The following is a 288,358-nucleotide window of genomic DNA, read 5'->3' as shown; positions in this document are numbered from 1 at the left end:
GAATCCAAGAAGAAACTGTCTAATGAGCAAGCTGTGTCAGTGTCTCTAGCAGCTTCCTCTCAGCAGTCTGCCTGTACAGTTTGCAGTGTGTGTGTGTGTGTGTGTGTGTGTGTGTGTGTGTGTTGTGTTGTGTTGTGTGTGTTTGAAAGCAACAGAAATTCTCCATGTTGAAGGCATTTAGCTGTGGGATAGAGCGGGAACACAGCAACTCACAAGCACAACAGGGGAAGACAAACCACTGCCAGATAAATGTCCTACTTAGCTATTACACTGTAGTACAGTTCAACAAGAAATAAGACCCCTCCCCCTGCTTGCTCTTCACACACACACACACACACACACACACACACACACACACACACACACACACACACACACACACACACACACATACACCTTCCATGAAAATATCTAGCATATGGTTGTATGCTTCTAGCTTGTATCCCAAGGCCAGTTTCCCAGCTGGCTCCCTGGGAGAACAGAGAGAAGGGGGAGAGAAACAAGAAGCAGAAAGGAAACAGGGAGAGATGTATAGAGAGAGAGAGAGAGAGAAAGAGGGAGACAGAGAGAGAGAGAGAGAGAGAGATGGAAGTAAAGAAAAAGAAAAAGAAAAAGGGAAAAGGAGATGAAGGAGGCGGTCATGTCCCTCCTCGGTCTATGGCAGATGTATTGTAAGTTCGGACTGTTAAGTACCTGATAAGTAGTTTGCCTGTAAGGCATCAGTCATTATGGTTCTGTAGTGACTAACACGGCCTCTATTGGGGATGACAGCTTTTCTTTGTGATTTTCACAGGGCCTTACAATGATGGTGCTACACCCATCCAGATATCGTTTTGTTTTTTATTTTTTTACAGCAGAATATACTGCAGAAATTAGAACATCTCTGACTGAGAGGCATTGGCGGCCCTTTTTCCTTTTTTAGTGAACAATGTAGATGAGTTTGAAGGTTCAATATTGACCTTGAAAATAGCACTTTAACTAAACATAAAATGGGACTTAAAGCACAGCAACATTTCTAGTAAGATGTTTTGGAAAGCTCCACCATTTAAGTTTTGAAGACCTGAATGTACTGTGTGATTTCCAGTCAACAGCTGGAATTGTTCTTGTTTCAACCTCAACAGGTCACATAAATGTCCTCTCTCTGTGTATTTGTATTGATCCATCCAGGTAGTCAGAGATGTCATCTTTCTATCAAGGACACCTTCAGTCACCGTTTGTACAGACACTGTTAAGTCCTGACATTGAGTCTGTCTATTGATTGTCATTGTCACATACATATTATAAAAGTATAATCATAGAAAATGCAATACAATACAGATCGGGTTAATCATTTTGTATCCACATGAATTTTGATCTTATGGGCGTTTTTAATTTTTTTAATCTGTTCAACATCAAACAACTGAGACAATTGAAGTAGAGAATTCCATTACAACAAGAGAAAATATTGGTCTTTTGATCCAGTAAACATAATTACAAACCCTCATCTTACCGCTGGCACTGCAACAAATATATATTTAATAATGTGTGTGAGGTCTGTTTTTTGCAGGTAGCAATAGATTGATTTCTTTGGTGCAAAAGAACAACCCAGATGGATCTAATTAGGAAGAGGTTTTACTTTATTATCTTTTGTTCTGAACCAATGTGTATTTTGTGATAACTGTTACAGATGTGATTTAAGTACAGTAGAATCATATAGTCTGAGGCAAAAAGAATAAAAAATGAAAACATATATCTTTTTTTGATGAAGCTAGATCTATGTGCCTCTGCAAAGAAAAATAAGTTATAAAAAGATGCATAGTGAATACCATAGTAGAACAAACAGCACACACAAAATATTCAAGACAAGCATAATGATTTTCTTTACCTTTGAGAATTACTTCAGATTCTCATTTGACACAGCTGGGAGCTGAAAGAAGCCATTTTGCATACTGCTGCTAATAATCCATCCGCCCTGCAGACATCTTCATTATTGTGATTGCTGCTCTGCATTGTCTTTTAACAGTCAATAACTAATAATAAAGCAACCTTGCATTCCATCTTGAAAGGGTTAACATGACTCTCATGTGCCAGCGCCTCAACATCCATCATGTTTCTCTGTAACTAGATCATAGCTTCAATCACAGGGAAGATTAGATAGTAGTCTATTAATCTCCCATATTAAGAAGATCCATTTGTGAAAGCAAACGGCCCAGAGAGGCCATCCTTCCACTTGTTGTCTCTAAATCTGATTAGCAAGCATAACGACATGTTGCTGAGGGTCACAGGAGATATAGATTGGTCCTGCCTGCATCTTCACTCTCGATGGCAGGGGTGTTGCAAGAATGAACAATTTTATGTTCAAGGACTCATGGGAATATCTGTTGTAGTCACCTAGTTTATTGAGCGGGCAAGATCATGGGAAGGTGGGTTCATTTGGAGTACGATTTTTGTAAATTGTTTTAGCAGAGCCTCTTCACTCTCAACATTTTACATACTGTAATTTTAGAGAAAAAAACTAAAATTCATAAATCTTGTCTAAATAGAGTTGGCATCTGCTCAGGTCTCAACACTTGTTATTTTAGTGCAGCGTAATGACATATTTCATTAATAACAAACAGGACACATTTGCAGCATTGTTTGGGCAGACTGGCTTTCCAGATGGAGGTCTAAATAAAAGAGAAGTCCATTCTATGAATCTGTGCGATTATAAATACCTGTTACAGTGTGGGCTGTGGAGCAGCGATGGAAGAAGTATTCAGATGAGCCTTTACTGAAGAAAAAGTAGCTTATACCACAGTGTAAAAAAAAAAAAGCTCCAGTACCAGTAAAGGTCCTGCATTCAAATTCAAATTTTACTTAGTAAAAGTACAGAAGAATTAGCAGAAAAAAATGTAATTTAAGTGTCAAAGGAATGTGATGCTTTAACATGTAAGGATATTATTGTAACTACTTTATAGCATTAGGATGTGCATCATATTTTCCAATTTGATCACCTTTTGCATAAAATTTTCTGCAAATGCTGTGGTAGCTTAACGGTTACAGTGCATGTCATATAACCGTGCATGCCATGTAACCACAACATCCCGTGTTCAGTTTCATCCTTGAGACCTTTGTTGAACAGCTGTGAGAGACTTTTGTTGAGAGTCATTCTTAGAAATACTCGAGTAAAGTACTAGTACCTTAGTAATTGTACTGAAGTCCGTGTACTTACATTCTGTCACGGATGTGGCATTATCACTTTTGTAGCAAGGGCCGTTGGACTTGGGGGAAAAAGGGGACTGAGTACCCAGGTCCCTCATGGGAGGAAGGCGCAAAAAAATACTAAAATGAATAGCTATGGATGTGGGGAGGGGCCCATAGAAAATGCCTTTCTACAGGGCCCAGAATTGTGTGCTACACCCGTTTGTAGTTAAATCAAGTGCGATGTATGGGTGAAAATATGTGTTAAAGCTATTTTTATTAAAGTTAGTTTTGTTAAAACATTTTAAAATCCAGTGAAAGATGATTGGTCATCCAGCTAAAAGCTAAAAAGACTTCTTCATCTCGAAAAGTTGACAAATGAGGAATACTGTTTTCATATTAGTGCTATAAAGTCCTGTTGTGAGTAGACAGCATTTTTACACAGATCACTGTATGTTTTATCCGGGACCCATTCAGAGGTCATGTTGTCAGTGATGAGGAAGATGATGAAGAATGTGCAGATGATGTCACAGGTCTTTATTTAGCCTTCGTACCTCAACAAACACTGGAAGAGAGTTAGCAGGAGGTTCTGTCAGGTATCTGGTTTCTCTCTCGGACTTGGCTGGGACAAGGAGGAGAAGCAGGAGAATTAATATCGGGTTACAGCAGGGAGCAGCGAGCATGGGGACAGATCTGTTTACTTGGGGAAGTTAATTGATTGGGAGGAAAGGTGGTGAGGGGAGAAAGGAAGAAAAGTGGTGGAAGGGCCAAGGAGAGGAGGGTGGAGAGGGTATTGATCATGTGACTCCTCCTGCCACAACCTTCGATGTGCTTCTGTGCTTTTTATTGCACTGTAATGCCAAATAAGATTGTTTCTTGTAAAAAAAAAAAAAAAAAAACAGCACAGAAAAACAAATGTGCTCAATGGGAGGGCAAACCGGGCCAAGCAATCGTTAAGATTTGGTTCACCCATTAAGATCAATTTTTTAGCTTTTTCATTAACACCTTGGCCTCAACAAAGGTTATGTCACAGAATATATTCTTCTGTACTGAGTGGGCCTGTCAATGATATCTATATTTAAATGAATTAATACTTTTGATTATTGTGTATTTATTGGAAACAAGTATTCTGAATTTACTAACTTGACACAACGAGCAACAACAACAGAATAATAATTAGAAAGAGGTGGCAGATTATTGTGATCTGTGATCTTAGATTGAATCCATAACGCTTGTTGATACTCTAGTAGCATGTGACAGTTGTCATGGCCCATTTATGTTGTTGGTATTTATTTACCTCCACCAAGGAGGTTATGTTTTCGGTTTGGTTTGATTGTCTGTTTACGGGAAAAAAAAATACTTGCCCGACTTTCGTGAAACTTGGTGGAGGGGTGTAGCAAGTGGCAAGGAAGAAACCATAAGATTTTGAAGTGGGTCCAAATCACGGGGCAGATTAACAACTTATTTTTCAGTTCTGTTAACATCGCGAAATAGGGGCATTTGGCCTTGGCGGAATAAATGCCATATGTCTTAAAATCCAGTAGATGGTAGTACATTTTAATATTGACAAAAAAAAAAAAAATAATAATAATACAATGCCTACATTGCCTACATTTCACAAATGTATGTTAATTATGTGAAATATATCCAAAAAAGAAGTACATAATAAAAAGACTATATATATAATAAGAATATTTTTTGGAAATATATCCACATATATACTGTATAGTGGTTGCGCTTGCAGATCTGCATGTCATAGAAGACTGGAAGGACTATTGACCTCGGCAGAGGTCTGCACGCTGCCCTTTTAGTTGTGACAATGTTTAAATGCTGCCTATCTTTAAATAAATATTTTCATCACAACGTGACTTTGACCATGTTAAATAAAGTAAGGAATAATTCATTTACATAGCTCATAATAGTAGTCCTGCAGAGGTAATTTGCAAAAAAAGGAGCATGAGTGGATGTGAGCATCTCAGTTATATGGTGGTATTAAAGTATTATTAGCTGTGTTAATGCCTGTTTTAATCTCATTTTTATTATCTTGTGTAGCACTTTGTTACCGCCGCTTTGGAAGGTTATATTATTTTTTATCATTATCATTACATTACTATAAACATGTATTAAAAGGCTAATATTACAAACAAACAAAAAATAAGCACAGTCATGCGCATTGTGTCTATCAGGGGAGATAGAGAAGGAGATGGAGAGCAGTGGAGTGCAGTCAGCATGCCGTCCACTTTGTATTGGATAGACCGCATTAATTATTTAACGGCAAGGCTGCTAGCTATTATTACAGAACAACAGTGGACTGCATCTGGACGCTTTCCTCATGTTTGTATGTCAATACACACCTTGCCCTTGCAGGCTCACTGGACCTCTGCGGAGCTCACATCTTAAAACAAGGCCACGTTGAATAGGTCATATTCACAAGGCATGTTGCGAAACTTATTCTCTGTGTTGAACCATCATGTTAACGGGTTAATCAGACGAGATACAGTATCTCTGAATAAGAGAAAAGGAAACAAAGCACTTTTGTACGTACATGCATTGCTTGTGTGTGTGTGTGTGTGTGAGAGAGAGAGAGAGAGAGAGAGAGAGAGAGAGAGAGAGAGAGAATTACTGGCAGACAGGTATTAGAACAAGAAAGCTACTAGAAAGAACAAGGGGGGGGGGCGGCTGGAGTCGAGGGGGAAGTGGTTGCTCAGATTTGTTTGCCGTGTCATTTTTAGTTCTCCTCTCCTCGGTGTCAGTCCTTCCTGCCTAGATGGGCATTTCTCTGTTATTCACTCCGAGGTTATGGTTTTAGATTGAGGGCAAAGCTCGGAGCCTGTAGTTTGTTTTGAAGGAATCCATTGTCAATACAGACGCAGCAGCGCTAGGATTGTTTGCAGAGTTAATAGTAGTTTGATGATGTCATTCTCACTGACCTGAAGAGAAATTGACCCCTGTTGTGTGAGTATTTCTAAAATGCCACCTGCACAATTATGGTTGGAGTGTCCCTGGGCTGTTGTATGTATAGGGTTTGTTTTATCTGAGACCGTCACGCTCACACACACACACACACACACACACACACACACACATATGTGAACACACACACACACACACAACATGTACTGCCACAGTTTAATTTGCTGACCCATACCTCCACATCTTTTGAAAACATGTTCGTTAAATGTCAGTAGGAATTAGGTTCCCCACAGTGACGGTGAAATCATTTATTCATCATGAGCGACTTAGAGCATTTCACCATGAATCTTTTGACAGATATATATATATATATATATATATATATAATATATATATATATATATATTAGTTCACTGCATAGAGTAACACTCTAAAATAAGACATTTTCAAAAATTCTTTAGATGGATTCGTTTTTTACCTCAACGACAAAAAAAAATAGGTTTTGCTTACATTTAACATGCAGACACAAAAAAGAAGAAGAAAAAAAGATTTGGGCATAGAGGTATCCATGGCAGGATCAAAACATTCACTGTTACTCCCGCTCATATGTCTTTGATGCAGATCATTTCAAACCTTTTCGGCTGACTGAAGTGTTTTGATGGTAAAAACACTGCTTTTAAAAAAAAAAAAATTTACATTAGTTTAATCATCACATTGTTGTTGATTTTTACAAAGAGGAAAAATTAAATGGAAAAATAAAAAAGAGGGTAAGAAGCAGAGTAAGAAGCAGAAAGCAAAAAGAACAAATCCTCTAGAGAGATGTATAATTCATGCTCATGACATACCAGGCATTCTGTGAGCGTGTGTGTGTGTGTGTGTGTGTGTGTGTGTGTGTGTGTGTGTGTGTGTGTGTGTGTGTGGTGTGTGTATCCTTCTGTTTTATTCTGTAGGATGATCACCGTGTATTTGCTGAATCCCTGTCTCCATGTTTTTAGGGTTCAGGTAGCCAGTACAGACTGCATTTAGCCAGCCAAGGCCTGTGTCAGTCATGGTGGGATCAGTCTCTTTCCTTACTTGAGGCATTATTTACTTCACAGGTGAGCTATGACTTTGACTGTGTGCATATTGCATTCATTGCAACAGTCACCGTTAGCACTGCATCTCTATGTTCTTCTTCAGTGTTTGAGAACATGAATAATATTGAAACAAGAGAAATAGAAGATGTCACTGGACCTGGTGCCAGATTCACAAAAAAGATTCAATATTTTCATTAGATCCTTTTTTTTTTAAAGAAAGGTTTCAGTTATCAAAATCTGTTTTTCCTAAAAAAACATTTTTTTGTTTGTTTTATGAACTCTTTCTCAAGTACAATTGCAGGAGTTACTTGATGAAGGCGTGACGTTGAAAAGTCATACTTTAATTTGATTAATAAATCTTTTTTTAGGAGCATCTAATCAGTGCCTTTTTTTCTTGAGAGTGATTAAACTCCACAAAAGTTGATACAGTGAACAATAAAAATTTATAAAAAATAACGCTATAATACAATAATACAAATTATGCTATTAGTGTGCACACTATATATTAGTATCAATATTTTTAGAGTTATTTAAAATGATATAATGACAGATATTCATGTTTTTGCATAAATACATAGCATAAACAAACATTTCGGATAAGGACATTGTCAACAAGTTTTACTGTTGAAAAAACAAACTGTGTAATGGCAAGCTTCTTAACTAAACATTTCTCTGGCATTTCAGCACTGCAATTTCTTTTTCCATATCAGACTGACATATATGTATCTGTCTGTCTGTTACTGTTCTATTTTGTTCCATGTCTCATGAAAAGAAGTCAGCAAACTAAGCTTTTAACACTTATAGCCCTTCAGCCTCGAGGTAGTGACCAACTTCATTGCCTTCTTCTACAGTCAGGTACTTGTAGTAAGTAAGTAAGTAGTAAGTAAGTAAGTAAAGAAAAAAAGTGCTGTTTTCTGGACAGAGCTTCAATCGGTTATAGCCAGGGAAGGGGAGACTGATGTCAGGGAAGGATAGGTAATTGCACTTTGGAGCCTCTAATAACTTCTTCCTAAAACTTCTTTTTCCTCTTCTTTTCAGATAACCTTTAAAGATTTTTCTTTAAACTACTTTGTGAGAATGCCGTCTGGTCCAATGAGAACTGGAGACTGACCTATAAGCTCAAATCATCACATTTGTACTTGCATCTAACTGAGTTTCATATTACCACAGTGTGCACTGTCCCCTTTTTCAGCAAGAAAATATGCCACTGTTGGGGAAAAAAAGTTACAAGGGCTTCAAAGTCAACTTTTTCAGCTTTTCAATTTCATTCAATTCACACATATGTTACAGATAAGCAGATAGGACAACAAACTCTGTCCTGACTTAAAGGGACAAACAACCTCAGCCCAATGGTAAACTTTGCTCATTTGTTCCTAAAAAGTACAGCTTGAAACACAAATCTGCCGCCAGAGACGGACACACCATCAGCCCTAGACAACAAACGGATCCTCCTCATTGAAAATGAAGTAAAAACAGACATAGACGGACAGACAGCTCAATGTAGCCGGTTTTGTAACGTTAACTTTACTAATTTACCGTGAGTCTTCACCCATGGCTCCAACATGCTTCCCTTTCAGGTGCTCATGCAGTGATGTTGTGCTGGTGTGTCATGTGAGATCAGCTTTACACATTTTGCAGCTAATTCTCTTCTAAGAAGAGTTTAATGTAAAGTGCTCCCGACTAGGGTAGTACACTTTTCTCAGCGTAATCTCCTGTAATTCATCACGTGAGCTACACAAGGCTTAGCATTTGCTGGCTTACTGCACGTTGCCACAGCGCAACATAACATAGACCAGTAGTTCTCAACCTGGGGGTCGCAAGATAATTTCTAGGGGTCACCAGAAAAAAAAATGAATTAACATATTTAGACTGGGGAATGGTTTTCACAGGTTGTGTTATGTATATTCATATGCTTCATTTGTAAATCAGGAGGTCCTGAGGAACGCAGAAAGGGTGCTGTTCTGGCATGTCAGGGGGAGAGAAAAAGTCACCATCACAAAAAATCCACAGAGCCTGGAGCACATTGGACAAGGCTAGGTGCTAGCTGCTAAAAATATACTGTCATTAAAGGTCCCATGGCATTAAAATTTCACATTATGGGTAAATAATGAGTATGAGTACTAAGGAAAGCTCATTGTGGGACTGGCTCTAGTGGCTGTAATTCTGCACCAAGGCTGAATTTCGGGGAAGAGACTTCAGATACAGTATTAGGGGACAACTGAGGCCTATATAAAAGCATCCAAAAAGCAGCATGTCATGGGACCTTTAAAGCAAAGCATTATTTGTTTACATGTATTAATCAGGGCATTCACAATAATCACTCAAAATCAGCAGCGGGAGGCGTGTAGAAATCGGATATCGTAGAAATAGAATCGGTTTTCAGCTCTTTCTCTCGTCGTCGATGGGGGTGGGGGTGGTCGCGAACACCAACCTAGGGGGTCGCGACTCGAAAAGTCTGAGAACCACTGACATAGACCCAACTAATGGATTATGAAATTTGTTGACAACTATTTTCATAATCGATTAGTTGTTGCAGCCCTATATGCACGTACAAGCTGCATATTGTTGAAACTATACCATGGGGCATGGCTGCAGTCGTCACTCCATGAATTATAAAATGAGAGGATTCCCGTGCGTGTGAAATGGCATTGTTCACAGTTTGTGTCACATCAGTGCATGTTTAACTAGGCAAAACAAAAGCTTTTGAATATTTTAGTGTTCAGGGACTGACAGAGTGAGGCGACCTGGCTGCACTGCTGTTCTGCCTCCTCCTGTCTCGTCCTCTCCTATCTGGTGTCCTGTCCTCTCCTGTCCTCTGAAGTGCTCTCCTCTCCTCTTAGATTACACCACCCCGAGAAACACCGCCTCAAAAAACCCACTCTCGAACTCAGCATCTCCACGTCAGACCAATTGTTTTGCACAATGAAGCCAACAAGAATTGACTCACAACCATCCCTTTTCCCCATTTATCACTCCTCCATCTGTCCTGTACCACAGGCTACATTAGCTTCAGCGCACAACCCTTTTAAGCTCCCTCCACCGGGTTTGAATAGTGTGTACTAAAATGCAGTGTTAATCAAACTCCAAACAGGTACACCAGGGTTTGGGTCTCAGAGGTCCAGTAAAAAGGCAACACTACACAAATGATTAACAGGGGGGCTATTGAACAGATGTGGAAACAGAGACACAAGAGGAACACAGAAATGTAGAGAGAGGAAGATTGTTTGAAGAATAAAAGGAAGTTGAATCCTTCATATTATTACATTTAAGTCTTATTTGTAGTTAAATGAGCTCGCATGTCATCAGACCATCAATTCATGTTAAAGGGTTTTGTACTTGGTGATGTGAGAGCAGCACAGATGGGGTCCTCATCTGCTTTTAAGTCTTTGTCTTACTCTGCTGAGTCAACCACCGTGATTTCCTTCACTGCTCCCCACAATCCACTTTGTGTCCTTGCGCAGGGGACTTGTCTGATTAGGCGTTGGCTAATTATGTCTGACTAGCCAGGCTTTTAAGTCACACGCTATCATGCATGAGGCCTGGTTAAAAGTTGATGGACGGATGAGACATTAACTGTCGAGAAGGAGAAACACTACCGATGGCACGAGCGGATGCCGCCTAGGGCAGCGGTTCCCAAACTGTGGGTCGAGACCCTCCAGAGGGGTCACACAATAAATCGGAGGAGTCCTGAGACGATTAATGGGATAGCACAGAAGCAAAAACATATTCTGCTACACAAAAATGACATTTGTTTTTCAAACGTTTCTACAATGATTGCTATTTTCTTGTGAAATTCTAAATAGATTTCTCCCTTTTGTTAAAAAAAAAAATATTCAAACTAAAGAATCATTGATACATACCACTAATACATACTATGGGTGACAAGTACAAATTGCTTAGTTTTAAGGGGATACAAGTCAAAAACATTTGGGGACATTTTCCTGGTGAAACAAAATTCATGTTTAGGCCACGATGGCAGTAGTTTCACCTTTTTGCCGCCATTTATCAGTTGGTGGTCACGTATCGTAATGACACATTATTACGCTTCTAATTCCACTCTGGTATTATACATTTCAAAACTCTTGATGATGCACAAGTGATACACAAATTCCTTTGAATCTGGACAGAAACATGTAATCATATCTCATATATTGTGCAAAGCTTCATAAGTACAAAGCACACCCATCAAACAACAAGAGAGGGAGTCTTCCCACTGGTTGAATCCTTTCCCTGCTGGTACAGTAACACTACCAAGGTGGATGTATCCAGCAGAAAGCACAAGATGGTTAAGCAGCTAAAGCAGAGACATGGATAAGTGACACAAAAAAGCGGAGTCGTCAGATATTAATCGAGACATTTTAACTTTGTCAAGAGAACATTTGCCAGCTGCAAGGCGCTCTGCTGATGTTTAGCCTGAGGGTGTGACAGACAGGAAGGGATGTTTTACCATCACAGCGTTTGATCACCTCCGTCACGGGAACACGGGTATCAGAGAGAGACTTGTATCTCTCGCAGCTGTTCAGACTCTGTCGTGGGGCTTGTTTAGATATTGGTGGAAATGGGATGAGGAATATTAAACTCTGAAGATGTAAGCCAAGCTCTTTTTCCTTTAAATCCCCTTTCAAAAGTCATGGACTGTACAGTCGGAGCAGTTCTCTAAAACTAAATAGACGTGTGTGAGTCAGAACATCTCGCCAAAGCTGTGTAATTGTGTGTTAATAGGCATCACAGTACAATTACTTGACCTACACATAATGGAAGTCTAATCAATGTATGGATCCTGCCCCCTACTGTCAATGATGAAAATGACATCTATAATCAATTAGTGGGAGTTCAGCGTTGAGTTGCTGCAGGCTGACGACTATAAGCGAAAACATTTGGATCCTTTTTGGGGATAGAATTTGCTGTCCAGGCACCAAATAGCACAGTTTGGTTTAGAATTAGCTTTCATTGTCGTATTCATGTTTTATTTGGACATTTTCAAAGTGTGTTAACTGTTTATTCTGTTTAAGTAAAACAATGAGTAGAATCTATTTTAAATGGATCTTCAATTCCAGTGATTTTACACTCAGCTTTTCCTTGTTTATTCCCCCTCTCTCACTCATAGAAAAGAAATCTTTGGGATCTGTCACAACCATCCACCTCCTGTTGTATGCAGGGAACACAGCAACCTCTTCTGGACAAATGTGAAAGTGGCAGAGGGTGATGAAGCCAACCTAACAGAAGTGAGTAACACCTACTTTTGAGCTTGACAAACCTAGGTTACCAGAAATTATGACAACGCTTCAGTAAATTAAATGGCATTTTATTGTCATTCCCGTTTTGCTGGTAAACAGTTATAGAGTGTATGAGTCAATGTGAGCCATTGACTCATACTGACATCTCACAGGAAATTTTAAAAATTCCAAATGTGTTGCATCTCATCTGATAACAGATAACTAACTAGTAATTTGACTGGAAAAAAATATCGTATTATTGCCTGGGGAAGCGTTAAAAAGTATTCCATGATCAATGTATCTGATTAGTTTGCTTTGACGGTACACTGGTGAGCTAATCAGGCCAAAGGGATCAATGGAGCGGTTGTCATGCTGCCTTGCATTCCTTCTATCTTCGGATAACTACAATGTAAATGACTAGGTACTAAAGAAAACCCTACTGGGACGCATACTAAACTCTGCCTGTGCTGCATTGTGCACATGGGAATCTCTACAGACACTTAGCCAGTTCTTAATCAGTAGTGTGCGAAAAATAGGTCCCTATTACACAGCCCTCTCTGAGTCTCTTATCATCATATTTGTCAGAGCTGCTTTATTCATTTCCAGATCAGTTTCCTCCGACTGTAAACTTTACAGCCTTGTAGCAAATCCTTGTGGTACGATCCTTATTGTTGCTTAATGGTTCTGAACCTCTTTCTTCCTCCTTCTCTGCCTCTCTTTTCTTCTCTCTCTCTCTCTCTCTCTCTCTCTCTCCCTCTCTCTTTCTCTCGGGCAGTAAGAGCTACGAGGCCACCAGATGCTCTCCCAGCCTATTTGTCTTGTCGCTTTCACAGACAAACTAATTGCTAAACAAAAGGTGCTGGCGTGTTCTGTCGAGTACCCTTGTAAATGCTTTACAGCCACAGTTCCATTCTGCCTGATAGTTAAGTGGCTAATTATAAAAGGATCACAAAATAGTCTGATTAGGGATAAAGGGGAGGAGGAGGAAGAGGTTGTGGTCCTACAGCCTTCTACACAGGGCAACTGACATGGTTAGCACAACAGAATTAAAATCTCACTGATGAAACTTTCCAAAGACATATAAAGAGCAGACTAAAGCTTTGATTATTGTTGTTACTTTAGAAGGTGCTTAGTGTGGCAGTAAAGCAGGGGTGGCCAGACCTCATTGTGATCCTTTTCCACCAAAGTACTGTAGACTAGTGCTGCAACTAATAATTATTTTCATTAGTGATTAATCTGCTGGTCATTTTTGATTAATTGATTTATCGTTTGGTTTATACAATGTCAGTAAATAATGAAAAACCGTCTATCACGTTTCTCAGAGCCCAAAGACATGTCCTCAAATGTCTTGATTTTTCCAATCAACAGTTCAAACCCCAAAGATATTTAATTTAATTTCATAGAATACCTCCTTTACTGAATACTGAAATATAAAAATACAAATAAATTACATGTAAAAGTGCTCATAATACAGAAAAATGGCCCCTGTGAGTGTATATTACTAGATTATGATGACAAATTTTTTTTATGAATGTTTGGCATTTTTGGAAATAGGGAACAACACAGGTTGTGTGTGTGTGTGTGTGTTCACATATGTGTGTGTGTGTGTGTGTGTGTGTGTGTGTGTGTGTGTGTGTGTGTGTGTGTGTGTGTGTGTGTGTGTGGGCAGAGAAAACAGAGAGCCCTGACTCCCTATCTTGACAAAGTTGGGTAATTAACGACAGAGGCTATTAAAGGGAGAATATTCAGCCAGTGATGAATGGCTTTAATAACAGGGCCATGTTCTCTCTAACAGAGACAGATCCTCCCGCCACCGTCTCCCTGCCCACCAGATAAAACTACCCAGACTCCCATCTCACCACCAATCCCATCTCTTCATCTTGCCTTTTCCCATCGGCAGTCTCGCTCTTTCTCTATTTTCTGTCTTTGTGTTTTCTCATTTCACACACTTTTTAAAGATTTTTGATTTTCTCTCAACGTTTTCATCTATTTGTCTGGATTTTTTTTTTTTCTCTCCGAATTTGTGTTTGTAGTTTCAAGGTTTAGTCGCATGAGACAGCCATACACAACAGCATGTTGTGTACTGTCCACAAAAAAACACAGGTATAACATTTGTATAATAAGTTAAGCGCCACCTTTTCATCTACCTGCACGAATATTTGTGTTTTTGTGGACGTGCTCGGGCATGTTTGTCTTGTAAAACATCGTTAGCCTCTTTGTGTAGGGGCCATGCAAATTGGACAGCTAAGAAGCGTCAGGACCGATTTATGTTTGCGTGCAGCCCTTTAACAGGGGCTGTGCTACTGCTTTATGTGTCCTGGTGGGGTTGAGGGCAAGGGCTTACCACAGGGGTCACATTCATCACAGCCCTGTATTGCGAGATTGGTCCAGATGTCTGTCCTCATTAAAACAGACCACTCTGAAAGTGAAAACATTCAAATGGTGAGAGTTCAGCAGGCACTCACCCATGTAGGTGTGCTGGTGGCCGAGTGTTTAAGACACATATAACCGCAACACCCCCCAGTTAAGTTGTTGCATACTCCTCTCTTTCTCCTCTAGTTTCCTGTCAGTCTCTACTGACAGCTGTCCAATAAGGGTGGAACCTGGAAAAAATATTTCATATTTTCTATGATTTTAAAAATGATAGAAAATATTCCAGAGTAAACAGGACAATAATTCTGGAAAGACATGTTGTTGTTGAATTTAAATTGAACTTGTCAATGCTATACGAGCAGCACAAATTCAGTCTACTCCCCCCATTTGCATTGGCGGAGGCAGAAATCTCAAAGACAAATATCTCAAAACCTGGACAAAATGAGAAAATATGTCGTTTCATCATTTGGGTTAAACCCCAATGTTCTGTTCGGGGTCCTTGAGATCCTAGGCCCTCCATATAAAAACATATACTTCATTTTGTTTTATCACCTTGATCCTTAATGACAATTTTATTATCTTTCTTAAAAACATGAATTTAAACTATGTTTCAGAAGTCCACTACTGAAAATGATACGTTACTTCTGTTTAGGGTCTCCTATACCCCAGCTGTCAGTTGAATACAATGGATTTTCATTAGGGTCCTGCCGCGCTGCCCCTCCCAAATCACAAATAATCCCTTTGAATGACTTTTTGGTAAAAGAAAGCAAAATATATATGTTCATGCATAGCCCATTTAAAGTGTCACTTTCATCCAATGTGAAAGCCCAGTTTGTGACAAAAGAAAGGATTACCACTTAAATACGTTTCCACATATTGGGTTTAAATAAGTTCTGAAAAAAAAATACTTGAGGTAAAAAAGTTGTTGATTTGTATATATAAATCAACATAATTGTATAACATAATTTGTTATACATACAGCAGTGGGGTGTGTGGGACCTCGAACAATGAGGAAGTAAATCCAATGTCAACAACACCAAGAGTTAAATGTGCATGCCTGGAAAGGAGAATGTCGACAGGATGATAACGAAAGGTATGTTTTTGCTTGCTTTTGTGTACTTTACAGACTGGAAAAGTCCTGGACCCCCAAGAATGGACAAAGACACAAAACAGAGAAAAAGGACACAAAACATTGGCTTGAGGTTGTAAAGCACACACACACACACACACACACACACACACACACACACACACACACACACACACACACACACACACACACACACACACACACACACACACACACACACACACACACACACATGTTACACACCGAGTTCCTCTCCAAACTGACTCCCATGTGTGGGGGGACCTTCATACAGAGGTTGTAGCATCAGGCGCTCTCTCACAGGACCAAAGGCAGCGAGTCCATTAAATACACATGAGAGTCTAATTAGGGCCCCCCTCGTGCAGCGGGCTTCGAGGTAGGAGTCATTGGGGAACGACACTGCCAAGACCCTGACAGTCAGAGAACACACTCTGCAAATTAATAGAGAATGACCAAGAAGTACCTCTGTGACTGACTGGGACCTCTGCTTCCTTGGAGGCAAAAATGTTCAGTGCTGATTGCTCTCATTAAATTTGTTATAGTGATATAATTATGAAAATATGTCTGGAAAATGGGATGACTCTTGGTGTGTGGTTAGTTTGCATACAATGGTAAATTTGATATAAATGTTTAATATTTATATCGTTCATGTGACCTTTAAATGAGACCAGGGAGAAGGTATTGTTAAATATGTGTTTTAGTTTGTGGCCTCATTTTTACCCAATTTCTCTGCTAATTCAACACCATTAAACATCTCTGTTGTGGTCTTTAAATGAATGATAGTCAACCATCCTGAACAAGATTAACATAACTGATCATTTTGCTAATATGTTCTGAATTCAAGAAGGAAAAGGAACTCGACTATATTTCCCATTATAATTAGGTTGATAATAACGTTGGGTGAATTATTGCATTTTTGTTATTCAGGAGGAAAGTCTTTCCTCTGCTGCGTGTCAGATGAGATATTAGTGTGGACATAATTCTTATTCTGGCAGCAGCACAGTGACTGATATTATTTAAATTACACCTCCTTGGGCAAAGTATTCGGAAATACTTTGCAGATTGGAATTCATCACAAATGGTGTTGAGAAAATGAGGGATATCAGGGTTTGATTACGCTGACAAAAATGTCTTTTTTTCATAGGGACATGACTAATAACTAAAAACATACTGAGGTGTACAGTACTCTGAAAACTGGCCACATCCTCCCATAGCCTTATATCCTGATGTATTTACCACATAGAGAGATAGATAGATAGATAGATAGATAGATAGATAGATAGATAGATAGATAGATAGATAGATAGATAGATAGATAGATAGATAGATAGATAGATAGATAGATCGCTATGAGCTTTGCCTTATCTGGACATTGCATTTCTCCCATTCTTTTTTGCTCATTTCCTTTTTTTGCTGAATCTGCAGCTCCCCTCAGCTTTACGGAGATTTGTAAAGAGTTTTAGCTCATTGTTTAGCGGTCCGGCCCCCAACTTTTCAGCAATAAAGCTAAAAAAAAACACTGTACATTACCACCATCACCAAACAGCAAATGGACACAATTAGTGACTAGCTGCTAGCATGGTGTAGCATTTAGCAGCTAAAGAGCCATATATTTCCCTCAGGAGTTGGTAGAGACCAAAAACAGAGCTAAAAGAGAGTGCATATTGGACTTCACAAGGTGGCGACGAACATCAAGGAGATAACATAGGCACAGGCTAATTATTGCTAACTAAAATGCTAGTTAACATTAGTAATTAAATCTAAGCAGCTAATGTAAGTCGAAACTGCCTGCAAGCTTCTCCTGTACTATACGGTAATTCCTCTACTGCGACAGCAAGTCGCTCGGTTATGACACAACCTATTTTTACAAAAACGTCTGCTACGGAGCCATAACGTGAGGTACAAGGTAATGGAGCCTTTTATACATTGTCGTGATTCTTTAGAAATAAACAATGGACAAATAAAGTCTTTAAACGCTTCAGATGTAAAGTTATTCGCTGTCAAATTGACGTCAAAATGAATGGCAGTCAATGGAATGCTAACGGGAGGTGATGGTTTGTTAGCATCACAAGTTGGCTTACCCGCTTGGCTGCCACCACCATGCTTCCTGGTGGAGATGGTATGTTCATGATGATGTGCTGTGTCACATGGCGTTTAGTCTGATGACCAAAAAGATACATTTTGGTCTTGACTTCAGAGTCTCCCACATGCCCTGTGGCTAACTGTAGTACCATTAAGCCAAGACTGTTGAAGTAACAAGGCAATTGTTGTTGTATGCACAGTCTCTTGACCTCAACCTCTGAAGCTTGTAACTCCTTCAGGGTTGTCGTATGTCTCTTAACTGTGCTCCAAGGGATGTTCAGTGACGTGAAGTGTCCCTTTGTCTTTATGCTGTAGTTTCTGTCAAGGTACTGACAAAAAAATTGGATCTTCCACATACAGATGTATTTTTAAAATCAACTGATACCCCTTGACCACATGCAGGTGATCCCCACTTAACTAATTATGAGACCTTTAAAAGCAATTGGCTGCACCGGTGATGATTCAGATGTGTCTTGTAAAAAAGCCACATTAAATCCACCTTGATTAAAGCTATAAAACATGAAAAGTGTAGGAAGGGGAGAGAGAGAGAGAGAGAGAAACCCATGTAAGTGTAACACGGCATCTGTACAGGTGGTATCGCATTCTGTATCTGTAAACTCCACACTCTTCTCCACTGCTCCGCTCTGCTTTTTGTTCTCCTTTGCTGTGACAGCTTTGGCCTTTAAGCTCAACATTGTTATCACTCGGGCTTCACATTTTAACAAGAGCATCATTAACATCATCATGCCGAGCGTTCTGTCGCAGTGACTGACAGCTGTTTTGACACGCTCTACCTATTTGGCTGCACACACACGTGCAGTTTGAGGGCTGACTTACAATAATGCAATACTAAAAATGTCAGCGGCTCCATTTAACTTTATTAGTTTTAAAGCCAGTGGCTAAGGGATTTTTTTATGGCCCACTTTCTTAAATATCTTAGAGTGAGATAGGGCTGTCTAAATTGTATTATACATTATAAACTTCTACAAGTATATGGCAGCAGCTACGCAGGAAATGTAAAGCACACTCTTTATGGCACACAATTCAATGTAAATTATTGTGCAGATAATATACTTGTACTCATTTGTGGACCACTGTATGCTCACACAGATGGGCAATGACCATGTTGGCCAATTTGCCTTCTGCCTTAAACACAACAGACCCTTTTTATTTACCTTTAAAATGCCAATCTGACACATGCCTCCTCTCAGCGTAGAGGTAAACTGCACATTAACTGGACTTTAACCCCACGTTTTTGGCCAGCGAGTCGTAATCCAACACCATTCCTCACCTTTTGGTTTCTAATACTGCTCTATTACTTTGTATTATTATTATTATACCATATCTGAAATTACTATGGGATGTGGTGCTGTTGGTTTTTTAACACAAACCTGCCATTCTCAGAAGATTACAGTCACTTGTGAGGAAAGTTTATGTGTCTAGGTAGTCTTGCACTTTTTTTAATAACTGTTTTCAATCTTGTCTCTCTGTTCGTTTATGTACTATATGATTGTCTGTAAGTCTGACCGACAATACCCACCAATGTATCAGCTGTCTGGCTACATTATCTCATTAGTCCTGACTTTTGGAATGACCCTGAAGATATTAGACATGTAAGGAATAATAAGATTGTCATACATAATCCCCTAACAATCACAAATGCCACAAAGCAAACTTAATCCCATTTCACCAACATATTCAACATTTTTCTATAAAGAGAACTCAGATTCCCAAAGTAACCAAAATTAATTACATTGTGGATTATCATGTAATTATGGATCTTTACAAAGTCTGATGGAGCAGGAAAATTGAGTTCTGAATATTTCATAATGCGCAGCACCATCTTTGTTGAGGAAATTATTTAGGGATAGCATGCTCATTTGCAGAATGGATAAAGGTCCATTGCAAGGCACCAGAGTGCAGTAATTGGAAATCTCCAGCGATTCAAAGATGAGCATGTCTCCTTGATGCATTCAGTACACCATTTATCCTTCCGCATACAACTAAAAATTATCAACTGCCATCCAAACCTATGAAGCTGTGGCTATAGGTTATTTGTGCCACACATAAATCATACTTGTACAACAAATGTGCACTTGTGTTTTTTTCTGCAGATGAGACCGCACTCTCCCAGCCTCAGCCACCGCTATCCCTGCCGAGAAATGGTAACTCATGCACACACTTCTATGTGATTTTGATTTTAACCACAAAATGGAAGCATTTATTAAAACAAGCATTGATTCTTTAGGCAATGTGAGTAAAGATGTTCAGACAGGTACAACTATCAAAAACTGATATCAACATCAGACAATGATAACAATTTTAGTGCATCATGAAATAATAGCAATATTACAAAGGAATACAAACCAACCAAACAACTTAAGGTTGGATAAATTACACACTTATATGAACACTCTGACTGGGATGTAAAAGAATAATTTTGTCGCCGCTAGAAAACATATGAAGAAATGCCAGTTTTGAAAAATGTCATCTTTAAAAGGCAAATCTAAATGTCAGAGAGACAGATACTTTACACATAAAGAGCGCTGCCTTCTGGGCGTAACACAGAAAGGCGTGAGAATAATATTTTTTCCCAGTTGAAATGAACTGCAATTACCAGGCATCAAGCATACAAAGCAGTACACTCACAAAGCAGTACACTCACATTCACATAGCCTGGAGAGGAGTGTGGTCACTGTTCGCAACATTACTCAGGATATCAGAGAGAGAAAGCACAACGAAAGCAAAGAAAATGTATTTTTTTAATGTCAGAGGGAAAAGACTTTACTATGTTACAATTTGCAATATGCTGCTGAGATGTTATGAAATATAATGAATTTAGTGTCAAATAAGCTGAAAGGATTAGTTGATTAATCAAGTTAATGAACTGAAAATTACTATTTTTATAATTGATTAATTGTTTAAGTCAGTTTTTCAGGCACAAATACCAAATATTTGATGGTTTCAGCTTTGCAAATTTGGTTTATTGTGTTACATTATAGTAAACATCTTTGGACTGTTGGTCAGAGAAACAAAGTGGTTTGAAGACACCTTGCACTCGAGGAAATTGTCATGGGCATTTTTTTTAAACTTTCAGTTGCATCAATATTCAGAAATTACATCCAGATGGCAGTCTACTTCATTTTAAAAGAATGTTAAAAAATGTTGTGCAACTATGATAATTCTTATGCATTTGCAGAACACTTTAACTGACTTTACAACTGTTTCACAACATAACATTTAGAGTTTTATTGGCTTAACTCGTGCATGAAAGGTATTGCATTTGAGTGTGTGCAAGTGTTTTTTTTCAGCATGCGTGTGTGTGTAGTCCTCTGTTTATTTGTGTGTGGGTGAGAGTTTGGCTTAACTATTGGCATGGGGTCTCAACTCTCAGAAGAGAGCAGATATAAAGCAAGTGGAGTAGCAAGCCCTGTTCAAGTCTAAATGTTGCATGCTGGTGAATGTCAATCTCATGAATAAGCAAAGCAGGAATAAAGCCTTCCTTGGTCTTCAGTTTGTTTTGAAGTTTGTATGGAAAACATCTCAATGGGGAATATGAGCAGAGGCCTGTATGGGTGATTCAACCCCATTTCAATCATCAGTAGGGCTTCTGCAGGTAAGTAGCTGAATAAAAAGCCAAAGAAAGAAGAGGAAGAAGAAATGGACACAACTGAGTTGCTAGCAGAGATGAAGACAGAGGAAGAGAAGAGGTAAATACAGAGACGGCAGACATGGGAGTTGGGAAAAGAGAGGTGAAAGAGACAAAGGCTTGCATGTCGGCTCCCTGTTCCTGCTGTCCCAGGTCATGTGTTTTTATATTCATGGTTGAGGTCATGTGTCAGGTCAGGGATAGCTAATCTTAACTCGGTGGCTGGAGGGCACCTTCAACCCACAGGGCATTTAGGTATCTCTTCAACCCGACAGAGAACCACCGGGCTCTTCTCTTAGCATGCAAATGAGACAGAAACAAATGTCCCGTCACTTCTGGGGCTCCATGTCCCAAAGTGCTTAACACTCTTCCTGTCAACCCCCCTCTCCAGCTGCTTCAAAAAGCCCTCCTGCACCTCCCTCACTCTTCCTTCCCTCTTATGTTCTTTAAATGAGCTTTCCAACTCCACTTCTTTCTCGCAATTCAATTTTACAAGGCCATTATCCCGGGTGTAATGTGGAGGTTAAATATATCGGGGCAGACGTTATGTGAAAATAATTAGTGCTAATGAATAATGCACTCATTCAGCTGATGAAGGATGGTTGTCAGGGTAATGGAGTGCAAGGGAGGGGCCCCTGTGACAAATGAAATTAAAATATTTAAACACTGTTTTACAATATTACCGGGCCCTCACACTCCTTCCGTTACCTACTCGCTATGGAGCCGACCGGCCTCTATGTGACATGATAGCTGTGCCATTACTCATGCACAACATTTGTCTCACTAAAGACAGAGCCCAGATACAAGGAGGAAATGTCCCCCACACTTTTACAGTACCTTACACCACAGCTAATCATCCCTGCCCTGGTAATCACTTTGAGGACATCAGAGACGCCAATCTATATCGACAGCCCGTCAGTCTGCCAGGTTATATTTCGCTCCCTTTATTTATTGCCACTACACTCATTCGGCCTCTTACGATCTCATTCGGCAACATTCATGTGACAATGAAGAATGTCGGTTTTAAATTGCCCAGTTTACAGCATCCTTCCAACCAATTGGCTGTCTGGCATCAATAATGGTGGACCAAGCCCTCTGTGACTGATAAATGGTAAAGCATCAAGACTATTTAACAGTCTATGGGTTAGACGTGGGTAGAGGAAAGTGATGGCAGGAGACAGAAAGCTCATGAACTAATAATACATATTGCTTACTGATTCATCGGCAAAACTCTCTATAAGGTTTGATGACACTTCGGATGGATCGGTTCAAACACTTTACTAAAAAGCATCCACTTCCAGTGACTTTAGCCAATTTGGGGCAGTAGCTCAGTCTATAGGGACTTGGCTTGGGAACCGGAGGGTCGCCTGTTCAAGGATGGATTGTGGAGTGGTGCTAGTTCACCTCAGGTGAGCAAGGCAGGTTGAGCAAGGCACCGAATGCCCAACCAATCGCCTGTCATGGGCAGCCCTCCTCATTCTGACAGCTCTACATTAGCGCATATATAGGTCCTGGGCATGTGTGTGTTTTGGCCTGTGTAATAACTAACAACATAAAGTGTGTCTCAATCTTAGTTCTTTTTTTGTTTTGTTTGCCCTGGTTTTTGTCTAACATTTCTGCCACCAGTCCAATACAATGGAAGTGAATGGAATTTAATTTGTGACGCTCACAGTGCTAACAATTATTTATTTACACAAAACTAAAAGTCTACAGGTACAGCCACGCTAGCAGCTGTGAGGCTGTACAGCTGTACTTTGAGCTAAATGCTAATGTCACCATGCTCACATCTACAACGCTAACATGCTGATGCTAAACAGGTATGTTTACCGTGTTCACCATCTTAGTTTAGTGTGTTAGCATGTTAAAGGTCCCATGACATGGTGTTCTTTGGATGCTTTTATATAGGCCTTAGTGGTCCCCTAATACTGTATCTGAAGTCTCTTTCCCGAAAATTCAGCCTTGGTACAGAATTACAGCCACTAGAGTCAGTCCCACAATGAGCTTTCCTTAGTATGTGCCATTTCTGTGTCTGTAGCTATTGAGGAGGAGAGAGGGGGGGCAAGGTGGAGGGTGGGGGTGTGGCCTTGACCAACTGCCACTTTGCTCGTTGAAAGCCATGATGTCTCTCTCTCATGGGTGGGCCAAATTCTCTGGGCAGGCAAAGCAGAGAAAGGGGAGGTAACCTTGCTCCTTATGACCTCATAAGGAGCAGATTCCAGATCGGCCCATCTGAGCTTTCATTTTCTCAAAGGCAGAGCAGGATACCCAGGGCTCGGTTTACACCTATGGGAAAAAAACAGTTGACAGCGAGGTCTGTGGAGTATCCAGAGTATCTGGGACATCGTTTCTGAAACGTGATGTTAACTAAAACATTTTTCAAATGTAATATTTTAATGCTGTGAGCACCGCAAATTAAATTTCTCAAGTGAAAGCTGAAATATAGGCCAAAACCTGGGCAAATGAAACCAGAACTATTGGCATGGGTAATGAATAGATAGATGCCACTTATTTTGTGAACTGACCCTTTAAAAAGGCAAGAGAAATGGTACAGCATGACAGCTATGTCCTGGTGAATCCAAAAGGGACATATTAACAATTCTTAGCAGCAAAATATCCAATTTTGTTACAAATCATGCAGGTCTTTAAGTCAGGGTTATGTTCAGCTTTCACGGGACAATGGGTAGCAGTTATAAAAATGGGCTGTAAGCACTGAAGTGTGCTGCTCTTTCCCTAAGGCTTAGCAGAGACAGCCAACACACCATAGCCAGCCACATCTGACAACTTTCTTTTATTAATCTCATATTTTGCAGATTGGCGCCATATACATTTGACTTGTAAAACAGACTTAATTACAAGGGCCTGTAGCATGCAAGCCACACATCAAACAGTAAAAGCCTATGATCTCAGTCGCCTTCTCTCTCTTTTTTTCCTCTCCTCCCTTGCCTCCGCACACCAGAAACACTGATTATAAGGGACATTAAAAGGGAATTACAGTGAAACAATTTACACTTAATGTAGCAGTCATATGAACAGGGAAGAAGGATGGACAAAGATATAGCAGTATTAATAATACATGATTTAATTTAGCAGCTGGGAATGCATTGAGCAGGATCAAGGCACAGGGAAACACGGACAATGAAAGAAGAGTGGTAGAGAAGGGGGAAGCAGTGAGAGCAAGACAGCCGAAGGAAAAGAAGTGAGATGAGAGGCAGAATGACAAAGAAAGTGTAAAACAGCGTATAGAGGGTAAAAAGTGGAGGAGGGAGGGTGAGAATATGTTGCTGTGGGTTTTTCTGCGCACTGTGATTCATGGGCAGTAAATATGCAAAGCCTGATGGCCATAAGGCAATCAGAGGAGCGCCACTCATCTACATGTTGCACAGTGGGCTATAATCCATCTGAGGGGCAAGAAATAATGATACCAGGAAACAGGAATAAGGGCATGGTCTGTTTATTACCTCAGACAGATCCATAATGCATACAGATGTTAGGGAGGCATGCAGCAGCCTCTGGCCACAGCCAGAGACAACTCCATTGAAAAGTAGACCAACGGTAATATTGTTTTTAGTGTAATGAAAGACAATTGGATTTAAGCACCTGTTAAGGCATTTAAGTTTGCTGTCACATAAAGTTTTAAAACAAGTGCTAGAGCTGTAATGATCACTGACAGATAGAAGAAAAGCTGAGATGGACATAAAGTGTTGCACCTCAAAGGCAACAGTAAGGTCACCCATAAATTATATGCATATTGCAGTATGAATGTACACTCATGTATAGGCAAATTAAAGGTTATAATTTGGTCCAAATATGCACATATAAGATTATCTTGGCTATCATTATATCTAGACATGTATTGATAAAACCTACCACTGGCAATAAAACTGTTATTTTACTTCTTGGTGTCATTGTGTTTATTTCTCTTTACTTGCAAAGAGACACATAAACATAAACAAGCTCTCAAACACAAAGGCCTGGCTTTCCTGTCTCCTCACAGAGGACATTAACACCAGGATCCTACTGGTGCTAGAGTAAGTAATAAATTGTGTTGAACATTGATAAACTAAAGCAATTACCTGCAGGGCAAGCAAGTCAGCTAATTTAAAGATACCAGGTTTGTTCATGCAGTGGGAGGCTCTGAATAGGCCCCAAGGGTGAAAGATGGCACCTTTATTACATCTGAGAGGTCAGCCTGGTAGCACTGTATTAGGATTGATCTTTTGATCCCTGCCTGGAACCCCCCATACTGTACCAACCCCGTCTGGCTGAGAAAAAAACAGCTTATCTGGCGCGAAGGGTTAACTCTGCTAGCCAGGCAGCCTAATTGAGCGCCACACATCTCAGCTACACAGCAGAAACAGGAACCAAGAGGGTCGTAACAAGCCAGGCATGACTTATTCACATAATAAACCAAGCAGATATCTAAATGAGCCATTGAGCTAGCCAGAGGGAGGGAGGCCATTAGGCCGCGTGGACTATGGGTACATATTTGTATATCTACAATTGCCCCATCATTTGCATATGTGGCTGGCTATAGAAATGTTAGTCTGTGCTTGTACCCAGGGGCCTAATGACACAACAGAACAACTTTGTACTCATTCACAGTATCATAAACAAGTCAGAGCCACATTCCTTTAATTTAAACAAAAAGTGATGACGTGAAGAATTGGTTAGGTTATATTGAAAACAAAGCTGTTGGAGACCTGCTTCATACCCACTGTTTAACCACTGGGGTGAAAACATCTGAGATAGGAATAGTAAATGTAAGCTCAAAGGAATAGTTTAACATTGTGGGGAATACGTTTATTTGCTTTCTTGCCGTGAGTTAGATGAGAAGTTGAAACCATTCTCACATGTCCGTTAAATATGAGGCTATAGCCAGCCGCTGGTTATCTTAGCTTAGCATAAGGAATCTGAGAAACAGCTAGCCTGGTTCTGTCCGAATGTAACAAAATCCAACCACGACCACCTCTATAGCTCACTGATTAACACATTATATCTTGTTTGTTTATTCCGTACAAAATCCAAATTGTAAAAACAACAATGCGTGTGCCTGACTATTTCTTGGCCTGGAGCTGCTGCCATGTGCAGACCAAGAAATTTCTTTGGATGCATTCAAAAAGGCAAACGTGCAGAAAAAGCACTGATCCTGTGATTCTGCACTCATATTCACCTATGTAATGTTATGTTGTTCAGTTCAAACAAATAACACACCATTGTTTCTAATCAGTCTTGTGGTCAAAGGTCAGCCTTTAATGTGACCTCTGACACATAATTAAATTGCCATCTTTAACCTCAGTTACAACCTGTCACAGAGCATTGGATTACATGCTGCAAATCACTCCACCAATCAATGACAGAAGCAAGGGCAGAGGGAGGGGCCTGCTGTGTCCAGTGGTGTCTGTACAGAGATTATCTTTAATGAAGTTGAACAGTACAGTGATCATGTTAGTGTAAAGCCTGATTAGATTCTGAATGATGTACAGCAATAACACACTCATCCTAACAGGGAAGAGGCTACTGCAGATAAGAGCCACTTGCCATGTCCAGTCACATGACTTGTTTCCACTTTAGCTACATTATTAGTCGTGCAAATTTATGGGTGAAAGAAGCTACTCCAAACATGTCAGGCGAAAGCTACCTCTGGTCCACAGATTTGGCTATTCACTCCGTTTTAGCTCTGTTTTTGGTCTCTACCAACTTTACCAATATCTGGCTAGCTGCTAAACGCTCCACTATGTTCACCAGCTAGTCGCTAACTGTGTCTGTCTGCTGGTTGGTGCTGAGGAGGTAGTGTGCAGTGGCTTTTTAGAGTTTTTTCACTTAAAACAGCTGCCTGCTGTGGCCGAAAAACGCTGTGAGAGCAGTGAAAGTGAACCAAAACAGTAAAGTTGCTGGACAGCTAAACAATATGCCGTCAGTTCTCCTTTTTTACCATCCCTCTCGCTCCCGCTGCCTTTCTGTTTAATACATCCATGGCCTTTCCCCTGTCCTGTGCACAAGCATGGACGGAATGTTGTGTGGCTCGGTCCAAGCCACTTTGGTTGTTTCCCATTTACAGAGCCAGGGCTGTGTATGAACACCAGTTCTTTTTGTCATAGCACACACAGAACGGAAAGCTAGCGGCCATTGAGGAGATATTTACTGAATTTGACAAAAAAAGTGTATTCGATTAGAATCGCAGACTCTACCTGTAAAGGATCTAAAACTACTTCCACTACTGGATTGACATGTCTGGTGAGATAAATGTGGTAAAGAAATTAAGCAAATTAGTGGAAAGTGTCAATTATTCTTGATCATAAATTGGGATATAAATTTGTAAGTTATAGTCAAATTAAACTATTGTTCTGGAAACCTACTGTATACTGAGAATAGAGTAACATCCCCTCCAAATAGTGCCCAAAAAAAGAAGGAAAAAATAAAAGAAGTTGTAAGTACAGTAGCCTATATTCCAGAGAGACTGAAACCAAAAGGGAAAAGTCCAGGATATATTGGCTCCAAGCGTTGCCATGTTTTCAGTTGTAAACAGATTAGATGCAGCTCTGTGGTTTGCAGCATCATGACTGAAGGACATTTTTTGTGATCTGCAGGTTCGGGGAAGCCATGTTTTGATTTACTGATGGCATTTCCCTGCCAGCAGGGTTACCTGGGATATGCGGTCAGCAGACAAGGTTAAAGGGCTTTGTTATGTCTAACACAGCAGTATTTCCCCACAAACTGAGGATGATGGAGAGGGGGTTTTAGAAGAAACAAGAGTGTTTTTGTCTTGCAGCTGAGTAATAACAAAAGGTTTCTTTTATGTAACACTACATTTTACGAGTGAAGCTTTTCAACTGAGGTTGCCTTTCTCACACGGGCACTAATTCCACACCAAAACTGCAGCTGCAGTTACAGAAAAAAATGTGTCCCCAAACTCAAATGATCCTGAATGACTATGCTGATTATGATTTAGGGGCTGCTAGTTTTGTTTCAAACTGTGCCTTGCTTTGTGGCTGGGGGCCTGTGTTGTTTAAAGGGTTGTCGGGGTATAAATACTAAATTAATCATGCTTTGGCTCAACTTGCCAGGGACTGAAATTTGCTTATGGAGGCCCATGATCACATAAAATATTAATGGCTTTACAGAGAACTGGCATTGTAGCGATGGGGGCAAAAGGCGTGTGAAAGCATAGAGCAGAGAACTGGGAGGGGTCACTGTTGATTTGAGATCAGAAACACCTTCCTCATATCTTCACCTTAAATAGATAAGAGACACAGCAAGTGACCAACACTTTGTGTTAGGGCATTATCCATCCATTAGGTTGAATTCTGTACGTATTATTCTACAAAATTGGTTAAAAGGTAATTGGTATTAATTGGCATGCAGCAATGTTTTTGCGTTGCAAAAATGTAGGGATGATATTCAAATGAATATGAATAAATACATTAAAAGTGTTTAATGTTATGCATTTTCCTAGTTGTTGTATATCCATCTGACCGACTTCATGAGCCCCCGAGGGCTTCTAAAAGAAACTACAATCGTTTTCACTGACAGACAGCAAATCTCCAAGCAAACAAAAGTACTTTAAATAAACAGATCTTTTTTTCCCAGTCGAACATACTTTCAATTTCATCTGCATAGAGAGAGAGAGAGAGAGAGAGAGTGAGAGAATGCATTATTACTGCTCATTTCAAAATGTCATGCCATCTGTCTACTTGACACAAATCAGAAAGTAAAGATTTTTATAATGGATGACACAGATGCTGTAAACTTGTTAGCCCATATTTTCTGAGCTCACACAGAGCATATAAACATCCTCTGCCCACTGAGACACAAGGGGAGGCAGGCAGAGCGCTCAGACATTCCTGCATGCCGGTCACATCACCACTGAGGTGGCTCGAGACGACATGGGGCACAGTCCTACATTTTCTGTAACACAATTATTTGTGTAGCTGTTCCACAAATTGCTACTGAACAATTGTCAGGAAATATGGGTATTTGTGTCAATCAAACCAATTAACATGACATATAAAAGCGACAGGTTCGTGACACAACTACACAAGTGTGCAGGTAAAACTGCAACAGCTTGTTTGATCGCAAATGATGCTTGTGTGAGTTTGGTGGCACCACAGTAGGTAAATGAGACGACAGGAGGGGGTATTTAACACTCCCGCACTGAGAGACGGAGAAATGAGGGAAGGTATTTTTGGAGGTGGCACGGGGGAAAAGAGCTTAAATGATAAACAGCAGATTTTCTACAAGAGAAAATCTGATTTCTCACAATTATCTCTGCAAGCCTGACAGGCACCAGGGGTGGCCCAGGAACACCAAACTTGTGGACACTGATTGGGTTATTTGTCCTCTCTTAGTCGAGGCTGAGGGATTGTGGGAGGTGTTCTGTGGAGAGCCTCTGTGCAGGTGTAGCCTATACCAACCCCTTACAGGAAGCAAAATCCCTTTTACCTAAACACAACGACTAATATTCACATTGTTACACTGTCACTGTGGTGGAATTTCCGATTTCCGGAAACACCACGTTGTGTTATGATGAGTCTAAAGGGAAAACATAGACATCAGGTCATTCCTCGGTCACAGGTCAGGGGACGTGAATATTCGGCCAGTCTCTAATAACCAAACCTGTTCACGTTATGTATAATGTCTCTACAGATTCAGTTGAATCCAGGCAGCTGTATGATAAGGGAATTTTTTTATCTCAGGACTGCCTTTTGGAGGTCGGTGGGCCAGCCACACTTTAGCATACTTCCCAGGGAGAGAGATAGGTTGAACTAGGCTTTAGCATCTTGTTTAGGCGACTGCAATATCTTTGTTTACCTTAAAGGTTCAGCTAAACGTAACGCCTCCAGCATGAGTTTAAATACTCCTTCAGGAAGGCAGGAACTTCAGAGAGTTGGGACGGCACTGCACAATAACACATCGTGGTTAAACTCTACTGCCTGCTTAATTGTCTCCTCGATTGAGTGTTCATTGAATGCTCCTGTGTAATTAATCAAGGTCTCCCGAACCTTCTTCACGTACTGTATGTGAAATGAGTTGTGCTGCTCCTGAGTTATCCCTTAACAGTCAGGACTTAATTTGGGACACTTGAATAAAACAGAGCCATTGTTTGTTATTAGTAACACTTGTGTTTTTCCTACTACATCAAGTCAAAATGTGTGCTGTAAAAAAAATAAAAAGGCCTATTGGAGAGATGACAGTTGTAAAATTGGTTTTATGTTACAGGAGTTGTACAATTAAAGTGACAAAGATTGATGCCAGCACAAAACCATTAGGGTTGATGAAGGTGCTCAACCTATGGAAGACCTCCTGCATTGTCCCAGCGCCACAAACTGGACACCCCAGCGCTCTTAATGACTACAGACCTGTGGCTCTCACATCACACAACATGAAGACCTTTGAGACACTGGTTCTGCAACACCTGAGGACCATGTTATTGGCTTTACTGGACCCACTGCCGTTTACATACCAGCCAAATATCGGAGCGGAGGATGCCGCCATCTTCCTGACACACAAGGCTCTTTCACTGTTACCCCTTTTCCACCAACAAGAACCACATGCTGGTTCAGAGCTAGAGCTAGTGCCGGTTCGGGGTTGGTTCAACTGACGAGCTTCCAAAGAACCGGTTTGTTTTTCCACAGGCTAAAGAGCCAGCACAGAGCCAGGTCTTACGTCACTGTATACGTCTCATCTTTCCCCGCAACACAAACACACCATCAACAATGGCGGACGTTGCTTTGCTATTGATGTTCATGGCTTTGCGGACCTACATCGGCATCCGAACTCGGCAGATCCAACATGTTCGCGCGGCTCGCCTTCATAGTGCAAGAAAGCAGCTTGTTTCCTCCTCTGACCACTGCTGTTTTTGTTTAATCGTGTCCATCGTGTTTATCTGCTAATTCAAAAATGACGGTCACAAGTTTCTGTTCGTCTTGTTGGTCACGGTAACCCCGCCCCCAGCCGCTGACGTAAGCGGTTCTTACTTCTGGCCCAGCAATGATTTGGTGCTAGTTAAGAACCACTTTTACTGGTTGGGAGCTGGTGCTTTGGTGGTCGAAAAACAAAGAACCGATTTTAAACTAGGCTCTGGCTCCAAACCAGCACCAGCTCTGCATTGGTGGAAAAGGGGTATGAGAGAAGGAAGAACTGTGAGAGTCATGTTCTTTGACCTCTTCAGTGCTTTCAACACCATCCAGCCGTGCCTTCTAAAGGGGATAAGCTTCTGGAGATGCAACTGCACCCTGACACTACATCCTCAATTATGGATAACCTTATTGGCTGGCCACAGTACTTCAGAGTTGATGGCTGTACCGCTGAGGCTGTGACTGGCAACACCAGCGCACCTCAAGGAACTGCTCTGGCACCATTCCTCTTCACACTCTACACCTCAGACTTCTAGTTCAACTCTGGTTTCTGCCACATCCAAAAGTTTTCTGTCTACTCCTCCATTGTTGGATGCAACATTGACAAGGAGTACAGTATCCATATTATATTATATATTGATATGCTATTCTATGTTATATTGCCACACTTTAATATACTCTCCAATATACTGTTATATTGTACTATATTATATTACGTTATTCTATACTGTACAGTGACCGCTGCAGGCATAAACACACATATTGAAGCAAATGAGAGACTGCCCAGGCTAAGGCTGCACAAAATAACTTTGTTACAGTAACAGTAAATTGTTACTTCCACCACTGCATTTAATTCCCCAAATATTCCAGGGAACCACACTGATCAATGTTAATATAAGCAAAGTTCTCTGATGGAAACTTTTAAACTTTGTCTAAATAAAAAATAAAAAATTCAATAGCTTAAAATCATATTGTGTTGCCTTTTCATTTACCCACAGATACAAGATGGCTCAAGGCAAAATGATAAAAAAACATCTACAATCAATTAAAAAGTATTTTAATACAGCAGCACTTAGTTTAGACAAATACTGTTACAGTACATATAACATTACATTCTTAAATGTTGGAGAAAGTTGTAGCTGGATACTGCAGACCGACAGCTCCTGTAACAAAAAGACAAATGGTTTTAGTTATTGATGTATTATATATATTTTTGTTAAACTATTCAGATTTTTGTTAGGCTAGGAAATACTTAATAGAAATTTCAACACATCAGATTATGTCATGTTCTTACCTTGGCATGGAAATCAGTGCAATATATTAGGTTACCTTACCAATCCCAAAAAAAAGGAATAATCCCCCCCCCAAAAAAAGAAGGAGAGAGTGAGATTTGATAGAAGTAGGAATTTTGTAGGAAGTTTGCTCTTTAGGGGAAGAGGAAGATTTTTTGGTTATTTGAAATGGTCTTTTTACAGCTCTTTTAGGAGTGTTTTTTTTCCACTGCCACGTTTTTTTTTTCATCTTTTTTTTTTTTTTTTTGGCAGGATGTTTTCAGACCATTTCAATTCTTTATTTTTTGTACAATCCAAAGTAAAGCCAATAACTGAGAAGCCAAGCTTTCACACAAATCATTTAAACCCAGACATAAAATATTTACATATGAGCATTTAAACCAGTCAACCTAATATTATTCTGCAAAAAGCTACAGTCTGTCATTCTGTTAACTTACAACACTGGTTTTGTTTTCTTAAACAGAGTTCAACAAAGGTGTCTTTAAGTGATCAGTAGTCACATGTCCAGACAAACTGTGTGTTTTGTGAAGCAAAATAACAAAAAAATACTGCACTATTTCTACATTAAGAGCATTAAAAAAATTCACCATTGTTGCATCTGGTATACACATTAAAATTAATTAAACTCGCACATGGTTCATCTGCCAATTACACATTTGTGAGGAAGAAAAAAAAAGTCTAGCCAACATAAAATGTGCCTTGATCGTTCATGAACAGGCATTGAAATCCTATGAAGTTGCTGGATTGTTACTCGTCTTCCACACTAGTGCCACCTGGGATGAGCATCTGACTGATCTTCATCTGCGCCAGGAGCGAGGCTCGTTGTCGTCTTCTTCCTCATCATCATCCTGCAGTAATGCATCGTCACTCAGCGACTCTTCTGGGTACTGATAGGAGAAAAAAAAAAAAAAAAAAAAAAAAACACTTGAGATTCATGTTCTCTATAGATGATTAAAAAGTGAAGGAAAGAGCTTTTATTTTGAGCATCATCCACACTCAACTTGCAGCATTTATTTAAAAGGTCTCGAGAGGAACTAAATTCTCAACTCAAGAGTATCATGCAACAGATAGGCCAGCTGCTTAAGTGGCCTTGCGAAAGCCACATAAAGGCAATCCTCGCTGTAATGTGTAATGGCTCCCTCTTGTGTTCTAAAAATGTAACAACAACAATTAAGTTTAATAAGCTTTCCTCATTTGGTATCTGAACAGAGATCATCCAAATATATTCACGAAAGAGATTATTTCCTGGTGGATGTTCATTCTAGGATCAATATTAGCACTGAAAGAAATAGGACGGATCCTGCCTGATCCCTCTCCTTAAGGTTCATTATCTTTATAGCCCCAAACACAGAATTAACAGTCTCGATCAGCTACCATAGGTGCTTTAAAGAGAAACATAAAATTATATGCACAGTGAAAAATCTCCACCAACCTCATCCTCCTCTGGTTCTGCCTCATCAGCATCCGCAGTACTGAGAGTCGCGGCGGCCTTATGCCAGGCCAGCCGTAAAGTCTGGTTGTTAAACCTCACTCCATGAAGAGCCGCCTACAGGTGGGGAAAACCCAGAGAGCAGAAGGGGAAAACTTGATTAGAGGAGAAAGAGATCATGAAGTGTAAAAAAGGTGGCAGATTTTGGTGCTCCAGCTAAAGCAAAGTGGCTGGTAGTTGACTCACCTGTTCTGCCTCCGCTCTCGTCTTGTAAGTGATGACTGCAGACAGGTTGTTTTCATCAATCTGGCAATCTTCAATCTCTCCAAATTGCTTAAAAATTGTGAACACACAACATTTTGGTCACCTTATAAACTTATTTCTGTGCAATTCAAATTACTGTGCATTTTCTTTTTCAATTACCAAACATCTTAAGTGATAAGTTTTTTGTTTTTTTTTTATCTACAAGTTGCTTTTAATATTGCAGCTTCTTTACCTCATTCCCACAGTTACATTTAATTTGAGATTGGTGGTAGGGGGACTGAGATAGGTAGGACTTGACAAGCCTAGGCTACTTTCTATCCCTTTTGAACAGGTCTAGTGTTCTGTTTTGTTTATTATTTATTTATATTTATATATATTTTTGTAATAGTTTTAAATAAAGATTTCTATCATTTATTAATCAGTTCACATTTTACAAAAGCTTGCGTGCTGCACATCTGGATAACTGAGTTTCTGACACCCTGTGTCTTGATCTGTTTTTCCTTCCATTTTTTGTCTTCTGATGGTTGAGGAGAGGATAGTCTCACATTACCAGACCTTCCTCCACAGCGCAGCATAGGAGGGTCTGGCTAGTCCATACAGCATTCCAGGATGGGAGAAAAATGTGCTGGGATGTTCTGGTTAATTGGCATTTCGAAACCAATCACAATCGTCTTGGGCGGTGCTAAGCGCTGCTTGGAGCCCCGGTGCCGTTGGTAAATAGCCTCGGGAAGGAACTTGTTTTGGTGGAACATGTGTACATTAAAAAGTTGTTTTAGAAAACTCAAAATGGACATATAGTCTAGCTAGCTGTCTGGATTTGCCCTGCAGCGACCTTGACCATAGTACTCATCGGAATTTAGAATTCACATAGAAAGCGAAAGGTAATGGACATCCGGCTGAAAAAGACGTCCAGCGGAATTTCCGGCAGACTGACCGGCAAGCACTGCATGCCCACCCCCATCAACAGCTATGCTAGCAGTAACAGTCCTCTGATCTCCCACCCACAGCTTCCATCAAAAAGGTTATATTGGTTAATTGTGGATATCAAATCTCCTTTTCTCAGTAATGTAGTTATAGGCTAACTTACAGCAAAGTGTGGCAGAAGGTCTACATGGTCTGCCTCGGTGAAACCAGAAATCTCCATCGCCCGTGGTCGATAGTCCACGAATGCATGCAGTGACACACCTCTTCCCCGTCCTCTGGAGCCCCTTCCCCGGGCCCTGAGAGCACCGCGTCCCCGAGCGTGGCCCCCACGGCCTCGTCCTGGTGACAGGAGTCCCCTTTTAGCCGCCTGGGTACAAAACAAAAACAGGGATGGAAAGAAGTCAAGCAGAGTACAAATATCTGGCTGATAGCTTGAGGGACAGCTTTCTCTTTTAAGATCAAGTCAATACCTCAATTTGCAGCTGGGTGTACTTGATCTTCAACAAAGCGGTGTCCTCTCCCGTCTGGGTCTTCTTGTACAGATCCATCTCAGCATCCAGCAGCTCCTTCTGTGCCTGAACAAGTTATCCACTCACATCAGGAAACTGATCAGGAACTAATAAGTCAAAAGGGAACTGGATAGACAGAAAATCCGGTTGCCTTTGACTTTGTACTTTTAGGTAAACATAAATGCAGAATAAAAGCAGGGTTAAATAAAACCCTTGAGCTATAAAGCTAATGCTGGTTACCTTCCACAAACTAAAACTCAAAGCAAAGCAGGGAAGCTTATGCATTACTGCTTGCAAGGTGAGGAGATATTCATACATCAAGAGTGAGGTAAAACCGTGTGTGCAAGTGTGTATGCGTGTGTGTGTGCGCGTGTGTTGCATGGATGGCACTAGCTGGGAGAAAGCACTACCTGGGCCTTGCTCTTGGCTGTGCGTAGTGGGTTATTGCTGCCTGAGATTCCCTTTATCTCCTCTTGTAGTTTGGTGATGCTCTTGGTTAACATGCCCAACGTTTCCATGATCTTGGCTTTATCCTCTGCCTTCATTGCTTTGTTCTTCTCAAGTTTGGATATCAGGAGCTGAAGGGGATGGTAGCAGAAAAACAGAGAATTTTAAGTGTTATTTGCGCTGCTTTCAACAAAGTACTTTAAAAGTAATATGGATCATTTTAGCCTTTTCGTTTTTATGTTATTTGAAAAGGCAGAAACAAGATGGCACTTGACCTTCAACCCTTTGACAAAGACCACACAGTAAATGAGTAACAGATTCAGTTGTCACACACACACACACACACACACACACACACACACACACACACACACACACACACACACACACACACACACACAAAAAAAAAAAAAAAAAAAAAAAAAAAAAAAAAAAAAAAAAACACACACACACACACACACACACACACGGGCTTGGGGACTCATGTTGCCTTATGTTGTTGAAGTGGTGAGTCAGACCTCTTACAGCTAACACACTGACATTTCTATTTGAATTTTGTATAGAGAGGTTGTGGAATCAAAATGCAAACAGGTTATTGGGACACTTGAATGTGTAAGACAGACCCCTAGTTCAGATTATTTTACCTTCTGTGTCTCAATGTGCTTCTCCAATATTTCCTGCTTCTTCTTCCTTACATCTTGCTGTAGTCTTAGAGCTTCCTGTGAAAGGAATTGTGCAAAATTATTAGGTACTGTCTTATGTTTTTAGTATGAAAATCCAAGTTGCTTGCTTCCCATTTCATTCTCCTATTGTGGCCTTGCTTCTGAATCTCTCCACTTGCCACCATTCCCTCCGTTTCTCTTCTCACCTGTTTCTTCTTCAGGGCTTCCACTGAGGTTTTCTGTGCTGCCTTCAGGGCAGCGGGATTGTAAACTGTCTTTGTGAGGCCCTTGGACGTCGAAAACACCTGAAAAGGGAGAAAAAAGGCCGCACATAATATTCACATGATTTAAAATAGGTTAGAAATTCAAAAAGAACATTAGTAATTCTGAACAGTGAGAACACTTACTTTTTCAACAGGAGCTGCTGGTTTGGCAGCGAAACCTAAACGGTCCTTTACCGACAACTTAGAGGAATTCTGCTCCAATGGGGAGAAAAAATTAAAAAATTTGCAATTCTTCTGCAGATTTTGACAAGCATATGCAAAAAAGAACATTCTCAAGACCATCACCCACACACACCTGAGAGGCTACGCTGGAATCTTGGGAGGGCTCAGAGTTTGCAGTGAGCAGGGGTCCGAGGCGATCTTTGACAGACTGCTTAGGAGAGGCGGCTGAGGGCTGCTGAATGATAAAGGAGACGTTCATCACATTGTCTCGATAAATGCATCAGTGCATTTGAACATAGCCACTGTCATACAATTCTGATGTTACGCTAGCAGTTTAATAGTCATTTTGTTGTGCTGAACTTTAGGTGCATCTGTATCATCTACTTTATTTACAGACTTCCTAAGTCTTCTAGAATGACTCACAACACAGTTCTCTGTACCGTTACCTGAATATGGAGGTAGCAGTGGCAATAGTGCAACTGCCAAGTGTCAAAATGTGAAAGCCAGTGGTGTCTCAAGCTCAGTTTCACAAATAATCAAAAACACCCTTGAAGAGAAGATGGCTGTATGTTACTGCACAACAGTGTGAGCCATAAAAAGGAGCCTAGTGATTACATCAAAACCTTATTATTGTATTATGTATTTTTTACTGATTTTTATCGTATTCTGTCGTATATGCGGAAGACGTTGGATCCCAGCGGCTCATCAATCCTGTTGGTCTTTCCCTTTGTTCAAACTTTCGGTGCGTTTCATGTTTTATTCTTGAAATACATAACCGTGCAAAACGCTGCTGTGTCACATTTCATGATGTGACCGTTTATTACAGGAGATTCATCAGAATTAAAACTGGAATAGCATTGAATTGATGCGTTCCATCCAGACAACAATATGTTGTCCTGGAGAAGCCTCTTTTCATTTGTTGAGCTATTGTTGTCATGACTGTATTTATCAAATCACCAAACTCTCTAATTTATATTCAATTTCACCCATTCCATTTGCATTTTGCACTGTTACACCTACATGAACCAAAATAACAGCTGTGCTTGGAGATGCCCATGCAGTCCGTGTGCCCAAGACCCACCACTGTGCACTGGTCTTTTCACCTGTGTGAAATAGGGCCCTATGAACTGGTGGTGGTAAGATATCGTATGATGTTATTTACGTTATCCACTAGCAGAGGTACAATACCCCAGCAAAGTGATTCAACAATGTCCGGTTCATTACAAAAATCTGTTAAAACTGTTTGCTTAAAAAACTATTTTAGTCTCTCAAAATTCTACAAGTCAAAAATATCTCAAATTAGGGCTTAATTCCACATTTTACCTCGTAACGATAAATGAACGATAATTTCATTTCTTTGTGATTCACCGACAGACACTGCATTTTAGAATTTTTAAAGTTTAAAAAAAACGTCTTTTGCATGATAAAAATGTAAATAGGCTATACAATCTATTTCTTAACTTCTAATTAACTTGTTAGCCCTAACTTTGAACCAGCAAGTTGCGTTTTAAGCTCCTCTTTTGTTCTGCTTGTGGAGAGCTACGTGACACACAAAACTATATTGATGAGGACCGGCGAGTTAAATCGGCCATCCAAGAGTACACCAGGCAGACACACAGCTGACAACCTGCAGGTGGAGGCGCTAGAGACAGGCTTGGACATACGACGCCGCAGGCCGCTGTGGACTTGTGTCAGAATTTCGATGTTGATACATTTTCGATTAATCGTCCAGCCTATCTCGAATGTAATTTAACTTGTTTCAAGAATCGCATGAAATTAACTCGTTATTCACAAGTTCATCTTACTGGAAATACTGACCCAGGTGAATACTAGCAATATTTTGTGTTGGTGTTAAGGCAAATTATTTTATAATAACCACATGTTATGAGATTTAATTCAGATTTAAACTAAACTTTTACCATGTCTGGCTGTGGCTGAGGCTGCTGCTGTGATTGAGACTGGCCCTGTACATCACTCCCATCGTCCCGAAACCAGTGCACCCTGATGAAGCGGTTGTTGAGAACAGCCTCTGTACTTTGCATAGCCCGCTTGGCCTCGTCTGGAGAGGCAAACTGAATCAGTGCCCCCTCTGGGTCATTCTGGAAGGCCACCTGTTAAAAAGAAATAAAATTGGTAATGTGAGAGTAATATTAACAGCAGTGCACACATACTGTAAGTCCTGCAGGTAACACTGGATGATTTTTTTTTTTTTTAACTTTAGCTCAAAACTTTCAGGTTATCAAATTAAGAGAAGAGCAACTTCATGATGTGATTTTCCCCTTCCCATCCCAACTGTCACAGTAGCTATCCTTCAAAATCCATTGCATGAGATTGTTTGACAGAAGTTTAGTTTAGTTTCTCCTGTAATCTTTGCTGGCTTTACCCTAATTTGGTTAGACCACAATTCCTATTACTAATATTACTGGTTTACTGGTAGATTACTGGTTTATCAGATAGCTTAAATAGCCCAATTTCAAAAAGATCTAAATATTATTTGTCAAAATCTTTGGACAGTACACAATAAACAATATAAACATAAACACAACATTAAGATTGATTTATATAATATTTATATTATAAATAATTATTTACATATCATTTATTGACTACTAACCATCAAAGCTGTGATTTTCATATCTATAGCACCACATAGGGACTGACCTGTAGGTTAACAATGGTGCCAAACTTGCTGAAATGTTCATTGAGTTTGCTGATGTTGTTGAGCTCGGGGGGAATTTGTCGAACCAGCAGCTTGGCGTTAGGAGAGAATGGGACTCTTTTGTGGTAGCCCTGGTGGTTGGGTTTGTTAAAGTTGGGTCTGGACAGAGAAGATCATTTGTTAAACAATTCAATGAGTGTGATATCAAACATGCCTCTGTCAAAAGGCTTTACAATGCTTAACTGGGTTTAAAGGGAGCATATGACTTATTTTTTAATACTACAGGAAAAAAGCATCTTACTTGTCAAACCAAGGTTTCTTGGAGGAGAGGCCTCCATCATGGGAGACAGGTGGCCTCTTCCTCGAATCAGATTCCATAACGATCCTCATGCTGTTGTTTGGGATCTTGTCTGGTGGGAAGCAAACAATGACTACAGGGCACACCTCTCAAAAAGAGATCACAACTCTAGAGCAAGACTTTTAAACAGACAGCCAATACACAAATACAGTAGCATGAACTGAACACTGGTATTCTCCTTGTTTGTGAAGCAACAACAGTCCACCACATGCAAATGGTAGAATATAGTACATGGATGTTTTAAGACAATCTATTCAAAGCAAAAATGGTTCAGTTCATGTGAACAATACCTCTCGGTGGATGGTCCACCTCCCCCATTGTGAGGCCAATGAGGTTGGGTCTCTGGGCATTGACCCGATGGCGGTAGATCGGCCTGGAGGTATTGGTGATGCTGGGAGCCTCAGGATTGTACACATCCGTCTCATAGTTGTCTGGTCAGCAGAGAGAGGGTTATTTAACTCATAAAACAGAAAGCTAAAAAAAAGGTACAGGAACAGTGATTTATATATATATAAAATAAATCTGTAACATCAAAAAGACAGACAACCATTACCGGAGGTGAAGCGTGGCACTGAGGGCTGGGGAAGTGAGGAGCGCATGCCAGAGGTGACAATGGTGGGAACAGAGCTGGTCATGGAATTGGGAGGAGCATCCATGCCCGACGGTTGCAGAGGAGGAAGCGGAGGAGGAGGACCTGTGTCAGACAGAGTTAAACAAACAGTTATAGAAGGACAAGTTTAGACAAAACAACAACTAGTCCAACCAATTTTGTTAATCTGCCCTGAGCTGAACTGGATATTATTCTAGCTGTTCACCAAGTAGGTAACTCATTTTCTTGCCATCTGTTTTTAAGATACTTTTCAGGTGAGGTAGCATACATACTAGTGATGCACCGAAATGAAAATTCTTGGCCGAAACCGAAAACCGAAAAAAGAGGAAACCAAGACCGAAAACCGAAACCCCGAAAGAAATTAAGCCAATTATTAGTAGCATTGCATTTATGGCTATGACTGTGTACTAACTTTACTAAAATCAAGGCATTGCAATTGTATAAATTAATATTAAAGTTTAATTAAAAAAATATCTAGCAGAAATATGGCTACAATCTGATAGTCACATACAGTATACAGTAGCCTAAGAACAGAATAGCTTACCTATTGTTATTATTATTATTATTATTATTATTATTATTATTATTATTATTATTATTATTATTATTATTAGAGGCAGTTTCTTGCAGGATTTCACTGAACATATCAGACAACGAGGGTGCATGCCCCTCATCTGGTGCAGAGAGATGAGTCTTTTTCTGCGCTCTGATCTCCTCCTCGTCGGCTGCTCGTCGTGCTCGTCTACGTCTCCACGCGCGGGTTCTCTGCATCCATCGCGGCCTGGATCATTTCTCGTGCGCCCTGCTTTATTTCCGCATCCAAGTAATGGTCTTTATAACGCCGGATCAAGTACAGCCTCGATGAAGTGCAGAGGATCCGAAGACTAAGATGCAATTTTTCATTTTGTTTTCACTCCGTGGTCCGTCTCAACCTCTTTGCTTAGGAGACGCTTTGCAGGTGGAACGGGTACTGACACAGGTGCAGGTCGCGGTTTCTGTTTGCGTCATCACAACATTTTCGGCCGTATTGTTTCGGTGATAATAGTATTTCGGTGGCCGAATATTCGGTGCATCCCTAATACATACTTTTGTTGTATAGAAAATTTTGCAGTTTGAAACAAGCATTCTATATGGGTTTATTTTGTGTCCAATTATAGGAACAGCCGACAGGACGTAGGCTTGGACCTAAGATGTTGCATAGCAATGCAATTCTGAAGAAACTATACATGTAACTGTTATTATTCACACACACTCTATGGCGCTTTTATATTTAATCCAACGTGGAATACAAATATTATAATAACTACATTATTTATTATAATAAACTTAAAACATAAAATGTTTGGAAGAATGGAAGTTAGCAATTCAAAGAAATGTCTGAATGCCTACCTGCTACAGGTGGAAGGCTGGGTGGAAGGGTGCCCGGTGGGGGCACAGGGGGGCGCAGGTTCACAGGTGGGGGGTTCATGAGAGGTGGTGGTGGTGGAAGGCCTGGGGGTGGTGGTGGGTCCACACCTGGGATTGGTGGAGGTTGGAAGGGCAGCATATTGGGCAAATTGACATCCTCCACTACAACTGGGTCACTTCCATGGTCAAAAGGACACATGTCCCCTCTCATGCAAAAGCCCTTCTCTGGAAAACATGGGAGAAACATGTAGAACATCAAACACACAGAACAAAAAAAAAAATAAAGAGCCAATCGACAGTCTTTTAATGGAAACCTGTTTAATCAGCTTTTCTTACCATCATAGTCACGGCATCGCTTCCTCTGTTGAGGGGGTGGTCCCCTATTAAAAAGGCCACGATCCACAGGGTGCCCAGGGCGGAAGTCTGACCAACTCTCAGTGGTGTTGTTGCTATGATGATGTGTGGGGGCGATGACTGTAATGGTGCTGCTCAGTGTTGGTACGGGGAATTGTGAAGTGGTTGCAGTGGGTACCAGGGCTGGGGTGTAGCCATCCCCACTCTCTGGCCTGTCCACTCGATCATGATCAAACTTCAATTTACCAGGATCTTGTTCTGCAAATAGGCAATTATGGTCATGTACTATAGTAATAAAATAAAAAAGGCAAGAATACCAGTGAGAAACAAGACTTACACATTACAAAATTTTAAACTTGTTTTCAGGGTATTTTTATCCTTAGTTGATCCATTTCAAAATATCCAGTTATTATGACCAGCTGTCTGAGATGCTATTGCTATTGGGAAGCATCAGTTCCAAATGCTTGGGTCAATGCAGATAAGTGGTCATATACAGTAACTAATTCATAAAATTATATATAATTCATAAACAAGAACAGTTAAATAATGCAAAAAAACAAAGACAAATCCATCTCAGGAAACCAAGAGATAAGAGAGATTTGTGTTCAAAAAGCTTCTTGGTCAGATCTAATCTGACGGGACGGACTTTAAAAAAGGTCAGCAACAAACGGGATCACAGTTTAAATTAACTGAATTTTGAGCAGACTGCAAGATGTAAAAGAGTGTGGTCATTGCTCTCTACACAGAAAAACACTGGTTCGAAGTGATTCTGCTGGTGAGCATGTGTCGGCGGCCTTGGATCATTTTAGATCAATCGATAAGGTTACCTTACCTGTACTCCTGCTTCCAGACCGAGTTCTGCTGTGTGACCGGCTCCTGCTGCGATCTCGATCCCTATCTCTGTCCCTGTCTCGATCCCTGTCCCTTTCTCTGTCGCGGTCTCGGATGTGATCTTTGCTCCAACTCCGGCTGCGGCTACGACTGTAACTGCGACCTCTCCTGCGATTGTAGCGATCGCGGTAGGAGTCCCTCCTTGGTGGAATGCGGTCATATTCCCTCTTCCTGGAGCGGTCGTCTCTCTTACGATCATCTCCTCTCCTAGAAGTTTGGGTAAAAAGACATGATAATCAGTGAAAGAAAAAAAAAAGTTGAAAGAGAAAGGCAGGCAGTTGTGCAGACCTGATATCTCTGCTGTAACGTGAGCTTGATTGCGATGGGCTGTGATTCACTCGCCGAGGAAACTTCTTCTCCCGTTCGTCTTCCCGGTTTGTCTAAGCAAAGAAAAAAGTAACTTCAAATAAATGTTTTCTATCCAAGATGGCCACTGACATGAGAGGCCCTCCATAATGTTTGGTATTGTAAAGTGCCATGTGATGGAACAACAGTATACTTTAAATAGGTTTCTCTGTCCAATATTCTTGACATTATAAGAAGATTACCTCATCTTTTTTCTGCTCATCTTTCTCAACTTTGATCAGAGAGGATGGTTGCTCTGGCTGCGGGAGGTAGTTTTTGTTGTTAATGGCTTCAAACAGCTTATCCACAAATGGCTGGGTCTCTGAAAGAAGTTAATAGTGCAAATTGAAGAATATACAGTATATTAATACACTAATAAACAATTACACACGCTGGATGGCGTGATAAATGAAATAAGACTGGCAAAGTACATATTTCATGAAGCAGGGGGATTAATTACCTTTCTGGAGAAATACATCCAACTGGTCTATACACAGGGCTTTAAGTTCCTTTTCACTTTTGTCTTTCTTCACCAAAGCAACAACATACTTGGCGAGGGCAGACGGGTCAGCATCACAGCTGGAATTGTGCAGATAAAAGCCATAAATAACACGAACATAGCAATAAATATATAAATGACAAATAGCCCAGAAAATACGTTAGCGGCAATGAATGTCACCTTTAAATGTCGGTGTATTGTATTTCTAACAGTAGCTTGTGTAACTCAGACTGGGCTAGATTGGCTAAAGTTGATTTGAGGTAACAGCTCAGTCGCTAATAACTAACGTTACTTACATAGGCTCGAGGGTTTCAGACAGCCAAGTTTTCAAGGCATCAAGGTTTTCAATGATCATTTTAGATATAGCCGAACTTCCCCTCCACCACGGCCAGAGTTAACGCTAGCTGGGGGGACGTTACTTATTTCTTTAAAAGGATAGCCGACATTAGCTGGTGAAACTAGCCCCTTCAGTGGTATTTGGCTGTGCTGCTAAACGTTAGCTAGCTGCACAGCCGCGTTAACGTTACCGAGCTTAGCTGCACTAGCATGCGTATTTCCAGGCCTCAAATGTGCTGCACGATTCCTTGACTCTTGTAAAGTATTTATAATGGAAATGCAAACTGGGCGAATCTGTTATTTCTCAACGTCCTAAACAACTAACCCTGAAGTTGTAAATTATTGTATCTGTTTATCTCAACGGAGCACCCACGCTGAACTTGCTACTTTATCCCCTCTCACTAGCTAACATGCCATGGCGACTATTTACTTCCGCCTGTGTTCTCGTTGAGAAAATATCGCGAGATGGTCTATACGCGTACCATCCATGGTCTTTTCTGTTGACTTCTAAAATCTATGGTCTGTACCTTATATACTGTCTATGGTCTGTACTAGACAGTATGGTACTACTATGTACAATACGGAAGAGGATTAGGGCCACTGGTGAAAAAAGTATTTGAGTTCTGACTTAATTCTCAGAATTCTGAAACAGTCATAATGGTAGTATGGTACTACTATGTACAATACGGAAGAGGATTAGGGCCACTGGTGAAAAAAGTATTTGAGTTCTGACTTAATTCTCAGAATTCTGAAACAGTCATAATTCTGACTGTTTAAAGTCAGAATTCTGAGAATAAAGTCAGAATTCTGAGAATAAAGTCAGAATTCTGAGATTAAAGTCAGAATTCTGAGTTTAAAGTCAGAATTCTGAGTTTTTTCTCAGAATTCTGAGAATAAAGTCAGAATTCTGAACTCATTACATTTACATACATTTTTCACCAGTAGCCCTAATCCTCTTCCATAGTACCAGGCAATGACATTGATCGTGAAACAACCATACGCTTGTTTTGGAGCTTTCCTTGTACTGTTGTTTTTACAAAGTGCTTCACAATTGAGGATAAAGTACAGCTCAAATTTAAAGGTCAAACTCATCACACATAAAAATAATTTAAAATTAAGTTTATGTACTGGTATGCACCTTTGACCAGAACTTACTAATTATGTTATCATTAACAACCTGAACCCTCAATTCATCTTTAGAAAACTGTGGACACCTGGTCTAAAGCATGTTTGAGGCGCACACAAATAACAGTATATGTGTGTTTTTTTGTCGTTTATATGACCCCATGCATGGTTCAGTTTGTGCACTTTAATCACAGTTGAAGTAGATGACAGCAGGGCACCATAATGAGAAGGGAAACTGAAAAGAGTAAGGCTACTTGTGTAGATAATGGGATGCAACACGCGGTTGAACAAAATGAAGGTTATTCAGGGTTTCCCCCAAAAAAGTTTATTAGCCCGGTGGCAAGGTTGTCTTGCCTGGGGCCAGTCACAGATTTATAGCAGCATTAATGTAGAGCCCAATAGTTTATGCAATAAAAGAGTCATGGAAGAAAATCACAAAATTTTAAATTTATAAAAAGCTATAAGACAGATTCCATAGGGCCAACATCTTAAAAAAAATAATTCTCAGTGGTTTAGGCAACTTAAGCCTGGTGGGCCTCCAGGCTTGCAATAGGGGAAACCCTGTTATCAGATAAATATTGAAAACCTAACTTGTCAGCAACACTGTATCTGTATCTGACCCTTGTAAACATCCTATCTTTATTTTATCTCAAGGTTGACCTAATCTCAAAGAAAGTCAATATACCCTGTTAAAGCTGCAGTGGGTAGAATGCAAAAGAACTTCAGAATTTGAAGTGTAGTAAGACCACGGGCTATGCATGCCCAGAACAGCCAATAGGAACACTCTCTCTCTCTCTGAAATGATCTGTGAAAGACCAAAGTCTCCCATCACACAGGCTAGATTATCTAAGGCCTGGAAACAGAGCCAAGAAGAAGTGCAGAGGTCTAGTTTAATAAATAGCTAGAGTTAAAATCAATAATACATTTATTATGGAAAGTTGAAAAGACTATTCAGGTGTGGAATAACCTACAGGATCACTTTGAGAAATGCACTTTTTATTTCAAGTATGCTGCACAAAGAAACCAGGCATACATTTAACCAGCGTTAGCCCTGCTTGTAATGGTCAATTAAATACAGCTGTAAGCCTTTGCATCTTTACTATTGATTAGTCTCATATATAGCAAACAACAGCATGCATCATAAATGCCAGGTGTAATTACTGTTGCTGTTTGTGTTTACAATGTTATAGGGTATAAAGTTAGGTGCTATTGTTGGCTGGGGTTCACCATCAGCAGCTTTTTTATCATTATAATGTAACACCAATGGCCACATAGACTCCTCTCTCTTCAGATGCACTTTTCAACTAGTTTAATACCGCCCTTGCAAATCCTGGGCCGTGCCTCTTCACCTCAGCACAGCCCAGTCGTGTAGCATCAAGCGCTCCTGTCCCCTCCACCTCAGACAAGTCCAGTGATGCAGCATTTAGTGCACCTGTCCCCTCGACCTTAGCACTTCACAGCAATGTACCGCAAAAGGCTGCACCAATGGACCCTCTGTTTTAACTGATAAGGTAAGAAGAGTTTGTTTAAATTTCTCACAGAAACTCAGTACAGCTATATTGTGCATAATGCGCTGAAGTTGTAAGTTTTTTTGTGTAATACTCTTATTTCTATTACATTTATAAATCTTTCTGTTAGCACTGGTTTCTTTAATATTGTATTTTGTACAATGCCTTCCTTGGATTGTATTTAAAACACTGCTCTTTTTCAGCATCACAATTTATTGATACAACTAATGTATCGCTCCCCACTGGACCTTTGTCAAGTGTTTTATGTTTCTAAAATAAAACATCAAAAGCATTGTTGTTTATTGTTTATTAAGGATCCCAATTAGTCATCACTGTAGTGAAGACTATTCTTCCTGGGGTCCAACACAAGACAAACACAAACAAATAGTATAAAGCAAAATACATATTGTTATATTAGAAAAATGAAAACCTCCTGGATTTTGTAAAACAAAAAGGCACAGTAGCATGTTTTTCATGTTATAAAAATAACAAAAGAAAACAGTAACATGAAATAAAATATCTACTTAAGAAAGAAATAAAAAAAGACAATAGAAATGAATAACCGAATCAAACAGGTTTGAACCTAAACTCCTTGCTGATAACAGCTTATCTTAGTTTCTTTTTTAAGCTTGAAGTATTTCTCATTAGGATTAAATGTTCCAATAGGTTACAGCTTTATACCATTGTTTTAAGAGCATTGGTTCCGGGCATTGGCAGAGTAAAGCCATATCCTACAGCCAGTCTGATATCATAACCATGTCTAACATTGGTAGGTAATAGCTGCGAGAACAGGTTGGTGGGTTTACGTAATGTACAAATATTCTTAAAAAATACCATCAGGCTGCATGCTAGTCTCCTTGTGGGGCAGCGAAGAACAAGGCGAGCTGCTCTTGACAAGCTCCTGTTTTGACGCACTAGACCAGATCATAGAGTAATAGTACAGATGAGACAAGACTAGAGACTGCATTACTAACTTAATTGTTGACTCTGTCAACAGTCGAGCATAACTTTTAATGATAAAGATGTTTCTACTTATTTTGGACACTATGTTGTTAATATTAATAGTCCATGATAATGTTTTATCAATCGTGACACCCAACAATTTAGCCACTTTTACCTGTTCGATAGCATTTCCCTGCAATGAATGGCACAGTTTGTGGTGCAACGTTAATGCAGCTTTGAGCCCAATATTATAGTTTTTGTTTTTTGTTTTCTAACCAGCATTAACTCTTGTTGCAGCAGCCTATTGACTTGTTAGAAAGCATAAAGCTATGCAAGTTTGAGTGTATGGACACAATGATTCGTAGTGGAATTGGCAGAGATGCAAGGGGCACCAGCTAAAATCTTGCCCAGGGCACCAAATTGGTCAGGGCCGGCCCTGAGCACACCAACTCCTCTCTTTCCTCTTGCTAAAACTGTTCTGCAACATATGTGATCCCTCTCAATAAAATCATGATGTGACCAACATTCTGGTAAAATAATTGTATTCACACAAACAGCATATAAACCAGAAACACTGAACACATTTATTGATCCGAGCGTAGTGTAAAAAAATATATATTTCATTAGTTGAGCAAATAATCTACTTTTTAGTTTATAAATCATTCTTTAGTTCCATCTCACAGGATGATCAAAGTCCCTTCATATAAAAAAGCTAAAAGCATTTTTCCTAGAATTTGTTTACATTTAAAAATATTATAAACAGTTTTTTCTTAAGAGGAAACAGTGTGATTATGTATTAATGTGTGTTCACACATTATAACACACATGTATGCACATTAGTATGAATCTATTTTTACTGGTCCCACACTCATTTTGTGTCCTCACTAACGAACAGGAGGAGGTAATACACACGAATCAGCACTTTAAAAACAAAGTACAGTAGACCTTATGGAGAGGAGTCGGAGTCTAGTTTTCCCTGTCGATGAACTGCAGGTGGATGGGGGCAGCAGGGCAGAGCAGGCCGTGGGTTTTGGCCTTGACATCAGTAGTAAGCGGAGACACTCCAATGTGGAACTTTTGAATGAGCTGCACAAGGAGCAAAGACACAAATCCCAAATCAGATTTTATGACTCATTGTCAATGAATACATTTATAAGTGTGTTTATCTAGAAGTCAAAGATCTTTAGTAGCTTCCTCTGGACATTGAGGTTGGCAGATTCAACAATACTCAGGGATTCTGTGAGCTATGTCATTTGAAAGAATTAGAAAATTAGTATTTTTTAGTACTATACTATGATGATTTAAGAATGTTAATTTTTCCATGAAATGGTTTGGCCAAGAAAGTTTAATTGTTTAATTTAGTGTTTAGGTTTGCAAAAAAATTCTCAAAAGCCTGATATAGACAGCAATATGGACTATTTTATTAAAATGTATAGTATTTACTCTTATTGATCCAGTATTATATAGTAAATGTCAGTGATTTGTGTCGTAGACTATGAAGGTCTGACGATCTGATTGTGAAAGTCGTTCTGGATCTGGCTGATATGAATTTATGGTGTCTTGTAAGCCCATGCTGTCTGGGCAAAGTTGTGTGCCTGACAAAAAAATAACAACTTTATTAATTAATAATATATATATATCCCCTACCCTTGTGAGAGCTAGATGCATCTCTAACTCTGCTATTCTCTTGCCGATGCAGCTCCTGATGCCGTAGCCAAAGGGAATCGAGCCAAAGTTGTCGACACGATCTGTGGAATCTTTCCGTATCCAGCGATCAGGTCTGAAGTCTGATGCATCGCCAAAGTTCTCTTCATCAAAAGATGTGGAGTAGTGACAAAGGGCCAACTGAGTCTAACACAGTAAGAAAAAATTTCAGTTGTGTAATGAAAACAGCTGGCCTATGTATGAGTAATGCAGCATATGTTACATCTGGTCCCACTGTAATGTTTTTGGCTGACTTTTATGGCCGTGCTTTTTCTTCAGTACATGCACACACCAGAGGACTCACATCTATTATGTCTCTATCAGTCTTACCCCTTTGGGGATGAAGTATCCGCCCACCACCAAGTCATCCTGGGTTATCCGTCCGTTGCCTGGGAGAACTGGAAAAAACCTGCCCCCAGACAGAGGTGCACAAAGATGGTTACTCAACAGCACAATATACTCATCTTCTCACACATTTTAAGTCTATGATAACCAGTGAAAGCCCCACACAGAGAAAGTTAAAGGACAAATTAGATACTGACGTAACATGAAAATGTTGAACAGTCATGCCCTAACTTTTAAAGTCGATTAAACTGTTGCTCAGTTGTTTCAAACATTGCAAGTGAGAGCAAACAAAAAGAAGAAAAGAAGAAGAAAAGGCTCAGGGAGTATAAATATTCATGCAGTCTGTACCTGAGTGTCTCTTTGACCAGCCCTCTGATGAGAGGCAGACGAGGGACATCGTCTGCTGTGGCAACTGCTCCAGGTCCCAGGGTCTCCGTCACTTCCGTAAAGATTTGCTGCTGTATTTGAGGGTGCCGCGCTAACAGGTAGCAGGCCCATGAAAGAGTAAAGGATGTCTGGAGAAAAAAAGGAGGGGATTTCTTTAAAAGAAATGTTGTATACATTGCTATTTGAATGTGTAGTATATTAGTATCGTTCATTTGCTCTTAAATGAAATCTTTGTGGAGATGTTGCCTATTATTCTTGATGTTTTACAACAGGTTAGACTACACTGTAAGCAGATATAAGAGTTTCTGTATTGTTGCGTAAGTGTTGGGAAATAATAAGGGGCTTCAATTCCAGTGCTGAGAAGACACTCAAGTCCACTTCACCAGCTGCACTCTCAGCCCTTTATCCCTCCAGCCCCTTATTACACCGTGCACGTTAGATAAAATGTAATAAGAATAGACAGGCATACTGTGTAACCTCCCGATTCACTGCTGTGAGCCAATGCTGGCACAGCTACACAGGCATGGATGTGGCGGCAGAAACCCAACTCTTGAAACTGAACAATGACTCAAACACACACACACACACGGACGCAGACACACACCGTGTCGACCCCAGCCAGTAGCATCTCCGTAAAATTGGCGTAGATCTCCTCAGTGCTCATCTCCTTGGTAATGAGCATATGTGTGAGCAGTCCCCCCTTCACCTCCTCTCCCCTCTCCAGCTGGGCCTTAATCTCTGCGAGCCTCTTATCAACGTGAATACTGCCTGGGATCAGAAAGAGAAGGTGGGATGAATGGAAAGGTGGGGAAAAGGAAAGGGTAGTGAAGGAAAATGGAAAAAAAGAGAACAGGTTATGTAGCAGAGGGACCCCATACTCTCACAATCCCACGGCACAGCTTAGAGATTTATATGCAATCAATGTTCCTCTCTATTGATGTCAGGCTATTCATAAAAACAACAACTAGAAAAAAACAACTAGATCTATCTATAGAATCCTGTTAACATAAACTGACCACTGGGGCTTTTATTCTGAAAAGCCTGACTCAACCATTTCCTGTTATGATAAAGTTACCATCTTGGGCTATTATTTTAAAAAATAAGAAATTACACTGTGTGTGTGTGTGTGTGTGTGTGTGTGTGTGTGTGTGTGTGTGTGTGTGTGTGTGTGTGTGTGTGTGTGTGTGTGTGTGTGTGTGTGTGACAAAACTAGTACTGTCTGCTTGTGTCTAAAAATGGTTGTTCTGTTCTCAGTTTACATTAGTTTCTATTGTGCAGATTGTTGGGATTCCTGTCACTTTTAGGCTCACACAGCCACATGTGTAAGTCTGTCTGCTTCCGTAGTAACATGCCTGCAACCGACGCAAATCTTCCTTCATTCGGACACAAAATCAATGTCTGGAGAGTGAAAATTGTATGAGTGAGAGCCAGTTACATATATTTTTTTCAGAAGTTGTTAAAGCTTCTCTCCACTGTAAAGGTGTGATGTCACCTCTCTAGATGTGAACATTCTGTCAATGTAAAAATCTGAAAAAAGCATTTTTGCAGTAGAAGAACAGGTTGGGAATTTTTCCAGTATTCACACCAATGCTCTTTGGAGAAAGCCATTCTGGAGACATGTAAAGTGGTACTTTATGTCATATATACCCATGCCCCAATTGTGATTGGATGATGCAAAAAAACATCTTTTTATGTGCCTTTTAAAAGTAAACAACTTAATTTTAAGCCCTTCTAGTCATTCAGAAAAATGCAACCACCACAAACACCAATTGTACTATGGGAAGTACTCCTCAGTCTCTGAAAACAATTGCATAATGTCTTCTGTGGCTCCGGAAGAGATCAGTCAATGCTGAAGAAAAGAAAATCCTGATGATAGCTTTCTCGGCTTGGAGACTTCAATCTTTTAACAAAGCCTCTGTAGCATCCGGCTTGACCCTTACTATGGACTATAAATCAGGAAACCTCTGCCTCCTCTGCTTTTAATTTTCTTTCACTTTTGGAAGTGAAGAACTAAATTGCTGGAATACCCTTTTAAAAGAACTCCAGGCAGATAGTTCACTGGAACATAAAGGTATACTAAAAAGTATTTATGTGCCCTCTGTGGTAAAGAATTACAGCACTTACTGAATTTGAAGAGGCCATCCCAGGAGAAACAGAACTCCTCCCATGGTTTGGGGATGACCGGTCGGAGCCACTTGGGGATCGCCCCGGCATACATGGTTGTCTTGAAGGAGCTGAACATGAGGTGCAGAGCACCGATGTAGTCTTGGGTTTCCTGGGGAATCTGATTTTCCAAACAGCCTAGTCGGGACTCGTACAAAATGACTGCCACACCTGTAGACAAGACGAAGGCAAGGAAGAGGTAGACAGCGGTTCAATAATCCAGTTGGAAAGCTGCAATGATTGCTTTCCATCACTTGTTCCTTAATGTAAGTATAACTGGAATGTAACAGGTCAATCACAATGTGGTAAATCTAATTTTGAGAAGATTTAACGACACGGTTTTGCAGATTTTTCTATTTTGCTCTGTCCTGCGCACCTGTTGTCCTCTCTGATGGCCTCACTGATCTCCTTGCACCCCCGCCCCCTCACCTGCACTATCCTTTCAAATCCACCATGCCCAACATTCAGTTCGTTCACAAACATTTGTCTTTACAAACCTTCCATGGCATATTTGAAGAAGAGGTCATTCACGTTGAGAACAGTTGCTCCGTCAGACTCCTGGTTGCGGAGAATAGCAACTCTCTTGATGAGGTCATCTACCACTTGGTTCACATCATCAGAGAAGACCGCTACATCACGGGGACGCATGACGAGCTGCCTCAGCACGCTCCGCATCATTAGCCAATCTTCTCCCTCACTGGAAAACAGAACACAAGAAACAAGGTACATTTTTGGAAAGACATTCACAGACTTATAGAGAAAATTGCCTTGTCATTATCCTGTTAGTCTTGCATTGCCAGACCTATCTCCACAGCGCTGAGGAGGAGTGTCGGGCTAGTCCACACAACATTCCTGGATAGGAGAAAACCTTGCTCCGGTTTATTGGCATTTCTTTAAACCAATCACAATCACCTTTGGCGGCTTCTCTTCATCTTAGCGTCAGACACAGGTACGGTGCCTTTGCAAAATAGCCTCGGGAAGGAACTTGTTTTGGGGGAATGTGCACGTAGGGAGGCCAGCTCTGGAATTAAAAAGGGCTGTCGAGTGTGTGATGAGACTTTTACTAAAAAACAAGGTAAATATAATTAGATTTTCGGTTGTAGCTCGGAGGATGTTTCCTGAATTGACTGGAGTTTAGAATGCCAACACAAAGAAAGCGGAAGGTGAGGGACATCCGACCGAAAATGAGGGACATCAGGCAACGGAACAATCCCGTGAATGGAACGTCATCGATATACAGCCTATATCTATAATCTATATAGTCTACATTATAGACTATTATCCTGTCGACCCACAAAGTCAGTCATTTCAGGAAGTCCTTGTCCAGACTCAAATGATCAAAGTTTGAAGGGAGACTCACGCTGAGATGAGGCCAGTGGAACGGCCTCTCATGTCTCTGTACTCCTTCCAGGACTCCATGTTAGCTCTCTGAGGGGCCACGCCCTCGGCCCTCAGCACCTCAGCCACCAGGTCACGGTCTGCCACTGAGACCACCAGCTGGGGCCCAAAACGGGATTTGAATATTTTGCCATACTTCTTCCTGTGCTCCATCTATAAAGCAGTAGTGACACAAATAAATTAGTAGTTCCATGTATTTCTTTTGAAGAAAATTAGGACAAAAGTAGGACTCATTTTATTTTATTAGACTATTTTTTTATTAAATCAAAATGTAATGCATTGTAGTTTTTAAAAGTTCCGAGGCAGGGAGGATAAAGTGGGTTTGGAAAGGAACCGGCCCCTCAGGTATAATCACTTGGCTTAATTAGATCATCTCATAACCCTTATTTTGATAGCTCTGAGGATAGGACCGAGGAGCGAGCCCTGAGGTAGGGATCATCGAATAGCCGAGGTCATACGAGAGCAACCTTTCCAGAAGCCGTGCAGCTGAAGGAGTTGCTAATTCCGACCATACAGCTGACGAATTCATGTGACGCTTCAGAGGAAAGGACGTCTCATCACACTAAAACACATTTGCTCGTTGCCTCTCTCCTCCCATGAGTTCCTTGCGTCTCTCCCGTGCCTCCTCTGTGGGAGGGACTAAGACGCGAGGAAGGGAGGCAATTTATTAAGGGTTATGAGCTGCAGCGTATATATGCTGCCATCCTCCCTTTGTTCTTTCCATTTTGTGCATCCAATTCTCTGCTGTGGCTGCAAACCTGGCTGAGTGCTTCTCATTCCATGCTGACACCAAATAAACTTGACTGATTCCCTTTAGTAGTACACCTAAATGCTGATTAGATTAGATGTATGATTTAGCTCAAAATGTTAATGATTATGAATATTATATTTTTTTTATCACATTGAAGCAGCAATAATGGTCTTACTTAAATCTTAATTTACCCATCATCCAAAGATACCTACCTTTTTTATCTGAATGTTGTGTCAGGTAATGCCTATATGGCTAATGGTGTTGTTCACACAGTTGATGAAATAAAAAAATATCTGACCTATTTTAAGATGTGTCATGATATAGTGTGTGTCATTATCAGTATGTGTCAGGTTTTAACACAAGATGATCATGAGTAATTACTTATCCTGATCAAGAGTATACTGGGCAGGAAACAAAACAGGTACTTCTTTTGTATGTTATTCCTCTGTTACAAACCTGTAGGTGACAGTGTAACGAGAAGCTCAAGCCCACGTTAGCCAATCAGAATCCCGAAAATAGCAACAACAGCAACGAATCATTTCCTCTCTCTTCTCTTCCTCACTTCCTCAGCTGCCTAAACCTCCGTTTGTCTCAGTTTACATGCAAACAAAGTTTTCCAAAATCTCCACTCTGGCTGGAGGTTTTAAAAAGAATCGTTATCCGAGGCGAATTCTCCGTTTGCGTGTAAACGAAGGGCACAAACGAAGGGAAATGTGTCCGTTTTTCAAAATAACCATGTACGTGTAAACAGGGCCTAAGATTTGTAAATGTTTATAAAAATAATTTTAAAAAAGGATGTGGAAAAAAATTGTGTTTTAGTTGTCAAGCACAAAATCACACTCCATGACATATTTTGTTGATTTTTTTTTTTTTACATTTCATAACATTCATATTTCATAACTGTCAACTTAACACAGCAACAAAAAGAACATTCGGTAGCGCTTCTAGTTCTAATCAGTGCGTGATTGAGATGCTAACATCTAGCTAGGCTCGGGGAGTGGTGTGCATTGCCCTAATAACTCACGAGAGGAGTTTGAGTTGTGTGAAAGATGTATTGCCTTGCTGCAACCACAAACACACAGACAGATGGAAAATAAAAAAAGACCTCTTAAAAAATGTGTTCTTCGTTAGGCTAGATGTATGAGGGATGCTACCTTAAGTGAGAAAGTTAAGATTTGAAGGGGTCAGTGTCTGCTCCTTAAAGTTACAGAGTAGAGCTCCCATGAGTTCAGTAGCGTAATTGTTCTGTACCAACACTCCTCCAAGTCAAGGAGTTCCAAGATCCAAGAGTCCAGTTTCTTGTTCTGTGTGTATTTGTTATACACTACCTCAAGTACTGCTACCTGGGTAGAGCTAATAGTGTGGCTGTGTTCTTGTCTGGGTTTGAAAAAGTAATCAAGCAAGTCAGATGTCCTCTGTGGGCAGGTCCTACGGTAGGCCTCACTGCCTCCACAACTGGCCACAGTCTAGCTGGGCTGGGCTCGCAATCTCAAGTGTTTCTCCTAATCTTATCTTTTTGTCTTCTTTCAAAAGAAAAAAACCCACACAAATAGTGCAGGGTAATAAGTTATTCTGTTCTCTCTCTGTTTAACAAAACTACCTCATTTCTTAATTTACAATACTTTACAATGTAGCCTATAACCTATAACAAAGGATATACTAATAAAATGAATAATTTACCATACATCAAAACAACATGGTATTTTAACAATTTACAAATTAATTATTTATTACATTACATGTCATTTAGCTGATGCTTTTATCCAAAACGACTTCAAATAAACTTTTTAACCATTTTTACATATTGTAATGTTCCACATTAAACCATAATAAGGTCTTGACTTATCTTCACTAAAGTATACATGAAATGTATATTTAAATAACCAAAATCATTTTTTTTGTTTTTTTGTTGCTGCGTTCAAAGTTATGAAATATGAATGTTAGGAATTTTTTCCACAAAAGAAGGCTTAGAGTGTGATTTTGAACTTTTCTACATCCTTATTTATTAATTATTTTTTAGCCTATAAATATTAACACATCTTAATAAGTTCCCACTTTAGTTCCAGTAGCTGCAAAGGAGCATTGTTACTGGTTAATAAGTGCATAATAGAGTTTATTAGCCTTCATAAAAAAATAACAAAAACCTCCTATAATCTGATTAATGTCAATAAACATCTTATTAACATCGATGTCTATAAACTGTTAACAAGTTTCTAATAATTGCTCAAAAATATTTTACAAGCCAATAAAAAAAGTGGTTTATACTATTATTAAAACTCATTCAGTCTCATTAATGTTAATAAACATCTTATTATTTTTTCTGAGCGGTCTATAAACATTAAGAAGTGTCTTACAAGCAAATAGTAAACAAGTTAATCACTCTATAACTAACCCCTATAAAGTGTAATTAATGTTCAACAAACATCTTGTTAATGTCAATTACAGGTGTATAAGCCATTAACAAGATTCTAAAAAGAGCCTATAAGTGTCTTATAAGCAATATTAATGTGTTATTTGTGCTTTAATTAACATTTGTATGGACTTAATTATGTTAGTAATCATCTTATAAGGTCTTATATGTGTCTTAATAATGCAAATTACTGCTTATTACAAGCACCTTTAAATAAATTGTTACCGACTACTCTGAAATTACACTAATTGTGAAAAGTGGTGTTTTTATCAGTTATATACTGTAACAAAAAGAGGTATTTTTAGTTCCAACGATGTAAATTGAATGTAAAACAATAAGGAAAACGTGTTTATCACAGGACTAGAGTAAAATGTGTTTCAGGAAAGCTGTGACTGTGCTCACTGATGTGATAGACTCTAGTAAATGCAGACGTAGAACGGAAATGTGTAGAAAAGAAATACAATAAATAAACAATACAAAAAAGTACAAAGTACACATATCCACCTGCTCACTAAGACAGGCTAGGCCTATATGAAATTACCCGAATGTGTAGAAAAGAAATGTTTTGTAATTGTAATTTAGTGAAAGTGAAAAAGAAATGTTGTGTAAATGATTTTGAGTCGTTAATAAAACAAACCGAGAAAAGCAATCTGGGAAAGACGCGCGCTGTTTCTTCATTGTTTCTGTTTCACCTGCTTCAGACAGGTCGCATACCTAGCTATATATCTGCCATACCCATGTCTGGGACCCGTAACGGCAAATGTGGCTGACGCTGAGATAACATTGGCTCTTTGCCATTGGTTAAAAACACAAATAAAACAAAATGAGATTAAGTACCAGGCGAGGGTTAGCCTACACGGACACCGTTACCTGGATTTCATGAACTCTGCTAAACCCGTCTCTCCAGAAGAACTCGATGAAGTTGGACAGGGCGCTGGGTCCTGGCATCTCCTTCAGGGTCTTGAGTCTGGTTTTCTTGCCGACATCCGCCGGTGTGGTCAATCTTTCAGGCATGGCCTTCTCTCCAGCCGCGGAGATCCCAAATTCCTCTCTTGCTGTTGACTTGTGCAACGCGCGTAAAAAGACAAACAACTGCTTATTTAGCCGATATCCTTGCATGTTCTTCCAGCATGCTGTCGCAAAATGATTCAGGATTGCCATTGTTTTTGATACTTTTCGGTGTTTCCGTGCGCACAAACGATAGGCTATATGATCGAGTCAAAGTCTAAAGCCGGCAGATTTCACATCTGCAAATGCAATGATCCTGTCACGTATGTGTAAATAGCCAGCTGTAGCTATACTCTATATGGTGCACAGCTACCAGGCGATGACTGGCGCAAAGACTGTTCACAAGCAAGACACTGTTGTACCAAGGAAAGCTCTTTCCGAAGTCGAACTGAGGTGCAGGAACGGACCCAAGTCCTCCTGCCATTAATATGTAGAAGCTAAGGTTAAAGTACAAAGTACACATCCACCTGCTACATTTGCAGAAAGTTAAGATTAAAGTACGAAGTACACCTCCGCTACATTTGCAATGTATAATGACACCAAGACAAGCTATATGAAATTACCAGAATTGCGTAGCAGGACATCCAATTACTTGTATAGTTGATTCTGTAGCATTATCTGTGATGAAGAAAAATGCACTGCCAAAACCACCTAAAACTAGTGGAAGAACATCAGAGGATCAGGGGGTATTACTATTATCGAACCACACACTCCTCTCCCTCTCTTTTATATTAAGTGATCTGTGAGTTTGGTATAGTGTTAAAATCACAACCACTAGAGAGTGCCACAGTTACCACTTATTCCACTAATGGTTAAATACAGACCAAGATTCACTGCTGTGTGTTTATGAGTGGTCTCTGGTACCAGCTGGTGTGGCCTCACTAACATCACACTTCACAGAGGTTGTAAACACAGCATTATAACAGAATGTTGTATGACTCCATAAACACTGCACTGCAGTATATGTCAGATGGCCCTAAAAAAGATTTGAGTAAGTATGGGGTTAACAGGCAACAGGTTGAGAAACTAAGTTTACTGTGTGTTTTCTAGACAGTCTGTTGCTGCTGTTTCTGTATCTCTCTCCCAAGCACAGTCACAATTGTTCGATGGCACTTCTCCACGTGTCGCTGAGAAGAACTGTCGTTTGTGTATACTTAAGAGCTGTCTTTATCCCTCCCAGTGCCTCCAGTGTGGGTATCGCAACGCGGAGTTAGGGGAAGAGAAGTCCAGCCTACCCCCCGACGGAATCGGCCCCCCCTCTCGTTGGCTGCGTATGGAACAGACTATGATGCATGGACGTGGGCATTGTGGCGGAAGCTCGGACTGACATCGGACTTTGTTTTATCTTTTAAATCCAGATAACTGTTTTTATCTTTTCTTTTAACTAGTTCTTAAATGAAGTGTTATATTAATTATCTACGTTGGTGCTGGTCCATTACTATCAGTGGAAACATTTGCTGGTATTTTAGTTTATAATATAGGGAGTTACACTTGGACATAATCATTCCGTGCGATGACTCCCTGGTCAGAACACCTTTCTCGTGAGAAAGAAAACCCAAAGGCTAGAGGACCCCAGCTCTCTCTGACAAATCTATGCATTGATTTAGAAGGTGAGAAAAACAACTGTCCTCAATCCATGCTGCCTCATTCTATGTTGTGGTTAAAGATTAGAAAGTTTACACACAAAAAAATAGGATTAATAGAGCTCACATCTGTAAAATTACAGATCAGAGAATTGGTGAAAACACACCTGAATTTTGCAACTGCAGTGTGTTAGATTTGGAATAAATGTACTACAGAGGGGCCTGCACACACACACACACACACACACACACACACACACACACACACACACACACACACACACACACACACACACACACACACACACACACACACACACACACGTTATTATTAATAAAATAAACCTAAATGAACTAAAGTGAATTGAATTCAGCAGATGGCATCATCTGTATATATGTTCTTGCTTATGGACCTAAAATATAAAAATATACTTTTTTGTGGACTTCATCATTAAACATCACACACTTGTTTTGGAGATGTCCTCGTACTGTTGTTTTTTGGAAAGGTTATGCCCACTATAATTTATCTGTTGTAACATGTCTCTTCATTTTTCATTACTGTACAACGATGTGCCGTTTTTTTTTTTATGATGTGTGCATTTCAGAACAAAAACAGTTCTATATTATGGATCAGTTTTCCAAATTTCACATTCACAAAAGTAAATTCTGTAACAGAAAACCTTTATTTAAAGTTTTTATGAATGAAATGCAACAATACATACAAACTATTCATCACTGAAAGTGCAAGGAAACTATTGTTTCTTTAAAGATTATTATTTTTCTGCTGCACAATCGCATTTTTGAGGGACTGGGGATGCTCAAAAATTCACAAAAACTAGGTCTAGGCGAGAATTGCAAAGTTCTGCAGTGATTGGGCTCGGGGTGGCCAGCAGGCTGCATACGCCAAGGTTGGGATAAATTTCCTTTGATGTTCACAAAATTTGAGGATAGCTCTCATCTTTAGGAACATATTAATTTGGAAAATTTAGAAACTCCTCCTAGAGGACTCAACAAATCCTTCTCAAATTGGATCAGCAGAAGTCTAGGCTTTTTTACAATGCAAAATTGCAAAGCTTTTGTATTTTAGTGTAATGGTGTTGCCGTGGAGACCCGGGCAATTTGCATGTTTCGCCATGACACAAGCTGCTGTAACTTAACTTTACATTGTCCAATCTGCCTTAAATTGTACATGCTGGATAAGAGTCCTCCTTATTAACGAACAGGAAAAGGTGAGAAACCTCAGTCTCAGATCGGTATCTACAACCTAACAGTGAAAGGTGTACTAAAGGCAGTGTATTTATAAAAAAAAAAAACCTAATAACGAATCAGCACTTTAAAAACAAAGTACAGTAGACCTTATGGAGAGGAGTCGGAGTCTAGTTTTCCCTGTCGATGAACTGCAGGTGGATGGGGGCAGCAGGGCAGAGCAGGCCGTGGGTTTTGGCCTTGACATCAGTAGTAAGCGGAGACACGCCAATGTGGAACTTTTGAATGAGCTGCACAAAGACACAAATCCCAAATCAGATTTTATGACTCATTGTCAATTAGTACATTTATAAGTGTGTTTATCTAGAAGTCAAAGATCTTTAGTAGCACAGCTGGGAGCTGGTTTGCTTCCTCTGGACATTGAGGTTGGCAGATTCAACAATACTCAGGGATTGTGTGAGCTATGTCATTTGGAAGATTTTTTTGTACTATTCTATGATGCTTCAGGAATGTTATTTTTCCATGAAATGTTTCGACCATACCCCGCAAACATTGTCTCAAAAGCCTGATATAGAAGGCAATATTGACCATTTAAAGGTCCCATGACATGCTGCTTTTTGGATGTTTTTATATAGGCCTTAGTGGTCCCCTAATACTGTATCTGAAGTCTCTTTCCAGAAATTCAGCCTTGGTGCAGAATTACAGCCACTAGAGTCAGAGTCAGCCAAATTCTCTGGGCGGCAAAGCTCCTTATGACCTCATAAGGAGCAAGATTCCAGATCGGCCCATCTGAGCTTTCATTTTCTCAAAGACAGAGCAGGATACCCAGGGCTCGGTTTACACCTATCGCCATTTCTAGCCACCGGGGGACCATAGACAGGCTGGGGGAACTCATATTAATGTTAAAAAACCTCATAAAGTGAAATTTTCATGCCATGGGACCTTTAATGTAAATATATAGTATTTACTCTGATTGATCCAGTATTCTATAGTAAATGTCAGTGATTTGTGTCGTAGACTATGAAGGTCTGAAGATCTGATTGTGAAAGTCGTTCTGGATCTGGCTAATATGAATTTATGGTGTCTTATAAGCCCATGCTGTCTGGGCAAAGTTGTGTGCATGACACAATAATAACAACTTTATTCATTCATATAAGTGAATATATTATATATAAATATTTTGAATGTGTGTGCAGCTAATTCATTAATCCCCTACCCTTGTGAGAGCTAGATGCATCTCTAACTCTGCTATTCTCTTGCCGATGCAGCTCCTGATGCCGTAGCCAAAGGGAATCGAGCCAAAGTTGTCGACACGATCTGTGGAATCTTTCCGTATCCAGCGATCGGGTCTGAAGTCTGATGCATCAGCAAAGTTCTCTTCATCAAAAGATGTGGAGTAGTGACAAAGGGCCAACTGAATCTAACAAAGTAAGAAAACCAAAAAATGTAATGAAACCAGCTTATGTATGAGTAATGCAGCATATGTTACATCTGGTCCCACTGTAATGATTTTGGCTGACTTTTATGGCCGTGCTTTTTCTTCAGTACATGCACACACTAGAGGACTCACATCTATTATGTCTCTATCAGTCTTACCCCTTTGGGGATTAAGTATCCGCCCACCACCAAGTCATCCTGGGTTATCCGCCCGTTGCCTGGGAGAACTGGAAAAAACCTGCCCCCAGACAGAGGTGCACAAAGATGGTTACTCAACAGCACAATATACTCATCTTCTTAGAAAGTGTAAGTCTAACTGGATAAGTGAAAGCCCCACACAGACAAAGATAATGGACAAATATACTCATGTAAACATATTAAACAAAGTCATGCCCTAACTTTTAAAGGCGATTAAACTATTGCTTGCAGTTGTTTAAGACATTGCAAGTGAGAAACAGGAGGCATCAACAGATAGAGAAGAAAAAGCTCAGGGTGTATAAATATTCATGCAGTCTGTACCTGAGTGTCTCTTTGACCAGCCCTCTGATGAGAGGCAGACGAGGGACATCGTCTGCTGTGGCAACTGCTCCAGGTCCCAGGGTCTCCGTCACTTCCGTAAAGATTTGCTGCTGTATTTGAGGGTGCCGCGCTAACAGGTAGCAGGCCCATGAAAGAGTAAAGGATGTCTGAGGGAAAAGTAAAGGGTTTTTCTTTAAACAGTTTCATACATTCTACTTCGAATGTGTAGTATATTAGTAACGATCATTTGCTCTTAAAGGAACCTTTGTGGCGATGCATTTCTTTCTTTAGGTTTTACAACCGGTTTGACTGCAACGTAAGCAGATATAAGAATTTCCATAATCTTGCGTTAATTGTTGGGAAACAATGAGGGGCTTCAATTCCACGTGCTGTGACAAGTTTGTCAGTGGGATACTGGTTAACAGCCGACGCTGGCACAGTTACACAGCCACAGCACGGATGTGGCGCTAGAAACCTAACCCTTGAACACTGACTTAAACACACATACAGTATGTGACTCTCAACCCCTCTACTTCCTGCTAAAGCTACACTCACTGCACCTCTAAACTCCTAAAAAACACTATTTGCACACATCCTTTTACCACACAGACACACACACCGTGTCAACCCCAGCCAGTAGCATCTCGGTAAAATTGGCGTAGATCTCCTCAGTGCTCAGCTCCTTGGTAATGAGCATGTGTGTGAGCAGTCCCCCCTTCACCTCCTCTCCCCTCTCCAGCTGGGCCTTAATCTCTGTGAGCCTCTTGTCAACGTGAATACTGCCTGGGATCAGAAAGAGAAGGTGGGATGAATGGAAAGGTGGGAAGGAAGGGAAGTTGAAGGAGGGTAGTGAAGGAAATGGAAAAAGGAATAGGTTATGTAACAGAGAGACCTCATACTCTTCAGTCTGAAAACAGCTGCATAATGTCTTCTGTGGCTCTGAAGAAGCTTGGCCAAATATGAAGATTCGGGTTATCTTGGCTTGGAAGTGAGGTACTAAATGACTGGAATACCATTTGAAAAAGTGCTCTAGTTACTGCAGGCAGATAGTTCACTGGAACATAAAGGTATACTAAAAAGTATTTATGTGCCCTCTGTGGTAAAGAATTACAGCACTTACTGAATTTGAAGAGGCCATCCCAGGAGAGACAGAACTCCTCCCATGGTTTGGGGATGACCGGTCGGAGCCACTTGGGGATCGCCCCGGCATACATGGTTGTCTTGAAGGAGCTGAACATGAGGTGCAGAGCACCGATGTAGTCTTGGGTTTCCTGGGGAATCTGATTTTCCAAACAGCCTAGTCGGGACTCGTACAAAATGACTGCCATACCTGTAGACAAGACAAAGGCAAGGAAGAGGTAGACAGCGGTTCAATAATCCAGTTGGAAAGCTGCAATGATTGCTTTCCATCACTTGTTCCTTAATGTAAGTATAACTGGAATGTAACAGGTCAATCACAATGTGGTAAATCTAATTTTGAGAAGATTTAAAGACATGGTTTGCAGATTTTTCTATTTTGCTCTCTGCCATCACCTCCTCCTGCGTACCTGTTGTCCTCTCTGATGGCCTCACTGATCTCCTTACACCCCCCCCGACCCCCAGCACTATCCTTTCAAATCCACCATGCCCAACATTCAGTTCGTTCACAAACATTTGTCTTTACAAACCTTCCATGGCATATTTGAAGAAGAGGTCATTCACGTTGAGAACAGTTGCTCCGTCAGACTCCTGGTTGCGGAGAATAGCAACTCTCTTGATGAGATCATCTACCACTTGGTTCACATCATCAGAGAAGACCGCTACATCACGGGGACGCATGACGAGCTGCCTCAGCACGCTCCGCATCTTTAGCCAATCTTCTCCCTCACTGGAAAACAGGACACAAGAAACAAGGTACATTTTTGGCAAGGCATTTTTAGACTTATTGAGGAAATAGAATTATTTGAATTAAGAATAATACCAGTGATGAAGCTGTTAAAAAACTGACAAGTATTGATGCCAACTGAGTTCATAGATAGAAAAGCAGACTATCCAGAAGTAAAAGGGCATGCATACAAGAAATGAGCTAACCTTAAAAATGTAGCCCAGACAAGTTTTGTGCTGTGCCCATCTACACATTTAGAAACTAAGGTGATTGTCCTGTCGATCCCCAAAGTCATTAATTTCATAGGGATCTTTCTAGACTCAAAATCTCAAAGTCTGAAGGGAGACTCACGCTGAGATGAGGCCAGTGGAACGGCCTCTCATATCTCTGTACTCCTTCCAGTAGTCCATGTTACCTCTCTGAGGGGCCACGCCCTCGGCCCTCAGCACCTCAGCCACCAGGTCACGGTCTGCCACTGAGACCACCAGCTGGGGCCCAAAACGGGATTTGAATATTTTGCCATACTTCTTCCTGTGCTCCATCTATAAAGCAGTAGTGACACAAATAGTAGTCCCATTTATGTCTTATTCTGCTAAGGTTGTTTAGTCATGCTGCTAATTTCCAACTCTTTATTGTACAAAAAAAGATTGTCTCTACAGACTGATACCAAAGCGCTTTATAAAAAGATTGTCTTCTGCATCTTGTAAGGGAGAGAACATTCAGTGTAAACTCCTACCCTGGAGTGAAATGCTGACCAGCAGCGGGCAAACTCCTGGTGCGCTTTTACGCAAAGGCACCAAGAGAGGCATATATGGACACCGTTACCTGGATTTCATGAACTCTGCTAAACCCGTCTCTCCAGAAGAACTCGATGAAGTTGGACAGGGCGCTGGGTCCTGGCATCTCCTTCAGGGTCTTGATTCTGGTTTTCTTGCCGACATCCGCCGGAGTGGTCAACCTTTCAGGCACGGCCTTCTCTCCAGCCGCGGAGATCCCAAATCCCTCGCTGGCTGCTGACTTGTGCAAGGCGCGTAAAATTAAAAACAGCTGCTTATTTAGCGGGTTGCATTGCAAATTCTTCCAGCATGCTGTCGTAAAATGATTCAGGATTGCCATTATTTTTATACTTTTGTTTCCGTGCGCAAAAACGATATATGATTCTCAAAGTCTTAAAAGCTGCAGAGTTCACATCTGCAAATCAAATGATCCTGGCACGCAGTCCTCACGCTGTGGTATTGTAATGTTAGATGGGACTGTATAGTGGAACTCTTTTAAGGAGTTGCTTGTACAACCTCAGCAGTGGAAGAGGATCGGATGTCCGCTTCAAAAGAAGGTATGGGATAGCTCTGGATGTTGTGGGCGTTTGGTTTGATTCTTTTATTGGACGAGGAGTTCGTTACAACGTGCCAAAACACAGATCGCACCAATCATTGAGCCTGTGTGCACACACCCCACCTCCGTCACACACACACACACACACACACACACACACACACACACACACACAAACACACACACACACACACACACACACACACACACACAAAAAAAAAAAAAAAAAAAAAAAACACACACACACACACACGATGTAATTAAGGTCACTATTAATTAAGCCAATTTGAATGTTCACAGTGGTTACGTAACAAAGGAAAATCCCTCCCACAGTCTTGCTCATACACAGCTCATACATACTGCAACTCTATAGGCTACTGCTCAAAAATCCCTCTCTGCACACAGACACCCACGTCACACATCGTGTCGACCCCAGCCAGTAGCATATCCGTAAAAGTAGATCTCCTCAGTGCTCAGTGTGTGCAGCCGTCCCGCCCCCCCCCCCCACCTCCTCTCCACCTGGGCCTTATATAATCTATGTGAGCCTCTTATCAACTTGAATACTGCCTGGGATCAGAAAGAGAAGGTGGGATGAATGGAAAGGTGGGGAGAAAGTAAAAGTGAATGAGGGTAGTGAAGGAAAATGTAAAAAAAGGAACAAGTTTTGTAACAGAGGGATTCAACACTCCCACAATCCCATGGCACAGCTTAGAGATTTATATCCATCTTAACATTCCTCTCTATTGATGTCAGGCTATTCACAAAAATGGTTAGCAAATGCTTACCCCGGCCTAAGCTGTCCTGTTTTGCATTTTAAAAAGTACCACAAAGAAACCATTGTCTAACATGTTTACACATTGAAAACTATATATAATGGTCTTTGGAGAAGTGGTACTTTATGTCATATCTCTAGCCCCAATTGTGAATTAATGCCTTTTAAAAGTCAACACTTTCATTAAAGTCCTTCTAGTCATTCAGAGCAATGAAATCTTAAAAGAGCATTACACTAACTTCTCCTCAGTCTGTGAAAACTGTTACATAATGTCTTCTGTGGCACTAAATGTACCGAATGACTGCAATACTCTTTTCAATGTACTCTAGTTACTGCAGGCAGATACAGTAGTTCACTGGAACATACAAGTATACTAACAAAGTATTTATTATATTATTTATTATTCCTTTCCATCCCCCATGTTATTAAAAAAAAAACATATTTCTGGTCAGATTTTACCTGAGGACATTGTGTGTAAAAGTTGACCAGAAATATGTTTTTTAAACATAGGTTAAAGGTTTGACATGTATAACTGGAATGTAACAGAGGTGAATCATAATGTTGTAATTTTGAGAGGATTCAATAACATGGTTTGTGTATTTTTCTTTTTCCGGTTTATTTCCCTCTCTGCTATCACCTCCTCCTGCGTACCGGTTGTCCTCTCTGATGGCCTCACTGATCTCCTTAACTCCATATTAGCTCTTTGAGGGGCCACGCCCTCGGCCCTCAGCACCTCAGCCACCAGGTCATGATCTGCCACTGAGACCACCAGCTGGGGCCCAAAGGGGGATTTGAAAGTTTTGCATACTTCTCCCAGTGCTATTGTTATAAAGTAGTCACTTTTTTTGTGTGAAAATTAGTAGAAAATCCAGGCCTAATTTTACTTAGACTGACATTCTTTATAAAATCAAATTGTGATGCAATTTAGCATACCTACATACTGCCTATTAGGTTAAATCTATGATTTCGTTCTGAAATGTAAATGTATTGTGATGAAGGATGATTTCTACAGACATGTAAAACTGGCTGTCCAAGAAGCAACCAATCAGGAATCGCACTATGCTTCCGTGCTCACCGAAGAAGATGGACGAAATTCTCCATTTGTAAATAGATAATATACAGTGCATTTAAATAATGTTGCGGTTCCCCTTTCTGGATTCCTTTAGCAGTGTGTGCGTGCAAAAAAACTTTAATGAACTAGTCAAAATATACAGTTATTCCCATTCACCAAAACATGCATTACATACCTGTCAAGTTTTGGATTTGAAAATAAGGGAAATTTTCCGGTGCCCACCTCGAGCAGTCCCACCACCCCAACCAAGCTCCAGTATCCCTTACATTTTAAGACAGGTGTACAAGAAAGCTAAAATCACCACTTGATGCAGAATGCTGAAAACATTTACAATTTATAACATTGCTTGTCTTTACATTTACATTTACACCTTTTTATTTCATATTGCTTTTCTTTTACAGTTTTTCTTTTAATTTCACATAACTTTTCTTTAGTGAGTTATTGTACAAATTTGTGGGCTGGGCCAGAGCGGTTAATTTTACATGAGAGTAGAGCGCAAACAGTTCTGTTGTCTAACGTCATCCTATTCTCTGTAATTTTCGTACCATGCTAAACACCCTTTCTCAACTTGCATTGCTATGGGGAATGCATAGTAAAGCCTTCATAAGTTTTGGCAGCGCACCGTCTCTGTCGTAGCGTCCATCATCCGTCTCTGTTATTTTTCTTCTTTTTTTTCCCCGCATTGTCACTCATCATCTGACCTCACACACTAACCTCACGACAACTGCCACCTACAGTACCTGTAGTAGGCTACTGCAGGTGGCAGTTATCGCGAGGCTAGTGACAGAGCTCAGATTGGGAATGTTTTTTTTCTTTTTTTTACTCCGCTCGGGTCCGGGGTATTATTATTTTTTAATAACGCAGGTTAAAATACGGGAGATTTACGGGAAAATACTAATACGGGAGGACGGCGGGAAAGAAGGGTAAAATACGGGACTTTCCCGGCCAAAACGGGATACTTGACAGGTATGATGTATTATAAATAATATACTAAAACATTTGTGATTTTATCCCATTGAAGCGGATCAGATAATAATGGTAAAGGAATGGAATGCATTTCAGCAGATTAGTGTTGTATGCCAGCCATGCCAGTGGTGTCACTAGATCTCCAGTAACACCAGTCTGTAATAATGGTCTTACTTAAATCTTCATTTACCCACCATCCAAAGATACCCTTTTTTTTGTCTGAATTATGTGTCAGTAAGAATGTTTATATTTCAATGCCTGAGTCAATATCACCATAAGGTGCCTTTGAGACTTCCCCATTTCCCCCCAAAAAAGCTGAGGTTTTCCATTGAACTTCACATTCATTGTATTAAGTATATGTTATGCTGTTAGAAATGCATATTGGTCAAGCTCCCACACTTTTTATAAATTAACTGCAAGCAGACAATTTACATGCAAACAGCAAAATATGTCCACCCTGTCATGGACAATTTCAAAGCAGAATAAATACATTGTAATTACATAGCGATTATAAAATGTACATTTTCAGAAAACTATTTAGTCACTTTCTCAACAATATATTTTAGTTAATGGGAAAAGTATTTGGATAATAATGAAATTATGGCAAACTATTTGTTTCTCTATAAAATCTGCGAGAGTTGCACTTTCTTTTCTAAATAAAATCTAACAAAAAAGATATCTGGTCAAACTTTCAAACAATACTATTTGGCCCTCATTTGTTTATAAAGGAATCACACAAAAGATTTTGCTAACTTGTGAAAATAATTTGTTTATTTTCATAGAACAGGAAAATAACAGGGTGGACAGTGACATGACAGGGTGGACCCTGGGCATGACAGGGTGGACACGTTGTGAAATGTCATTGAATGGCCTCATAAATGCAAGGAACAATGCAAGAAAATGATGTAAAAATGCCTTTTCCCATGTAGGGGAAATTACTAGTTGAACAGACTGGTTTTGATCCACTCTACCTGCATGCAGCCACTGAATAAAGATGCCCAAAATGAGACATTAATGTGGCCTTCTAGCGTTAAACTCTGTACATCATTATGCACAGTGAAAGTCAAACATTCAACTGTAGAACAAGAAGAAAAATGTTTTTTAAGTGGAGAACAGATGATTTGAAGCAAACTGAATATTACAGAAAGATCACTTGGACACATCTTCACTGAATTCACTTTTTGACGTGCCAACAAAGCATTGACTTTTGTGCGCTGGTGATTTGGACGCACTTTCTTTCTTGGCCCGATAGTACCTCTTCTTATATTTCTCAGTTTTACTTTTCTCTTTTGTGAGCTGTGCCTCTAATATTTCGATCTGTTTTTTCAGTTTTCTCTTCGAACTCCTTCAATGCTTTCCCCTTGCGCCGTTGCCTGAAACACAAAATATTTGTAAGGATTTTTTTTAGCAAGTTAGTTATCAATGTCATTTTATGGGGACATAAACAGTTGATAATTGTCCTTCAAATAAATCTAAACTTTCTAATAAGTCTCATCAGCTAAACTTCCAATGATCTAACCTGGAGGGCCCTGGCTCATGCTGATTTTCAGGAGTTTCAGCAGGGGGTTGGGTGGTGTCTCGACTGTAGCAAAGCACTGGCCCTGTTTCTGGCTCTGGCTTGACTTTTTGCCTCTCTCCATTTCTTTCTTTTTGCCCTCTTCTCTCTCTCACTGAGCTCATTGACACCCTTCTTCTTTCCAGTCTCTCTGTCTTTTTCCATTTGACCCTTTCTTTCTCAAGGTACTTTCTTCTTCTGTCTGGGTCAGCATCACGACGTTCCCGATATCTCCTTGCTATCTCAGCTCCTTTTGATCTCATTCCTTGAAAAAGACAGTTCAAAATGTTCCCTTACACACTTTAATTGGCAGTCCTGGTAAACTGGGCTTGCCTTATCAAACTGGGTTTCCTGATACCGATATCGCCAAAAAATTGTCCATATTGTCCATTCTTACTATGTATAGCATGTACTGTTATAAAATGTGTGTAATAGCTGTTGTAATATGTGTAACATTATCAGTATGTGGCCTAAACTATGCACATGTCCTTCCTGTCATCAACCATGTCCACCCTGTCATGGAAGGCTTGCTGACAGGGTGGACAATGACAGTGGTGATATTTTTGGCTAATGTTAGCATTTAATGAGCACATGGTGGACCTTCACTTAGCAACATACTACAGTTAGCAAGCTGACTGTGTACTGTTTTTACAAATATATTTCAAAGTTCTGATAGGTTTTTCTATCAATTGATATGTCACTATGACAGAGTGGACATGTTAAGCTTGACAACATCCAACTACACACATAATATGATGAAAATTATGAAACATAAGTGTAAATACTTACTCTGCAACTTGAAACTGCTTCAGCCTTCATTGCAGAAAGACAAAATGCTCGTAGTGATGTTACTGAAAACATCAGTGGGTTTCTTAAAGGGGCAGTTACCCCATAATGACAGGGTTGGACAGCAATTTCAGGGACACATGCAAAATGTTCAATATGATTATGAAAATACAATATACATGATCAAAATTACTTTTTTATCAAATAATTTATTGTGGACAGTAAAACCATTTAAAAAAAAATTGGATTTAGTATCATTTAACCACTTATTACACACACTGTAGTTAGCAGAGCAGTGTGTGGGACATGTCAAAATCGGTAACATCCAATGAAAGAAATTGAATAAAATGAAGGAAACACTTTTTTAGAGACTTATCATTGTACTGATATGTGTGCAAATGTCTGGCCACTTATAATAAGACCTCAGACTTTCATTATTCTGCTACATTTTCATGATGACTGAGTGAGTCTGATGAGGACACCAAAGGCACTTCATAGTGATATTGACTCGCCTATGTCAAATGGTGTTATTTACACAGATGCACTGATAATACCATTTTAAAGGTCCCATGGCATGAAAATTTCACTTTATGAGGTTTTTTTAATTTAATATGAGTTCCCCCAGCCTGCCTATGGTCCCCAATTGGCTTTAAATTTTGATAGGTGTAAACCGAGCCCTGGGTACCCTGCTCTGCCTTTGAGAAAATGAAAGCTCAGATGAGCTGTTCTGGAATCTTGCTTGTTATGAGGTCATAACAAGCGAGGTTACCTCCCCTTTCTCTGCTTTGCCCGCCCAGAGAATTTGGCCAACCCATGGGAGAGAGAGAGACATCATGTCTTTCAAACGAGAAAAGTGGCAGTTGGTCAAGGCCACACCCCCACCCTCCACCTTGCCCCGCCCTCTCTCCTCCTCAGTAGCTACAGACACACAAATGGCACGTTCTGAGGAAAGCTCATTGTGGGACTGGCTCTAGTGGCTGTAATTCTGCACCAAGGCTGAATTTCGGGAAAGAGACTTCAGATACAGTATTAGGGGACCACTAAGGCTTATATCAAAGCAACCAAAGAGCACCATGTCATGGGACCTTTAAAAGAAGGGTGTGTTTATCTGACCTTTTTTTAAGATATATCATGATACAGTGTGTGATACCAGTTTGTGTCAAGTTTTAACACAAGATGATCATGAGTAATTACTAGTCCTGATCAAGAGTATACTGCGTAGGGCAGGACACACAACTATTATATATTATTTTGAATGTTATCCTTTAAACTGTTGTTTAGTCATGCTGATTGACATATAGGTTTGGCTAATTTCCTACTCTTTTTAGTTGTTTTTTTTAACCCTTGTGTGGTATCCAGAATAAATAAATAGCATAATCTTTCTTTTAGCAAACATTGAAAATGGGTCCCACAGCCCCGAACACCATACAAGGGTTAAAAGATTTTCTCTACAGACAGCTTGTAATGGAGAGAAAATGTTCAGTGTCTTATGCAACTCACTTGAAGACTATTGCAAAACTCCTACCCTGGAGTGGAAAGCTGACCAGCGTTCTGTGCCTTTTACGCATAGGAAAATTAGGTTGAGTATACATATTGTACATATACCGTACATTGGTGGGGAACACAAAAGAATATGATTTTATCTGTCAAACAAAACAAGTATCAAGAGAGGCATATATGGACACGGTTACCTGATTTCATGAACTCTGCTAAACCCGTCTCTCCAGAACTCGATGAAGTTGGACAGGGCGCTGGGTCCTGGCATCTCCTTCAGGGTCTTGATTCTGGATTTCTTGCCGACATCCACCGGTGTGATCAATCTTTCAGGCATGGCCTTTTCTCCAGCCGCGAAGATCCCAAATTCCTCACTGGCTGCTGACTTGTGCAATTTGCGTAAAAGAAATATTTAGCCAGTTGTCTTGCACATTCTGCCAGCATGCTGTCGTAAAATGATTCAGGATTGCCATTCGTTTTTATACTATAATTGAGTCTTTTGAAAAAAAAGGGAGGCTTTTTCATGCGGCATTAGATGTATATGTGTGGCAGTTCAGCTTTATGCTAAATATTTGCACACTATTCATGTCTTTGTCTAAGAAAGTTTTCATGCTGGGCTAAACTTTTGGGGTTGAATGAGAGTTCAACGTTTCTACGTTTTGCTCCTTCCAAAGCAAAGTCTGAAGTGAGTCTCCACAGGACACACAATAGGGATTAAACTGACCAGACTATAGATGGGGCCATTCAGATGATTACTTTACCCTGTGGTATAGCAAAGTTTTTGAAATGTTATCAAGTCATCAATAAGCCAACGAAGTAGACCCACAAAACCCTGACTGCTCTCTACCTCCAAAATAAAGGTTTCTCCTCCTTCCAGTCTCAAAGGTGAAATAAATATTGTCGCTACACTTTATTTACTATTGTCACTATAAATTGCTGGTAGGAACAAGTTATTTATTATAGTTATTTTCTTTAGTTTTACTCATTTTAATTGTTGACATGTTCCCTTTTGCCATACTTTGTTGTTATACACTATGGTTTATAACAGACTAATTTGAATAATCACTATTCATTTCTTAGGAGACTAACATTAATTTCAGCCTCCCACAGTTACAGATGTTCATTTTTTCAGACTTCTCAGAATCAATAAATTGAAAATTCCAATAATATTTCTTTCACAAAATATATTTAGCAACATCTTAAAGACAACATTTTTAGAACAAAACACATTATTGAAAACTAACATCAAGAACAGATTAATGTCCACAGATTGTTTAATTATTTATGTCTTAATGTGTAAAAATGTAGCCGCACTTACAAAAATTCCAATATACATCCTTGGTTTTCCTCCTCAGATACAATTGTCAGTGAAGCACACACACCAACAGTAGATAAGACGCAGGTTATTCCACGTAGGGCTAACATCACCCAGACGTCTACTTTGGTAACCTCTTATCCTACACACAGACATTACTGCAAACAAGTCAAAGCCTTCAGGCGTTGTGGAATTAAGCTTGATTTTCAAAAACAACACCTAATTTTGTTGCGGAACGGGCCCAATTGGCTAGCTGCATCACTGCAACGCAACACAGACATGAAAAAAAAGACACCGTTGACACTTGGACAGAGTGCCATTATCACTGCATGTCATCTGTAAATGTCATCACATGTAGGCGCTTGAGGGAGCTGGAGATGAGACTTTCAAATTTGTCACATAGAGCCGTCGAGCCCTGCAGGCGTCATTCGCTGCGTTCTTAACTAGATGTACAAGTCATTTCAACCGTCGTCACCATCGGTTACTAGGAGGAAGCAATGTACAGCATATCATCATTTGATAATATTCAGGTCCAGGGTATATTCAGTCATTGCTCTGTTCTCCAGACCAGATGGACAACTATGCAAGCTGTCTGACTTTAATGAAATAAAACAGCTTAACAGCTATCAAGTCACATAGAAGTCTACACAGAGAAGAGCACACGATCAATGTTGACTAATTGTGTGCATCCCTTTATCTCAATTTATGGTATAATACTGCAAGACGGATATCCAAACTCAGTATACATTATTGCACCCCAACTTTGTCCTATTACCTTGTTGCGATTGAATAAGTCTTTAGGTGCCAGGGTTTGAGTCAGTGCATCTACTTTCTGAAGCGCTTGAACAGTGGATGAATGTTTTTGCCCAATGCGGCTTTGCTGCCTCGACTCTGATATTCCATGTAGACGGTGTCATCGGCACCTGACATGGAGCTCATGGTGCCCGTTCGTCTTGAGAACTGATGGGGAAGCAGGGAGAGAGAAAACTAGTGAGAATATTGTAATATACAATCGCATTATTGTACACATGCAATGGCAATTGCCTATGTGGGCTTTCTGAGTCCAGGTTTAGCGAAAGTCCTCACCTGTGGTCGTCCGCCCACCTCCCCTGCCACCACTTCCTCCTCAGCATCCAGGTCTGAAGCAGCGAGGACCTTCTGAAGCAGCTGCTGCTGCTCATCTTTTGAGGAGAACATTAAGTCCTCTTCCTCCATACCTGCCAACTTTGTGATCACCTATGAAAGAAGAGGAACATGACAACATGAAAGAAAAAAAAAAAATAGTATTTGTAAATTGAACAGGAATGAGGTGTCACATAAATGAAGACCAAAGATCAAGCACACACACTTTTTTTTTTTTTAATTCCCAAACATGTTACCATTTGTCCTGAAGAAGTTGTCACGAATACATTAAATAAATAGTTACAATTTTAATTAAACATTTACAGGCATTTTGTCATTTGATATGAACTCTATTCCTCCAATTAAAATTGTACAGATGCATATCTACAACAGAACAGGTGGAGTTCTCTTCAGATGTAAACTATCTCTGTGAGTGAAAGCTGGATTTTCTTTTTTCTGGTTCAGTTTTTGTTTTGTCCCTCTAAGTCTGAGTCTTGGACTGCTTCACAAGTCCAGCCAGACATTTTTTTAAACATCACATCAGGCTCAAACTTGTCTTGCCGCAAGTGTATTGATAACAGAAACAAGAAAATCTAATTTGTAATGTAATATTATTTAAATAAACTAACTAAACACTTTTTCCAAATTAATATTACATTTAAATGAGGTTGTCCAAAACTATATGGAATAAACCTTTGGCACTTTTAGATTCTGTGTCTCGTGTGACCTATCCTTCAGTGTAATTGTTCCAAACTGTGAGAGCAAACTTATATGGTCCATGGTGTATGAACAAGGTAACACTTGTGGTGCAATTCTGAAGGGAAACAAATAATGTGAAATTGAGTGGAGATTAGAAGATGCTGTAAAGGTGAACACACCTTAAAGCTGTAACCCTGGTCCACCAGGAACCTCTGCCTCTTGGTGGAGTAAGCCATCTCCTGGGTGTCCTGGGACACCAGTGAGTAGAAGTAGGCATTGTACTCCTCTGCTACCATTCCTAAACAAGCAGACAGGCAGAGTAATAATATCTGTTTTAGTTAACGGATGGAGGTAAGACAAAGCAGCTGCGTCAGCGTGCGTTAGCACAGGCAAACAATCAGAAGGGTTCAAAGTTTGTTTTTGCAGACAAACTGACCTTTCTTGGCTCGTAAGACTCTGCCAAGCCTCTGGGCCTCCTGTCTGCGTGATCCACCATGGGAAGAGATCTGGATCAGAACATTGGCTTCTGGCAAGTCAAATGAGGTGTCTCCAACCTGTTTGTTAGCAGGAATACAGGACATATAAGACATGAATCCATTCCATTACTGGGATATTGCTCCACTTGTGTGCCACCTACTGGCCAACAAAAGGGCACAAGATGGCTGAATGAGTAGGCCAATATTACATACAGTAAATCAATAAGAGATTGATTCGTTTACCTTGGAGATGAAAATGGTGTTGATCTTGGGGTTGTGTTTGAAGTTCTGTAAAATCTGCATTCGTTCCCCCTGAGAGGTTGGGCCATAGATGTAAGGCCTTGAGAGGAAAAGGAGAGAGAGCAGAGTTTAAACACGAAGAAATCCTATCTGAACAGGCAATTTACTCAAACATTTGAAATGCTGCTCTTGTCATAAATAACATACTTGTTGAGGCGAATGGCGTATTCCTTTAAGGCAAACACGTTGTCAGCAAAGACCATAATCTTGTCATTGCGCCGCTCGTGGAAGCGAATGAGAAACTGGCAAACGCGGAACTTATTGGGGTTCATTGTATAAAACAGCATGCGCTTCTTTGTCTTGATGGCCACATACTCTCTGTAGAACTCTGGAGACATTGGGCACCACACCTAAAAGCACAGACGGGTACATTGTTCAGATAGCTTTATCAATGTGGAACATGCTCACAAGGTACTTTTTATATTGAATCTTGACTGCAGCTATACCAAAGAGCCTTGAGTCATAGGATATTATGGTATATACCCACAATGTTAATCTTTGACATATCTTAGTTCACCAAGAAATTTCTTATTTGGTGGCTACATATCTGGGTCCAACTCTAGTTCATGTGAGACACCAGCCAAAATTATTCAACAATCAACTTTTTGGGGGCGTGGCTTCAGACAACTGTGTAAGCTGTCTGACTTTAAGGACATAAGACAGCTTAACATCTATCAAGTCACATAGAAGTCCACACAGAGAAGAGCACACAATCAATGTTGACTAATTGTGTCAATGTACGGTATAATACTGCAAGACTGACCTCTGCACACTGGACTTTGGCAATGTAGCCGTTGTTCTGCAATTCCATCCAGTTGGCCTCAAATAGTTTAGGTCCAATTAGGAAGTTCAGGTCCACAATCTTGTCATCTTCCCTGACCAGTGTGGCAGTGAGCCCCATTTTGCAATGTGCCTGGACAATGGTCAGAACACGACGGAACATCTTGGCTACGGAAAGCACAGAATACAGGTATTATGTCAACATGGAGATTAATATCACTGATATATGGGTCTACATCATGTGTCTATAAACGCACTATAACCCGAAGCATTACCTCAAAATATTGTTTGCATGAGGCAGTTACACTGGAAGATAATATATCGAGTTGTCTGGAAAACTGATGTACAATAACTACAGATGTTCCAATAAAATTTTTTCCTTCCCTATACCGAGTACCGATCCGATATGATTGCTTTCATTGTTCGTATGGCCTTGCTCTGGTTACAGAGAATGAATGCCAAATAACTTTCTTTTATTATCTACTTTGACAGTCAGTCTAACGGAAACAGAACATAAACTACTTAAGAGTGGATTTCGGGGCTAAGTGACGTGGCATTGAATCGCTGCATAGCGATTCAATGCCATGATAGCGATACCAGCATTTTAGGCAGTATCAGATCCATTTCAGAACAACTCACCAGGGATAGTGTGCACCTCATCCAGGATAATGAGTCCCCACTCCTGGCTCCGCATCCACTCCATGACTCTCTCCGCCTCCCAGGAGCGCTTGGTGGTGTGACCCAGCATAGAGTAGGTGCTGATGGCCACTGAGCAGCCGATGGGCTTGTCCTTGGCGTCGGAAGTGAAGCGGCAAATCTGCGAGTCGTCGATAGTGGACCACATCTTGAACTGAGCTTTCCACTGCTCCACTGACACCGAGGAGTTCCCCAACACTAAGCAGCGTTTACGCACCGTGCACGCTGCTGTCACGCCCACCAGAGATTTGCCCGCTCCTGGAAAGAAATGGCGAGATAAAATATTGAGACATACAAGTTTTTTTTACACACAACATGGATGCTACAAAAGATTACCAATACAGTAGTTAGTAATAGTTTGGGTTGGGTAGGGATGCAACGATTACCGGTGGTAACGGTAAACCACGATAAAAATGTTGACGATAACAATTACCGTTTTCATTTAAAATATGATTATCACCACGGTGGATTACCACGGTGTGGAAACACGCGTGTTTAATCCTTCCCAGCTTCATCAGAGTCTCCTGAAGTAGCTACAACGTGTGTTTCTTGAAGTTGGAATCATGGCGGAAGGAGGAGATGACAGTGCTCAGGACAAATATCAGCCTATTGCCTATATTTTTATATAATATAATAAACACGGTTACACTTTTTGAAACTATTTCAGCTTGTGTAGGCCTATCAGTGCTTTATGAACATATTTAACGCACTTTTAAAAATACCGCGATAATACCGAAAACCGTGATCATTTTGGTCACTAGAACCGTGAGGTTAAATTTTCATACCGTTATATCCCTAGTTGAGGGTATACTCAAGAAAAATCTACTTAGTACAAGAGTATATCCCTTGTTTTTTTATATGGGCTAAGCTATATAGTATTTCATATTCAAGTTGATTTTCATTTTGTGATAAAATGCTCTGGGCGTATCCTTTCAGTTTTGTCCCTCAATGTCTCGTCCTCGCTTGACTGCAGTAAACCAGCTGTCTCACCGCAGGGCAGCACGATGACCCCAGAGCGAGCACGTCCATTCCCAAACATCTTGCGCAGACTCTTTTCCTGGTAGGGCCGCAACACAGCCGTGGGCTTCAGGTCTATGTTGATGTCTGGGTTGACTGTATCGTTGCGGAAGTCATACTCTGCAAGGAGGGGGTACTCCAGCTGAATACAACGCTTCTGCAGTTCTTCAATCATCTCCTACACCAGGTCAGAGAAGAACAGTTCAGAGTAGGGCATAGAAATGTGATTACATTTTTTTAAGCAGGGTACTAACTTTTAAATAAAGCTACAAAACATGAATGGCATAAATGTCAGCAGTAATGTTAAGTATGTAGTAGTGAAACAGCAAAAATAAGAGAACATAAATCTGATGTGTACCTGGCGAATCTCAAAAGACACAGTCTGAGTCTCTTCCTCCTCCTCCTCTTCTTTATCCATCTGCTCATAGTAGCTGAAGATGTCCTCGGGGACCTGCTGGGTTGAAGTTTGTCCATCGCTGGGCTGCTGTGAGGTGGAAGTACTTCCCTTTTCCTCAATGGACTTGGAAATCTGTCAGAAGGAGACATCAAGGGACATTTGTTAGTGAATGGCCAGGGCAACAGTTACAACTCCTGTTGGCCCTCTACAGGGATGTTTCCGAAGCACAACATGTTACTGACTTTCAAATTAGATGGTAGAATAACTGACAGGTGAGAAAAAACCTAAAAGGGCCTGTTTAGTTCCTGGATCACAAGACATCCTTCCTCATGTTGTTACAATGTGTCATAATGCACCAACATTGGGCAGAAAACACACAATGTAATTGTTTAGAAGATATTTTTTTTTTATAAATTTAAAACAATAATAAATTACTTTGTGTGTGTGTGTGTGTGTGTGTGTGTGTGTGTGTGTGTGTGTGTGTGTGTGTGTGTGTGTGTGTGTGTAGTGGCTTTCAGATAACCCCTCAGCAGCTTCTTGGCCTGTAGCAGTTCACACAGATAGCACCTGCAGCACAGCGAGTGTCACACTGTGGTGACACACTTTCTGCGCGTGCGTGTGAGTAAAAAAAAAAAAAAATGTTGGATGACATACCGCTGACTTGCTGTAGATGACTTCAGTAATAAGCTCAGTGTCTGCTCCGTCTGCAGTGCGGAGACGGCATTCACGGATCACGTTGTCCTGCAGAAGGCGCTGGATCACATCAGGGAAGGTACTCTCAACAAAATACCTGAAGGTAGACAGGCAGCACAGTTTAAGAAGAGTGCCAAGGGAATGCTTAATGATATAAAGACAGAAGGAACGGTTGTTGAAATGACTTTACCTATTGTGCTTGAGCACCAGTTTGACTTTGCCATAGCTCACTGTGCAGAGCTGAGAGAAAGAAAGGGATGAAATGCAATGAATAAATAACCACATTTTGCACACAACTTAAAACAACACATTTGGGAATTGTCCTCTTCCATCAAAACTCCAGATACTCTCTCATTCAGACCTGAATGAACTGCACGATTCCATCAGGTAACGACGTCTTGCTGAGTTTCTGCAGGTACTCCACAATATCAGAGGTCTGCAGCCCCACACTGACAGCTGCATACAGGGAGTAGGCCGTCAGCTTGTACTCATGAATATGATTAGGCCGGCACACTGGTTCTGCAATGGCCACCATGAAATCCTGGGCGTACTTATACACTGGTGAGAAGGCTTCCAAAAAGATGTGTCCATCTGGAGCCTGGAGGAGATAAGAATGAAAAAAGAGATGACAAAGAAATACAAAGAGACATCTCTTATAATATTGTGAAAAATCAGCAAGACGACCACCTAGTTTTTAATTGGTAAACTGTCTTAAGTGCGGAAATCCACAATCCAAACCCATCTTACCACCCAGAGGGGGCGTGAAGAGTGATCATTCTTCAACAGCATCTGAACACGATAATCTTTGGCTCCATATTCATCCAGTTTTGTACTGGACTCATCCACTTGTTTCCCTGCAGCAGCAGGTATGGCCTCCTGAGACTCGATGCCCGCTACCTCTTCTTCATCTTCTTCCTCCTCATAGAAACGCTTCTTGGACTTCCTGTCTGTATGAGTTAGAAAAAAAAAAAAACATTTCCAGTAATAGAGGTGGACAAATCACTTACAACTGAAATATATTAGTTTTCTTGTGTTAGTTGTGTGTTTTTGTCAAATAGGTGTGTGTGTGTGTGTGTGTGTGTGTGTTTAAAAGACGCTGTGTGCTTTATTACACACGCATTTGTCAATACGTCATGTAGTTTATGACCGATTCCTGCGTTTTCATTAATCATTTTAGGCTGCGTTTTACTCTTCACAGTTTGACAAATATCAGGTAACGTTAACGTTAAACCCTTTCATTACAAATGCTAACATTATCCTATAGCAAGACATGGAATAACGTGAATCAATGGCATTTAAAGACTCCAGATGCAAAGCTATAGTGTGGTCAGCAATAACTTTACACAGCAGGGAGTTTCACAATATTTTCATCTTTCAGCTTGCCACAGTAACGTTAAACGTTGGCAAACGTTAACAGCTAGCTAGGTTGAACCAGAGAATTAGCAACTCACCCCGATCTCCTTTATCCTTTTTACCCATTTTATATATTCTTAAATAGACGATTTCTTTCAAAACATGGCAAGCATCCCTTCATGTGTCTGATGCCCTCCTGAAAGTCGACAAAGATGAGACTGTGTTGTAGTCTGACCGGTGTCTAGCGTTACGCTAAAATACTATAAATACAGGCTTCCGGTCTTAGCCTTCAAAATAAAAATATTCATGTAGCTACATAGGGGAAATATGTAGCTAGCCTACTTGAGGGTGTGTTTTTCCCCAGAATGTGTTGACAAAATAAATTAGTGCACTTAACATAACAAAGTTCTAGGGACAAATTAGACTGTGTGTGTGCATGTATGCATGTATTTATTTATTTCATGGTACAAACAGAAGAACAAAATCATTACAAATAAAGAGAACAAAATTATTACAAATAAAGAGAATGACTCTGAAATAATAGCTATAGAGGTATTACTCATATTAGAAAAAACACATTAACCTAACATACTAACATGTTAACTGATATATTTATGTAAACAATATTTTTATTAGGATTTTTACACACATTCTTAAAATAATAAAAAATGATGCCATGTAAAATACTCATACACATAAAGAAAACTAAATACATAAAGGTGCTAAGGTTTGACATACAAATGGGTAGTTATACTTTTAACTGATATTTAATGTATTCATCAAAAGCACCTTAAAGAATCATTAAATCAATCATAAAAAAAAACATATAATTGATTGTGCTTTTATTCTTGTAGCACAATAGCTTACTTCTGGTTTTAGTTCATCTTTAGCTAGCTAGCTAACTTGACAGACTGAAGCCTCATTGTGTTTACTTCCTGGGTGAAAGGTGAAATTCGTCGTTCGAGGTTCCTCCAGCGAATCTTTGTTTTGTCTTGTTTATGGAGAAGCTTTTAGTTTTTAGTTTTTTACTTTGATAGAAATTGCTAAAACTACGTGACTCAGTAAGTAGCTAGCTAGCTAAGCCATCCGTTTAAAATATGTCGTCAATCAGACCTGCTTTACCCCCGATGTGTGTAAAGGAGGAGAGGGATGAAGACTCTGATAGTGATGAAGGATGTAAGTATAAGACAAAATACCACCCTTTCGATAAATGGTGTATAAATCACTAATATTCGCATCCGGTCGCCTTTTCGGGGTAGTTAATGTGTTTTTCTTCTCTAACCTAAATGTGTTAGTCTCTGGCCCTGCTTTGCCTCCTGGCTATAAAGTGGGAGAACCGTCGAGCTCCTCGGATGACAGCGAACAGGAGGTGGCGGCCAAAAGAGCAAAAACAAGACACACAGCTGCAGAAAGATCAGCAGACAAGTAGGTTCATTAAGGGACTAGAGGTTATAGAAATAAATGGTCAACAAACCAAACGGCAACGTGTCTTTTGAACAGGGTGGACAACAAAAAGGCACAAGAAAAAGCTGATGATGGTTTCTTTGGACCAGCCCTACCACCAGGATTCAGGAAACAACAGAGTTCACCAGAGAGGTGAGCACGTGAATTATTTGTGTTGTGGATAATTTGTTAATTGTTGAAGCTGTAACTGACTTATTCTGTTCCCTCAGACCGCCTGTGCTGGGACCAGCTTTGCCTCCTGGGTTTCGAAGAGCAGCATATGAAAACGATGATGACAATGATGGGGAAGATGGGGAGGATTTCCCGGGGCCTGCCCTTCCTCCTGGCTACCAGGCTGAGTCCTCCAGCAGCGAGGGAGGGGATGATGATGTGATTGGACCCATGCCGCCCAAAGGGCCTATTGAAGACTCCGTGGCTCTGGACTTTGAGCGCAGAGCACGGAGGATGAAAGAGAAGTTGATAGGAGATGTGAGTCCAATTTTATCTCTCCCCCACCCCCCCAGTTTTATCTGCATAGTCTACACTATACAAACTCTTCAGTTACATGCTTACAAATTGAGGGGGGGAAACATTTAATAGCATAGAAACACAATAGCAATATTAAAAGTGCTCATATTATGCTCATTTTCAGGTTCATAATTGTATTTAGAGGTTATACCAGAATAGGTTTACATGGTTTAATTTTCAAAAAACAACATATTTTTGTTGTACTGCACATTGCTGCAGCTCCTCTTTTCACCCTGTGTGTTGAGCTCTCTGTTTTAGTTACAGAGTGAGACATCACACTTCTGTTCCATCTTTGTTGGGAGTCGCACTTGCGCAGTAGCTAGGTAAGGACAACCAGCCAGTCAGAAGCAGAGTATGATGGCGTGCCACGCTAGCAGCTAGGCGAGCATTGTAACGTGTGTTACAAAGTGACGCACGTTCATCACAGAAGTAAAGGCTGGACTACAACAGAGCTGTTTGGAGCAGTTTGTGAACAGTGTTTTCTGTTGGAGATGGTAAGGCCCTTTTAGGGTGGACTTTGGGCTTTTTCACTTTGTAAACCTATAACCTGCACAAAAAAACATATATAACACAATACAGGAAAGGGAAAAGCCAAAAAGCATAATATGAGCACTTTAAGCAAAATATCCGGCACTAGGGTGTCCTGCTCTTTTTTTTTTATGCCTTTTTTTTAAAGGTTTTCCTCCTCTGCTGTCTGAATTTGTGTATGTGTGTATTTCTGTGTTTGAACAGGACACTCCTGAGGTGCTGGCTAGAGAAACCTGGATGACAGAGCTCCCACCAGAACTGCAGCACATTGGCTTGGGGGCTCGAACCTTCAAGAAGAAGTCAGGTCCAGAGAACAAGGATCGCTCCATTTGGACAGATACACCAGCAGATATTGAGCGCAAGACCAGGGTATTTCATGAAAAAGAACATATCTTTATACTTATTATTGATAATTCCTATTACACATTGTGTACATATATATATATATATATATATATATATATATATATATATTCCCTGTATTTCATGGTTCTATTCTTGACCAATAGGAACATCTTGAGCGAAAGAAGAAGGGTGAGGTGGAGATAGACGATGTCCCACAAGTCTCCAAGAGGGACGTGGAAATGGCAGATAAAGTCTCTAAGTATAACGTAAGTGGCATTACCTCAATCATTCTTTTGTCCTAAATGTCCCTGTATCAAATGAATGCCAGATGTTATGCACACTTGTTCACGTTAAGCTCGGAACTAAAATGTTTCTACTTGCTCCCTGTTATCAGGAGTCTAAACGTGCTGAGTCTCTGGTGAGTATGCACACAAAGAAGATGAAGGAAAAAGCAAAGGAGAAGGCTGACAAACCAGTGGAGAGGAGACCGTTCGATCGAGATGAAGACCTGCAGGTGAATCGCTTTGATGAGGCGCAGAAGCAGCGGCTGCTGAAGAAATCTCAGGAACTGAACACACGATTCTCCCACAGCAGGGACCGAATGTTCCTGTAACAAATTGTCAAAATATTAGAAAGATGTTTGAACGGGCAGACCTTCAGTTACAGTCTGGCTGGTGAAATTTTCATACAGGTTTTGTAAAATATGGACTATGTTTGTACAGATACTCATGTCACAAATGGAGAATTAAATTGGACTAACCTGGACTAAACAGACTATATAGACGTGGCAGACGGGTCCATTTCAGCGAGTGTATGTCAGTGACTGGGTGCAATGGTACAGTATATGTTTTCAAACTGATTCAAGTTGTTATAAAGCAGCAGCCAGTGGAGCTTGCATTTTTTTCAGGAGACACTGAATTAGGGCTGATGATATGGAAGGAATTACTCAAATAAATTACATATTTTCCTACATTGATATGGTTGATTTTGTGAAACACCTTTTGTACAGATTGCTGTAAAATGCATTGTTATGTCGCATGCACTCCCTGTAGCTTTGCAATCTAATCAATATGTCCAATAAACTGCTTTTGCAAAAAAAAGTTAATTAAACTTTGTGTTTTAAACTTTTACATGTTATATTCTTAAACATAAATTATTATTTATGAACGTGTAAGGGATAAACAATGCACACATGGTCAACATTAAAAGGACGTACACAGTGGTATGAACCATCACAGTCGCCATACTTTCGTATTTATTTTACGCATGCGTGTGGCGGTTGCATTTAGCCAGAGCCATTTAGCTAATCAGAAGCATCATTTTAAAACATGTCCGAGAAAGGAGAAGTGGATTTAACTGGTGCCAAGCAGAACACGGGTGTGTGGCTTGTAAAGGTATACATCCTTTTAAAAAAACGCTAGTTCATTGGGATATAGAAGCATGTATTAACTTACAAGACAGCATAGGCTAACAGTAATGTAGCTTAGCATCACATGAAGCCGTGGGTTGTAACGTTAGCTAAATTCATAAACTGTTGACGTTAGCCAACTTTGGCTTAATTAAACCACGAATCATAAGATTAATCTGTTATGCCCAACGCAAAATAACCTATTAATTTAACGTTAACTACAAACCATCGTTTGGCAATACAACCAACGTAAACAAAATCAGAAGCAGGTAGCTTTGTTCTGCAGTGCACATCAGTCTCATGATCTGTTTGCAGAGAACTGCCCAACGTTACACAGAGCTGCCAAAGTAACGTGTTTGCCTAATGCTGGCAATATAATATAGTTTGCAACAATGTTGAATGAGTGTGGCTCCAGACACATAACAATGCATAACGTTAGCACCATCATTTAGTTAAGTTGGGTTCAACTTCATCCCAACAGCACGTTGTTGTACCTTTCTCACCATGTGTTTTACAGAGATTGGGACAATTGACGGTGACAAAGGACCGCATATAAAAGGGATAACGTTAGCTCCTAAATTTATGGTAAAGGTGCGATAGCAGCCCTCATAAAATTATCTTTAACCATGTTTCTCCACGCAGGTGCCCAAATACCTCTCTCAGCAATGGGCAAAAGCAACTGGCAGAGGCGAGGTCGGGAAACTCCGAATCTGCAAGTATGTGAAACAACAAATCCCAGAAGCCTCAGCCTGTTATTGTGTGTCTCTGAGTTCACAATAAGTGATGCACTCAATGCACAACATTGGAAGGGGAAGAGAGAAAATTAAAACTGTAGTACGTGCTGATGAAGGGTAAAATGATTGTGAAGACTTAGATAGTTAGCCTATACACTCAATGCTTTTTTGTTGTACTATTAATAATGCATTTCAAATACACTTGAATACCTTGTTATTTTGCCAATCAATTAATTCTAATTATGTTCATTATTTTGTATCTCCAAGGAAAGGAACCCAAGGAAAAGCAGAGGTAAGTGATGTTTGAAGAAAGAAGTGCAATGCATCCTGTTAATAGACATCTGCCATATACAATAGCATGATGATGAAAGCCATCCTTATAATGTAGTACACACGCAATATGTAGGTAGGTTTGCACCGTAGTCAATTTTGGGGGAAACGTATATTAATTTATAAAGGCTAAATACAATCTCTGGAAGACAAAAATGGTTTAACACAACCTAATTTTTTCTTTCAGTGCATGCTTAACATGTTTTGTGTATATGCAACAGTTAATTTTTAATTTTTCAATCTGAATTGTGCATAGTTAACTATAGAAATTGTGCTAGTTATAAACTTTTTTCAAGGCCTTTTCTAGGTCTTGGAGATCATCATTATTTTTTGTTAGCAAAACTTTAAAAAAATGTAGTTTGGTTTGACATTTACAATTAAATTCTAATACTAGTAAATACTAATAAATTTTTTGATTGTATACTCAGTCAAAGTCAGCCAAGTATGTTTCTTTTTACTGCATTTTATTGATACCGGTTTGCAATCGGATTCTCACAGATCTTTTCTGACATTTACTTTAGTAAATATAATCATGATTGGTGATTTGAAGTACATTCAATTTCAATTCAATTTTATTTATAGTATCAAATCATAACAAGAGTTATCTAAAAGACACTTTACAGATACAGTAGGTCTAGACCACACTCTATAATTTCCAAAGCCCCAACAATTCCAGTAATTCCCTCAAGAGCAAGCATTAGCAGTGGCTATTGCGACAGTGGCGAGGAAAAAATCCCTTTTAAGGAAGAAACCTCGGCAGACCCAGACTCTTGATAGGCGGTGTCTGACGGGGCCGGTTGGGGGTGTGATGAACAGTGGCAAATAATAGTCATGATAAAGATAATGTAAAGATAACTTTACATGTAAGTGTCGAGAATAGAACGTGACTGTGTGCCCTGTTTTACTGCTGTACTTGACACAGGATAATGGCAGTAAGATCAAAAGTAAGGAAAGGGGCTGAGAAGTTTCAATGTGGATCACACTGCTCTTTACAGGTGTCTTTCACTTTGAACGAAGAGCTGACCGTGATTGAGGGTATAGAAGACAAGACGGTGTCTGCGCCTCGCGAGCACCCGTTCACCATGCAGACAGTGGGAGGTCAGACGTTGGCGGTCTTCACAGAAACTTCATCAGGTGAGTGACTGTTTTTTTATTTTTGAGGCCAGCTGGAGGATGCCGAGTGTTTGCTTCTGCAAGATGAGGCACACGTTTAGTTTTCTGTGATGTAAAATATCTGTTTGTACTAGAGCCCAGAGGTAAGTTCTGTGTGATCAGGTGGGTGGAGGCACCTACGCTACCCTTTCTACAGCTTGCTGTCTTGACGCAGTCTTTTTCTTGCTTGCCCTGCTTGTCTCTGTGTTGTGAACTCTCAGCCGATTTTTTTCCTAGAGTGTGAGGTTGTCCTCAGTCCTAACGTATAAGAAATATACTGTTCAGAGTGGATAAGTGAACACTCAATGGAAAACAGAAGAGAGCTGGTATGTTGGAAATGTGTCTTCATCCAGTCTGATCTGTGTTTCTGTCTCTATGTAAAAGGGAATTTTAGTTTCAGTGTTTGATCTTCCGTCAGTCATTTATTTGTGGTTTAACCTTTTCAGTCCGTCCGTCTTTTCAGTACTGTCAATCATCTCAGCAGATTGTGTTTATGATTTGGCACAATGGCCCCATTTGGAATTAATTTAACATAGAGTAGATCAATATCAACACAAATCATTGGTGAATTTGGAGCTGATTTGATTTGTGCATGGGTTTCTTTGATTTGGTGTGAGTGTGTGTGTGTGTGTGTGTGTGTGTGTGTGTGTGTGTGTGTGTGTGTGTGTGTGTGTGTGTGTGGGCTGCACAGTTGGTGTAATGTTTTAAAAACAATGTTTCATGCACGACTTGATGTAAAACTTTCAACTTTTTCAACACAGACCTGGCCAATATTATAAGGCATCACAACATGAAATTCAACCAAAAAAAGACAAAAGGAGAGGTAATTACTGCTGCATTTTTCAAATTGCAGTTAAGTGTGTACCATTTACTTAAAACTTAGAGAAATGCTTTGGTAACATACAGTGTTCTCTTATGAAAATGAATTTGGTTAAAATAATACGTTTGGTATTTGTGCAGCCCTGTCATGGATGTGTATTCGTGGTGGGACAGTGTATCTGTGCTCGCTTTTTGTGAGGGCATGCTTGCTTTGCTCATGTGCACGCGTGTGTACTCATCAGAGATTACGCCCAGAACCTCTGTGTGATTAAACATTTTCGTGTGCGACTAAACCCTGGGTGTGGTTCTTGTTGTTCGATCCCCTCCTTCGTCCGTCTTCCATCCCCTGTATTTTCATGTTTACCATCCCTCCCTCCCTTCCTGTAGGCCAGTTAGAAGAAAGATCTGATGGCAGCAGCTCAGTTTCGGGGGCGGGGGCAGGTCCAGGTGAGTCCTCCGTTTCGCCAGCGAGTGACAAAGGTGGTGGTTGGTGCCACTGGGGATCGGGCACACAGTGTCCGTTATTTCTATTAATAAATGGCATTTGCAGTATCGCAACAGTAGCCCATAGACGTGCTTTGGAAGATGCATGTATTGGTACTAGGGTTGCACGATATTGACAAAATGTGATATTGCGATATATCGATTATGAATATTGCGATATCAAGATATTTTTAAACATATGTAAAATTACCAAAGTTATGGGAAAATGCATCAAAATTAGATTCATAACAAATTAAACAAGTTTTCTTACAACACAAGGTTTATTTCAACTAACTGTCATATTGGACTGGTCCAACATGAATAAATAAATAAGGACCATGTCTACAGAGCAGGACATGTTTCACTGGTGGACAGTATAAAATATATAAATAAAGAGAACAGGACACAACTTTTCTTTCGCTTCTCTGGGTTTGTCACTGGCCAATAAAATGATGATCATTATAGCGTTTCAAGCGGGCTCTAAATCAAACACAACTAAGCCACACAGCCAACGGACGGGACGCAGCACTCCACAAAATAAACAAAATATTGCATACTTATTGCGACACTTTCGATATACAGTAATATTGCGATAACGACATTGAGTCGATATATCATGCACCCCTAATTGGTACCAAAACTGCGGACCCAGTGAACACTGTGAAGCCTAAGATGGGCCTCTTCTCTTTTTGAGCATAATTGTAAAATTCATATGAAGTATCGGCACTTTGTTTGCACCATCTTGATTGGAGGATGGAAAAGAGAGTCTGTGGGCAGACTAGGCGACGCTGCGCTTGAGCAGAGTGCTCCCTGCTCGTGTTGATGGTTGTAATACCAGTCCAGTTGTCACATTGCATTGGCAAAGAGAATTGTTATTTGAGTGTTTGTTAGTCTAGATCTACTATATGCACGTCGGCAAGTTTCATTCAAAACTACAAGTAAATAAGCAGTGACTTTGCGGTGGCTCAAGTAGTCGTTTCAGTGATGTGTTGAACTCAGTGTGCAGAATCAGTCGTTCACAATTTTCCTTTCGGTTGGCGAGACTTATAAAGCTGTTGTATATGAGACAAACTGTCTTGGTCCTCAACTTTCATGGCCAGCAGATTCGTGCGTACTTACTCCTACACCTGGAAGGCCAAAGCTATAACTGACTTCATACTCAGTTTCAAGATGGCGCCAACTACGGGCGCCTCAGTGTTTTGGTGCTCGTCGTTTTGTCTTGTTTTTGTTGTACATTCAGTTTTTCTATATGTATTCATTGTTTATTAATGTGAAATATGTTTGGTTTTATGTATGCACCAACCAACATGGAAATTCCTTGTAAGTGTAATGTACTTTGGCAATAAACCTGATTCTGATTCTCATTCGGTATGCAAATGTTCAACAGCATATACACATATGTTTTTATGTTATTGGCCATAATGCTGATTAAATACGTATTTACATTGAACAGTGTCAATTGGCATAAACCCTTGCTGTGGCTCACACATTTCACATTCATTAACTAAGAAATGGTGCGGATGATCTATGTATATAAATTAAAGGGTTAAGAAGGTACAGTGTGACCTCAATTCTGAGTCAGTAGCCAGCCAGTGTGGCTGGATTGAAAAAGTGGGACAAAACTTGGTTATATGATTTTTAAGTGTGTGTGTATATATAGGGAAAGGGACAATTGTACTGAATTTAAGACTTTTTGGTGGATTAAAGAGAAATGCTGTGGGATGAATAATAGTAATAGCAGCAAAGAGAGATTGGGTGTGTGTGTGTGTCCCAGGCCAAGATGGTTTGTTGTAGTCACATTATGAGTGCAGTTAGAGTATCTGAGTAATTAAAGCGCAATTGTGCCGTTTCAGAAAGTGACCCTTGATTGCTCTGACATATTTCTCTCAACTTTAATAGAGAGCCTGGACTGAATTATTCATATAAAGTATTTTTTTTCCAAATGCATTACCCAGTCATTCAGTGTCTGTTTCATCTCTTCTCTTTTACACACATGGAACTGCTCACCTTCCTTACATATGAAATAAACATGCACAACAAGTTTTTATCAAGGTTTTAATTAACTGTCCCCTTTTTCAGATAAAATAGCCTTGGAGGGAGTGGTAGTGCAGAGAGCCGAGTGCAGACCCGCTGTTAGCGAAGGCTATATGAGGCTGAAAAGGTAAGTATTTTTGAAATGATGTGCACAATAAACACAAGTTAGTATGTTTAGGACCTGCATTTCAATGCAATGTTAGATGCATGAACGTAGATCATCTACATTGTTGTGTATGTATGTCTAAAACTGTATGTGGACATCTTAAGGTTATAGTTTCCCATTTGTTGCATGTTAAATCTTAATTATTTCTCTACCTATAGGTAAACTGGGTGGGTGGAATAGAAACCCCTGTATTATTATAAGTATACACTATAACCAATTCATAATTTGAATAATTCAAGATTCAAAGGTCCATTCTTTTTTTTATTTAAAGATGCCATAATGACATAAGTAAGACATAACTATTAACATAGAAGAATTGCAGAGCTTTTGTATTACATCGTACAGGTGTTTCTTTTTTTTTTTAGGTTACTCAGTGTACACAGTGAATGTCATGTATTGTTCTTGGCAATAAAGTCATTGTCATCGTCTCAACAGGTTACAAATTGAAGAGTTGGCCAAGCCAGTCAGGCTGTCCCAACAGTTGGACAAAGCTGTCACCAGCAACTACAAACCTGTGGCCAACCATACTTACAATGTAAGAAGTAAAAACCTATACAGGATTTTCTTGTTTTATCAATCTACTCACTTTATTTTTGTATTGTGCATGTTTCATACATGTAGCCTGCACATACGACCCATGGTTTGATACATCTGGACCCTAGCAATGAACTGCCTACGTCATGCAAATTTCTACTTTTTCCACATTTTAAAGGGGTGGTTCAGAATTTTGGACATAGGACCTCATTTCCAAGTTAGCCAATGTGTTATTTATCAGTGGAGACAGTTTTCAACACAAGGATAGTTTTATTTCTGACATTATTTTATCAACCGACATTTACATCGATAGTCTGGCGTTATAATTTATCTACCTCGGGTGTACTGTGGAGTGGGTAAAACTGTTTGCAGATACTGTTGACTTGCGCTAGCCTAGCACCAGCCAACTCTGCAACTGGAAGGACTGGATGAAAAGTGTTAAACTGTCTCCACTAATAAATAACACACTGGCTAACTTGGAAATGAGGTCCTATGTCCAAAATTCTGAACCACCCCTTCAAGTTCATGAATTACAGTAATGAATGGAAACTAAAGGGAGGAAAACATTTTTTGCAAAATTTGGTAATGAGAGTCACGACATGAAGACACCACTGGTACGGCTCTGTAAGATGTAGGCCTGGATGTGTTGCCTCACCTCTGTCTGTTTACTTTTTTGCTGCAGCTTGAGTATGAGCGGAAAAAGAAGGAGGAGGGCAAGAGAGCAAGAGCTGACAAACAGCAGGTGCTGGACATGTTGTTCTCTGCTTTTGAGAAGCACCAGTACTACAACATCAAAGATCTGGTGGATATCACCAAACAGCCTGTGGTAAGACTAGAGGGCGACGTGAGGGCTTTTGTGGTTATAACACGGACTAATTTTGGTGCTTTTTATTCACTGAAAAAGCATTTAAATCTTTTTCTTCTCCCAGATTTACTTGAAGGAAATCTTGCGTGATATTGGCATCTACAATGTGAAGGGAACACACAAGAATACCTGGGAGCTCAAACCAGAATACCGACATTACCAAGGGGATGACAAGATTGATGAATAGTTTCGGACCCTCCCGAGGCCGATACCTTTTAATTTGATGGGGGGGGTGTAAGAGACCAGGCCTTGGTTGGACTTCTCTCCTGATTTCCTTACAATCAGGTCTTGAAGCACACTGGATGATGAGGCCACACAAAGGTTGCGTTTTACAGGGAGAAGTTTTATCTTCGTTATTTTGTAGGAGACAAGATGAGGCATTGGAAAACTGAAGTTTTGCACTCAGTCTGTTCCTGGTGTCTTCTGTCACAGCTCCAGCACACCCTTGAGGTCACAGGCCCCAGTATTTGAATTTGTCCTAACCCTCAGAGGCACAGGACATAACATTTTATGAAGTAAAAGATGCATTTGTAAACTTGTTCTTAGCATTATTTTAATTTTTAATTAAAGGATTCATTCTTGAAAAAATTCTGCACCCTGACTTGGAAAGACAAATTTCAGCCTGGACTTGGGATTGACAACATTTAAGACCTGTGCCATTGCTGTACTCGTTTGTCCTTCAGGTGCTTTAAACTTACATTTGATTTATGCAATAAATGTTTCAATAAATGTGTGTAATCTTACTTTGTACTAGAATGGCATCAAGTTAAGATTTGGTGCAAGAACAGAACCACAACCTACAGTTAACACCTGCCTTGGTTTTATTTGGCTTCGTCCTGTTTGACCCATTCCTCTAATCTAATTTTCTTGCACTCAACTGCTTACTTCAGCACAAACTGGTGCACATCTGTACAATTTCATATACCCAGTATTCCACTGCTTAAGACATAGGTGTGTACAGTATTTGTGTACATAATTGATGTTTAAGTGTAATCTGAGGAGCTGAAAACTTCCACACATTCATTGCACGAAAATTCTTTAAGGTGATTTATTTATTTGAAACAATTCAAAGAACATTTTACATGCTGTGTAACAAAAAAAAAAAACCTTTGTCATTTCAAAGCACTTTCATACAAAATGTGTCGCCCAGTGCCCACTTTCTGTGCGCAGACGCACCAACCACTGATCCCCCGTGCCGCCATTTATGTGCAAGACAAATGCTGTTGGCAGATGAAACTGCCAGCAATCACTAGGGCTGCTCCCTAAGGGCGCTGACACACCATTAGTCGACTAATCGGTCGTTTTGGTCTTAGTCAGCTTAGATTCCTTTAGTTGATTACTCATGTTTTATGCTTTTCATGCTGAATGACTTATTTCCAAGAAACTTATGAGCACATCTCTGGTAAAAAAGAATTAAAGTGGTGCTTTTGCATGCCTCTTTGCAAAGAAACTCAGATTTACAGACCTGTCGATTAAATCAACTAATCGATTAGTCTATACAATTGAATTCAGCGTTAGTCGACTAAGAATTTCTTCAATTGAACACCGCCCTAGTGATCACATATAGCAAAATAAATAACCAGACTGATCTCAGTAAGTGGCGTATGTCTGACACCAATTTGTATGCCGTTTTGGCAGGTTATGATGCATAATCGCTTTTTAGGGCGTTTATCAACGCCGTTCGGACGCCATTGACCTACATTCCGTGTGAATTTTTGCTGTAGTGAGTAGTATGAAAAGGACATAAGTCCTGCGGGTGGTGGATGGGTAAAACACAGGGCTTTCCCACAGGAGAGCTGGGATTGCATCCTGCGTGTCATGTTTTTTTTGTTTTCCCCAATGTTTCTTTCCTAAAGCCAACAGTTTGTCCCCCCAAGCGTGTGATGTTGGACAGTTGTTTTGTGTTACTAAAGCCTTTCCCAATGTTCTCTTCACACGCGTGTGACAGTCTCGCGATAATGCGCATACATACACGTGGCTAGCTCAAAGTGCTTACAGATAACACGCCATTTGGCTTTAGGAAAGTGGTGTGCATGTTAACGCAAAGTCATGATGCCATGTTGAAATGATAAAGTGCATGTTTGTCATCCGGGAGAAGAAAAAAGTTCCACATCTTCCATCAGGTGTTCGCAGTGTCTTGTTTCTACCTGAAGGACAAAGAAAACCTTTAAGTTGTAACACTGCACATGAATGTCAAAAAAAGTCACTCATTGCAACAAATAGGCCAGCAAGTAAATTGTTAAATTCTTTTATAAGCTGCCTGCTAAATATTGAATCATTTTGACAATATAGTAAACACCCACAGACAAAGTTTTAACCTGACATTTCAAGGGACCGAAACAGTTTGATGTGCTGCTGTTTCTATAAATGTCTCTCTTTAACACAAAAGCAGTTCCAAGAGTTTGTGGGTGAAATGAAGTAATGAGAAACACTAAAATCATTAGGCTCGTTTGAGATGCCAGGCCTGTGCAAAATAGATCGCCACCCAATGCATGCCGTTTAGGTTTGTGTCTGACTTAATGTCATGCACATGTAGGCAACAATAACCTCACGAGATCAAGGCAGCTGCAGTATTTTAGAGGCCCTGCAGTTGCTCTTCACAGATGGGAAACACCTGGCTCTCATCTGACTGGTTTAGAATAATTTTATATAAATTTGTTTGAGGGATTTTAATTGCCATTCGTCAGATTTAAAGGCTTATTCTGTACAGAACACGTAGCCGATGGTGACGTTTAGAAGTCAGAGACTAATCGGTTCAGATTACAGATCATCTACATTCTGTTTAACATCAGCAACGCATGTAGAGCATTTTAACAGGCTACTGTCATAACAGAAACTGGAGACTATACAAGCTGATGTGTCTGATAACATTTTAAGAAATAGTACCTAACAGGACGCGAGCGTAACTTCCTTTTCACACTGAAGGCTGCTGGAAACTGACTTGATTCAGTCCACTTTACAGGCGAGGAACAGCACATCTCCAACAAGCCTATTCACTTGTGAATCTGACATTAGACCATGTCCATCAAGCTCATATGTATTCCTCAATTCAATCTGTGCTGCTATAGAATGTAGCAGTCAGGAAGAGCGAGGAAGATTCAGTTTAGCATCTCTATGCAAACCCAGAGCCAATGAAGCCTGCTTCAGGTCTATCAGTCGATGCAAATTTCAGTCTTATTTAAAAAGCCAAAATTACCAGTGCTCACCTGCAAAGTAACAATTTCGGACCAAGACTGCTCAACAGTGTCCGTTACAGCTGCTGCAACACCTCCCAAAGCTTTAAACCGCAAGACTGGACAAAGAAAAAAAGAAAAAAAATGAATGATTGGGAAGATTAATGGGCACTACAATAGTAAAATAATAAAAATAAGTAAAAAATAATTGAGTTATCCTCCCCGATTCAATCTGAGACGCCACGGAAAAGAGGCGAGCAGAAAGCGCAGGGACATTTAATATTGCATCTGAAATATTAAAACCCAGGATATCTCACACCAGAGAGCCCAGGCTGTCAAAGATGCAGCTTGTGACCAGGCTAAAAAGGCTTGATCAGTAGAACAAAGTAAATACATCTTTACACACATGACTTACAGATGGTAGCTGTCCTCTTGTTGGAGTTTCTCTCAGACCCATTTTCTCAAGTAATTATACTGCCATGGCAGATTGTGGTGTTGCAATAGCACACTCATTACTGGGACATTCTGCCTGAAGCACAAACACCACCATCATCCTCCATCTGGCTCATACAGGTGTCCACCAATTGGCATATGATCTGCCAGAAGATGAGAAAAAGAAAAAAGTTATTTGCCAGTACTACTTATATAAAGCAGCCTCTTTGTTAAATTCAATGTCACTGTGCATTTTAAAAAAGGTTAGGCTTCTACAGCCATATCTGCATTTCTAACATAAAGACAGGATTACCCAGGGGGAAAACAGAGAATTATGTATGAAAAACCGATGTAATGCTGTAACATTGTTTGGAGCCTCGGGTTGGTACAAAAGTTCTAAATTCTTGAGACAAAAGTAGATCCAGTAGTGTAACGTTACTTAGAAACCGTTAATTATGTCTTTACCTGACATTTGCGTAGCTAGTTACTTATGCAGCGTTAAATTAAGATTTAGCGTCAACATTGCAAGGCTAACTTTAAGTTATAGCCTCGAACACCCCACACTGTTTTTTTCTACTCTGCTCAGGTAGGTGGGCCAGAGCTGTAAGGAAATTTATAAGGGTCACCTTCCAATAAGAAGGATAAAATTAGTTACTGGTTTTGCCCCAATAGGTGCAACAAAGCAAACCGGAGACTCAGGAAGAGGTCTATCAGTCTATACACGTCCATACAGTCCAGGGAAGAGGTTTAATCAGACAGATTAATAACACCTGTGGGTATCAAACCCTACAAGTAACGTCTAACGGTAACCAACTCGGCCAATGGAAAATAGCCAAACAATTTAGTGTAAGATACTAGCTAACAAAACTACATTTCTCAGTCAACCCCTCGAAAGAGTCACTGGTAATGTAATTGATATTTAACGTTAGGGATAGCTACGGGGGAGGAGAGTTAACATTAATGCTAACTAGCATGAGGGCATGGTAGGTTTGAATTATTTCCGGTAGTCTTGTTAGAAAGTGTTCCGCTTCCCCCCACCCTCAAAAAAAAAAAAAAAAAACTACCTTCATAATGCTGAAATACTGGACATTCGTTTAGCGTCTTGTAAGATTTATTTTTTCGTTAATTTAACCTTCAGTTTCGTTTAGTTATAACGTATTTAGACGGATTTAACGTTACACGGGGAAACAAAATGGCTCCAGCTAAGATAATTGACACGTGTCCACAGATTTTACAACTTAAATCTAACCGCTCGGTTAACGTTACTGGTTTCACTTAAATGCGAGGTGTAGCTACTATACTTACAAGAGACCATGTCGATAACGTAACAGGAGATCGAACTGCTGGGAAGGTTGTTTTGCGAGACCACTGGACTCTCCTGTTGACTTCTGGTGAAAGCACAGCACAGTCGACGCATCATTCAAAAGGACCGAGTACACTGTAGCTTCCAGTTTAAATAGGTTCCGTTATGACTCATTGTCGCCCCTTGAGGACGAAGAGGAAACATTAATTTACATTGTCGCCCCCTGGTGTTCACAGTTGGAAATTGCTCGATTTTACTCTAATTTACAAAGTGCGTAGGATTACTGTACTCCCAGATTAGTTTCTGACCCATTGCTCATGTAAAACAATGTTAATTTGTTGGATTCCATTGTTTTTTTTTTATATAAGGCTATAAGGCTTCGGTGCAGATAACGTTACGGTTTGTAGTTTATTTGTTCTATCATGGTGTTTTCAGAAAATGACACTTGAAACAATGTTTCAGAGGGAAAAGCTTTTTGAGATGAAAAATGAATGGGGATTTCCCAAAGACAAATAATTTGTATAGCCTCTGTCTAGCCTATTTTGAAAATGTCAGTTTGATGCAAGAATAGGCTATTAAAAAGGCCTATGCCACAGTTAAATTCAGCCAATGTTACGGAAAGTAGTGGAGTCTTAGGATATGTTTCACCATTGTTTAACTACTTGAGTATGTTATTATTATTATTATTATTATTATTATTATTATTATTTGTGGTGTTGTAGCAGCAACAACAGAATAGTGATAAGTTCTGAAGATCAAATTGGAAATACCACCGTAAGATCAAAGAACAAAAACAAGACTAAATCAAGACATTAAATGATTATGTCTAAGGAGAGGAAGGGATGGGCCTACATCAGATGTGGAACATCGCGCAACAACAGCATGTGCACGACGCGCGCGCCCGACTCTTCTTACAACATACTGTTAGTTGACTGAGGAGGTGAAGCAATCCTTAATTGGACTCCGCGTGTAAATGGTCTTTCACCAGCTTCCTGTGGATTTATGTGAAGACATGCAGGCATCAAAGAAGACTTAAGAGCAGGTAAATTGAGGCTTTATTTTAGGATTACATTTTTTTTAATGTGTAATCACCCTTATGTGTATAGGTTACTAATGATGCATGCAAATTAGTTAACTAAATAATAGTTTTCATGGTCTCCAAAACCACCAATTAATTACTTCTTCTTCAACAGCTGAATTAAGAACCAACAGTGAGGCTAATGTTGCCTGAAATAATGTGTTTCTAATTCAAATGAACACTTTGCTTAATGTGCAGGCAGTATAGGCTGCGAAGCAACAGCCCAGCTATGTTCAGAGCAGTGTTTGGAAACAAGAAAGATGGAGGAGGAAAAGGAGGAGAAAAAAAGAATAAGGGACATCCAGGTAAGAGCAAAACCACTACCTGTGTCATAAAACTGTGGCATGTCAGCAATAATAAGCCAACATTGCACCTTTGGGCTTGAATCTTAATATTATGTTATCACAGTCTTTATCATATGGCGTATGCCCTCCCCACACTTTAGCACAACTATGTGTTGGAGGAGATCTAATGTTGTACACACTAGGTCTTGCATTATTTGATGGCAATATTCAGGTTCTCTTCTCTTGGGTGATTTAAGTAGAGCCATTTCAATTAGCCTAATTCATCAGTGTGTTCTGTCCTTCACACAGTGTCCCGCTGCTTGCATTTAAAGTGTGTCAGGAGAAGTTAGAGTGGGTTAGGCAAACACCCTGACCTACTAAAAACATACTGGATCTCACAAGAAATTCTGAGTGGGCTACAACTGCATGAGTCAAATCTGCGTACTTGTTAAAGTGTTGTATTTGCTATAAACAAACGGAACGTTTTGTAGTAATGTTAGTGAAATGTGAACGGAAAGGTGTGCTGAACACCTGGAACATTAAGCTCTAAAACAGAAGTTAATATGTTGTTTTTTTTACAGGGAGAACTTGTCAACTTGCTCATCTGCAGAGGAGATTTCAGACTGCGCAGTTGAGATAGATGAACATAAGTAGAGCTCAGTATTAAAGCAACCATGTTGCCCATTAATATTTGATAATGAGCTGCTCTGGGTAGCAAGAACAGAGAGTAAGATAGAGAACTGTGTCAGTCTCATTAAAAATGATATAGTATGTTTACAGTACATTGGGATGGCTCTGATCATTTGCAGAGAGATATCGCTTCTTCTCAAAAGCATATCATGAAAGGTTTCAATGCTATGATCCTTCTACCCTTTTTAACGCGGCAGCATATGGGATTTTTTTAATAGTAGATGGTGGACCTCTGAGTCTGTTTTGTTCATGGTAATAGCAGCAAAAACAGACTCATTTAAGGAAAGAGAAAGTGAATGACTGAATTATTCCACAGGGAAAAGTACTGCAATCTGATATAACCAATATAAGTAGCACTAAGGCCTCTGTAATCACCTGGCTTTGTGAGTTCTTACGCGTAATGTTTATTTGAAGACGCAGGAAGAGGCTCAACAGCTGCAGTAAGAGTGGACATGAAAATGATTTGAGTATTGAATTGAAATATACAGTAAGTGTAGCCTTTTTATTGAGGGTGATCACATTCCTTTAAATAGATGTCATGGCATTGCCAACTTTCCATTACCTCATTCAGCAATATGCCTCCAAGACAACATACTGTATGTTCCCTCTGCCGTAGCCATATGTGAGACATATTTTAAACTGCTCTCTCTCTCTCTCTCTCTCTCTCTCTCTCTCTCTCTCTCTCTCTCTCTCTCCGATATATATATGCTGCACAGTTCTGTTGAATCAACTCTGTCTTTTTAACTGTGCTTACTTGTGTTAACTAAGCTTTCTAAATGAGGCTTCTTTAACGGTAACACCTGCACTTCTCTATCTTTTCTCTACACGCTCCCATCTATCTCATGTAGGTGGTGAGGTGTACACTCACAGCACCTTGCAGAGGGGAAGTGCCGGGCGTGCCAAACACTTCCGGGACCATGACAGTGGCTACACTGAAAGCCCGGTAAAACCGAGGAAGAGACTGACCAAGGTTGCGTCCATTTCTTTACCGTCCTCCCCGCTTCTCCCTCGCCAGGCCGACATAGTTCCCTCCCAGTCGTGCATCAAGTTCACAGGTGGGTTAAATTGAAATAGTAACAAGGATTAAAAAACACTCAATATGAACAACTGAGAATGGAAAAAAAAACGTGGATCAGGGAAAAGCTGCAAAATATAGCAGAATGTTGTTTCATGGGTTTGCCTTGATTAGCAGAGCTTCTGTGCGTTCACTGTTCTATACATGTGACAGCAAATGCAAGAGCATACAGACTGTGCCCCTAGGGCCCCAAAACATGTGACAGATTGTCAGAGTAAATGATTGAATAAGATAACTTAAGGCAAGGGACTCCAATTAGGTAATTCAATTTTAAGATATATCACAATCAAATATCACGATCAAATCAAAGACAACTCTTGACAAAATAAATAAAATCTTAACTAAAGGTCCAAAGTTTTTTTTCTTTTTGTTTGTATAGACTTTTTTTAATTATTATTATTATTATTTTTTTTTTTTTACATGTTTACACCATCTGAATTTCTAAAAGAAACTTAAGTGGCAGATTTCTCAAAACAGCATACTGTCATATGCATCACATGTACTGTAGGTAGATGTAGTAAAGCAAGTGTACCATGATACTTTTAGCTACACTACCAGCGTGAGTTGGCCAATGGTCTGAAATGTATGCAGGCTTGAATCCTGCTGCAAACCATTTTCGCATTCTTTCTTTCCATGTTTCACGTCGATCTCTGCAGCCAACTGTCAAATAAAATTCAGCTCTGCACATACACCATTCAAGTGAAATAACACTAAGCAACAAAACATTTTGAGTGGAGGACTTTTCTGATTTCATTTTATAGCATCTTCTACATTATAAAAATGGATCAAATATTGTATTTTCTACACTGTACATACTGCCACTTAAATATTTAATTATTTAATCAAAATAACACATTTTTGATACATCCATGGGCACATTATTATTTCGTTATTCATTAAGTCAAAACAGTAAAACTCACAAAGACATTATCCACTCTTTAAACAAGTTTTGTAACTAATAATAAAATATAGTATATTGTTATTGTGTTATTTTTAAAATTCTCTAAAATAAGTTCTGTGACATATTTTAAAACAAAAATAACAAACGTCATGTTTACCTGGGGTGTCTCACCTTAAAAGAAGCACAAGGTGGCAGTGTCCTGCAGCAAGTACAGCCATTCAGAAAAAGGTGCTGTTACATTTCATTGCACGCAGCACCGCCTTGTTTCCCCCCCCCCAGTACACTGAACGAACATGACAAGGTAAATTACAGCAAATACAAACATACACTGTCATGGCCTTTGCGTGTTTGGTGGTCAAGCAAAATCAAATATTAAAATGTATGTCAAACAGTGTTTCCGAGTCTATCCACATGCGTGATTCAAACACTGAATAACCTTGAGTATAAAAAAATTCAGTAGCCCACATTTCAGTGTTCGCAAATATCTCATCCTTCTGAATGATCTCCGGTCCTAGAGAATCTGCGCTTTCAAGAACCCTCAGATGTTGCATAAATTGAGACACACCCACACACGTCAATATGAGTGCACCGCTGTCCCTGTCATCTCACACACACACACACACACACACACACACACACACACACACACACACACACACACACACACACACACACACACACACACACACACACACACACACACACACACTAGCAGTGTTAATATATTATAGATAAACGCCCACGGTACAGTGAATATTGTACTGTTTGCATGCATGGCTTGTACTCTGTACATACTGCTTTATACTCCTGGGACACAATTCAAATTCTGCACCACAGATCTCATTTGGGTAGGCTTAATCTCTCTCTTTTTTTTTTTTTTTTTTTTTCTTTCTTTCTATCTCTCCCTCCTTATCTCCACCCTCAATCCCTCCCTCTCCCCTTTCTCCCACCCTGCCTGCTCTCCCTCCCTCTCCCTTCTCCCTCTTTGCTGTGGCCGAAGGACGGGTAAGGAAGCTGGAGTTTGTGGATGGCTCTTCCAACGCGAGAGAACCTCTTGTCTTTGCCTCGTGCCGTGGCAAGACAGACCACAGAGGTGAGAACAGGAGCGTGTGGGTGTGTTAAGCATCATGTTGGGTTTTCCAGGTATTGATCAGGGAAGCTGAATGAGAATTAATGGGGTAGAGGTGAGTGAATGATGAGATAAAAGAGAAAGTGAGTATGTGTTTGTGTGTTTTAATTATATGTAAAAGGCTTTGCATTAAGTTTTTCCTTTCAGTAGGGCTAGCGATGTCTGTGTAATCCTCAGTGTATCATTGAGTGATTTGTTTTATCACAGTTCCTCCCGAGCCTTTGCCCCGACTTCACTGCATGCTGCTTATACACTTATGGTTTGATTAAAGCAATAATGGGGTAAACACCCACATCTTAGCCAGCTTTCTTTGTGTTTTAGACCGGAGGGCTACCCTTAGGCTTAACAGATTTTATGAGGCATCTTCCATCCCGGTTGCCAAGCACCTCTCAGCTTCCCGTTTCCAATGGCAACTGCTGGGTGGTTTGATGAATAGTACTGGACATTCGGTCTGTCCTCATGTTACTCCAGATTGGATCTCAGTGCTCTGCTGACCAAATGCAAAGTTTTCTCTCCTCCCCCTCTCTGAAATACACATCCACCCTTCCTACCCAAGTCTTCAGCAGCTTTAGAAGTTGTGAAGTGAAAAGAGTATTGACAAACTGGGAAACTTTATGTAACAATAATTACAAAGCTTGCCTCTCAAAATTGTCCTTGATCCTATCAAGGCTATAGGCTCTTGTTTGAACACACTCGGGTTGAACATGAAAGTGTTGTGATGTGTGATGCTGTACCTCTCAAAAGAAGAGAGTGAGCCAGCAACGAGAAAGAGTCAGTGGAGGGAGTGCAAAATGAATGTGATGTCTAAATGCGAAGATGTTTGTGAGGAGGAGTGAGCTGTTCCTGTAATCCATGATGTCCTGTCATTCTGTTTACATGCCTACTCAATATGAGCGTTACTCAGCTGATAACGCTACATATGTGAGGTGTGAGAACGGAGGACTGTATTGCTCAGCTGGTTAAAGCACCAAGATGTGACAACTGTTAAAGCCTTATTCTGCAGAGGTGAGTGTGAACCTGAGAGGAGTTTGGGTTGTAGGTCAAAGCATCAGGGAGCCTTAAACAGTGATAAATGAATGCAGCACATGGCCTGTGTCAGCCAATCTCTCCTACAGCAACAGAGAAGGCAGAGCCAAGGCACTCCTTCATTCCGCTCCGGAGTCGACACCAAGCTCATTGAAATTCACAACCCGTCTCTTAACCGAGAGCACCTGGCAGGCGTGCGCACAGGAAAACTCACAACCTCACACAACCTCTTGCTGCTGCCTCAACCAGGGGGACTGGAAAGCCACTGTCTGTGCATTCCTAATCAGGGAAGCTAGGGCTGTGCTGATCTGTGGATGCATACATTTCTCACAGTTTAGTAGCGATGCTGCTGGGTGGGAATCTTTGGAGCGAGCTGAGCTGAAACGAGAGCATCAGTTAGATGATGTGGCCTGCCATGTTTCCATTTGCTTGTTAATCTGTGTGTCCTGAATGTGTACGTTTTCCAGACCTCCACGTGGAGCCCCAGCCGGGCTCCTCCCTTTCTACCCAGGAACTGATGACCAGACTATGCTTCTTATTGGGAGAAGCAACGCCCGGCACTGCTAGCTCTCCTATGGAGGACAGGAGGGAAAAGAAGGTAGGGCAGCATATTGATTCACTGGTCCCGTGCTGTCATGTCATATAAAAAGGCAATGGTTTATGATTTTTTTTTTTTAGCCATTACATTGCTGTAAAGAGCTTAGTTTCTTCTTTAAACATTTAAATATTACTTACTAAAGATTAGTTGATTGTTTTAACATTTAGTTGAGTGCAAGGAGTGTTAAATACCCCGTTGGAAAAATTTATCAATATACATTTTGGAACATTATTATTTGTGTTGCTATGCTTCCACAGGGCTCCATTTCTATACTCAGTGCCCTTTTACTTAACCCCTCTGTATGTGTGTTACTATGTGCTTATGCCTCTCCATCTCTATGCCTTTGCATTGCTCAGCCTTGGCCCATTTTCTCAGCCTCATTCCACCACCTGAGCTCCAGATTCAGTCAGTTTCACAGTGATAGCGAGGCTCATATGAGGAATGTGGGTTGTCCTGGCTAAGATAGATGAGGCTCTGGTATAAAGGGAATAACAGTGAGCTGTTTCCACTCTGCTGCCTTGTCTCCCAACAGTTTTTGTTGCCGAAAGTTTGCATTAGTAATAAGGAGACCTGAAATGCATGTGATCAAACGATCAGGATAAGGAATATGAACTAACTACATTTTTTCTTAGAAAACATAAGTCTAAAATACTAAATACTATATATTAAAATATCTGTAACATCTATGTGAAAAAGCTGTTTTCCTCCTCTAAGAATAACGTAATGGAAAACATCATACAATTTAACTTTAAACTTATTGCAGGGTAGGTTGCAATGTATTGTGTAGATGTTATTATGTGTAGACTATGTATTTATTCTCTTTGCTTTTATAAAATGCTGACTTAGAGGCTGTTTATCAGTAGATGTGATACAGCTGAGATGTAGCCATGATGATAACTGCTTGAATAATCTCAGCTTTTTTTCAAACTTGTAGTTTTTTTTCCCCACTGTGATGCCTTATTGTGTTCAAAACCCCATTGCTTTACTGTAGAGCTCAGTGGCGAATTCAAGCCATCGTAGGGGCAGGGGCGAAAATAAAAAGGGCGCCAGCTGCATGTGGTGGGCAACAACGCACAGCAAGTTTTCTACCATGTAGGGCAGCCATATATTTTCTCAATTTTAAGGCCACCCTTGAGGGCACTGCATCACATTTTCTTACTGGAAGGGCAGCCTAGAGAGCACTTTATCATGTTTTCTCCATTTAAAGCCACCCATTAGTGCACTGCATCTTGTTTTCTCCATTCAAAGGACACCCTAGAGGGCACTTTATCATTTGTTGTTTACCATAGGGGCATCCGTTTGAATTCTTTTGAACATGGGGCACCATGGTAAAACTTTACGTGCTATCCAAAACACACACACACACACACACACACACACACACACACACACACACACACACACACACACACACACACACACACACACACACACACACACACACACACACTTGCATATATTGTGGTATTAGATGAGTAATTTAAACTCCTGTAGTACCCTCATTCCGACAGTCTGATGCTGTAGGATGCTTCATACTTAAAATATATCCTGTCACCTGTGAAAAATATTAACATTTCATTTCATCTTTGTAAAATCAGTCCCATGTGGAATAGCAGAATGTGTGCACAGTGACTCTTACAGTACATTTTAAGTCTACAGGGAGTGATTTAGTTGAACACAGCCAGCCGTCCTTATGAAAAACTGTGAAAATGACAGCCAAGATGAAAATAACTGGAATTATCCTTTCATTTCCCATCTGCGTGCAGTGCACACACAAACATATTCAGTCACACAAAACAGCGTGCATGAAGGCAAACATTTTCACACAGAGTGGAGTACTGTTAAAAAGGGTAGCAACTAAAACTGTTGATTTACTTTATAATAGAATATCACTTAGGTATGTTTCTTTTCATTCTCCCTGCACAGTTGAGTTGATCAGGTTGAGTCTCTCCCTGTGATTCTCGATACATCTTAACTTTATGACACTTTAACCTCCTTGATCATGTATCAATATCTTTCTGCTCTCCTTTTTTTCAGTGTGATACCTCTGCCCAGGGGGGGAGTCCCAGCTCCACTCTTACCTGCAGCACTGCCTCCCCCTGTTCAGAGAGCCCCTCTTCCACCCTGAGCACTAGTGCTGGAGGCCAGCCTTTTCCCCAGCCTTTACCCTTACCTTCACCCCACTGCAGCTCCAGCACCAGCCCCAGTGGAACCCTCTCCAACTCCGTACCCAGTTCTGCTCCTGGACCCATCACCAGGAGCAGCCCTGGGCCTCCTTCTCAAAGCCCCACCTCCACCCTGGGGAGCAAGGACAGTGGAATCATAGGTGAGAGTTGCTACTGTGTCTCTTTTGAAAATCCTGGCCATGTTTTCAAATCCACATTGTGTGAGTTTAGATTGTTTTTACACTAGGTGAAGCATGTCCAATACAAAAGTCCAGTCATGCATTGCTAGAAGTAAAAAAAAAAGTGCTAAAAAGATATCAGCGGCCTATTTAACTCAATGTGGAACCACTTGCCTATCAGAAATCCCAAATATGAGTAAGTGTCACACCTTCCTACACGATGATAGCGTCTCTTAGTTTAAGGTCCATGTCTAATGTGTACCTCTACCCCACAACTAGTTTCTCTACGTCGCCTGTGCCACTTCAGCCTCAAGGCTTTAGCTCCCTCCTGTCAAAACTGGGACACTGCTGTCTTTGTTGCTTATGGGTCTGATTCTCCTAAAATAGGACATTGTTCTCCCTAAATAGAGTTTGTATTTATAGTTAAATACAAAAGTGCAAAGGGCACATCAAGTACAGTAAAACGTATTGTTAATTGATGAGTGTACGGCTGAGAAAACAGGTGTATTTTATTGTTGGTTGAGTAAATATGATTTGTTGAAGTGGAAGGCAATGCTTAGTTTTGGGTCTTTAGTCAATTTTAACTGATAAGAAAATGCAAGTAAGCAATTGCATGCCATATGTTCTTTAGAAGTATGAATTATTTTTTTGGCTGCCTCCGTTAACCCATTTTTTCTTGCGGCTCAGCAACCATCACTAGTTCCTCTGAGAATGAAGAGCGCGGCGCCTCTAGTGAGGTTCTGACTAGGAATAAAAGCCCAGGGGGCGGTGCTGGTGTAATGGGCCATGCAAACGAGGACCGCCATCCCGGGCCAACAAGGGACAACCTGACCACCCAACCAGATGAGGCCTTACCTAGAACTGACATCATGGAGCCCAGGACTCCACCAGCACCGAAAAGACCCCTCCCACAGCACCACCTACACAGCACTTCCTCCCTTGTGATGCCCCGTCCAAATTCTGTGGCAGGTATGTTTAATTTTCACTTTCTTGCTGAGAGTTTGATGAGAAAATCAATCAGTAGGAGTTAGATTTTTAAGTGGTATGTGGCAGCCGGAAATGGCATGTCCTGGCATGTGCCACCAGAAGTGGCATGTCCTTCACCGTAAGACGTAAAATATAACTTTTAACGTTAGATTTTACATAAAATACAGACGTAAAAAAATATAAAATAACGTAAAAATATATAAAATAACATAAAAGAAAAGGTTGGGTTAAGGAAAAGAAGAACTGGGAAAGCAAACGTGACTCGCGGGAAACGAGCCCCGGTCTCTGGGGTGAAAGTCCTGTGTTTTTCCCTCAGATACACATTCACGTGCCACATGCCACTTAAAAATCTAACTCCCTCTCAAATCAATACCACTCTCATACCTGTTCATTAAATATGGAGCTGGAGCCAGCTGCCCGTTAGCTTAGCTTAGCGTAAAGACTGAAAACGGGGAGACAGCTAGCCTGGCTGGCTCTGTCCAAAGGGAACAAAATCTGCCTAGCATCACCTAATTAAGACGTTATATTTCCTGGAGGTTGCCAGTCAAACAGCGGAGAGTCCAAGACGTCACTGCTCCCAGCCACGAAATAGTCCGACACATAACCTCTTGTAAAACCACAGCATGTCGTTTTTACACTTCTATTTTCTAAAGTTTTTGACATAATGTGTTGATTAGTGAGCTAGTGAGCGAGTTGCTAAATATTCAGTTATTTTGTGGTTGAAGTAGGTTAATGAGAGGATGAATGTGACAGCTGTGACCCGGGTGATTAATTAATGGTATAAGAAATATTGACTGAATGGCAGATTGATTGAATTGATGCTTGACTTGACATTTTCAAACTATTCATCCGATACAGAGAATTTGCAAGATGTCTGTGATGCAGAACCTAACTTCATTGCACCGTGTGTCAGTGCTCTACTTACCACTGAGGCTGGATGCACACAGTGAGCAGTACCAGTTAAATGTCCTGGGAGGCCTCCAGTTGTCATAAAAATATCCCCCTCCCTCTCCAGTCACGATCTTTGCTAGTGCACAAGGCTCTTTTTCTTTCCTTAGATGTCAGTTCATTTGTGGTGGGAGCAAAAGAAGAGATTCCCTAAGGAGTAGATTCACAGTAACGCCTGCCAGTTTCTTCTGTCAGCTGGTGCTTTCATTTAGGCACCCTTGATGAAATTCAGAATAAAGATGAAGCGAGCCACATAGCATTGTAGCCAGTAGAATATGACGCCTTGCGCCTATTCATGAAAGATTAGATCATAGAGTAACGGTGTACATGTAAATTATCATATACGTTAGGAGACTAGTATTCAAATTTCTCTTTAATTATTCCCGGATGGAAAATGTTGTTGTTATAGCAGCAATATTGTCAGGCAAAGAAAAACAGGCTACAGATAAGAATATACATAATGAATGGAAGTTTTATAAACATATGCTCCAGTACTCTAAATTATAAGACTATCTTCGAAGATTTATGATGTATTATGTATAATGAAATTGTAGGTTTTACATTAGATAGTGTATGCAAAACAGCAACATTAACAGCGGCAGAACACGAACACAGAATGTGTTGATTACAAACTGAGCATATTCCATATAAATATATTGAATTGCAGATGATGAGGTTTAATTTTCCAATTAGTCAATGCATAATTTATAATCTAGACTAGATGGAGGCCCCATCACCTTATGTTCCTCACTGTCTGTTCTCATTAACAGCCTCATAATCAGAATGGATCAAAGTAGCTCATGTTCTCAAAGTTTCCTGAGATAAATGCTGATTGTTGCAAGCACAGAAATACGAAAGGTAGTCCAAGATAGTTTGCAGAGTTAATAGCGGTTACCTGCTTCATCAGCCCCCTAATGTGCTGAGAATGGGGCAATATTGGCAGAAGCATTGTAAGCCACAGTATGATGGCTGTCGGCAGAAAGAAAGAGTGCCAAAAGCACCCGTTTTTTTTAAATTTGTGAACAAGTCAGAGGCTGAAGATGCATCAACTACAAATATGATGTTGGTGATGTCCATGCTTTTAGTATTTTTTCTGGTATTCAAATTAGCGAGAGTCTTTCACTAGAAGCCTAAGATGCAGCCTTTTAAAGGTCTTTCATTATGTGACAGGTCAGTGCCACTGGCCTATAAGGGCACTGGAGAAATCTTTTTTTTTTTTTGATAATAAGACTATGCAGGAGACCCATCTTCAAATTCAAGTTAGAGGAATACAGCTAGCCTGACTCTGTCCAAGGGTAACAGAATCCACCTACCAGCAGTAGCGGTAGCTTAATAATAACAACTTAATAATAAGAAAACGGACAGACATAAGAGTGATATTGATGTTTTCATCTAACTCACAGCCAGAAAGCGAATAAATGCATTTCCCAAAATGTTAAACTATTCCTTTACGGTTGAAAAGGTCGTGTGGAATCAGTGCTGGCTGGGTTGATCATAAGGGGCTGTTGCTATCAGGCATGCTGTAGGCTTTGGCCAGGGCTGCAGAGTTGACCTTTAAAGTGTTAAATGATCAACGGGGGTTGGAGGGTAATCAACCACACTGTTATCAGCAATGAACTTAAAAGCAGGCAGTGAGCGTAGACCTGGTTGTGGTGGACAGGGTCCCATCAGGCTGGACTGTCAAGGGTGGAGGGATGAGCTGTCCTGGTGTCTCTGCGTCAAACTCCCTGAAAACATGTTCGAACTCTTTCAATCTATCATTGGTCCACTCAGCCATTTGGCCTGGCTGTCTTTAGCTAGCAAGCTTTCTCATCCCACTCCACACCTCCTTCACACTGTTTTGCTGCAGACTGTTCTTCATCCCCTCACTGTGGATTTTCTTTCAATCCTCAATTCTCCACTTCAGCTCTTGCTTGACAAGTGCGGTAATTTCTTTCATGTCCCCTGTCCTAAAAACCCTTGTCTACCTGTTGAAAAGGATGTAATGTTTTCAGTGTTCCAGGATTTATTATTTGCTCGTCCTTGATCTTTTTTCTTTTATTATAAGTGCGGGGTTCACGCTGTAATTGATTTGTCTTGCAGCAGGTAGCCCCTAATTGTCCTCTGGGTACTTCACAGAGCAGGATCCAAAAGCCCTGTAAATTATAATATGGCCTCAGTAGCTTAACACTACGCTCTCACTCTGCTGCTGCAGGATGATGGACACACGCAGGGAGGCAACAGAATACGATCTGATCCGCACAAAGAAAGGAAAAAAAAAAAGTGTTGAACGGGTGAGGGAACTGTATGTACCACAGTATTGTGAAAAAGCAAGTTCAGTGTGTAATTCTCTCTGTTCTACATGAAAAAGAGGTAGTGACAGTCCAGTATTACACTATACAGTAAACATGAATGTCAGTTAAGAAAGCATAAACACGTTTCGTGTTGTGTGGCTCACGTCTGAGTGTGGAGTGATTTGTCATGACGAAGGATGCTGAAGGACGTTGCTGGCCAGCATCTTCAGGCTGTGAGCGTAATTGCTGTTTTAAAGCTGTAAGATCAGAGATGTGTTGCAGCTCCCTCAGATGCTCTGACATTACCAATGACTGCATTTAACATGTACAGTATATGATTATAGTGTTGTGAGGTGAGGTCATCATCTGTCCAGGGCCTGGAATTTCTTGTCTACTGCCCGATTGACTGGTCTATATACTGTATTTTACAGATGAGTGCAAAGGGACTCAGGCCTTTTTTTTATCCCACTCTGGAGAGATTAGTGGCAGCAGTAATGCCAGATTTTCAGATTTTACATATCATTTCTTTTAATGTTACAGCAATAAATTAATGAAATGGACCGGTCTGTGATTTCCTATTGAAAACAAACTCTTAAAATAACAATAGCTTTTCTATCTGACTCATTTTTTCTATGCAGCTTGAGTCTTTTTTATTTTTTTAGTATTACTATATATTTTAGTACAAATGTTATTTACAATTCCATCACCTAAATGTAGATGTATCCTGCATTAAACACAACCCAATAACATGAATAAGAGCAAACCTAAATATTCAGAAAATCAATATCATACAACCCAATAAGCATACTTCATTTTGCAGTGGTTGTATGCCTAGATTGCCATGCCTAGAGTCATAAACAGCTTGGATTAGATTAGATTAAATTATCCATCATTTACAGAGAGAACGAGAACTTGGAACAGCCTAAGATTTAGACTAGAACAGAGGCTCTTAACCTTTTTTTCTGAGACAGATGAGCAGTTTAACCAAGAATGAAATGTTACTGTAGGAGCCTTAATGTGACGGTGCCCATGAATTAAACTACATTGAGGACAGAAAAATTGTAACACTCCCAAACATACTCACATGTTAGTTAGTCTCTGGAGTTTGAATTATAACCATTTTTGTTGCATTTTAAATCCATCTCTGTTTCGTCTCCCAGGTAAATCCTGGCAACGATTAAATAAAGGCAAAACCTGCCAAAACAACAATAAAAATGTTAAAAGTAAGATGTTACTTCAGTTGTTCAGTTTTGTTGAAATGACTATACTTTACTTGGTATATGAGAAATCTTCTATGGGCTGTTCAGGTGATAGAGTACTGAGCTGAGACATGTAGACATATGTTTGTAATATTTTGTCTATAACATATTTTGTCCACAAAACATTAGAAACTGTTTACAATACAGGGCAATCGAATACAAAACCACCAGAAAATACATACTCAAAAATGACAGTAGGGTGGAATCAACACCTCTCTGGCATAGTGTCAACATTACAAATTTGTAATGCATCGTTGGTATGACAGGAGTGTTGTTGGATGGATTGCATTTCAGTGTACAGGGCTTTCTGTTTTTTTGTCCCTCTGTGTTTTGCTGCTTAATGATATGCTGTAATTGGAGGAATATATTATTAATTTTAGCAGAAGACCAAATGTAAGAACCAGCTGATTACACAAAGCCTATTTCATTATTCTCCACAGCAGCATGGAATAAAGGCTCTGGTAAATGTCTTGAGAACTGCAGAAAGCAAACCAGGCTGACCTGTAAACTCTGTAGTGCGAGTGGGTGGATGGATAGGGGAATGTGGGAGTAAAAAACTCTTTTTGTTTCTTGCCTTTTTGCACGAAATTTGGGTTCTATGTGTCTTATTTGGTCATTAGAAGAATGCCTGTAATCCCGTGATTGAGAGCTGATACATTTTTGCGTCACAGCCAGCGATGTGTTTCCAGTGATCGTCACAGATTTGCTGTCCTGACAGAATAAAACATTTGGTCAATTCAGACCCGTGTTAGCTTGAGATTACAGGGCGTTAGATGAGTTGGTTGCTTTTCTTCCCCACTCTTTTCACTCCTCAGGGTCATTGAGCATTGAGAGCAACAACTGTTGTCTCACGTCTCCATGGATACAATAATTGACTCAAGCAATGAATTTGACACTTGTGTGGTATGCATGTGTATCTTTGCACATTTCCTGCATCTCTCTCTCTCACACTCTTTATTCATTCCCCACCCGCTCTCTTTTTAAAGCAACCAGCTCCACTCGACTGGACGATTTGAGTTATCTGGACAACCACAGGGCTGCTGGACACAGGAGCTCCGTCCGCAAACACAACACAGCTGGACGCACAAATGATGACTCCAAAGGTATTTTGTGACTTACCCTTGGGGTGAGATCAGTGTGTAAATATAGTTTGGTGCAAAAACATCTGTGGAACATGTACTCACTTCCCCAATGCCACTGCTTAAAATTGCATAGACATTCCTAAATAGCTTCGATACCACTCTCATACAGTATCTCACAAAAGTGAGTACACCCCTGACTGTTTCCTCTCACTCCATCCAGGGAGATTAGTGCCATTCAAACAAGCTGACATCATGCTAAAACCGCTGCTGTTTGAAGTCCCCGGCATCACCGCAGAGACACCTTTTGTTGGCCGGGATTGGCTCTTCACACGTCTGGAGGAGGTCCTGAGAAAAACAAGCAGCTGTGAGGGCCGCGGTGCCGTCATTGTGGGTAACGCAGGATCCGGCAAGACTGCTATCATCTGGCGGTTGGTGACGCTCAGCTGTCATGCCATGCACACGCCACAGGGAGGTCCCAGCATCCCTCACAGCCCCAGCACCTCCCCTAAATGTAATACTCCCATCTTCATTCAGAGCAGTGTAATTTGTTTTTGTGTGTATCTCAAAACATTAGTGAAAGAACACAGAAGAACGCTATAAGTTGAATTGATACATTTTCCAGTATGCTCCAGTAACGTCAGATTCGTGTCAGATGTTGGAGGAAAAATCACATTCTGTGAAGAGTTGGTAACTGGGTCACACACTTTTCTTTCAAGTTCTCCCCTGAGGTTTCTCTGCTGATTGCAGTTGTGTAAAGGGACTGCGATTGTTTTTTTTTTTCCTTATCGTGACTGGCACTGGAACAAACAGTCACACAAAAAATTTTGCGCGTTACACAATAAATGCATGTTGCATGCTGTTAATATTGTTTTCAACTTAAACGTGACACACTTGGAGTTATGAATAAGAACGACCAAAAATACAGATTTTTGTAAATCATCGCCCCTCAGCCTTTTCCTAAAATAGTGTTAACAAAAATAAAGGGAACCATGCATTTTGTTTTACATCATTGCTCCATTCATTGATATCTTTATGTTGTAATTTTGATTTAAATTTAACAGAGGGTATAGCGTGAGGTGTGCAGGAATCCAGACGTGTCATTCTGCACTCTTTGAAACAAACACTCTTGCAGACATCTTATGTGGTTTTGCTTAATGCCGTATAGTCTTGCTTACAGATGCACTAATTAGCCGCAGCAGTTTCATTGTCATTCTACTTTACTCCTTCCATTCCGGTGCTTACACCAGAGACTTCATGTAATAGGTATAAATGGCAGCTTTGCGTTTGTTGTTGTTGCCTTGCGCTGTGTTCAGGTGGGGATAAGCAGGGAAAAGCCGCCTCCAAACCAGCTGATTCCCAGCTTAACCAGAGTGCTGTTGCAGGAACAAGTGATGCAGCACAGAGGAAGGAGGTTGTCAGATGCCTAGCTGCCAAGGTACCTCAAAACACACATGCACACACATGTTTGTATTTCTATACATGTGAGGACCCTCAATCACAACTCTGAAAGCAGTAGTTTGGCATTTTGGTAAAAGCGTATTTGGTTTCTTGTGGAGAGTCAGATGAGAGGATCAATACCTCTCTCGTGTCTGTACCCTAAATATGAAGCTTAGGCCAGGAGATGGTTTGCTTCTCTCAAAATCTGTCTACCAACCTCAATACAGTTCAATAATTATCACATTTTATCTTGTTTATTTAATCTGTATAGTAACCAAGGTGTAATAACTTAAATTGTCAATGTTCCGGACTATTTCTCAGCCAGGAGCAGTTGACCGGCAACCACCAGAGACTCAAGTAAGTTAATGCTCGCTGGTAGCCTGGCTCCGTCCTCCTACGTACTTCCGCTTAATTTTCATTTCCCTTCAGTACTCCGTCTGGGTTTGCAGTATATTCGCGGGTTTTCTCCGGTCAAATTTTTACCGGTCCAATCAGCGAACAGAGGGAGAAGAGGGCTGAGAACGATGACGTCGAGGCCGTGCGCATCGCTTGAGTTGTAGTTCCCTAATGGCGGCAGAGAAAGATGCGAGGGAAGCCATTCGGTCCATTGTGGCAACGCTGCAGAATATCCAGAAGTTAAAGCCCAAGCAAGAACAATCTTTGCTGAATTTTCTTGGTTGCCACGATGTTGTGGTCCTCCTCCCACCTGGGTTCGGGAAAAGTTTGATTTTCCAGCTCGCTCCGTTAGTGGTGAAAGAGTTGGCTAAGGCGAACGCTAGCGATGCTAAGCCGACATCATGACCAAACTAGAGGATGTACACCCGACCCGAGCCCGACAGGACCCGATGGGACCCGACGGTACCTGCCGGGCCGGGTTCGGACAGATATTTAGAAATGATGTTCGGGTTCGGGTCGGGCTCTGTTACATCAGCGCGATAAGGCATTGAACATTTTAAATTTAAAACAGCTTATTATGTATGTAGCCAATGGGCCTGTTTCGCTTTGATGCAAAGGTTCGTTTTTCTGATTAAAATAAATTTAAAATATTACCCTAACATCCGTCTTCCTGTGTGCGGACACGTGCATATTAGGCTACATGTGCATGTGTCATTAGTATGAGGAAAAAAATGAGATTTTGACTGTGTCAGGCTCGGACGTAAATATCTTAATGCCTGTCGGGCTCGGGTCAGGACGCGGGCCGGGCTCGGACAGAAAAATGTGGCCCGATCTGCACTCGAAACCAAACGTTAGCAATAGTTATGGCAGATCCAGAGTGGCTCTGGGCAGATCCAAGAGCCACGAGCCAAGAGAGGAAGTTAACACTTGTCAATGGAGAGTGGCCAGACTCTCTGTACAAATGAAATGTACGAGAGTCTGGTAGGACCAGGCTAGCTCGCTGGGGCTTTAGCTTCATGTTTTAATGAACAGATACAGTATCTCACAAAAGTGAGTACACCCCTCACATTTTAGTAAATATTTCATTATAATTATGTAACTTTGCTACAATGTAAAGTATTAAGTGTACAGCTTGTATAACAGTGTAAATGTGCTGTCCCCTCAAAATAACTCAACACACAGCCATTAATGTCTAAACCGCTGGCAACAAAAGTGAGTACATCTCTATGTTAAATTCCCATAGAGGCAGGCAGATTTTTATTTTTAAAGGCCAGTTATTTCATGGATCCAGGATACTATACATCCTGATAAAGTTCCCTTGGCCTTTGGAATTAAAATAGCCCCACATCATCACATGCCCTTCACCATACCTAGAGATTGGCATGGGGTACTTTCCATATAATCATCTCTCAATGCAAATCAAACTAGCTATTATGCTAACCGACATAAAACCATGCCAATCTCTAGGTATGGTGAAGGCTATGTGATGATGTGGGGCTATTTTAATTCCAAAGGCCAAGGGAACTTTATCAGGATGCATAGTATCCTGGATTCATGAAATAACTGGCCTTTAAAAATAAAAATCTGCCTGCCTCAATGGGAATTTAACATAGGGGTGTACTCACTTTTGTTGCCAGTGGTTTAGACATTAATGGCTGTGTGTTGAGTTATTTTGGGGGTACAGCACATTTACACTGTTATACAAGCTGTAAACTTAATACTTTACACTGTAGCAAAGTGTAATTTCTTCAGTGTTGTCCCATTAAAAGATATAATGAAATATTTACTAAAATGTGAGGGGTGTATTCACTTTTGTGAGATACTGTATGAGAGTGGTATCGATCTTCACATCTAACTCTACACAAGAATGCAAATAAGTGTATTTCCCAAAATGTCTACTATTAAATGTAACTATTCCTTTAACCATCAGAACTACATGCCTTACCGCACCCCTGACTCTTAACTTAAACCTAATTTTAATGTTTAACCCAGAACCAAATATTTACCACCAAATATTTACAGTACTGACCAAAATGTCCAAAAAAACTCAGATTGGTCCTCATAAAGATACGAGTATAAGAGTATGTACATATATATGTATTTACACAACACACTTCTGTATGGTTCTTGTTATTTATGATGTTGCTGACTTACCTGCAGTTATAACATACAAATGAAGAAACTATATTGACATTATAGGAGTGCTTCTAGATTTAGATTCTTGTTATAGATGTGTTTTTCCTGCACCAAATTTGAAAGCACGGTAATATAATTCAGCATCATAAACAGTGCTGTACTGTAGGGAGCTATGCTTGTTACGAGCCTTCACAAAACACTGAAGAGGGATCAATTCAAAGAGATAAACACACATCAGGATTGTTACCGTTTAAAGAGCTATGGGGCTGCACATTTGTGAAAATTTGAATGTCATAGTTTTCTCCTCTCTTGTTGGGCACATGTAGAACATGCTGCTGATTGCATCATAAAGATGACATGGAAGCTTCTATATTTACTAACTTGGCCTCAATAAGAGTTTCCATGGGAACTAGTCAGACTACTTGTGATGGTGAGGATGTTTGCTCAAAAGTAAATCATTGATAATGTTCTACGTGGACCACTCCTGAGCAAGACAGGGACCTATCTAAGCCCTGTTAGTGAATACTTTTGGAAATGCAATTTTAATGCAAAAGTGCACTTACAGTTTACAGATAACTAATATCCCCCAGCAAGACAGTTGCCATTTATCTCAATGTTTTTGTATTTTTTGCTTTTGTGCAGTATGAGTCCTGTATTGCACAAATCACCCTTTTTAGTAGTGATATGTTTCATTTCTCAGACTCTTGTTTACCATGCAGCTTGCAACTATTTAGTGAATGTGTTATATATACTCTGCAGTAATATGTTGAATGAAGCTCTCGTTGTTGAGTTTCATGAAACTATGTTATCACTCAGCTACCCCTATGATTTCTGCAAATATGATTTCTGTGCTTATATCTATATCTATATATCTTGGTCTTATTTTATTGTAACCCTTATTGTTTATATATTCTGTGATACTATTCTTAGAGATTGTTTTTCGACTTTTTTTCTTGGGATATGAACAGAAAATCCGCTGTGAACAGTTACAAACAGCATCTGAATTTGTGCAGTAATATTTGTCCCCCCATGTTCATCAGATTGAGGCTTTTTCTTCCGTATCAAAGTAATTCAGGTGGTTGTTGTCTGTACAGTGCGAACAGAAACGGATTTAGCCAAAGCAGCATGACTTCTCATGATTCAGTAAACAAATAGGCTATAGGCTAAAAACACAGAGGTGTAAATAGTTTTATGTTCAATATTCAGACATTCCGCGAGGTTTACCTCATAGTATGATATTAAAGCCTGAAGTCAATTTCATTTTTATAGCCCAATATCACAAATCACAAATTTGCCTCAAGGGGAAATGCATGGCACAGTGCGTGACTGGACAGTCGACGAAAACTGACTGAAGTCTCAAAAGTGTATGCAAAATAGTCAAGAGAGCTTTTCAGATTTTTCTCAATTGCTTTCTCTTTTTTCATAGACACTTCAGACCAACTTCACATTCATGTGGGGTTCCTCCCATTTTATTATGAAAAATCATGCATTATGGCCCAACGAACACAATTCTGACTTTTCCCACTATTACAATGATTGTACACTATTATCCTGATCTATACATTTCCACCCGGACCATTTAAAGCTACACAGCTATAATTTAGACGAGTTTTTATTGTGAAATTAAACAGATACAGACAGCAGCTTTGCGTTTTCAGTGTTTCACCTGCCTCTTTCTTCTGTCAGGTGGTAGCCTATCATTTCTGCCAGGCTGACAACACCTACACCTGCCTGGTACCAGAGTTTGTGCACAGTGTCGCCGCCCTATTGGCCAGAGCGCCACAGCTCGCCCCGTACAGGGAGCTGCTGGTACAAGAGCCTCACCTACAAAACACACTCAGCCTGCGATCCTGCGTTCAAGACCCCATTGCTGCCTTCCGAAAGGGCATCCTGGAGCCCATAGCCAGCCTGCGCAAGGGTAATGAAGTCTACATACACACACACACACACACACACACACACACACACACACACACACACACACACACACACACACACTTTAAGACAAATGTAATATTCAAGTTTAAATTAAAGTTTTTTAAATTTTAAAATCGTATCAGTTTTAAGGTGGAAAACTGTCTGCTTCCCTCACCATGCAATTAGGGAGCCTACTACCATCTCCTGTGTGAAATAGCCTATTAATGACTCAATGATGGGCCGATAGATTATTTCCTTAGTTGAGGTCAACGATTTGAAACAGTGTAGAGTGTGAAACAGATGTTAGGTCATTTACATTTGGACACGATGAGTGTTATTTTTGCCCTGGTGAATCATCAGCATCCCACCGGATTTCAAGGTCTCAAAATACTGTGGCGAGGCTGTGAATGTTACGGGAGTATTAGCCCCCTCAGTTTCTCATGATACAGTCGGTTAACTAGATTGATGTGTTATTATGGCCAGGCCCTCCACAGTCCGAGAAGAGGAGTGTTTTGTCTACTCCATCACTATTAAGCAGGTTAGAAAAAAAAATGGAGAGCCCTTGTGCCTGAGTGTATGAATCCTCACAGGCTTGCAGGGATGCATTGACTGCTTAGATTATGTGAAACATGATGGATATGTCCTGTTTCAAGATAATACACAACAATGGCCTCTGGTCCCTTTCCGCCAAATATAATCAATATTAGCAGTTGGTCCTTTTCTCAACATATCCTGTGCTGGAAAACAAAGATGCACAAATTTTTTTTGCCATAAAAGGATTTTGATGAAACTATCATACCATCTGTGCTCTTTGCCAGGCTAATTTAATATATCTGGTCTTTTAATGTGCTTCTTTTTTTTCTATCTCTTGCTTTATTTAGAGCGCAGACTACCTGAAGAAGACTACATCATATTGGTCGACAGCCTTAATGAGGCAGAATTCCATAAACCAGACTATGGGGACACCATTGCCACTTTCATTACCAAAATAATCTCAAAATTTCCCATCTGGCTGAAGTTGGTGGTCACGGTCAGGACAGGCCTGTTGGTGAGTGAGATTATTAATATTACAGCATTACAGTGATCTCTGAACAACAGCACAACTGTGTCAAAGGGTCGCTTCACCCAAATTACATATTACATATAATTACATAACATATTTTCTCACTTAACTCTAGAGGTGTGGTCTATGGGGAACACATTTTGGGGGGCGCAAGGGAATTTTTTGTTGCAGTCCCGCTGTTGGCAAATTGGCAGCAAGCCAGACTGGGGCCACCATAGCCATCGTTTAAATATATCCATAAGTGTACACCCCACCTCTTACCCAAAGTTAGCTGCGATAGCCTCCAGCCCCCGCGACACTGCTAAGAATAAGAGGGTAATAGATCATAGATGTGTATTTCCAGATAAATTGTCACGGTAAGATCTCACTGTGAACAGTTTTCAGTGGAACTGCTTTCTACCAAAATAAATTGTGCATTATATAGCTGTTGAAAGGTCTGTGGATTATTAGGAGTAACAACAATGCTGTTTGTGGAAAAATATGTTGTTTTTTAATTTGAATGCTCTTTAAATGCCACAAATTAAATTCCATTCATCTCTCTTGTATCGGGATTTACAGTAGACTTGAAGTGTTTGGAGGCTCCTCTTCTTTTTTGCACCCTGTTTTTGCCCATCCAGCACCTAGCAGAGCCTTAATGCCAGGTGAGCACTGGGCACTTTATGGGATATAGGAAGAAATCTGAAAATAAGATTTTGTATTTTTACTTTTTGTTTCCCCTTGCCTCCTCACATTATCCAAATCATAGACATGCCCACACCTTGTAGTTTGATGTTGTGCTTTTACTGCCATGGTATAGACTCTCTGTCTTTTTGCACAGTCGCTCTCTCTAGTCTGATGTATTTTCTCAATCCGGTTGGTAATCCCACCAAACAGCAGGCGCATCTGTCCAATGCGAAAGCCAAGCCTCAAAATGCTGCATGGATTATGCCCTGAATAGATGGTAATACTACTGGGAGTCTGCCGGGAGTCTGGAGCTTGACAGCCAGCCAGCCGGTTACATAATTTGATTAGTGTTTGGGAAATACACCAAATACATTTGGGGTCATTTTTTTCATGATACATGTGAAGTCAGCAAGCATTAAATACAGAAATTTAAAGATGAAGAGTACAGCTATTATTTCACCCTCCCAGTATCCTGATTGGATCATAATTCACTCTTTCCTTTTTTACCAGCCATTTCACAGGAACTCTTGTATAACACCCTGGATATTTCACAAATGGTTGGGAAAGGGTTAAGTGGAGCACGGTCCACAACCACAAGTCAATTACTTGTCCTTGAACCAAAATGTCATTCTTCGTTAATGAGGAACTGAGCTGCAATAACATGGATTTTTGTTTTAAATCAGTCATAGCTGGTTTTGGCCGGTGTTGAGCAGTTGAGGATGGCGAGAGAGGAGATGAAATGTGACTCTGAGAGATGCCTGTGAGCAATGTTGGAGCTTCAGTCATTGTCACACTATTTACTGTACTGTATCCCATGGCTCTGTGTGAGTCAGAGGCAACAGCGTCTGACGAATGGGTCTTGATTTTGGTGCTTTTAATTTGTCCTTAGCTAATGCGCCAAAGACATACTATTTTTTAAATACTGAGGTGCTTGTGCCTGTGTGTGGAATCTGTTTTTACCAACAAGCACCCATCATTTATTAATTTTCTTATCTGCAGGAAATCACTACACTTCTTCCCTTCTCTGGCATCTCTCTGGACATCCTGCCAGACAGCAGTGATCTGGGAGCTGACCTGAGTGACTACATCCATCACCGGGTCAGCAGCAGCACCCAGGTCGCCGCTAACGTCACCACACCCACAGGCTCGGCCCCTGATCAGCTGCTCCTCAGCAAGTTCAGCAGCCACCTGTCAACACGGAGCAACGGCTCCATCCTCTACCTTCAGCTGACCCTGGATCTGTTTCACAAGGGGCACCTGGCTCTGAAAGGTGGAAACTACCTGGTGGTGCCTGTGTCGCTGTCAGAGGTCAGACATGTAAAACGTTGATTCCCAACAAGCAAGAGGTATTTGTTCCCAAGGGGTGCAGTTGCCAGAGATACGTAGAAAGATTGTTGATGAGCTCAGCGAATTTGAAAAGACAGCTGGAAATTATACTTTGATTAGAGAAAACTACATTTCATTAAGTTATCAGTTCACTTATTATGTAAATTACAGTGTTTAATCCTCAACAGCAAAAAAAGACACATTTTACTCGTGACTGTATTTTCTGGACCCACCCTCCTCCTCCTCCTCCTCCTCCTCCTCCTCCCTCCTCCTCCTCCTCCCTCCTCCTCCTCCTCCTCATCTGGTCAAGTTCACAGTCACACTTAACACTTGTCAGTCATCCCGGTGAGCTGTCTGCCGTGAATGGCATCTCGCCTGAAGCTGAAGCAATTAATGTCCATAAAATCCGCACACAAGGTACACAGGCAACAGCCATCGTTAAGACATGTTTTTCACAAAAATGAGAAAAATGTGTACTTGCGTGCTAGTCAGATCAATAAAAGATAAAAAAGACAGGATCAAAGACTTTATACAAAGTGCCAAAAATAGTCCACAGTGACCAAAGTAAATGACAGACGCATTTTTAATATTGCATAATCATCATTGCAAAATAGGACAACAGATGACAAAGTTTGTTATTATACACACAACAGCCTAAAAATTTGATGATTTAATGATTTGATTATAGGTGTGGAAAAGCATGCATAAAAGTGTGCTAAAGATGTGTAAGCCAGTAACAAGCAAGGCAGCAACAGTTAAATACGACAGTTTGTGTAGAAGTATAATGTGGATCATTTAGTAGACTTAACTATTAGAACTAGTTTCAAAGATGACCCAAAACTATTCCATACCAGAAATATGGTGAAAGGATTTGTGTATTGCACATTTAGCTTTGCTCTTGTACTGTTTTTTTTTTTTAATTGTTGTTATTTTCATAATTTACGTGTTTCCCTTCAGGATGTTGCACATGAGCTTTGTTGTTAATACTCAAATGATCCATGTTCCACAATAGCTTCTATTATTTCCTTTTTGCAGTGTATGGTTTCATTAGTCAAGATAATGCAAGATATATCCGCCTGGCGCCCACACACAACATCATTAACCTTATGAATATCTGTTAGGTGTACCTGCTGATGTGTCACGTGAGCTTTCCGGATAAAGAGGTCTTTGAACGGGTACTTCCGGTGCTAAATGTGGCACTGGCGTCTCTGCACCCACTGACTGATGAACAAATGTTCAGGGCGCTGAATGCAGGCAGTGTGAGGGGGGAGCTGGAGTGGAAAGACTTCCAGCTGAGATTAGACAGCCTGGCTGGATTTATGGTAAGACTCTTGATATCACTGCATGGACGGGTACATAATGATTCAAGCTTTTGTTTTGAAGATTCAGATGTTGTGTTTGTACATGCTTTTCATTTACATCTAGGAATTTAGATGTAGTTTAGGATAATTTACAGTATCAGGGACAACCTATCTCGTGTGTGGGTGTGGGGGGTGGGGGTGATCATGTCAATTGATTGTACCTTTAGATTTAAGACATCTTCTGTATCATTTGTGTTTGTAGGTGAGACGTAGGGATGGCACCCGGATGCTGTGTCATCCCTCCTTCAGAGAGTGGCTGGTTTGGAGAGCAGATGGAGAGAGCAGTGACTTTCTCTGTGAACCTAGGTGAGATTAAAAGTCAAAGGTCACGCAGCAGGAAATTATTAAGATGCATACTATAAATCAGTTGTGTATACACCAAGAAAAAGGAGAGTAGAACTTAGGCCATTTCTGATTAATAAGTACAATACACATGTTTGCAGGAGTGGCCACGCTCTCCTGGCCTTCATGTTCTCCAGACAGGAGGGCAAACTGAACCGGCAGCAGACAATGGAGCTGGGACACCACATCCTCAAGGCTCACATATTCAAGGTAACCTGGATTACTATGTACAATAGTATGTACTATGACTATGTATATAACTGGTTTATGACTAGAACTGATTGTACCGCATCCCTTCTGAATTACCTCGTTACCCAAAGGATTCACGTAAACAAGTGTATTATTGCAAAGAAACACACAAAGACGCACACAAACAAGAGTGAACCCCTGTGCTTACCATCACCCACACACATTAGCACCGCCCCACACACATCAGCACCGCTCATATCCACAACACACTCATGGTACAGTGATTATTGTACTGTTTGCACGCAAGGCTTGCACTCTGTACATACCGCTTTACTCCTGGGACACAATTCAAATTCTGCGTCACAGATCTCATCTGAGCAAACTTAAGCTCTCTCTTTCTTTGTTGCTCTCTATCTTTCTGTGTCTCTATCACACACTCACAGGGTCTGAGTAAGAAGACAGGTGTGTCCTCCAGCGTTCTTCAGGCAATGTGGGTGAACTGCAGTACAGACAGTCTGTCCGCTGCGCTGGCCTCCCTGAGGAACCTATATACACCTAACATCAAGGTGACATACATCTGCTCTACATTAAAAAAGTACTCATACACCCAAATGCATCTTACATACAGAGATACTGTACACTATTCATGTTTTTCATCCTGCAGGTAAGTCGTCTGTTAATGCTAGGTGGCGCTAGCGTGACCTGGTGTACAGAGGTGGTTGGACATGCCCCAATTCTGGCCGTCCACGCCCACCTGGGGCATGTGGAGATGGTAGCTCTGCTGCTTGAAATGGGCGCGCCAGTAGATGGGACTACTGACAGTGGCATGACGCCCCTCTGTCTGGCCGTCGCTGCAGGACACGTCGACATCGTCAGCCTGCTCTGCAAAAAAGGGGCCAAGGTCAGTGTCACTTCTGTGCAAAGAGGAAGAGAGACAAATATGGGTTTGGAGTGTGTGACTACCATAATTGCCACGGATAAATGTGATTTCAATCTGTGACGGAACACTTTGTCTCTCAGTACCTTTACACCAGTGGTATCCTGAACAATCCTGGTTTTACATTCACCACAGTCTCCGGATCTATTCTGGGAGACAGATGACATAAACAGGCCTGATCTAGGCCAGCCTATTACAGGAAACCTGTTGTAAGTCATCTGTATACCCCTTTACGCCAGGTGGGCCTTGCTGATAAGACTAGCCAGTGTGCGCTGGTCCATGCTGGGCTGAAGGGCCATGCAGAAATCATCAACATCTTGCTGGGCCAGGATTGGGGAGCAGATATCCCCACTGACCCACAGCAGCACCACAGCAATGAAACTGTGACTGGGAAAACACAGGCAGCACAGCAGGCGATTACAGCCGCAGCTAGTGTGGGACACACACAGGTACGTATCAGATCAAGGTCCCTGTGACAAAACACTCTGCTGAAATACCTTTTTTTATGTAGAGCGTGGTGCCTGTCCTTGCTTGATGTAGAGGATATATTAGATACAGTTGGCTGTGGTCAAGGTCTGTAAGTGCTTTGGTTTTCTTTCTGCACAGCAAGCCAGCAATACAGAGAACTGTAAAATTATGTTTTCCTGCAGGTGGTGAAGAACTTGCTGGACTTGAAAGATGAACAGCTGGCAGTGCAGATGGACGCTCACGACTCTCTCTGGGGAGAAACGGGTGCATTTCTCCTATCAGTCAGATACATTTAGCTTTCTCACCTCTTTCTGTCCATCAGTGTGGATCTACTGTAGAGTCATGCTCAATGGCTTAAAGGTTGCATTTTTAGGCACATTCTAGCGTTCTGTGCAATGAATAAATATTAAACAGCTAACTTCCCTGTATATGGATGCACAGGGAGCTCCTTAAATAGAGCTGCACGAGTATTAGATACCCACTTACTGGTTTCAGTATTATGATTTTAGGATGTTCTGGTTGATATCAAAAAATCAATTTGATTTTAAATAGTTTTATTTATTTTTTTGGCAGAAATGGAGCATCACATTTATCACACAGAACATCTCATCCAGCCACATTTGTAGCATCTAAAAAGCAGCTTTTATTCAATTGTAATACTTTTACCTCTGATGTGATAGTGCAGCCTGCAGAATTCTGTTAGGTTCATTTCCTGAATGTATGTCTGATGAAGCCTGTATCTCTGCCTACAGCACCATTAGAGTATAATTCTATTACACAGTCCCCTCCAGTGCTGAGATAGAAAAAGTCAGAGCATGAAATAGCCTCTGAAACATTCACCTTTGCATGTACACTACTAGTTGTTGTATGTTTTTGTTTATTGTTAGAATCAGTGGATTACAGTCCATTTGCACAGAGAAAAATGACCAGTCAAGGATACAAGTCTGATTACTTAACCAGGGATTTGTACTTCTTTGGGAATTACAATTACCCAAGACAATTGTGCCTAGAGTGTATCATATCTTTTGAATATTCTCTTAAATAAGAAAATCATTTTCGCTGGTTCAGTTTGCTTACTTAAAGCAGCAGCTTCACTAACCCTGTTACTATTTTGTACAGCTGCACAAAGTCACCTTTAACAAAGACCAACAAAGACATTTTTGTATTTTCTTTGTCTTATATACGACAATAACTTATCTTTAAAGGCGGTAATATACAATTGATTTGTTCACTGAAGCATGAGGTCACATGAAACATTATGTCATTTATCAAGGGTACTTGGAGGTTAGAGAATGGCATTAATAGCTTGCCTCTACCCCCAGCTCCTCGCGTGCTAAAAAAATGCCCATCGTTTGTCAAAGTAACACTGGCTGGTTAAGGAGGGTGCATGTTATTTAGCGTGTAGAGTTATGGTTGGAAACTTTGTTTCTTTTGTTGATGCTCTTGTTGAAGAGGAGGAACAAGATGCAGAAAATGCAGCTGTCTTTGAATGATGACTCTAGACTTGACTTGTCTAGATGTGTATTAAAACAGAAAATATAACACCTGTGCTGGAATCAAATAGATTATAGAAATAACCAACCATGTTTTTCTCTCTTTCACTCCTGCTCCTATCGCTCTCCTAAATGTATCAATTACATATTCATCTCCGCCTCGTCGTCTCATCTCTATGCCGACCACTCTGTCAGTGCTGAGCGCGGCAGCAGGAAGAGGGAGGATGGAGGTGTGCGCGTTCCTCCTGGAGCGGGGGGCAGGGCTGGAGATACCCAACCGCAGGGGGATGGTCCCGCTGCTTAGTGCCACCAAACATGGACACACACAGGTCTGGTCACTGGCAGAGCAATTTCTTCATTTAACCAGTTCTGTCCTTTTTCTCATAATACTTGTCCTTCCTTCTCCAGATTGTAGAGTTGCTGCTAAAGCAAGGTGCCGATATTAATGCCACCGAAAAGCAGGGTCGCAATGCACTGATGCTGGCTGCCTCTGAGGGCCACGTGAGCACTGTTGAACTCCTGCTGTCAAAGGGTGAGAGTCCTCACACCTTCCAAGCTAATATCTTAAAGTGCTCATATTATGCTCATTTTCAGGTTCATAATTGTATTTAGAGGTTGTACCAGAATAGGTGTGCATGGTTTAATTTTCAAAAAACACAATTTTTGTGTTGTACTGCACATTGCTGCAGCTCCTCTTTTCACCCTGTGTGTTGAGCTCTCTGTTTTAGCTACCGAGTGAGGCATCACACTACATTCCATCTTTGTTGGGAGTCAAAGCCTTTTTATAGTTGTGCGTAAAATCGACGGCGCAGGGACCGGCGTAGACGCAGAGTGGTCTGCGTCTACGCCGTAGCCTGACGTGCACCTCTTGAAAAATGTAACTACACGTCACCGCGACGCACATCACTCGGCCGTGGCTTGGTAGCGTTGCATTTCCCCCGGCTCATTTCCTGGTTCTCCTTCTCCATAAACAACATGAAATCAAGGAAAGGGTTAACTTTTCCTGCTACAGATTTCCCACCTTGGTCAGAAAACACAGGGGAGACACTTTGTTTCTCTCACTATGACTCTAGAGTCGCTACTCACTCTGGAGGAAATCACTGTCACTCTCTCATTTCTCCCTCTACCACACACTCCCCACACACACATACACACGCCGGCTCAACGCACACACCAGCGCACAAGTATAAACATCAGGCCACTTACGTAGGCTACGGCGAAAGCTCTGCGTGGAGTCTCTGCAGAACTGTAGAACAAGCTTCACACATGCGCAGTAGCTAGGTAAGGACTACTAGCCAGTCAGAAGCAGAGTATGAGGGCATGCCACGCTAGCAGCTAGGCGAGCATTATAAAGTGTGTTACAAAAGTGATGCACGTTCGTCACGGAAGTAAAGGCTGGACTACAACAGAGCTGTTTGGAGCAGTTTGTGAACAGTGTTTTCTGTTGGAGATGGTAAGTCCCTTTGGGGTGGACTTTGGGCTTTTTCACTTTGTAAACCTATTACATGCACAAAAAGATATAACACAATAGAGGAAAGGGAAAAAGCCAAAAAGCATAATTTGAGCACTTTAATATGTTTTGTACATGAACTGCAGAACAACCTTTGCTTTGTTTGTGGTCCCAGGTGCCTCTCTCTCCTCTGCCGATCAGGATGGGCTGACTGCACTTAGCTGGGCCTGTATGAAGGGCCAGAAAGATGCAGTGCAGCTTCTGGCAGAGGCAGGCGCAGACCTGAACCAACCAGACAGACAGGGACGGACTCCTCTTGACCTCTCTGCCCTTAACGGGGATGCAGATACAGTGGGTTTCATGCTGTTGTTTAGATGGTAGCATGTTGTTTTTTTAAGAGGTCTGTCTTTATTTGAAACACTTTTGTTTGCATTTACTTGTAAATATTCCTCACCAAAAAGTTTTCTTTTTTCCCTGCGTTTGGGATGCAGTTTATAGATCTTGGTGGAGAAGTGTATACTTCTACAAAAAGTTGCATAACATTATAACATACAAATGCAAATATAAAATACATAATCATCCACACTAGCATCAACATAGCTATTTTAGACAAATTAACTAAATCATAATTACTAAAATCACGATTATAATCATTTCCCCTGCAACACAGGACGTACATTTGCAATCACAGTTCATGTGGAGTAAAAAAAAGCATTTTGATTCTCATTCATGTAATCTATTAATCAGCAGGAGAATAATCAAAACTATCTGAGGTTCAAAAACTTTCCAAAAACATCAGGATATAAAGGGGCAGGCAGCTCTGTTGCTAATGTCAGCTAATGTAATAAGGCATACTGTGTGTAATCAACCAAATTATGGAAATATCTAACAATCCTTTTCATTGCTAGAATCTTGAATTGAACAATAAAAATGAAAGGTTGTTGTTATTCTATGCACATCCAGGTGCATTGCCTGGTGGAACATGGAGCGGTGCTGGAGAGAGCCGACAACAACAGTACCAGAGGTTCAGATCGGACGACTGGCTGCCAGAATCCGACTCTGGTGGCTTCGGTGCTTAAGAAAGGATCCAAGATGGGTATAACCACCATGCTTACCATAACCGCCCTGTAGTAAATCTCACCTCTAGGAATTTTATGTTAGGGCTGCAACTAACGATTATTTTCATTGTTGATTATTATGTCGATTATTTTTTATAGATTAATCGATTGAATGTTTGGTCTATAAAATGTCAGAAATGGTGAAAAATGTGGATCAGTGTCTCCCAAAAAGCCCAAGATGACGTCCCCAAATGTCTTGTTTTGTCCACAACTCAAAGATATTCAGTTTACTGTCATAGAAGAGTGAAGAAACCAAATTTAGCAAGCTTAAACATACATTGTGTAATTTTTTTAGTTGATTCTTAGCAAAAACCCCTTTGTTCTTTCACAAATATGTACTCATTCACGTGTAATTACTTCCACCAACTAATCAAACTATTCTCGTAAGCGTAGAATTCGCCACAGGCAAAGCAACAAGACCAAAGTTAATATTGGAGTGGCTAGAACAGCTGCGTGTAAACAATGGACATACAAATTTCGGGTTCGGCCACCGTAGGAGTTAGAACGTGCTCGGAATGGGAGGGGCTAGAAAGTAATATTCAGTTGGTTGTCATACACAATTTCACCACTAGATGGGAGACACTCTTACACAATGTAGCTTTAAGAATTTAGTTTTTTTTTTCTTAGAAAATTACTCAAATCGATTAATCGATTTTGAAAATAGTTGGCAATTAATTTAATAGTTGACAACTAATTTGATTCATCTTTGCAGCTCTATTCTATAGTCAAAACTAAATGTAATATTATACGACACAGTTAAACAGCTCCTATAACTGCAGTTCAGCCTCTAAAATGAGCATAAAGTTGAATCAACACCTCTCTGGCTAAACTCGCTACTCAAGAGTGTAGAGTTCATATTTGTATTTTACTTACTACTTGTATCAACCAATCAATAAGGACTTACTTAGATAGATTTGTATGATGTGCAATATTTTAGCACCTGCATGCTCTGCATTTATATCACTTTATATTTCCATGCAGTATAGTGTTACTCTCTATTCTGCAGCAGCTGCAGTTTTACATCCACTTCTCCAACTCTCTCTTCACCTCTCTCTTTCTCTGTCCTGGGTTGCTCTCCGAAAGGCTACAAAACGGCTCCACACGATCGATCAGGTACATGATTTATGCAAGACACAAAGTAAAAGAGACATGGCGAGACAGATAATAGAAAGATAAATATATGTACCACTCCAACAGGTCATGCTACGTGGGCTATGGCTTCCTCCAAACCAGACATTCTCCTCATCCTGCTGCAGAAGCTGATGGAGGAAGGGAACATGCTTTACAAGGTATGTTATGGTGAATGTTATAGGAGGTGTGCTGTGAGGGGTGTGGCAAACCTTTTTTTTTTTTTTTAATTAGACTTCAAACAAAGTGTTTTTTTTCTCCCCCTCTCCCTGTGTGTTTCTCAGAAGGGACGTATGAAGGAGGCAGGCCAGCGTTATCAGTATGCCCTGAGGAAGCTACCTCGTGAGGGGCAAGGAGAGGAGCTGAAAGGGCTCAAAGACCTGCGGGTCTCCCTCTTTCTAAACCTATCCCGCTGCCGCAGGAAAACCAATGTAAGGCCCACAGCTGTAACAAACCGCTCATGCACTATTTAACACAGGCAGGTTTATTAGACGCTGAGGGGATGGCAGGAGGCTGGCAAGGCAAGGTAGATGCTTCCTTAAGATATATAATTTATCTGTATCAACATAAAAAGATCATGTCAGCACCGGTCCTGCTCACTGTAAAAAATATCTCTGCTTTTCAGATCTAATTTCAAGTCCCCCTGGTAAACAGAATGTACGTGTAAGACCTGGAAGCAGGTGCTGACATAATGAATAACTGCGTGCCGTTAGTGTAGAGATAGATGTGTGTGGCCCGCAGCCAGGTTTGGAACCCACCCTGGTGATGACAGACGTCCTAACAGACTGTGTAAAAATGCCATCCTTAGGGTCACTGTGGCCGATGAATAATGGAGCAGATAATGTGATGTGATAAGGTCACTCTCTGGCAGGCCGAGCGCACTCTCTTTCTCTGTGTCTCAACAGGAGGTTATTTACAGTGGCCGCGCGAGTGGGCTGGCCAAATCCACGTATAATATCAGAATGCATGCAGTAAGGGCCAGCAGAGAGACTACACGATACCATCATTAAACATTGAACAGCACATCATCACAATCTCACATTCAAGGCTGCCATTTTGACCTCACTCTCAAGGGCAGAATCACAATGCGTTTGTGTCATTAAATATTCAACTGAGAGTGATGATGAGAGCAGTAAAAACAAGCAGCTCCGTGTCTGTTTCTCTCCCTCCGTTCCTGTTCCTGGTCAATAAAAATGACTGCAGCGTGACTTCTGTTTCATTAAACGGGCTTCGATTTTCAGATCCGTGTAATGAACGGGCAAACACAAACACTATTTTTATTGGAATGGCCTCTGCATATTTCTGCAAAACAAACACTTTCCAGTCTAGCCACTTATACACACAGCTGATCATACAGTGGGTTTGTTTGTTATCTGTGCTGTGTCTAATATTTAAAATTGTAATTAAAATACTAAATGCACTTGTCTTATCTGAAAACACAGGATTTTGGCATAGCTGAAGAGTTTGCAACAAAAGCCCTGGAACTCAAACCCAGGTCTTATGAAGCGTATTATGCCAGAGCGCGTGCCAAGAGGAGTAGCAGGTACAGCCATATTAGCCAAGTATATTATTTCAAAGCAGTATCATGTTTGCTCAATGTAATTCTTGCGAGAAACGTCAATTCACCGGGATGCTACGTCTCTGTTGCACCGTAAATTGAGCATTTTTAACATTGCTTTGTTCATTTTCTCTGTCCTCCCCAGGCAGTTTGCTGCAGCGCTGGCAGACCTCCACGAAGCAGCACGACTCTCCCCGTCCAACCGGGAGATCCGGCGCCTGCTGGTCCGGGTAGAGGAGGAATGCAAACATCATCAGAAGGCATCCATCAACAACATGGCACAGGGTTACAACAGGGACCCACACACCCACCACCATCAAGCCGCAGAGGAGGAGGTCGACATCTATTCACAGGGAAGTCTAGAGAGGCAAGTCCCCGCAGAGCACACTGATGTAGAGAAGGAGGAAGAGAAGGAGGAAGGCGAGGAGGCGAGCCTGCAGTGTGGGAAAAGTCCAGAATTTTGGCCTCTGAATCCGTACGGTCCAAACAGGACTCTCCCTGGAGGTTTGGCCTTTGGTCCAACAGATCAGTTGCCATGTTTCCCACAAGAGGAATATGTGCAGAACCAACTGTTTGTGGACATGCCCGAGTCTGTTCCTGTGATCAACAGGCAGACCCAGAACCAGGGACTCAGCAGGACTCATCACCACTGCCACTCCCTCCAGTCAGGGAGCAGAGTTGGGGGCAGGCCTCTCTCTCTGTGTGGCCCCTCCAGTCCTCTGCCAGGCAGACACATCTCCACCTCCCTAAGGCCTGCACCGGTGCTGGGTATTGACATCGGCCATGGATTAGCCAACGAACACTCTGGACACAGCCCGACTGAGCTCTATCACCCCATGTCCCCTAACAGCTCCTCCCCACCTGGGCCACTCCAGATGTACCAGCCCCGACCCTCCGGCTTCTCCCGGGGCTCCGAGAGACTCTCCAGCCACTCTGGGGCTCTGGATGGCCTGGCTCTCGCTCTGGGGTCTGGTATGGAGGTTAGGAGGGAGGGTGGTGGAGGAGGAGGAGGAACAGCAGGCTCAAGGGGCTCCAGCTCCAGTCAGGCCTCCAGTGGGAACCTGTCAGACGGCGGCAGGCAGCAGGTGCCGGACGCCCCGTGCCCCATCAAGAGCAGCGGTAGCTTCAAGTCCAAACCAGAGCTAAAGCCCCGACCCTTCATGGGAGTAATGGACAAATCAGTGCGAGTCCAGGGCCAGCAGACCTCCGGCCTGAGCCGACAGGGACAGGGAGGAGGGCTGGAGAGTTTCAGTATGTCAGTAATGGAGTTTCAAGGGCTAAACAATGAATTCAAATGCCCGTCATTCCAGGAGCAGCTTTCTGTAAGTCAGGCCAACAGCCAGCAGCAGGGCCGGGAGTTTGGAGAGCGGCTCCACCAGCGAGAGGCTAGAGGCAACGCGTCCTCCCAGCTACGCTTCCCTGACGGGAGGCACAGACAGGCGAGTCTAACGAGAGACAACCCGGCTCTGCACATGGCTCCGATCAAACCCAAGCGCTCATTTATAGAGTCCAACGTCTGAATATATTACTTTATAAAAGCACAGACACAGGCTGTTTTCAAGAAACTATGTCCCACATAAGGTAGCAAGGGAGACTGGTTTGAGAACAGCTCCCTTCCCTGAGCCTGTTTTGTAGAGTTATGCTGCTGCACTGCATTTACAATCTAGAACCAGTGTTCAACTCAGGCTACTATGCTTTTGCTTACATGTCTACAGCTACACTAGTGTATTGAAGAAAACCAGACATACCTTAAGTAGGGATTTCAAAAAATGAGTAGAATATTGTCTCAACTTTTAATTTATTATAACAAATATAGAAATCAGAGAAAGCTTTGTGCACAAATATAAAAAACCTCATGCTATTAGTTGCTGGATATGACCATTTCTATTGTCAAGTGTCTTTTAAAAAACATTTATATTTGTACGGTGTACACTATATTTGCAGATTATATATTTCCCTGTAAGTGGTTATCTGTCTGCATTACAGGCTTCAAAAGAAATTACTTTGTGTGCTTGAGATTCTTTTTCTTGGTACAATTTGATTAAAAAAGGAGCTGTACATGACATTGTTGGAAAACTTCTTATCATAATCTAATATTGAATTGATTGCTTCAATACTTACAGTATATGCTATTTATTTTTGCATAGCAGAGAACATATTCATATGAAATGTTTACTGGTTTGTTTGGAGAGCGAGAGAGAGACAGAGAGAGACACGGAGAGAGCTTTTATACAAGCAGCAGTTGAGGATAGAAAATCTTAAGAGACTTCGTACTTTGCTGTATGTCCATAGTTGTCATATACCCTTTTCAGAGTCATACTACAGATTACAGAATGTTGCCACATTATTATTGTGGTATAATAAAATATTAATGGGTACCACATTTCTACATCTACTTCTTTCACTGTATAATCCATAAAATGTTGCCTAAGCTGTGTATGGATGGATAAAAGGATTCACAGTACAACCTAACTCTAAACTGACATTTAACCACGCCATCAGAATAAAGTACTTGTATAAAAATGTGGACATTGCCATTTCTTAATATTGCGGAAAAGTCTTCATTACTGTCATCAAATGCTGCATGTAAGCTTGCAAAGGGTAAACCCTAAACTACTTTGGTCAATCACTATTCCGATTTGTAATAAGCAAGGTCCTGCAATGACAAGCAAAAAAAACGCATATATGTAATGCTTACCTGCAGATATTGTTTTTAGTAAGATAACCGACATTATGTTCATGCAAAGCCCGTTACAGCAATACTTCTAAAATAACCATTGAATCAATAGACTCTCCTTAATGTGAAGGGGCTGTTGGTAGCTTTCAGACACTCACAGCTCGATGTTTTCTGGGTAGTCAGTCAATAAAAAGTCATAATTAATGTAAAATGCACACAACACTAAAGGCCTCCCAATTTGTGTCCTTATAAAGCTATTCGATTAGCTTTTCATAAGAATCTTTATTAATACATATGTTATAAATGCAACTCTTTTTGCTTTTTTAGATTAGTTTTTGGGGCTTTTTCCCTTTTCGATAGTAAGAGTTGATAGACAGTAAAGAGGGAGAGAAAGAGAGGGGACGACACGCAGCAAAGGGCCGCAGGTTGGATTCGAACCCGGGCCGCTGCAAAGGACTCCTCCTACATGGGGCGCACGCTCTTACTGGGTGAGCTAGAGGTCGCCCCATGCAACTCATTTTAAGATAATAAATGAGCAAAATAGCAACCTGTGTAAGATAAGGTTTTAATTTTATTCATGTACACTTTATGACTTGTTTTTAAAATTAGGAGCCTACAGTGTTGTTGACATTTTGTATTATTTTTTATGGTTATGTGGTGTCTGTACAGCACTAATGAAGAACTCACTTTTTTATTATTATTAACAAACCAGAAAACTGGCCATTATCAGCCAAAAGAAACCACTTGTGTGACTGGTGAAGAATGTCTAACCTTAAGCGATGCAAAGAGATCAACGCTGAGATCAAGCTGTGAACACAACATGAACATATTACCTTGTAAGCTGATATGGTCAACTTGTTGGCTTACAGTTGTTTATTTACACATCCAGCAGTTACGGAGCAACATGATAATTAATTTGAAGTTGTGTTTGTGGCCACATGGTGAATGTAAGTCCAATATTCACTCTCTTTGTAGCTTAAGATGCCAAATCTCAACTTTATAAATTAATGCAACAAAGAAACAACAAAGAAATTCCCACAGTGTCCAGATGCCTCAGATGGAACAAAATCAGATGCACCTGTACCTGAAATACTGTGGTTTCTTTCTACTTTGGGGGAAACATGTGGGTGGGTCAAAGGTCTTTCAGATGCTAGTGGCTGGTCTTCCAGCGGCCAATAGCCATCTTCAGGGTGTGATTAGGGGTGAGAAGAGTTGTCAGTAAGGGGAGGTTGGTCATGGGGCTGGAGCGGTTCTTATTGTTGATCCAGCTATCGATGGCCTCTCTTTCATACGAGTATCCATCTGTTGGCAAATGTTTATGGTTTACTCAAATAACACAAACAACTAGAACTGCAAGCAGTTATGACGGGGTCCAAGCCTCCCCGGCACGAGTCGCCCCCCCGACGACCCGCCCTGCATGCAAAAGCGATACCCAAGGCGCAACGGTGCAGAGGCAAACGTCAGGAAATATTGTGAAGTGTGAGCTTCAACGTCCGTAGTACATAGCCTTTGCAAATTTCCCATTTACACTGATTGAGTTATGGGCAAAAACGTTGATTATAGCGCCCTTTAGCGTTCTTTGCCAAATTTGGGACAGTAACAGGAGTTATAGGGCCAAACTCTTTTTTTCTGCTATAGCGCCACCTAGTGGTGGAATCGGTTGCATTTTTTTTTTTGCCTGAGGTCCCGGCACGGTTCTGGACCAGTCCTGAAAATGGCACCGCCCCACCATGCACGGTTTAGGCTGTATAAACTGTTTCAATGGCGGAAGAATAACGGAATAAGAATAATAAACCTTAGAAAAACAATAGGGTTCCACAGCTCCGCTGGATCTGTGGAACGCGGTTCCCAGCCCCCTCGGGCTTGGACCCCTAAATACAAGCAAATCAGTTTATACTGAAGAAACAGACAACTATAGAGTCCCAAGAGCTGACTCTAACTTATATGTTGTGTCATTTTATGTAAATTGTGTTAAGTGAAAAATGTCTGATCTTCGCCTACCGGCAGCAATGACTGGTTCCCTCATCAGCTCCCTGGTGATTGGACACAGGAACTCATCAGGAATGCCTGAACATACTGAATCACTCTTCAGGTCCTCCACCTTCCTCAGGATTTTACTGCGCAGGCCTACTGACTCTACACACACACACACACACACACACACACACACACACAAGCAAGAGAATAAGGGAATTTACTAGAAAAGAAAACAGACTTTGTGTGCTCTCATTACAATAGAAACCACTGGAGCCTCAAGAGGCACAAGCTCAACTGACCCAAACACTAACATATACAATCACATCAATATCAAGGTTTTGAGCATTTGTTATTCCTGCTTTTAACACTTTTCACTCATGGATGGTAAATGGGAGCGTGGGTGAGAGAGAAGATGGTGGGAGCAGATCACGTCTGCCGACTGTCCAATTCAAAGTTAAATACTAAGCAGGCACTCAAGTGCATTTTAGTTTGAATACTGTTCTTTCAGTAACAATGTGTTGCAGAGCCTGACTGCCTGAGTAATTAGAAACATTTATTCAAATTTAGAAGTTAATGATCTCATGAAATAAAAGAGTTAACCAACGTTGTACACAATGCTCTTTGTAGACTCCCTGATAATCTAACTGGTACACTGTTTCATTTTGTTATTCTGCTTCTTTAGAAGAAAATTATTGATTTCACTCCCACCTTTGTCAAATGTGGCTGTCTTTCATTGCTGAGATAAAACATCTTGCTACTCCATTCTGTTCTCCTAAGTTAGTTCTGCTCAGAAGATGGGATTTGCGCAACGTTACTAAAAACAGAACAATGTGAACACAAGCTGTAACAGCGCTGGAGCTGTGTAAACCGAGGAGTGATTGACAGCCACTGTGGGATGGAAATGACGACATGGCAATACAACAAACATTTGCTGACAACTACATGACAAACACTGGCCTAGCTGGTAGACTGGCATCCACAACACTCCTACTTTAGCCTTGTGGTTGCAAATCAGAAAAAAAGCCACAAAATATACCTGATAAAGTCTGATAAACAAACATTTCAGACAGACTTGGAAATAACCAAGTGGGCCTAATTACTGTATATTAGGTGTAAATCCACTAAATACCTTATGGGAAATAATGTTTTGGGGATTGGGTTATGTAACTGATGAACTGGTCCAGATTAAAATCAGAACTGCTGAGGCACAGCTGAGTACTTTTGCAGTGCAGCCTAATATTATGTAATCTTGCTGACTAAACCCCCAATCAACATTCACTCATTCCTTCACCCTTACTTTAATTTAATGTGTCGCCTTTTATCCATGTAAATAGGTACAAAAATCCTAATCCACACACATCCATGTTCATTCTGACAAGCGAGCAGGCGTGTAATACCCATAAGACTGGTTTTCTATTTGTACATTTCAGGAAGCGAGCATTAGGAGTATGAGAAACCGAGGGGCTGAGGAAGTGGCATTACACCCGCTGAGCCGTGTGTGACGCTTCCTCACCTATGTGCAGCTCTGACGCCAGTGTTTCCTTGGTGAGACTGAGCAGCTCTGTCCCATCTATGTTGTTGGCCCTGAATTTGTCCACCAGTCCCTCGAGGCTTTCGTCCACCAGCCACGTTGACACATCCCCCTCCGACCAATCGCTGACCAGCAGCTTGGATCGGCCCGCTGAGGTTCTCCCTGAGAGGGTGAGGCAAAGTGAGACGCTCAGCAGCACCTTTTGAAAAATGGCCAAATGTTCTCCATGCAACAATATCCCGAAATCCTGCTGACTAATTATTGATTAGGGGGGCTGTGGCTAGCGCGGCTTGTGTAAAGATATAAATAAATGTCTGGAGGGTTCATCAACGTTCTGATTGACACAGAGGAGTTGTACATTGCAGACAGAAATGCTAAACCAAACTTGGACTTTGCACCCACAGGTAAACATATGCCGATTCCCAATTACGACAATTATGATAACGTTTTTTGCACATATTGTTTGAGCAGTGGTGTCTCATTAAGTCATGTTAACGGATTACAGGCCCCCCAGTGTAATATATATAATATAATACAGTACAGTAATATATAATAATATACAGTAAGGCATATTTTCTTCCTTCCTACCTTCACTTGATGTCAGCGCAGACTGCTCTAGAACACACAGTAAAAGTAAACATGAGAAATGCAATGCAATCTTTCAGCAAACTTGAGACTGAAGAGAGATTAAGGGAAGAGAGCACTCTTTTTCACAACACCTGTGCCATTCACAACAAGATGAAACCAGTTTAATTAACACAACATCTCAACACATGGGACAAATGAAACGCTACTAGCAACTCTGCTAAAGATTAAACTAGTATGTAGTGTACATTTGGCATCGTCTGTCCCTTCCTTTTAAGTGTCAAGTGTAAAAATAAATATTTAAAATTAAAAATTAAAAACTAACCAGGCAACGACTTCCCGCCTTTCCATTGGACACAAGGTTCGGCAAAGGAGACAGACACAAAAATAGATGACAAGACAAAACAAATGTAATTAATCATCAAAATATATAGATGTGTGTGTGTGTGTGTGTGTGTGTGTGTGTGTGTGTGTGTGTGTGTGTGTGTGTGTGTGTGTTACCCACCATGGTCATTGCATCCGTCCTCCAGCCTCCAGATGTTTACAGTCTTATCCATAGATCCTGTAGCAATCAGAGGTAAAGTTGGAGAGAAGGAACATGCCGTCACGTACCTGCAGCAGAGGACAGAACCTGCATGTTAGGGCTGTTAACAACAAGGTGTAACCTTCTCTATATAATACCAGAAAAATCCTTAAAGGACTAAAAAGGAAAAGTTTGTATTGAGATGTATGATTCAAAGGCAAATATATTCCTAATATATCAATATGTACATGTTTTTTTTAAAGCCCATACAACCTATAAAAGTAAGAAGTAACTTTAAAGATAATAAGGATTCTGTGAGCATCAGATCCTTAAGCAGTTCCACTAAAAGCATTCAGAAGCTTAAGCCAAAAGCCCCAAATCTTAGTCCTGAGCTTTGTAGCAGCTATAAGGCCAGCTGCCTCAGGGTCTGAGGCTGCAGTTCGGCTTACAAGGTTAAAAGGTGGGCACTACGGCTCAATACCAGACTTATGTGGCAGTGATGCAAATGTTCTCCAGCAGAGGGCCAATTCAGTGATAGCTTACCATGTCAAAGACTGCCCTAAGATCTATATAAGGATCCAAATGTAATTTTCAGGAGATTCAAGAAAGTCAAAGCAACGTTAATGAGGACAATCTCTCTAAAACCTAACTGGATCGCTCAGAAATGTTGATCCACAAAAGCAAGATGGCTTCAATCAACGTCTTTAAAAACCTCCAATGAGAATTTAGAGAAAGGCAACCTCAAGATACTCTCAAACTGTTACTTTATCAGTTTTTCTAAAGTAAAATGAGTTTCCAAGAGGCGTTGCGTCAGGTGTTGTGGTTCACTTTTTGCCATTTATCCACTTTCTCTCAACTTGCCTCATCTACTTCCACTTCAGTTAGTGATCTTCCAAAATGACTTTCATTTGCCCCACTGAAAGGAAGTGAGCTCTCAGCCTTTCAATCACAGGTGGCTGGATGGACTTAAATAGCTTGTAAGTGTGATCATTCAGCTGTGGCTGTGTATGTGTATGTGTAGGGGGAAGAGACGCAGCGATACCTTTTTCTGAAAATGATAGATGCATGTTTTGTGACCTCACTGGCTCATAATCTATCCAAGATGCTGTCTGTGGTGAGATCTTGTTGTAAATGAGTGGTCATTGGTCAAATGTTGAAGTCTGACATTTACTGCTTGTGTTTTATGTGACAATTTATGGCATCAAAACCTAATAAAAATAGCGTGGAAATATCTCAATGTGACGTCTCATGATATTTGTCCAGTTATCTCAAAAACAAAATAGGTCCACAATTGGAAAAAAAAATACCACCAATACCCGTGTATTCTTCAGTGTTGGCACGGCAAAGCATCTTGCAGTAAATTTTCCCCAGAAATATGTTTATTAAAGACAGACTGAGCTTTTGTTTGTTTGTAAACAGAACAGTTACCACCAATTGCCAGACAAACTATGTGAAAGATCTCTTTTAGGAATTCTGCACAAACAACATCTAGTGTGTAAGTGGTGGAATATAAATGTTTAATTTAACTTCTTTGTTTTTTAGAAAACCACAACATCTAAATATAAGAATTTTATCAAAACACAAATATGTGAAGGAACTTATAAGAATATACAGTATAATAAAGAAATAACTATATATGTAAGATATCCTGTCTGGTAGGATGAGAGAGAAATTAACATATTCACCTTGGGACTTTTGAAATTCATGCTTTAATTCAAAGAAAAAGTCCAGTCAACAAATCTTAACCACATAAATATAAGGGAGTATTTACCTCTCGTGCTGGTTCAGTGTGTAAAGCAAAACTGCATTATTCTGAAAACAGACAAAGTGCAGCACAAAACCAAATATGAACATTGTGTTATTAATGGAGCAGAAAATGACAAGTCTATCAATAGAAAGAATGGGTACTCACAGCATCATAGACTGTGACAGTTTTGTCCACAGAGCTGAAGGGATAAAAGATAAAAAAGTATGGCTGTTAATTAAAGCCATATTTTAACTCCTTTTCAGGCTGCTCTCAAAACTAAACCTCCTGTTTAAACGGACTCATTTCACCTCAGAGTGATAGTACACCACCCCCAGACTGTCACTGGGTAATATCGGCCATTCTTATGTAGGATTTTAAAATTAAAGGCTTTGAAAATGTCAAATTAAAACTATATTTTAACTCTTTCAGGCTGGCAATTAAAGCCATATTTTAACTCTTTTTCAGGCTGCTCTAAAAGCAAAACCGTCTGTTAACACAGACTCATTTCACCTCAGGGTGATAGTACACCACCCCCAGACTGTCACTTGGGTAATATCGAAACCCTTCTGATGTAGGACTTTAGTATTAAAGGCTTGGAAAATGTCCTATTAAAGATATATTTTAACTATTTTTCAGGCTGCTAAATAAAGCTATATTTCAAAAAATAAAATACATTAAAATAATAGAGTTAATTGGACATATACTATACTATCACTCTGAGGTGAAATGAGTCCGTCTAAACAGGAGGTTTCGCTTTTTTCCCCCACTCAGCCCGAAAAAGAGTTGAAATATAGCTTTAATTGGACATTTTCAAAGCCTTTAATTTTAAAATCCTACATCAGAATGGTGCGATATTACCCGAGTGACAGTTGGGGCTGGTGTACTCTCACCCTGAGGTTAAACGAGTCCATCGGAAGGTTTCGTTTTTAGAGCGGCCTGAAAAAAAGAGTTAAAAAATAGCTTTAATTAGCAGTCTGAAAAAGAGTTAAAATATAGCTTTAATTGGACATTTTCAAGGCCTTTGATTTTAAAATCCTACATAAGAATGGTCCGAAATTACCCGAGTGACTGTCTGGGGGTGGTGTACTATGTGAGCAATATTTTAAACAACTGACTATTTGGTACAGCATGTTCGGATCCACGCAGACACAGGGATAAAGCAATCCATGTCTCCCTCCAGTGGTTCCACTGAAGTACTGCATTCTTATAATTGTGTCACTTGTGGCAAACAATCTATATTTTACATTAATTGCTTGATCCTAAATAGTTCAAGACATTGGTGCTGATCTATTTAAGATCAAGAGATTCATGTAAAATATAGATTAAGCACATGGATTTCAACTACAGCAATGTTTTGAGGGAATCAGGAGGGTTAGAAACATTTGGAATGTGTGTGGTAAAGAAACAGGCAGGTGTTTTTTGCACGCTTCAAGGACTTTGATTGATCAATGACAGCTCAGGCATTTGTCCAATCGCAACAGTCACAAACTCACCAAAAAAATAACATTACTATGCAATATTAGCATAATTTGTAAGTTGTAAGGAAGGACGATTAGATGATCCTGTGATGGGTTCTCTATTTTAAGCAGGCTGATTTTCATAATGAAAATATTGGCTAAAATCCATCTAAAAACCTAACATAAGCTTTGGAAAATGGTTGTCAGAAATTAATAGAATATATACAATCTGTATTAAGAGGCTAAAACATTCAAAGTCACCAATACGCTTCCTTCACCCTGTTAAAGATCCTACCCAGACACAAGCAGCTGCCCATCTGAGGAGTACGCACAGCAGAGGACCGGAGCCGACTGGCCCGTTAATGTGTGCAGGAGCTGCATCTTATAGCCTGCAAGAGAGAGAGAGAGAGACAATAATTATAGTTATACACACAATAGGTCAAGTCTTTTCCCTGACTGATGTCAAACTGACCAGCAAGCCATATTACAGGGTGGACCTTTCTTTATGAGAATACCGGATTGTGCTGTGAGTGATAAATGTTACTGTTACCTTAAGAGAAAATTGTATATGCTAAATCTGTACACAAATACAAGCACTTAATGGCGTGAAAACCCCAGAAAACAAGGCTTGGACAGGCAGCTCTGGATTTCTTTCAAATAAAATCTACTTTTATTTTGGCAGCACCAGTGATTTGTTTTGATATACTGGTGCTGATATATTACAAACCAGTTACACAAAAGAAGGGTTGTGCCTCTGAGGGCTGTAATCAGACTGAATGTTAGATGATATGGAAACTGCACACACAACAATATTTCGTCTCAGACTCAAGTCTAGACAAGTAGTGTATGTGCAGAGTGGAGTTCCTCCAACACAGAGCCATGCCTCGGATTATCCACTGTTCAGACTATAACAACACCTACACCTACATATTAAAACATAATTCTGCCTTGTATGGCAGCACTTGAACAGTTGTTAACCAAATACATGGTCTGCCACACAGGACCAGCGTGCATGGATAAGCCAGGTTTACAATCTTAGCTGATAACCATAGGAGGGTGTAATTATGACAGAAAGGATCCTGTGAGCTAGCGAGAGATCTTTCAGTATGCAAAGACAGGTAAACATACGTTACTCTACCTCCTGAGCTGAACTTGTTGATGGCCCAGATCTTCAGGTGACTGTCTTGTCCACAGGACGCCAAACGAAACTGCACAACTTGACCACCTGAAAAGACAAAAACAGACAAACAGGGGCGCCTGGTTAGCTCACCTGCTAGCTGGCTAGCTCACCGCAGCAGCCGCGGGTTCGGGTTCTGACCTGCGGCCCTTTGCTGCATGTCGTTCCCCTTCTCTCTCCCCTTTGCTGTCTTAAGCTGTCCTGTCAAATAAAGGCCTAAACGTTTTTTTTAAACAAACAAACAAAATAAAACTGCATGACACCAAACAAATGACAGACTGTAATCAATCTTTCACAGACAACAACAATCAGTCGGTAGATGTTATTGGCTCCCAACAGTGAAATTAGACAGTGGCCAAACAGATCAGCTGTGCTCACAACTGACGTGATTTCGACAAACCTTAGAAAATGGTGGATGGTCAATATTACAGTAATGCCCCCGCCTATACTACCATCTTCTATAAAGGGATTTGTTTGAAGAATGTGACAGTAACTGTAACTAAAGAGACATGCATGCTTTATGTAAAACCCAACTGATATTATCAGCCAAAACTGGCTCATCAGAGATATAGTTATATATGTTGACAGATATGCAAAATGAAATTGCAGCGTTTTATAGCCTGCAGTTTCATGTACAGTCAACCCTTATTTTTCTTAATCATAGTTATATTTATAGATTTCATTTCCAGTAAATTACTGGCCAAAATGAAATATTAATTATTAATTACTTTTGCTCACATATTTGATAAAACTGTCTTTGTTCAACTGTAAAATGTCCTGCCTGTGTACATATCTCTATCAAACTGTTTAGTAATCAAATTTGAGAGAATCTTGCCAAAAAGAAATTACATTAGAAGTTTATGTGAAAATTGAGTGTTGACCAAAACATAATTTAGACTGTGTTCTTATGATTTCTTTACTGCTAAATGCTGCCAAAAACTTCTGACCGAGCCGTAGTTGATAAACGCGCAGCAATGGTCCTCACCACTGAGGATGTTGGGAGCAAAGACGCAGCAGGTGACCCCCAGGTCGTGGGCATTTTTTTCTGCAAGGAGCTGGTTCATGTCCAGGTCCCACAGACGCAGGTCCCCGTAGCTGGAGCCGCTCATAAACACCTGACTGCAGGGGCTGAAGGAGAGGGCTACCATTGTCGTGTCAGACACTGCTCCAGTCCTTTACAAAAACACAACCAACAGCAGCTGCATCAACTGGTGCACTTTTCACATTTCATTAAATATTATTAGCGTTTAAGTGCAAAAATGCATGTAACTAGATGCTGTCAGGGTAGTGCCAATATTGTGTCGGGTAACTGCAAACAGTGGTGTGAGGAGAGTTGTTGCCACTGAGGTTTTCAGCTCCCTTTGTCAGGTTATGAAAGAGACTTTCACAGTGCTGTGTATCTGTATAAAAAGTGGGCCTGCAATTACCAAATTATCCTCATTATCATTTGATCTGCTGAATATTCTACTAATTAATCTAGCAATCACTTAGTCTATGAAATGTCAAAGAAATTGAAATAGAACATCTGAAATCAAACTTATAACCTTGTAATCGATTTTCAAGTTGCTTGTCAATTCAAATTTGAATTGTTTCAGCTCTATAAAAATGGAAGTACCTGTGCAGCTGTTTGGAGGGGAAATCCCACAGAGCCAAAGTGCCATCAGATGCACCAGAAACCAGGTGAGCAGAGTCAGGAGAGAGCGCACAGATCCTCACAGGACTACGACCAGGATGCTCCAGGACGGCCTCGATCTCACCCGTGACCGTGGACCAAACCATCGTGGTTGCGTCAGTCGAACACGAGACGAGGAACTGTCCGCAGGAGCTGAAGCAACAGCAGTGGACGCCGTAGCCATGTCCTGACAGCGGTGAAAAGGGCAGCTCCGAGAAGTCACAGGTGTTGTATATCCGCAGAGTTTTGTCCCCAGAACATGTGGCAAACAGTTTGCCAGAGAAGGCACACCAGTTGACATCGTCTCGATGGTCTTGTAAAGTGCAAATCAGAGACGTCATTTGGAGAGCCGGTCCTAAAGTTCACATAGAGGGAACGAGAAAAGCATTATTTAAAAAGGAAATATTATTAATTTAAATCCAAGTACCTGGGCACCAGATTCACAGAGACATGACACAGCAATATATTGCTATTTTATTATATAACACAAAGTAGGGTTTTTTTGTTACTTTTTTTTTTATTAATTTCTGATAAGCTCACATTGTTGTTGTTTTCAATCTATTGGGGGCAAGTCTCACGTCCTTAAGGGAGAGTACAGGTCCAGTCACATGTCTTGATGAGTAAATTGCAAGTCATACTTCAAGTCTTTCAGATGTTAATGCTGATTATTAACCATAAACAGCATTTGAACTGAGTCGGTTAATCGATTTGTTGATTTATTTTGAATGGTCATTTATCAAGCAAAAATGCAAAACATGTGCATGTTCTGGATTCTCAAATGTGAAAATTTCCTGCGTTTCTCCGTTTTTTAAGATTGTATATTGAATATCTTTGGACTGTTGGTTGGACAAAACAAGACATCACCTTGGGCTTTTAGAAATTGTGAGGGATATTTATGGACTAAGTGATATATATATATATATATATATATATATATATATATATATATATATATATATATATATATATATATATATATATATATCGATTGATCATTCATAAAAAGAAAAGGAAAATACTTTTTAGGTGCAGCATTTGAACATTTTACTTTCACAAAGCTGTGCTAATGTGTGTTGTACATAGCTGAGACCACATCCCTATAAATGCACAGGTCTAATAACTGTACATTTGAGATAAGTGACTAAGTCACCGTCACTGTCCATTTAAAAAAAAAAAAGTTTTACTTTTGACTTAGTGACCGTGGGTTATCTGACGCTGATAGTAATACAATAGTAAGTTAACCGTGGTGGAAATAGTACTCAGATCTCTACAGTACAGATATATATTGTAAAAGTCCTGCATTCAAAAATTGACTGAAGTAAAAGTACAAAAGTATTAGCATCAAAATATACTTAATGTACCAAAAGTAAGTGAGAAAGTACTCAGTATGCATTTCAATTATAAGTATTGATGCATTCATGTGTACATCACTTTAATATTGCAGGTGGGGCTAGTTTGAACTACCTTATAAACTGCTAGCTTGTGATTTCCCCCTCTATCTTAACCTTTTGTTATGCTAAAATAACACATCATGTGAGACTACTAGCTAACTAGCTAACAATTCCCTTTGAATTGTAGTGGCGTAGAAGTATAAAGTAGCAGAACATGGAAATATCCAAGTAAAGTACAATTAGAGAAGGCCTACTTGAGTCAATGTAGCCTACTTAGTATCCACCACTGGAAGTTATAGTATCCTGTGTGTCGAACAGCAAAGTTTACAAATGGCTCATTCAAGTTCAACCAGGTAACAAGAAAAACACACATAGTTCTCCTTGTTTTAACCTGGAAAAGTAAACATTAGGTCGGGCTGTCACAGACAAACACCAGTAGCTAGTAACCAGGGACGCTGGAGCTGTAGAGACCGCAGCGTTAGCTAAGCTCATCTAACAGTACAGCAGAGCCGAGAAGCAACTTTCTACTTGATGTTATAAAGTCAAATATTATTCACCTGCAGGAAACAAACCGTGACAATAAACTGCCCAACAAGCAAACTCAGACGGTAAATGACATTAAATCTAATTTAAATGTTAGCTACGTCTAACTGCAGTATTGTGCTCACCTTTCTCCGCCGTGTTGTCCGTTCAGTTGAATATTGTTTACTTCCTCATCGAACAGCTGACTGTGACGTAATGTGGGTTACGTCACCCTCTAAAATTGAGAACATAAACTGGAGAAGGCTTCTACCGTATAATTACCAATTCCTTTATTTCTGACAAAGCTAAGGAAGTACACCCCATAACTGTACCTAACCTATACCCTGCTAATCATCTTGTTGCTAGATTTGCTGACACTGACTCTTCCTGTACCTTTAAACAGAATATTGAAACAATTTCCTTTTTCCAAAACCTTTTTTTTTTATTTATTTTTTTTTTATTGTGAAACATACAAAAGATTTTGGACAGATTTGGAGTCTTACTTTTTAGAACCCACTAACTTTAGTCTACTCTTTAAACCATAAATATATCATCCGTGTCTATGCTAATTTGGGAAATATAATATTTAATTAATTTCATTATTCTATAGGCCTATGTTAAATGTTATATTCACAAGCAGAAATTCTCTAACTCACTTCCTAATTTGTTACCTTTTCTCATGGAGCTTAGATTGTTAACAACAAAAAAGTATTAAACTTGTGGAAACTGTAGAGCTTTTTTCCCCTAAACTTCTGACTAAATGGGATTATATATATATATATATATAAGAATTAGTCTTGATGTTCTATTGTTGTTTACCTGATTCTTTGCAGCCTATGATGCATTTTGTCTATAAAAAGACAAAAAGAGTACATATGGTCTCAAGGTCTTGAACACGCTGACGTCAGGACTTCATAATTAATTGACACTACATGTGTGCACGTGTGTATTTGACCTGCCGTCATGTGATAACCTACCTGTGAAAACAACATGTAACCACTTCAGATGGGCAAAGCAGGGTGGTGTGAAGTAGGCCTACATTTACTCAAGCACTTCTCCTTACTAGAATTGTAAGGTAGTTTACTTCAGTCTTCCATGTTAAATTAATTCTTCCTTCTACTCCACTACACTTCACAGGGAAATATTTTTACTCGACTGCATTTATTTTACAGCCTTATAGTTACTGGTTACTTTTCAGGTTAAGACAGCTACCGACAAAACACATGATCGGTTTATAAAATATGATGTATTGTTATGCAATAATTTACACAAAAGTATACTTATTAGTTATAGTTAGCTCCACCTCAAACAACTACAATAAAATGCTGATTACATGTTAATGCTTTAAATGTAAAACTGACTGGATGAAAAGTACATTTTCTTTCCAATACTTAACACACAATACACAATTTCATATTATATTATATTATATATTATATTATACATTTCCTATGCAGGACTTGGACCTGTTACGGAGAATGTCCCAGTGTGGTAATGCTACTTTTTTACTTTAGTAAATTATCTAAATACTTCTTCCACAATTGACAACGGATAAACTTTTTTTACAAACTTTTGAATGTTAAGCTGGAGAAAACATGCCCTTATGCAATAGTCTCTTCACCTTGAAATTAAACTCATTATCAGATTGTGGTCATAAATGCATACATGGTTTCTAATAAAAAGGAGAATAAAAAGGATTACTACACACATCTACTGTACCACGCATTTTATCAAAAGCAGTTGAAATAAAAACAAGTTGAAGTCGTTTCCGTTGAAAAACATCCTTTTAATAGGTCCGTGCCACACACTAGTGAAAAATAAAGCTTCTACAAAAGAATGATACTTTTATTCCACAATATCTTAAATAAAGTAACTTCAAGTACTCTTGACTTGGGTACAAAAAAATCTAGCTGCCTCCATCAGGCCACAACACACAGCAAGGTTCAACACAGTGGTTACAAATGGCCTTAGGTCCTCTGTATTGTGGCAGATTACGAGGAAATGCATCATGGAAGCATAACTGAATGCTTGTTGTTCCTTTTTTTCTGCTATGGATGGTGAGGAATGATTTCTGTATCACTGTCCCAACTTTGGAGGCCTTGTTGAATTGAAATCATATAAAAAAAAAAAGAATTTCGTCATAAGAATGAAAAAAAACAAAAAACAATAACATCCTCTACATGCCCCTGTTGGAAGGGTAGGCACTACCAAGATTAAGGATACCACAGTGTTTGCAGAGGATATGTATATACTGTACAAACAATATTTATGATAATGTTTTCATCACGTTCACTAAAATAGAATGCTACAATCATTCTAAGGCATAAACAATATCTTAATATTCTTAAACAATTTTTTACACATCGTTCCAAACAAGACATAATATTGACATTAATAAACAGTATATACACATGAATCACAATTGTCTAACTGTTCCTCTGCTGTTCCTGTAAATAAATGCAGTATTACAGTTTGAACAAATGAAAACAGTCCTCTGATGCCCCGAAAGCACTGAACAGTGTAAACAGTTTTTTTTCTTTTTTCTTGGCTTTGTTGGATATTTTGGGAGAAAAAATTATAACACAAAGACACATTCCTTTTTTAATTCAAAGCAGTTCTGCTGATTCTTCCTTTTCATAGAAAATGAAGTGGACCTTGATTCATAAATAATTATTACAAAATTAAATACATTCACTATAATACGATTAAATAACAAAAGACTATTTACAAGTAGTGGAAAGTATTCTAGCGCAGACACATCAGTGACAGTTGAGGATTATTCAGTGCAGTGTTCTGAGACAGGGAATGGTATTGCACTACGACACCCCATTTCTCTGGGACTCTTTGGGGCTTTTATCCCTGTTGTAATAAAATCCAGCGCACCTTATGTAACAACCTTTTTTTTTTTCTTTTTTTTTTTAAAGGTGACATCTCTCTTAAGCAAACCATGGGTTCCTTATTAAGGATTTGACTTCTTCCATCTTGCAAAGCCACAATCTCCATCAGAAAATAAAAATAAAAGTAAAACCTGGTGCTCCGATATGAAAAGTTGAATGGGTTTATGGGCAAAATCAGTACAGACGTTTAGTTTGTTTGTTTCAGAAGCTCAGTCCAGCGCTTCTCAAAGAACTTCCTCATGTTATGACCAGCTCGACCAATGTCCGAATTGTCTTCATTGTATTTTTCACAGTTATCAAAGACCAAGTTGACATCAATGATGAAAGTCTCCAGGTTTTGATACCTGAAATAAATAAAAAAAAATGTAATTAATAAATTTCTGTGGAAACGCCCTGAAGGCTTTCAGAAGAAAAAGAACAAACAGAAGTGACGGGAACTTACTGGCTGCTCACAAGCTTCTCACGTATGGTGGAGAAGTCCATCGGTTTCTTGATGACCTTCCTGTAGCCAGGGACCGATTTCAGGTTGACGGGTGTGAGAAAAGGCCATGCATCCTGATGCCGCTCCAACTCAGCAAGGAGTACCCTTATGAACACACACAAATAAGCACGCATATGGTTAGACACAGAAAAGTTGTGGGTATCACAATGACAAGTTGTCTTTCACTGGGAAGTCCCTCCAGAAAAAACGCGATTATGATCCACTTTTTTTTCTCTTTTTCACCAAACTATTTGCAAGTTCCTGCAATTTCATCACATAAAACTGCCTAAATATCCCGCATATTCCATCGCATTTTTTAAGAAAACGTGCCGCATAATCAAGGATTTTTGCCCGCAACAATCACAAAAAACTCAGCATTTTTCTGGAAGGACTGTATAATCAATATTTTTAATTTAACAATGGATCAAATCAGTGCTGTAGTAGTCGAGATTGGTCTTGGTCTTGAGACCACTTTTTCAAGGTCTCGTCTCGGAATCGACTGCTTTTTTACTCTGTCTTGTCTCGGTCTCAGATAAAGAGGACTCTGGATTTCATTTCAAGACCGGTCAAGACCACAACTGCCTTTTGGATTATTTTATCAAGGCTTTTCTCGTAATACACTTATGGCAATAAAAGAGGTGAATGAATTTTGGTGAAAATTTCCTAATTTGTTTTCTGTGTTTTTTTTATGGGAATGTGGCTCATTCAGATCAATTTGAGGAGTGCCTATGGTTAGCATTTTCCACATTTGATCGTGTCGTGCAGTGTGTAACTCGCACTCGTCTGGTCTTGGTCTTGACGTGGTCTCGATACACTGGTCTTGGTGATGACTTGGTCTCGGTTTAGGTGGTCTCGACTACAACACTGGATCAATATACATGTCGCCGGTAGTAACAAACCCACAGAGAATTATCAACAACAACAACAATCGACTCTGCAGTTCCCCTCAGCTCTACAGAGCTTTACTAGAGTCTTTCAGCTCACTGTTTTGGTTTTATGGCCCCCAACTTTATTGTATGGTTCACATTTTGGTGGAGTTGGTAGAGAGCGAAAACAGAGCTAAAGAAAAGTGAATATTCAATTTTTATATTCATTAACTTGACACAAACCCAACTCGTAATGAATGAGAATGTTGCTCCATGTCCACTGGATGTGTAAATAGATCATCATATCAACTTAAAAGGTGATGATAATGTCCGTTTTGTGCTTGCAGCTTGTTTCAACTGACTTTGGACAAAAAAAATGAGTTAGGGGCAATTTAAAACGTATATTTGATGTAAGGGGTTTCGTAATGTGTTTTTGTATAGGCTAATGCCAACCAGCACGAGCCAAAAATTAACTAGGCTCATAGCTGATAGCTGGAAAAGGCAAAATTTGATTTGTTACAAGAAGTCCTTTAATCTCATGGTTCAACCGCAAAATAATCTTATCTACTGATAAAGAGAAAAAAAACATCAGCTCCCTGCAACGACTTGATACAGTCCTGCAGGAGATGGCAGCGACTGTACAAGTGATTAGAAAAGGGTGATAAATAAGAGAAGGATTCAACAGAAAGACAAGTGTGAACAAGCCAGGGACACATACCTGCATAATCCCAGGTCCCTGTTGTTGTCTCTAGCTGTCTTGGCTCGCTTCACACACACAGGGCTCTCCTGATTGGCTGCTTGCAGAGCAGGTGCGCTCTCCTCGGTTTTCCTCTTCCTGCTGGTGTCTTTCGCTGCTTTCTTGGGCGTGCTGCTGGCGCTGGCCGGGTCCTCCTCCGATACTTCCCCGTTACCTGCCTGCTTCACGTTCTTCTTCCCCTCTCCACCTTTCTTACCACCTCCTGCGCTGGATGCTACTGGTTTGCTTGGAGGTTTTCTGTTTTTGGGAGATGGGCCACTTGCCTGCACAGAGTGAAGAATGAATTCTCTGAGGTGTGGTACAATTAAAACTAATCGTATAGTGTTTATCATGTTAATATTGGCCTTTTCTAAACTATTAGTTCAATTTGTCGTTTCTTACACCACCAAAAAGATTTGTTCCTTCCCTGACCACATCTACATAAAAACATTCTGTTGATCTTGACATAAAATATGTTGTTTCTCAGAATTTTATGAATATGAATGGAGAGTTTTATTGTAAAGGCCAAATCCATTCTGCAGACAATAAAAGTTGAAAGCAAACGTAATAAAACAGGAATTGTATAATCCCTGCAGTTGTTTTGAAGGCTTAGGACCTTTGTTGTATTCTCTCTCTCTCTCTCTCCCCTTATTTCCATCACCTCTCTATTGTCTACTTTCAAATAAAGGCATTAAAAATCCCCCAAATACTTGAAATAAGATTTCTTAAAAAGTGCATGAAAACGATTGCGAGGGCTGGTGCAAAAATATCATCCTTCCGACAGTTTAAATACAAAAATCAAATCTGTTGCGGCTGTCACATACCAACATTAGCAAATGTTGTATATGGTGTGGATATTTTTTTCAGAGGAAGATGTAAATAAAAAGAAATACATGCACAAATATCAAGCCAGTATTCTCTCTACAAGCGATAAACTGCAGAGAGATGCCAGTGCATTACAGATGGCTCTGATACCTTGGATATGCAGGCCGGGCAGTACCAGTCTCCCTCTGGGATACAGGTGATCTTGGGTTTGTGACAGTAAGTGTGGCAGCCTTTGTCACAGCCATCACACAGCAGGAGGAGGTCCTCATTATCCCCCTTCCTGCACATCTGGCAATACTAAAAAAAAAACAAGTGCATTAATTATAAACGAGTGTACAATTCCTAAATAGATTTTTTTATTTTTTATTTAGTGGGGTGGAAATATGCTGCTCACCACTTTCATAATTGACCTCTCCCAGGCGATAGACTTCTGCAGTTGCTGAATACACATGGCCAACTGGGCAGCACTACGCACTTCAGTCAGCGCCTTCCTCCACACCTTCATACCATGGGCCACCTCCTCCTCACCGCTAACAAAGGATAATGAGGAATGATGAGAAACAAAAATGTACACATACCATGTACTTGAATATGTGGGCGAATTTACACACACACAAAGCAGTAAACTGTATCAGCTGAGCCAGCCTCCAATCAGACAGCAGACCATAAAGAGCTCCAGCTGTGCGGAGACAGGCATGACGATTTGGGGGGGCACCGAGGAGAGGTACACACCGATTTTGTTATGTTAAGGGGAAGTTCATGCAGATGTAGCGAAAACCTGTGAAAGTGTACACTGTACAGTGGGAAACATGAGTATGCCCATAACCAAGGTTAATGATGCACGACACCATGCAGATGACCGCAGAAAAAGAAAACAAGCCAGTAAACAAAGCCTACACAGGAAATGAAACTGAGTGGAGTCCCCCAACCCGCCCAAGAAACTGCACAAGACCAAAGAAACCAAAATGCAACAAGCCACCACAAAAATATGCTGTGAAAGCAGCAAAGACCCTCACTATTTGAGTAGTATGGGAAACATAAAGCACACACAGAGAGAGGAGAGGGTCTTAGTGGGAGAGTGGGGAGCTTTGGTTGGAGAAATGACCTACCCTTCCCTGTCAGCACTAGTGGATGGGGCGGGGGCAGGGACAGTGACCGTACCGACATTATCCAGCCTGATCTGAATGGTGGTACCTAAGGGGCTCCTCAGGTACCTTCTCTCGATGTTGCGCTCCAGATCAGCCAGACGTGTCACTGCTATGTCCAGCGGGTTGTCCAGGTGACGCATCACCCCGCCCTTCTCCCCCCGCTCCTCAGGATGCTCCTTGGGGTCCTTGTCTCCCCCGTTTGCAGACGCTGGCGTTAATTTGGTGAGGGGCTTGTGCTCGTAATACACCAGGTCCTCTCGCTCAGATTGAGGGTCCGGAAATGTCCAGCCCTGGGAGAGGAAATCGGCTGTTTAGGCTTTTGGCCTTTGATGACACCACTCTAAATGTTTAAACATGTTTCTTACACCGCGAACAAAATGTGTAGCGTTGTGTTGAGTGTTTTACCTTGACCTGCAGGCTGGCTGCAGTGACCTTCCTCTCCAGCTCCTCTACCTGCTGCAGCACGGCAATGTCCATCTCCATCGCCTGCTCCTCAACACACCAGCCCCGCACAGACTCCACACTGACCTGGCTCTCCTCCAGCTCATGCAGCTCGATCATGGCCACTGGATGGACGGCATGAGGGATATCAGAGAGTCAGCCATGAATAAACACACAAACACGCTCACCGATGCAGGTGAACACATGAGCAATGTAGCCAAAACATCCACGGGTATTCAAGTAGCTTGGTCATAAATAATACAGTGTTTGCATGTGTATTGAGGGACCATCAAGGACATGCTTCTAAGTTGAACTAAGTTGAAGCACTTAAAATCTTTATCTATTGCTATAAAAAATAATCTACCTTCTACATATATATGTACCAATATATGCTATATACAGTGAGTATGTACTCAGCAGAGGTGTTGAGGTACTTACCGTCTTTGTGTTTGGTGCAGACCTGGGGGATGATCTCTGTGTATTTCTGCATTTGCCTCTGGAGGCCCTTCTCCCTCATTCCTCGGCTGTGGAGAGCACCGACCAAAGCCCTCAGCTCCTCGATGTCAGACACCCGCCACCACCCTGTCAGCATCTCTGAGACAATGAGCACAAACAGCCACGTAAACTACAAGACACTGAACATACATCACTGTAAAAAGGCGCTTCACTCAGCCATGTTATACCCACATGAAATTGCGTACAGCAGAGCAGAATGTTCCCTAATCTAATTATCTTGGATTGTTCATGCAAGTTAAATTTTGTCAGGCAGGTGAATTCCTTTTCAATTAAATAAAATGGAGGTTCATTAGGGCCTCAACTTTAATTTCTCTCAATGCTTTTTTTTTTGGTCACTCACCATCTGGAATAGGCCGAGGTGTGGTGTGGTCCAGGGATTTGGGCATCTCTAGGGTAGGAGAGGGTATGGATGAGGTTTTTTCAATGCGAGGTAAAGGGGATTCACTCTTGCTGGAGACACTTGCTGTTGTGTTGCCCTCCAGAGAGTGACCCAGCATGGGGCTGGGACTAGGGCTGCTGCACAGAGGCAGGCTGGGACTTATCATGCCACAGGGCCAGCTTCCGAAAGAAACTCCTAGCAATGAAGCGCCTGCCTTCACCTGGGGAGAAAAGAGGAAAAACAAGGGTCAAGGGTGAGGGAGGTGGAGGAGGATAAAACTGCGAGTCACAGGTTAGGTGATCTAGTGCATGGCGATCTGGTACATGGCAGTAATAACTGTACAGAACACAGCTGTCTCTATTTGTGTCTGGCCAGCAGCCTCACCTGCAGGGCTGATAGTGGGTAGTTGAGGAGGCCAGCTGGGTGGTGCGGGCTGGCCGAGGCTGAAGCAGCAGAAGGGGTGAGAGGCAGGGCAGGGGACTGAGGTGGGGATCTTGGCCTGGCTGGGGTAGAGGTGGCCTGGGGAGACACACGGGGCGCTGCGGGAGGAGTTGTGGTGATGGAAGTGACGTCACAGGGGTTGCGAGGGAGCAGACTGAACCAGTGTCCGCTCCTCTCTGTCAAGACTCTGAGTAGCTGGTCGTTGGCTTGGAATGACAGGTACGGAGATGAGGTTGGAGGAGTGTTCCCTGGGCTTTCAAGTGGGACTGGCAGGCACGGGACAGATAAAGAGGTTGAGGCTAGGGGAGGGATGTTTGTAGTGTCTTTAATGGTCACCATGGAGGTTTTTTTTGCTACTGCCGGCTCAGAGGTATTGTGAATGGGGGAGGGTGATGTTACTGTGCTTGTGACAACAGGAGTGCCCACAGGGCTGCCGTTTTGTCTCACATGGTGACTCTCCTTGTCCTCTGCCATCACAGTGTCTTTGCCAACGTCCTTGCTGTCGTCCCGGAATGTGCACAGTTTGGAATCGTAGCCCGGCTGCTGGTAGAAGAGGGCCGTGGCGTTTTTCTTCCTCTCCTTTTCCTCTTCGTTCTCTTGCTCCAAGCCTTGTGTTCTAATGCTCTGCCCATCGAGGTTGGTGGCGTTCTCCTTCTGCAACTCGATCTCCTGAGGTTCCTCTTTGACCTGGACCTCCTCTGCCGCTCTCCTCCTTCTCTGTCGCTCCTCCTCCAGTTCCTCTGGAGCTGCAGGGAAATGAGAGGGCCAATGTTAATGTGGCTGAAAACACAACTACTGTGGTTGATAATACAGCTGACCGCTGATTATTCTGGGACATCGTTCTACACTTGCTTTTGGCAGAAAAGTAGAGTTGTGTTAGATTACTATAGTTTACAGATGCAATCTCAAATTAGTCGTAGAGAATAAAGATAAACTAAAACATCATCAGCATATTTCACACTGCCAAAAAACAGCTGAACATGCAGCTTAACAATCTTGTATTTACAACATTTCTTCCTTCCTCTTCCTGCAACATCAAAATCTGATCATTTTTATTTTCCAGACTGAACATAAAATGTGCTATGCAATCAGATGAGCAAATTGAAGTATCTTAACATTGGAATTCATCAAACTCTAGTGTGTGTTGTACTGTAACTACCTTCTCCACTCTCCATGGCTTCAATGAAGACCCCTCCGCAGTGGGGAAGTACCCAGTACCGGCGGCGGTAACGGTCTTGGCCATACATCATGGAGCGTAGAGAATGGGATATTTCAAACAGCTTTCGCCTGGTCTGATGATGTTGCTGCAATGGTAAAAGACATACTCTGTGATTTCTTTGTTATTTTGAGTTACGTATACACCTTCAGGAAATCAATGCTTCCTCATTCTTTTGTAATCACTGTGATATATTGAGCATGACATGCTATGCTAATGAGATAATTTATTAAGCTAATTAATGCCTTCATTAGCAAAAAGCCCAATGTCAGCGTACATGCTCATAAAAAAGTACAAAACACATGGTTGTTTTCAATACACACAGTATAATAAAGGATTTAGAGGGTGTAGCTATTTTATCATCTTTCGTAATCTGATCCATTATCTAGAGTGTAGGAGGTGTTTGTGGTGTTACCTCTAATGCATTGTATTGAATTGTATTTAAAAAATAAACACATCTTCATGGCAACATACAGTGAAGTCCTGCATAACCATGTACAATATTGGTGGGAAACAAACATAGCATTAATACTTTTTCATTCTTTATTTATTTATCTTTTCATACTTGCTTCCAAAGGAACTTTTCTTTTAATCTCACTGTGTGTCCCGTTTTTAATCACACATTACCAGTGTCAAATAACCATGCATTCATGTTTTGATTCCTTATAAATTTATGTTAACGGGTATTACCTTTGTCACAGCACTTTAAAGACATTTCAAAGAAGAACATACCTTGGCTAATTTCTCTATCTGCTTCTCCAGCTCCTCCAGACTGGTGGCTTGGTCGACTTCATCCTGGCAGGACAAAACAAACATATTAAATGTCTGTGAGCAAGGGTGCCTGGGCAGCTCATCTGGTAGAGCGCGCGCCCATATATAGAGGTTTACTGTTCGACGCAGCGGCCGTGGGTTCGACTCCGACCTTCCTGCCCTTTGCTGCATGTCATTCCCCCTCTCTCTCCCCTTTCAGGTCTTCAGCTGTCTAAAATGCCCAAAAAATATATCTGTGAGCAAGCCTTCAAGGTCAGTTTAGATAGTGGATCTATGTGGCCGGGATGGCTCAGTTGGTAGAGCAGGTGCACATTTACATGGAGGTTTATGCCTCGATGCAGAGGTCCAGGGTTCAAGTCCAACCTGTGATGATTTCCTGCATGTTTTCCCCCTCTCTTTCTCACCTAGCTGTCCTGTCCATTAAAGACGAAAAAGACCAAAAAAAATAATCTTTAAAAAATAAAAATGGATAGCAGATCTATAGATGCATTTTTTGTTTTTACCTCATCATATGTCTCCACTTTTTTAACCTTCTTCATTTCTTCCTCCTCCTCATCCTCCTCCTCCTCTGCCTGGTCATCACTGTCGTCATCGTCGTCATCATCATCGTCGCTGTCTCCGCCCAGTTTCCTCTTGCGTTTGGCGGCAGAGGACGGAGTGCCAATAGACTGGTTCTCTTCAACACCCATACTGGCCTCCCTCCTCCCAGTACGTTTGGCATGAATGGTCCTCAACCTGCATAAACACACAGGTTCAGCGTGACAGTGTAGGGAAAATCAAAGCATTATTTTTTTTTTTTAGGATTAAAGGAAACTTACTTCTTCAGTTTTCCCTCCATAATGATCTTGTCCTTCCTCATGTTTGCCATCTGATCCAGGTTCTTGTCAATCTCACTGGAAGAGGAAACGCAATCCTGTCAGTTACAGTTGTGCCGATGTACGTCCATGTTTTGGGTAATTTTAGAAAGCAATAACAAATGTATTTAGTAAAAGCTCAGGGAGGCTGGCAACTATCTCTATCCAAAGTAAAAAGTTTAATAAGCTAGTACCCCGAAGCACAAATTAATACTTAATACATAATTTCATTACAATCAAAAAGGACTCTACTGCTAATTACTGCTCCCTACTGCAGCTTTGTTAAGCATTTTCCACTGCATCAATAAAACACACCACTAGTGGCTAATAAATAACTTCAGTGTTAAGCAACATAAAATGCATACAGAACATGGTAGATGAATATATATATTTTGTGCTTTTAATTATGTGAATCCAGAGGTAAAGATAGTATTGTAGACCACTTTATAGCCATTCAACAATGTGACACTGACGCAGAATACAGTATATTAAGAAAACAAGTACAGTGCACAGTTGGATGGTCCCACTTTACTTTTCAGTTTCAGCTGCATCTCCTACCTGATAACAGCTTTGCTGCAGGCCAGCTCATTAGCCAGGAAGCCCAGGATTGAGGCCTTCTGGGTAGGCTTGTGAGCCTGGAAGGCCTTGGTCTTTAGACTGAGGGCCAGAGGGGCCAGCTCTGTATTGGCACAATGGGCTCCCATGTACATCTGTAGCACCTCAGACACATTATCCCTGTTGATGCCAACATTGGTCAGGTGGTCCCCAAGCATGGTTTTAGTCTGATAGAGGAGGAAAGGACGACAAATAAAGTAAACTTGATGAACCCTTACTTGATTGCTTTAAGTGGATTGAGTATGCATTTATTCACAATGCAGGAAAAAAGTCCTTACATCTTAAATCTAAACACTAATATCAAAAATAGCAATATTCCCATGAAATAAAAACAATGCTACTTCCAGTCCAATGTAGTCCTGCATTTAAATTGGGCTTAAAATGAGTTATTAATATCAAAGTATCAAATGTAAAAGTACCCATTCTAAGAATTAGTCTCTTTCAGAGTAAATTAATGACTGGTGCATTAACCTTTAAGTGACATAATATTGTAGGTGCTTTAGTAAGTGTAAGGTCTATACATATGATATATATAACATGTAACATGTAACAACATAACATGTTGATGGATATTTTAAATTTAAGCAATGTAACATATTTATTAGGGGTGTGCATTGGCACACAATTCACAATTCACCAGGTAACGATTCGATTCAATTCGATTCTACGATGCATTGCGATGCATCAAAATTCTACTGCACACAACAAGGCAAATTTTTCATCAGTCATGACGCAATCAGTCAGATATCCTGTTAAGATTCGGCTGAAATTTCATGCTTTTTTGTCTAAACGACATACCCAAATTAAAAGTGGTACAGCTCCCACATACTTTGACACTCTGGGGTGTGCCTGACATCATTGGAAAGGAAACACTCTAAATTTTTTTGTTACAAGTGTCAGGGTGATTCTAGGCCTTACTGACACAGAGTTACAGAGGCTAAAATGGAGGTTTTTTATTTCCATCCAAGTCATACATCTGTAAAATGATCAAAATAAAATACTGTAAACACATCTGGTGATATACAGATACACCCAGGCCATAGCAACATGTCTCAGGTTATTATAGAAAAAATCCAGATGCCAAAAGACTCAAAAATTGATTTTTCTACAGAAATGTCTGTCCGATTTGCTGTCATCGGCTTGTCCGCTTTCATTGGCCATATCAGAGGCAAACCTGAACGGACTGGCTCATATCACTTTGAGCATGTAGCAAGCTGGGCAGAGAAGCTAGCGGCGATAACAAGTGCGGAAATGGAAAATTGTTTCGCGTTTTTCCCTTGTGATTCGGCCAGAAACTTCAACATTGTGAGGCGAACAGATCGTTTTGGAATATAAAGCTTGGATATTACATTTCCTTGGACTCTTGGAGATTTATGACAATCAAGTTTTGGGCAACATACCACTTTGTTGCTGAAAGGACAACGAAAACAGGTATGGATGCACTCTCGACAGCTGCGCAGATTATGGCTGAATTGTTTTAGAGGCTAAGCTTTCAATTGGTGTGTATATTTGGAAGATTTAATGCTTTAAAGTTATAAAAACGCTCATGAGTGGAAGTTTTATCGAGGTTACAGCGACGCAGTGTCCCTTCAACGGGACAGTGATCCTTGAGAGGATATTGAACTACAGATTTTATTGGCTGCTATGTGTGTATTATCACTCTCCTGTATCTTTGATACAGAAGTAATTGAAACTTTACAACTTTATTGTCCACTCAAGGCCAGAAAATAAACAGTGACATAATCGATTATGGCACTTTGCCGCATCGATGCTGAATCGTGCATGCCCCGCATTGCAATGCATCGGCGAATCGATTATTGTTGACACCACTAATATTTATGGAGTTTAACTTACGTTTGTAAAACAATGTCTAACAATACTTATAAACCTTATGTATTTTAATGCTGTAAACTAAAACTACCAGATAGAGCAATAAGTGACACATTTCCCTCTCAAGTGTTATTCTCAAGCTTGCCCCAATGGTTCAAAATTATACATAAGTACGATGCATGCCTTGATAAACTTTGAACTAGCTCACCTTTTGTCCAGGTGGCAAACCGGGATCACAGACTGCCAGAGAAAGCAGTTTGACCAGAAGGTCTTGGACTTGGCCCATGCTGTCCCCCACGTTGAGCAAGCCCTCCTGGAGCATGCCCAGGGTAGGCACATCCGCATTCAAATCAAGCCCCAAAACCTTCCCGAAGCCTCGCAGGAACTGCATCAGCATCAGGCAGTCAGACACGGCACGTCCTGGTAAGATGAGTCCAGGAATCCGGGAGAACTCGGGGAGAGGCTGCAAAGGAAAGTGGGCAAAATTAGGAGTGTTGTTGTATGTGTTACTATGTGTGAGAGAGAGAGAGACATTAAATCCAATGTAGACTACAGAAATCTATGATTTTAACATCTATGGGAAAATGGGTAAAACGCTGTCATTATATCTCACATCTGTTGACTGTTATCAAGATGGTGCTTTCCAATTTATGGTAATGACTGCATCTTTTTTACATTATGCAGTACTCTACTTTAACCACTTGAGGGCACATAACTCCACACATAAAATTGCTCACTACCATGTGGTTTTATCGTTAGTACTGCCCCTCAGGAAATGTTAAACTTAAAATAATAATAATAATAATAATAATAATAATAATAATAATAATGATAATGATAATGATAATGATAATAATAATAATAATAATAATAATAATAATAACTGACAGGAATTTTGTGACTGTGCCACCCTCCTGCCAAGGAGTCAATGTATTTAACAGCACTTAAATGAGAAAAAACTGACAATCTACATTACATTAAAGTGTGTTTAGACTAAAATTTGATTATAATTTTTTTAGGTGATCAACTTCACACCCGCAACACTGACAGCTACTATCTTAACTACCTTATGATCAGACAGACACATGTCTTCATTTGGCTTCTTCAGTTCCCTCGCTATCTCCAGCTCCAGCCTTCGTTGCTCCAGTTTACGCTCTTTGTTCAGTCGCTTCTCATCCCTTTTTTCCTGCCGCAAGCGCTCACGCTCCTGGAGAGTCCAAAATTCAAGAGAGCATTAAGGAAGCAAAGTGTGCGTGTGTGTGTGAAAACAGACAAGAAGGTTTACTTGACTTTGCTGAGCAGTATTAGAATTCAGCCTAATGCTGCTGTGCATTCAAAAGAAAAGTGCTTGAGGGCCAGAATCTTTTGACTTGGTAAGTGTGTAGAAAAAAAAATGAATGGAAGAAAAGAGTGAACCAAAAAAAGAGAAAGCAGGAATCCAGCCAGGGAATAATGACTTAGGCTCTTTTTATGGAGTGGACTGTGTGTGTATGTCTGCATTTATTTGTGTGCATATGGGCTACCTCTGCTTTCTTGCGAGCCTCAACAGCCTTCATCAGCATTATATGTTGCCTCCTCCTCTCCCTCTCCTAGAGTGGCAAAAACACAGGCACATTAACAGGCACACATTGCACATACAGCACCCAAGGTCGACTACATTTAGTATGCATTAATGTGAAATTGTGATGCACAAAATTCAATAGAGGCACCGTACTTGAACAAACACAAAACGATGCTTCACATGTATACACTTTCACATGTATGGTGGAAGCATAAGTGAAGGAGTACAGTAATATGATGACAACCAAAAAGCAACACAAAGATGCGGTACAAAGTAGATGTGATGACAGGCTCAAAAAAGAGAAGCAGCTTGAATCGGTGGCGGCGCCTCTAAACTAAAGCTGACACAACAAAAGCAACAAAAAGCTGGTTGCCAGAAGTCTTCTGACGTGCCACATTGGCATGATCAAAATAATAAAATACTATTACATGAGTCAATGCTAAAGGTTTTTTGACATATGCTCATAATATTTGGTGAGGGGACGGCAAATAGAATTGGATGGTAAAGACTAGCTACAAATGAGCAGTTCCACTTCAGTAGTTTTTGCAGCGTAAGTATTAGCACAGTATGTGACTGTTAAGGATGAGACATCTGAGTTGTTCTTTGGTGCATGATACACAGTCTACTGCAAAAGGGCACAGGAATCACCGGTGACTGACTATCATTTTATTTGATCTCTTTAGGTTTCTCGCTCCACCGTATCAGGCTGTCATTCCCTATGTGATCCACCAGAAAGACACAATTGCCACTATTAGGGCTTGCCAAGGACATTTCCAGCACATACAAGTAACTAAAATAGGCTGTTTGTAAGGATCGTTTTGTCAGTGTGATAAACAAAACAGGCTAGATGCCAAGCACTCTGCTAAAATATTTCTATGTCCTTATTGGTTTGATTTATCTACAAATGGGAAACTTCAAAAAGGACACGTTCAAAACAGACATAGAGCCTGTGGCATTCAGCTTTTTCCAGCTTTTCAATTCATCAAAAAACATTGAATATGTTGAGGGATATTATGATAACAAGCTACAGTAAATCAAAAGCAATGTAATTGCATGTGACAACCGTAAATACAAGGATTATCATGTATCTCAATTTGCCCCCCTTCATTGTGCTCCAAGTGAAGGTACAAGGGGTTAATGCAACAGTCTGAGGCTCAGAGTCCACTGTGAAACAGATAGGCAGACCTTTAGATTCAGCTGTGACTGTGTATGAGTGAGTAGGGCTACAAGCAGGACAGCCAGGCCAAAATAAAATGCTACACAGAACCATATTTGTCCCTGTGGTGGAATTACTGTAATTGTACTGTTGTTCAACAGTTGATTATGTCTATTTTCAAGCAAAGGTTGTGCTGTGCCTGGAAGTATCTTCACCATAAAGACAAAATGATTCTCAGTAGCTGTTTTCATTCTGTGTGCAGAGTACAGGAACAGTGAATGACAGAGAGGCTGGGATGGGGCAGGTTAAAGTCCAGCACTCTGTGGACTGCAGAACAGATGCACGGACGAGCAGACACAAGCTCGATGTCTTGGCCGAAATCGTCAAGCACTCATGGGTAACACAGGCTACTCCAATACAACAGTTAGACAATGTATGTGATGGATGGAGACTCCTCGAGTGCACTTTGAGACAGTGAGTGTGGATTGGCTAGCAGTCTTTGCAATGCATTCTGAGTAGAAGGGGGAGGATGGGGGAGGGGGACAGAAGCTGCCTGGCCACCGTGACAGGGTCAGTTGTCCCTCAGGACAAGCAGATGGAGGCAGCATACTGACTCTTTTTCTCTTTTGTTGGTTTTGCTGGAAAGCCATGCAGAAGAATGTAGTATGACAGCAGCCAGTGCTACACTTAATGCATTGCTATGACAACCATAACACAACCAGTTACACGATGCAGGTGTTAGATGTACAAAAATAAACATACCCATACCATATCTAGTCTATGCCTCTCCAACTCCTGCCAGAAAGAGTTGGCAAAATATTATGGAACAGAAATAATATCCAATACCAAAAAGCATGGCGTTTAATAAAGAGAAATACTGAAGTCTTTCATTCAATAGATGTTTGGTAATTAAGCACATTTATATATACACTCACACATGCCTTGTGTGTAAATGCGCATAGATGCACAAATACTCACACACACACACACACACACACACACACACACACACACACACACACACACACACACACACACACACACACACACACACACACACACACACACACACACACACATCTGTCAAATATTCCTATTCAGGTGAAGTTTGAGGTAAATGGTTTTATTTAGCAGTAACTATTAGGTTCAAGAGGCAGAGCAAGTTGCAGTGAATGCCTACCTGATGTTTGAGAATCTCCGCCTGCTGTCTCCTCAACTCTTTCTCCTTAAAGGCAAGACAGAGAAGAGGAGGGGAAAATCAATATGCTTCCATTTTGCCAATATCATGAAAATCACTACAGACTGATGGAATTTCAGCCCATTTCAAAGGGCCGCTCTAATTTTATTGCCAGCTACTTCTTAAGTGGAAAAAGGCCCACATCATGGTACATATAAAATAATCTAATGTGACATTTGATCAAAAAAGGGTTCCATGCCACCATAGTAGGGGTGTGCAAAAAAATTTATTCACATTTGAATCGCAATTCAAGCTCTACCGATTCAAAATCGCCTCATAGAATTCCAATATTTAAAAAATATATATATATTATTATTTTTAATTTTTTTTTAATTGTATGTCTACTGCAATCACATGGGAAAAGTAACTACATTTACATACTGTAAATCTTTTTTTCATCGAGAATCGTTTTTGAATCGAAAATCGATATTGAATCGAATCGTGACATTTTCTGAATGGTGCACCCCTACCACATAGGTATGAATATTATACTAACTGTCATTTTACATCTGTTTAAGGGATTTATTAAAACTATAAACATACCTTTATCCGTTTTTCAGCCTCCAATATTTTGGCATTGGCGGCTTCTTCCTTCTTTCTCCGTTTGGCCTATGAATAAAGATCAAGGTCAAAAATCACAGAGACATATATCAATCAGTCTTAGCTGAGGGCTTTGATGCACTTTAACTGATTGTTTGCAGTTTTCTGGTTTGAGCAGAAGACTTCATGCTCCTGAATGCCAGTCAAATTTGTAAAACACAGCGAATGAATAATGTATCTCTTTAACACCTAATTGTGAAATTGTTGAAGCCTCCTGTTAAGAGTGGCTTGTCAACCGTGTCAACTCAAAATTGATTTAGTCCTGCTAAAACACTTTGAAGCTCCTACAGTATAATTGTGTGTGCCTGCATATATATATATATATATATATATATATATATATATATATATATATATATATATATGTGTGTGTGTGTGTGTGTGTGTGTGTGTGCGTTACTGCATCTTTGCATGTGTTTGTGTGTGGAAAACAGCACCTTTTTTTTCCTCGACCCACTTATGCTAAACTGTTACTGTTGTCTAAAGAAAAAAGACTTTTCTGTCCAATTTAAATAAGGTCTGAAGAGGCAGCAACAGCCTTTTTAATATTCAACAGCCGTCAACCAAGACCAATTTAGCATTAGTTCCATGTGGAATTATGCCTAAGAAGACGCAACTCCCTCCAATGCATGCTGCTGTTCAGTAATGAGCTTTAGGAAGATTAAAACACTATAGACTGAGGGGCTGTAGCTATCCAGGAATGTTCTGCTTAATCAGAGGTGCTGCTGGATCAGATTCTGTACCTCCAAAATTTGCTGCGCCCTGAGTTCCTTCTCCATCCGAATCTGCTGAATGCGCTTGATCTTTTCCTGTAAAAAACAACAACATAATCTCTTAATATTTTTTTGGAAAACGTCCTTAGATAAGATCCAACCACCCTATTCCAAAGACACAACAATAAGTTTAGTACGGGAAGTAATGATGGTAATTGAAAAGCAAGCTTTAAAGCATTACAAAATAACGATTCAGCATTTCCTGCGCTGCACCCAGGGACTATGTGTGTCAGGACACTTAGATAAGGAGAAAGGGAGGAAAAAGATTTGTCAGCACACACGTAAAGCACACCCACCTGCTGCTTTAGGATCTTGATCTGCTCTTTCTGCTTCCTCCTCTCCTCCGCTGCCATGATAGCTACAAGAGTCAAATCAGTGTCATATTAGTGTCTACAAAAATGACCTACAAAGCCGGGCTACCAGCTGTATTCACATCTGAAATAATTACATATATAAGCTACATTTATTCAGGAGGTATCACTGAGATAAAGATGTATACAATACAAGAGGCCAAGAAATTCTAAGAACTAGATCACAACTAAGATCAGTAGTGTCAGTAGCACAAAGCAAAACAAAAACACACAAGACACACTCATTACAGTAAAACAATGACATTATTTAAAATAATAGCACATAAAAGTAGAACAGGTAGAAGTATAAGACACTAACTTCCAATTAGTAAGGTGCATAATAGAAACCAGAAAGACAAGTTTAACCAGCCAATAATTGTAACATTTCGATTAGATTTCTCATCTTGGAAATCATGTATAGGAATTAAATAAAGTATTATATATATATATATATATATATATATATATATATATATATATATATGCCTTAAAACCGGTAACTGGCCCATTCCTATTTGAAACCAGCAGCATGGCAACAACAAAAATTAGAGCAGGAAGAAGATTTAACGTGTGCTTTAAAGTGATGAAAATAAATATGAACATACATACTAAACAAAATATGCATAAGCAGCATCAGCATCCCTAGAGGCCCTGCAGGTCTTTATACTTTATAAAGTGGTTTGAGGTGACCAACTGACCAACCGGAAACCAACCACTATCATCCTTACAGCACTGAGCTCTTGTTAACAACACAAAAAAAAAAAATGGGTTTACCTTGCTGTTTCCGAGCTTCTTTGGCTGCACGCGCCAGTGCCTGCTTTTCCAGTTTTCTCATCAGTTTCATCTGGGCCGCCTGTCTGGCTATTTCTGCACAGAGCAGAAAGAAAGGCATTGTCATTGAGACAGTTTAGGACAATACCTAAATACTACTGTACCCTGACCTTCACATATTTGACTGAGATAATTCTCTGGCTTTTGTGAAATTTTGTCAAAATTAAGGACATGTACTCAAAGCCAATTTTCTTCCCTGTAAGAATGATTATGAAGTCTGCCCATTAACATGTAAAAAATACTGAAATATACACAGCTAAAGTATTTTTAGGAGGGTAGAACTGATTACCAGAGGGTTCTGGTGCAAAAGAGAATGTTATGACTTTGTAATAACAGCATGTGCAGTTTTGTTATTATCAAAGCCAAACAAAAGCCCAGTGACATCAAGAAAGAAATAATAACAATACTGATTAATCTCAAAAAGCACCTGTATCTGCATATGAAGTATGTGGATCTAGCAAACAAGCATGACATAAAAACTGACTTGTCCATATACTAAATGTTTAAAACAGTAACCCCCTTCCTTAACCTCTGCTACCAGAACAATGGCTGGTTGATTAATGGCACACACACTTATGACAAACATATTTCAGGGCTCATTTCCTGTGCTAACCTTGAGCCTCTAGCTTGCGCAGGAGTTTGACTTCACTGGGACTGGGGCCCTCGGGCACCAGTGGATCGCCCACATTAGGGGGCCGTCCCTTCCTCCGTCGGGAACCTTTGCCACCTTCGCCCGCTAACTGGCGGTCTGAACTAGGGGGGCGGCCCCTACGGCCTTCCATCGCCAAAATATGAGGAATGACCTCCTCTTCATTCAACAGGCTCCATTGTAAACCCTAAACGTACCATGGAGAGATTGGGAGTGGTGCGGAGAGGTGAAACAGTGAACGGCATGTTGACATACATCATTTCATGTGACTAAGAAACAATTTAATCATTAGCTAGCTAGACGAATCTGGTTGTATTAAACAGGGGTTAAAATAAATGAGTTAAATGATATATCATATTTTCTATAATACACAGTAAAAGCTGGCTAAACAATGCATTAAATAAGAAGTACTCATTTACGAGTTTTTCTATGGCCCCTCAGCACTGTGTGTATTTTCTCTATTCTGCTTTCAATTACACGCACATCTATTTTCTAATTTATCTCTTTGTATTAAAGACACATAACATGGTATTAATAACTGGTCACCTGTGGAAGTAATGTCAGCTGATTATTACATTTATCCATGCACAGTGAGAGGTCTATGAACTAGGACTACTGAGGGTTTTGGTTGATTCCTATTCAAGCCCTGACAGCGACTGCTGAATGAAGCTTTGCCTGCCGCTAGATGAAAAGATGAACAGGGATCACGAAGTGAGAGAGAGAGATGAAAGGCAGTCACCTGGGGTCCTTCTCTGGCTTCATAGAAGTCACCAACCCTTATCTTTGCACTGAAGCTAAAATTATCGCGCGTGATGCCACTTATTCCATTTCTGGATAGATACTACAGAAGAGAAAATAATAATGGCGTTGGTTTAGGCAGAAAAAAATGGTGAAATTAGCCACATTGAAAAGCAACTGGGAAGCACTAGATTGGGAGTCTAAGGTTACAGTGTGCATCTGTGCAATGCTACTAATCATTATAAAAGCCAGGGGGACAAAAAGAGCAAAAGCTCTCAGGAGAGAAAAACGGTTCTGACCTTGGGGTGCACAATTCAGGCCCTTTCTTATTTATCTGAGGCCATGCTCGGCGTTTTACTGCCTACTGAATGACTAGCAGTGAGTGAATGTTACTGAGTGCACATTTTTCTCTTTGCACTACTACACTGAAAGGCAGTTCTGATGATAACCGTAGTAGAAGCAAACAAAAAAGATTATAGACTATAATATACAAATAGGGCCAAAGCTGTGCATCCCAACACTAACCATTCATCATTTTTTGGGGGAGGGGGTGGGGAGGAGAGTTGAGAAAAAAAAAAAGTGGCAGGAGAAGTGAATCTAAGAATATCATCTCACACTATCAGGGTCATAGAAAGCGGGGTGGGGGTGGAGTGCAGCTGGAGCGATATCATAGATAATATACAACCAATCCTGATACACAAGCATTTGTTTGAGCGATGTGGATGAGCAGTGTTGCAATTATTAGGCAAAACATCCTTCCATAACGAATCATAAACCGCCCACAGTGATTCCCACTTTAATCCCTGTTACAAACTGCTCATCTGTATGCCTCAAAACATTTGCTTCTGTATCATGGATGTAGACTAAATTGCAGCGCTGTGAGGCCGAGGTACCTTCATCACATCTGGGTACTGCCTTAGTTTCTTGCCACACGGGCCGTAGTAGGCCACCTCTCCCTGCGATCGCCCAGCCACTGATTTGATTCTTGTTTCTCTCCGCCACCTGGGATTTTTTGAAGAATGAAGAAATAGTATATTTAGCAAATAGGTTGTTCAGAACAACTGTTCTTCTGATGTGAGCACTCTAAAGTAAAATGCTTCAAAAGAGCTTTCTTTCTCTCAGCCTCGTGTACATACCCCAACTCCAGAGGTATCATCAACTCCTTCTCATCCATCACCCTCTTCCTCTTCCCTAAGCCTGTGGAGAGACAGAGTTCAACCATCAATTTGACAGAGCAACTGCCGACTGGAACACACACACATACAGTAGCAACAGCCAAAGCCCCTGAACTAACCAGTAATCATACCTGGCAGGTAACCAAGAACATACACGTGTACGCACACTGGCCTTTCAAAACGGCATTTACCAGCATCAGGTGAACACAAAAGTCACACACAATTCTCTGAGCTGCCATTTTAAAATCATAAAACTAAAATGCCAAGTGTGATGCATATGAACACAGGAGTGAATTTACATCACATTGCATTGTGTGATGAACAGTGTTCATTAAGAAAGGCATAAGAGAAAAAAAATTGCTTACAGTAGGGGAAAGACTGGAATAACTACTTGGATTATTCCTGGCAAGCTACACGTCTTATTTTCTCTGATCTAGGTAACCTTTCCACATTGAATGAAGGCGGAAGTTAACCTTGTTGCTGTGCCAAACAAGTTGTCAAGTTGTCTTAGGCATGTCCCTACAAGACCTAAGATCTCCGGTTAGTCAATCACAACCGACCGCCTTCTTCCTGCCTCTCTAAGAGTAACAATCCCCCTTCACAGTCATCTGAGGATGATGAGTTGTTCTGTTATTGAAGAGCAGAGGCCTTGTAAGCACAGCAGCAAAGCAAACTCTGCAGTATACTATAGCTTTTCTTGTGGTAGGGTATATGCCTGGGTGATAAAAAAAAATAAACATCTGCTGTCCACAATAAGGACAAGAGTAGCAGCAAAGGTCACATTCAACCAATTCACCCAATTTTTTGGTTTACAGTTTTATATCTTTTTAAAAACAGTTCATAACCTCTTAAATCTCTAATGTCATTCTCTTCTGCAACACTTCACAATCAAAAAATATAACATAAAATGAGAAGCTGTTACAACCATCCTTCATCGCTAATCGGTACCCTTTGCATGCACATATTTTCAAAGACATTACCTAATGGAGAGGCTAGGCTGTAGGAGGAAGAGCCTGGAGAGCTGTGATAGGCCAAGGCACTGGAGCTGGTGACAATGGTGGGAGTCTTGATGACCTGTAGGTTGAGAGGGGAGCAGCTGGTGGCGGTGTGATTGGTTGAGGTGTTCAGTAGTTCTGGGCCTTTGGTTAGCCTACGGGGAGTCATCTCCTTCTTAGATGATCCAGACGGCAGCAGCTTTAACTCCTTCACTTTCTTCCCAGAGATGTCGCTGTCTGAATTGCTATCAGACTCTGAAATGGGAGTCCAGGACACAAAGTGGGTACGGATCGCTGAAGATATTTTGCAGGTAAACATACAGAACACTGCGTAGTTCCAGACTCTCAGTTGTGAGGATTTGCTGCTTTTATTTCTCTTATGTGAAAGTAAAGAGTTTTGGTCTGGTTGGACATATCAAGCAATTCAATGACATTGCCCTGGACTTTATTCATTTTTTTTTTTTTTACAATTTTGACATTTTATAGATAGGGGTGGGGGAAAAAACGAAAATCGTATATATATATATATATTGTGATTGTAACTTTTTAAAATGTATTCTTTTCCCTAGAATCAATATTTTTACTTTTATTTATTTTTTACCAATGATTCACCTAAATATTTTCTGTTTACACGGTACCGCCGGCGGCAACTACATCATATACGTTTCCAGCAAAACAGACCGAAAGCAGAAAATGCAGAAAATACATTATGTACATGTACATTATATACATTACGTTATGTACTTCTTTACAAATTAAATAAATGTCAGACTGACTGACTGACTGAGTCAGAATGTGCAATACTTCTAGGATCGCAGTAACTGAAAATCGCAATACAAATCCAATCAGCACCCATGTATCGTGAAAGAATCAAATCGGGACAAAAGCATATCGTTCTTTTATATATATATATATATATATATAGGCCCTATATATTTTAATGGGCAGCTCATTATTCAATTGAGAAAGTCGCTTTTACTCTTGGAAATAGAAGGTACAAACCTGAAAGACTATCATCTGAGTCCTCTTCATCCTCCTCCTCCTCCTCCTCCTCTTCAAGGTCGTCATCCTCATCATCGTCATCGTCTCCCGAGTCGTCAGATTCCTTGTTAGCCGGGAGACCAGCTGTGGGGTTACATGTCCCAGGGATCCCCACTCCAGGAATTCCAACTCCAGGTATACTAACTCCAGGAATCCCGATCCCGGGCTCTCCTCCACGAAACAAATCTACTAGAGACTGTACCAGATGGTTCTGAGAGAAACCCTTCCAGGCAGCTAAAGGGTCTGCTTGTCCCAGCCCTGGTGTCTGTCCCAGCCCTGGTGTCTGTCCCAGCCCTGGTGTCTGTCCCAGCCCTGGTGTCTGTCCCTTACCCTTAGTGGTCTTGTTCTTTCTGGATCCATGGCCTGCGACATGGGGTGAGGTAGTGGAGGGCTGTGACGGAGGCCCAGAGTGGGCAGTAGTTTGGGTCCTGCTCGCCCCTGTGCTCAGATTGACAGGCATCGAGCCAGCATCGGAGTCACACTGAGGGGACTTGCCATGAGAGGCAGAGTCTTTGCGAGGTTTTGTGATGAGGGCCAAAGGTGCGTCCTGAGTGATGCTTTGGATGACTCCATTGGGGTGGTGAGGTTCAGGGAGCCCCAGCAGGGCACTCGAGAGGAAGAGGTTGGAGTGATTGTTCTGGGGTGGAGGAGGCGGAGCGGGTGGCAATGGCGATGAAGACAGAGACGTCCTCTTGGGAGACTTGTTTGGCCCCTGCTGCTGCTTCTTTAGCTCAGCTGGGAAAGTCTGCCCTTGGGACATGAGGGTCTGGGAATAGAGGAGAAGGAGAGAGGGAGAGAACAAGGAGAGGCAGGGAGTCAAGGGGAGGGAGGGAGAGGGAAAGGCAGAATGGGAGGAACAAAAAAAAAGGTTAGGAAAAAAATTAGAAAAGAAGTGGGACAAAGTGGAGTTGCTCTAGCTGTCAGTTTGCATCACTGTTGATTGTTTGAGCAGGTGACAAAACTACAATGCTGAACACTGGTCCAGTTAACTGTGTCTAAGCCCCTTTCTAGGAAACAAAAAGAACATAAAAGCAATAACCAAAGGCATTGTACTCTGCCAAGTTCACAAAAAGAGACTCGGTGCATCTCTCTAAAATTGTGATTACTTGTCTGCACATTCGAAAAGCTCCATCATCATTATCATCATGCAGCTGGGCATGTTTGCCTTTTTTACACTGATGACAACTTTGTGTTTAAGCAAAGGCAGGTTAGACTTTAATGTTGCACTTTCAACTGGATGTGATATGAAGTGAAACAAATCAATTTCACAGACCATGAAATACAGTAACAGTGCTGAAACCACAGGGGGAATTTAGCTTGTTGTAAACTTCTCTATACCGGTAAAACAGGAAAGGGGAAATGATTTTCACAGAATAAGCTGATCTTGAAAGGTTTAGCTTATCGATTATTGTCCTGCCATCCATCTGAAGAGAAGGAGGTTTGTGTAGTAAAAGCAAAGAAAAACTGTCAATTTCCATTTCATCTGAACCGATGAAAAACATAAATAATACAGTAGCATAATGTGCAGACACAAAGTGTGCTTCAGAATGGTAATACAACTAAAATCATTAACCATTTTATCAACAGGCTAAACTTTGCAGCATTAGAGCAACCACTGCTTGTAACCACTGTAAATCTGTTAAAAGCTGTTAGAAGTTAGAAAACACAGAAAACCATGACAACACACAGATCTTAAAGCTTAAAAAGCTAGAAATGAAAGAAAGTTTGATCTTTATACAACGCATTTGGCCTGTAGCAGCTTTAAGGTTAAACCTGCTGAGGCAGTGCGATGACCACTTAAATAAACCAAAGTAAGATGTTATAAAGTGCTAATTTGAGCCACAAAAATGGCTAACACATTTTACTAAATAAAAGTACAGTACACAATCTAAATTAAGAATTAAATTCAATTGTGAAAATATCACATTAACTTGTATAAGGGAATAAGCACTTGCTACAAGGCTGGAGGATGAAATGGTTGCAAGGTGCATGTGTTGACCATTACGTGTGTCCATTACACATTAGCAATTACACCATATACAGTAGTTATTAACTACAGTAGACAATGACACAATATTCACCTATTCACAGGAAGTCAAGACAGTCACACCACTGGTGAACACCTTTGGGTTCAAATCCCTCTGAGATACATCAACCATGTATCCCTGAGCAAGACACTTAACCCACAGTTGCTCCAGAGGCGTGCAGCCTCTGACATATACAGCAATTGTAAGTAATTTTGGATAAAAGCTGAATGACATGTAATGTAATAATGTAATATAAACATATAAATATCTTAGATGTCTAGTTGCTTTTCCATGTCCAATCCCAGTTTACAACTACTGCCTCCTATATCAACTGTACAAAACAAAGATTCTCTCTGATGTACATTTAGAGTTTGCTCAAGGCTGTGTTATAATTTTAAAGAGGCCCTTTGGAACATGTTTCCCTCAAATCCCAGCCTCTTGTGAATGAGAAACTACATAGTCAATGCTCTGATTTTATTTTCAAATTGAGTGTGCAGCTTCCCCAGCAGCAGTTCTGTGGCTGTCTACAGGATGCTTGGATCTTGTGTTTAATTAATGTGGTAAATGGCCAGCATATTGAAAGGGGTGCTGGTTATGGTGTGGTAATGATAGATTAAAAAACAGAAATCTAACTGCACATTCAGCTCCAGTGGATAAATTCATTACTGGTTAGGAATAACTTTGTTCACTAACGCTGACTGTGCAGCTATATTTATCTCGTTTACATCTCATAGCATATTGTGTATATATGCAAAGTAATGTGCTTTCAATCATTTGAGCTGATATGGTAAAAAAAAAAATGTTTTTAAATGGCATTATTCAACTGCTTACTGTTACCGGGTTGGCTTACCTGTTTTAGCCTGAACTCATTGATCTGCGCAAGTGAAGCTTCCAGCTGTTTCTTCTTGTTGGATTTACCAGAGCCAGGAACAGTGCGCCGAGGTGGCTTCAGCGAGGACTTCTGGGAGCTTGTTGCAGATGAGGTCAAACCAAAGGGTTTTGCGGAGGTAGACAGCGGGAAAGTCGAGTGGGGCGGAGAGGGGACTGAGTGAGGCTTAGGGGAGGAGCAGAGGGAGAGGGGCAGGTGCTGTGGGGAGGAGGAGGGCAGCAGTTTGGGAGGTTTGGGAGAGGCAGTGCTGGAGAGTGCCTTTGGAGATGTGGTGAGGGCTATGGGGGAGGAAGACGGTGAAGACTCCCTACGGGGCTGAGAGAGCAGTGCCAGGGGCTTTGAGTTGGCAGCCAGGCCAGTGGACTGGATCACACTGAAGTGTTGCTGTGGGCTCTCTGTCCAGGACCTGGAGCTGTGCAGGGCCAGCAGCGCCGTTTGGGACAAGGCAGGAGGGGAGGCAGAGCAGGGTAAGGGCACAAGGTTTGGGGGCTTGGAGGAGACCTTGTGAGCCTGGGTGTCTTTCTTGTCATGGAGCTCCCCAGAGAGTGGTCTGTCAGTCTTTGCAGTTCCAGTACCCGGTATCAAAACCTGAAGAGGAAATGAAAAAAAGAACTGAGAATAGCCTCATGATTTGATCATTTAGTTTATTACATTCAACTTTTTGGGCACTATTTTGCTGGCATCCTGCTTTGCACCTGCACAAAAACAGATGCGATTAGATGATCTACTTTTCTTCTTTACCTTTGTTTTCTTCCTTGTCCGCTTCTCAGAGTCTGACAATTCACTCTGTTTGTCCTCTTCTTCGTCATCCTCATCGTCATCATCATCATCTTCGTCATCCTCTGCTAAGTCTTCCAGATCACTGCTGAGGGACCCGTCACTTGAGCTGTCTGAGGATGTGCCTGACTCACTGTTGCTCGCCACACAAGTGTCTGCTGGCTTCTTCCGTTGCTTCTGAGTAGAGAGCAAAAAATGCAAGAATCAGTCTCACTGAAGAATCAGTCTCACTGAAGAATCAGTCTCACTGTATAATGCATAACATACACACACACATACATATATATACATATATACATACATATATATACATACATACACACATATATATACATACATACACACACATATACATACATACACACACATATACATACATACACACACACACATATATATATATATATATATATATGAGTTGAGAGCAAAAAATGCAAGAATCAGTCTCACTGTATAATGCATAACACACACACACACATACATATATATACATATATATATATATACACATACATACATATATACATATATATATATATATATACATATATATATATATATATATATATATATATATATATATATATATATATATATACGTAGTACATTTATTTGTCTTTTTTCAAAACTGAGGAGTAAAACAAAATCTCAGTACTAACCTTCTCCTTAGTTTTGTGGATCGGTTTTTCCACCAAATCTGGATTGCTCTTAGGGCTGCTACGGTGACTATCAGAAGGGTCTGACTTTTTGGATGGCTTAGTCGATGCCTGAACAGGAGCCGGACTCGCAGAAAAGCTCCCTGATTGTGTGGTGGGAGGACAGACCCCGCTGCCATTCACTGCCCCATTCACCCCTAGCAACACAAACCAGATTTACCGTATTACTAATCAGCTCCATCTGTTCTGAGAACTTTGCTACACGGGATAATGAAATAGCTGGAACTAACTGCAGAATGGAAAAAGGCTAATAAAAATATTGATTTATACATGTATCTCATCAAACATGCTGGCTGCGCGAGGCCCATGCCCAACATGACTGGTTTACATAATAAAAGATAAATTAAAAGATACTGTGAAATTAAAAGAGTTCAAGAAAGAGAGATTACGAGAGGGAACACAGGGGGAAGAGGGAGGTTGACAGAATCACTAAGTGAGGACTGAAAGTCATTAAATCTGCCTTGAATAGGGGAAATCTCATCATAGGACAAAGTGGATTTAGGTTGTGGAAGAAGAAGACACACAGATAAAGATGGTGCGACAGAAGAGACAGAGACAGGAAATGCCATTGCCTTTTAGAAAAGTAATCAATTAATTCACATACTTCAAGACTCACATAACACATATGATAATACTATATGGATGTGTTAATGTTTCATTTAAAACAAATGGAAATGTCCCTTTGTTACCTTCTACTTTCCTGCTTTAATTCTCTAATAATAACCAATTTTCCGTGTATGCAATGTAAATGTAAGGATCAATGAATCGGTCTTCTGCGTAGCGCTGTACCTTTGGGTGGGGCATGGCTATTCTTGCTGGGCATCCTGATCTGAACAGGACTGGCGCTGTGGTTGGGCTGAATGTGAGGGGTGAAGAATGGAGGGAAGCTGATGAAAGAGGGTAGAAAGGCAGCAGCTCCCCGTCCATGGGCTTCAGCAGCTCGCCACCACTCTGCTGCGAGGGGAAGAGGAGAGAAATTTAAGACGCACTCCCATTCAGCCAATTGCTGCCCAGAAAAAAAAAATCAAAAGTCCCCGTCTTACCAGAGAGAGCTCCCAGCTGAGGGTGGGCAGCCAGAGCAGCTGACATGCCTAGGGAACCCAGGCCTCCAAACTCAGGCCTGCCTGCTCCGGTACTGTAGAGGGCTCCGAAGGCTGGGTGGTTGACTAGAGGGAAGGCACTTGACAATGTGGAGCCTATGAAGGGCTGCTCTCCTGCTGCTCCAAACAGACGGCCTGAGATAGATCCAAACCAAGCAGGGAGAGTTCAAATGCTTTCAAATGCAGTCCACAACAAATAGTTGTGTATAACAACACACTGGCCAGTGAAACAAAGCAACAAAGTGGAGATATGTTCGTGACTTTTTTTGGACTTACATTTTAATAAACACACAAAAAAAGTCCTGTTAAAGCAGAAATGATGCTGTTTGTGGCCTTTGCGTTTCCACCGAATCTTCAAACACAAAAAATAAAGACCTGTTTCTTGACAGTAAATACGACACAGAGTGTCTGAGTTTATTCTTATAATTGTTCTTGCTGATAGTTGTTAGTAGGGCTGGGCAACATATCGATATTATATCAATATTGTGATATGAGACAAGATATCGTCTCAGATTTTGGATATCCTAATATCCTGATGTGACATAAGTGTTGTCTTTTACTGGTTTTAAAGGCTGCATGACAGTAAAGTGATGTACTTTTCTGAACTTACCAGACTGTTCTAGCTGTTCTGTTATTTGTCTTTTCCCCACTTAGACATTATGTCACATTACTGATGATTATTTATCTAAAATCTAAGTGTGAAGATATTTTGTTAAAGCACCAATTGTCAAGCCTAGAATATCGCCGCAATATCGATATCGAGGTATTTGGTCAAGAATATCGTGATATCTGATTTTCTCCCTATTTTCTCCCAGCCCTAGTTGTTAGTATTTAATGGAATTTAGTTTTTTCAAGCTACTGTTTCACTATCAGATATGACTGAACAGTCCTATATCACAGGATTAAAAGATGAATTCCATACAGGAGGTGAACTTTGCTTGGAACTCTAGTGTCTAAAAATAGTCACTTGCGACTTAATTTTACTATTTGTACATACTTAAAAAAAATCACTTCTTCCATTAAGTACAATTTTGACATTAGTGTACAGATGGTATGACAGTTGTTTATTGCACCTTTAGCACAACTCACTGCCCTACTGTTAGTTTTGTATGTTTATTCGTGTAGACCGAGAACATTGTTCCCAAATTACCTCGCTGAGCTCTTTTCATGTAAGGACCGACAGGGTGTAAATACTAGATTTAAACAGCTTTTGAAAGTGTCACTTCTTATCCACCTGACTATAGAAGAATTAAACACAGAACGACCGTCTTCTATTTGAATTAACTTCAGATTTAGCTTTCACTGAGTGCGCCTAATTTTAAAGGGCAGCCGTACTGTTTCTGAGCATGACAGACTGACTATGATGCTTATGTCTACACAGTAAAACCTTCACATTTAAATGACAGAGCATTTTGTCATAATCCAATTTCAGCACACAACTATTTGTGTATTGATATTTCTTCAGTTTAGACTGAGTCAGAATATGCTGTGCTGTGTGGCAAAGACTGAATATTGTCGGTGAGAAAAAGAGTTGTGTGTATAAGGTGTAAAAAGCTAACCTCTTTCTATCCTTCTGGCATTCAATTTCAGCACAGAAGAATACTTCATCAACATCATCATCGTCATAGCATTTTCCTGAGCACAATCATTTCTGGCAGGGGCGACTGCCACGTATTACCTCCTCCCAGAGTCAGATGCAATTTGGTGTGAGCATATTTCATGCAAATTCAATTTCTATTCCAGGAAAAGAGAGCAAGCCTGCTTGATGCCTCTGCGTAAGCCAGGTAATACACATGCAAAAAAAAGTGATGACTGAAGAAAAGGAAAGTGTTGTGCATAGTGTAGATGAAAATGTCAAACTACTATACACTTGCACACACCACAGAAATGTAAAACAGAGTGACACCAGCGCACAGTGTTTTCTGAACTAATGCAGTCTGGAATCTCATTATCCAGAGGGAGACTTTACATAGTAGGGCCAGTTATGTGTGCTCTACAGCAAAACACTAATGAACATGAGTCTACAGATGCATCTCAGGGACTATTTTTAAGATAGAATCAAACTGTTTGTGGTTATGTGGCGAGAAGACAAAGCCTTACCAGCATGCCAGCAGTGTGTGAGAGTGTGAGAGTATAGCCCTTTGTGTTGGCTTCAAGGCCCCTCTCCACCGCAAGATAGCAAAATCTGCCTTTTGAATGTCATTACAATATGCTGAATATGTAGAGCCCGCCTCGCCAGCGTCAGCTAGCGGATACGAAGATAAACGACTGCAACGCAACCCCCAGAAAGGCCAGCCACAGCATTCACTTATGCCTGAGGTGCCCACCTCTTCCCCGCACACCCCTTCCCTTTCTAGGCATCTGCAAATGCCTTTTCAATATTAATGCAGGCTTCCAGAAGGCGAATAATTAAAAATTTGAAGCGAGAAAGAAGCACGGGAAAGACATACCTACGATTACCTACTCTCTCTTCTTCACTCTGTGTCTGTCTCTCTCTCGCCCCCTCGCCCTCATTTTCATTCTGTTGCAATCCTTCCTCCACTCTGACAAACTGCACCGCCTGCTTTTTTCATGTTTGGATGCTGCCGAAGGGGGATTAATTTGTTGTTTGTTGCAGTCAATCAAATTTCCACAGACAGATTTAAGTTAATTGCATCCGTGAGTTGATCCCAGAAGAAGAGAGTGCTACAGTACAAGCGCCGATCAGCTTTTATTCTCCAAGTGATATCCTCATCAATGACACATGCGCGCTCACACTGAGTCCGTGCTCATTTATATGTTTTTTCCTTCTAAAGTGTTAGTGGCACATTGGCAAAGGACCTTGAATAAATGCCTTCACAGTCTGGGATGAAACTATATCTCTGCAATACGTTAATAACTGATGTTGCCTGCTCATACAAAATACTTGACATATTCTTGTTGTTCTGGTTGAGAATGCTTTTCCTTTTAATTATGACACTTGGATCTGGGAAAGCAAATCACACGACTTCAACTCTTTTGGCTTATTTGTATGTATACGTATTACAGTCCACACAATGGACAAGGTATGAAATGGAAAAGAATTGGCTTGCTTAATACCCACATAGCGCAGCAGAAGTTCAGATCTAACAGTCTGCCTCTCAGCATTTCATTTGACGCTCAGTCCAAAATCGCTTATCTAGAAAATCTGAGCACACGTAATGGCACAGAGGGATAAGAGGGATGTATAATGCATAAGGAGGAGATGCTCCTAATGGCTTCTTCTTTGGGGCAACACTGAGGAGATGGAGGACAAAACAAGAGGCTTTTTTTTTTTGCTCTCTCCTTCCTCTTCTTGTAACGGACAGAAAATACAACAATCATAGAGAATATGCTATTCCGTGCTAAGCGCAATCTTGTTTTTTGTGTGTGTATGTGTGTGTGTGTGTGTGTAAAGTAGGCTTATTGAAAAAGAGCAAGACATTAAGAAATGAGGAGAACGAGAGTATGAGCAAATGATTCACTCACTCTCACAAGGGATATTTGAAAAGCACACAAAGCTACAAACACGTACACACAAATATATACACACTCCTCTTTGCCTAATGGCTTTGACCAATACATAGAAAAGAGGCTGGATGCTGGACAGGGCTGACTAGACACTGAGTGGCTGACAAATGTTAAATCATGCAGGCAGAGGGTCACTCTCTCTCTCTCTCCCTCTCTCTCTCTGTCTCACACACACACACACACACACACACACACACACACACACACACACACACACACATGCAAAGTGTCGTGCTGAGCCTGACTCTGAGGCAGCTGGAGCCAGAGAGCTGAAGGTTGTCAGGAGACATGGTGAAGCATGTGTGTGTTTCTCACACAAAAGAGCACCCTAATTGTTTGGGATTCATTAATGCAGCAGCTTTTCAATTGCAACCCAAGCTGTCAGGGAAAAAATCCTTGTAGCTGGGAGAGAGGTGTATTCACACAGGCTGCTAAATAACTGTATAATTAATACAGGAGGAAACTCATTTTTCAAGGTAAAGAAATGAAGAGGATTCTGAATGCTATCGAGACGTGAAGGTGACCATATTTGGCCAGTTTTTTGGTTATACTTGGAGACTGTTTGCAATGTGTCCTGGTATTTCTCTCTTCCTGTGTACACATGGTTTTTGAGAGACGGAAGATCGACAGAGGGAGAAAAAGTGCTTCTTACCAGAGGTGCTGAGGGTGGATCCCAGTGCTGAGGGGCTCGGGGCCATGCTGCTCTTAGAGTGGGGAGCAGGGGATGATGAAGAGGAAGAAGAGGAGGAGGAGGAAGAGGCCGCAGGGGAGGAGGTGCGAGCAGCAGACAGGGTGGGCGCAGGGGAGGCCAGCCGCTCTCCAGACTCCATATCTGTCAAACACAATCCAATCAGCAGGGTTACAATAGTAAAGCACACACACCCGAACACTCACAAACACACACGCTTAAACACATACACACAAATGCATATTGTCACACCTACACAACATGTTCTAGCAAGCGCACGCACGCACACACACACACACACACACACACACACACACACACACACACACACACACACACACACACACACACACACATCTCCTGACACTTTTCCTTTCACATCTCACTTCCCCTGAACAATATTTCTATTTAGCCATGCTCACTGGCTCCCAGCCTCCATTGATTCTATATAGGGTAGGAAGGAGAGGATGACGTCTTTAAGGACTCTGATGCCGGACAACAAAGCCAGTTTTACCATTTTGTTGCAAGACAATGCCAGTGCTGAGAATGTGTTCTGCAACAAGACAGTCACTTTGCTGAGGTTGAAGTGGGATTTTTGGAAAGACAAAAACAAAAGGTTTCACTTTTCTTCGTCATTCTCTCACACACACAGAGGCACACATGTGAAAACAAGCTCTCTCTCACACATGCACACACATGCACACACACACACACACACACACACACACACACACACACACACACACACACACACACACACACACACACACACACACACACACACACACACACACACACACACACACACACACACACACACACACACACACACACACACACCTGTGTTCCACAGCCAGGATCTCTTTACATCTGCTTAATGAAAAAGAATGACATTTAAATATAAGAGCTCTTTGAGGCCTTTAAAGACAACATTGCTCCCTGAGTCCTTTCAGTTTCAACTAGAACCAACTGGAGAGGCTTTTAGCTGATGGGTGCATTAACTAGCACAGCTTTCCATTATCAGTCTCACAGTCACCATGCCAGCCATTAACCAACCAACAACATAAACCCTCATGAAAAACATTGGCCATTTTGCATCCAAATATTTTCCTTGCATTATTCAACTTTAATCCCCTTTGCTTACAACTGAGAGCACAATGTTGCTGTGCCCACACAGCCGCTAACTTGTGCAGCCAAATAAATACAAAACAGTTTCAAAACACATGAATTTGCACACACACGCGCGTGAACGCAGACTCACACATTCCAACCCCCGCTGCAGACAGACACACAAAATCACCTCCCCTGTCTATCACATCAACCTGACTCTTTTTCTCTCTTCTCCTTTTCCATATCCCTCTGCCTGACACTAATCCAGGACTGAAAATCCCCTTCAAAAGCACAGTTTGCAGATTGTGTTTTACAGGCAGGCTTTGTTATTGTGTCATTACACATAAACAGTCTCTGCCTCCATCTCTCTTTCCTTTCCTCTCTCCTGCCACCCCTCCGCCACCCTCCCTCCCTCTCTCCTCTGCAGTGGGAGCAGAGCCACTGATTAAATCTCTGAGACAAAAGCTGCTATCCTCTGAATATCAAGTATCAGCCTTTCGCCAGGAGCAACACTGACAAGAGAGAGGGAGAGTGGGAGAGGGAGAGAGGGAGAGCGAGAGGCGCGGATGACAAGAAAACCTGCTGCAGTCCACGGGGAGGAGGCTGGTGTGCCATCGGACTTGGGCAGCCATGACTGCCGTTGCTGCAGTGAAAAGATGGTGGTTGTGTGATAATGAGCAAGGTCAAAGGTCCTACTAGTGGCCTCTCACGTGAGGTGACAGGATGTGGGTTAAAGAGACACATTATCAGCCTGAATGGCAAATAAATGAACGTTACATATTAGTTACAAAATACATTTCTGGATGAGTGAAGATGAAGTGCTTCATTGTAATCTTAACCAAAAAACTGCTACCTCTCTGCCACATTTTGCTGCATGAATGGCCGTCACACTCTGTGCTCCTTCGCTTCAGCTGTCACCCTTTAAATGCCAGGTTATGGTGAAAATAACGCAGAAAAGGATTCTTTCACAAGATTTGAAGAAGAAGAAAAAAAGGTTCATGCTGACAATTAATGTAAGTATCATTAAAAGTGTGAGAGAAGCTGCGGCCCTTCATAATTATCATAATGCACATGAAAACAAAAGGCTTGTGTCTCAGAGGATGAGCAAGCTTATGTGGTGTCAGCTGGTAAGTGAAGCGGATCATTCCCTACCTTTTCACAAGGAAGGGGGAAAAAAAACAGAGAATGAGGGAGAGAAAGATATAGAAAGATTGAGGGCGAAAAAGGATAAGCAAGATGATACTCTCTGATTTTGTTATGGATAAAAAGACAGAAGAATGAAAAAGAGTGTGGAAGATGAAGGACAGGCTGTAAACCATTCCTGTCGTTTCTCAATATCTGCACTTAATGTCTCGCCTTGTCAAAACGTGATGATGTGAACAGAATTGATTTCCCCCCTAACAAACAACAAAAAACCAATCCCTCCTTTGCAGAGGTGTAAAGCAGAGCTACCCTCCCCCTCATCTCCTCTCATCTCTCACACTCTCTCAAAGGGCCTCTTTCTGGGATGAGAGATGGAGAGAGAAATGACGGGGAGGGGGGAGGGGGGAAGTCCATCTTCCTCCGACAACTACAAACTGATCACTTAGTACAATTAAATCTAATAACAATAATAAGATTGAGCCTAGCAATGTACCACCAAATGCACAGCCACAACAATGATTGCAACAATAATGGAGCGCCAAGGTATTTAAGGATCCAATCCTGACTTAATTATGAGAAATTAAAATGGATTTAGCATCAGAATTAGCTTGATTTTATAGGTAATTAACGGCACACTACAGTGGCGGTATAAGAAGGCAAGCGTTATAATCTCCGTGAACGGCTAAATCAATTTGACTTGAACAACACCAACCAATCAACGTGGAGCGGTGCAACCAGAAACAGCAGGTCTCGCAGATGCAAGGAGAGGGAGAATTTATGCTAATGGCTGAACTATGATTTATAAGATGTGTTCCAGCGCCGGATTCAGAGTCACGTCCACAAATACAACACAGCGCCCAGCTGTCAACGCATGCAGCTAACAGTGGCTGGATGCAACGACCCTTCAGGAGATAGTGTAGCTATAAACAGCTCTGCGGTTTTATGATTGCATGTGGCCTTCATATAGTAGCCTTCACATGTCAGTATCATCTGAAAGGAGGGCAAAATTGTATAAAGGAGAGATAGAGTGCGTGCATTCGGTGGTGCTGTAATGGCCTGTGCTGCTTGGTATGTGGCCTTACATCATGCATATGTTTTGTGGTGTTGTGGGTCTGTGTTGCGTGTATGTGGCGGTGCTTGGTTACATGTGCAGCGGTTTTACAAAAGACTGCCGATGCATGTGCCTATACAAGTGTGTGTGTGTGTGTGTGTGCTTATGTGTGTGTTTGTGTCACAGCCTCAAACTATTCAACCCCCTGTGTGTCTTGCTCCTGCCCCTTTCCTTCTCGCCCCTTCCACACACACACACACACACACACACACACACACACACACACACACACACACACACACACACACACACACACACACACACACACACAGTAACAGATGGCTGATACTAACTGAGATAATCCGCCAACAGAGTCATCAGCATGGATCAGTGGTAATCAGAGTGTGGACACAATGTCTCTTCTCCAGCCGTAATGGAAGGAGCGCCTGGCGCAAGAGAAGGGAAATGCATTATTCCCCATGATGCCCTGACCCCATTCAAAGACACACGGTGGCTCCCAGCTTTCTTTCTTTTTTCTCCTTGCCGCAGCCGACAAAGACTGTATCATCGCTGCTGCTTCCGCAACATTCACCGTCTTTTATTGTCATCTGCGACTATGTCAAACACAGACCTCTATTAAGTTGTGTCCTGCTCTGAGCAGCTAACAAGAGAAATGTCAACATAGCAAGTGTGTCATGATGAAGGTTGCTGGTGAAGAAGGGGATTGGAATCATGATTGGAATGAGTAATCCACCATTAGCACTTCTTGTTTAATCAGTGTATGGGAGTCATAGCTTTTTTTTTTTTTACACTTTGCTCTGAACAAACTATTTACTATTGACTTGTTTTTATATTACCACTTCCAGTAAATAATTAGGTTCCTTCTGAGAACTGATAATACGTGCCTAGTATCCAGAAGGTCCTCAGTTCTCATAAATCACTTAAAACTAAAAGGCACTACACACACACACACACACACACACACACACACACACACACACACACACACACACACACACACACACACACACACACAAAGGTACTTTCTGTTGCAGGTGTGTTTGTGAAAGTGAGTGCATTGTCACTGACTCTGAACCAGCAAGAACATCTTTTATTTCTGACCTTGTGTAGCTGTTCCTCACACTGCTTGAACTTCCCATCTTTGTGTTTGCGTATGTTCGTGTGGGTGTGTGTTTTCGTCGACACGACATGTGCATATGGATGTGGATGTTTGTACTTTGCATGCTTGTTGGCAATGAACACTAACTGAGCAAGATCATCTTGCTTACAGCAGAGTGCACGCACAAGCTTGCTTGACCCCTTTTCTCCTCCCTTCATCCCTCCCTGCTTGCCGCACACACACACACACACACACACACACACACACACACACACACACACACACACACACACACACACACACACACACACACACACACACACACACACACACACACAATCAGCCAGGAAATGACATAACCAGGCGTCTTGGCAAAAATTAAGCGACAACCTTTGTCCAGTGTCAAACGTCAACCACAGAGAACATTTAAAGAGACAGTATGAACTGTGTGGTATCATGCCACACCTTCTGTTTGCAGAATCTGAAAGGTCATAACAGAAATAGTGTTTTATTCTTGGGCTGTTGGTTGATCATTTGGTCTATAAAATGTCCAAAATGTGTGAAAGATGTCCATCACATCACAATTTGGTAAAACCCAAGGTGATGTTGTCAAATTGCTTATGTTGTGTAAACAACAGTCCAAACCCCAAAGATATTCAGTTTATTATCACATAAGACAAAGAACAACAGCAAATCCTCACAATTGAGAGGCTGGAACCAGGGAATGTTTTGGTACTTTTAATTGAAAATGACTAGGCTAATCGCTCAAGCTCTATTTAAGGGTGTTATATCACTGTAGCACTTCATGAAACTTTGGAAAAAGGCCTTAGTCCTTAGGAAAAAGGCCTTAGTCTTACTCAATTGCAATTCATGAAATACAGAATCTATAAAGAATTACTGAATCGTGATATTAAATAGGATATTTGCAGAACTGCGTAAGTGCCTAGTAAACCGACCGGCCTGAAAGGAGTACAAAGAGACAGCATGCCCCAGTGTGGCCTGTCTAGGTGACAACAACTAGAGTGACTCAGACCCCTCCCTCCGCTCTGCTCCTGCCCAGTGACAGATGGCAGAGCAGGGCATGTAGGGGATGGGCACCATCTCTCACCCCGCCTCAGCTAGCCTTGGCAGTGGTGCTGGCCACAGGTCTTATTACAGCCACACCACTGCCTGCCTGCCTGCCTGCCTGCCTGCCTCCATGTAACACTGGAGCTTACCACACTACAGCTGCTTACTGCCTGCCAGGGCAAAAATCTAATGATATGGTCCTGTGTGTCGCAAATGGTAGAATGTGGCATTAGCATTGAAGAGTTTCCAGCTTCGGTATTCCTTAGGCCCTGTCGTAAAACACACACATGCGTATCCATGTCACTGTAAAAGGCTTTAGATAAAAAAAAAATAAAAAAAATGGCACACTACACACATATTCTGTATATTTTTGAAATGACAAGAAACGAGTTCTTACCAAATAGCTTTATTTGCCTTTTCAAGCATACCGTAGATGCCAAAGGCTGGAATCAACACCCCTACTCACCATCCGTCTTTGCTGGGTTCCCAGTGGCAATAATGTGATTTTGGGACATGGTGATGACTCGGTGGAGAGGAATAGGATAGGCTTGTCACTTGTGTTTGATGTCAAACCTATGTGTGACAGAATAGTGTTACTCAGCTCAACCTGACATAGCGCTACTCCCATTTCCTGGCCATAAATAGAGGAGAATGAGCTGGTAGTGAGTGTGTGTCCGTGTGCATGTGGTTGTTGGAGTATCTGTGTGTAGGCTATGTGCATCTGTGTGCACACAAGCAAACCCATAGGCACCATTCTAAGTATCATAAAGTAAGCTCAATAAGAAAATTACCATTTCTTATGCTCATTCGCATCTGCATCCAGCCAGAGCTAATTATTCTCCCCATGGTAACCTAGCAGGGTCTTCAAATCAAAAAACCAGAAGTGTATATCAGGCAATCATCCCTGATGAATCTGCCCTTCTCCCTCTGCTCGCCACTCACACTCATCTGCCAGTCTCACTGCTCATTGCGTTTTTTTTTCTGCAAACTGAACCAGATCTGCTCACTACTGGCTGCATGTGTCTACAAGAGTCCATAATGACTTTGGAGCAGTTTGGAAGCACAGAATAACACCATCTTGATGCTTCAGAGAATAACACATACATTCATGCACATGTACGCACACTCACTCAGGCATTGAAGGCACGGTGAGGGGTAAGCCAATGCCTGTTAAGGTTAATTACCATTTAGATTACAGACTGTAGTATTTTATATTTGCCCACTTCCAATTTTCACAACGGAGCTTCATTGTATGTAGCTCAATGCAAAAAGCCAAACTGATGATTTGCAAAAAAAATTTGCCTGAGGCCTTTAACATTGAGCTTAGTGCATACCTCACTTCACAAACTACATCCCACATATTAAAATACAGCAGCTAAAATTCTCCAGTAAGACATTTGCAGACGTTTGCAAAATGGTGTAGTATTAAATCAAGTGAAAATGCATTTTTAATTATGTCATATTATTTACTGCGACACTGCCCAGATTAGTAGCACTACAATACTGTAAGTGCTGTAATACTAACATGGTACTTTTGTGTTTTGAGTCGAGAGAAAAAAAACAGCACAGTAAGATTGATGCAGAACAGGCGAGCTGCAGCAAATTGATGCTTTAAAGCAACAATCACTTAATGTGTTTTAGCTGTAATTCTCCCTTACATTAAGTTGCTGTAACCAGAAATATCCAAAGGTATCAAAATAAAATGTTCACTACATTTAAAGGAAAATGTTTTGCTTGGTGCTATTTACTGTATATGATTAATAACTTGATTGCTGTGTTTTTTTGGAATGACTTCTTAACGTGTAGTTTATCATAAGATTCCTGAAATTACTACAATTCAAAAGCAAATAAATATTTGAAATGATGTACTATCTTACTTATTTAAATTGTGTGCCTTTGAGCTCATTTCCGGTATCAATGCATTCAGCATATGCAGCATATAAAAGTACACAAACGTTCTGATATAAACCATGGATTACAATAGTTTAGTGTGATTTCCTGCGTAAATCTAAATAAGACATCCCACATTCTGTGAACTGCACATATTTAAATAAATGCAGGAAATACAAAAACACATAAAATGGAACAACAGGAAATAGCATCAGTTATCAGGGAGTATCAAGGAAAGGGGGGAGAGCGAGAGAGAGAGAGAGAGAGAGAGAGAGAGAGAGAGGGCAGAGAGAATGAGCGCAGTACTCCAGATATGCATAATGCAAATGACATGCATGTCAAATGGCAAAACAAACTGACAGTGACAGAACAATGGAATAGCCAGAGACAGCGAGCCTTGCTTGAGCAATTGTTGGAGCCCCCCTCTGTCCATTTCCATGGGAAGAAACCATTTAGAGTCTGTTCTGTTCAACTGAAACTTTACTTGCAGGAGATAGCTGATATCACTGTGTAAATGTGACAGAATTCAGATAAGTGGTGTGATGGCAGAAATACTGTAGCTTATTCATGACTACCATATACAAGAGCCTGGTTTGATACTGTTCCTGACACACATAATGTGGACTTGGACAGAAAAGAATAAGTAGTACATGTACAGTCACAGACCCTAATTTTTACAGCTCCCCTCAGCCACACAAAGAATTCAGTAGCCATATAACTTGTTGGCCAAACTGTACAGTAAAAAGGTATCCGTAAAATGTTTCCAGATTTATCCTCTGCAATGTGACATACTTTGTGATAATTCACTTTACAGTAATTCACTATTATGGCCACCTTACAGAACACAGTTAACCTAAAAACTCTCTCGGGTTGAAAAATGGTACCTATACATTTGTTTGTTTATACATACAGTAATGTATGACAAAAATGACCCAAAACAGCAGCTTCTCATATTACAAAAGACGATAAGCCCATCGAAAGAAATGTCTTCACATTTATTTCGATAATCAACAAATCTTTTAAGTGAGCAAAATAACAAAACAATTATTAAGTAAATTGCATATCTGAGTGTTGAACTGTTAGTCAGACGAGGTCAAAAGACCTTGATTTCTAATTGTAAAACAACTCCCTAATGCATGGTATTGCTATTCCTTTTTTGCATTAACTGAGCTCACAGCAAACACTGTAATATAAAACTGTAAGTAGTTTGGGTTAAGTAAAGTTATATTTGCACTTTCCAGTAGTGTTAACACTTACAAAATGCTGAATTATGATTATTATCAGTCAGGGTTTTTTAAGTTCCCTGGTTCCTGCAACTTGCTCATTTATCTGTTAACATTGTTAAATGAAAATGAAAATGAAAAGGCTGCTCACTTCTTTGGCTTGATGCTGTGTTTATTGTCTCTTCTGTAACCCCCAACTTCACACCTTTCTCCCACCTAGTCTCTCCTCTCTCACTCTGCTTTTTATCCTTTCCTGTTTTGGTTGAAATCAACATTGAAAACACCTGAATGTAACGTAATGGGTTCATTAAAGGACCGTGGCATTCCGTTCAACAAAAACAGACACGTGCTAAATGGCAACTGAAGGTAAACATAAGCATTAAGCACTTAACATGAGGCAGTAAACAGAGAACGTGTTAGGTGTTTACAATTGCACACAATTCACAGTGTGCCAGTACTGAAATCAGATGAATGTCTTAAATGCTATTTGGGTAGTTTCAAAACAACAATCTGGCAACATAAGCTCTGATGAGAGAAAAATCCACTTGCATTAAACTCAATATGTCAATCACTTGGATTCCTCTGTTCAAAAGGGTGCTTTGCTTAATACTAAACATGTGAAATGACTGGCTGGAAGAGAATAGTGTTGTATTGACAGAGAGGGAGGCAAAGCAGCGGGCAGTCAGCCACTCTGTTCTGCTTCACCGCAACATGGGAGGGAGGCCAGCATGGACACACACACACACACACACACACACACACACACACACACACACACACACACACACACACACACAGATGTAAAAACATACACACATACATGTACACACTTGCACAAATACACACAAACACAAACACAAACACACACACTGATACTCTTCCTCTTGCTCTCTCTCTCTCTCACACACACACACACACACACACAAACGCATACAGTGCAGCAGGTGAGGTGCCAGCACATCACAGCGCTGCCATTTTTCAGTGTCTTGCTCAGGGAGAAGCGCTCTGACATTTTATGAAGCACTCTGCAGAAATCAGCAGCTTGTAATGGCGGCTGGACTGTCACTCCTTTCCACTCCTCACACTCCCTCTATCTCCCTTCCTCACACACATACTTTTAAGATATTATCTCCCTTGATTAGCATAATCTAATCAATTTTGCAAAATTAGCTTTTAATTACAAAGAACAATCTCTTCTTCTGACTCTATGTTTTAAAAATGTCCTCAGTATTTAAAAAAAAAAAAAAAAAAAGACTGAGGCAAGAAGTAAAACACCAAAGGTTACAAAATGCTACCCATCACACACTCAAGTGAGAGAAATGAGTAAGATTGATGGCTAAAGGGCATACACGGCAGAAAAATCAGGAAGAAATACAGATCCTTGGGTTCATCTTTAAATTGCAGGTTTTTCTGAAAGAATGTTTTCTAATCGTAAATGCCCCTACACTTTATGTGAGGTGGTAAAGTCATCTGTATTTATAGTAAACCTTGGAATCATGGCTGATGATATTTCTATACGTGCTTACTGGAAAGGCCTTATGATTAGAAACCCAGCTGTTAAATATGTCCTCTGCATAAAAACAAGGATCTATTACCATGATTAACTCTATGGCTTGTTGTTGTGCCTGACAAGCTCTCTGTTGAGCAATGATTAACAGTGAGTGACTCTACAAACCTCTGCTAGTACATTACCACAATGTTTAGATTAGCCAGCCCCTCATTGAAGCCATTACTGCTGTTGCTAAGCTAACAGTCGTCTTCGGAAGCTGGACAGCAGGCAGCCTGTGGCCAGACAATTAACAACGATGACAAAGCTTGGCAACCGTGCTCTAAACTTTCCCCAAAGTTTCACTCAGGGCCAGCACATTTTAGAGTAACCCAGAATGGTATGCCCACAGGAAAAAATGTGATTCAACTTGAAATATGTGGGAAGTGTCGAGGCCAAATCTCTCAGTGTAGGCTACGCTAATAAACCTCAAACTAAGCCGATTTCATTAATGTGACATTAGCATTTGTAATGAGAAAAGGGGAACAACCCCTTGGGACATTTGTGTACTACAAAAATTACAAACCACACACATGCATGTCCACGCGCACGCACACACGCACACACGCACACACACACACACACACACACACACACACACACACTAACACATACATGTACAAACATACAACAATAGACACAAACTAAGCCGCAATATCAGACACTCATTTACATCCATATTACACAAGAATCACAGCATGCAGCCAAAGCACAGAGAGAAAATGTATTTGCTTAGGTTTTATAATGAAATATCACAGCTTAGTCTCTGTAAACTAACTGTGACAGTTAGTAAATCTGTCCAACCTTTACTGATGAACTGAGCAGATAATTCCAGACAAATAAAGCCAGGCATTCACTCCCACTCTACCGCTCCAGACAGAAAGTAGGGGAGGAAGACAGTGTCAAGGGCAAATCTTCAACGATTCCATCACTTTATTTGAAAATTGCCAGTACATGACGTCTGTGGTACTCCCCGACTTGGAACTCATACGACGACACTCCTTGTGTCTTTTTCGACAAAACAATTGCATACATTAACTTGTTCTTCCCCTCTTCAGACGCCACAGCAGTCCTGGCAAGCATCTACATGTTGATTTGTTGGGTAAGTGACTGTAAGGTTTTCATTAAGTCAATATTGAGCTGTACATTTCTAAACTGACCAAAATGGCCTTACAGCCTGACCATTGCCCCTTTGTGATTAACTGTTGTTTGTGTGAGTTAGTGAAGTCACAACCTAGTGACCTAAAGATAAAGCTGAAAGCTTGGATTTTAACTAACAGTGAGATAACACCCAATACTAGTATAAATATGGAAGAATTTGCCACTTTTATGTTTCTGTGTAGGTTACTTCCATGATGTGTTAAGATGATACATTTGCTACAATTACAGCATATTTTCTGATGTCTTTCAATACTATTTTATGTGTGATATGAGAAGATATCTTTATTAATTGATTTGGATATTGAAATGTATTTCAATTATTGAATATTGCATTGTGGAGGTCTTAAAGAAATTGTGGATCAGACAACACAAGATGGTTTAGGGTTGATATATTATGGAATGCAAACTTACAGTATATGGCTACAAGAACATTTGAATATCTTATCTTACGCTTTCTGTTTCTGTAGAAGATCCATGAAGACACATTTTCATATTTAAATACATCCAATATAAAGCATAGCGCAGTGATTTGGAAAAAACATGGGAGTACTGACACTTGTTAGAGACAGGAGTATTGACTAAAAAGAAAATTGTGCATTACAACCACATGTCAGGTGAGAGACGTGCATTGAGTGAAGGTAACAGTGATCTAAAGCCATTCAAATAAGACCCAGCAGCAAGGAGTCACTTCATCAGTTTATAAAATGTATAAAACCCTTTATAAAAGATCCAGGCCTGCGTACCATATAATAACAGGCAACTAGCTGCTTGTATGCCTTTGGGTTTGGTTTGTATCCAAAAGATTTCTCCACTCGAATGTCCTTGCTATGCACTGAAATGCTTACTGACAGCGACACAAAGCCTTGTAATGACGTTTGCTGCCCCCAATAATGAAAGTGGTCTATAATCACAGGATAAAAGCTGCCTTGTCTGGATTTACAAGACTACAAAACTAACAACATGTAACTTTTTTGGAGGGGGTGACATGCAACAAAGGTCCCCGGTCAGAGTTAAACCAGACATGTTGTGGATACTTGGTATGTATTTTGGACCATAAGGGCATCAGGACACCCCAAAAGCAACATATTTCCCCCCATAAGCCTGTAACTGCGTTAATAAAAAAATATGTTGCTAAAAGATGAGTGTTTTCTGTTTTTATGACAAACAAATCAGTTGCAATTGTTGCATAACTTGCCAAAATGCTCACAGCTGGCAGCGAGCATGTAACTAGTGCAAATCCACGTTTACTTGTTTCTAAATGTCTAGGTAATAAATTAAAGCAACATGCCAATTCAGCATGCACCAGGAACGCTAAACAGGCCATTATTAATCAGTTTAACTATGAGATCCACTGATCCATGCACCTGTTTTTTTTCCCACTAGCTTTTTGTACTTCAATAGTGCCAGAAAAGTAGGTATGGATGTGTTGAATTGTGTTGAATTGTGTGACATTAAACCTAACTGTAAAATTTGAAGTGCTACAAAACTTAACTGTATGACACCAATGCATGACAACTGTGTCTGTAAAGAGTCCCTGAGTAGGCTTAAAAATGACATCAGTTCAAGGAAATTCACATTTCAGTGAGCTGAGATAAAGCCAGGGCTGTACAACATGGTGGTCACCACAGTTCGCCTCGAGGCATGCATAATGTTACTTTCACCCAGTTTGTTCCTCTTTCTCTCTTTCTTGCTGCTCTGTTATTGTGACATCTGATTCAAAGTAGCTCTGAAAAAAAAACTGCTCCCAAAAGATTCAGCGAATGATGTCCGCAAAGTGAAAATGTCATTGTCCAATCCTTGTGTTCTGGTTTCTGTGCCCCTGCCTACCTTTTCATCATTGTCAAAATGACAAAATCAGGGCAGGGTATATCTGGCAACACATACAGAATATTACAACTGCTTGGATTTTTTTTCACTACAATATTTTACATGGATGAGAAAATGTTTTTATTCTTTTACCCTTACGTGCAGAATAAAAAGATGACAAATGAGTGTCATAGTGGGAAACCGCTTTACTCTACCATTTTGCCAGTATCACCTTCCTGCCTTCTATCCAGGTCACTTTTTCTCACCCCTGGGGGCAAACGAGAAGACCCTATTACAAGTCCAGCTGTGCCTTTAAAAGAGTTTTGTCACACCAGTGATGTGGTGCTTCGAAATGCTGTGCAGAATATCCACAAAATAGAGCTCCTTTTTTTCCCTGTGACATGGCCCTATTTCCTGTGTCACCACACTTCCTGTGTGATTTTATATAAAAAGTCAAAATATTTGAGCCCCTATTGTTGACTGTGTGAAGCCCAGGCTTGACATTACTGTACTGCAATCACACTCCCACAGGTGGATGTACACACGTGACCGTAAATACACACACATACACAGACACACACACACATTGACACACTGAGTGTCAGACTGAGCGTCACCCTCGTGTCACACCATCTTTTAATGCAAAACTATATCCACTGGCCCATCCTCTGAATCCTAACACTTCCTTATAGTTGAACCAATCACAGAGTCCCCTTTTGTTACCTGATATTATTTAAGATGGAGCTAAGGAGGGGGGAAAAAAACAGAATAGCTTTGGCTCTAGGTGAATGTATGCTTGTGTTTTGTGTGTGTATCTGCGCCTATGTCACGACAAGCAGATTCCTTGTGTGGTGAGGCTGAAACCGAAGCTGCCTGGGCCTGTTGTTGATAGCTGTGTCTCACCCACTCACTGCCCCAGAGGGAGTCAGGACCAAGACCACTGCTCAGGGTCTGTCTGTTCACACACATGAAACACGGGCTTGGATTACACAGGGCTCAAATATGACTCATCCCAAGGAGGGGGTGGAGGAAGGCCCTCTCTGTTGTTTTGCACAAATGCACACGCACGCACGCACACGCACACATACACACACACAGAGACACACACTGCCAGCAATCATAGCTACATCACAGGCTCAGAGAGAGAACCTTGTGGTTCCACACACCTGCCAAAAACAGATGTTAGGAATAAATCAGAGAGAAGCTCTGAGTAAAGAGAAGCTCCACACTGCCGTAACTCCACTAACTCACTACACAGTACACTAACTGGAAAGCAAACAGCTGCACATGACAACACACACCAGTGATGAAAGTAACAATAGCCCGCATGCACCTGACATGCATACAGAGAGGCTACATTGTGGTGGGAGAAGGAGTATTTTCCCGTTTTCCCTCTCGCAGGCTCTACTTGTATTTTTGAGCTCTGTTCTGTTACTGTGTAACTAGCTCCCATCCTTTGGAGCTGTGGGTTTTTTAAGTGCAACTGTTCTGGAAGAAGCTGAAATCCTCCGACGACAGACAAACAAGTCACAACAAGGCTGAAAGCAGTGTGGGCGGTTTGGAGAGGAAGCTCGTTTTTTCCGCTGCTGACTAGGTGAATTTCATGATTTCTAAATTTAAATACAGCACCAGTGGGTTTCAAAGATTCAGCACGCTCACAAAGCCTTCCCTTTGAGTAGTTGGGTTGCACCAAAGAAAAGCAGCTATTACATGGGACTGTGACCTCTAAAAGCATAATTCAAACACCAACACAACATCACCCTACATCCTGTCAGCCCACTGACACACTTCCAGAAACCATGTGTCAAAAAAAGACTACTACTAGCGTATCTTTTGGCTATGCTTAGCCTTTAGGGTAACAGGCTGTGTGTGTGTGTGTGTGTGTGTGTGTGTGTGTGTGTGTGTGTGTGTGTGTGTGTGTGTGTGTGTGTGTGTGTGTGTGTGTGTGTGTGTGTGTGTGTGTGTGTGTGTGTGTGTGTGTGTGTGTGTGTGTCATAAACAGACACCCTTCACGCTTTGTTGACCAGAAACCGGATAAAACAGTGAGTTAACCAGCAGCGCACTGACATTATCTCTTCTTTGCTGTCCTGGAATGCCAGCCTGCTGTGGAACTCCGAATATGTGACGTCCTGTCACACCACATAATGTTTCTATGTGTGAATATGTGTGCGTGTGCAAACTCAGGAAAGCAGCGAGTGTGGGTGTTCTGCTTTGTCTTTCCACATTAAAGGCACGTGCCAAGTGTGAATGTATGTATAGGTCTTAATACTTGATAACGTCTTAAAATAGAAAAAGACCATAAGGCTCACAATGACTATGAAACTATGTTGTCCGAGAAGTCCAAATCCAAAGAACAAATCAAAAAAGCAACAAACAAATAGCTTTGAACATATTTATTAATATTATCTTTGATCCAGGAAAGTTTGCTCCCATCCAGGCATACAATCACTAGACAAAACAAAGCCCAACTCTGGCCCTTGATGTCGATGAGTCTAACATCCATGACTCAAGAGGTCAGGCAGCCCATCCAGGCTGAGCATTAGGGGTTAAGGGGATGAATCCAAGTGTGAAATGTGAGACGACAAGCCAACATGGTTTCTCAGGCAACAAATAGAAAGGCGACAAACATATCTCTGTGACTGTGAGGAACGTGAGGTATGTTAGGAAGAAAGACTGTCTCGTCATCAATGATTTATATGAGAGCAAGATGAAGAAGGAATTAGAGTGGCTTTCTGAACTGTCTGAGTTTAGACATGTTAATCAGTAATAGCCTGGTGTACTTCAGACAGGAGGAGTGTGAGCGCATTGGTGTGTGTGTGTGTGTGTGTGTGTGTGTGTGTGTGTGTGTGTGTGTGTGTGTGTGTGTGTCTCTGGCAAGTACAACACCACTTGGACTTGAGCTGGTTGAGGCAAGAGAAAGCTCCAGACCAAGAGATAATCCATCTGGACTGTTTCCTTACAAAACATATGGAAAAATGCAGAAGCTTTTTTTCCGCCCACAATAGCTATTAATATCTTGCACAGAACATTTGCTCCTGTCCCACTAAGGACTGGAATTCCTGCTGAAACACAGTCATCTAGGAGGATTAGATAAAGGCGGTCAGGCATTTTCATGCACTCACCATATGTATTCTGTGCGAGCAAGGATGAGCATATAGTCACATAAACATATTGACTGATGGGTATGCACTCAACATGTTCTTCTGTCTCTCTCTCTCTCTCTCTCTCTCTCCCTCCCTCCCTCTCTTTCTCTCTCTCTTCCTCCCTCTCTCCCTTCCCCTCTCTCTCTTTATCTTCCTCTCTCTCTTTTTTTCTCTCTTTCTAACACACACACACACACACACACAGTTAGGTAAATTGAAGTGACATAATCTGAAACCTCAGACACGACATGACTTAGTCCGCTCAGGTCATTTAAACAAAGATAGCCTTTCTTTGCCGCTTTGAAAATAATTTACTCTAATATCAAAACGGACCCCTAAATAATCACACCAACTACCTGACAGGAATTGTTCACAGCAGCGCCAAAAAACGTTGTTAAAATGACAACGCTGTAAATTGTTTTAATTATAGCCGACACAGATAACAGCCTGTGGAAACGTCAACCTTTTCTTCGAGCCCTCTGCAAGATCCAAACATACAGTATTCACTGGAAAACACTGTTTGTTGTATGTGTGTATGCGGGTGAATGTCTGTGTGTGTGTGTGTGTGTGTGTGTGTGTGTGTGTGTGTGTGTGTGTGTGTGTGTGTGTGTGTGTGTGTGTGTGTGTGTGTGTGTGTCTGTGTGTGTGTGTGCGTAAGTGTGTGTGCGTGCGTAAGTGTGTGTGCACGCGTATGTGAATACAATATTCATTTTGCTGCAGGAGGACAATCTATGCATAACAATGAGAGGCGCTAATGAAATCAGCCATCAACCTGCGATACATACATATTAAAGCAGGACCTCAGAGTGTCATTCGCTTAGTGCATCATTTGTTCCCACTCGTTTTTTTCTCTCTGCCACCTGACCTTTAGAGTATGTACCCCCCCTCACTTCTCAACTCTAAAAATAGGATGTGTATCTGCAGTACTGTGGCATTATGCATAACATGCATGTGTGTGTATGCAGCATTACGCGGATATGGCAATTTCAGAAATTAATTGATTTGATTTGATTTGTGCACTGAGAGCAAGAAAGAAAATGATACTTTAGGATTTTAAATATAGACAACTTAAGTTTGATTGTCCAAAGTTTCGGGGTCTAAAACCACCTTTGAACAGATGACGATCAGAATAACAAATGTTTCAGAGCTGTACCTTCAGTATAATGTCATATCATCCCAGCTGCCGAGGAGAGACGCTCCTCCCTTCCCTCTAAGCATGCTTCACAGCTCTGGTCTCTCTGTCTCTCCCCCTCTCTCCCTAACCCCCACCCCCACGCTGGCAGGGAAATGGATCCCTCCACCTGACAGTGGCCATTTTGAGCCTTCTCTCCTCTCCTCTCTACTCCAGCTTCCTGGTAAACAATGGGAGAGGGATAATTGATCAAACAGCCAGGGAACCCTCTGAGCAGGGGAAGGTCACCGCCCGCCAGCCTAGCTCACTAAGGAGGAGAGAGGAGGGGGCGGTTGGGGTGGGGGGGGTGGATGTATGTGTGTCAACGTGTGTATGTGCATTTGTCGTTGTGTACATGCATGTATTTCATCTATGCATGTGTGTGTGTGCAAAGCAAAAAAAAGGAGAGACGGACAGAAATTGGTGTGTGTGTGTGTGTGTGTGTGTGTGGGCGCTCTCTCTCTCTGACGCTCTTGAGCTGCCATTTTTCTTCCCTGACAAAGACTCCATCTGCCACAGAGCCATTTGCTGCCTCCCGAGTCGGCAGAGCATTCCGCACGCCGTGTTCACCTTGATGTCACCTCTACACAGCTCACGCCTTGCTGACGCTGTACACACACACACGCACACACACACACACACACACACACACAACACATTCCTTTCCTCTTGTGTATGCACGTATATGCTCATTGTCTCGCACTCACAAACAAACACACTTTCAGTTTCTGTCATAAATACTATCTTTGCACTCTCTCTCACACACACACACACACACACACACACACACACACACACACACACCGCACACACACACATATTGAGTGTGCATGTGTCTAAGCAGCGGCCCTCCCTCTCCTCTGCATGGCTGATATCACTGTGCAACCATCGCCGCTGTGCATTGTGGGAGTGTCTGTTGGGGCAGAGAGACGCGACAGGGGCTGAGGGATTCACACGCCTCTGAAAGACAGCCAGAGGGAGAGAGAGGGAGAGAGGCAGGAGGGGAGGGAGGCAGGGAAAGAGAGAGAGAGAGATACGGAGGGGGCCGGTAACTGGAAATGAGAGATGGCATTTTAAAGAGGAAGCTGAATTTCACCTGCAATTACCGTAGCTCCAGGGCACACAGCTCGGTTAAGAGACATTTCATTCCAAAGCCACCGCGTATAGCTGCCGCACTGAGCCCTGAGAGGCACATAAAGAAGGAGGGAGAGAGAAAATAGAGCGGTGGCAAACTCTCCTCTGCCCAAGATGGCCCTCAGCAGATGCAGTGATGAAAGGGAGAAGGCAGCCAGGGATGTAACTGGTAAATGAAACCCAGCAGAAAAAGCGGGAGAGGAAAAAGGAGAAAAAGAAAAGAAAAGAAAACAAGGACAGATAAAGAGACAGAGGAAAATAAGAAAAAGGGTATCTCATTCAGTAGGCCCCAATTCGGCCATCTGCACACCAGACCAGCCAGCTGAACTGGGCCTCAGAGAGCACACAAACACACACAAACACATGCACACGCACACATACTGAACAAAGAGCAAATCAAATCAAATAAACACAGCTACTCACTTTCACAGTTAAGTACAGAGAAAGCTGGGTGTGTTTAATGATTAATATTATTCTTGGTATTCGTTCTTCTCTTTCGATGAAACCTTGCTCTCTCCCTCTCCCTCTCTCTCTCTCTCTCTCTCTCTCTCTCAGACCTCCAAATGGAGGTGTGATGGTTTCCCCGAGGCTCAATGTCCTGGCTAGTTTCACCAGGCACACTGTTGTGTTTCATAGGAGAAGTGTGACATGCACAAATACAGTAATGAGCCCTCACTGGGAGCTGGGGGCCTCCTGGCACTGCTAATGGCTCCTCTGGACTACAGCTGTATCCAGGTTACAACCTGGCCTGGCTGACAGGCCCAGAAGGGACAAACGATTCCCAGCCACAGGCACACATTGTAGTCAGAAAACCAGGTCCATAGTGAACTATGTGTTTGGTGTGTGGGTGTTTGAAGTAGGGAAGGAGGAAAAAAGATCTGGGTAGCGGGTTAGGGGGGCAGGAAGTTGTGGAGGATGTCAAGAGACAAGGAGGCCATGGTAGAAACAGAGACCAAGGAATAAGGACAGTTGAAGAGATGTGGTTTGGCCATAAACGCAGCAGATAGACCCAATAACCCCTGAAGGCTCTCATAGTGCAACAGCTGGCATCGGATGTGAGTGGTATGTGTGTGTGTGTGTGTGTGTGTGTGTGTGTGTGTGTGTGTGTGTGTGTGTGTGTGTGTGTGTGTGTGTGTGTGTGTGTGTATAAGAGAGAAAGAATGTGAGTGTGTGGGGTCTAATAGTCATATTAACAAATTTGGCTCTGCTTTTTTTTTTTTTATGTAAGCAAAATGTATATATTCAGTTAACATTATAGCAAAACCATCAAGGACAATAAACAAACTTGTTTTGCATACAAGCCGGTTTTAACCTTCAAACGCAGTAAACCATGTGACGGATTCATTCTTGCAAACTTATATTGGCACTGATCGAGAACTTCATTTAGCCATATGTTTCTTAAGATGGCAAAAATGTCATGCTGAAGTACGTGAAAATTAGAGCTGCAATCGATTAGTTGTCAACTATTAAATGAATCGCCAACTATTTTAATAATTGACTTAATTATACATAAATATAAATGTTATGAAAAGAAATAAAAATTATTTGATTCCAGCTTCTTAAATGTGAATATTTTCTAGTTTCTTTAGTCCTCTGTGACAGTAAACTACATATCTTTGAGTTGTAGACAAAACCAGACATCTGAGGTCGTCGTCTTGGGCTTTGGAAAGCGCTGATTGTCATTTTTCACCATTTTATTGACCAAACAACTTATCATTTATTTGAGAAAATAATGGACAGATTAATCGTCAATGAAAATAATGGTTAGTTGCAGCACTAGTGCAAATGCTCTAAAATAACACCCAATCAAGACATCAACAATTTGATGAATAGCCAAGCAGCAAAAAAAAAAAAAAGATATAAAGTTAACATGATGTGATTGGTTGGTTGGTAGGTAAGAGCAAGATAGCAAAGGCATGATCATCTCTTGTTTTCAAACCTAACAGCATATTAGGCATTAGGGCTGAGTCCAAGGAGCTCAAATTGCAATCCCGTTTGTGTGGGGCTAAAAGGTTTGTGATGTATGGGGCTTGAAGGTCCATGGCTAATGTTTCATACATTACTGGCATGCAATTATGTAACATTATGACACCCAAAACTCAGCATTGTGTGTCCAACATCTCCCCTCTACTACAACAAACACATTAACACACACACACAGTCCCACTCTCATTGTTGCCCTCTCTGGGAAAGCTCACAGCTTGGGTTCTTTAGCTCCTGTTTTGTCTGGCTCTCCATTCAAAATGGCCCCCTCATGACCACGCACATTATCGTCCGGGCAGGCAGCCCCCAAGTGGACTGAGGCCCCCCCGGGTGCAAGCAGTGATTCATGGCACAAGGGTCTGTAAAAGAGCAGCCTCGCCCCACGCAGGAGCCCTTCATGGGGACAAGGAGAGCAGAGGCTGTTGGCAATGGGGGTGAAGTCTGGCTAGAGGACTAAGACCAGACTAAGACCACGCGGACCAAGGGAGGCAGAAGGGGAACGGTCAGTGTTTTCTTCAGTGTGTGTGTGTGTGTGTGTGTGTGTGTGTGTGTGTGTGTGTGTGTGTGTGTGTGTGTGTGTGTGTGTGTGTGTGTGTGTAGAGCGAGAGAGAGAGTGAGAAAGCGGGAGTGAAAGAGACAGAGAGACATGAATGGGTAAGCCCAAATTAATGCTGTGAGTGTTTCTGTTGAATCTACACTGCTCCCTGTCCCGAGGACAATCTCACAGCAGCTTTTTAACAATCTTAGCTCCGAGGCAAGTGCAAAGTACTAAATGTTTAGGCGTTATCTCTAACACTTCCCCAATCTAACAGAGCACTAGTTTAAAGGGCACTGGGAGAGAAAGACACAGTGAGAAACAAAGAGGGCTCATGAATAAGCTGAAAAATGATAGTAGTTGCTAGGATTGATGAAACCCTATTCAGGTCTTGTGACAGGCAGTGAGACACACAAAGTCTTTCCCCTCAGGCTAGAAGGCGTAATTTCCCCTTCCACTGTCACAAGAGCCATGTAAAAAATTATCTGTAGCTCAATGACTGCCTCAAAGTAATTAATTATCTATCTATCTATCTATCTATCTATCTATCTATCTATCTATCTATCTACAGTATCTACTGTATATATCTGTCTTTTTGTCTGTCTATACTTGCAGATCAAGACACTCAGAATAGAAACACTGGCATGCTGCTCCGCTGTAACACACGGTGGGATGCGGATGGAAATGCTGGCCCCACAGGACAGACACGTACACACTTACACACGTACACACACACACACACACACACGTACACACACACACACGTACACACACACACTAAGAGCAGACTGCTGTGGGGCTGACGCAAGACTATCTCTGTCTCACGTGTCTCTCCCCTACGGCCGCCCGCTGCTCCTGACCTTCGAGATGTTTTTCTCTCTCCTTCTCCCTCTCCCTTTATTCCTCTCTATTTCACACTCACATAACACACACACAAACACCCTTCCTCACTCACTCTCTCTCTCACACACACACACACACACACACACACACACACACACACACACACTCCTCCCTTTTCTGCACACCTCCCAGCCACTCAGTATTTTGTCATTAAAAGGCATTGCATTTCAAGCTTGGATCAAGCAGATGGGGCTGCGTAAGCATTGCTGCCCCTTCATGCAGCACCTTGGCTTAAGTACAGATAGTCCACATGCATTACAGCACTCTCCCTAAATGCATGCACACAAACACATGTGTGAACACACACAACCTCCCTGGAACCAGAGAATCTGCACGGTTGTGGATGGCTGCTTCATGTGGGTACTGTGTAGCTCAGTTGTGTAATGCCTAGCTGATGTAGTTGAATACCTTAAGACATGCTCTACAAAACAGGAACACTAAACAGCAGACTAAGGTATCATCTCGTAGCAGAGAAAAGCGCCCTGGTTAGACATTCTTACACTAATATATTTATTAGTCCTTTCTGACCAATGGTTCGTGCCTTCTAGTGGCAAAACGCTGACAAATATACTCACATAAAGTTCAATGGGTTCATAATACACACACACACACACACACACGTCAATGTAATATAATTATATCCATGCCATTAGACAAATTTCTCTGTCTTTCTTTCATTTTTTTTCTCAACATTTGCATATTCCTTTGGGTGTTTGAGTTGAGCAGTTCTTTCCTTTTCCCTTCTCTTGTCTTCCAAGCAACAAATGTCAGCTAATTACACCATAGCTGTTTGGATGAGCTCCATCTTTCCCTGTGCTCTTCTGTGCTTGTTCTCTATGGGGCTGCAGGAAAAGTCAGGCAGCCAAGAGACACCAGTTACGAACAGCCAGAGGTGGGGTTTGAGCTACAAGTCCCCCCCGCACACACACACACACGAGAAATTGATTCCCCAAGAGAGAGGACTCATCAATACTCATCACAAATGATACAACCAGCACACACCCAACCTGCAGGGGATATAATATATCATTCACAGCCCGAGATGAAGCAGTAACGGTTAAATAGAATCAGGCCTGCTAACACATACTAGGCTAAAGAGCCAGTCACGGGCAAAACAAGTGTTTCCCTGAGCTCCGCATTCAGTAAAAATGTTTTCATAAAAGATCCCATTCGATCTGGTGACACACTTGCAGGCACAAGGCCATCAAGTCAGGCAGCAGAGAAAAGTGCAAGTCATTGTCTGTGTGTGGAACAACAAACTGCCACCTTGGTGTGTGTGAAATGAAGCCTTAGGACGCAGCCGCGCCCCTGAGTATTGATAGCTCTCACACAGAGACAGTGAGAAAACATTGAGAATGAGAAAGAAAGAAAGAAAAGAAAGGACGGAGAGAGGAGGATATTAAAGTAAAGCTGTGCATCGCAATACACATTTACAACTAAACACCATCCTAACCTAGAAGCACTGTAGGGCACAGTTAACAGCCATTTACATTCAGCGTTGGCTCTGAACAGATAGCAAAGTCAAAGGATGTTTATTAGGCGCGTACGTTTCAGACAAATATTCTGATTAGAATGGGAGAAATCTAATTAATTGCTTGATTCACTGAATGAACCCCGAATTTGTAATGTAATCATAACAACTGCTTTTCAAGGGGCTCTTGTTAAATTTAATTGGGGGAGAAAAAAAGCATCCTCTGAATGAATGAAAATCAAATTAGGCCTGAAACTGGAAGAGTCTGCAAGTTTGTTCTGGCTTGGCATAAAAAAAAAACTGTAAAAGCAGAAGTGTGTGACAAAGGGGCACAAAAGGGGGACAGAGGAGACGTAAACACTGTTTAGCAAATGGTGTACTCACTGTTAGTTGTCTTTAGCTCTTTGACATAACTGCTGTAACACCTGGAGAAAAAGCAGAAACAAAAGATCACAGTGGTTCAGGTTAAAAATACAAGTTTTTCCGACATACTTTCATTTATATGATAATAAAATGCTTAGATTATATGCAGTATTGTGATAATGCTGACGGTTTTTCCTTAGAGAGCCTGAAGGGGATGAAGCCCATGAAACTACCTGGATATCAAAGTTACAGGCACACAGCTTAGAATTTGCGGTTTTCAGACACATCAAACAAAAAGTACAGTGACGTCTGAAACACAGCTGTGGCAGCACACACACACACACACACACACACACACACACACACACACACACACACACACACACACACACACACACACACACACACACACACACACACACACACAGAAAGATATTCACGCACACAAAAAGTCTCTTTCTCCCTGAGCCCTTTCTTGCAAAACCTGTTTGTTAGAAATGGATCTAGACACTGGAGCTTTGAGTGTGAGGATATTTTTCCCAAACACAAGACCGTTCTTGCAGAGAACCAAGCCTTACTAACGTTCTCACGCCCATCTCTCACTCATTGTCTCTAAGGCCCTCCTGTGCTCTTGCAGCCTGAGCCTAATCTGAGCAGCTCACCATAACAGACGCCACCCAGCTATGTATGTTTTACTACAGCAACCAAACACACTTACAACAACTTGTATTTAATGCTAATATACACCTATTCTTGAATATGAATGATATCAGAATCAGACTGATGCGAAACTCCGAAGAAGAGTTTTCTGCTACAATGTCAGTTATAACTTCAAGAACAGCACAAGCTTCTCCTCATACACATGCACCCGGACATAGGGAAGTAGGCTCAGATAGACATTTCCAGACACACAGACACACCGAAAACACAAACAGTGTTTCAGCATGTGTGGGTAGCTATCTAACGAGGTTTTGTTGACAGTAAACACATCCATCTGGTCACATTCAACAGAATTGAGTCTGGTGGACACTTCATCAGCGCGGATGTGGTCAACTCTCACAGTTATGCATTTCTACTTTTTAATGCAATGACCAAATCTTGCACATAGTTTAAAATGTTGTTGTCGTTGTTACCGTAATTCATGTAAATGTCAACTTGAATGAGGGTAAAATACACGGTTGCCACACCTTCTTAAAGATCAAATTCAAGGACTTTCAGTCAATTGTTCACTCAAAGGTAAGGACCAAACACGGCGTAGTTTGAGACACGGATTAAGGTTAATTACTGTTACTGTTAATTACTGTTGTTCTATTCTTGCACAAAATACATAAATTCAAGAGCTTTCAATGACCCATGTCAATTTGTCTTTTTTTCAAAAACATTCAAAGCCTTGATTCTTTCTGCTCAAAAATTCAGAAACTTTTAAGGATTTCAAGGACCCGTGGGAACCATGAAAAAAAACAAAATGGGTATACTGCAGTTCATGAGCCTAAGTGAGTTGTCGTTCTAGATGCCCTCCAATCATGTCAAAGTGGCACATAATGCATCGCACACATCTGTCATTACAGCTGAATTTATCCCTGAACAAAAGTCACCTACACTGTTGGTGTTGATAACAACCGCAATGATCGAACTGCAATGCTCGTGTTCGTGTGCATGCATTTAGGGAGAGTGCTGTAATGCATGTGGACTATCTGTACTTAAGCCAAGGTGCTGCACGAAGGGGCAGCAATGCTTACGCAGCCCCATCTGCTTAATCCAAGCTTGAAATGCTGCTGCCAGTTCTGCCGTTGTTGACCTTTTTCTTCGAGTCCGTAGAAAAAGCAAAGTCGGTAGCCTTTCCTCAGTTGCGACCCCTCTGATCAGGAGAAGACCGCAACTAGTGTCGCGACCACCACGCGTGAGTAGAAATAGTTACGGCGCTCCCATGACGTCACACTGTCGTGCGACAGGTCAGGAATGGCGAGACTACTGAACGCTTTACACACACACACACAGACACACACAGACACAGACACGCACGCACGCACAGACTACAGACACACACAAATACTTTGATAATTCATCGCAGTGATAATGATAACAGAGAGCCAGGTAGGCTGAATTCATCTTCAGCTTTTTCATAAAAGCCTATTAGTGGATGATTAAAGGATCTCTGCTCATAGGGCTTCAGCACAGAAAATGATTTGCCAGCCACGAGGCAGGTGAATTACACTGGATAAGAAAGCCAGTGCTGTCTGCCATCATTTGCCTGACTGAGAATCAGGCTGTTAGTCTATTAACCTCATTTTACTGTAAGATCTTACTAGTTTTACATCAATGGCAGATAGATAAAATATCACAAAACACACATTTTCTCTTCCTAAGACTTAATGCCTGTAGCCTTCTTCAACTCCAATGTCCTTATGAATCGTGTCAGTATAATGATATTAGAAGCTGCAGCTAACAATTATTTTCATTGTCAACGAATCTGCAGATTTAGTTTTTTCAATTAATCATTTGGCGTATACAATGTCAAAAAGTAGTAAAGCCTTTTTAAATCTTTAAAAAGCCCGAGATTACGTCATCAAATTGCTCGTTTTGTCCGAACAACAATCGAAAATCCTAAGATAATTAGTTTTCTACCACATAAGACAAAAAGAAAATCCTCACAACTGAGAAGCTGGAACAAGGGAACGTTATTGCTTGAAAAACGACGGTGAATGTAATAAACGATTCATCGATTATCACAATAGATGCAGATTATTTGATCTACCAATTTATTTATCAACTAAATGTTTCAGCTTTATATGATATATGAAAACTTAAAATTTAATTTAAAAAAAGCATGTTTACCATCGAATTACAGAATAACGTGAACAATTTCCTAATTACTTGAATATTACCATTTTATCACACAAGCAATTATTTAATGAGAGACAGCACATGTAATCACGTATTTGTATAGCCTTTAATGAACAAAGTGATACAGAAAACTTCTGCCCTAAGTTATGTAAGTGAACTACTTTTTTTAGTAACAATCAAATGTCACTTTTATTATAATCATCCTCACTTTGTAATTTCCATCTAATTAACTTGAAAGGCAAAAAAACAGAAGAGCAGGAACTCTCTGCAAAGTTATAATTACCTACATTTACACTCCAGGCATGCTCGCACATGGACAGTGTACAACAGAACTGTTATGACATCTCTCTGAATTGTCTTGTTTGGTTTCCCTAATCTACCCCCCTTGCCTCAGCCACACAGATGTTGACTTTACTTTAGGATTCATACAGCGGCTCTCAGGCATCTGCAAAGGGTTAAATGCAAGGGTCGGACTTTTGTACCAGCCACAGAAAGAGAGAAAGACAAAGAAAAGTAAAGAAAGAAACAAACAAACAAAAATAAAAGGGGGAAAGAAAGAAAAAGAAAGAAATGTCACCGTCTTTCATGTGAGCCTCCTTTACAAAGAAACTCTGGTATTTGAGCATGGGAAACAAGTGTACTCTGAACATACACATATTGAGATTGGCTTAAAATCCTTTGCTTTTTAATATTTGATGCCTTTTTAGAAGAGCGACAGTGGTGAGGTGTTTGTCTCCGTTATCTCTGTTGATCTCTGGCACACCAGGCCCTGTGGGAGTGAGCTAGTGAGACTTGGCCGCAGACATTTTCCTGAAGCCCCCAGAACAAAACAGGCAAGTCTTGACAGTCTGTCCGCCACCGAGTCGTCACACAATCAGTTGCAGGAAACCAATCCCTAAATAGCAGTGATTCATCTCTTCATCACACACAATGCCAGTACACAGTGCACAAAGAAGCTCTCTCTTCCTCTCCCTCTCTCTCTGTCTTACCCTATCTGTCTCGACCCCTTCCCCCCCCCACCCCACCCCCAGTGTGGTCTCTCATGCTGCTTAAAAATAAGTGCTTCTCCCAGCTTTCTCTGCCCTGTGATTTATTGGCAGTGTTTAACTGCAGGGCAGCATCTTTTATTGTTACATGATCTGGGGCTGAAAGCTGACAAAATGGAATCTCTGCGCCAACTACCTTTGTATGTGAGTAAGTGTACGTTCAGGGCAAAGTAGGGAATAAAGAACTTGTGCGAGAAACGTTTGTCTAAGTGCAATTCAAATCACCCCAGCCTCCCGGTGCAGTGTATGTGTGTGTTTGTCATTCCACTAAATGGTTTCTTCCTTGACTTGATGGAACAAGTGCCACCTCAAGGGAACGGGATACACCATACACAAAAAGTAAAGCACTTTGAGACTGGCAAAAAGCTCAGAACATTAGTGCAATCCATTTGTGAGAGGTAGACTATATATACAGTACAGGCCAAAAGTTTGGACACACCTTCTCATTCAATGCGTTTCCTTTTTATTTCTTTCATGACTATTTACATTGTAGATTCTCACTGAAGGCATCAAAACTATGAATGAACACATATGGAATTATGTACTTAACAAAAAAGTGTGAAATAACTGAAAACATGTCTTATATTTTAGATTCTTCAAAGTAGCCACCCTTTGCTTTTTATTAATAAGGGGAAAAAATTCCACTAATTAACCCCTGAAAAAGCACACCTGTGAAGTGAAAACCATTTCAGGTGACTACCTCATGAAGCTCATTGAGAGATTACCAAGCGGTTTGCAGCGCTATCAAAAAAAAGGGTGGCTACTTTGAGCAATCTAAAATATAAGACATGTTTTCAGTTATTTCACACTTTTTGTTAAGTACATAATTCCATATGTGTTCATTCATAGTTTTGATGCCTTCAGTGAGAATCTACAATGTAAATAGTCATGAAAATAAAGAAACACATTGAATGCAAAGGTGTGTCCAAACTTTTGGCCTGTACTATATATATATATATATATATATTTATTAAATACCAGGCTTGATTGTATGCATCTGTCTTTTTTCTCTGTGTATGTACGCATGTTTTTGTGTTGCCATGATAACTCTTCTCTAAATGGCAAAGAGCATGTTGCTGCATTAGCCAATCCACTTCCTTCTCTTGCTTTTCTTTGCGATATGCAGTCAGCCTGGCCTCGCTGGTGACTGTCCCACAGTTGCATTTGGAACAATGATATCAGTACAGTATGTGACCAGATCATTGCCAGTAGATAATCAGGCGAGCACCGGCCCACACAACAGGTTTGGTGTATCGTTACAGCCTTGATGATCCATCAAGATGACGTGTGAAGGTCAGAGTAGCTGTGACCAGCACAGCTGTCACGTCTTCATCCCAGCACCCTCTTTAACTGGCCTTCCAAAACACTCAGCACAAAACATGGCCAAGTGGGGAGCGCAGGGGGCCAAGGCCAACAGAACATGCCTGTAACCTAGGCTGGGCTTGTATCACGACATGATTACCCTCCATACAATAACACAAGATGTGGTGAAGAGGCAAATCAGAGCGGTTTTGGTGTAATGACATCTGCAACTATGACAAGGAAACTGTTGGCATATCCCGCATAGTATGTATTAGTATTGAAAAAAAAAAAAAAAAAAAAAAAAAAAAAATTTATTTTTTTAAAAGAGAAAAAAAAAAAAAAAAGGGAATAGAAAAAAAAATTATTAATTGTGTGTTTGTGTGTGTGTGTGTGTGTGTGTGTGTGTGTGTGTGTGTGTGTGTGTGTGTGTGTGTGTGTGGAGCTTCTATTAAATGGATCTGCTGTCTCCTTGATCAAGGGAGTCAATAAAGGGCCAGCCCTGTCAAACCTTCAGGGGTACGTGTGTATGCACATATGTGTCCGTGGGCCTGTGTGTGTGTGTGTGTGTGTGTGTGTGTGTGTGTGTGTGTGTGTGTGTGTGTGTGTGTGTGTGTGTGTGTGTGTGTGTGTGTGTGTGTGTTGGTCAGAATTTGAAGTACTCTGACAGGTGAGTGATTGAGTGCTTTCATTTCCCTCCAGCGACAACAAGACGTGCACAAAAACGCATACATAGTGTACACACACACACACACACACACACAGTGGAGGATAGATGGAGGGAGAGAGGGAGAGAGAGAGAGAGAGAGAGAGCTGTTGTTTCCTAAAGGATGCTGCTCCTGCCTGCATGCTTAAATTAGCTCTAAATGTTTGGATTACACACGGGAGCTCTCACAGAGGATTTAGCAGCCATAGCCTGGAGTCCGGGGGATGTGTGGATGTTTCCATCTACATCCAAACACACGCACAATACACGCGCAAAACGTGTCCTTATACAGATCCCAAACATATGTCACTTAATTATCACTCACTGTATTCAGTTACATCCATCCAACTCGGACAAACGACGGGGAGATGTTGGGAATTTAAAAGCAACATGCAGCTCTAAATGGTGTAAAGAGCAGCAGCACGCTATTTCATTCATGTGGGGGCAAGGGTTTCCACATTACACTTTTTTAAGAGTGCAGTCTTGGCTTCTGTTGGTGGGGGGAGGATAGAATATGCTAGCAGACATAGAGACAAGGAGAGAAAGGAGGAGAAAAAGAGAAGGGGAATGAGGGAGGTCAGTGCCCCCAGTCTCAGATAAAGGCCCTCTCCCTCCCTTCTGCCTCGGCTTTCGAAGCCCCTGCCAGGATCGAGAGGCGTCTCACGTTACAGCTGTCTCTCAGTGTCATCGTTCAGAAAAAAAGCACACAAGCGAAAGAGAGCGAGAGACAGACCTAGTGTGAGAGAGACAGACAGAGGGGAAAAGCGGGACAATGCCAAAGACCGCGCAGGGCTAGGCTTTCATAGCTGGACAAGAGAAAAACAACAACAGCAGCAGGTTCAACTGGGTGAGGAAGCCCTTGTGGTTTGGCTGCCTGGTGGTGTTTTTTAATAAGTTAAGTTAATGCAACATAAATGTTCCCTACAATGTGTGCGCGTTTCAAAAATCGCTGAAATGTGCTTTGACCTTTTCAAGACAAATTAATTCGAAATGTAGTGTGAACAGGGCTAGTCAGATCCTTTCCTCGACGCCACGTGGGACTAAGTGAACACTTTCTTAGAAGAAAAAGGGGGAATAAATTATGTAATACCTTGTTTTGTGTTCAATGAGCAGAGAGAAAGAGAAACGCAGTATACTCAGAGAAAGAGTTGGCTCTGGCTGTAAGACTGAGTGTTTATAGGGTGTCTCAGGATTAGACATCGATGAGTATCCATTTTTAACCTTAAAATGCTAAAAACAGCAACATGTCCCAGGTCCAGTAATGACTAATCCAATGACTGCTAGCATTTCAGCCTGCACTGCTAACAAGGTGAGTCCATGTAGGTCAGTACTGAGTTAAGTTAAATTTAGATTGAATGCTTTTTTTTTTCTTCTATAACTTTTGCTAGAGATGTAAAGGATGCCCATGAACTCCAGATAAAACCTTCATGAAGGAAAGGGTGCAGTATATGCAGATTTTCACTCCAAACAGTCGCGCGTTTACAGCCGACACAGTGAGTGCTGATTGTACCAGTGTGGTTTACATAAAACATGGTTAAAAAAAAAATAAAGAATACACATACAGCTAACTGCACAGCTAAAGACTGCTTTCCTATTTGTTTTTCTCCAGCCTTGTCATTTCTCATGGCGTTCTGTAGGAGTTAAATATTTAAAATTCTGGCTTAGCTTGGTGCCAGCACAGCTAAAATAAAAGCCTTTGTGGCAGCAGTGACCAGATTTTAAATGCTGAAGAAGATCAATAAATGGGGGCTGTCAAGGCGCAATCTCATGCATTTGTGTGTGTCCGTGTGTGTGTGTGTGTGTGTGTGTGTCTGAGTGTTTGTCCTGTCCCTATGCTTAACTGCCTGTGTTCTTATAGCAAGTAAGTCTTCAGTGTGTGTGTGTGTGTGTGTGTGTGTGTGTGTGTGTGTGTTGATGTTTGTCTTGTGTGTCTACGTGTGTCTTAACACCCACCAAGACTCACAGCTCCCCTGCCTGCTACAAGCTATTCTATAGTATCATCAAGAACCCCACTGACCCAGGAGGCACACCAATAGAGAAACCAATATCATTCCCATTCCCACATCCGAAACCTTCTTCCTATTTCTTTTCCAATCCCAGTATTCTTTTCCCATCTGTGCGCAGCCAGCCAGCATGGGTGAATTGTAGAGCAAAGTATAAATACAGGCCCCCTGCTACAGATAAAGAATGTCAAGGTGTGGTATCAAACTAAATAGCAGGTTTTCCAGACCTCGTCGACATTTCCATAATCAAGTTCCTGCTGAAACAAAATGATGGGCAGCTAACGCGGACAGGGAGGGGAGAAAAACGACAGAAAACATTTTGTTTGTTTTTCTTAGGACAAATCCATAACATCAAGCTTATGCTGTTCCAATACGGTCCATTTTAGCGAATGTTAAGAGACCCTGAATGTCAAACAACGCTGATGTGATTTCTTTTCAAGAGAAGAAATCCATTCATAGTGTTGCCATATTTTTTTTGTCACTCTTAGGTTTTATAAAGACCACATTAAATGGATGCTTTCAGCTCACATAAAGTGATAACCTTCTTTGCTATGTCTTTTCCACATGAATATGTGATGAAGACAAACAATGAATTATGAAGGCCTTGTGTGCACGCTGTTCTATGGCTCTACAAAACAAGACGTGCATCTGTATTTTCGCCTCCTCGCTAATGTAGAAAACAAAAACACCCCTGAAGTGGAAAAAATCAGAAGGACCTTTCGAGACTTCATTAAAAGAAACTAGCCTGGACTTTCCAAACAAGGCATCTCTTTAGGAGGGGGAAAATCAACCTTTTCACCTTGCTGGTGGAAAAACAGGCATCCCAACAAGACAGAGCAAGCACAAACAACCTTGACTTTCATCAAGGAAATTCTCACATTGAATGATAAATAGAGGCCCAGGGGACGAACAGCAAAGAAGCAGCTTATCGCCTTTCCCTCCCAAATTCGGCTGCTCTGTCTTCTGAAAGTCAATGCAGGGTGACCCACTTCCACTTTACATTGCTTATTGTTTGGTAATTAATCCGCCATATGTAATCCACGCAGAAATGTAGGGACAACTAAACTGGCTGTTGATTTGTTTGGTCTTAATTAACAGTTTTTGTTCCATTTGTTTCTACAACAGGAGGCATATGTGCCCTATCTCATTAGCTTGGCTTTCAAAACATAGATGCGTTTCTCATTATACCGACACAGGCAGACAGTTCTGCTCAGATGTAGCCAGAATATTTGAAAAGGCTCACGTTAAAAGTGGCCGTCACTGAGCGTGCACTTTAGACAATTAGTTGTGTACCCTGATGATTATCAGGACATCCAGTGGACATGCAGTGTTACCAAAATAGCAAGGTAACAGAAGGTTAGGTAGATCACCCGAACTCTAACCAAGTTTGTAGCTGAGAGGACATTAACCTGCGAGGCCATGTAAACACATGTATCAATATGTGAGTTTGCCGCGTGGGCCTGTAACACACAGGAGTGGGCCAAGACAGTGGGCCAAGACAAACACACAGCAGTATCATTTTGATCGGTTACAATAAGAAGCATTATCAATCTAATGCCTAGAAGCTTTTAGGGCTTTCGCTAAAATGTTGCTTCTTCTCAAAGGACCATTAGCCCTTATAGGATTAATGTCTACTTCAAAACATCTGATTCAAGTCCTCAGTTTCTTGGTACATTATTTCATTTGTCATTATTGTTTTCTTTGTGTGTGTGTGTGTGTGTGTGTGTGTGTGTGTGTGTGTGTGTGTGTGTGTGTGTGTGTGTGTGTGTGTGTGTGTGTGTGTGTGTGTGTGCGCGCATTATCATTTATATGTAAATGGCCGACCAATGGCGAGGGATGAGGAAATATGAACAGGACTCTGTCTAACGTTAGTTCTTGAATTATTTGGTTAACACAGAGCAGACCTCTACTCCATCTCAAAATGTCACAGCTCTGTGTCAGCGCTAACATGCAGAGATTTGACAGGGCTCCCAGATGGCCATTATTATCAATAGATTGTTTGTAGGTCTAATTAATCTCTGTCTAAATATAAAATACTGACAACAATGGCAAGAGATATTTAGATTAGGAGTTACAATGAGTATGATCATGCAAAAGTTAAATGTTTCTGTCGTCACTAATTTAGTCTTCTGCTATATGTCTAAAAAATACGTCATTTATATTATGATATATCTTGTCACAGAAAACACAGTAAATGCTGTAGCCCAGGATAAAGTCAGTGATGGACTTAATCAGCAACAAACTCACAGTTTGGGGAAATCATCATTTCTATGGTGACGTTTGCCAAAACTGATGCCAATATGGATATATACATTTCAGTTTAATATTCCTGTTAAACTGTACTATAAGTGTGAACCTTGGTAAAGATGCAAACACCTCGAAACACTGCTCAATCCATTCATGTCATGATTGTCTATACAGGTTAGTGGTTGTCATTGAAGTGCACATGTATGCATTTGCAATTGACAGATGAATCATTCATATAACAATTTGTTGTAATATTACTCCCAGTACAGTGTTTTATGTTGTATGTCATGTCTGTGTCTTTTGAATGGACCTTGAGTCTGTCAATAAAGTTGTTACTGATGATGATGATGATGATGATGATGATACTGTAACATCTTTAAGCCAGCATCATTGCCTCATATCGATGACTTGATTGATATATCATGCACACCTAATAAATCTCACTTCACTACATTTTCAAAAGAACACTACACACAACAAACTATGGGTTTCCGCCAAAGAAAAAAAGATAGCCCCATATTCAATAGTAAAGGATTATAGAGAATACAGCCATGTGTGCACATGGGATTGTCTTCTCAAAAGCTGTCCAAGTTCTGTCAGATTCAGCACCCCCAGACACAGAGCTCGTGAACCTAATTTCACCTAATCAGCTTAGTCAATAGCAACCGTTTGCTGTGACTTTGGTAGACATGCAAATAGGGCTTAACTATGTCTATCCTTAATTCCTGAATGTTCAAGTCAAGCGGAAGTCCTCCTTTATCTCTTCAAAAACAACAGTTCCAATTTCAGAGAGAGAACGAGAAGCAGAGAGAGAGAGAGAGAGAGAGAGAGAGAGAATAAAACTCCAGCAGAGATTTTTTTTTTTCTTTGCCTGGCAAGAAGAGACATCTCTGATTTGAGTGTGCTTGAGGTAGCACAGTGTGCTTTCATTTCAAACCAACATAGCAAACAATCTCTGACAGATTTGTTCCCCTTTTTTCACTTTTGCTCTTGCTCACAATCTCTCTCAAATTATGGGAAAACACACTTCACAAATGTATTAGCACTTCTTGTTGGTTTGTATGTTCAGCTGCAGCATACACACACACACACACACACACACACACATTTTCAAACAAATCTGCACAAAATGACACCAACAACAGATAGTTAGCCTATAATAGTGGTAGAAAACTGAGACACTGTTCCGTTTTAATTCACTGATACCACTAATGGCTTCTTAGCAGCTCCATGAAATCAAGCAGCTGTCACGTCGATGCATCAGCAGTGAGAGGAGGGAGAGCCATCCCCATAAGGACAGAGGCACCGCGCCTTCATGTTTGGCTAAACATCTGCTCCTCTGCACTCCAGCTTTGCAGCAATAAACGGGCAAACAAAAGAGGTGGGAGGTGAAATGATCAGATTTTCCATTTCAAAGCATTTGTTCAGTTTGTTTTCGTTTCCCCCTCCTCTTTCTCAAACTGCTTACAGGACATGGGGGGGAAGAAAGTGAGATCAAGTTTGAACTGTGAGGGACAGAGCAAATGCATAAGCTAAAATAACACCTTTCGTAAGATGGATGACAGAAATGAAATAAGGTCACCATTTTTCAAGACACTCCTCTCTAAATGTGCACATCTTAAACTTGTCAAATCAGTGTTTTAGCTCAGCCAGGGGCGATTGTGTTTGTATAATGATGACGAGATATGCACGTGCACATCCTAACCTTGTCAATCTGGCAAATCTATCAATCATACATCAATTCAACTTTGTGTAAACAACACCAGTACATAAATATATGTATATAAAGGTTTCTTTAAAAGGGCAATAAATACCTTTTGAATCACATAATTATTTCAAACAACTCTGCAAATCAAAGGATGTCTAATCACTTGTTATTTGGCAGTGACATCCAGCTACATTTCATTTTGACTGTTCTTCCCTTAATAGGATTCTTGGTAATTAATATCCTTCCTTCCTTTCTTTCTTCCTTCCCTCCTCCTCCTCCTTCCTTCCTTCAGTCATCCATTCACGTTCAGTTGCAAAGACAAACATAGCTCAGCGCTGAGTAAACTTTCAAATCACATTAAACAACATAGCTTAAAAATAACATAAATACGTTTGTGCAATTGAGGCTGTACCAAAATACCGCCATGTCCACCTGTCTCTCTCCAAAGATCACAACAGATATATAACGTTACGTCACTTTATATTTGCTTTTTAAAGCAAACGTCTCTCGACCACAAACTGCCCTTTCAGATACAACTGCCTTCAAATCATCGCCGACAATCTATTAACCACCTTCCTTTTCTTTCAAAAAAACCGCAGACAGTACGCTATGACCGTCCCATTTTGTTCTAACAAGTCTAAAACTTTGGTAAAACTTGCGACAAAAAAACGTGGATCCATTTCCTTTTAAAGCAGCCTGTGTGCGTGTGTGTGTGTTTGCGTGCGAGAGATAGTTAGGAGGGAGGTAGGGGTGCTTGGGGGGACAATTTTAAAACAACCAAGATGGCGAGAGGCTTGTTGTTTTGGAAGGGGCAGAAAAAAATGGAGGATATTGTAATATACACAAAGGGATAAATTTCAACAACTCGGCCAAGCGGCTGCTAGCTTGCCTGCGTGCATGCCTCTCGGTTTGAGGAAGCGACCGCGATAGCAGCAGCTCCCCGGCAGGCTGGCCAGCAATAAGCCTACAACACGGAAAGCTTAACAACTCTGACCCGCTGTGGAAAAAGAAATGAATATTATACGTCCAAGTTAATCCGAACCGAAGGGGATATTTATGTATTTGTCGCTAATTGTTTTATTTTCGCGTCGAGGGACTATTAAACTGGATGGATTTTAACGGACGGGAAGCGAGGACCAACGGCACTCCAGTGTCTTAGTTACTCCCCCCCCCCCTTGCTTTTAACGTTGACGGTTACGAACATCCAGCACACAAAAAATACGCTAACAAAACCGACAATCACACGGTTGATTAAAGCAAAACACCATAAACTCCTTGGAAAGTTCCATTTCTTAACCATTACACAAGTTATCAAACAGCCCGAGTGAACGGTGCGAGAGAAAAAGGAGAGAGGGACACAAAGACGATTCCCACTATCAGGTCACCACTCAGAAGAGGAGAAAGGAAAGAAGAAAAAAACACTTCGTTTTTATAGTAAAGAGGAAAAAAAACTTTACACATTTGGCTAAATGTACCGCTACCGAATACACCGACCGAATGAATTAGCCACAGCGTAACACAAGAAACTATCTAATAACCAGTTTACAACAAGCTGAAAAAAAAGAAGCTAAGAAAGTAGAAACGAAGCCAGCTCTACGCAGCTCATCGCTTGTTCTGTGACGAGGGGGAAAACAGCGTCAGTGAAATAAAACACTTACCTTTTTTTAGTTTCGACACTTTACTTATTTCCAACGTGGGTTTTTAGTTCAACTAACACTTCGGTTCGGTCTTCTTGTCGCCTCTTTGTTTCCTTGGTCGGTTTTGGTTACGAAAAAGAGGTCGGGGACGAATGATAAAGAAGGGAATTGGGCAGTAATTGAGTCTCGGTGTGTGAGTGTGTGTGTTAGTTACTAACAGCAGATTGAAGGAGACTCTTCTCAAGGTTTATTCAGCTCCACTTCAAGGAACCGACCTGACGTCAGCTCACTACTGCCACACAAAGAAAACTTATTATTTGTGCAGCGGCCGTAGTAAGCGAAGGATACAGTTAGTGACCGTTATTACTTTAATTGCGACATTGTCATTAAGCCCTCACAGCACTGACAGGGATGAAGCAATAACTTTATTTGTGACGGCGTCTTAAATCATGCAGACCTGTGGCGATTATCGGCCACTAGTGTAAACAAATAACATAATAAATGAATAAGCTCCGTTAAATAAATTAAAAAACAAAAACATTTATTTGTGTTTTCTCATATAAAAGACACAACTTTCATATAACTTTGATCACTTTGATTCATTATTATGATGTCGATAATGGATTGAATTTATGCCTTAAAATGTGCATTTACATAAAATGGCCTATCAAATTATAGGCTACCTGCATGCAAGTTATTGCAAAGTCGTACAATCCTTTTCATATTATAGACAACATTTGATTTTGTTTTCTTTATGGATTTATTTTGAAATGTGCTAGCCTATATGAATAAAGCTGTGCTCGTCTATAGTATAACCTGGTACCAGAGAATGTTTTGCATTTTTGCTTGTTAAATGACCTAATCAATTAAACATCTTCAAAATAGTTGATGATTAATTGACTAATCAATTTGGCTGAAATTGGTATAATTAGAGAAACTGAAGGCTTGCAGGTGATGTTGGACTAAGGTGGAATTCTCAGTGATTACATCAGTTGTAAAGGCTGATTGTAATATTATCATCCACACACATTAGCTACTAGGCCTATATGTACTGTCATTTTTTATGTAATGAGTTACATCTTCCCTTTAGTATCTATCTTTCTGTCTATTTATCTAAGTTACTGGCAGTATTTTCTCAATTCCTTTTGTGTCTCACTAATAACTGCCCAAATGATGATCCCTGAGAAGATGATACATGATCAAACAAATACAAATGAGTTTCACACAGGCTCTAAATTAGAAGGCATTTGCCAAACAAAAACAGAAATGGGACAGATCTTTCTCGGGATAGGATCAATACATTGCCTGGCAAAGACAGCCATCTGTGCCTAATTGTATGCTTTACCTCCTCTTCTGAACACACAATAAGCAACAGGCTGAGCGCAGGCCCTCTGACCCAGACTGGGTTTCCAGACGGGGGAAGATTATTTCATTCAACTGGAAAACAACAAGGGGGTGGGGTGCTGGGGAGGATTTTTTTTTTTTTTGCAGATGGAGTGGGCAACTGTTCTTATATGCCCCACCCTGATGAGGACGAGGATGGGTCACAGAGCCAGAGCCAATTGGTGTGTATCTCTCTACATGTCACACCACCCCTGGTTGTATCCATTTTAACAGGTATTATACTGGATTAACAAACTGTTCACTGTTAGTTTATGGACACCTCATAAATCACACGCAAACAATGAACTCATTGTTGGCAGCGTGATGGAGTGTTGGTTTACAGGCACATTCATATTAATGCTTCATAAACATTATAAATGACCATAAATGTTTCCTGTTTTTTCTCTCTCTCTGGTTCTCTCCGCTGTTATCTCACAACCCTAAAAAGTGTCACCCTGACGTTTTTGATGTTACTGCAAGAATTGCAAAGATGTTACTCAGAAATCGTTTTTATGTATAAAAAGAAAGAAAAAAAGGGAAAAGGTGGTGGTGGGGTAGGGGTCTGATAAAACATTCATGATCACCTGAGTTTGGAGGATGGACACAGAACCCCTTATTCAGCTTGTGGTATGCCGTTATAGCCATTTTATAAGCTTGCGCTCCATGTTCTATGGTCATTGATTTTCTTCTCTGCCCCTTTCCATTACCTGTTGAGATGGGGGGGGGGTTGCTCTTCGTCAAACCACACACACACACACACACACACACACACACACACACACACACACACACACACACACACACAAAATCCTCTCTATCTGTCTTTCTAGCCACTGGCACCCTGGTGTATTTCTCCATCTCCTCCGCCTCTTGTAGCAGGAATGACAGGCCATGAGGAATGACAGTGGCTCTGTTTGTCATACAGTAGCAGCAAGAAGCAAGGATTTTTAATTGCATTGGAGAATCTTCATTAAAGAGAGCACATGGGGGCGGGAATGGGGGAGAGGGCTGCATGGGGCGGCGTCGGGGGGCACTCTGAGCCATTAGGAGAAGGCACTAGCAGTATAGAAGGGTGGGCCCTCTTTGCATGCACACTCAGAATGCCTGCCGTACCTCGGTCATTTGTAACATAATAAGTGCCAGCACAATGACTGCAATGCGAGAAAGCACACCACAGGGAAGAGAAGGGGGAAGGGAGACAGCATGTCTGTCTAAAGGAGGGACTTTTTTGTCTTGATTAGAAAGTATAATGAGCTACTAAAGAAACAGGAAGGAAAAAAAAAAGATCTCTCCTGAGACTGATGGAAAACAAATTAATGTGGTGATTTGGATTTAATTATTATTTTTCTATTAGTCCACCATGCAAAGACAGGGACAGCCGTCAGAAGCGAGTAGCTGTGCTTGCATTTATTGATTTTTGCCCAGACACATTCAGGGAATACAGATTCATCTGCTCTCCTCCCCACACAATCCGCTATGTGGGATTCCATTAACACAAGAAGCTTCCAGCAACTCTGAGATGTTTAATTTGAACACCATAAATGGGGCTTAAAATAGTGTTCACACACAAGAAAAGTGCCCCAAGGATGTCTTTTTATGCAATTGAATTAGGCCTCACTTGTTGTTGTGTCCTACATAATAACTATTAAATAAACACCCAATAAATTAAATTAAGACAATGTTCTTTAGAATGAGTCGAGTGCTATTGTTCCTCTCTGCCTCCAACATCTTACACTGCTATGATAGTTGAGTTTAATTTAATCTTTTGTTTTGGATTAACGTACGAACCGCAATTATTCTTCCCATCCATGTAGTATATTCTCTTTGTAGCGTCCTTTCAATACATCAGTAGTCTTCAACACAATGCCTTGTGAGATGTAATGATTTGCAAAGTCAATGATTTGAACTGCCTGTGTGATTGAAGCACAAGGGACCAATTTGCAGCTGCTACGTATATGTAGAATATTGGTGTGCCTCAAGTAGCACTCATATTCTCTCGCTGACATGAAATTCAGCAATTATGCCAGATGAACGCTGTTATTGATTGGTATCCTACTATCCCCTTAGAAGGTTTGCAATAAATGTAATGGCTTTGAGTCTGTAGACCCAATTACAGATATTCTGAAACTCTGCCCAGTATATAGTATAGTATAGTATATGGGAATCCATTTGACAGTGAAACATGCATCAATCATTGACCTTTAACCCCAGAGTCATCTACAGGAAGCCGGTTCAGGGATGTTGTGTTTTCTGTGACACAAATGTTTTTAGCCATCCCAAAGTCGTCCTTATGTTTCACTGTCAGCTTGAATAAACATTGTACTTTTCAGTAAATGCATACAAAATGGCCTAGATAAATGTGATTGGCCAAAAAAATGTTTTCCACGCAAGGTTACCAAGGACTTATACACCCCTGCACAGTCGAAATAAGTGCACTTAGAGAGTGTTATTGTGGTGAATGTAACTGAGCAGAACCCTCTGTTGCATGATGTAATACACAGAAGGGAGAAATCATCATAATAGCAGAGTAGTAGAGTGACTCATTCGTTGATGAGGTACATTCACACTGTCATTCAATGAGGAGATGCAGTCTGTGTGCACATGTTGTCAGTGTGTGACCGAGAGAGAGAGAGACAGAGAGAGAGAGAGAGAGAGAGAGAGCACATTAGTATGTTCCTTTTCTGGGAATGAGGAGTCATTTGTGCCAGGAAAGTGGAGAAACTAGTCCCAGCCCTACAGTGATGCATCTCCCCATGAAGAATTAGATCACAAGCAAATGTCACCCCAACCTGAGCAAAGCCAAATGACCTTGAATCAAATAAAAACACATTTTACACACTTCAGTGTGTACACACGCCACACAAAATGTCAGCAGATTTTCCATTCGCTAAACCTGCGCCTAAGTGCAGGAGTTTAGCTAAGGTAATCAACCCAGTATTTTCCGTGTGAATATCACCCTGCAGGAACCCTGCTGTTAAACACAGTTAACTACAGTTACTTTCTGATAATTTAATCAACTTAAAATAAAGTGGCATGCAATTTCCCTTACTCAATACTGACAAAAAAAAGAAAGAAAAAGAAAAACAGGTGCACACACACATACAAACTGACATTTCTTACGTTCTGTGACTCTGATTTCCTTAATTCTGCTTTTTGAGACAGCTGAAGCTGAGGGGATTTTTCAGGGAAATTACTTTCAAGCTTCAGTGCATTACTTATTCATAGTTTAGTGGTACTAACATATATATTTGACAGTGGCGTTTACTTTGATAGATAAGTGACCATTGTACTTTTTATATTATCATTACTGAGGTGTTGCTGTGTTCCCCTCTCTTTTCTGACCCGCATAAAAAGCATGATATTAGTTATTACTGTAATGCAATTGTAACACCAGTTTGTTTCTTTTTTCTTTTCTTTTTTTACATGAATAATGCATGGTCATTACCTGGAAAAATAAGAAACATTATTGTAATTCCATGGAGACCAGTTTTACTTCTATTACAGTAAGTCATCCACTAGTGATTTGTAATGCAAAGGTAAGCTACCTTTTATGGGATTCCACTGAAATGCTAATCCGCAGGAGGCTCTCAGCTCATATTGACAGCCATTACTGTTGGCCAAATCAGTTATCAGAGATTTAAACGATACTTTGACAAGTTTGATTTGGAAGAGAGTTCCCTGAAAATTTGGATTAAAGCATGGAAAAGGAATGTTATTTACACTGCAGTGTGCTGAAAAGTGGAACTCGTAACTAATCTCAAATTAGCCATGCCTTGTGTTACATGACTAGTATTTAGTATGAACACCGACTTTTTTTTAGGACACACCAAACTCATGTGAGTGAGAATTCTAATTATGCAACTTTGCCAGGCAACTACGACAAAGTGAATCATTTGATAGGAAAAAAGACATAGTCACTGATACAGATAACAGTTCTGGAGGTGTATTGTGTCTTGCGCTCTAACTTAAAATTCTGAATAGAAAGAGTCATGTTGAAACTGCCAACATGGCTTTCAAGGATTTTTTGCTAAAATTGTGAAATTAATCATTTCTTTGTCCATTGGAAAAAAAAAAACGAGGTTTCATGAAGAAAGAAACTCTTATAGACATCTTATATTGAAACTTAATTTGGTGAAATAGAAAAGAGCCAAAGAAAATGAGAGCCCGGTAAGTGTGTGCGTTAGTGTTTTGACAAAAAGAAAAAGGATAATTAAATTCAATGAAATGGTGCATCTGAAAGGTTAAGTTTGGTACAAGAAGAGTAGGAAAACAGCTATGAATGTGTTTCATTCCCTTCAAATGTCCTGTTCAGCTATATTCTGAACACATGTCAAGCTAATGTACTGCTACTATATGTAAATTGCCATTGCTGTCACATACATCCACACTGTGGCTATTCAGCAAAAACTGAAATAATTACTAGTCTGATTTGACATCATATGTTTCATGCCCAAATAATTGTAAGAGCTGCCTGAAACATGAGTGGTTTTAACACCCACACATGACTACATGTGAAGCAACTCTTACTTTAATCAAAGTACCTGTGTATATTTTGATGTGGATACCATAAAAAAACAATATTTAAGAGCATATATTTGTGTGCAAGGTGAATTAGGCCTGGGTTTGTCCTACACATTGATTCTGTATGTATTTGTTACCTTACTTACATACAAATAAAAGCAGAAACCAAAAAAAAACTAATCCAAAGTAAAATTGATGCTAAAACACTGTTTCAAAATGCTTCCTTTGGTCTAATTATAGACCTTAAAGTCTCATTTAAATGCGGAAAAAATGTCGATGCATACCATGAGCTATTTTCAGATGAGGTGTGTCAAGGCCATCAAAAATACATCTATTGAACAAGCTTTCATATTCATCCAGAGGTGTGTTTGAACTGTGTATAAAGCCTAAGCGCTATTATAAAATGTATGAAAAAAGCCCCCCTGCAGATATAATGTCCACAAACATAATGCAGAACAGCATCTGTACTCTTTTTAATCAGTAATGCATAAGACAAAGTGTTCAGGACGCTGATGCTGTCTGAGATTAATGAAGCCATATGAACAGCCTTTCCCATCCTCTCCCAACATCGGTTACATCTTGAATAATCCATAATATTTCAAAGCAAAAGAAAAAAATAGAAGGCATTATGTTAACATATTTACATACAACATGATCAAACAAACCCTTTTGAGTTCTTCACACATTTTGTAAAAATTTTTGGGCAGAGAGTTCAAAGGTACTTTAAGATGTTTCTGGTAATTTCTCTGCAAGAAAATCTTTAATCCCTCAGAGTAATAACAGCTTGGTTTCATGGTTTCATCATGAGCTGACATTTGCCTCCGAGCCTGATTGCCGAGTGTTATAGAGCGCTTCATCCAAAAAAACTTACACTTAGTGTTTAAAGATAAAACCCCAACTTTCCTTCAGCTCACTGTTGATATTGTCAACAAAAACTGAAAACATCAACAGTGAGCTGGGAGGAATTTAGAGAATTTATAGACGTTATTGGTCACAATAACAACATCAGGGAGTGCACCTTTTCTGACCTTTTTACTGGCAACCTCTTAGATCCTCATGGGAGTGAATTCTTTATAAAGGGTATGGGCCTTGGAAACTTCAACAATTAAGCCCACTGTTCGAAAACTATGAGGCAAATATAATTGTCTCATAGTGTAGTGTATTGTCTACGTGCCTTAAACGACAATACAGATCTGGAGTACTGAAGTCAAAAGGCGATAACATCTGTCAGTCAGCCTGTCACACCTGCATGTTTGAAAGTTTCATTATGAGTAATAAATGAATCCTTTAAGTGTGGTGGTGTCATAGAGAACATTGTCTCTTGGAAATGAAATGCAGGTTTGGTGTGAAATAATGATCTAATTTACAGTGGTATAGTCCTTTATATGCCAATTGAGCAGTATTAGTAGAATTCAAATTAAATCCACACTGAAGCAAATTATTATTCTTTGAAAAAAATTATTGTAAATGTGTATATTTCTATTAGTGTGACTGGGTGTCTTTGTATTAATTTAATAATTAACTGTCTATTAATTTCTTTGATTGGGAAAAATAAATTATTCAACAGACACAGTTCACAGTTCACATTGAACATTTGTGTTAATACGGCTGGGCAGGACTAGTGATTAATTACTAAATGATAATAAATAAAGTATTAAGGTTTGAAGTTTAGCAAGAAAATACATGCACGTATGGAGCATCTGAACATAAACTTAGGTGTGCCTGAGAGAGTGGTCTTAAGACGGTTTTAGGACTGATGAAAACAGGCCCTGTGTTAATTGATACTGGCAGGCCGCTGTTCCTCCTGGCAGTGTGCAGGCAGACATTCTGGCCTGCCCTCAGTGACGCCTGGTCAAAAATAGGGCACCACACAGCACAGTAATGATCACAATGGTGACATCATCTTTGCCTTCAGTGTGCTCTCCCCTCACTGCTCATCTGAACAAAGAGCAGCAGGCATGCAGGGAGGGAGGCAGATGTCACTTTGTGTCTGGGGAACATTAAGACCAGCAAATGTTCTTTGAATCCTTGGAAAAGCCTTTTAGTGGTTGTGTTGGGTAAAACATTCCTCTGTTAAAAAAGTCACTAATTGAAAAATGGACTCCTTCTCTTCATGAATCAAGTGTAGGCTATGTTTTTTATTTTTGTATTTGTCCGCAACACAGAATTTAAAGACAACATTTACACTGATAGGACTTATATTCGCTGATTGCAACGGAGCAAACCTATGGTCGGAGAAGAATGTCCGCAAATAGCTCACAAGCATTTTAGATGGTGCCCCTCAAACATGTGAGCTAAAGTGTTACCACATGTGTCGCCATTGTTGTTGATCTGTTTAGATGTATGTCTGCAGTCCTTGAAGTTTGAAGCAGGTCCATACACACTTTAAATGAAGCCAAATGTCATCCTCAAGTGGGCAAAGACTTCCTCATTATAAAAATATTAATACATTGTCTGCCTATCCCCAATGAGAACATCAGATATTGCACTGTAAGCATACAAATGAACTCCATGCATCACACATCTTTGGCCACATTTAGCCTGAGGTTTGGTTGTTCTACAAAACCTTTAAAAAAAGAAGCCATGTCTTGGTGAGAAGGTTTTTGAAAGCAACACAACATAGGAAATTCCCCCCGGACAACGACTTACAATATGTGCTTTGTAAGTTCCCTCAACTCTGCTGTGTTGCATGTTTGTTTTCATGAATCTTCTATTTGATTTACACTGGAAATAACTCACAACCTTAGCCTGGATGTTTCTTCCTAGAGGTTTCTCAAAAGGCATAGACTCTTGCTCTTTGTGCTCTTGAAGACACTGAGCTTGTATTGTAGTTCTCCTATAAACCAGCCTTTGTGGCATTCATGTGTCTTCACAAACAGAGAGTGGGAGAGAGGGAGGAAGGGAGGCATAGAGAGAGGGAGGGAGAGAGAGAGAGAGAGAGAGAGAGAGAGAGAGAGAGAGAGAGAGAGAGCGCGAGAGGAAACAGATTCTCAAGACCTGGACGAGTCGTGGGAAAAGAGGGGTCTTGTAGAGGAAAAGCAAGAAATGTCTCAGGACATTCCTTTGTGATTACACAGCCCTTTACAAATCCAGACATTCTTGCACTTATTCTGTCTTAAGGCTTGAGTTTAAGTCAATTTCATGAGCAAAGTGTAAACATCAACATCTCCATGTCCTTCAAGTTGTTGTGAGACGTTGTTCCAGTTATGTTTTGTGATTTTTAAAGCTATTTTATTTGGAAAAACAGCTAAACCTGAGGGTAACGTCACCACCAATTTGAACTAATTAGGCTTTTTTTTTAATATAGCTCTGCCACATAGGAAAACTTTGATTTTGCACCATGGCATTTTGCACAGAGAGACAGGTAGGTATGCATCTCATATCCACACCACATAAACAAGAGGATTTAAGTAAGAGGTGGGCATTGTGTGCAAATCTCAGGTTACATGCCCATGATCTTAGTTGAAAGCATTGGCTGCCCCCAGTGGGAAAAGAAGCATGTTCCTCTCTTGTCACAGCTAGCATGAATGAGAAACAGCTCCAAGGAATGCTCCATTATCATCCTATCAGCAGCACTGGGGGAGGAGAGCTTGTAGTCTCTCTTCATGTAGCAGAATCATGTGTCTGAAGGAAGAAAGGTGGGGGGGGGGGCAGTGGCATTGGCCTACAGACCCGCAATTGGTTTGAGCATCCTCCTCCCCAACTTACCAGACCTTGTACTTCCTCATTTGTCTAGGTCATGCGTCCTTTTTGTCAGTAATTAATCTGCAGCACCAGCACCGCCCTCCTATATTTATCCTTTTCACTCTCAGTTTCTCCTTCACCTCTTGTTCTGTTAGCCTTGGCTAGATTTACACTCGGTTAGATCACTGACTGTTCACTGTTGTATACATGCGACTAATAAAGGATTGCTCGGCCTGTCAAGTGCTACGTTTTACCAAGCATGATGAGTGTCTTGTTGACCTCCACATTATTATGCATCTGCTGTGCAACAGTGCTCACCCTTCGCTCCAAACTGACCTTTCATAGCCCCCACACACATAACACAAATTCAGTGTGTTACAATTTTAGATGGTACATTTGCACTTTACTCAGTGAAAAACACACACACCGACACACACACACACACACAGACACACACAGACACACAATAACTTCTATAATATATGCAACATGAAAACAAAATAAATTAAAAAAAGTATATGTTCAGGATAATCTTTGATCAATGCTTCCCGAGGTCTACTAAATTAGATGTGAGTTAAAGTATGCAAATCAAATGAATGCTGCTAATCCCGGATTTACTGTGATGACGGGATCTACAAGGCCTTTCAAAACAATTATTCAAATCAATCTAATTAAACCTGTTGAAATTGGCTTTAATTGCCTCCCTGACTAAACAAACACCAAGTTCTGGCATGCAAATAATAGTGCCACTCAATTGCCTCTTCCAAGGATGTGGAGGGAGAAAGTGTGAGCTGCAGCGCCACTTAGTGGCTGTTAGCTTCCTCTGGCTTTCATAATGACGTCAGCACTGTCCAGCACCAGCATATACACGTATATATATACATATATACATATACATGTCTGTGTGTGTGTGTGTGTGTGTGTGTCTACCTTTGTTACAAAATGACCCAGATTCAGATAATTTTCAAATAATTCATAACCCTTATAGAAAAACACTTATTTAGCATTTGCTCAGCAATGCTGGAAAGCATGTACGTAGCTGTAAGCAAAGTTTTCACTTATTCATTTTGACTTGTGTTCACAGTGGCTCCCTTGAGGCAGTAATTTTGAAAATGTCAAAATGCCATGATGCACGTAAGATGCATCACATGACCCAGTTTAGTCAAAATCCAATGAGTGATGTGTGGGTGTGTGTGTGTGAGAGAGAGATATTGTATATAAAAGATGAAGATATTTGAAACTTGAATTGCATTAACTTTCAAGCCAATACATTCAATTTAAAACTGCTACAATTTAGATGTTTTAACAGATTCATTGATCAACATTTTAATGTGTGAATAAATTATGGCAGATAAAAATATAAACATTTGTCCATTTGTCTCTCTTCCCATTTTGCGATGGCTAATATATTCCTTCATCACATTAATTGCTACATCTTCTCTACTGTCATTGTACTAAATTGACAGTCATATACTAGGTTCATTTTTCTACATCCATGTCTTTGCTGCTCATCACATTAGGAAGTGTGAGGTTTGTCAAGCTAGTTTGCCATAATCATGATAATCAGAAGTGTTATCAACATGTAGCCTATTTAAATATCAAAAGTAAAAGTGCTTATTATTCATAATTGCAGATTGACCCCTTACGGAATGTTATAATATTATTATATTGGAGTTTTATTACTGTTGCAGATATTTAAACAGCATGTTAATGTTATTAATTGAGTTGTTTTTGATTTGATACACTGTTGGATAGTTTGTTCTGTAACATGGCTATATATTTCATTCGTTCATATATTTTGTTAAATCTTTTTTTGTATGTAAATCTAAATTAGCAAAGTAACTATAACTAGTTTCCAAATCAAGTAAAAAGTACAATAGTTCCCTTTGAAATGTTGTCAAGAAGGAGTATTAATTAGCATCAAATGTAAATAAAATAAATTTAAGCGCAGTACTTGAGTAAATGTACTTAGTTACTTCACACCACTGCCTGTAATATATATATATTTTTTAGATCAACTTTTTATTGTTTTCTTTTATATGCAACATATGTTGAAGTGGATATACTGGCGGTTTGGGTTCTTGGAACAGTGGAAAATGTCCCAAACTGTCTCCCAATTAATTGTGTTCCCCTCATGGCTCAGCTCTCGCTCCCATTTCTTTACTATTGGGAGTTCTCCAATGGATACTTGCATCAGTTTAGAATAAATCTTGGACACTAATCCTCTCACAGGAAACTCAACAAACCATTAAATGACTGGGTGCACCTCAAGACTGTTCCCCCATGGCACTCCATAACATTTTAGGGCTGATCTTAAGCGAAGACAAAGGTAGAAAGATATCCTGTGGACCTCAAAACTAGCTCTCACGTCTTCAAAACTCAACATACCTTTCTCATTGAATAGCTGGTCTAAAGTATAAATACCTCTGTCACTCCACTGCTTACAAGCAAAGGGTTTGTTATCAGACATTAAGTGTGCATTGTGCCATATTGGGGTATTCAAATGCCACTTATTGGTGTAGTGTAGTTGCTCCTCCACCTGTTTAAAGTTGGTCAATGTGTTGGTGATAATAATTCAATTCAATTCAATTTTATTTATAGTATCAAATCATAAGAGAGTTATCTCGAGACACTTTACAGATAGAGTAGGTCTAGACCACACTCTATAAATTCCAAAACCCCAACAATTACAGTAATTCCCTCAAGAGCAAGCATTAGCAGTGGCTATTGCGACAGTGGCAAGGAAAAACTCCCTTTTAGGAAGAAACCTCGGCAGACCCAGACTCTTGGTAGGCGGTGTCTGACGGGGCTGGTTGGGGGTGTGATGAACAGTGGCAAATAATAGTCACATTAAAGATAATGGAACAGTGACTTCGAAGGTCATCGTGGAAGTTCATGTCATAGCAGGGCACATCGTGTCATACTGAGTAGTGCAGTCTCCTATACCGGATCCTGACTACTCTGTGCATATGAACATCACAGCAGGGCGTTGCGGGATGTAACGTGGCGCTGCAGAGCATGGGTGGATGCGGCGGACGCAGCAGGACGCGGCCGGGAATTGCAGAAGAAGAAACATAAGGACTCTGGGGAGTAAACTCCCCAGAGCTAGGTTAGTAGCAAGCATTTCTGGGACAGGATGCATACAAAAGGAAACAAGTGGAAACAGAGATGAGAGAGCAGCTCAGTGTGTCATAGGATGGAAGGAACTTCCCCGGCAGTCTAGAATTATAATAGCATAACTAAGAGAGGCAGGTTAAAGAGAGGTGCCTGGTCGGGCTAGAACTCTCCCCAACCGGATCGGGCTGGTACATGGCCTGCCTCCCTCTACTCTCGCTATATTATTGATTATATAATAAATAAAACTGATGACTATGAAGAGGAGCAGATGGGCCGGGTTAGGCGGACGCTGCAACTCCTCACTCCCTAACTATAAGCTTTATTAAAGAGGAGGGTTTTCAGTTTACTCTTAAATGTGGTGATGGTGTCTGCCCCTCGAACCCAAATTGGGAGCTGGTTCCACAGGAGCGGAGCCTGATAGCTGAAGGCTCTGGCCCCCAGTCTACTTTTATGGCGCTTTTCCATTACATGGTACCTGCTCGACTCGCCTCGACTCTACTCGCCTTTTTTGGTTTTCCATTACGAAAAAAAGTACCTGGTACCTGCTTTTTAGTACCACCTCAGTCGAGGTTCCAAGCGAGCTGAGGCGAGCCGAAAAGGTGACGTGAAAACCTGCAGGCTGCTGACTGGTCGGAAAGAATCGTCACTGGTCATTGCATTGCTAGCGAGAGACGGCATTTTTAAATAGTTTAGCCAGCGGTGTTTTTTTGCTGCCGGAGGCTCCACACAGAGCTTTCTCCGTAGCATACAAGTGGCCTGATGTTTATACTTGTGCGCTGGTGTGTGCATGTGTGATGTGTGTGTGTGGGGAGCTGGTGAGCGAGGGAGAAGTGAGAGAGTGACGGCGATTATCTCCGTAGTGAGTAGCGACTATAGAGTCATATATATGTGAGAGAAACAAAGTGTCTCCCCTGTTCTTTCTGACCACGGTGGGAAATCTGGAGCAGTAAACGTTAACTATCTCTTTGATATCATGTTGTTTACGGAGACGGAGAACCAGGAAATGAGTCGGGGAAAAGCAACGCTACTAAGCTACGCCCACGCTATGACGACCAGCCACGCTGAGGCGGTACTAAAATCTGCAATGGAAAACGGACGCACAGCGCGTCAAGGCGAGTAGAGTCGAGTAGAGTCAAGGCGAGTCGAGCAGGTACCATATAATGGAAAAGCGCCATTAGAGACTCTAGGAACCACAAGTAGCTCTGCATTCTGGGAGCGTAGTGCTCTACTAGGACAATAAGGTACTAAGAGCTCTTCTAGGTATGATGGTGCTTGACCATTTAGAGCTTTGTAGGTCAGGAGGAGGATTTTAAATTCAATCCTAGATTTCACAGGAAGCCATCCTAATAGGGCCAGCCAATAGGCTAGCATACACTTTTTTGGACACACACCTGCAAAGGCAAGGTCTTGCAGTCTTAGACTTCCAGTGAGGTTTTGCTCTATTTCTCTAAATGGAACTGAGATGAGGGGTCCATCCACACTCTGAGGGCCCATAGCTGAAAGGCTCTGTGATACACTTTAAGGTTGGGGAGGGCCAAGCCTCCCGTGTTTGTAGTACGTTGCAGGGTAGAGTATTTTAGCCTAGGTTGTTTATTGTTCCAAATATACTGCCTGTAATATGATAAAAAATGAAAAATGAAACTCAAACAGACTACAGGCTGAACTGCTACATTTATCAAATGAAATGACTAAATCAACATTTCTGGAGGGGAACTGCATCCTCAAATAGTATTCTATGTCATCGGACAATAGTCTAAGAAAGTATGGCATCTCACAATGTTGTATAGTTTACTGTATATCTGCTTTATTCACAAGTTGAATTCCAGACTTTAAACCCCAAATTGTTTATTTAATTTCCAGCTGGATTCACTGTCTGTTTTGGGCTGCTTCAGAAGCAGTGTTTGCCAATATCCCATACTCACTGACACAAACTTGCAGTGTTGATATCTAACAATCCATGGCACATACAGTATAATACTTTCCACTATACACTGGCACATCTCATACAGTAATAATGCTGACTCGTTGTCTTTTTGCATGCCTCATTCCACATTTTTTGTAGATCACCCAATCTTTGTACACAGACACTACTCTCAAGTTTTTTTTTCACTTGTTTTGTTTTAATAGTTTAAAATTCAGTAACAAATATTTGCTCCAGGGACTTCAACTTTAGGATTGTACACAGAGATCTTCATAAAGCAGCAGCCTGCCTGTGTAGAGTACCTAAAACCATGTTATGAATACAGAAGTGACAAAGGAAATTTGAAACATTGTGTACATGTGACATATTTTGAGAAAGAAGCAGACTCCCACTGATAAAATAAAATCATGTTAGGTGTAGTCAGGTTATTCCAGAGCCCAAATGTTGTATTGTAGAGCCATGTATGGGCTTGTATTTGTGTAAAAAACATATGAAGTGTGTCAGCATTGGAGTTGGTGGTGGAATAAATCAATTAATCCTGATTGATTTATCTAAGCCACATGAGAACGCTATTTGACTATATTTGAGGCTTCAAAATCGGTGTGAGGTATGAAATTTGATTTTATCATTGCCATAAATCTGTCTATTCTTCTCGGGTTGCATTAATTTAGTGGGCCTAGTTAAAAAAAACTGTACATAAGGATAATAAAGAACCTGAAACAATATTCGAATCTAAACAAACTTGAAGTTCCAGTAAATTGGTTTGCAAAATTGTATATTTTACACAAAACCACCTGTTGGTCAAAGATTGTAAAACAGGCAGATATATTACAGATAATCTCAACCATCTGTGGGCCTACTGTATTTTGTGCCAATAAATGTTGGGAATAATGATTGTCATCAATGAAAAAAAAGAAATCAATTTTGATGTAATCCATTTATGACGTATAGTGTCTATTTTCTGAGTAATGCATCAAATGTGTGTAATCAATCCTTTGGTAAATAATTGTTTCATAATAACGCCATGAGTGGCAATATTAGTGTTCTAAAACTGGATTGGCAGTGGTTTAATCGGGCAGAGGGCAGTGGATTTGCTTGTGTAAAATGATGTAGAGGGGAGACTTTATTCAGGGAAATAATTTATCACTGTGTTAGACGCCATCAATGACGCCATTTGTCTACAAACAATACAAGTTTACAATACTGCTTCGCGGAAAACATCCTGGATACTCGACAAGCTCCGACGCTTGTTCGTGTTGTCTACGCGTTAACATGTGTGCAATTCCGCATATTTGAACTGGTTGGCTTTCCATAACATCACTCCCTTCGGGTCAGTGCGTCAACAGCAGTCAACACAGACGCCATCGCTTCTGTTGTGCTAGCCATAGCAAGGAAGATTGAAATCAAAGGTGAGGATGTTTAAATGCTGACAGCAGTGTTAGAAATGTAGTTTAAATAAATTGACACCTAGTACTGAAACTGGTTGTTTCAAACAAACATCGGTCAACGTTAAATGTAGCGCCACTGATTTCGCAAAAATATCGAGGCTTCTTAACGCCAGCGTACAAATGACAAGCTAACCAGCTAGCTAGCTAGCTAGCTTATAGCTAAGTGAGTTTTCAGCCGCTGTAGCCATAGATAAATGACAAGCCAACCAGCTAGCTAGCTAGCTTATAGCTAAGTGAGTTTTCAGCCGCTGTAGCCATAGGTATATATCTATGCGCTGTAGCAAACAGCTCTGCCGAAAAACAACAGAACCACCCTGTTAGCACATCTGATCAGCGACAAGTGAGGCAAGTGTTAAACTGCTTCTTTTTCTTTATTAGCTAACGTAGCTACGTTAGTTTGTAGCTAACCGAACGTTTAGCTAACGGTAACGTTACTTGTCGTGCGTAAGGCAATCGGATAACAATCAAATATCTATAACGAATATCTATAACAATCAAATATGTATAGCAATCAAATCTATAACAATTCAAATATCTATAATAAACAGTGACGTGAACGTTTCGAGCAGGAAGCGTTAACAGAAATAACGCTAGGGTTAGATTAGCTAGTGCTAGCTAATGTTACCATTTAAACGTTATTCAACTTTCGATAGTCGGCTAGCTAACTTAACGCAGACTAGTTGAAGACAAGGCAGGCAGGGTAATGTTGGCTCACAACGAAAACACAAGACGTTAACATGTTTTTACTTAATGTCAATCAATGACTAAGCTGTCTGAGACTTTTTTTTTTTTTTAAAAGGTATGGTTACTAATTGATAGGGATATTGATGCATGGCCATTTGCTCAGTTGCCATTATTTTTGACTAACTTAATTAAACCTAGTTAAAACTACTGCAATCTATTAGGATTTAAGATTCAAAATCCTTTTTATTAATCCCACATGGAGAACGTCACACTGTCCCTGTCACACTGTCTTATCCCTTGCAGCAGCAAGGGATAAGAGGAAAAACAACCAGTTCTGTAATAAATCCTTTTTAATGTTAGCTATACGTTGTTTCAACGCTATGGTCATTGTGACCAAGGCTGTGGCTTGTGGTGCTGTTGAATTGTGTGGAAATGGATTGGACAAAATGTTAGAAACCGGTTTCTGTATGAGGCAACGCAATTCAACAGCACCACAAACCAGGGCCTTCGTGATTTTGACCCTTAAAGTCAAACTAACACCTCTCTGAAACAGTTGGAACATAAACTGCACATTAAAAGCTTTGTGAAGGTAGGATTCATTGCAGGGTGTTTGTTTCCCAGGAGACAGGACACCTGCAGCTTGTTACATAAATTAATGGAAGCAGCAAATGGGACTATTTCTCTAACTGGTAGTTAACCACACCAACACAAGTTTTTTTATATATATATATATATATATAAATTGTTGTGGGTTATTTCTTCCTAGAATACTAAGTTTTGTTTAATGATAAAACATTTATGTTTCCCTAAATATCTTGTATTCTAAAAGGTTTTAAGTTCTGTGTTGTGGTTTTTTTTTGGGCCTTTTTTTTTTTTTACTGCTGATCATATCAGTCTGACAGGCTGCTGGCTTGCTAAGCTATCTTTGACCACAGCTGCTGTAGCTAATGTCCATAGAGCCATATCACTACCAGGGCGTAACTCATACTGCACCACCTTATGTTTGGCTTTTAGCTAATACAGCAGTAGCACTTAAGGTTACTCAAATAAAAATAAAAAAAGAGAATATAACAATTTACTTGACCTTGTTCTAAGTGTTGGATTTAGTAATGCAGCTTAATAATAAATGATCCCAGTGTCTCATAACTGCTCTAGAGCACCTAGCTAGTTCAGATACACAGCTCAGCGTGCTACTGCTTGCTCCATGGACGTGTCATGTTCCTGTAACAGAGTTCATAGTCCCAAAGATAGGCACTGATACCAAGTCCAGGAAGGAGAACGGTGTCAAATTTGAGTGTTTGCAGACATACAGTCACGTGCGCTCCATCAACAAATCTGACCTGCTCACACAAGCGTTATTGCTAGAAAGATTGAGAGGTTGCAGGCCCTTTTTAAAAGTCTGTGCTGTAAGGTGTTAACTTCATGCCCTATTTCATCATTGGATGGGGAATAAAAGATGCATTTGTGAGCAAGTTCTTTCTGCTTCCTGCTAGCTCATCTCAACTATCGTGCAATAATATCTTTGGATTTCTCATCTTCACATCGCAACAGGCAATCCATGATGGACTCCAGGTCTCGCAGACTGCCTTTTTGTCTGCCCAGCAGCTCAAGGTCTTCGTACACAACCAGTCCAACAGTCTCCTCCTCATCACTGGGCTCTAGTAGGTTGTACAGTAGGGATACGGTGCTGAATACTGACCGCTTCCCGAGGGCGTCATCAGCTTACAAAGCCGACCTGGACCACCAGGTAGGCTTAAGACACACAGACAGACAGACAGACAGACAGACAATCTATCAGTGTTTCCTTTTTAGGATGTTTCTTTAGCAGTGGGGGCAGGTCTGTCTGAACAACCTACACTTAGAACGGATCCACCGCAATGACGTTTTTGGTGGAGCTGTTCGTTTAATAGTCGACTCGGAAGAAAGTGAACGCTTTGACGATAAACTACATCAACACTACAGTATGTGGAGTTAAACTGGACGGGCCCAATAACCTCTGAATAGTTCTACTTGTTGTTAAATTGCCGTGTGGGGGGTGCATTATGTCGGCAGGATAATTTAAAAGGCAATCACTTTCTGTAAAGCCCTTTTTCTGATAACCGTGGTGATTTGTCATGGTGGGCCGCCACTACAACATCAACATAGAGGAAACGCTATACATACACGCACACACACACACACACACACACACACACACACACACACACACACACACACACACACACACGTACTACACCACTCCCTTGTTTTGGTTTACTGTATAGTCTTGGTGTTCTGTATATGGTGTTTCTAGTTTCGCATTAGATTCAGTTCATATGCTTGAGTTTTTTTTGGGTAGGTGTTTAGCTGTCATTGTAGATGAACACCAGCTTTTATTTAGTTCAGCTTGGTATGCAAAGGTCACAAAGGTGACAATGTCAGCTAAAATAGTGTTGGTTTAAGTTGGATAAACAGTCAAGAGCGACATTAACAACAACTGCACTTATTGGGCCCAAGTTGACATCATCCTGCTGTATCTGTGTTTCTATTGGGGCTTTAGTCATCTACCTTTTATAGTGTATTCCAGAGAGAGGGTGTTCAAGTAAGCTCCTTTCTTACAGGTTCCCTTAGGAGCATGGTACAGTAGCTAACTACATATATCATTTGTTCAACAGCGGACACTTTGGAGGTCTTTTTATAGGACAGCCTAGATTCCTTGGCACACGAGCGTATTTCAGTCCTGCTGCTTGTCAAGATAGTGTTACTGTTGGCCTGGGCCCTGTCTAGTTCCTGTTCTTTCCAGAAGAGTCCAAGCTAGGTGACGCAAAAAAACGCTCACCATGGTTTTATTTTATTTTTTTTATGGGCATACTGAGATGAGCACCAATTTAAGTTATTCTCTTAAGATAGTATGCATTGAAAGACAAATCTGTATTATACCCTTTTCCCACTCAAATTAGCATATATATATATATATATATATATATATATATATATATATATATATATATATATATATATATATATATATATATATATATATATATATATATATATATATATATATATATATATAATTTTTTTTTTTTTTTTTTTTTAAACACCGATAGGCTTTCCAATACAGTGCACAAACTGCAAACTCTGCTGTGCATTCACTTGATATCTTGGCTAATAAACTCCTCCGCTCAGACCAATTGCTCTGCATTCACAGGTGCTCTCTCACTTGCTCCACCACACACACACACACACACACACACACACACACACAACATACTGGCTCTTCTATTCTCCAAAAGAGACATGCTACTCTTACAACGTGGGGTTAGTACATGTAGTAGTAGTAGTGGTAGTAGTAGTAGTAGTAGTACAGTAGAATGCAGCATGGAGGCCGACTAATGAAGATTGATATATGCTGACTAATTTGATGTTTGAGCGCAGCTTGGACGGAGACGGACAGAATTTGTGACAAAGTCGACCCGCGTCACAGCATTGCACCAGAAAAGGGCTGAAAATTAGCGTGTTCATCCAGATGTCCTGTTTCCGTAACTACCGATTGGAGCTGGAGTTGATTAAATACACGTGCCTCTCCTGGGAGTGAATGCACATTGTAACTTCTCCCACTACAACCACATGTTAGTGGGTATAAGTCGGTTTTTGGCAAGTGGGTAAGGGGTATTACTTAACAAGAAAGCAACTTGTGTGCATACATGTTCCTTTGGAGGTTTCTTACAGTTACAGTATGTTCACACTGGGTGTTTCTTGCCAAAACACACCAACTTGTTGAATGCATATCCTTCCTTATAGAACATTTCCAAAGCCAATCTTCTGAATATGTTAGTTTTCTAAGTTCACAAGATGCAAACAAAATGGGGCGCCTGCACCACTATTGATTGTGTGATTGTCCCACTACTAAAACACAGGAAACATTTACAAATTTTTGTATTACTTATTTGGCCCTGTGTGTGAGTACTAACTAATGCTACTTGTTTTACCTTGTCTCCTTTTGAAGAGCTCTCGTCTCCTGAGCTCGTCCAGAGACTACAGCAGCTCCGACAGCCGCTCGCCCAGCTGGAAGTTGCCCTCTTCTCTGACATCGTCCAGCAGATCTTATGATCGCCCGTGGGCTGAATCCTCCCTCAGCAGCAGGAGCAAACTGGTACTGAAGCTGTACTGTCATTTGTCTGTAGCATGCAAAATGCAGTCTTGGTCGAAGGTATTTTCTAAAACTTTAAACATTTTAGTTTCAAGGAATATGGCTGAATGATGTCATTGAAATATATTCAGTTTTTAATGTCTGCCTTCATTTTCCCAGACTGATTCTGAAGGGAGGTTGGGGACGCGCTCTGGTTTGTTGAGTGCCAGTGATGATGGTGATTCTAAAAGAGCCAAACTGTCATACAGCAACAGAGGACTGTACCCAAGAACGGCAGGCACCTCAGTTACAGGATCCACTTATTCCAGTACTGGGCTTAGCAGTGGCAGAGGTACATAATACCAGACCTGTGGAGGTCCTAAGAAAAACTGTTACCCTAAGGCTAGTCCATATCCTTTGCGTTCCACTTCCGGGATTGCTCCGGTGCTGCAGGAAATTACGCCAGATGCATGTATTTTCCGTTTGTTGACTGCTCCTCAGATCTCTGCATGGTAAATTGAGACAGCTAGCTAGACTCTCTGTCCAATCTGAGTTTTCTCTCGCAAGACTATTTTGCAGCGGCTCTGTACGGAGTTTAGCACCACCCATGATGATTCTGATTGGTTTAAAGAAATTCCATTAAACCAGAGCATGTTTTCCTCCCATCCCCGAATGCTATGTGGAGCAGCCAGACCCTCCTTCAGTTTGCTTTGGAGGAGGGTCTGGCAATGCGAGACTACCCTAAAGGCAGTCGGACTGATCAGTCTCCCCGAGTTGGTCAAAAAAAGTGCCTCGGAACACACCGAAGCGACGCCGACTCGAGTGTACATTCTGCGCGAGACGTAATACGTCTCCATAACAGCAGGCGGCGCTAATCTGTATTGTCGCCCAAAAAAGGAAAACCCGGCAGCTGATTGGACGAACGTGTCCCATGGGTCTGGCTCCTCCTGAATTTCAAAGCCGGATCATCAAAGGCGCTCGTTAGATTTATTACTAGAAAAAAAAAAAAAAAAAAAAAAAAAAAAAAAAAAAAAAAAAAAAAAAAAAAAAAAAAAAAAAAAAAAAAAAAAAAAAAAAAAAAAAAAAAAAAAAGAGAGAGAGAGAGAGAGAGAGAGAGAGAGAGAGAGAGAAAAAGAAAGAGAGAGAGAAAAAGAGAGAGAGAGAGAGAGAGAGAGAGAGAGAGAGAGAGAGAGAGAGAGAGAGAGAGAGAGAGAGAGAGAGAGAGAGAATACACAGGCTAATTAAAGTGTTAATGGTTGTCATTTACAGTCAGAGTCAGTAAAATCAATGTAGTCCAACCCCAGCAATTCATATGGTGTTATTTTATAGTTTTTACTGTAACTTATAAACAGTGTTGCTTATATGCTAACAGACAGGAATCTAGATGCTTGTCTACCGCCATCAAGACAGGAAAGAAGTGGTAAAGTAGCAAAGCCCAGGTCTTGCTTGATTTGATTTGCCTGGGCCAAGTATGACATTGACATTCGCTGGAAAGATAATGATATTTTAACTATTGCGCTTCTAACAAGCCGCGAGGAAAAAAACGCAACGCGAGGCCCAAGAAAGAAGCGCATGTCAGGCGCGCTGTACCGAAGGAAAACAATGGGTTTGCTTGTGGCCCAGTGAGCCTTGATCCTGTTGTTCTGACGTGTATTATTTAGTTAACTCTCCTTCAGTGGACGGCTGAGGCGTCTCCAAAATATGATGGGCTTTTTACCAACGTGTTGTTGGCTCATTAGCAGTAGAAGCTAAAACAGATGAGTTGAAATGCCCGAAACTCAAATTACATAATGAGCCTACGATTATTCATAGTAAATTCACAGAAAATACTGGGTATTCGGTAGTCTTGTCGGGTAGTCTGATTTGGCTTCAGTCCAGGTGCTCAAAGTAGAGCTGATTGGAATAAGAATTAACAAGCCGTGCGCTTGTCAACAAAGCTGTGGTAACATGGGTGGTTAATTAATATTGGCTCACGTTAGTCACCATGATAAGCAAAATATGATTCTTTTAGGGCATTTAGGGAAAATTATATATATATATATATATATATATATATATATATATATATATATATATATATATAATTAAAACAACAACAATATTGAAACTGGCTTTGAACTCAAGTGCTTGGCTAATGGTGGCTGTTGCTTGGGAGACGCGTAACCAAATGCTAACCTCAGTCATTTAGTCATTCCGTCTAATATTATTCGAATAACGTTTTGTAATTTGAGTTATATACTGTTGATTTTGTGAAATGGAATTTTAAAAACTTACATTGTAAGGTTACATGGTTATTGAACAGCATTTTGTCGAGTGTGTGTCAAGACCATCCCGTTACCTTTCTTTTACTCGTTCACTCTACACAGCTTCTATATTAGCAAGCTGACGGTAAGCGCTGCCAGTTGGTCCAGTTAGCTACATAACCGCTACACCTGGCAATTACTAGGTGTAAATGTGCTAATTCCAACAATGTTCAACTGACTTGGAAAATGAACCCAGCAAGCCTCTAAACGGCTTTCCACTTCTTTTCCTTAACAGGTACAGGTGACACTTATGATTCATCGTGGAGCTCATGCCGTTTACTTTCACGGTCGCCGTCATCTTCCTCCTCGAAGCCGCTGTTGTCCAGGAGAGAGCTAGAGACAAAGAACCAGCCCAGTCTCTCAGGTTTGGGAGACAGAAGGAGGAGTACACCTGGATTGGCTTCCTCATTGTGTAGGCATATTTTGCGATGTACACAACCTATGCAAATGTATTGTTACATATATATATACTGTAAGCCAATCTCGCACAAACTACTCTTCCCCTCATTTCAGATCCGACAGACAGGGTGACGTCCACATATGCACAGGGCGCTCGGCCTAAAGAGAGTGCCTACTCTCCCTCCTTTTCTTCCTCCTCCTCCACTGCTAGAGAAAGCTCCCTAAATCGCCACCTCTCATCTTCCACCTCCCACCGATCTTCTCCTCCGGTGCGCGACTTCAGCAGCAGAACCCCATCGCGTTTCTTGAACGGCTCATCCACCCTCCACTCATCTCAGGAACAAACGAGAAACCCTCACTCCTCTTTAGGTCTCTCCTCCTCTTACTCCTCGCACACCTCCAGGTACGCCACTCCCCTGCCCAGGCCAGAGGTCGCGCTCCCTTCGAGGCCAGCCCCGGAAGGCGGAGAGACAGAGGGCCGCAGCTCCACTCGCCGCCTTTTGTCCCGTCTCTTTTCGCGGCGCTCCAGCCAAGACTCTTCTAGCGGCTCCTCCAGCGCTCGCTCCCTCGATGATGACAGTCCGTCAACTGGTGGGGAGTCTGTGGACAGTGACGAGGGAGCCAGGATGTCCAGCGTGGAGCCTGACACGAGAGGATCAGAGGCCACGCCGGGTAGCCTCCGGAATCGTAGAGCCGACCTCGCCCCTATCCAGGAAAACAACGATGGCTGTCGTATTGGCCTGGCTCAGTCCAGAACGGCGTTGTCGAGAGAGCCTGGCGTCGGCAGAAGTAATACCCCCACCACCACCACAAGCAGCAGCAGCAGCGGAGGAGGCGGAGGCTACTCCTGGCTTTCCTCCTCCCTCCGTGGCCGCTGCCCCCCCCTGCTCTCTCGCCTCAGAAGACATGCTCGGGACGAGAACGCGCAGTCGTCTGCAGGCTTAGAAGAAGGCTACAGCCGTCCACAACATTTACTGAGAAGGTGGGATGACACTGAGCATAAAGCAACGCAGGAAGATGAAGAAGAAGAAGAAGAAGAGGAGGAGGAGGAGGAGGAGGAGGAGGAAGAAGAAGAAGAAGAAGAAGAAGAAGATGAAGGAGCGGTTGGTTTAGAGCCCTTTGGCACAGGTCGTCCGTGGAGACTCGAGGATGAAACGTTACCTGAACTCGAAGATGCCTCGGTTGAATTTTCGCCGCGTCGCCGCGTCGGAGTATTTGAAAACATTTCGGTTTCTATGGGTGCGTTGGGTGGGGTTGAGAGCCAGCTGGATGGCCACAAGGAGAAACCCGTTTCCAGTGTGGATCAAGAGAAGCTGCGCAAGATTAAGGAGAGGTAATGGATTTTGATCTCAGGCTGTACCTTTTTTTTTTTTTTTTTTTTTTTTTAATACAAATGTACATCACATCGTAGCAAAATCCTACAATAGAATGCTTCATTCTTAACTTTGTCTTTTGTAATTTACAATTTTTGAAAAATAATCTTACATTAAAGTTGCAGGGGGAATTGGTCTTACAAATACATATGACTTTTGTTTTCTTTTGAATCGTAGCCTCATGTGACTTTATTAAGTAAGGTGGACCAAAAGTGGCTGTTGTGCCAGCCTTACTGACTCCAAATCTCTTCAGTTTGTCAGATAACGGGTAACATTCTTCAGCTAGGCTGAACACATCTTGGGCTGATGCTACATCAGTACTGAACTTCTTGTGTTTCCTTCTCTAAGACCGAAAACTGTGTTTTAAAGTTTAATTTAGTTAGTACAGTACTAACTAAAAGTACTACTTTTATTTTTTTTGTAAGATAAATTTTACATTTTTTTCATTTTCAACATCAGAACAAACAAACCCACTTGAACAAGAACAACCACCCTCTGCAGTCAGGTTTTTTATATATGAAACAAGAGATGTAAAGAAGAGTTACTGTATCAACAGTAGAACTAAATATCCTCCTTTACTGCTATAGACTGCTGCTGGAGGATTCTGACGAGGAAGAAGGCGATCTGTGCCGAATCTGCCAGATGGGGGAGGAATCTGCCGCCAACCCCCTGATTCAGCCTTGCCGCTGTACAGGCAGTCTGCAATATGTCCACCAGGACTGCATCAAGAGGTGGCTCCGCTCCAAAATTGGCTCAGGTAAATATATATTATTGCTTGGCTACGGCTTTCACCAAAACCTCGTCTTGTCAACCGAGGCAATATGTGTTTTTCTTTTTAGGCACAAACCTTGAGGCCATCGCAACATGTGAGCTCTGCAAGGAGAAGCTGCGTTTGAACATAGACAACTTTGACATCCAGGAGTTATACAGGACACATGTGCAAGTGAGTCACCATTTAACTTCCTTTTTAGTTAGAGAATTGAATTTCAAAATGTACAGCACCCGATACATTCCTAATTAATTTAATAGCAGCCAAAAAAAAACCCTGCTAAATGAAACTAAAACTGAATTTATCTTAGTCTTTTTTTCTTTTTGTCTATAACAAATTGGAAACAACCGCAAGCCCCTTTCTGACAGCCGGTAATAAATGAAGCATGGAATCCTGGGCCGATGTTGACGACGTGTTTGTTTGCTAGACTAACATCATGTCAAAGTACCAGTAGGGCTGGGCGATATGGAGAAAATCAGATATCACGATATCTTTGACCAAATACCTCTATCGATACGGCAACGATATTGTAATGTTGACTAATGGTGCTTTCACCAAATATTTACACAATGAGTTTTGATAAATAATCATCTGTAATGTGGATGTAATGACTAAGTGGGTAAAGGCAAATAATAGAACAGCTACAACAGCCTGGTAAGGTCAGGAAATGACATCACTTTACTGTGATGCAGCCTTTTAAAACCAGGAAAAGACAACACTTATGCCATATTACGATATCCAAAATCTAAGAGGATATCTAGTCTCATATCACGATTTTGATATAATATCGATATATTGCCCAGCTCTAGTACCAGTTTACATATAAACAGATTGTTGACAACTGAAAGGGGAAACCCCCTAAATGAATGAGTGGGGAGCAAACGCAGAAGGTTCCGTGCAGGGCGCCAGTGCTCAGTGAATGGTTGGAGTGTGATGGGAATCGTATGCTATGGCGTTCCAGAGACTTTTAGAATCTATGCCATGCGGCTCTCAAACTGTTGTGGAAGCTCTTGGTGGCTGCACACATGTTGGGTTATTCTTTTATTTTGTCAACCATCTACTGCTGGGGTGTCAAACATACGGCCCGTGGGCCAGAACCAGCCCTCCGGTGAAAATTGCAGAGAAGTAATTAATTCCAATTCCAAATTTACCAGTTTTTTTTTTGAGTTTTTTTGTTTTTCTTGAAATATTACTCCTCTCTCCCAGGTCTGTAACATAAATTTTTTTTTTTCTCCTACAATGGCCTTAGAACGCTGTTGTTAGGGTTGGGCATCGTTTGGATTTGAACAAGTCCAGTTGCGATTCTTGCTTTCGATTCCGGTTCTTATCGATTCCGATTCTTTGAGGGTGGCGGAGTTGAAACGGGACACGTGCTTATTTCACAAATAAGAGGAAAGTTTTATTTTGATTCAGTGGTGGGTTGCAGTTTTACCGGGCTTTTTTCCAACGTAAAATAAAGCCCCACTAGAGCGCCCGCATACTGTGCTCCACGGCTGCAACACAACAAGCGCATTTTAAATTTGGAACCCATGATCAGATTTGAAACCAAATCCTCCAAACGATTCCAATAAATAAACGATTCCACTGGAATCGTAATTTTTAAATGATGCCCAGTCCTAGCTGTCGTAGCAGAAGCGACTTGGCGTTTTCCAACATCAAGCCGACGAGAAACTCTGCGGAAAGATCAAGTTTCTGATCTTTCTGGAGTAGTTTACTGGTCTGGCCCACTTGAGATCAAATTCGGGGTATGTGGCCCGTGAAGTAAAATGAGTTTGACACCCCCGGTGTTTATTGTACTGTATATGTTCTGGATGGAACCTGTGCAGTTTACCGAAAAGGTGTTTTTTTTTTTTTTCTTGCTTCCCAGTCCGAGTACGATGAGTTCATCAGCAGCGGTCTCTATCTGGTGGTGCTGCTGCATTTCTGTGAGCAGAGGTTCTCCGATGTCCTCGGCGCCGTCGATGCAGCTGGGGTGAGAACACACTCGCACTTACTAGAGCTCCAGTACTAATTCAGCTCTACAGTTTTTCGAATTACATCAGTCTTTTTCAACATCGTCTGAAAGTGCCATGTGCGTGTTGTTGCTGTCGATAGACTTCATTACAGGGTACAGTGGTTCCTGGTATCTTTTTGGCTGAACCGCAGCAAAGCGGGAGCCAGCCCTATAAACGCCCAAGGTCTGTCCCTGAGCGATCGAGTCACGCCATTGGTCGAAGGGAGTAATGACGTCACCCCGTTAGTCGGTCGAGTTTCCCCGTTGGCCGTAGCTCTTTCGTAAGGAATAGGCGCGGCAGTGCTTCCGCTGGTAACGTCTCTGCCTCCGCGATCAATCGGCTGATGCGCTTCCTCGATGCCCGGTTGTCAGGTGTTAGCGGTCGGAGCAGACGAGCTATTAAAGAGTAGTCGTAGTAAAGTGGTCAGGTAGTCGTTAACGTGCCTGGCAGGTTTCAGTCTGCCCATGAATAAACACACCGCCACTTCAAGAACCAACATTTGAGGCTGTGGGCGTGTTTATAATTGTCATGGGGCGTAACTTCTGGTGTGTTGAGAGGAAAAAAAAATAAAAAAACACAATTACACACTTAACACACTTAAAGTGCTCATATTATGTTTTTTGGCTTTCCCCCTTTCCTTTATTGTGTTATATATCTTTTTGTGCACGTTATAGGTTTACAAAGTGAAAAAGCCCAAAGTCCACCCCAAAGGGACTTACCATCTCCAACAGAAAACACTGTTCACAAACTGCTCCAAACAGCTCTGTTGTAGTCCAGCCTTTACTTCCGTGATGAACGTGCGTCACTTTGTAACACACGTTATAATGCTCGCCTAGCTGCTTCTGACTGGCTAGTAGTACTTACTGCGCATGTGCGACTCCCAACAAAGATGGAACAGAAGTGCAATGTCTCACTCTGTAGCTAATGGGGCTGTGCTCCATTGAAGAAATTCTTAGTCGACTAACATACTAACTCATTCAATTGTATCGACTAATCGATTAGTTGATTTAATCGACAGATCTGTAAATCTGAGTTTCTCCGCAAAGAGGCATGCAAAAGCACCACTTTAATTCTTGTGTTTACCAGAGATGTGCTCGTACGTTTCTTGGAAATAAGTCATTCAGCATGGAAAAAAAAAAAGCATAAAACATGACTAATCGACTAAAGAAATCTAAGTTGACTAAGACCAAAACGACGGATTAGTCGACTAATCGACTAAGAGGGAGCAGCCCTAGTAGCTAAAACGGAGAGCTCAACACACAGGGTGAAAAGAGGAGCTGCAGCAATGTGCAGTACGACAAAAATATGGTGTTTTTCTGAAAATTAAACCACGTAAACCTATTCTGGTACAACCTCTGAATACAATTATGAACCTGAAAATGAGCATAATACGAGCACTTTAAGATCAGTAATCCAGAACAACAAATTGTTGAAAATGGCATGATTATTGTCGGATTATATTAAAGCAGTATCACACGTACACAGGTGGACAGCGCTGTTCTTCAAAGTCGAAGCTGAATAAAAATGGGGAGCAGATCTCTGGTCTCACAGCTGTAATATACAGTATACAGTAACCGTGCAGGGCACTAGGGCGCGAAAGAAATCATCGCGGCTGCGCATGCGCGAGGGATAAACCCAATAGCGGCAGCTCTTAGAGGGCTATGCCTATACTCGTAGAATCTGGAGTTACAATAACGTAACTGTCGATTAACATTTAATATCCATGACTCACATTATGGACCCTACCACTGACTATCCCTGCAACAATTTGGCCAGAATTGACCATACAGTACATAGTCCAGCCATATGCTAGGTTTCAACCTAGTCCTGTTTAGTTAGCGTGGACTTGTTTGCACGCCGCCTTCTCACACATTGATCTGTAGACGCTATTAACACAAGTCAGTAGTGATTCACACCATTTTGAAAATGTTTTAAATGATGAATTTGTGGTCGAATATAAATCTTAAAAAAGAGAAACTGCTTCCTTCTCTCACCCAGTTATTCAACCTGGTGAGAATTCTTCATGAACACATGGACAATCTTGAAAGTATGTTTGCCCAATCCTTCTCTTCTATGCTTATGTTTGTTGAAAGGCAGTCCTGATATGCAAGCTCTTAACTGTAAATGCCATATTTAAAGCTGTAGTAGAGAGGGTTGGATGAGGGTGGGGTGGGAAGTAAGGTGGGTGGGTGGTTTGATTATTACTAATATTACTATTATATACCACTTATACTACACTTTTGTACAACCAAGATTTAAACAACTTGTTCAGAATTGTCTTTTTCTTTTTTTTTTTTTTTTATTGGCAAAAATGAGTAAAATGTGTTAAAATAAATAAATAAAAAGCTGTAGTATAATGTAGATTGTTCACCCTTTTTGTTTTTTTTGTATGGTTATATTTATGTGGCTACATACTTTGACTTGATGTGTCTGGATTGCAGTTCCCCATGGGGAAGGTGACGAGGACACGCGAGACAACAGACCATCTATTGACTTTTCTGACCTGGACGATGATCTCGAAGAGGAGTACTAATTATGTGAAAGGGGTGGATTATGGGTAAAAAAATAAAAATAAAAAGAAGGTGGGTCACTCGATGCCATATGGTAGCTCACCCAGTTTTCACACATGCTTTTGACATCGTCACGTTCATCAGAAATTGAACGGCAGTGCACACAACGCGTCTCGCCTTTGTTGCAGGTGGCTTTTGCAGATATGCAAACTCGAAATGAACTAGTGCGTAAAAATATTTTGGTTGACACAACGGTCATTTTTTTTTTTTTCCTCATGAGAGTGCACTTTATTCAATTATAATTAAATAAAAATGCAAGTCTTTTTAACTGTTACACCACAAGTGCTTTAATGTTTGAATGAAAAGGCAGGAATTGGAAATAGCATAGGACAGTAAGTGTCGATTAGTACTTGTGTGTGATGGTAAGATGGATGCTTTTAGGAGAGAATATACAAAGTGGTGATTATTCCTTTTGGTGTTTCCTCTGACTTTTCCCACTGAGAAAGAAAAGGAAAAAAAAAAAGAACATAACCCCATCAACACACGTTCTTTGTTTCAGTGTTTGAAATGCTTTATGTATGTACAAATCTAGTTTCATGCTTTCAATTTTGGAAATAAAGATTAAATGCAAACTGCTTTTTTTTTCTTAAGTCAACTTTTATTATATATTGATTTAATGTTCTCTACTTATACTGCAGGCACAATATAGTTAACCAAGAGGTGTTGCTTGTTAGCATAATGCAGACTTGTCTGACAGGGCTTACTGTAGTTGATGGTTGAATCTCTGCTCCATTCTTTCTCAACTAGAGCTAAATTGCTGGACGACAACACTGCTGCCACCTCGGACATAAGAGTACTTCTAAATGAGTCCGGTTCCAGGCCTGTGGTCGGGTCCACTTCTCCCATTTGTTCAGCAATTCACACTAAATGAAGTGAAAGGAAAAAATGGCAGCTCAGTCTGATTATCATGCTGCCTATAAACCTCTTCAATAGGAATACTCTGAAGACTGAAAGGAAAAATCCAACCCAAAACACAATTTTCATTGTTCACTTGTGAACAGGGATATGTAATACATACATAACTGTGATGATTTGACTGAAACAGATTGACAGTTGGTAGCTGTAAATAAAAGTTTGAATATAATATTTAAAAGTCCGAGTCAATAGAGTGATTAACAAATGTATTGTCAGTAAACCAACCCTAAAAAGGTTTTAAATGCCTATTTCCATTCTATGAATAATTGTAAATATTAGCTCTACTGTTAAATGTGATAGAGCATTGTAAGTTCTGTTTTAGGTTTGGATTTTCCTCTTTAAAAGTACTTGAAATTACTTTTGCACATGCAATACTGGTGCAATTAGTCCAATTTTATTGCCATCTTAACCCTGACTAATTGCATGTAAAGAATATATAACTTCTAGTTTACAGTAATAGCTTTACATCACATAACGCTAATTACAGTGAAGAAGATGGACAAAGAGTCTTTGAAGGCAGGACATTTTTATTGGAGTGATACTGTACCTGATTTGAGCTGATCGGAAGTTAAAAAAAAACAAAACAACCCAATAACATTTGGTTTACAGTTTGATATGAATGGATTAACGAGCCGTTCAATGGCAGTTCCACAAAGTGAAAGGAAAGCTTTTGACATTCAAACGACTCAGAGCATCTTTGGTTCATTCATGGTTATAAAAACATATTTACAAAGCATTCAAAGCAAACGCCAGTGCAATTTGAACGTCCCTAAAAACTCCGAACCTCATTGTGCTTAAACATAGAAGGAACTGTAGCTCCATTTAAAGTGCGTTCTTGCTCAGTAGTTGCGTGCATAGGAAAGTCAGATCTACTGTACATAAACAGACATTATACAAGCAGATGTCTGAATCCTTTTCAGGCTAAGACAGTGTCCTACACTTTGAAAACTAATCAGCAGGACTAAAATTTCAGATTTACAACTAAAACATACATTAGGTATTAATAAGTCAACTTAATCAGTAAATACACTAAACATAACCCTATCCAGTGGCTTAGAAACTCCCATTTCTTCTGAAGTAATGATGTTAAAAGGCACAGTCAGTGAGATCATCAATCACATTTTGTTTCTACTTATTTAAAGGCACAGTGCAACTAAACATACAGCATAATGCATTTTCTTCATCAGAGTGCATTATCTCAATGCAGATAGTTTTAATATGATTTGCTGAAGTTTGAATGTATCAGACCAATAAGTGGAGCTTAATGAAAAATTTATAAATATAAAAAAATTTAACAGCCAAGTTTCTCATAGAATATAATTAAACATTAACATAAGAGCCAGTCTATAGTTTCTTCCTTTTGCTTGCAGACAGTTATAGGGCATATCTCTCACTCCCAAGTCAAAGAAAACAGGTTTTACTGTATCTTCAGGTGAACTGGCCTTTTATAAGTCTATTTTATGTATTTATTAATTGTAACCATGTGGAAATCAAAACTTCTGAAGTTGAAAAATAAAACTGGAATAGCTAGAGTAACGCTATACACAGTAAACAACCAAAGTGTGTGTTTTGTTTCTGATAGTTTGGAGTCACTCATACATCAGTGCAATTTAAGGCATCAATTACACGAATCAACTCAAAATCTTTTTACAATCTAAAAACAAAAACGGCAAACAAAAACAATCCCACTTATATTAATGATCAACATTTACCAGAGAGCATCAGTCCCAGTATTTACATTAGGTGTAACACAGGGCTCTTCATAACACACACATCTAAAATAACCAAAATTAAGACACTGAGTTGGCGGATATTCACAATTCTCTAACAATATTTACAGTTTTACACACAATTCTAGGAAGTTTGCAGGCTTGAGCAGGATAAATTAATAATTTAAAAAAAAAAAAGGGGAAGGCAGCATCTACTCTTGCTGTAAAGTACTAAAATGCACACAAGGCACATTAATACTCCCTGAGGCCGATTACTCCAGCAAGCTCAGTCAGCTTCGGTTATAATACTGGTGGCGTCTGAATCATCAAAGGTCCTCTTGTAGCGGACGGTAGAAGAGAAGTGGGCTCTTTTCTTTTTATAGAAGATAAAGCCGATGGCTGAAAGGAGAGCGAGGATGACCACGACGAAGAGACCCAACGCCACGGGGGAGCCTCCGGACTCTGAGGACGCAAAGGTGAAGTTAAGTCATTTCAGTCAGTTTTTAGTTCAGTTCTCGCATTGCCAGACCCTCCTCCTCCTCCACAGCGCTGAGGAGGAGGAGGAGGAGGAGGAGGAGGAGGAGGAGGAGGAGGAGGAGGAGGAGGAGGAGGAGGAGGAGGAGGGTCTGGTGAGTCCACACAGCATGGGAGAAAATCGTGCTGTGGTTTACTGGCACGTCTTCAAACCAATCACAATCGTCATGCCAAGCGCCGGACGGAGCCGCTGCAAAATAGCCTCGGGAAGGAACTTGTTTTGGTGGAACGTGTGTACGTTCAAAGGTTGTTTTAGTCGCGCAACAGAGAACTCCGATTGGACAGATAGTCTAGCCAGCTGTCTGGATTTACCCTGCAGAGATCTGAGGAAAGGTTAACCACCGGAGTTTAAAATTCCAACACAAAGAAAGCGGAAGGTGACGGACATCCGGCCGAAAAAGAGCGGCATCCGGCGGAATTTCTGTCGGCAACGGAGCCATCCCCGAAGTGGACCGTCGTGGATATAGAATAGTTTTTAGTGGTCTTCGTGTGCCCACTAAACAAGACGTCATCGTGTTTGAGTTCATACAGCTTTTTATCAGAATTCAGACTCTCGGTCTAAGACAAACTAAGAAACGTAAATAATATCTGTTTGGGTTGAAACACCTTGGTTGGAGCAGCAGCGTGCTGGTGTCTCTGCTTTTTACCTTTCGGACAGAGCCAGGCTATCACTTTCACCGTTTCCACCCTTTGTGCTAAGCTAAGCGAGCCTCGTGAGACCGTCCTGATCTCGCGAGCTCCAGTTTTTCTACTCGCAGATCAGTCTGGCATCTTGAGGTAGAGAACATTTTCAGCCGTTCGCCAAACGACCGACCAATCAGCGTTGGTTTTGAGGCGGGTTTAGGTGTGACGCAACGAGAAGCGTTAAGTCTAAACAACATGGCAGCTTCCACGGATGAGAGGAGCGTAGCTATCGCGCAAGTTTTATCCGAATTAGAAAGTATTCCTTCATTGAAAGAAGAGCAAAAAAACGGCACTGGAGGCTTTCCTCGGAGGAAAGATGTTTTTTTTCTCTTCTCCCGACTGGTTTCGGCAATAGTTTGATTGGTTGATTTGGCCCGTCTATCACCAACATAGGTGGTGATAGACAGATGGTTTATCCAATCGGCTAACCAGTATTTTCGCCCCTTCCCAAAAGTTCCCAGATGGCTATGCCGAGCAAATGCGAAGCAATCCATCTGGCGGAGTCAGGTTACCCGGCTGCTGCCTCCAGATACATCTTTACTGTAACGATACGAGAGTGGGATCTATCTTCTCATCGAACTCTCGGCAAGAAAGCTGAACGAGCGCGTGCCCCGAAATGTCAAAACATTCCTTTAATGCGGTTGTGATACTCACTTGCGTCCGTTTTGCAGACGATACGACTGTGGCTAGTCTCGCAGCTGACAACTTTCCAGATTCCTTTATCTCCTGCCATCATGACGGCACAGTAGTGCTCGGACGTCTTCCCAGTAACCAAGGCAGCCGACTTCCAGTTAGAGTAAGCCAGAGCCGAGCCATCGTGCCAGGATACAGGCTTACCTGAGAGGAAAAACCAGGAGATAATCAGCAGGACTAGCATCACTCTCAACATTAACGTCACAAATAACGGGTTTCTGTATGATGTTGAGGGTTCCTTTCCGACTCACACGGAGAAGTTGACCCAGATTTGTTAAAACGGGCACTAAGGGCAGCGGAACTGAAAATACCCGTCTAATCACTATTTCGTTTTTTAGTTCTCAGTAGGGCTGGGCGATATGGAGAAAATCCAAATATCACGATATTTTTGACCAAATACCTCGATATCAATACGGCAACGATATTGTAGTGTTGACTATTGGTGCATCCACAAAATATTTACACAATGAGAGTTTTGATAAATAATCATCAGTAATGTGGATATAATGACTAAGTGGGTAAAGGCAAATAATAGAACAGCTACAACAGCCTGGTAAGGTCAGAAAATGACATCACTTTATTGTAATGCAGCCTTTAAAACCAGGAAAAGACAGCACTTATGCCATATTACGATATCCAAAATCTAAGAGGATATCTAGTCTCATATCACGATTTTGATATAATAGCGATATATTGCCCAGCTCTAGTTCTTAGTTTATTTTTTTTCATATGTAAACAGAAAGGTCAACCACCTTACAATTCAACACTGGATTGTAATCAGCTATCACTCCCAAATTAACTAAGTTAATTAATTAGGTATTTAAATACTCTTTTCACTCAAAACACTCCGCTAAATCCAAGTTAATGTTTCCTGTTGCTGTGAAGTTTAAACATTGTAGTAAAAACAGGCCTATATTGTCAAGTACGCGTCAATTATGATCATATGAGAAACGCAAAATGCAGAGTTTTCATCTAGAAGTCAAACTCTAACAGGAATTATATGCATGAATATAACCATAATTGAAATATTTAAACCCCAAACTACAGATTGGGCCTTTAATGTTATCTAAATCGTTTTGCTTCCATTTCAAAACGATAAGGTTTACCTTGAGCGTCGAGCTCCATGCCGAGCCACACTCGGCTGGTGATGAGAGGGTCATCAGACATGTACTTTGACACAAAGTCGTTCTCCTCTTTGGAGTTTAAGGTCAGCAGTTGAGCATCTGTCAGTAGAAATAAAAAAAAATGAATAGGTGGACTACAGTTGCTTCAGATGAATCCTAACTATAACCCTTCATGCCCCAGACAACAACTCACCCATGCTCTGACAGATGCTGCGGGCCTTCTCCATGCTGTACACGCTGTAGTTGTAGAAGCCCATGTCGAAGGCGTAGCAGTGATCCTGATGCTGCACCCACGTGGACACACCGTTGCTCTGGGGGCAGTGATTGGTCTCTGGGGCGACCTGCTGTCTGGCCGCTGATTCATAACAACAGAAACAATATGGACACGGTCAATGCCACTCCAACACAAATTAAGTCACAAGTAGATGCATAATGCCATAATGTAAAAAAATAAGAAGATTCCGTGGTGCTACTGCAGTTTTTTCCCCTCTGAATCTAAACCATGGGGGTCTTCAACGTTTTTTAAGCCAAGAACCCCTTAACTGAAAGAAAGATGGAGCAGGGACCCCCTACTACATATATTTTATAAAATAAAGTTGCATATTAACTACAATAGCTACAATAACGTGTAGGGCAGCCTAAATCCTTTATATATACTTTTTTTTTTTTGCATACAATATTAAGCTATTCAGATTAATAATTGTTGGTATGATTTTATAAATCATGTTTTAATGTTAAACATACATGTGGCACACATCTGTGGATGGCCTTAGTGACTACCTTGGCTATAGGCCAGTAAGCAGTGGGGATTTATATTTGCTAATAACATATTGGATTCATGTTAAGACTTTTACAATTTTTGAAAAAAAACTTTACAATAATTTTGAGGCCCCCCTGCATTGACTCTGAGGACCCACTAGGGGTCCCGGACCCCCTGTTGAAGATCCCTGATCTTCGTATGGAACGAGCTTCCAGAAGAATCTGTGTGTTCACCTTCATGTAAAGTGCTCATATTATGGTTTTTGGCTTTTTCCCCCTTTCCTTTATAAAGTCCACCCCAAAGGGACTTACCATCTCCAACAGGAAACACAAACTGCTCCAAACAGCTCTGTTGTAACAACAACAACTTTGTAACACACCTTATAATGCTCGCCTAGCTGCTAGCATGGCACGCCCTCAAACCCTCAAGTGACTAGCTAGCAGTACTGACCTAGCTACTGCGCATGTGTGACTCCTAACAAAGATGGAACAGAAGTGAGATGCCTCACCCTGTAGCTAAAACAGAGAGCTCAACACACAGGGTGAAAAGAGGAGCTGCAGCAATGTGTAGTACAACAATAAATATGGTGTTTTCTGAAAACCTCTAAATGCAATTATGAACCTGAAAATGAGCATAATATGAGCACTTTCAAGAATAGGTTGGATACATTTTGTCTGTAAAATGATGTAATGTACAACTATATAGCTGGTTTGTAATTTTATGAAATATTTATGAAATGTAAGTCATTTTTAATCATGAAGTGATTTATGAAATCAATGTGCTTCAAATGTGTTTCTATCATTTTTGTTTTTGCGTTGTTTGAGTCTGGAGTGGAGGATTTTATATCCTGTACCAGTCGATATTCGATACATTTCAATAAAAAAAGTTTTTTTATTTATTAAAAAAAGAAATCCAATCCAATCCACCGTTATTTATAAAGCACCTTAAAAGCAACACTGTTGACCAAAGTGCTGAACACAGTCTATAAATAAACAATAACATACAACAGAGGCACAACACAAAATAATAAAACAATAAAGAATAAATGCAACTCAAATACCAACTGCAGTCATTTCCCTATGATGAAAAAAGAACAATGTGGTTTTATATATAAAATCACACGGGTGTCTTACTCTGGGACGGGGTGGTGAAGGTGGTCGTGTAGCAGATGGCTCCGTCTACCAACATGTTGCAGCCGGTTCTCATCCAGGCTCCGGCAGAGGTTACAAATACACAGCTGGCCTCTTGTTTGTCTGAGCTGGAGCCCTGCAAAGAGTCAGAGATGGTGGCTTTGTAGTCCAGTCCCGTTCCATCAGACCACTCAAAGGCTGAGTCACTAACCGGGGGGGGGGGGGGGGAGAGAGAGGGAGAGAGAGAGAGAGAGAGAGAGCTCATATTAGCTGGTAAAGTGCAATTATGAGCAAAGAATTATGAGGCACCACCATGGGAAAGAACTCCAAATGAGATATACTTGGGATGTACTCGTAAAATCTTTTTGCTCAGATTGTGGTTAAAATTCTTACATCCTGGTTCGACAGGCCAATCCAGAGCGAGAAGCCGTCCGTCTTAGCGATGAGCTTCACGTGCGCGCTGTGCTGGATGTCGTGGACACTTGCCAGGTGGCCTCCATGCTGACCACACGCTGCCAGAGCCTGGTACCAACTCATTTTTCGGGTTACGACCTCATAAGTTAAGTTGCCGTAATGTCGTAAATCCTTGGATGACACGTTGTACTCCTGTTTTGGTTCTTGGGAGCGAAGGATTAGAAACGTAAAAACAGTGTCAGTGGCGATAAACAACAGAGGTGGACGGAGAAATGGGAATTTACGAGGTGAAGTGCGATACACCAACCGTTGTCCAGTTTGCAGGTCACAATGGTCCTTTGTTTGAACTCTGCGAATAAGTTTGGGTTTGAGATGAGAATCCAGTTGTTATCAACGGTGAGACCAGCCATGAATGGTCCGTCTACATCTGGTCTGCCTTTTGCCCAGTTGGAGTATTGGACATTTGTGCCATCGTACCACTTCATCTGGTTATCTACAGCGAAACAAAATAACTATTAACCCCTGTATAGTGACACACACACACACGATCCACTTTTAATAAAAAAAATTTAAAAAAAGAGAAAATCCTGCACTTGTCACTTTATTTACAATACAATATTTAAATCATTTTCATTACAATATTTCCAGGCCATCAGGTTGATTTCATACAGGCCAATAGCATTGGTACCATTTACATGTTAAAAAAAAACACACCAATCAGAGGGCTCTATCAGCACCTCCCGGCATCCATACAAATTAAGGTCAATGAGTTCTGTTATGGTAACGGTGATGTTAGTCAGGGTCTATACTCAGACCTCTCTATAAGACTTTCTGGCACGCAAGAACTTTGTTTTAAATTAGAAAGGAAATAAGATCTCTGGTGTCAGATCAATATCTGCCAATACCCTGAGTTTAGGTATCAGGACCTGTATGTACTGGAGCAGAAAACAGCAGTTTGGCTTCCCTATTACATAACACACCGACTGCAGCTAAAAAACACTGAATATTTTTTTTTCTGCTGATGGTTTTTAAAGCTCTTCACGCCCCCTGGCCCCCAGCTACATAGCTGGTATCATTCCTCCCCACGTAGCCCCCAGGTCCCTCAGATCCTCCAGTCAAGGTCTCCTCCATGTCCCACGGTCCCGGCTTAAGCAAAAAGGTGACAGAGCTTTTTCTGTTTCTGTTGTGGAACCAACTGCCACCTGACATCAGAAATGCCCCTTCAATTACAATTTTCAAAACCAGGCTCAAAACTCACCTATTTACCCCCCCCCCCTCCCCATGTGTTTTAACTGTCTTACCCTGCTATGTCTGTAACTAAGTGTTTGTCTATTGATGTCGTCTTAGCTTAAAGGAACACGCCGACTTATTGGGAATTTAGCTTATTCACCGTAGCCCCCAGAGTAAGACAAGTCGATACATACCCTTCTCATTTCCGTGCGTGCTGTAACGCTGTCTGAGGGCTCCAGCGGCATCAGCCCATAACAGAACAGGCAGGTGAATGGTTCCAGTAATCCTACTGCTCCCAATAAGTGACAAAATAACGCCAACATGTTCCTATTTACATGTTGTGATTTGTAGAGTCACAGCGTGTACAAAAAACAACGTAGCATGAGACACAGCCATCTTCTAACCGTAAACAAACTGGGAACTATATTCTCAGGCGGAAGAATATAGTACTTGGGCGGAGTGATATGCTCGCAGCAAGCCTGTCTGAGAATATAGTTCCTGGTTTGTTTACGGATAGAAGATGGCTGTGTCTCATGTTACGTTGTTTTTTGTACACGCTGTGAATCTACAAATCACAACATGTAAACAGGAACATGTTGGCGTTATTTTGTCACTTTTGTCACAATTCGGAGCAGTAGGCTAGTTGGAACCAGTTACCTGCAGGATCTGTGCTGGGCTAAGCTAATGCTGGAGCCGTCAGACAGCGTTACAGCACGCACGGAGATGAGAAGGGTATGTATCGACTTGTCTTACTCTGGGGGTTACGGTGAATAAGCTAAATTCCCAATAAGTCGGCGTGTTCCTTTAAATCACTGATCGGTCAGTGTATTTAAAGTAAAAGTGCCTACCGTTTTCATCTTTGAACAGCCCCAGCCATACAAACTGGACCAAGTTTTGAAACGGTATGAGTTGCTGCGTAACAAATTCGTTCTCCTCTGAATTTCGGATGGTGAGAATGTCTGCATCTGGATCTGAAACACAAACATCCCTCTGTTGCAGAAAGTTTCATAAGCAAACCTCCGCATAACAACACGTGCCCAAATGGTGTGACATTCTTACACAGTTTTTTGCAGGTATCCAGAATCTGTCCTTGGTCAAACTGGTCCCACCTGGTGCCGACCAGCTGGAAGGAGTAGCAGTTGTTCTTAAAGGGGATCCAGTTTGGACCATTCATCTTATGGGGGCACTTCACTGCAACCTCATCAGGTGTGGTGATGATCTCTTCTGTAATACACAAGTTCACCTTTTTATTTTGATTACATTAGTATTTGCAAGCATACTGATGCGTGCCAACAGAGAAGGAAGAGATTTTGGAGGAGATGAAACCTGTTTAAGTTTTTTTGAACCTCAAGACTTACAAGAAAAGGATGCACAATAATAAGAAGAATGATCAGAATCGGTTTTAATAGCCAAGTGCAAGCACACAGGGAATTTGACTCTGACTTTTTGTTGCTCTCAAAGTACACAGAAATAGACATATTGGCTGAAAACAAGTATATGAAACATGTAAAAGATTGACCGGTTTCAATTCTGTTTTCACAACAGAAAACTCCTGAAAAAAAAAAAAATTCCTGAGTTTCAATTTTATAGACTCTGTAACGCCCAGATGTTCCGTGTGCTTTTTTTAGGACAAATTAGGAAAGCGGACCCTACTTTTCGGCGTTTCTTAATTTCCTCTACAACAGACTCTACATGTTACCGCAGAGGACTTATCAGCAGGGTTGTAAATGTAAACACAGCAAACAAACATTTTGAGCTAGAACTGGCATAGCTGTAAAGCCTTTTAATGTGTCATACACTACCACTAGCAGGAACTAGCTGCATGAGGAGGTGCAACAGACATGTCTGTTCATCTGCATTCCATAACCCCACCCCCCACTCACTGTGTGGTTTGTGGCAGATAGCTCCTCCTAGCTCCTCCTCACACTCGGTGGCTTTCCAGAAGCCATCGGTGTCCAGGTAGACACACGAGCCGCTGGTGACATCAGAAGACCAGCGACTGAATACGGTGTGACTGTGGTCAGTCCAGCGGTAGTGGATTCCCTCCTGAACACAAAACCAAAAGGAAGATTTCAAGAAGTATCTTGTGAGAAGTAGTGGATTACAAATAAAAGGCCCTTCTTTGGCACACTTACGTCTTCGCTAAAGAGGCCGATCCACATGGGCGTGCGTGCACGGCTCACATGCACAGTGAGGATGGACTGCAGGAGGGTATCGGCCACACTTGCCAGTTCCATGTTTTTACTATCGCACTGCTCTAAGGCCTCAAACCAGGTGAGGTTTTTGACCAGCAGCAGAATGGTGTGGTTATTGGCCTGGAATGGCTCTGTTGGGATGTGGGGCTCCTCTAGTTTATCTGAAATGAGTAAGCCTTGTGTTAAGAGAACATCATGTCTTGTAAGTTGGGCACGAGACCTATGTTGCCTCAATACATTGGTTGCAAAAATAAGTGGATTTATCTGGGCACTTTATGCCTTTTATTAGAGAGATTACAGCAGAGAGCTCACAGGAAATTAGAGAGAGAGAGAGAGAGAGAGAGAGAGAGAAGAAAAAAAAAAAAAAAAAAAAAAAAAAAAAAAAAAAAAAAAAGAGAGAGAGATGATATGCAATGGCTGGCACCTTAACCCCTAGGCCACCAGCCCTTAACGATGTTGAGGTTTAAGCCATGCATTATTTACAGCCCTTTAAAATATATTTTCAATGTTAACATTGAAGGCATAGTCTATACTTAATAAAACAATAATTAAAAAAAAATCTTAAAAAGGACCTTAGCATGCCAGATTAAGATGCTTGATTAGGGATCCGGATAATAAAGTGGTATTAGGTGTATTAGGTATTAGGTGTTGGTTGTGATTTACCTGCATAGTGCTGGCAAATGCCCACATTTTTTCTGTTTTTGTCTGTGCAGGAAGAAAAGTCCCAGGTACCCAACATGGCAGAGTTGGGGTTATTCACCAAAAACACACACAGATCCATACTCTCTGAATCCCATGACTGTCAAGAAGAAAAAAAAACAAGTACAAATGAAAATTACATTGGGAACCTTAATGTGGTTAAGGTTATTCTTCCTTTTCCTTTTTTTTTTTTTTTAAATGAACTACCACTGGCTAATGCTACGTAACAGTTAAGAACAGGGTACAAGGTCCACACCCTCACACTGTTTTCATTTTAAAATGTGTAGTCTTCAGGCCACAATAAATCCCTTGAGGCTAACTATAAGATTTCTCACAGCTCCCTCTGGAGGCACAAAAGACCTTATACTACCTTTGTTCACACATGCAGTAGTACTCCCAGACCTGTAGACAGACTCTGATATATGTGTAAAATCAGCGGAGTCCCGACCCATTTAACTCAGCAGTGAAGGTAAGGGGAACTTACGTTGACTTGTATGGCCTTGTGCATGCCCAGAAGCAGGGGGTTAAAATGTACGTAGTTAACTGGGGTCTGGTCCACCCATTGAGGGTCGTTACTTTTGATCTTTAGACCAATCCATATATTGTCCATGTTTCTCAGCTCCGGCAAAAGGGTGGTGATGAAGTCTGCGCACGCGCGCACACGCACACGCACACGCACACACACACACACACACACACACACACACACACACACACACACACACACACACACACACACACACACACACACACACGTTTTGGGTGCATTTTGACTTTGAGGAACTATTATTTCTTATTTGACTGGTGCCAATACAAACTTTATCAAAAAAAACAATGTGTTTAACATAATTTGAGTCAGGACAGGCATGGTAACCACACTTGTCTTCTTTAGTAAACAGAACTAGAACAATAGCGGTGCTCACCTTGCTCCACCTGATCTGAAATAGTGACCAGGGTTCCCCTTACCGAATGGCAATCGTCATTTGCATACTGAAATGTCACAGGCTTCTGGCTCCTCATCAGTGTGTAGCACTAAAAAGAAAAAGAAAAAAAGACAGCCGTATCTCAGAGTGTTCATTCATTTTGAGATAAATAGGACCTTTATGCCTTTCAGCTCCTACTGTGTCATTGTGCTATATGTGAATGTAAATGACCCTGTGTTCATTTTGTCCAGTTTTTCTTGCCACAGACAAAATATCTCAAAAAGACTTCCAAGTTTAATACAGGTTAAATAAAATATATAAAGAGATATACAGTAGGCAGATGCCAAGCAAAGGTATTTTTAATGTTGACCCATCCAGCTAAACAAAAAGTTATTTAGCATTTGCAACCAACCTAAGTGACGAAATTGATAATTATTCAAAATGAAAGTTTTTTTCTTTAAATGCAGATCATCTCACATTCACTCTGGCAGTAAATCAATCTGAAGTAAAGCCACAGCTCTTTAATACCTTGAGAATGTCTGTTGGGTCATTTCTTGATGGCGAATGTACGATTTCTAGTCTCTGCTAAAGAGTTTTCAGGTGGATTTTCCTTTAAAGTGCTCATATTATGCTTTTGGGCTTTTCCCCTTACCTTTATTGTGTTATATATATTTTTTGTGCATGTTATAGGTTTACAAAATGAAAAAGCCCAAAGTCCACCCCAAAGGGACTTACCATCTCCAACAGAAAACACTGTTCACAAACTGCTCCAAACAGCTCTGTTGTAGTCCAGCCTTTACTTCCGTGATGAACGTGCGTCACTTTGTAACACACGTTATAATGCTCGCCTAGCTGCTAGCGTGGCACGCCCTCATACTCTGCTTCTGACTGGCTAGTAGTACTTACTGGGCATGTGCGACTCCCAACAAAGATGTAACAGAAGTATGTTGCCTCACTCTGTAGCTAAAACAGAGAGCTCAACACACAGGGTGAAAAGAGGAGCTGCAGCAATGTGCAGTACAACAAAAATATGGCGTTTTCTGAAAATTAAACCACATAAACCCATTCTGGTACAACCTCTAAATACAATTATGAACCTGAAAATGAGCATAATATGAGCACTTTAAAGTAAAAAAGTATTATCTAATTATTATTTAATCTGTTTTGCAGTGTCGAGCAGTATCTAAAATGTAGATGCAGAGTGAAATGAGTTGAAGGATCGGACCTTATTTCTGAAAGGCAAAGATGGATTTTCACAGGGCAGTCCTCCAGGTTGAGGATCCAGAGCGTTTCGCTCCACTGAAGTGATGTTGTATCTCTCACACACAAAAGACAATCGCTGATCGCAACTGCGCTCATGCTCTGCAAAGCAAACACACAACAGTAAATGTGTGTATAAATTAAACTGTAAGCATGCCTGGCATAAATCAAATCAAGTGATGTGCGCCAGAGCTTTTTTTTGCTCTCTGCAAGGATTGAATTCAGCTTATTCCTCATTACTGTTGTGTCTTGTTGTAGTTGTTCTCCAAGTAAGGAGTTTCAAACTAAATCGCTTATGCTTGCTTCAGGTTACAAAACAAGAGGACATTTATAAAGATCCCATGGCATGACATTTTTTTTTTTACATTAATATGCGTTCCCCCAGCCTGCCTATGGTCCCCCAGTGGCTAGAAATGGCGATAGGTGTAAACCGAGCCCTGGGTATCCTGCTCTGCCTTTGAGAAAATGAAAGCTCAGATGGGCCGATCTGGTTACCTCCCCTTTCTCTGCTTTGCCCACCCAGAGAATTTGGCCCACCCATGAGAGGGAGACATCATGGCTTTCAAACGAGCAAAGTGGCAGTTGGTCAAGGACACACCCCCACCCTCCACCTTGCCCCCCCCTCTCTCCTCCTTAATAGCTACAGACACAGAAATGGCACATTGTGGGAAAGCTCATTGTGGGACTGGCTCTAGTGGCTGTAATTCTGCACCAAGGCTGAATTTCGGGAAAGAGACTTCAGATACAGTATTAGGGGACCACTAAGGCCTATATAAAAGCATCCAAAGAGCACCATGTCATGGGACCTTTAAACAACTGTTCCAGCTTTGAAATCCAGCTTTGAAAACCCCTGAAAACGTGGTTTAAAATCTTAACAATCTTAAGAAGCAAAGTTATTCATCAAAATGTTGTTTTCACATAGGAGCCCCGTCTCTCCTAGTATAAAGTTGATTGAGAGGGTAGATTTTCAGGGCCTTTCTGTTCATCTTATGTTATGGATTCGACCTGCTGGGAGCTATTTCTCTGGTTTTACGTTGGCTGAACCATGTTTTTATTGAAGTTTCAAAAAGCCTGAAATGATCAGTCTCATAAAACTAAGCCAAATGTAATTGTCACCTGGATGGATTTTTTTTTTTTTTAAACTGATTCGAGTTTGATAAGTTGTCTTCTATCCACACAATATGGTAAATTCAAAAAAATATCCCTCCTCAAACTCAGCTGTAACACTATGACGTTTACTCACCTGGAAAGAAGCGTTCAGAACTGATGGAGGTGCATCTGCCCAGGAAAGCCGAATGGTAGAAGTACATCTGGACGTACCTGAAACATAGAGTATTTCAGTCAACATCACATTGTGCTTGTACAACATGAACAGTATACGTGTGTGGCTGTACTAGCTTACGTCATGGGGAATACCCGGGAAGGCTCTGTCAAATCGACCCACCAGCTTTGCTTGGGAGAACTTGAATTCATCTGTTCAAAACACGCAAGTTTAAGAACCCGCATAATAAAATAATTCTATAATCAACGTTATTACCACTTGTCTTAAACTGAGTTTATAAAGCACTTTTTACAAAACGAGAGAATTTAGAACAAAAACAGACAATATAAAAAGAAATCACTTCCATGTGAAATGAAGCATGGGATTATGGAATTAAATAGTTAAATATCTATGGAAAAATACTTGATTGTAGTTCGTGTCTGTGTCAATGACATATTTGGGAGCTCTCCAGTGATTCAGTATTGCACTTCCATAAAGCTGGAGGACTCACAAGAGACGGAATAAAAACTGAATGGTCAAAATTGATGCAGCAGAGGCTGAGATGGCCTGTGTTTCACATTGTTAGATAAATAAATACATTTGACGGTTAGTTTTAAGGAACTGTAAAGTGCCACTAAGCCTTAAAGACATTGTTCTCATTTTTATTTTTTAAGTAGTTAGCTTGGAGGCAGAACTTTATTTTGACCGCTTATAGCTGGATTCTCATGAAATATTGCCAGTTTGACCAGAAGCTAATGGATAATGGAAATGAATTTTAGGCTGTACAAATCAACTACGATGCCAATGGGGAAAAAAAAAACAAATGGAGTAAAAAAGGTAAACTGTAAAAAAGGTAAACTACAAAAAGAGAGAACATGTTTTACCCTCTTTTTTTTAAAACTGCACAGGTATTTTTTAAGTGCCCCAGTTAATACGAACAGCGATTGCTCAATAATAGCTTGGCAACCGTAACTAGGCGTGGCAAGTCTGTCTGGCTTTAGATGACTACAAACATGTCAGCTGTAGGCTGAAACGGTGTGCATATAGTAAGAGCTATAATCAATATCTATAGCGGTTGGAGGGTGGGAAGTGGTGGCTTTCTTTTAGCCTTTACAAAACCAAAAACATAAGAGCAACATTGTTAGAAATAATGTATAATATAATAATATAAAGTCTAAAGAATAAACAGCTTGTTTGACATGAGCTGCATACATTAACAAGCCTGACTTACCAGTTTAGCTTTAGCCTTTTAGCACAATATCAAACCATTTTACATGGTTCTTGTTTATAAATAAAAAATAATAATAATACAACATTAAATAAGTATCAAAAAGTTACCTGGAGACAGTTTTCAGCCAACTTCAGCCAAACCTTTAGCATTAGCTTATGCTAGGTACTTAGAGCTGAATACATCTGAGAGTCGTTGGCTAGAAATGAGAAACCTGCTTTCGTCTGCCTCTGTCTGATATTAAGGACCCATTGTTTTACAATTGCTGTGAGTTTTAAGTGGTGTATCTACCGCTGTTATCACTGTAACCTGCATGTGTGCCGAACAGGTGTAGCAGGTCCTGGTTTGATTACATGGCCACTTACAGTCTCCTGTAACTTACATCTTTTAGGTGCTGGTTGATCTGTCCGGCAGCAGTTGAGCTGAGTGGTGCAGCCAGTTTGCTGTCATTCAAATTGCAAAACAGCTTTGCCTCCTCAAAAGTTAGCTTAGGCTCATTAACAAACCAAAACTCTGCTCCATCTATGAAGATAGAGGTCTCATGGTGTCCACCTGAAAAGCACAACAAACACACTCTAAAATCAAGGCATATTTCAGACAGTGACAACAGACATATTACACCCAGCCACAGACATGCAGGGATGAAATAGTTCTGTATGGAAGATCATCGAGAGAGAAAAAAAGAAGAGGAAGCTGAATCAAAGAAATTCTGGCCACTATAATAACTAATAACTCAAAAGATAATTAGACTTTCAACACAGAAACTGGAAAGATTTGGTCATTACCGGGATTGTACCAGACTGGGTTCTTTGGTGTCTTTCCTGTTGAAGTATAAACAAGGAATGAGTTAAAAGCCAAAAGAAACCAACGACACACAAATAACGAGATCATGTTATGTTGCGGTATATTTACAGTATGTATAAGCCCATACATTTTTTTTTTTTAAATCACGTTTTTTTTACTTCATTATTGTGTTCAATAAAACTGTACAAATAAGGCAGCTGCTGTGTGCTGCAGCTCAACATTCTAGTGACATTAGAAATCCCTTTAATTAAGCAGTCTTGATGTGCGATGTGAGCTCTTCCCAACAAAAACCAACCCTAGCTCTGTGCATACGTACACAGTGGTGCTTTTATGTGTAGTCTTACCGCGGGGTATTTGGCACACCCACTCTAGCCTGGCGTCACAGTGAAATGGTCTGGCGTAGAAAGGTGTCGGAGGTAAGTCGTGCAGCAGAAACACAAACAGGTGTTTCAAGGTACTCCTCGATGTCTAACAAGGACACAGATTGTTGATTGACACAAATATTATCATGAGGGAAATATAAAAAAACAAAGCTGTTTTTTATATCTGTGACATTACAGATCTTGTTGCTCCCTGGAAATCAGTGATAGTTTAGGAAGAGAAGGTCTCTCTTTCTGACAACACAATCACTGACTGAGACAACCTAAATAAGGTCAAAAAATACTTAAAGTTTTAAATTTAAGTACTTAAATGGAGGGCAACAGCAAGAGACAATCAGCTGGCACTGTCAAAAGAACAAAAATAAATGATCATCATGGCCAAGTGACAGTGTCCTTACTATGTGAAGAAAAAAAAAACACCGTTCTGACCGGCTGTCTTTTCTGGGATTATGTTTCAAGAAAGCATGTAGGACATTAAATCACTGAGTCAATGGGGGCAGATTTCAGCTGTAGCTCTTGTTGTGACTCCCACTAACAGCTGAGCAAATGGCCTTGATTCACAGATCAAGCTGTACAGTATGGATAACCAAATCTGACTACACTAAAATAAAATAAGAAATTCATAAAGATAAAGCTTATCAAAATATAAGAGATTACACATCAATTAAAAAAAACATAATTGGGTATGTAAAATGGAGACTTAAGGCAAAACAAATGTTTATTCATCCCTTAAAGTCTCCATTTAGTAAATTAAATCTACCAAGCTCACCTTGAATGCAGCGCAGTCCCGACTGTATGCATCATCCTCATGGAAATCTTGGTGTAAAACATCCATAGACACCTGTTGTGGTGACATTGAATAAACAGACTTCACACTCAGAAATAAATGCAATACGGTGTAATAAGTACACTTAAGCCAAATACGTTGTCTTGGAGATAAATCAAGGTGCAGTTTCAGCTGCAGGGTTATACGCAAGGACTTTTACAAAGTAATTTAATCCAGCACAGATATCATCTTCTTATGGTTTTCAATATACTCTGATTTTCTTTCATGAATTTTAAGAATTCACTGTCTTGACATAAAGGGTATCACTATTACTTCTTAAAACGCTGAATGATATCATACCGAACATGTAATTTTAAAAATATGTCTTAGATAATACCTCTTCTTACAAAGTATTAGTACGGATAACCTTTCTACGTTCCTTAAAAAAATGTCATCTGTGAAACGTGAAAAATAAGGGTTACACTTTACTTGAAGGTATCTACATAAGAGTGACATTGTCGTGAACGTGTCGTGTTTTTGTCATGACAAGTCATGGTTATGGTTAGGGTTAGGGTTAGTGTTCATGTTATCTAGATACCTTCAAGTAAAGTGTTACTGAAATATGTTTTGCTAGGAAAAAAGGAATGTTTGGTCAGGATAAGTTCAAGGGTTTGTTGTTGCAATACTCATTTCAGCCACAAGAGGCTGAAGTGCACCACTACCCCATGTTGTAAACAGGACTAAAAGCATTCATGTTTTCTTCTAGGTGAGTTTTAATTTCTCTATGCACTCAAACACAAGGTACATATATTGTGTGTAAGCAAAATATGTAGCATTACTTTCATCTCTTTCTTTGGCTAAAAATCTATATTAATTAGCACTACATTCACAGATTTGAAAAAAGAAATTTAGAATTTTTTTTCTGGAAAAAGAAATCCCACCTGTTTTAGAGAGGACATTTTTTTTTTTTAAAGTAATGTAGAATAATTATCATTTTCACCTGTTCTTAAGTCAAAATCACAGTGAGAAAACAATTCAGATCAGACTAAAAAAAAATGGATCACCGGAATTTTCTTTTTCTCACTTGCCTCTGAGGGCTTCCATATTTTAGGAGAGGCATTTAGGATCAGAGTTATACTCACAGGCTGGCCATCGCTCCACTGCCAGGAGCGATCAGCTGGGTTTCTCCTGTTCAGGCCAACCCAGAAGTACCGATTATCACTGCAACAAGGACACCAGAGCAAACCAACCATCATTCACAACACCAAATCAATCTTATTTCAAAAGAAGATAATACAAATTCATTTTAAGCCTGGAGATTTTAAAAGGGAAGTTGGCACTTTATTCTTAGATACACTTGTTTAAAATTGACTCACTGAACAAGTGTGAAATGTGAGTCAGGAGATGGTATGCGTTTACTTTAAACGTAAGTGAAGTGCTGAGTGTTTATGTGACAAACTGACAATGTTTAGCATTCATCTTTCTGTTAAGTAACTGGTGCTGCCAGTCCCTACAAAAGGTTGAATCAAAAGTGAAGCAACAATTTATTTAGATTTGTTCATGTCACAATTTTCCAATAATAAAACAATGACAAATACATTAATGCTAAAAAAAAAAAGGAAAGGAATACATACAGGACTTGTGTGCATGTGTGTATACCTGATGGTGTCTCTCATGATGCTGTGCAGGGCCCTCATCTCACCATTGTTAGTGAAGCTGGGCAGGTTGGCTCCCAGAGCCTGACAGAACATCTCAGCTTCCTTCCAGGAGCGCTTCCTGCTCAGCCTTTCCTCATGAAACACCTGACAAGATGAAACAAACATTTACAACAGCTGCTAAAGCAGCGCCCATAAAGTAAGAGACTGGATTGTAAAGAAAGCCAATATAATTGTCAGATCATGTAATTCAGAGTCTAGCGACAATGGTTGAATCTGTACAATAAGAAAGCCATGGGGAATACACAATACAGATCATTGTTTTGATTGGTCCAATGCAGAAGCAGCTTCAGTAATAGATACTTAAGTTTTACTTTATACAATATGTTATAATAAACTACATAACTAATCTGTTCCCACCGATGAGGTTTTGGAATGACGTTAATAGATTTTGGGTTTTTTTAATTGATACATTAGAAACGGAAATAGTGTCTTCTTTATTCAAAGCATTCTTCTTCCTTGTCAAAACCTGCCGCCTACATTACCCACAAGGCAACTCGACCACAAACCGTTCGTTCGGAGAGCCAGGTCACGTGTGTTGTGCTAGTAGCGGCTAATGTAGTCTGTAGCCTCAAGCAGAGATGAGAGCAGGAAGTCTGGTAAGCTCACTTGTCTAACTCCACTGACTAACTTTTTTTAATTTTAAAAAGTATAGTCTTCAGCCCCAACCGACACTGACTCAAATGACATCACTTGAGGCAATCTATAAGAAGGCTTTATACAACTTTTTTGTCACATATGCAGCAGTGCTCCCCAAGACCTGTAAACTGACTTTGTTGTGTAAAATTGATGAACTCCTCCTACAGCCACCATCACCTTTACCACCTAATTAAAGAACATGTTAATGACACACACACACACACACACACACACACACACACACACACACACACACACACACACACACACACACACACACACACACACACACACACAACACACACCCACACACACACACACACACACACACACACACACACACACACACACACACACACACACACACACACCTTGTAGCAGTATCTGATGTTTGGTCTGGACACCCATCCATCTGGACAGGTTACGTTGGGGTTCGGCTCTGGTTCTGGTTCTAGGGCTGGACTGAGGTCTTTTCTACAAATGGTGCCGGCATTAAAAATGGTACAGTTCTTCACCTCCCACTTGCCCAAGGGTTTTGCGGTGGAAATCACTGCACAACCTCCGACCCGATCTGAAATACACAAGTAGAGGAAATACATAGAAGTTTCATCTAATGTGTTTAATTGCTAATATAGTTATTTATTTTTGCCCATGTAAATAACACGTATTTTAACATATATAATCAAAGAGTTTTACTTCCAGATCAAAAATCTACAGTTTTGTATTTTTTAGCTCAATAAAGATGGAATTTGTGGAAATATAGACATCTATAAACTCCTGGCATACAGACATCACTGATGTAATCAAACTTTTAGAGCAACATACATACATACTGCTAGTGTCCTGCATGCGAAAAAGTGATTGGTAAAAGGTTATGGTTATTTTTTATGCTTTAGTAAATCAGTAAATCTGAACCTCCACACTACTCACTAACCATGAGTCTGTTATGACATGGCTAGTCCTCTGGTCTCGTGCCATTCCTGCATTAGGTACTGAGTGGAGCAGAAGTGGTTTCTACTAACCTGGTTCGAACCAGCCCCAGTTGGTGTATGTAACCACACCCGGGGACCCCTCCTGGCTCAGCCACTGGTACTCCCCTGTGTTCTTAATGTCCTGCAGCCCTATCCAAAAATACTGAGTTTCCATCTTCATCTGCTCTCCAAGTAGACGGCTGATAAAGGCCTGCTCAAACCTAGAAAGAAGAGCCAACTATGAGAATACCAGAAAGTATTTACGTGGGCACCACTTGATGAGTGTCGGTGTGTACTGAATAAACTCCTACCTGTTTCTTATAGTGATGTTGCAGCGATCTTTGAAGGGTACTTTTTTTGGGTTCACTTGATAACAGGAGTTGCCGTGTCTCCTCCAACCCTAAAGCGATTGACAGCAGTAACACTTAAAGCTACATTCAATTTTCAAGCGAAACATCCATCACTTTCATGCAAAGTACAGATTCTCATACACATCCAGTCCTCGGCGATGGGACTGTATTGAGAACAGTCAGCTCAGTATTCATGTCTTTGTCACCATCGCAGTCAACCATGATAGTTTTGTTTTGCACACATCTTTTCCTTCCTTGCAATAGCTGCCTATGCAGCTGGAGATCTGCATACACCCCTTTATGACTCAAAAGCTGTCCAAATGTCATCTGACCTTAACAGCAAGTAATCCTTTAAATGCACACTTGCATGCAGGGCTCCAGACTAACTTTTTGCCTTGGTCGCACTGGTGCGCCTAACTTTTTTTAATTTAGGTGCACCAGCACAAAATTTAGGTGCACCCAAATGTTTCCTTGCGTCGCCATTAAGGCCACAATTTCAAGGTCACCTTTTTATCACACTCCATATACATTCATATATATGTCAATTATTTTAAACAAGAATAAGGAGTTGGTACTTTTTTTAAAAGAAAATTATTTGAAGCACAATTATACTGTACTCAAAGTCTTATAGCAGGTCCCCCCTTGCTGTCAAATGCCCCTCAGATGGCCAACACCTGTAATTTGGCCTTCTTCCCCTTTGGCCTTGGCTAAACCAGCTTGCCACACTCTCAAGTATCAAAATCCTCCAAGCTGGGCCCCTCCACACTGATTCTTATCAGATCTTCCACTAGTCCAGGACTAAAAATCATATCTCTGTATTTTTCGGCTGAATGGCGATACACAATATACATCTCTCTATCTTTAATTTATATTTTTTACAAAGTAGGCTAAATGTTCAGTTTTAAGTCAAAGCCACTTATCACAAGCTCTTATTAAAACAGATGTGATTAAAATAAAATGCAAAGACAGGGTTTCCTTTCCAATTTGAAAATATACAGCTGCAACACATGTAAATTATCTGAAATAAATAGCCTGGGATATATTTAAAAAATATATATCGCTGAGAAAGCTCCTTCACTTGTTTTCAATAACAGACCCGGATAGCCCAGCAGCTCATATAGGGAGAGAGGGGGAGTGCGATGGACTCAAGCTACTCACAGAGTGACGGCTGACTCGTTATGAACGGGTCCTGCACGGGTCGAATGCGGGTCAGCGGCGTTACACACGTCTTGTGTAGGCTATGAAATGTCTGCATCGTCACTGCGCTGCATTTTTATGAACTATGATAATGTGGCCACGGGTCACATCTCTCGCCCAGGTCCAGCAGGCTCCGTCTCACACGCTATTATTCAACGAACTGAAGTTACCGTAGTTCCATTCAATAACTTCTAATGTGTTTTTCGCCGTGGTGGCCGCAATAACAGAGAGTTACCAGCGGAAACACTGGTACCAATACAGGTTTCCCTCTCATACTTAACAATATACAGCTGTGTTAATAACAATTAAAACTGTAGACAAATGTCAGCATGTGGACCAGCGGCGCTGTGTCTCTCCATGTTGCAGGTGAGCCGGCCGGTGTGTGAGTGAATGGGGGCGGGGCTGCGCGGAGGAGAGATCCAAACACAGGCACGGCTTTACAGAAGGAATGGGTCATGTATGTAGGACAGATATCAATTGCAAACATGGATGTGAATAAACAAAAGGATCACATTTGACCAAAAGGTCATGTGTGAAAAATTTGAATAACTGAGCATGGCCTGTAACGTGCACACAGTCTTTGAGTCTGGACCTAAATTACATGTCAGCTGCCAATACAATTTAAAAGGTAATGCAAAACACTGCAAGCGTCCCTTGTGAAATCAGGTAAACTAGACTAGAATACTCACATCCTCAAAGCTACATCCGTCCTGTGTCGCTGGCTCCTTGACATCTCCTTTCTTCTGACACATAAAAGGTAGCCTCTGTTTGCAGTCCCCAACCCGCCAACCATGATGCTGTGGAGCGATCACAGGTTGGATTTGCAGGCCTCGTGTAAACAAACTTGCACAGCAGATCATAAGAAGACAAAAACAGAGCCACTGTACACACCGGCCCAACACACAAAGACTGAATACAATGGGTGGGGTTACACAACACACACTCACACATACTCACTCACTCATACATTCTCTCTCTCTCTTTTTTTCTCACTCATACATTCTCTCTCTCACTTTTTTTTTTTTTTTTTCCCACACACTCACACATACTCACTCACTCATACATTTTTTTTCTCTCTCTCTCTCTCTCTCTCTCTCTCTCTCACCTCTCCAGAGTAGAAGACACAGCTGGTATTCAGAGTGGGCTGGACTGGTTGGTTTTGGTCCCAGTAGGTGAAAGTGACGGGTGCCTCGTCGATCCACTTGAAGACGGTGGTGTCAATTCCGTTACCGATCAGACCGATCCACACGTCCAACAACTTGCAATCTGACAGACCGTAACACACATGAGAACATCACTTTATGGAATTGTTTAAAATCAAACTCAAGTCAAGGCAGGGGTCTGGTGAGAGAACTTTTTATTTGTATTTTTTTCATTTACCTGCATGGAAATTAGTGCTGATCATCTCCTTGCTGTCAATAGAGTGGAGGCTAGCCAGAAAGCCTCCCCCTCCTCCCTCTGTGTTGTTGCAGTGCATCTGGGCATCTGTAAAGTCTAGAGGCTCGTCCTTAACCAACTTGTAACACCAGCCATTCCATGGGACCCAACCGTCTGCACACGCCGTTTCTTTATATACAAACGACTCTGTAGAGAAGGAGCAAGACAGACAGAGGGCAGGTAAGGTCAATTCACAAATTTGACTCCAAGAGCTTCATGATCTGCAGAACAGGGACAAAGAAAGAAACAGAAGCTATTGCAAAGTGAGCTCAGCAGCTGACCTACCTGTTGTTGCGGTGTGAGAGGCATTGACGCTCTTCTTGCAGATGTACGGCAGCCGTTTGTTGCACGCCTCAGATTCATATTTCTGCTTGGAGTTCAGGACTCCACAGTCTAACTCCAAAAGTATGGGGGTGGATGGCATTCCTGTCAAACACATTCCCACACACAATAAATACAAATAAAAATCACATCGCATTTACCTCTGGGTATCTTTTTAGTTATTTCTAGGTTCAGCGTATCGACTGTGTTTCACACGGAGAGTTGAAATAAAAGAAATGATTCATGTCGTAATAACGGTTGAACACAGTGCTGCTAGTAGCAACATCGACATGTTGTAAATTATAGCAATCACAAAGAGCTCATATCAGCAGAATGCCAGATGGCTGCAGTATCCTTGACGATCACGTTGCAGTGTAAGAACAACATCTTTCCTTTGAGAAGAAACGAAAAAAAAAAAGAAAACATATTACAATAGCTAGAAGGCTTTATAAAGCCTCCCATTCAGTACTATTAATGAGTTATTCAGCAACAGTAACAATCCCAATGCTACACTGTGTCCAAAAACCAGGCACAATGAGCTTTCGTTACAACACTGGCCTCATTGTTTTCTGACTGACATCAAGTCGCAGTTTATAGAAGGGCAGCGACAACAGCAGATCACAACAGGATGCTGGTTTTGGTGTTCTAGATGGAGCAGGTGTTTTCAGCCACAAATTCAGTTGCATAACCATGTTTTTGTTCCCCACTTTTACATCTTTAGATTAGATTCAAATGTATTGTCATTGTGCAGAGTACAAGTACAAAGACAACGAAATGCAGTTTGTGTCTAACCAGAAGTGCAAAAAAGCAGTGCAATGTGATATCCAAGTATACAATATACAGTATACAGTATACAGGTGGTGCATAGGCAGGACAAGAAATATATTGCAGTGTTATAAGAGCAGAATAAATATGGCTATGCAATATGAACAATGTATTAATAATATGCACAGATATGTGCAATGTAGTAGGAGTGACATAATAGTAGTAAGAATAAAATAGGTTTGTAATATTTATAGCAGAATATATAATAAGAGAACAGAATAAATATGGATATTCTGTATGAACCGTATAGACAGATATGTACAGTATGTACAGCTATGTGCAGTGTGGTAACATTATAAGAGTAGTAAGAATAAGTGTATGTGCAGGATGAATAGTATGAAGAGCAGTAGAGCAGTAGAATATGGCTATACACGTGTTTACTGTAATTTACACAGATACTCTCAGAAATAGGACAACATTTATATAGATATAACCATCATCACCTGTTTCCCAGCGCAGAGTGGTGAGAGGGGAACCATCTGACCACTGCCAGCCGTGAGAAGTGTCTAACTGGTGAAGCCCGATCCACATCCTTTCAGGCATTCCTTCAAGGCCGTCCAATACTGCACAATGCAACGTCACAGCACACAGGACAAGTAATGCATACATTTGAAAAAAAAAAAAAAAAAAAAGGAAATTACAGGTCTAACATAATATGACTCATCAAGATCATTTGGGATTGTGAAACATGTGAAAATACTCAAACAGAAACATAGGGATACATAATAAATTGACTGAAAGGGACAGAGAGGAGAAGAGTAGGAGAAATATAGAGTCAAGTCACAACTGGAACATAAAACGGTGCTACCCAGGTCAATCAAAGGGTCAAGTGAGTCAAGTGAGTCAAGTGAGTCAAGTGAGAAAAGTGTCGCTGACAGCGGTTGGTGCAGGAAGGACGGTCAGCCTTATCAAGGGAAATAGTGTTGCTCTATTCACACCTCACAGGAATGTGGTTCTTAACTTCCCGTAACAAGTCAGAGCAGTTGCAACAGCTGCACTCTCAAACATTAACTTAAAGTGATGGTTCGGAGTAATTTCACCCTAGGGTCCTTTGCACCATGACCTCGAGCCAAACACCCCCCCAGAAGCTTTTTTCACCTGGGTCGAACATTGGGAGAGTTAGCGTAGAGTAGCGTTATCAGCTGAATAGCTTAGCGCAGAGGCTAATGGACCCACGTTTGTATCTCGTAAATGACCCCACTAATAATGGCCGAAATGAAACCAAACGTCTACACTAGTACATATAGGTTATGCACTCATAAAACGATGGATTGGAGAAAGTTTGTAAGTACACCAGAAGTTTATGTAAATAACACTTGCCTGCTGGCTTCTGCTCTCTGCTGTTGTTGCTGCTGTAAGCCGAGTGCTTAGGGCCGTCTACAAATTACAACACCGAAAAGAGATGCAACAAAAATATTTTTTCATTTAACTTTTTTTTTTAAGTAAGTGCTGTAGTATAACTAACAGGAGACAATTAATAATTGAGGTAAGTTTGGAGACATTACCTTATTTAATCATTAAATTAATAAATATTTTTGTTGTATCTCTTTTAGAATTAGTACTATGACGGCCTCGCACGCTAACTGCAGGTAGCAGCACCAGCAGCAGCAACAGAGAGCTGAAGAGAGCAGGCAAGTGTTCATAAACTTCTGGTGTATTTACAAACTTTCCAATCCACCGTTTTATGAGTGCATAACTATATGTACTTAAGTGTAAAGTTTGGTATCATTTCGGCCATTGATTAAAGTGAGTCATTATTAGCCCCTAAACGTAAACTATTCGCTATAGCTTACTTAACTCTCCCAAGTGTTAGACCCAGGTGAAAAGTTTTGTTTTGCTTGTTTATCGAAGGGGTCGGTGCAAAGGTTAAAGTGAAACTCCGAACCATCACTTTAAGAAAATGAGACATAACAGCTTAGATAATAAATCATGTTGTTAGGGTGTTTATTTATAAACTCAAAGACGATATTAAGGACTGAAATGCATCATTGAGCCTACAATACGGTTTAGTTTCAGGGGCAGGGGTGGCCTAAAGGTTAGAGAAGCGAGCTTATGACCGGTGGGGAAAGTCTCTACCGCATTACCACCATTGAAGTGCCCTTGAGCAAGGCCCTTAACCCCAGTGGAGCTGCTCAGTGGCCAGCAGATCAGACTGTGGTTGTACTGGGCAGCTTCCAGGTATGAATGTTAACTGTGTGAATGTGATCAGGGTATTTCTACAAAAGAGAGGCTTCCTCTCGGTGAACCTTCCCTGAATAAATAAAAGGTTAAAAAAAAACGTTTTTAAACGTGTCTAGTCTAAATTGTTTTCTGCTACGTATCACACGGTAGGAATGATATTGGAAAAACCAATAGCACGATGAACAAGGTTTAAAAAAAGAAAAGAAGCAAGAAGCGCAGACGAAGAACAAATTGAAGAAGAAATAGTAATATAGTAATAACATCCACACTTGCAGCATTTGTAAGTAGTCCGGTGCAGCCTTATCTGACAACTACACGGCAACAATTACTCACTGTTAATGAGGTCATGCCTCCGCTTGCACAAACACATGGTTCTTAGTCATTCTAGATTCCCTTTTTTTCCTTTTCGTTAACTTTCATATAAAGAACAATAAGGAGGAAAACCACACCTACAGAGAGCTGAAGAAGTAAAAGATGAAATAAAGTCATTACATGGAGCCCTGTACAGAAATTAATTATTTTTGAATACCTGATCTTTGTGTAATAAAACTTAAAAAGGAATGCATGTTTCCATACCACAGACTAATGGTGAAGCTTATATCATGTCATATTTCCCCGTGATAACAATCAATTTAATAAAGATAATTTGTGATCCATTTCAATAAAGATCTTGAATAACCTCTTTTGTCCATTTTGTGTTGCATTTGACTAAAATAGATTCCATTTTAAATCGCTTTCGGTTTTGTTTCTTACCCAAACAGAGGGGGAAGGGGTGGCCCTCAAAATGAAATTATTTCTCTTAAAGTTCTTACAGTATAAATATAGTTTCTGGGCTTTGAGAGATGCAGGCCAGATGATATATTTAGAAGTTTTGTAGTCCTGCCAAATTAATTATTATGGCAGTTTTTATCATTGTACATGTTATAAATGTGTGCGTTGGGAAGCGTTCCTCTCATAGCAGAGCATTTGATAGCGTGGATGCTGAATCCAATACATCCGACATGAAGTCGGTGACTTTGCTCATAGGTGGAGAAGAAACAAGAAGTTGAAGAAGGTGAAGAAGAAGTAATATGTATTTAATCAGTCTTACAGGTTTTGGAGTGGAGATCGTTCGGCTCAGACACACTCAGCAGATCAGCTCCCTGACTACGACATGAATCCAGAGCTTCCTGCCAGGTCACCGCAGCACTGGAAACAAACTCATAGCAGGATTCCCCTTCCGGCCCGGCAAACAGAGTCTGGCAACCCTCTTCTGCAAGGTCCAAGAGACAGTGTCAGCGTGAGAATCTAAGCACGTCAGTCATCATTTAGTTAATGCCGCCGGATGTCATTTAACGCGATTTCAACATCATTAATGTCATTAATGTCACGATTGTGTCTTGGAAAACATCCAGCCATGCGACGTTAATGGAGACAAAAGTAGAATATTTAACAGTAATGGCAACATTTTTAAGAAGGGCTGCTGAATGTCCCCATGGTAAATTTCTTGCCAGGTAAAAGGGACAAAAATTTTGAAACTTATGATCCTATCCTTAAAATTATTGAACAACATGCCAGGTATTAGACAGTGTCCCTTCTTTCTGTCTTGGTCGTAGTCTGATGAGGTGGCACACCAGGACAGTCCAGGGAAATCTGCATCTGGGAGGCATCCGTGATGCCAGCTGCCGTTGTATTTGAAGGGGAACTCACAGGGAGAGCCGGCAGAGTTCCCAGCGGTGGTGTAGACGACTGCACAGAGAGGAGAGGTGAGCAAAGGGCAAAGTCAAAGACCCATTACAAGCCCCTCTAGCATATTTGTGTCATTTCTAAGAAAAACCATGTCAGCACAGTGATTTGTTAAAAATTGAAATTTGGTGTCTTGTTGCGTACACCAAACCACTTTTTACAGACACACAAACACACCTAGCAGGAAATATCACTAAAATGAGACCACACTTAATTAAGGTGAGAGGTTTTTTCATTTTTTTATTTGGAAACCTAGACAAAAAATGTGTTTATTTATTATAAAAAAAATTATAAATTTGTTTATTTGTGTAATTGACCCACAAACAGAAAACCTTTAGACATAGCCTAGTTAGTTCAGTGTTGCAGTTTTGCAAATGTAAATTAGGGATCGACCGATAGCGATACCAATTATTATTATCGGTCATCAGGCAAATAAAACGCTGATACAGATAATCTGCAAACTGCCAAAAAACGACCCGATCTGATTATCGGCCTATATCTACATAGGCACCTCACCCTAAACTTACATCTGATCCTGCCAGTCTAGATCCTTTTCATTTGTGTGTGTGTGGTTTTTTTTTTTTTTAAGTTTTTTTATATATATTTATGTTTTAATATAAAGTAAGGCTGAGCAATTTTATCGATTCTGCGATATAAATCGTTATTTTTTTCCCCAAGAAAGTATCGATTTTTAAGCCGCGAGTATCGATACATAAGTCCCATTCAAATCCCCCGTGTATACCCATTGACATATGTGTATACACCCGTTCGCGTTGCAGGAAGAGCGATTTGGTCAGCCAGCCGCTAGTGTCGCTGTAGAGCAGCCAACGTCAACTGGCGGCCCGCTGCCAAAGCTTTTAGTCTGGCCCGCAGAATAATCATGAATTCACAAAATGTAAAGAGGAAAAAAATGTGTTCTGTTATTTATCTTTTCAAGCATTTAGAGCAAAAAGCCAGCCCCCTGTATTTACATCTCTATTCACATGCCGGGATTCTGTACAGCGATGCCCGAGCTCCACACACACTGCTGAGCCGAGATGTGTGTGCGTTAAAACCATGGTTAAAACACACACACAGCTGAGCCGAGATGTGTGTGCGTTAAAGGTTAAAACAAGCAGCACCTGACTGGGAACGATGCGGCCGCTGGGGCAGATCATAGACTGTTAATATATACAGTCTATGGGGCAGATGAACTCACGCGGTCTCTTTTCTGTAAATAGGCTACAATTAAACCTTTGTGAGTAGGAAGTCAATACTTATCAATGCACTCACTCACCTGTGTAGACCAGCATAAACATGTAGAAAGCGATATTTCAATCTGCTCAGTCCACCGCGCTGTTATACGCAAATACAGCTCTACTCTGCAAATAGCGATTTTTTACAAGCAAGCTAAAACAAAAGCTGTCGGTTTTTAGTCTAACTGTTTATCTTAGGTTGCTGGGAATCTGGAAATTTTGACAAATTCTTGTAAACCTCACTGTTGGCTGAACAAACCAAACTCTCCGCTAGAGCGGACAATCTGGAGCTACTTAATATGCACGTGAATGACGCGATCGTTATGTTCGAGTGATGATGATGATGCTGGTTGTATTATTTTGCAACAACATCGTTTCATTGCAAATGAGGCATACATGACGAATGGATAGCCTGCTTATCAGTCCTTTCATCATTAAAGCTGGGCTTTTCCACGTCAACTTTTCCCTTCAGCCTCTTTGACAGTGACATATTTACCTGACAACAGCCTTTCTTTCTGCAAGCATTTTCCACCAATCAGGATGCTGCATACTACAATAATGTTTCTATAATCACAGACTTTAACCATCACTCCTCAGTGAACTGCCTCCTAGTCTGAGATCTTTTTCTAGTTAAAGAGCCAGTTATCATTATGGAGTTTCCATGTTTTTTAGGAGTTTGCTCACACTAATACATGTAAAAAAAAAAAATATATATATATATATATATATATATATATATATATATCATTAATTCATTAAGAAAGTGAAAATTTCAAACAAGAATAGGCGTATTAGGTATAAATTCATTTTATTTTCTTTATTTGAAAGTCGGGCCGCCAGAGTGCTTAGAAAAATTCTGAAAAAAATGTAGTTGATGATTCCTGCTGTAGACTCTCTGTCCAGTCAGAGACATATATTGTGTAATTGATGTTTTCAGTTCAATTAATTAAATCCAAGTAAATGGAACACTCACAAGATGTCACCAAAATCACTCTGTCCCCTTTAAATCTTTCATAAAATGATGTAAGTGTATCGAATTATATCGAATCTTATCGAATCGTATCGTTGGCTGAATAGCGTGATATATATATCGTACCGTGAGCTGAATATCGTGTATCGTATCGTGAGATTAGTTTATCGCTACAGCCCTAATATAAAGAAAGCATTCACCATCCACACTCACAGTTTGTGTCCTCTAATAAGAGATATGTTTTAAATAGAGCCCGACCGATAAAAGATTTTTAAGGCCGATACCGATACAAATGAGATTGTGATTGTGAGAATGTGATTTTAAAATCTGATATTCCGATATATATTTAAAAACAAATAATCCAGAAACGCGTAACAAAACAAACAGATTTCCCTTACATTAATTATTTGTAGTTATTTATGAGTCCTCACTAAAATAATATGACAATGCAGTTTAAAAATAAAGTTTAAATTCAAAGTCCTTTGAACAAAAACACAATAACAACAACAAAAAAAATCAAAGAGTGTTGCCAACAGGGCCGTTGTAAAGCGCACTCTAGTGGACAAACTATGCAACGCCAACACTTAGAACATAGTTGAAGGGGGTTTCCTCTCTTTTATATTTTAAATATTAATTCATCAGAATAATTTATTTGTCATTATAAATGATTCTGATGAATGAATATAAAAAAAAATATAAAAAATCTCTGCCTATAAATGCCGATACCGATAGTTCGGAAAATGCCTAATATCAGCTGATAATATCGGCCCGCCGATATATCGGTCGGGCTCTAGTTTAAAACTTTGATTCCTGTTTTGTGTGAGTTTTTTTTAAGAAACAATTATGGATACAGACATTAGATTTCATATTTAAGCATGAATTCCTATTTAAATAAGAAATGATTTGGATTATAAAGATGAATAATTTGAAGAACTGTCACTTAAATACTACTGTAGCTCTTACAAATGACAATCAACAAGACATCAGCAATTCAATCAAAAGTTAGTACATACTAGCGAGGTTAAAAATGTGCATTTTAAAACCTACAATTATTAACACTTCAACTTTCTCTGTCTGCCCTTATGGAGCCTTTTAAATGTACTATACTAACAGAAAACACACATTTATTGTAATTTCCTAATATTTCTACATAAGGTGTAGGTGTTTGCATTTGATCGAATGTGCCTCACATTCAGTCATGCAGTGCGCAATACATGAAGCAAAAGTGAAAGCCAGCTTTTATGTTGCACCGTTCAACCAAGACCTCTGGCATACTCATATCATAAAGCACACCCGGAATTTTTGGGGAATCTCCAAAAATTCAAAGACACAGTTTTAAAACTGATGATACTCAGGTTTCAGAGGAAGACCTTTTCTTTAACCTAGAATAGGACACACCATGTTGTTACCGAGCATAAAAGGAGAAATAATTGATAGGCGTGAAGATAACCAACCAACCAACCAGTCGGAGTCTGTTTAAAATGCACAAGAACCTGTTTGGTGATGTAACACAAAAGCCAGCGGAGGTAACACCTGACTATACAAGGGTGTGACACATCACGAGGTTCAACTGAGGAAGTGGATTCTCTGATGGAAGCTTATGTGTTACAACACAACACAAGCTGAATTTGACACCATTTTCATTTCTTGATGGATAATTCCCTCAAGCATTAGTCAGTCCTCCTCTCAGAGATCCATAATAGACAGCATGAAGCACTTTTTGCAGATCTAGAGCATATAACTTAAGCTTTTTCTCTCTCAGATAAAACAAAGGAAACCACACTCACCGTGGTACAGCATCTGGCAGATGTTGTCCTGGGATCCTCCTCTTACCCAAGTGTCAATAGTGTCCCGTTTGGCGGCAACTTTGCCATCGATGACCGCCAGGCCCATTTGATAGGTAGTGTAAACAGCCCTATCCAGGCAACGCCACCACAGCAGGATGTTGTAGCCACAGTCGACCAGGGATAAGGCCTTGGAGCGGACGTCCAACGCCAAGCAGAGGGACGTGTTCACATTGAAGAGCCTTTGACCCGAACCCCACTTCCACAGCTGGGACCTGCTGTTTTGATCACAGGAGGTGAGACTCAATACTGCAGAAGCCCCTGTAACTAGGCACTTCCCTGTGCTCGAGTGCTGGATGGTGAAAGCATCCTCGTCTGTGGTTATGGGACAAACACAGAAAACACTACAGTTTAAAAAAATTACAGATTATTTTGTAAAATAAACTGTATGGAGAAACTGAACTTTATTCACTACCTACTTACTTACTACTTATATTCGAAATAATTGACTGCATACAGTATATGCGAGGTATCTATATATTAAAAACCCTCACACTGGATGGGTATTTTATGGGGTTGATTCCAGTATTTTTAAGACTATATGGACGGAAACGAAAATATAGCTATACATGTATTGCTTTATTGCTAGATCTGCATGTTGGAATATACATTTTACAGAAGAGGCATGCAACTGCGTAACGTTAGTTAACACAATAAATAGGGACATAATACAACCTGGGTTAATATTTATGGGTGATTACAACAAAATACAGATGAAAACTGCACTACTACTACACACAGGCTTTATAAAAATAGAAAACAATATCATATTACAGATTCTCTGTATAATATTTCTGTTATTCAGGCTTCCATCCTTTCCATATATAACCCAACGCTGTTGAGCATAAACAGTAGCTTTTAGCCTACGCACAATATGAGAGCTGTTTCCAGATGTAAACATGACTTCACGGAGCTACTAGGGGAGGGATGAGTATGCAATTTGTTTAACCTGTCAGAATATGGCCAGGCATCAAACTCACTGGGGGAAGGGAACAGTGTCAAACTACTAACTAACTAACTTACTAAATAACGAACGAACTACTTAAACTAAAAGCTGCTTTTTTTTATTATGCTTCCACTTGTTGTAGTCCAGCAGGTTTGACGCTATTGTCCTCGGAATCATCTCGCGCTTCTGCGGACGAACTTCTTATCCAGCTAAGTCGAAACTGAATGGTAGAAACGGCTTAAAAAATTTTTTAAAAGTGACCGAATGAAAGCAAAGTGTCGGAGCTTGAGGTAGCTAGCTACTTACCGAAACCTTTAACGTTAGCCGCCGGTGAGCAAGTTGCGAAGAAAACTGTTGTCTCCAACACAATCAAAAAACAAAGGCAAAGTGTCGCACTGGATATTTTCAGCATGGTGACGACGGCAGTCTTTTTGTTGGATTCATAAAGAACCTGCCCTCCCGGAGCGCTGAACTGTGAATGTAGCTAGACTGATTGATAACTGAACTCCAAACCGAAAGTAATCAGAAAACTAATCTAATCCAGTTGCCCAACTGTCAGTTGTGTTGAGTGAGTCCCGCTCCGACGACGCCGTCAAACTGGCAATAGCCAAAGTGAAGGAATAGACTTCCGGTTTAAAGTATAAAATAGTATAAAGTCATTATTTAAATATAACCTTTATTTATAATAACTTATTTTTGAAATGTTTTATTGTATTGTAATATGTATAAATTACTAAGTCAAACATACGAAACCAAAAAATAAAATGCCAAGTCAAAATTATGACTTTACTAGCTAGATAGTTAGTAAAAACAATTACAATGAAATAACTACTATAAATCCAAATTATGATCTATTATCTATCTTCACACAACACCCGCCAGGGTGGGGGCCACTGTATTATGTTTGTCTTCATTTTTTATTATTACTCAGTGTATTTTGCTCGAGCTCGGCCACTGTGACCCTAACTATCTTATATTTACCGTTTAAGCTAAACCATCTGTGCGTCAGAGTTTCCTTTATTGCAGAAGCTTTACCCACCGTCTCTGTGACAGCAGAGTGATAGAGAAAGACATCTATCGCTCTGTATGACAGCAGAGTGATAGAGAAAGACATCTATGGCTCTGTATGACAGCAGAGTGATAGAGAAAGACATCTATGTCTCTGTATGACAGCACACAACTCTGTGCAATAACACACTTGGTCTCTTATGGAAACCTTTTACATTCTTATTATATTTATCTGCAAATAGTTAGAACATTATTCTACATACTAAATCAAACAAAAATGAGATACTAGGTAGGCCTACATGATACAATTTTGACTTACAAAGTTAAAAAAAAACTATTTAATAAAATTTGATGTAGGTCTGCGGAGAGAAAGTTATAATTGTCAAAATGTCTCACTAGTTACAAAAATTGTGAGATAGTAGCCTAAGTCAAAATAATGACTTAATTAAAAAAATAAAATAAAAAAGAGAGGCCTGGAAAAACATATTCGACACTTCAAATTAGATGCCAAAATGATGACATACTAAATCAAACAAGAAAAGACATACTAGTAAAAAAGAATGAGTTACAAAGTAAAAAATAAAAGCTACTAAATCAAACTGAAGATTCTAGGTTAAGTAATATAGGATATACTAGGCCACAATTATGAGGCACAAGTCATGGGCTATATTATAATGTTGACTCAAAGTATCTCATCATTTTGACTTACTTTGTCAAAAAGTATTATTAGCCAAACTTGTGCCAAACTAAATCAAGTCTTCAATTTTTCTTTTCATGGTGGATATTGTCTTCCATATCTTTGCATACAGTTGCAGTTGAAAATGTGTAAACGCCCACCTGAAGTTCATATAAGCCAAGAAAACCATCACTTATGTTCTCTTTTTCTACTTAAACTACTACTTATATTAATTGTCATTTATTGTGGCCAATGCCTTATCGGTGGTTGAAGTGACATAAAATGGAGGGTCTCTTTGAGCAGCAATTTTCATGTAGGCCTTACGCTTTGATTTTGAAGGCGAAAGTACTTGTCTTCCGTCTTGGCCTTTGCAATTGATTGCTCTTTTCGTTGGTGCCCTCCCTTCACATTCCCAGAAAGTCCGGATATTTTCTCCAATTACCCACTACACGCCCACTGCGTAGTTTCTGTCAACTGAAACGCACCCACGTTATTTTTAATCACCAACTGAAGTGAAAGTGCAGCACAGCGTTAATGATTGATTTGTGTACGAACAGCAGCACTTGATGTTTTTATTTGTAAACGTAGCATCTGGTATGAATTATTAATCACTTCGCATCCTGATGTCAGATACTGTCAGAGAAATGGTCAACAGCTCAGCTGCACTTTGCTCTCTCACTTCCTCCATTACGTGCACGCTGATACATTTATTTAGGCAATCTTATCGATTGTAGTATTTTTTTCAAGACCAATTAAACATTAGGTGATAATTAGCCTATATTTTTACACAAAGGCCTACAAACTCAGTTGTTGCCAGAGAGATCATATATATTTCTTGTCTTGTCAGTGATGTAAGTCACTGGGAATTTCAATGTGGAAAGATAGAGTACCAAAGATAATATATCCAAGGTGCAAAGATGCATTATCTCATTTATATGAAGAGGA

The 288,358-nt window shown here is 40.7% G+C and overlaps 11 protein-coding genes, 2 long non-coding RNA genes and 2 other non-coding genes across 36 annotated transcripts in view; 5 read left to right on the top strand and 10 right to left on the bottom strand.

The window, feature by feature from the left end:
* The window catches only part of LOC120556360, a 26,306-nt gene extending 5,961 nt beyond the window's left edge, over nt 1–20,345 (top strand). The window contains exons 2-4 of the long non-coding RNA XR_005638844.1: nt 12,256–12,373; nt 15,864–15,939; nt 20,042–20,345. This is a non-coding gene — a long non-coding RNA (uncharacterized LOC120556360). The remainder of the gene's footprint in view (nt 1–12,255; nt 12,374–15,863; nt 15,940–20,041) is intronic.
* A 12,593-nt stretch (nt 20,346–32,938) lies between these two features.
* Nucleotides 32,939–45,310, bottom strand: rbm26 (RNA binding motif protein 26). 2 transcript variants are annotated; one of them, XM_039795388.1, is made up of 22 exons: nt 44,823–45,310; nt 44,488–44,606; nt 44,231–44,349; nt 43,971–44,062; nt 43,624–43,889; nt 42,774–43,049; nt 42,420–42,662; nt 40,974–41,114; nt 40,711–40,851; nt 40,364–40,472; nt 40,065–40,221; nt 39,323–39,514; nt 37,537–37,635; nt 37,365–37,433; nt 37,164–37,262; nt 36,940–37,014; nt 36,259–36,426; nt 35,810–35,914; nt 35,503–35,706; nt 34,398–34,484; nt 34,155–34,268; nt 32,939–33,609 (listed from the first exon to the last, which is right to left on the bottom strand). In XM_039795388.1, exons 1-22 carry the CDS (start codon nt 44,879–44,881, stop codon nt 33,520–33,522), a joined length of 3,024 nt encoding a protein of 1,007 aa, XP_039651322.1. In that variant the 5' UTR covers nt 44,882–45,310; the 3' UTR covers nt 32,939–33,519. The 2 variants fall into 2 exon arrangements, with proteins under 2 accessions (XP_039651322.1, XP_039651321.1); XM_039795387.1 differs by having other exon boundaries at nt 33,520–33,609; nt 37,537–37,638.
* Nucleotides 45,311–49,007: 3,697 nt separating this feature from the next.
* On the bottom strand, nt 49,008–58,967 carry LOC120556547 (cytochrome P450 27C1-like). Its single transcript, XM_039796192.1, has 9 exons — nt 58,466–58,967; nt 54,397–54,587; nt 53,534–53,733; nt 52,998–53,207; nt 51,478–51,641; nt 50,835–51,001; nt 50,472–50,550; nt 50,085–50,288; nt 49,008–49,523 (listed from the first exon to the last, which is right to left on the bottom strand). Exons 1-9 carry the CDS (start codon nt 58,754–58,756, stop codon nt 49,404–49,406), a joined length of 1,626 nt encoding a protein of 541 aa, XP_039652126.1. The 5' UTR covers nt 58,757–58,967; the 3' UTR covers nt 49,008–49,403.
* Nucleotides 58,968–60,850: 1,883 nt separating this feature from the next.
* On the bottom strand, nt 60,851–66,579 carry LOC120556555 (cytochrome P450 27C1). The gene is made up of 9 exons (XM_039796202.1): nt 66,038–66,579; nt 65,564–65,754; nt 65,016–65,215; nt 64,469–64,678; nt 63,968–64,131; nt 63,349–63,515; nt 62,989–63,067; nt 62,609–62,812; nt 60,851–61,682 (listed from the first exon to the last, which is right to left on the bottom strand). The coding sequence occupies exons 1-9, from the start codon at nt 66,326–66,328 to the stop codon at nt 61,563–61,565; spliced, it is 1,626 nt and encodes a 541-aa protein (XP_039652136.1). The 5' UTR covers nt 66,329–66,579; the 3' UTR covers nt 60,851–61,562.
* Nucleotides 66,580–74,445: 7,866 nt separating this feature from the next.
* On the bottom strand, nt 74,446–82,308 carry ercc3 (excision repair cross-complementation group 3). 2 transcript variants are annotated; one of them, XR_005638835.1, is made up of 16 exons: nt 82,136–82,308; nt 81,432–81,631; nt 81,046–81,282; nt 80,875–80,924; nt 80,646–80,781; nt 79,953–80,123; nt 79,568–79,772; nt 78,521–78,835; nt 77,865–78,049; nt 77,249–77,451; nt 77,045–77,141; nt 76,762–76,879; nt 76,505–76,623; nt 75,591–75,740; nt 75,280–75,464; nt 74,446–74,988 (listed from the first exon to the last, which is right to left on the bottom strand). XR_005638835.1 is itself a non-coding variant. In XM_039795788.1 (15 exons), exons 1-15 carry the CDS (start codon nt 82,161–82,163, stop codon nt 75,330–75,332), a joined length of 2,349 nt encoding a protein of 782 aa, XP_039651722.1. In that variant the 5' UTR covers nt 82,164–82,308; the 3' UTR covers nt 74,446–75,329. The 2 variants fall into 2 exon arrangements, 1 of the variants encoding a protein (XP_039651722.1); XM_039795788.1 differs by having other exon boundaries at nt 74,446–75,464.
* Nucleotides 82,309–82,950: 642 nt separating this feature from the next.
* Nucleotides 82,951–85,979, top strand: gpalpp1 (GPALPP motifs containing 1). The gene is made up of 7 exons (XM_039796201.1): nt 82,951–83,213; nt 83,333–83,462; nt 83,538–83,633; nt 83,711–83,969; nt 84,741–84,905; nt 85,046–85,147; nt 85,276–85,979. Exons 1-7 carry the CDS (start codon nt 83,135–83,137, stop codon nt 85,492–85,494), a joined length of 1,050 nt encoding a protein of 349 aa, XP_039652135.1. The 5' UTR covers nt 82,951–83,134; the 3' UTR covers nt 85,495–85,979.
* A 152-nt stretch (nt 85,980–86,131) lies between these two features.
* gtf2f2a (general transcription factor IIF, polypeptide 2a) lies at nt 86,132–94,135 on the top strand. 2 transcript variants are annotated; one of them, XM_039794271.1, is made up of 9 exons: nt 86,132–86,275; nt 86,932–87,005; nt 87,291–87,315; nt 88,349–88,487; nt 89,712–89,771; nt 91,887–91,968; nt 92,443–92,542; nt 93,224–93,367; nt 93,471–94,135. In XM_039794271.1, the coding sequence occupies exons 1-9, from the start codon at nt 86,210–86,212 to the stop codon at nt 93,591–93,593; spliced, it is 813 nt and encodes a 270-aa protein (XP_039650205.1). In that variant the 5' UTR covers nt 86,132–86,209; the 3' UTR covers nt 93,594–94,135. The 2 variants fall into 2 exon arrangements, with proteins under 2 accessions (XP_039650205.1, XP_039650206.1); XM_039794272.1 differs by lacking the exon at nt 89,712–89,771.
* A 305-nt stretch (nt 94,136–94,440) lies between these two features.
* On the bottom strand, nt 94,441–98,450 carry LOC120555526. The gene is made up of 4 exons (XR_005638725.1): nt 98,317–98,450; nt 96,995–97,175; nt 96,613–96,698; nt 94,441–95,553 (listed from the first exon to the last, which is right to left on the bottom strand). It is a non-coding gene; the product is annotated as an uncharacterized LOC120555526 (long non-coding RNA).
* LOC120556586 lies at nt 96,440–96,571 on the bottom strand. The gene has a single exon (XR_005638872.1). It is a non-coding gene; the product is annotated as a small nucleolar RNA SNORA31 (small nucleolar RNA).
* On the bottom strand, nt 96,791–96,926 carry LOC120556587. The gene has a single exon (XR_005638873.1). It is a non-coding gene; the product is annotated as a small nucleolar RNA SNORA31 (small nucleolar RNA).
* Nucleotides 98,451–99,250: 800 nt separating the features above from the next.
* Nucleotides 99,251–135,493, top strand: LOC120555523 (protein TANC1-like). The gene is made up of 29 exons (XM_039794265.1): nt 99,251–99,356; nt 99,591–99,697; nt 101,215–101,421; nt 103,343–103,435; nt 104,965–105,095; nt 107,133–107,421; nt 108,127–108,408; nt 113,893–114,009; nt 114,209–114,499; nt 115,302–115,423; nt 119,644–119,875; nt 120,756–120,922; nt 122,600–122,908; nt 124,048–124,248; nt 124,490–124,593; nt 124,731–124,839; nt 125,262–125,384; nt 125,483–125,719; nt 125,995–126,204; nt 126,406–126,487; nt 127,912–128,045; nt 128,125–128,248; nt 129,342–129,517; nt 130,130–130,262; nt 131,368–131,397; nt 131,482–131,573; nt 131,697–131,843; nt 132,855–132,955; nt 133,116–135,493. The coding sequence occupies exons 2-29, from the start codon at nt 99,622–99,624 to the stop codon at nt 134,488–134,490; spliced, it is 5,694 nt and encodes a 1,897-aa protein (XP_039650199.1). The 5' UTR covers nt 99,251–99,356; nt 99,591–99,621; the 3' UTR covers nt 134,491–135,493.
* Nucleotides 135,494–135,664: 171 nt separating this feature from the next.
* Nucleotides 135,665–148,494, bottom strand: wdsub1 (WD repeat, sterile alpha motif and U-box domain containing 1). 4 transcript variants are annotated; one of them, XM_039794267.1, is made up of 14 exons: nt 148,376–148,494; nt 146,260–146,671; nt 145,630–145,817; nt 144,786–144,860; nt 144,606–144,692; nt 143,763–143,856; nt 142,176–142,209; nt 142,035–142,075; nt 140,246–140,352; nt 140,066–140,083; nt 139,744–139,770; nt 139,138–139,317; nt 137,649–137,783; nt 135,665–136,949 (listed from the first exon to the last, which is right to left on the bottom strand). In XM_039794267.1, the coding sequence occupies exons 2-14, from the start codon at nt 146,655–146,657 to the stop codon at nt 136,798–136,800; spliced, it is 1,536 nt and encodes a 511-aa protein (XP_039650201.1). In that variant the 5' UTR covers nt 146,658–146,671; nt 148,376–148,494; the 3' UTR covers nt 135,665–136,797. The 4 variants fall into 4 exon arrangements, with proteins under 4 accessions (XP_039650201.1, XP_039650203.1, XP_039650202.1 ...); XM_039794269.1 differs by having other exon boundaries at nt 144,786–144,845; XM_039794268.1 differs by lacking the exon at nt 148,376–148,494 and adding an exon at nt 148,265–148,348.
* Nucleotides 148,495–149,994: 1,500 nt separating this feature from the next.
* baz2ba (bromodomain adjacent to zinc finger domain, 2Ba) lies at nt 149,995–220,683 on the bottom strand. Of its 13 annotated transcripts, XM_039794218.1 has the most exons (39): nt 220,409–220,683; nt 206,919–206,959; nt 183,041–183,220; nt 178,804–178,995; nt 178,550–178,714; nt 177,704–177,897; nt 177,009–177,221; nt 176,229–176,855; nt 173,649–174,117; nt 173,313–173,612; nt 172,296–172,565; nt 171,277–171,337; nt 171,034–171,142; nt 170,142–170,243; nt 169,367–169,589; nt 168,697–168,789; nt 167,869–167,930; nt 167,543–167,608; nt 166,743–166,808; nt 166,143–166,187; nt 165,725–165,757; nt 163,769–163,834; nt 163,312–163,452; nt 162,454–162,708; nt 160,359–160,582; nt 159,765–159,839; nt 159,450–159,681; nt 158,908–158,970; nt 158,119–158,263; nt 156,903–157,705; nt 156,480–156,738; nt 156,062–156,217; nt 155,588–155,748; nt 155,144–155,472; nt 154,429–154,564; nt 154,185–154,331; nt 153,192–153,493; nt 151,569–151,712; nt 149,995–151,470 (listed from the first exon to the last, which is right to left on the bottom strand). In XM_039794218.1, the coding sequence occupies exons 3-39, from the start codon at nt 183,216–183,218 to the stop codon at nt 151,314–151,316; spliced, it is 7,263 nt and encodes a 2,420-aa protein (XP_039650152.1). In that variant the 5' UTR covers nt 183,219–183,220; nt 206,919–206,959; nt 220,409–220,683; the 3' UTR covers nt 149,995–151,313. The 13 variants fall into 13 exon arrangements, with proteins under 13 accessions (XP_039650152.1, XP_039650154.1, XP_039650150.1 ...); XM_039794220.1 differs by having other exon boundaries at nt 155,249–155,472; nt 173,313–174,117; XM_039794216.1 differs by having other exon boundaries at nt 165,731–165,757; nt 173,313–174,117.
* A 15,613-nt stretch (nt 220,684–236,296) lies between these two features.
* On the top strand, nt 236,297–251,240 carry marchf7 (membrane-associated ring finger (C3HC4) 7). Of its 3 annotated transcripts, none has more exons than XM_039794294.1 (11): nt 236,297–236,422; nt 238,697–238,892; nt 241,134–241,280; nt 241,437–241,608; nt 243,795–243,971; nt 244,073–245,291; nt 245,919–246,088; nt 246,171–246,274; nt 247,968–248,072; nt 250,093–250,141; nt 250,536–251,240. In XM_039794294.1, the coding sequence occupies exons 2-11, from the start codon at nt 238,704–238,706 to the stop codon at nt 250,625–250,627; spliced, it is 2,424 nt and encodes an 807-aa protein (XP_039650228.1). In that variant the 5' UTR covers nt 236,297–236,422; nt 238,697–238,703; the 3' UTR covers nt 250,628–251,240. The 3 variants fall into 3 exon arrangements, with proteins under 3 accessions (XP_039650228.1, XP_039650224.1, XP_039650227.1); XM_039794290.1 differs by having other exon boundaries at nt 241,134–241,337; XM_039794293.1 differs by lacking the exon at nt 236,297–236,422 and adding an exon at nt 236,512–236,806 and having other exon boundaries at nt 241,134–241,337.
* Nucleotides 251,241–252,086: 846 nt separating this feature from the next.
* On the bottom strand, nt 252,087–286,326 carry ly75 (lymphocyte antigen 75). Of its 2 annotated transcripts, none has more exons than XM_039794288.1 (35): nt 286,036–286,141; nt 284,727–285,098; nt 280,564–280,737; nt 280,100–280,261; nt 277,272–277,391; nt 275,968–276,108; nt 275,626–275,829; nt 275,351–275,511; nt 274,935–275,042; nt 273,010–273,098; nt 272,750–272,919; nt 272,099–272,298; nt 271,033–271,175; nt 270,516–270,594; nt 269,377–269,448; nt 268,572–268,695; nt 268,209–268,244; nt 267,806–267,975; nt 266,337–266,407; nt 266,178–266,254; nt 264,900–265,036; nt 263,675–263,783; nt 263,236–263,396; nt 262,716–262,851; nt 261,993–262,213; nt 261,741–261,903; nt 260,917–261,081; nt 260,706–260,828; nt 258,935–259,120; nt 258,607–258,830; nt 258,217–258,424; nt 256,517–256,678; nt 256,306–256,422; nt 255,161–255,343; nt 252,087–253,750 (listed from the first exon to the last, which is right to left on the bottom strand). In XM_039794288.1, exons 1-35 carry the CDS (start codon nt 286,139–286,141, stop codon nt 253,575–253,577), a joined length of 5,250 nt encoding a protein of 1,749 aa, XP_039650222.1. In that variant the 3' UTR covers nt 252,087–253,574. The 2 variants fall into 2 exon arrangements, with proteins under 2 accessions (XP_039650222.1, XP_039650223.1); XM_039794289.1 differs by having other exon boundaries at nt 253,575–253,750; nt 260,917–261,078; nt 286,036–286,326.
* Nucleotides 286,327–288,358: the final 2,032 nt, after the last annotated feature.

Source organism: Perca fluviatilis, chromosome 3 (genome assembly GCF_010015445.1).
Source record: "Perca fluviatilis chromosome 3, GENO_Pfluv_1.0, whole genome shotgun sequence".
NCBI classification, from domain to species: domain Eukaryota; kingdom Metazoa; phylum Chordata; class Actinopteri; order Perciformes; family Percidae; genus Perca; species Perca fluviatilis.
This window is presented reverse-complemented; position numbering and strand designations above follow the sequence as displayed.

Excerpts from the sequence above, each read along its gene's own strand:
- rbm26 (XM_039795387.1), bottom strand. The coding sequence starts at position 44,881 with ATGATCATTGAAAACCTTGATGCCTTGAAAACTTGGCTGTCTGAAACC. Across the intron at positions 40,473-40,710 it reads GGTGGACCATCCACCGAGAG|ACAAGATCCCAAACAACAGC; the intron begins GTATTGTTCACA and ends GCTTCCCACCAG. Across the intron at positions 33,610-34,154 it reads CAGAACCAGAGGAGGATGAG|TACCCAGAAGAGTCGCTGAG; the intron begins GTTGGTGGAGAT and ends TTCTCCTATCAG.
- LOC120556547 (XM_039796192.1), bottom strand. The coding sequence starts at position 58,756 with ATGGCAATCCTGAATCATTTTGCGACAGCATGCTGGAAGAACATGCAA. Across the intron at positions 53,734-54,396 it reads TCCACTGGCCTCATCTCAGC|TGAGGGAGAAGATTGGCTAA; the intron begins GTGAGTCTCCCT and ends TCTGTTTTCCAG. Across the intron at positions 51,642-52,997 it reads GGATGGCCTCTTCAAATTCA|GCAGTATTCACGTTGATAAG; the intron begins GTAAGTGCTGTA and ends TTCTGATCCCAG.
- LOC120556555 (XM_039796202.1), bottom strand. The coding sequence starts at position 66,328 with ATGGCAATCCTGAATCATTTTACGACAGCATGCTGGAAGAATTTGCAA. Across the intron at positions 64,679-65,015 it reads CTTCAAATATGCCATGGAAG|GTATGGCAGTCATTTTGTAC; the intron begins GTTTGTAAAGAC and ends TCTTGTCTACAG. Across the intron at positions 64,132-64,468 it reads GGATGGCCTCTTCAAATTCA|GCAGTATTCACGTTGACAAG; the intron begins GTAAGTGCTGTA and ends TTCTGATCCCAG.
- ercc3 (XM_039795788.1), bottom strand. The coding sequence starts at position 82,163 with ATGGGTAAAAAGGATAAAGGAGATCGGG. Across the intron at positions 81,632-82,135 it reads AAAGGATAAAGGAGATCGGG|ACAGGAAGTCCAAGAAGCGT; the intron begins GTGAGTTGCTAA and ends TAACTCATACAG. Across the intron at positions 77,452-77,864 it reads CCAAAGTCCAGTGTGCAGAG|GTGTGGTGCCCAATGTCTCC; the intron begins GTCAGTCTTGCA and ends CTGTGCTTTTAG.
- gpalpp1 (XM_039796201.1), top strand. The coding sequence starts at position 83,135 with ATGTCGTCAATCAGACCTGCTTTACCCCCGATGTGTGTAAAGGAGGAG. Across the intron at positions 83,214-83,332 it reads CTCTGATAGTGATGAAGGAT|TCTCTGGCCCTGCTTTGCCT; the intron begins GTAAGTATAAGA and ends TAAATGTGTTAG. Across the intron at positions 83,463-83,537 it reads GCAGAAAGATCAGCAGACAA|GGTGGACAACAAAAAGGCAC; the intron begins GTAGGTTCATTA and ends TCTTTTGAACAG.
- gtf2f2a (XM_039794271.1), top strand. The coding sequence starts at position 86,210 with ATGTCCGAGAAAGGAGAAGTGGATTTAACTGGTGCCAAGCAGAACACG. Across the intron at positions 87,006-87,290 it reads GGGAAACTCCGAATCTGCAA|GAAAGGAACCCAAGGAAAAG; the intron begins GTATGTGAAACA and ends TGTATCTCCAAG. Across the intron at positions 91,969-92,442 it reads GGCTATATGAGGCTGAAAAG|GTTACAAATTGAAGAGTTGG; the intron begins GTAAGTATTTTT and ends TCGTCTCAACAG.
- LOC120555523 (XM_039794265.1), top strand. The coding sequence starts at position 99,622 with ATGTTCAGAGCAGTGTTTGGAAACAAGAAAGATGGAGGAGGAAAAGGA. Across the intron at positions 114,500-115,301 it reads CCCCAGCACCTCCCCTAAAT|GTGGGGATAAGCAGGGAAAA; the intron begins GTAATACTCCCA and ends CGCTGTGTTCAG. Across the intron at positions 126,488-127,911 it reads CTCTCTCTGGGGAGAAACGG|TGCTGAGCGCGGCAGCAGGA; the intron begins GTGCATTTCTCC and ends CCACTCTGTCAG.
- wdsub1 (XM_039794267.1), bottom strand. The coding sequence starts at position 146,657 with ATGACGTCTCTGATTTGCACTTTACAAGACCATCGAGACGATGTCAAC. Across the intron at positions 145,818-146,259 it reads CCCTCCAAACAGCTGCACAG|GACTGGAGCAGTGTCTGACA; the intron begins GTACTTCCATTT and ends GTTTTTGTAAAG. Across the intron at positions 140,353-142,034 it reads ACACTGAACCAGCACGAGAG|GTACGTGACGGCATGTTCCT; the intron begins GTAAATACTCCC and ends CCTCTGCTGCAG.
- baz2ba (XM_039794214.1), bottom strand. The coding sequence starts at position 183,218 with ATGGAGTCTGGAGAGCGGCTGGCCTCCCCTGCGCCCACCCTGTCTGCT. Across the intron at positions 168,790-169,366 it reads GCGCAAGCTAGAGGCTCAAG|AAATAGCCAGACAGGCGGCC; the intron begins GTTAGCACAGGA and ends TGCTCTGTGCAG. Across the intron at positions 160,583-162,453 it reads GTTTGCCACCTGGACAAAAG|ACTAAAACCATGCTTGGGGA; the intron begins GTGAGCTAGTTC and ends CTCCTCTATCAG.
- marchf7 (XM_039794290.1), top strand. The coding sequence starts at position 238,704 with ATGATGGACTCCAGGTCTCGCAGACTGCCTTTTTGTCTGCCCAGCAGC. Across the intron at positions 243,972-244,072 it reads TGGATTGGCTTCCTCATTGT|ATCCGACAGACAGGGTGACG; the intron begins GTAGGCATATTT and ends CCCTCATTTCAG. Across the intron at positions 248,073-250,092 it reads GCGCCGTCGATGCAGCTGGG|TTATTCAACCTGGTGAGAAT; the intron begins GTGAGAACACAC and ends TCTCTCACCCAG.
- ly75 (XM_039794288.1), bottom strand. The coding sequence starts at position 286,141 with ATGCTGAAAATATCCAGTGCGACACTTTGCCTTTGTTTTTTGATTGTG. Across the intron at positions 280,738-284,726 it reads CTGCCAGATGCTGTACCACG|TCGTCTACACCACCGCTGGG; the intron begins GTGAGTGTGGTT and ends CTCTCTGTGCAG. Across the intron at positions 275,512-275,625 it reads CAGCACTAATTTCCATGCAG|ATTGCAAGTTGTTGGACGTG; the intron begins GTAAATGAAAAA and ends ACGGTCTGTCAG.